A 288,358-nucleotide genomic window follows, 5' to 3' on the forward strand; every position below is an offset into this window, starting at 1 on the left:
ATTGACCCAATTGATCAAGATCTCTTTGTGATCTTAGATATCCTTCTTCACTGTCCACTATATCACCAACTTTGGTCTCATCTGCCTGCCTTCTATATTCTCATCTAAGTCATTTATATAAACAACAAAGTGACGTAGCACTGATCTCTGAGGAACACTGTTGGTAACAAGCCTCCAGTCCACAAAAAACCCTTCCACTATCACTCTCTGTCTCCTGCCATTAAGCCAATTTTGCATCCAATTAGCTAGCTCACCCTGGATCCCATGTGATCTGACTTAACTAATTATTCTACCATGAGGAACCTTGTCAAAGATTTTGTTAAAGTCCACATAAACAATGTCTGCTGGCCTGCCTTCATCAGTCTTGTTTACTTGCTTAAAAAATTCCATAATGTTTGTGAGGCACAATTTCCTTTGCAAACAAAAATTCTAATTCTGTTCAAATCCTATCCTATTTATTATGGTGAAAGTGCAATACAACACAATAGAAGGTATTCTTAACGGCAGTTTGGGACTTTTTCTTCATAGGGACTGTGTGGTGGTCATTCTTATCTATAATACCATGGACAGGTGAATTTTCAGCAGATAGCTTGGTGTAAATGAGGTCAAATGGGTTTTTCCTTTTGCTGGTTCCATCAGACCCAGTCTAGCAATAATGTTGTCTGAGGCTTGGCCAGCTTAGTCAATAGCACTGAGTCACTGTTGGTGATGGACACTGAAGTCTCCTACCCCCAGTACTTTAATTGCTTTTCCTAAATGGTTTCCAAAATGGATGAGTGCTGATTCATTGCTTTTGGGTGGGGAGATGAGTGGAAGCAATAGGTTTTAATTCAGAAGTGGTTTGTTTACCAATGTTTGACCTGATGCCAAAAGACTTAATGGAGTCAAAAGTTAATGTTATGGACTCCCCTTGTAACTACTTTCCACAGTGATTCCAATTTTACAGTATACCACTGTGCCCCCACCCCTGGCTGGCCTGGTGGAACATGTACCCTGGGATGGTGGTGGTAATGCCTGGAACCTTATTTGTCATGCACAGTTCCTCAAGTATAAACTATCTGATGTTTATTTGGCTGGTCTGTGGTACAGCTCAGCTAATTTTGGTACCGAATGTTAGCAAGGAGAAATGTTACAGGATCAACAGGGCTAAGTTTGCTGTTAGCATTTCCAGTACTGTTGTAGCTACTCTGCCAATAAAACGTACTTTGCATCTGATGTATTTAACTTCTTTGTAAAATGAACTGCTGTAATAAGGATAATTTATGTGTTATAGTATTAGGCTGATGAGGGAAATTTGGGAAGAAATTATAGCTATCCATGTTGGCATCAGTTTTTGGTGTCACTTCATCTAAATGTTGGAAATGCCCCCAAAATTTGGATATATTTAAATCAGGCAGAGATTTCTAGTCATTACCACATTCACACCAAACATTGATCACTTCTGTATAAACAATCAGCTCAATGTTGTTAAGCAGCAGCTTGGATTATAGGTGTTGAGCTGGATGAACACAGCAGGCCAGGCAGCATCAGAGGAACAGGAAAGCTGACGTTTCAGGCCTATACCCTTCTTCAGAAAGGGGAGAGGGGAAGGGGACTCTGAAATAAATAGAGAGAGGGGGAGGCAAATGGTAGAAGGTGGAGAGCGGAGCAGATAGGTGGAGAGCAGACAGACAGGTTAAGGAGGTGGAGATGAAGCTAGTAAAGGTGAGTGTAGGTAGAGAGTTGGGATGGGGGTTGGTCAGTGAGGAGAGAGGGGCATATAGGTGGGAGAGAAGATGGACAGGCTAAGGAGGTGGAGACAAGATGGGCTGGTTATAGGACGTGGTCATGGGAGGGGAGATTTTGAAGCTTGTGAAGACTACATTGAGACCCAAGGGTTCCCAAGCGGAATATGAGGTGCTGTCCCTCCATTTTCAGGTAGCATCGTTGTGGCACTGGAGGAGGCTCAGGAAGGACATGTTGTGAAAGGAGTGGGAGTGGGAGGGGGAGTATGAAGTGTTGTCATTTGTCACGAACCGAGTGTAGGTGTTCCAGAAAGCAGTCTCCAAGCCTCCACCACATCTGCTGCCAAGATGAAGCATTCCACTCCCGGACATCCCAGAGGTCCACGTTTTTCAAGGACCGCAATTTCTCCTCCACAGTGGTCGAAAATGCCCTCCACTGCATCTCTCGCGTTTCCCACAACTCATCCCTCACACCCGCTCCCTGCAGTAACAACAAAGACAGAATCCCTCTTGTCCTCACGTATCACCCCATCAACCTCCCGATGCAGCACATCATCCTCCAGCACTTCCACTGCCTGCAATCTGACCCCACTACCAAGGATATATTTTCCTCCCCACCCTTATCTGCCTTCCGGAGGGATCCCGCTCTCTGTGACTCCCTTGTTCCCTCCACATTCCCACTAGCCCCACCACCCCCGGCACTTTTCCCTGCAACTATAGGAGGGCTACACCTGCCCCTACACCTCCCCCCTTATCCCCACCCCAGACCCCAAGTAAACCTTCCACATTAAACAAATGTTCACCTGCACATGCGCTAATGTGGTACATTGTATCCGCTGTTCCTGATGTGGTCTCCACTACATTGGGGAAACCAAGTGAAGGCTTGGGGATCGCTTTGTGGAGCACCTACGCTTGATTCATGACAAACAACTGCACCTCCCAGTCGCGAACCACTTCAACTCCCCCTCCCATTCCTTGGATGACATGTCCATTCTGGGCCTCCTCCAGTGCTACAACGATGCCACCCGAAGGCTGGAGGAGCGGCACCTCATGTTCTGTCTCGGAGCCCTGCGCCCCAATGGTCTCAATATGGACATTTTAAGCTTCAAAATCTCCCCACCCCGACCTCATCACAAGACCAGCCCAGCTCATCCCTGCCTCTTTGACCTGTCCATCTTTTTTCCCACCTATCTGCTTCCCCCACCTCACTGACCAACCCCAACCCTCACTTCCTACCTGCTAGCCTCATCTCCGTCTCCTTGACCTGTCCATCTTCCCACCCACCTACCTGCCCCTCCCTCCTCACTGACCAACCCCCATCCCAACTCCCTACCTACACTCACCTGTACTGCCTCCTTGACCTCTCTGTCTTCTCCCACCTATCTGCTCCTCTATCCACCTTCTATCATCGCTTCCCCCTCTATTTATTTCAGAGTATTTTCCCCCTCCCCATTTTTGAAGAAGGTCCAGACCTGAAATGTCAGTTTTGCTGCTCCTCTGATGCTGCTTGGCCTGCTGTGTTCATCCAGCTCTACATCTTGTTATCTCAGACTCCAGCATCAGCAGTTCATACTATCTCTGAGTTTGGATTACAGGTCAAGTTTACTCCAGAAGTTAGTAAATCATCACTATTCTTGTTTATCACTTTCTCCCAGGAATATGTTTCATCATCTAGATTTAAGTTTTCTGCTGTGTCATTGCCCTTCATCCCACATTCATTTTAGAGAGGTTATAGTTTTTCCTTTGGGAGTGATGCGTGTGTTGTTCCAAGAAAAGGGAGAGGTTTACAGGGTGGTGTCACCACAGGGATATATGCACCTATCTCTTGAACTCCCATTGCAAAATTTACAGGTCAAAGCAATCCAAGGAGAAGATAAACTTAATACACTACATAACAACCTGAAAGCTGATCCACAGCTTTGTGGCTGCAGTGAATGGCTGGCTATTATCAGATTGCTGCCTATATTATTGCTTTACTAGTTTTTTTCAGATTGATGTGATCTTTATCTCAGTGCAGCAGTTAAGTCATAGATTTGTTGCAACACAGATGGAAACAATAGTCCATTGACTCCACTAAATAATCTACTCTGGGCAAAGTAATCCAGCCAGCTCTATTCCCCCCCCTTTCTAATGCAGTACCCTTGCAAGTTCATTTCCCTCAAAGGCCAATTGGATTTGCAACTGTTGATTATCTTGTCTTCTACCACCCTACTTGTTAAATAGCTCCAGGTCATTACAATTCACTGGATTAAAAAAAGGCATGTGAACCTGCGCTCTGCCATTGCAGCATGAAAATGTTAATGTGACAAAATATGACTCACTGGAGTATGTCATTTTCAAACTTAATTGTATTATGGTCATTACTTCCCAGTAGACATTTTACTATAAAATTACTCTCCTCGTTAGCCTTGCCTCATTACATAATGCTAGGTCTAAAATGTCCTTATTCCCGAGTTAGTCCCACAAAGTATTGCTGTAGGAAACTGTCTCAAAAGTATTCTGGAAGCTCAATGTCCAAACCAACTTTGCTGATCCATCAATATGATGTGTAAATTCCCCACAATGGCTTCATTATAACCTCATAAATTTCTTTTTAACGTGCTGTCTTACCACGTAACTATATTGTTAGTAGGCCAAAAACCTACTCCCATTATTTTTTTCTGACACTTGTCATTCTGAATTTCTTTGTCATTTGAGCCAAGATCCTTTGTCTCCGATATAGTTAAGTCATCCTTTACTATGAAGGCTACCTCTCTACCATTTATATTTTGTCTATTTATTTGATATTTTTTGTGACCTGGAATGTTTATTTCCTAATTTTGGTCACTTTGTAACCATAGGCTGAATTTTACAGGCTTCTGTGGTCCATGCAGCTAAAAAAAACACAGTCAGGAGCACACTCCTGAATCCTAATGGTTGTCCTGTAGCAATTTAACTTAAGGAGCAGAATGAATTGCATTCCGGCAAGATTTCTGCCTCTTTCTCTGAATGAAATCTAGACTTAAATGCTGCCAGCCAAATAGATGGCAGGCTCTTCTGTCATTTAGGCAGTGTCAGATGGGACTGCAGTAGACCCACCACAGTGAGCAGCTTAGATATGTCCAGGGCCAAGTTCAGGGGAGTGGGGAGGGGTGGTTGGTGATGTTCATATGATCTCTTGGATCAACATAGCTCAGTTGTTGCAAGGCCCCACTTTCCTGACAGTTGTACCCACAGCGAAAGCTTCCCGATGGTCTGGACCTCCACCAAGCCAGGTAAAATGCTGTTAGTAGTGTGATGAGAGCATTAAATGGTCATTTGGCCACTGAAGGGTTTCAAATTATTACTTAAGGGGCTCTGTAGGATGAAGGACAAGCAAGATTAACAACTTTCCCAGCTCCTGTACCTGTCATGGCTGAATAGTGTGCAAGCTGTGAGAAGTGAGTCAGATGCTTGCAGAAATGCTGAGAGTGCAAGCGTGAGGTGTAGCATATGAATATCAGCTATGAGTTTGATTGGTAGAGATTGTGGTTGGGTAAGACTTTGGACTGTGGTGAATTGAGCAGTGCATGAGAATAGCAATGCAGCACAAAACAATGGTTTGTTTTAATTTTGGGGACACTCCATCCATATCTTTGTTGGGTACTTGATGTTGGTATTGATCCCAATGGCTAACTGCTTTCCCTGCCTTCTGACATTTTGCCTGGCACGTCTCTTGTCTCCCTGTGGGTACAAGGCATTTGTTGGTGAGTTCTTGAGAAACATGTGTTAGATAATGTTTGGAGCCTGCACGGCAGATGCAGTTTAATATGGATAAATGTGCGGTTATACACTTTGGTGGCAAGAACAGGAAGGCAGATTACTATCTCAATGGAGTCAAGTTAGGTAAAGGGGAAGTAAAACGAGATCTAGGTGTTCTTGTACATCAGTCAATGAAAGCAAGCATGCAGGTACAGCAGGCAGTGAAGAAAGCTAATTATTACTTAAGGGGCTCTGTAGGATGAAGGACAAGCAAGATTAACAACTTTCCCAGCTCCTGTACCTGTCATGGCTGAATAGTGTGCAAGCTGTGAGAAGTGAGTCAGATGCTTGCAGAAATGCTGAGAGTGCAAGCGTGAGGTGTAGCATATGAATATCAGCTATGAGTTTGATTGGTAGAGATTGTGGTTGGGTAAGACTTTGGACTGTGGTGAATTGAGCAGTGCATGAGAATAGCAATGCAGCACAAAACAATGGTTTGTTTTAATTTTGGGGACACTCCATCCATATCTTTGTTGGGTACTTGATGTTGGTATTGATCCCAATGGCTAACTGCTTTCCCTGCCTTCTGACATTTTGCCTGGCACGTCTCTTGTCTCCCTGTGGGTACAAGGCATTTGTTGGTGAGTTCTTGAGAAACATGTGTTAGATAATGTTTGGAGCCTGCTTTTGCCCATTTAGTCCCATTTTTCTGTTCTTTCTATTCTGAAGTCAGGTTGAGCTCCCACTATTCATCGGCACTTACTTTAGCCACAATGTCCCTCTGTGCTCTGAAGTGTTGATAGCTTTATTGTCACTCATCTGTATTGGCTCCTGGTCAGTTCTCCAGCTAAATCAGGTTTTCAGCTAATTCTGGCTGAGGGACTGCTGCCGGAAGCAAGGATTTAAATTCTTGGATCACTGGGGTATGTTTTGGGGTAAGGATAAATTGTACAAGAGCGGCGGTTTGCATCTTAATAGGTGGGGGACCAGCATTCTGGCAGGCAGGTTTGCCACTGCAATGCAGGTGTGTTTAAACTAAGTAATGGCGGGGAGGGGCCAAACTGGAAATTTAAGAATGAAGTTAAAGGGAAAGTGAGAATAAGAGAAGTTAAGAAAGATAACAGAATCAACAGAGCAGAAAACTCAAGAAGGGATCGTACAATATGGCCAAGTGAAATAGGAATTGATAGGAAAGGTGAGGGAGAAACAAATTAAAAATATTATATATGAATGCACGAAGCATAAGAAATAAGGCGGATGAGCTTGAGGCTCAGTTGGAAGTTGGCAAGTATGATGTTGTGGGGATAACTGAGACATGGCTTCAAGTGGACAGGGCATGGGAAATGAATATTCAAGGCTATACGTGCTATCGAAAGGACAGACTGATGGGCAGAGGGGGTGGGGTGGCCCAGTTGGTGAGGAATGATATTCAGTCCCTTGCGAGGTGGGGGGGGCGCATAGAATCAGGAGATGTAGAGTCAGTATGGATAGAGCTGAGAAATTCTAAGGGTAGAAAGACTCTAATGGGAGTTATCTACAGGCCCCCAAACAGTAGTCAGGATGTAGGGTGCAAGTTGAAATTGGCCTGTCACAAAGGTATCACTACAGTTGTTATGGGAGATTTCAACATGCGGTAGACTGGGAGAATCAGGTGGTACTGGACCCCAAGAAAGGGAGTTTGTGGAGTACCTCTGAGACAGATTCTTAGAACAGCTTGTACTGGAGCCTACCAGGGAGGAGGCAATTCTGGATCTGGTGTTGTGCAACGAACCGGATTTGATCAGGGACCTCAAAGTAAAGGAGCCATTAGGAGGTAGTGACCATAATATGATAAGTTTTAATCTGCAGTTTGAAAGGGAGAAGGGAGAATCGAAAGTGTCAGTATTGCAGTTGAATAAAGGGAACTATGGAGCTATGAGGGAGGAGCTGGCCAAAGTTCAGTGGGACAATACCCTATCAGGGATGGCAGTGGAACAACAATGGCAGGTATTTCTGGATAAAATGCAGAAGGTGCAGGATCAGTTCATACCAAAGAGGAAGAAAGATCCTAAGGGGAGGCAGGGGCAGCCTTGGCTGACGAGGGAAGTTAAGGACTGTATAAAGATAAAAGAGAAGAAGTATAATGAAGCAAAGATGAGTGGGAAGCCGGAGGACTGGGAAGCTTTTAAAGAGCAACAGAAGATAACTAAAAAGGCAATTCACAGAGAAAAAATGAGCTATGAAGGAAAACTGGCCAAAAATATAAAGGAGGATAGTAAAAGCTTTTTTAGGTATGTGAAAAGAAAAAAAATGGTGAAGACTAAAATTGGGCCCTTGAAGTCAGAAGTGAGTGAATTTGTTATGGGGAACAAGGAAATGGCAGATGAGTTGAGTAGGTATTTTGGATCTGTCTTCACCAGGGAAGACACAAGCAATCTCCCAGATGTAATAGTGGCTGAAAAACCTAGGGTAATGAATGAACTGAAGGGTATTTATATTAGGCAGGAAATGGTGTTGGATAGACTGTTAGGTCTGAAGGCTGATAGGTCCCTGGGACCTGATGGTTTGCATCCCTGGGTACTTAAGGAGGTGGCTCTAGAAATTGTGGACGCATTGGTAATTATTTTCCAAGGTTCTATAGATTCAGGATCAGTTCCGGCGGTTTGGAGGGTGGCAAATGTTGTCCCACTTTTCAAGAAAGGAGGGAGAGAGAAAACAGGAAATTATAGATGGGTTAGCCTGACGTCAGTGGTGGGAAAGATGCTGGAGTCAATTATAAAAGATGAAATTACGACTCATTTGGATAGCCGTAACAGAATAGTTCAGAGTCAGCATGGATTTACGGAGGGGAAATTGTGCTTGACTAATCTTCTGGAGTTTTTTGAGGATGTATCTATGAAGATGGATAAGGGAGAACCAGTGGATGTAGTGTGCCTGGACTTTCAGAAAGCCTCTTCACATTGGAGATTGGTGAACAAAATTAGGGCACATGGTATTGGAGGCAAAATACTGAGTTGGATTGAAAATTGGCTGGCTGACAGGGAGCAAAGTGTAGTGATAAACGGGTCCCTTTCGGAATGGCAGGCAGTGACCAGTGGGGTACCACAAGGTTCAGTGCTGGGACTGCAGCTGTTAACAATATATATTAATGATGTAGACAAAGGCATTAAAAGTAATATTAGCAAATTTGCTGATGACACAAAGTTGGGTGGCAGTGTGAAATGTGAGGAGCATGTAATGAGAATACAGGGTGACTTGGACAGGCTAGGTGAGTGGACGGATGCACGGCAGATGCAGTTTAATATGGATAAATGTGCGGTTATACACTTTGGTGGCAAGAACAGGAAGGCAGATTACTATCTCAATGGAGTCAAGTTAGGTAAAGGGGAAGTAAAACGAGATCTAGGTGTTCTTGTACATCAGTCAATGAAAGCAAGCATGCAGGTACAGCAGGCAGTGAAGAAAGCTAATAGCATGCTGGCCTTCCTAACAAGAGGAATTGAGTATAGGAGCAAAGAGGTCCTTCTGCAGCTGTACAGGGCCCTGGTGAGACCACACCTGGCGTTTTGTGTGCAGTTTTGGTCTCCAAAGTTGAGGAAGGACATTCTTGCTATTGAGGGAAGGCAGCGTGGGTTCACGAGGTCAATTCCCAGAATGGCGGGACTATCATATGTTGAAAGATTGGGGCGACTGGGCTTGTATACACTTGAGTTTAGAAGAATGGGAGGGGATCTGATTGAGACGTATAAGATTATTAAGGGATTGGACACTCTGGAGGCAAGAAGCATGTTTCCGCTGATAGGTGAGTCCAGAACCAGAGGACGCAGTTTAAAAATAAGGGGTAGGCCATTTAGAACAGAGTTGTGGAAGAACGTCTTCACCCAGAGAGTGGTGGATATATGGAATGCTCTGCCCCAGAAGGCAGTGGAGGCCAACTCTCTGGATGCTTTCAAGAAAGAGATAGACAGAGCTCTTAAAGATAGTGGAATCAAGGGTTATGGGGATTACACAGGAACAAGATACTGGTTGCGGATGATCAGCCATGATCATAATGAATGGTGGTACTGGCTCGAAGGGCCGAATGGCCTACTCCAGCACCTATTGTCTATTGATAGCAAAACAACATTTACATTCAGTCAGAGATAGTAGGAACTGTTGATATTGGAGTCTGAGATAACAAGGTGTGGAGCCAGATGAACACAACAGGCCAAGCAGCATCAGAGAAGCAGGAAAGCTGGCATTTCGGGTCTGGACCCTTCTTCAGAAATGGGAGAGACGAAGGACGCTCTGAAATAAATGGAGAGAGGAGGAGGCGGTGATAGAAGGTGGATAGTGGAGCAGATAGGCAAGGAGAAGCTGATAGGTCAAGGAGGCAGGGATGAAGCTAGTAAAGGTGAGTGTAGGTAGGGAGGTGGGATGGGGGTTGGTCAGTGAGGGAGGGTGGGGTGGGTAGGTGGGAAGGAAGATGGACAGGTCAAAGAGGCGGGGACGGGGGGGGGCATCACTGGTCTTGGGATGAGGTTGGGGATGGGGAGATTTTGAAGCTTATAAAGTCCACATTGAGACCTTTGTGCTGCAGGGTTCCCAGGCGAAACATGACGTGTTTCCCTTCAGTTTTCGGGTGGCATCGTTGTGGCACTGGAGGAGGCCCAGGATGGACATGTTGTCAAAGGAGTGGGAGGGGGAATTGAAGTGGTTCGCGACTGGGAAGTGTTTTCATTTGCCACGAACTGAGCGTAGGTGCTCCACAAAGCGGTCCCCAAGCCTCCACTTGGTTTCCCCAAAGTCAAGGAGGCCACAATGGGAACAGCAGATACAATAGACCACATTAGTGGATGTACAGCTGAACATCTGTTTAATGTAGAAGGTTCTCTTGGGACCTGGGATGGAGGTGAGGGGGGATGTGTAAGGACAGGTGTAGCACTTCCTGCGGTTGCAGGGAAATGTGCTGGGGGTGGTGAGGCCGGTGGGGAGTGTGGAGTGGACAAGGGAGTCACAGAGAGAGTGGTCCCTCTGGAAAATGGTGTCGAGATAAGTGGAGATAAGTTCAGTGGGGCAGGAGCAGGCAGAGACAATAGGTCGACCAGTCAAAGGGCTCAGGATGTTAGTTGTGGATTGCTATCCTGGTTTCAGGGAAGAATTTAGTGCACTAAGGTTTTGTTCATTAAGATTCATTCATAACGTAAGAACTAGGGACAGGAGTAGGCCATCCGGTCTCTCGAACATGCCCTGCCATTTAATAAGATCATGGCTGATCTTTTTGAGACTCAGCTTCACTTACCCACCCACTCACCATAACCCTTAATTCCTTTACAGTTCAAAAGTTTATCTAGCCTTTCCTTAAAACATTCAGCAAGGTAGCTTCAACAGCTTCACTGGGCAGGGAATTCCACAGATTCACAACCCTTTGGGTGAAGAATTTCCTTCTGACCTCAGTCCTACATCTACTTCCCTTTATTTTGAGGCAATGCCCTCTAGTCCTAGTTTCATCTGCTAGTGGAAACAATCTCCCTGCCTCCACCTTATCTATTCCCTTCATAATCGTATACGTTTCTATAAGATCTCCCCTCATTCTTCTGAATTCCAATGAGTATAACCCCAATCTACTCAGTGTCTCCTCATAATCCAACCCTCTCAACTCTGGAATCAACCAAGTGAATCTCCTCTGCACTCCCTCCAGTGCTAGTATATCTCTTCTCAAGTAAGGAGACCAAAACTGCGCACATTATTCCAGGTGTGGCCTCACCAGGACCCTATACAGCTGCAGCATAGCCTCCTTCTTTTTAAACTCCATCCCTCTAGCAATGGCAGACAAAATTCCATTTGCCTTTTTAATTACCTGCTTCCCCTGCGATCCTACTTTTAGCGACTCATGCACGAGGACACCCAAGCCCCTCTGCACAGCAGCGTGCTGCAATTTTTTACCATTTAAAGTGTAGTCCATTTTGCTGTTATTCCTACCAAAATGGATGACCTCACACTTATCAACATTGCACTCCATCTGCCAGACCTTTGCCCACTCACTTAGTCTACAGAGGGATATTTCATATTCTTTCAGTGTCTTCTGCACACTTTGCTGTACCACTCAACTGAGTGTCATCTGCAAATTTTGACGCGCCACACTTAGTCCCTAACTCCAAATCATCTATGTAAATTGTAAACAATTGCGATCCCAACACTGATCCCTGAGGCACACCACTAGCCACTGACCGCCAACCAGAAAAACACTCATTTACGCCTACTCTTTGCTTTCTACTGGTCAACCAATCCTCTATCCATGCCAATACATTATGTGTAATACCATGCAACTTTATCTAGTGTAGCAGCCTTTGGTGTGGCACCTTGTCAAATGCCTTCTGGAAATCCAGATACACTACATCCTCATTGTCCACCATGAAAGTAATGTCCTCAAAGATTTGTACCAAATTAGTTAAACATGACTTTCCCTTCATGAACCCATGCTGGATGTTCCCAATGGGAGAATTTGTATCCAGATGTCTTGCTATTTCTTCCTTAACAATAGATTCAAGCATTTTCCCTACTGAAGTTAAGTTAACTAGCCTCTAGTTACCTTTTTTTTGTCTACTTCCTTTTTTAATCAGTGGTGTTACATTGGCTGTTTTCAAATCTGTGGGAACCACCGCGGTGCCCAGTGAATTTTGGGAAAAAAATTACTCGTTCATTTGCTATTTCTCCCATCACCTCTTTTAGTACCCTGGGATGCATTTCGGCAGGGCCAGGAGACCTGTCTACCTTTAGCCCCATTAGCTTGCCCAGGACTGCCTCCTTAGTGGTAATCAACTCTATCGTTCTCTCCTTTTCTGTTGATGAGTACATGCTACGACATATTTATTGTAAAAATATTCACATTTTGTGGAATATGTCTATGTAATTCAGAATGAAGTGCATATTTATTTTCTGATGATTTTGTGAAATAAGCAGTGAATGTAATTATAATTCCTTGTGAAACAAACAAGAATACTGATATTATTTATTATTCCTCCAAGTTGTATCTTGGTTTACTGTACCAAGATTCCCTGACTCTCCCTCCTACAAGCCAAAGTTCCCACCTGCTTCAAGAAGACCACCATCATCCCAGTACCTAGAAAACACACACAATGTGCTCTAGTGACTATTGCCCAATGGATCTGACCTCAATAACCATGAACTGCTTCGAGAGGCTAGTTATGGTCCACATCAACTCTAGTATCCCAAACTGCCTCGATTTCCTATAATTTGCCTACCGATGTAACAGGTCCACACAACGGAAGCCATATTTCTAACACTGCACTCATGCCTGGAGCATCTGGACAACAAAGACACCTATGTCAGACTCCTGCACATTGCCTACAGTTCTGCCTTAAACACCATTCTCCCCTCCAGACTGATCTCAAAACTCCATGACCTTGGTCTTGGGTCTGCCCTCTGCAACTGGATCCTGAGTTTTCTGACCCACAGACCGCAGTCAGTGAGGAGAGGTAACTGCACCTCCTCTACAATAACACTCAAGACTGGTGTGCTCCCCGCGCTCCCCCCCCCTCCCCCCAAGGATGGACCCTCACCTTCCTACTGTACTACCTGTATGCCCATGAGTATGTTACCAAATTCCGAATGAACACCATCTATAAGTTTGCTGATGTCACCACCACAGTAGGACAGATATCTAATAACAGCGAGTCAAAGCACAGAAGGGAGATAGAGGGCATGGTGATACAGTTCAATGAAAACAATCTGTCTCTCAATGTCGGCAAAGCTAAAGAGCTGATCATTGACTTCAGAAAGAAAGGAGGAGAACACACCCCCATCTACTTCAATGGATTCGAGATTGAGAGGGTGGAGAGCATCAAATTCCTCAGAGTAACGATGAAAGGTGGCCTAATGGAATTATCGCTGGACTGTTAATCCAGAGACCAGACAACATTCTGGGGATGCGAGTTCGAATCCTGCCATGGCAGATGGTGGAATTTGAATTCAACAAAATACCTGGAATTAAGAATCTAATGATGACCAGGAGCCCATTTTCAATTGTCAGGAAAACCGGATCTGGTTCACTAATGTCCTTTCAGGGAAGGAAACTGCCATCCTTACCTGGTCCTGCCCACATGTGACTCCAGGCCTGCAGCAATGTGCTTGACTCTGAACTGGGTAATTAGGGATGGGCAATAAATGCTGCCTAGCCAGCGACGTCCTCACCTCGTGAATGAATAAATGAACTGGCAATCTGCCCTGGACTTTGCACGTAGATGCAACAGTTAAGAAGACACAACAATGCCTCTTCTTGCTCAGGTGGCTCAGAAAATTTGGCATGTTCATAAGGTCCCACACCACCTTCCACAAATGCATCATTGAAAGCATAATGGCCTGGTAGGGCAACTGCTCTGCTCAGGATGCTAAGAAACTATAGAAGGTGGTGTGCACAGCCCAGGCCATCATGAAAGCCAACCTTCCATCCAGGTAGTCCACTTACGTGGCTTGGTCATCAAATACCATCACACCTCAGAAATGATCTCCTACAACCTCTCCCATTAGGCAGAAGTCTAAGCACATGCACCAGCAGGTTCAGGAACAGCTTCTTCTTGGCTGTTATTATACTGATAAATAGACTTTCTCACCTCAAATAAAGCTGATCTAGCTAATGTTGATCTTGCCTAATGCACACCTTATGCAATGTAATCTGTACACCTCTGTCTAAGTTAATAAAGTGTGAAGCTGGATGAACACAGCAGGCCAAGCAGCATCTCAGGAGCACAAAAGCTGACATTTCGGGCCTAGACCCTTCATCAGAGAGGCGGATGGGGTAAGGGTTCTGGAATAAATAGGGAGAGAGGGGGAGGTGGACCGAAGATGGTGAGAAAAGAAGATAGGTGGAGAGGAGAGTATAAGTGGGGAGGTAGGGAGGGGATAGGTCAGTCAAGGGAAGATGGACAGGTCAAGGAGGTGGGATGAGGTTAGTAGGTAGGAAATGGAGGTGCGGCTTGGGGTGGGAGGAAGGGATGGGTGAGAGGATGAACAGGTTAGGGAGGCAGAGACAGGCTGGGCTGGTTTTGGGATGCAGTGGGGGAGGGGAAGAGCTGGGCTGGTTGTGTGGTGCAGTGGCGGGAGGGGACGAACTGGGCTGTCTAAGTCTTTTTACAACATCTGGTCTGTTACATCTTGCTTACTATGATCTGCCTGTATTGTTCATAAACAAAGCTTTACACTTTACTTCAGTATACATGACAATGAACCAATCAATCAATTATTTAAAGACTATCCTGCTTGACTTGACTGAAGCTTGCTTACAGCTATGACAAACTTATTTCTTTTGTATCTGCACTAAACAGTAAGGCAAGACAGCAATTGTCTAAGTCTTACATCTCTGGCTGAGGGGGCAAAGCACTAAAAGGCAAGACAATGCAATGCAAGGCTTTGAGAATAACAGTGCAGTTGGTAGCATAAAACAATGATCATTGTGTGGGGTCTTGAACATGCAAGTAGAGAGCATCCTACTCACATCAGTAGACATACCACTAGCAAGGGAAACAATGACAACACTGCTGGAACAAAAGCATGACCTCAGTGAAACCCGCTCCAATGACAACATGCTCAAACAATTGGACCTATGCCTGACCACCCACTTTACTTTCAACAGCCAAACATATGAGCAAATCAATGGGACACCCATGGGATCACCTATCTCTGGACTCAAAGCAGAAACAGTGATGCAAAGACTAGAAAGGACTGCCCGTCTGCAAATCCAACCAAAACTGTGGATACGCTATGTAGATGACACCTTTGTCATCATTAAACGGATCAAACTAGAGGAGACACACAAAATCATAAACAACACCCTCACGGAATAAAATTCACCAGAGAGGAGGAGAAGAACAAACAGCTCCCATTCCTGGATTTCATAGTAGAGTGTAAGACAAATGGGGAACTGCAAATGTAAAGCCACACACACAAACCAGGTACTGAACTTCAACAGTAACCATCCCAATACACACAAACGAAGCTGCGTGAAAACACTATTTAAAAGGGCAAACAACACACTGCAGCAACATGGAACTACGCCAAGAGGATGAAGAATACCTCTACCAGGTTTTCAAGGATAATGGATATCCAAAGAACAGGGTCAGAAGATGCCTACACAAAAAGCATCAAAAAGATTCTACACGCCCTGACACACTCATCACATCACCCTACATCAGGAACATGTCAGAACTCACCACAAGACTCCTACGACAGCTGGGCATCAGAGTGGCACACAAGCCCACGTCAACCCTACGACAACTGCTCACCCAAACTAAAGACCCATTCCCTGCCATGGACAGGACCAATGTCATCTACAAGAACCCCTGCAGTGACTGAAAGAAACACTACCTCGGACAAACAGGAAGGAAACTAACAACAAGAGCACATGAACACCAACTGGCTGCAAAAAGACACGACCAACACTCACTCATCTCAATCCACATGGACAAGGAGAACCACAATTTTGACTGGGACAACACCAAGATCCCGGGACAGGCTAGGCAGAGACAAGCACGAGAATAGCTGGAAGCATGGCGCTCCACCAAGCATGCTATTAACAAACACATTGAATTCGACCCCATATACATTCCACAACAAAGGAAAACTGGAAGTGAGGCAATCCATCTCAAGGGACCCCAGAGTTTAAAAAACAGCTGGGAAAACACCGAAGCTTCATCGGAGGCTGCACTGAGAATGTTACCCAACATGGTAACGAAACGTCTGTGAAACAACAAACCAGCTCGGCGAGAAAACCAACCTCAACACCCACAACCCAAGCTACAGATCTACTCCAAAGCCTGACAGCATCCAAGTAGGCTTGGAATGAGTGTGCTCAATGACAATGAGCCAAGAGCTCAGAAATGCAGCCTTGTCTAGTCCATGTGTTGGGTGCATGTTCCTGAGTGTGCAATGTCCTTGCTGCAGCATTCAAATACAGAAGCATTCTGGACCTGACTTGGGGATGTGCCATGATGCTTTTTAGAGGCTGGCATGTACTGGTTCCAATCTCTGTGGCCATGAATGTATATGGCTAGTACCCATGGAGTGTTCCCCAAGATTTTGGTGCCTATGGTCCAACATGGTGTTCCTTCAGAGTAAGCACATGCTGAATTTGCCAAGTGCCTGCTCAAATTTCCAGGTTGAGTTTTCTCAACATCTAGATTATTTGCTGAGTTTGATAAGAAAGGCAGCTGAATAGTATTGTAGCCTTTCCACATGGTGTTTAATAAACAGTAATTTCCATAATTAACCAGGCCACTTACAAAAAGCTTACAAGATGGAATAAGATGCTCCCAACATTATGATCAACCTTGCTAGATGTCTCATTCGATTCTGGCACATTACCATTTGGCTCATGCTACTCAGACCCCTATAAGATTCCACCTTGCGCCTACCACACAAGAAGTAAAATGGCATCTGAATTTTAGTGACAGTGTGATGCTAGATATTTAGGAATACAGTGGTTTCCCATTTCAGTCTTTATTGGTAAGAAGCTATGTGTATTCACATGAAAGAGTCTGATCCTTTGCAAACAGGAAAAACATGTCCATGTAGTGCGTAACATTCAGCTGGTAGATTGTAACACAAGGCACATCCCCCTGGCTTTTTGCAACAGGTAGAATACTGACTGTACCCAAAAGGCAAGACTAGGAATGTCGTACGATAGGTTTTTATTGCCCCTTTGCCTGGCCTGTCTGGTTTACTCTGATAATAAGAACTCTAGGCACTTCTGACAAAACCCAGTGTTCTTTATTAAAGCAAAGTACACTGCAACAAATAATCTGCAGAAGCGTTTTCCATACAATGCTTACAATCACAAGTGAACCCTTTTATGTGGACTTGTCGGAAGATCAGAACAGAACCAGTGATCAGTCTGCTTCAACTCAAATTTTAGATGTTATCAGACACTCTCCTCAGCTAGCTAATTGAACTGAGGCAAAGAATCTTTTTATATACTCTTTCCATCCAAAGAAGCTGCACTCCCAAATTCTTGACACTATTCAATCTCCAAAAAATGATTGGATTCACCACTGGCAAATGTTACAGAGCTTTCATCTACCACAGCAAGTTTAATCAATGGACTCATTAGGGCTTGTTTGGATATCCCTGCAAAAAGGCTTATCTCTTTAACAAACACTGTCTTCAGCTTTTAGCTTTTGACCATTTTTATGAAATCCAATCAAACATATAGAAATGTGCTGTGAGAAGAATGTGACAATCACAAATTTAGCTGATAAATAGTGCACATTATCAAATTTGATTCACTGTCTGTTTTAAACAAACCTCAAATTCCAGAGTTACTCTGACAGTTCTGTCCATTATCGTTGATTACAATACTTCAATCTAAACACGCACATTCCTTCAGCAAAGCACAGGAACATTTTGAAGTCAGTTACCTTTTTAATATTAGCCATCACTAGGCTTTGTAAATTTTCTCCTGCACATTCCTTTCAATTTAATTTAACTTCATTTTGGCAAACCCACAAAATTTCAGGTTAATAACTATAATATCCAGCATTAGGTGTGATTTTGTAATTGGTAAACACCAGTTATACTATCCTGACTGTGCTAAGAATTATTGTCACAACTAATTTAAGATTATTAGTCGATTGTGTGGAAAGGGTAACTTGTATGTAACGCTAATGTTGTTCCTACATGCTGATCCAAATGAACTTAAGGTCTTTTGCAGCAAAGTAACAAACAAAAGGTAAAACAGTCAAACTGTCATAATTCATGCAAGGAGTAAATAAGGAATATGGTAGTTTCCTATTTCAGTCTTCATCTATAAAATGATGCTATGTGTTTTAACACGGCGGGGTCCTGCTCCTGTGTAAACAGGAAGTACATGTCCGTACTGCATGCTTTTCAGCTTGGACGTTGCCATTTCCTGGTACCTTCCGTCTGGAGATGCCTTGACTAATCAGAGTTGGCTGGAGTGGTGTGAATTTAAATGAAAGCAGTCATTACTTTCTTTTTCAAGTTGAATCAATTACTGTTCATTTTTAAATGTAGTATTCTCGTGATTCTGTCCTATCGTGTGCCAGAAGAAAGCCTTTGGAGACATGTGTGTTTTCACTGATTACTGAATTTCTCAAATATGTTTGAAAATTAATAAAACAGTTTACAAACAGGAAAGAAAACTCTGCAGGTCTGGTAGGATCTGTCCAGTAACTCTCCTTAAGTTCTGAAGACTGCAGATTCTGTTTTTAATTTCTGATTTCCAGCATCTGGAGTCCTTTTGGGGTTTTTGTTTAGTTTCAAACAGTCTTAGACAATTGTATGCATCAGCTAGTGCAAAACATAGTCACAAAAGCAATAGATGAAATTAATGACCAATCCACTTCTGTAAGCATTGATTAATGAAAAACAAATGTTGGCCAAGGTACATGGAAAATGATGTTTTTTAAAAAGAGTTCCATGGGATAATTTATCCCTGTCTAGAACATTAGATTTACTGTCTCATCCAAGAAGCTGCATTGTAAGGTAAGGCTTGCAAGTTTCAACCAAATTTATACATCCAGTTCCTGGAATGGAATATGAATGAACTACTTTGAGTCAGATGCTAGAACACTGCTAAGTGAACCAAGCTGTCAAGCTCTGTTAGTCGTGACCCCTCCTCCCACACAGCAGTTCTTCTTGTTTTACCCAGTTGAATTATCATTTGTTTATTTAGTGTGGTTATTTGAGTCATAATAAATTCCTTTTTGTCATTGACTATTAAGAAAAATTTGTTGAAGAATGTTTGACTCAGTATGTAACCTCAGATTTATGGGTTCAAGTCACAGATGAAATAGGACATTGAACATATTATTTAGCTAGAGTAGGCTATTCAATCATTTGAGCCTGCTCCACCATTCAAAAAAATCAGGGTTAATCTCATTGTACTCTAACCTCCACTTTCCTGTCGCTGTCCCCATAACTCTCGATTTCCTGGTCTAGCAACAATCTATACTGATGTCTTAATTGGGAATGGATTTGTATTAGCCGGGGCAAAGCGATTTGTAGGGCCTCTCCATAGCCATTCAGGCTGTGGGCAGCTGAAATCTGGGAATTGATGTGGTTTTATTGGCCAGCTGAAGGAATGATTGCAGCTATACCAGGTTACCTTGTTTGTTGGAAGTGGTTAGAAAATCTGCTAATGGGTTTTTACACTGCTGTCAAGATGCACATTAGGATTTGTATAGCGTCATCCACTATAACATTACCCTCATCAGCAATGTTTAAAATGGCTCTAGCCACTTGTTCACATTGCAAGCCTGACAAAGAAAGGGAGGGCATTGGAGCTATGCAGTTGGGCACTAGCTATCCTGGTCAGATTATTGTTTGTGTGAATTGCTCACACTTACAAATAGGCCAAAAACTGCCACTTTTAGAACTGAAAGGCCTACCTCAATTTACTCTTGATAGGCAAAGAATATCAAAGATTGGAATTATTGTTTAAGAAAATCATTTCATGTTGCTACAATGCAGTAAATGAGAATAGATCAATGCATGATGAATGGTACAGGTGTGATGGGCAAATTGGCTTTTTTCCATGCTGTAAAGCCTCTATGATTATAAGCTCCTGAAAAGTAAACTTATTTTGAACTGTGCATTTGGCATGAGGTCTTCAACACTTCCCCACATTGCTCTCACAAGTTGGTGTGCAGGGTGAATGGGACTCAGCTGTGCAGCTTGAAAACGTGTGGCTTCATCAAACAGAATGTGTGAAACATTGCCGGAAATCATGTTATATCATTTGTGAAATGGACGCAGAAAGAATATGTAATCATGGCAGTCAAACCACTTTCAATGATCTGTGACTCTGTGACACTTGCTGAATTGCTCAACTTTTTGTTTAGATTTCCACCATTTGAGTGTTTGATTTTATTCAAAATCTGCTTTCTGCTCAGTAAAGAACATGAAAAATCTCTTCATCACCTGTCACTAGGAAGATTCAACACTCTGGCAACATTTTTCCCTGTATGGGAGCTGAGAACGAGCTGCAATGCTCTCTGAGCAAGACTGCTGCTACAGCCTGTCAGTGTTACGAACCAGACCAAATCCCCTCAAAATATTCAGAAGATAATCTAGTCCCTAACTTTGCTTTATTTTAAAAGTAAATGTAAAGTGTTGCCTTCCAGATGCAATTCGATTCATTAAGCTACCAGATTTAGAACAAAACACACTTTATCCATCCACTGTAGTTAAAACACAACAAATGAAAGTAGGAATTGGAATAACTTAACTCTACTGGAATACTTAAAGTAATAATAGATTCATAAACATTGTTAATTAACTGTTCCAATATAGTAACATACCATAAACGTACCCTTGGCAAAAAGGCAAGTTCAGAAAACTGATTGTCTCACTTACAGCTTCCATTGCAGGTAGACAATCCCCAGCTTTTGGCTGTAACTGTGAGAGAGAGATGAAAAAAAAATAGCTTCCACCTCTTCAAGACCACAACAGCAACAGCTGAATGCTAAACTAAAGATACTGATTCTGTGGGAGTTTGACCACACCGATTCAGGTTGCTTCTATTGTTACATCTTTCAAAAAAAAGACTCCAGGCCTCTCAAGTTGTTTACTTTAGTGGCACTGGTAGACTGCTCAGTACCTCTTTCTTAAAACCAATCTTTAAAAAAATCTCTTGACAAAATAATCTCTTAAAGCCATAGTATCATCATATCAATCTGAACGGCTACTGCAGGAGACCCTCTGTCGGTCTGACTGGCTTGTGCTGAGGATTCGGTCTGTCTGCTTCCAGGGAAATTACCCGAGCGCTGGGACAGTCAGTCAGTTTGAATACCTGCTGCCAAGGACTGTCTGTCTGAATGGTGACTACCAGGGACAGTCTGTCACAGAAGCGTGGCAAGGGATTATCCAAATGAGTTCCTGTTGGGGACAGTCTGAATGTTAGTGACTGTCTGTCTGACTGTGTTCTTGCTGCTGGGGACTGTCTGTCTGACTGTGTTCCTGATGCTGGGGAATCTGTCTGACTGTGTTCCTGCTTCTGCGGACTGTCTGTCTGACTATGTTCCTGCTTCTTGGGACTGTCTGTCTGACTGTGTTCCTGCTGCCTGCGACTGTCTGAATGTTACTGACTGTCTATCTGACTGAGTTCCTGCTGTTGGGGACTATCTGTCTGACTGTGTTCCTGCTGCTGGGGACTCAGTCTGACTGTGTTCCTGTTGCTGGGGAATGTCTGTCTGACTGAGTTCCTGCTGCTGGGGAATGTCTGTCTGAGTGCGACTGTCTGTCTGTGTGCTTGTGGTTGGGGACAGTCTGTCTGACTGTGTTCCTGGTGCTGGGGACTCTGTCTGACTGTGTTCCTGCTGCTGGGAATGGTCTGACTGTGTTCCTGCTGTTGGGGACTGTCTGTGTGAGTGCTGTAGTTGGGGACTGTCTGAGTGGTTGTGTTTGCGGACTGTCTATCTGACTGTGTTCCTGCTGCTGGGAACTGTCTGTCTGACTGTGTTCCTGATGCTGGGGACTATCTGTCTGAGTGCTTGTGGTCGGGGACTGCCTCACTCTCTGACCTGCAGGGAGTGGATCTGTCTAATGGGTAGTGGCTGGAACTGCCTGTCTCAGCCTGATGGCCGGTAGCTGGGCACTGTCTGTTAGCCATAGCGACAGGCTGGCTGTCTGTCTGACCTGGCTCCCTTGCCTCTCCGGATCACGTGGCCGAGCCCGCTGACGTGTTGGGAAGAAAGTTGCGAAAGTGGAGTTCAGTTTCTCTCTGCCTCTGTGTGAGAGAGGGCTCAGGAGGAAGGTTCCGCTGGAGGACTGGGCGCTGCCTGTCTCATTTCTCCTGATGGTAAGTGAGGTTTTACTGATGCCGAGGGGTGGGAATGGAATGGAACTAGCATAAGAAAATTGCTGCACGTCATATTTTTAGGAATAAATCGGGAAGCACTTGAGTTTCGTGTTTATTCATCCACACATTGCAAGTCGCAGTGTGTTCGCAAGGACATTGGCCAAATTCGTCATTTCCAGAACGGTGATAAACTGTTGAGAGCAGTTTTATTTACAGCCAGGAATGTTTCTGCCTCCTTGTAGGAGCCGTACGGTGTTCCTGGGCGCCGTGCTATTTGTGTTCAATCACAGAAACGTTGATGGGTTTCTTAATGTTTCGAGATTTTTGTATTGAAGAATGGGAAATAAGAACTTAGGACACTCGTTTTAGAAGTCGTTTGATTTTCTTCGCTCATGGATGCAAATGGTAAAGAAAGCACGATTGTTTTCTACAGCTGGAAATAACCCGCGATTTCGATTTCATTCATGATGGATACATTGAGTCAATCCCGTTTCCAGCCTGGTGTGACTTGCTTCAGTTCAGCTCTGAAGAAGAGGCATACCGGACTTTAAAACCCGCAGTGTGACATGTCCATCGTATTCATATATAAAAGGAAACGCTGTTTTTAATATTGTGAGCCATCTGGAATATAGTCACTGGTGTTCAGCAAAATCCCGACTGGGGAACTTCTGATGCTGTAGAGTAATTTAGTTGCTGATTTGAGAATCTAATTCTTGCAGCCACACGGAAAGATGGACACATTGAAGGCAAATTCTTGTCCATTTGTGTGGTGGCAACAATGTGGTACCTTGGCAAATAATTTTTTTTAACCTTCCCTCATTTCCTTATAACGTACTTCAGAGGAAAAGCTTGCTCTGTTTTGGTTATGGCTTCACACCTCCCAGAAACAAAATATTACTCAGAGATAATGGGAACTGCAGATGCTGGAGAATTCCAAGATAATAAAATGTGAGGCTGGATGAACACAGCAGGCCAAGCAGCATCTCAGGAGCACAAAAGCTGACGTTTCGGGCCCGAAACGTCAGCTTTTGTGCTCCTGAGATGCTGCTTGGCCTGCTGTGTTCATCCAGCCTCACATTTTATTATCAACAAAATATTACTATTGCTTTTATGCCAATGATAGTGGGAGTGAATGTGCCAACAAATGGGCTGCTTTTTCCTGCATAATGTCATTAATTGTTTTCTGCCGTTGGACCTGAAATCATCCTGGCAAGTGGAGAGCATTCCTTCAACACCCCTGGCCTGCACTTTTTGTGTGGTGGACAGGATTTGGTGAGATAAAAGATAATTACTCACTTTTTCTAGCATTTCTACCCTTTGACCGGTGACGAGTGGTGTCCCGCAGGGTTCAGTGTTGGGGCCGCAGCTGTTCACCTTATATATTAATGATCTGGATGAAGGGACTGGGGGCATTCTGGCGAAGTTTGCCGATGATATGAAGATAGGTGGACAGGCAGGTAGTACTGAGGAGGTGGGGAAGCTGCAGAAAGATTTAGACAGTTTAGGAGAGTGGTCCAGGAAATGGCTGATGAAATTCAGTGTGAGTAAATGTGAGGTTTTGCACTTTGGAAAAAAGAATACAGGCGTGGACTATTTTCTAAATGGTGAGAAAATTCATAAAGCAGAAGTACAAAGGGATCTGGGAGTGTTGGTCCAGGATTCTCTAAAAGTTAACTTGCAGGTAGAGTCTGTGATTAAGAAAGCGAATGTAATGTTGTCATTTATCTCAAGAGGGTTGGAACATAAAAGCAGTGATGTGTTTCTGAGACTTTATAAAGCTCTAGTTAGGCCCCATTTAGAATACTGTGTCCAATTTTGGGCCCCACATCTCAGGAAGGACATACTTGCCCTGGAGCGTGTCCAGCGGAGATTCACATGGATGATCCCTGGAATGGTAGGTTTAACGTATGAGGAGCGGCTAAGGATCCTGGGATTGTATTCATTAGAGTTTAGCAGGTTGAGGGGAGATCTAATAGAAACTTACAAGATAATGTATGGCTTTGAAGGGGTGGACGCCAGGAAGTTGTTTCCGTTAGGTGGGGCGACTAGGACCAGTGTGCACAGCCTTCAAATTAGAGGGGGCAAATTTAAAACTGAAATGAGGAGACATTTCAGCCAGAGAGTGGTGGGCTTGTGGAATTCATTGCCACGGAGTGCAGTGGAGGCCGGGATGTTGGATGCCTTCAAGGCAGAGATCGACAAATTCTTGATCTCACAAGGAATCAAGGGCTACGGGGGGTGTGCAGGGAAGTGGAGTTGAAATGCCCATCAGCCATGATCTAAATGGTGGAGTGGACTCGATGGGCCGAATGGCCTTACCTCCACTCCTGTGTCTTATGGTCTTATTGTCTTATGGACTTCCTTTTGTTCCCACAGTATTTATACATTTCTGGCTAATGGTTATCCTCAAGATGTTGAATGGTAATTCTGTTGACTGTCAAAGAGAGAGAGCAGTTGTTCTACTAGAATGGTCATTGCTCAGCACTTGAGGTTGTCCGTCACTTATCAGTCAAGTACGAACATTATTGAGGCCTTCTTGCATGAGGTAAGGACTATTTCAGGATTTGAGGAATGGTACTGAACATTGCGATCATCAGTGAATGTCCACCCCTATCTTGGAGAGAAGGTCATTGATGAAGGGGGCGTAAAAGGTCATTGCCGAGGACACTACCTTAAGGAATTGCGTTGTTCTTTTTGTGCACTACTAAGGGTGAGATGATTGACAGCTAGCAATTACAGCCATTTTTCTTTCTGCTAGGTACAACTCTAACTATTGGAGAGATTCTCCTGACTACATTCGTATTAGTTTTGCTAGGTCTTCCTGATTCCACAGTTACTCAAATGCTGCCTTGTTGCTGAGGGCAGTCACACTCACTTTACCCCTTGAATTCAACTCTTTTGTCCATGTTTGCACTGACTGATAAGATCTGGAGCCACAGTAGAAACCAAGCTGAACATTGGTGAGCCGGTTATCATGTAGCTGATGCTTTGAAATGCTATCAATGACATCTTCAGTTGCTTTGATTGAGAATAGTGTAAGGGGATGGTAATTGTCGAGGTTGAATTCTGCTTTTTGTGGGCGAGACATAGTTCAGTTTTCCACATTTCTGGGTAGTTGTCTGGTTTGCAGCTGTACTGAAAAGGTTTCAATGTGACAGTCTTTGGACCACCAATCTTTTTTAATACAGCTGGGGTCTTCGCTGAGCCCATAGCCTTTGCTTTATCCAGGGCCTTTATTGATGTCCTAATGGAATGAATTAAATTTGCTGAATTCTAGCATTTGTGTTGCTTGGGAGGAGGTTGAGATAGAGTCATCGCGTCCCTGGTATGGAAGCAGGCCATTTGGCCCATCTGGACACTTCAAAGAACACCTCACCCAGATCCACCTCCTAACCTATCCTTGTAACCCTGCATTTCCCGTGGCTAATCCACCTTGCCTAGACATTCCTGGACACAATAGACAATTTAGCATGGCCAGTCCATATAAACATACATCTTTGGACTGTGGGAGGAAACTGGAGCACCCAGAAGAAACCTATGCAGACACAGGCAAACTCCTGAGACAATCGCCTGAGGGTGGAACTGAACTGGGCCCCTGTTGCTGTGAGGCAGCAGGGCTAACCACTGAACCATTATGCTGCCCAACGTATGGATGATTCATTCAGAGTTCTACTGAAAATCTGCAACTCCTTCAGCCTTGGCTTTTGCCTGCTTGGGTCTTAGGGCTCTCCACTTCTTCCTGGAGCAAAGATCTGAACCGTCCCCACCCACCACCACCCTTCTCCGCTTGGTTGAGCTTGTCGTCACCCTCAACAACTTCTCTTTCAACTCGTCTCATTTTCTTCAGGTAAGAGGGGTTGCCATGGGTACCCGCATGGGCCCTAGTTATGCCTGTCTCTTCGTGGGGTATGTGGAACATTCCTTGTTCCAGTCCTATTCCGGCCACCACCCACAGCTCTCAACTCCGATACATCGATGATATCATTGGTGTTGCTTCCCTTCATCAATTTCGCCTCCAATTTCCACCCCACCCTCATTTTCACCTGGTCTATCTCTGACTCCTCCCTTCCCTCCCTCAACATTTCTCTTTCCATTTCTGGGGATAGACTGGCCACTAATCTCCATTACAAACCCACCGACTGTCACAACTACCTGGACTAAATCATCCCCACACTCCACTTTCTGTGAAGAACCCCTCCCATTCTCTCAGTTTCTCTGTCTCCATCACATATGTTCAGATGAGGCCAGCTTTGACAAGGGAGCCTCTGAAATGCCCACATTCTTTCTCAACCGAGGATTCCCCAGCTCTGTTGTTGAAGGGCTCTCAATCGGGTCCGACCCATCTCCCGCACGTCTGCTCTCACCCCTTCTCTTCCCTCCCGCAACAGTGATAGGGCCCCCCTTATCCTCACTTACCATCTCACCAGCATCTACATCCAGAAGATTGTGAAACGCCATGTCTGCCACCTCCAGAAGGATGCCACCACCAGACACACATTCCCCTCCCCTCCCTTGTCCGCCTTCCGTGGGGACCTCCGGGACACCCTGTTCCATACCTCCTTCACGCCCAACATCTCCCCACAGCCCGATGGCACCTTCCCCTGTAACCAGCAAAGGTGCAACACCTGTCTGTTTACCTCCTCCCTCCCCAGAATCCAAGGGCCCAAAGAAACACTTCACCTGCACTTCCCAGAATCTAGTCTACTGCATTCGCTGCTCACAGTGTGGTCTCCTCCACACTGGGGAAACGAAGCGCAAACTTGGCGACCGCTTCGCAGAACATCTACATTCTGCTTGCAAAAAAGACCCTGAACTACCTGTTGCCTGCCACTTCAATGCACCACCTTGATCTCCGGCCAATATCTCTGCCTCCCGCTTGCTACAGTGCTCCAGTGAAGCCCAGCGCAAGCTGGAGGAACAACACCTCATTTTCCACTTGGGGACCCTACAGCCCTCTGGACTCAATACTGAGTTCAATAATTTTAGGGCCTAAACTCCCCCGTGTCCCAGCCCCCCACTCCACACACCCGGCCTCGTTACCACATAGGCTGCCACTACACACCCCCTGTTGTTAGTCACTAACAGTCCCCATTAAAACTATTCACCCTCCCAGCCTGATTGTTTGCAACTCCTTTGTCTGTCCAACTGTCTTTCTCTCTCTTTGGGCTCTATCCTATCGTTTACTCCCGACCCCACCCACCTCCCTATTTTCTGCATGCAAACTGACATTTTCCCAGCCACCATCAGTTTTGAGGAAGGGTCACCGGACCCGAAACGTTAACTCTTTTTTTTCTCCTCCACAGATGCTGCCAGACCTGCTGAGCCTTTCCAGCAACTTTGTTTTTGTTGGCTTTTGCACTGCTGTGCTGAACGTCCCCCCTTATTGTGGAAGAGGAAGTTTGAAGAGTCTTTTCTTTTTGTTTGTTTTTTTTATTGCCTATTATCGTTCTTGGCTGGATATGGGAGGATTTTCGAGCTTGATTTGCTCTATTGATTGTGGGAGTATTCTGCTTTGTCTGTTGGATGTTGCTTCTGCTATTTAGGACGTATAGTCATGTGTTGAAGCTCCACTAAGTTCATTCTTCATTTTCAGATATGACTGCTGATACCCCCACAAGGAGGTGTGTCAGAGAGCATTGCATCAGGAGTGAACCCTGGCTTGATGATGAATGAATGAGGGATAATTTTGGCCTTGAGGTAAGACATTGTCTTTGAATGTAATTTTGCTGCTGATAGTTTGTGGTGATTAATAGATGCCTGATTTTAAGCTGGTACATCTGTTCAGAATACAACTCATTTTGGACAGTGGCAGTATCACAAAACACCATGGAACATAATCTGAGTATAAATTCAGGACTTAATCTCCACAAGGACAGTGTTGGTCAGTCCCGCCATTGCTGATGCATCTACAAAGGTTAGATGGGTAAGGATGAGATAAAGTAACTTTTCCTCTCTTGTTACTTCTCTGCTCATCTGGTGTGGGCCTAATCTGGCAAACACTTTTGTCAGAATTTGGATCTTCTTGGCTATCTTTATCTCTATTATCTCTTAATCCTCTACCTACAATATACTCCTGCTACCGTTGATGCTTATTCCAAGTGAAATAGTTGAACTTTGTTCCAGAATATATGAAAGAAGATGTGGGTAAATCAGTTATTGAAATATTCCTTAAGAAATAACAAGCAAAATTGTTGCTGCAAAATACTTGGCTATTCCTTCAGGATATTTTCCATCATTGGTAATTAGCATATAATGTTTAGCATTCAAATTATAATAATATTTAGCTTTCAAACACTGACGTCTTGGCACTAAATTTAAAATGATTAAACACATAGATAGTCTCCATTATGGTCACACCAATACATATTCTCCAAAATCATAATAAAGTATATTAATTAAAAGCAACATTATTATTTAATAGAGTTGCCATGTTTACCCTCCTAAAGTATTAGCAAACCAAAGATGTTTTAGAGAGGTGCTATACAAAATCTTCTCACCTGACTCAATAGGTGGCACTGTTCAAATTGTGAGCCAAATCAGTCTGCTATTTAATCTGATAAAATCTTTGGGCTTTTTATCAGTCTCTTGCCAAAGGAAACATCTGATTGGTTGGCAGGCTTTTAGAAATTAAAAAAAAATCTTAGCATCAGTCTGATTGTCAACAACAGTGTGCTCTCAATGAATAGGTAGCTTCCTCTTTCACTATGCTCCTGACGACCTTCAGACAAGACCTAGCTCAGGAGTTCACAGTGTTGTGGGCTCTGACGTGAGGAGCACATTGCCATAGCAGGGATTACCCATCAATCCAGGATACATGTGGTACCCGAGTTGGTAGGCAGCTTGAGAAAGGTTAGAGTTTTTCACAAACATAGCTGTTCAAATGTTTCTCTCAGTGGATTTTTTAGGTAATTTTCTGACTAGTGCCAACTTCTTTATTTATTGAACAGCAGCTCTCCCCTGAAATAGGAGTAGAACAATCAATTGCAGTGGAGCAACTAACTGACTGTGATTACAAAAGCCAAGTTTGATGTTGTCTGTACATTTTTATGTGGCTGCCAGCCAAGATACTGCTTATACCCATCCTCAAAATAAGACAATGTCATTGTCATACTTCTCACTGTGCCCCAGATGCTGTGAGGGCTTTTTACCTGCCTTTTTGGTCCTGGTATTGTTGCCTCTAAACACTGCTTGAATCTTGGAGCAGCTAATGCTTCTCATGTAATCCGAACTCTGTTACTTATTATTATGGACAAAGAGAAGTAAAAGCGGGTGGGGATGGAAAAGAGGAGAAAAGTATAATGAATAGAGTGGCACAGATGGAAAATAAACACAGAGACCAAAGAGAGGCCGGAGACAGCAAATCAAGGTATATTTTCAATACAATTTTAGCTTTAGACAAAACAGCTTTTCCTTTACACACAATCACTAAAGCATCATGTTAATGAACAATAAATTAATACCATACCCCAGACACACACACACAGAAACACTTTGCAACGCAAAGAGATAAAAGATTGAGCTCCACTTCTTTTAAAAAATCGCTTTGTGTAGCTGAAATCCTTCTTATGTTTCTAGATTTTTTGGCTAGTTTTTTTCAGCAGGAAAGCATGCGGAGAAAGAATTAATACCGTACTTTTAAGTTGAGGATATATTTCCACCATTGTAAATAAAACAAGCATGTTGACGACTGGTTACCAAGTTAAATGGAGCTTATTTCTCTGGGGAAGTAACAGAAAAATTATTTGTTAACATGCCTGGATATTCAGACAGATATCTCTCTACTTTTATACAGAGACAGGTTTTTGAACAGTTACCAAACTGGCGAGCAGACAGCAAAAGGACAGGTGACTGCTGGGGTTCGGGCTTATATTCCAGATTGTGAGACAGAATGAAGAGGAATCAACTTACATTAAGTCAAATATGGGTATGGAGTAGGAAACATCTTTGATATTGTTATGGCATAGACAATTTGCCTATTGAATCTAGAAGATTGGATCACAGCTCTTTGCTCTGTATTTATGCCTTCCTGTGGAATAAAGCAGCTTGACAATTGTAGCCAAGCCTTGCTATATCCAGCAATAACTCGTTTCCGAGAGATCAATGAAATGCACATGCAAAGGGCGTAAATATTCAGGTCAGATCACAATCAGTTTGATACTTACATTCATTATTGTCCATTTTGGATTGAAGACAAGTGGTGACTCTTGTAAATGTGTGATATTTTCTAGCGATTAATGCCATTGAGTACAAAAAGATTACCTGCACCAGATATAATTTGTAACAGGTGTAGAAAGCTGAAGGATCCAGTGTTGATTCCATGCTATGAAAAATCACCTTATCTCATGATGGGGATGGTGGAATCAAGTTCAATGCCCTTGGAATGAGGTAAGAAAGACAAAATCAGTCAGTGCTGCAGGTACTATTCATTAGCTAATGGGCCCCCAAAGTTTAGATATAAATATAGGCTTAGAGCAGGACTGAGTTGTTCTGAGGTCGAATGATTTAATGACATTTCTTGCACATGGGCTGGTTAGCTCAATTAGCTGGAGGCTAGCACATGGCTCAGAATAACACCAGCAGCATGGGTTTGATTCCCATTCCTGCCTGGGACCTGCCTACTTCTCTTCTCTGAGAGTGGAATGCAATGACAAGCCATTACTGGAAAAAAGAATACCAGCCAGAAATCAGCTCAGGATGATACATGAGCAGGCAGTGAGCCGAAGACTTGCCTTCAGGCAAAGCACTCATGATGTAACTTGTATATAGCGTATGTAGCCACTTGATTGAGCCGTCATAGGACTGTTGAATTGTGTGAACCTTTGGGTTCAATAGAAAATAAGCATGTAAACAGGAAATTCCTTTACAGTTGGCTGCTTAATTGGTTATTTAATTTCCAATTGATGAAGAATTTTTATTTTATTTTGAAATCATAACTTTTCCTACATTACATGGCTTCAGTTTGATTGTCATATTGTGTTTAAAACATGGGAAATACTTGGCCTATCAAACATATTTTTCCAATCAGACAGATCACGGCTGATAACTTACCTGTGCATTATATTTGTCCACTCTCCCCATTTCCCTATATTTTTAGTATCAAGAAATCTGACAGTTTCTCTCTTGAAAAAGCTCAGTGGTTGGGTTTCCCTAAACCTTTTGAGTGCAGAAGAGATTCACCACCCTCTGAGTGAAGAAGTTCCTTCTAATTTCAATCTTAGCATTATGCCGTATTCATAATTCAATATATTGTACAAAATGCGGAGGAATGGAATTGTGGGAGATATAGCAGTTTGGATCGGAAATTGGCTTGCTGAAAGAAGACAGAGGGTGGTAGTTGATGGGAAATGTTCATCCTGGAGTCCAGTTACTAGTGGTGTACCGCAAGGGTCGGTGTTGGGTCCACTGCTGTTTGTCATTTTTATAAATGACCTGGATGAGGGCGTAGAAGAATTGCAGACGACACTAAGGAGGGTGGAGTTGTGGATAGTGACGAAGGATGCTATAGGTTGCAGAGAGACATAGATAAGCTGCACAGCTGGGCTGAGAGGTGGCAAATGGAGTTTAATGCAGACAAGTGTGAGGTGACTTTGGTAGGAGTAACCAGAAGGCAAAGTACAGGGCTAATGGTAGGATTCTTGGTAGTGTAGATGAGCAGAGAGATGTTGGTGTCCATGTACACAGATCATTGAAAGTTGCCACCCAGGTTGACAGGGCTGTTAAGAAGGCATACAGTGTTTTAGCTTTTATTAATATTAATATTAATATTAATACTTGGAGTATTGCGTACAGTTCTGGTTACCACATTATAAGAAGGATGTGGAAGCTTTGGAAAGGGTGCAGAGGAGATTTACTAGGATGTTGCCTGGTATGGAGGGAAGGTCTTACGAAGAAAGGCTGAGGGACTTGAGGCTGTTTTCATTAGAGAGAAGAAGATTGAGAGGTGACTTGATTGAAACATATAAAATAATCAGAGGGTTAGATAGGGTGGATAGGGAGAGCCTTTTTCCTAGGATGGTGACTGCGAGCACGAGGGGGCATAGCTTCAAATTGAGGGGTGAAAGGTATAGGACAGATGTCAGAGGTAGTTTCTTTACTCAGAGAGTAGTAAGGGAATGGAACGCTTTGCTTGCAACAGTAGTAGATTCGCCAACTTTAGGTACATTTTAAGTCATCGGATAAGCATGTGGACGTACATGGAATAGTGTAGGTTAGATGGTCTTGAGATCGGTATGACAGGTCGGCACAACATCGAGGGCCGAAGGGCTTGCACTGTACTGTAATGTTCAATATACTGTAATTGTTTTGAAGATACCATTCATGTATCATGCTTCAGAGTTTCTTTCTGTAGTGTTTCTGGCGTAAGTAACGTGGTGCTGAATGCTATAGGTCTTACAAAGCTGGGAAGTTTGTTACCCATGTTTGCAGCTATTTTGTCACAGAAAGAGTAGAAGGCCCTGGTTTGGGTGTTGAAAAGGTTTGGAAAACTAAGAGCACCACAATGTTGGAGATGAGTTGCTAGAAGCATTCCGTTTTAGTGGAATGATTAGTGACGGAAGGATGTTTATGGGAGGAGCTGCAAACAGGACTTTAGAAGGAGACAGATTGAAGAAAGTGGGAACATTTCTTTTCTGGGAGATCAGGAAGTGATTACAGCTCTCTCTTGGAATCCAAGAGGGAGCAAATTGAGTTTGACGTGTAGCAAGGTTGAAGAAGTGGTTTGCACCATTTAACAGAGGGAAGGAAGTTGTATCAGTGCTAACAGAATGGAAGAGAAAGGAAGACATTTTCAGCATGAGTTGGAGATGAAAGAGAAGCTAGAACTGAGGCTTGTTTAGAAGCAAAGTGGCACTTTGAATATGGGAAACTGTATTAATTTTAGTGTGAACTATTGTTTGGTAGGTGTATTCCATCCCCATAAAATGACTGGTTATTTAAGTTTGGTATGGAGTTTCTTAGAACTGAAAGGGGCACTGAACCCCTGTAAACTGATGGGCTTGAGAGTCTGGAGAGAAGAAAGTGATTGGAAGCTGTGGTTTTTTTGGCCTTCGAAAATCCAAGTGCTATTTTATGTTTCGTTTTATCAGTTGTGATACATAATTGTCTTTGAAATAAATCTGGATTCTAGTGCATTTGCACTATGTTTTCATCCCACAATTATAGCCATACCTTCAAATTCTAGTGCATAAGCCATGGGATTCCCGCCCACAAAAAAATTATAGTTTTCTGCCTACCTTAATACTGTTGCTTTGACTGTACCTTTGAGGAGATGTTGGCATAGCAGTAATGCCATTGGACTAGTAATCTAGTGGTCCAGTGTTTGACGATCTGGGAATATGGATTCAAATCTCACCATGGTGGTTGGTGGAATTTAATTTCAATTAATTAGATCAGAAATATAAAACTTATCCTACTGCTGGTGACCGTGAAGTGATATGTTACGGAAGGAAATCTGTTGTCCTTACCTGTTCAAGCTCATCTGTGACACCAGACCCAGAAAACCATGGGTCCATCCCTAACTAGACTCTGAAATTAGCCGCTTAAACTCAGTTTAAGTGCATTTGGGGATGCACAATAAATACCAGACTTGTAATCAATATCCACGTCCATTGAAGAATAGCCACCTATCCAGCGAATGCAAAGTACTGTGGATCTTGGAGATCTGAAATAAAAACTAAAAGTGCTGGAGAAATTCATTAAGTCTGGAAACATATATATCCTGAGGGGGGAAAAAAAACAGAAGTTTTGACTCCATTGCGTCTTCTTCAAAACTTCTGCTCTGAAGAGTTGCATTGAACTTGAAATGTCAGCTCTGTTTCTCACCGCACACATGCTGCCAGACCTGCTCTGTTTCTCCAGCATTTCCTTCCTTGATTTGGTTAGCTGCTGTCTTATTGCAGTTCTGTGAAGCACCATAGGATGGTTTGTTAAAGGCGCTATATGTGAATAAGAGTCATTTCTGAGAGTAATCTGAATGTGGTAGTCAGTTTAGTTTTCCAGATTGTCACTTATGTGGGATTCTACATTCTCTCATCTCTGTTCTGGGATGAATTGCTAACTGTCTGATACAGTCATAGAATAAACAGATTTCTATAGAATTGATTCCATGCAGTTATCCTTTTCCAAAATTTCATCTGGCATTGAATGGTGTGACATTTGGAAAATTATTCAATTATCACTCGGATTATGTTCTGTTCTGATCTCAGCTGATATCAATACTGGACAAGTCAGATCCCAGAATGCACACTTAGCCTGATTGCAAATTATTTGCCATGAAGGCCGGTCATACATACGTACACTCAGAAAGAGAAACAAAAACATTAACTATTTTACATAATACAAGATCGAATTTAAATGTTCTTATTGCAAGAATTGGAAATAAAAATTCAACTCTTCCGCTCTTACCAACGACATTACAGATGCTCAAACCTCAGTGAAGGGTCTGCTGTTAACATTTGAAACTTCCTTGTTCAATGGGCATGGCTGTACTTGACTTCATTTTGGCAAATGTTTGCATTCACTTTTTAACACAATTTCTTTAGTTAATGTGTCTTCATGAGACCATTAAACAGCTAACAAACCTCACTTTTTTCCTTTAGTGTGGTCCATATTCTCCCCTTTCACAGCCTTCTATTTCTGGAATTTTTTTCCTATGGACATTAAGCCACTGAGGCATTTTTTTTCTTTTGCCCCTGACTGATTTGAAGACTGCTGAAGAGCACTGCTGTTGTTGTAGGTTTCTGCTGTCTGAAGATGCACACTCCCTCACTTTCTGGGCAGCTCTGCCCTTGTAAAGCAATTGTTTCTGTCTCTGCTTCTTTGCCTTAGGATGCCTTGCTGCGAAGTATCAGCACAATCTTTTTTTCTTTTTCTTCAATCCATGTTTTTACATATTACCTATTCACCTCAAGTGTTTTTAAAAGCCTCACGTAAAGACATGTGAACATTTTTCCAGGCAACCCTTCTACTTCTCTTGGACCTCAACAATGCAACACTTTCTTAATGCTTACAATGTAGAAAAACAAATCAAAACTGAAGTTGTTCATAGTTCTATGCACTTCAGAGCCCACGTTTCCAATGAAGAATAATAACATAACATGAATGTTCATCACACCCTTTCTTGATATTTTAATATCTAATCTAATCCTTGAAGCCCATTCTGTTGAAGGTAAACATTTAATTTGTTATCATCTCCTATTTTTGTAACTATTCAGGTAGTGTCTGTTTTGTGTGCCAAATTCGGCTTTAGATTATATTTTCTGTCCATGTTTGCCTGTCTCTGTATTTGCAGGTTAACCCTGATATGGTTTTTGTCATCATGTTAGACTTCTAGTATCACTTTCATTTCCCCGCCTGTAGTCACCTGAATTCCATACTGCATTCTTGTATTTTAAGAACATAAAAATATAAGAACTAGGAGTGGGAGTAGGATTCACCTTTTCGCCAATCTCCTACCCCAACTCTCTTTTTCTGCATGATCTATGTACGTCTTTATTCACTTAGAATTTAAACAAAAATCTTCTTGCCCTCCATCTTGAATATTCTCTGGCTGAGGATCCACTGTTCTCTGAGATAAAGAGTTCCATAATTTACACCCCATCGAATAAAAAAAATTCTCTTCTTCATGTCTGTTTCTTCTGAAACCAAGACCCCAAGCTCTAGCTTCCACAGTCAAGAGAATTTAGGTCAAATTGCCAATCATGTTGGGGAGATTTTCAAGAGTTTTCTTTTAATCTTTCAAGAAAACCCTTAGAAAAATAGTTGAAGCGGCATCTCCAGGTTCATCTGGTGAAGCTGCTTGCTAATTTTGTTCATTCCCTTTTAAATTATGAGGTTGGGTTGCTGCTTGTTACATCAGAAGGTGACCAGAATGTGCTGAGCTATCAGATAAGATCAGGGTGTTTACACATGAATGAGCTCTGCTTAAAAAGAAATGCATGCATTGTGTGCAATTGCATGTGGGTTCATAATTCAACTTGCCCAAATCAGGTCTAACCAACAAGAATAGCCCCAAATGAAAGATGTTTCCCTTGATTATGTTGTTTTGAGAATGTTTTTGAATTGTTTTATTTTTCTTAGACTACGCTGACATTAGTAATGCCAAAAGCTTACATTGAAACCATAAATTTAAATCATTTTGTCTTTTTCCACCAAATACATAGCAAGTATAACTTTGAAAGTTATGCAGCGCTAATGATGGACCAGATAAAAAATCATTTGATTTTTGATGAGCTTTTAAAACTGGTTTATTAACATTACTAATCAAACGATCATCTTAAGATGCTGCTTGGCCTGCTGTGTTCATCCAGCTGCACACCTTGTTATCTCATCTTCAGCAATTACTGTTTTATGATCTGCTTCAGCTATTCATTAGACTCCATGCTGAATGGGAACAATTTTAGATAACAGATATTTTTGTTGGCATTCAGCAATAGTATCAAAGATTTGAAACTTTCTAATTGAATGGGACTGTGTTGAAAAAAACACTTGGGGGAAATGAGTTGAAATAAATGCTTCAAAATTATAAGCATAAACTAATGTGGGATGTTTTTCAGTTACCACAGAAGCCTCAATAATTACATAAACAATATAGATGTTGTATTCACTTATAGTTTGAAATGATATTAGTTAATTCACAAAAAACACAAATTATTTCCCAGCTTTATCTGTTTTTCCTACCCCCACCCCCCGAAACACACACACACACACACACACACACACACACACACACACACACACACACACACACACACACACACAATTTCAATTTGATCTTATTGCTGTTTCCCTGATTTATTTTCTTTCCCCATTCTCGTCAGATCTACTTCAACCTTTGCCAATTGTAGAGTATGTAACCATGAGTTTTTGTCAGTCTATCATGTCGTTTTCACAGTGCTATCTAATCAGCATTAATCTTCCCTGAAGAGTTTAATGATCTATTTGCATACTAGCATTGAAGGTTTAGACTTAATATTATTCATAAGCATATTTTTGAACAAAGCTGAATAATCACAACAAAGCATTGATATATCAAAAATAAGTAACCGAGTAATAATAACGTAGGTAAAAAAGGAAACCAATTCCTATTTTTTGACTTACCAGGAAATGCTGCTGGAAATTGCTTCAATTTAGTAATTGTATCAATCACAGTTTTTTTTAAAATCCATTTCATGTATTTGGACATATTCTAAACATTGCACACTCTGCAATATTAACATTCTTCTGTTAGATTCTATATTATGTGAAAAGCTCAGTGGAAAGAATGGGGTGAATAAATATAATTTCAATCTTATTTTTATGATCTTTGCCTTGTTACAGCTGAACTGTTGACACTGATTTGATTTGTTCTTGTTTTGCTTTACAGCTTTTACTGTGCAGCACAAAACTAATTAAAACACTGCAGTTGTAACATTTCCCAGCTATTTTAATTGCTGTAATTACAGTTGTCTGCATATTTCAAATTTTTGCTAAAATTCAATTCATCATCTTGCTGTGAATTGCACTTGAGTGAGAGTCCAAACTTTTGTTTACAAGTTGTAAGAAAGAGGATAACCTTTTTCTGTCCTGGCTGGATATAAACTGAAGAATAGACAGGGAATTGCATTGTTCTGTTTTAATAATAAACTTCTTACTGCATTTGAACAAAATTTCATGGTCCATTATAATCCTGTTAACTTCAGTAGATCAGAGATCCTCAGATTTGTTAAAGTTGCAATGTGATGTTGTGAGTATAACTTGAATCTTGTTAAATTGGGTGATGTATTTGTTAGAATTTTACAGTGTCTGCGGTTTTGTGTACAGCTTTCTTTCTGCTTTGATTCAGACGAAGAAATTATTGTCAGGGCATTGCGCAGTCAGTACAGATTGAAGTCTGTGCTGTTGTTGAGCATATGTTGGAGGTCAGGATAATTTAGTGGTCGCCTGTTTGTTTAAGTAAATTGGGGAGGTTTCAAAGCTCCTGTTTCATGGTCATCTGAGAGTTGGATTGTTGCATTTACATCGGACTTTGGTATGATCCTTTATGACACATATCTTCCTTCCTGCAGGACAGGCTGGGCATTGTGCCTTAGTAGAGTACATTTCCAGGAAAGGATGTTGCACTTCAGAATCTCTGCACTGCCTGATTCAATTGATATACCTCCCATATATTTCAAGCACAGATTTGTTTTGAGAACTATTCTTCCCAGAGAGGGAATGTCTCATCAGGCAATTATCAATCTGAGTTGAATTTCTTGCTTGCTGTTGAGGAAGGGTGGGATCATCTTCTGATGAGCTGGCCTAGTCAGCAGGGAATTGAGTCCTCTCACATCCTGTGTGGCCTCAGAAATGAAAGTTTTAAATTAAACTGTGTTTTCAGGCGGTGAAGTGTGGCACCAGATGATAATCATTTCAATCTGAAGTGAGAGTTCTTTGAGTGGCAGTCTTGCAGCACTAACAGTTCATGTACGATGGTACATCTCCAGTCCAGAGATTAACTGCACTAGGTTTGCTGGGCTCTTTGAAAACTTTTCCTAAATGATTTAACTTCTGTCATAAGGCTGACACCGCCACATGTGCTCTTCTAAAGAAACATATTTGTGTTCCCCCTCCTCAGGACTCTATTTGTTTACTCAGAGTTATTGACTTGCTAACTTTCTGTAAAATATAGCTGGTAATGTAATTTGATTCTCTTAGTTGAGTCTCAGTTACTTCAGATGACAGAGTGAGACGCTTTTAACATAAACAGAATGCTTCCTGCCAAGGGCTCATGATCATGGCAGTATAATCCAGATTCTTCAAATGGTTAAGGAATAAGTACTGTAAATGTTTTTTGAATGAAAGCGCGTACATTGTTTTAGTCTGAGGTGCATTTTCTTTCAACTGTGGCATTTGCTGAGCATATTATGTGAGGGCTAATTAACCAACTTCTTTCCAGAATAATGTTTTACCATTCTAACATCAATGTTTATTTTACATTAATTTTTCATTTTGTTGGGAAAATTGAATTACTCTAAGAATGTGTTTCATAAATTATTTTGGCAAGCCGCAAACCATTTGTTTTCCCACTGGATATGGCTCTGTGCCTATTTGAGTCTTGCCAAATGATAATAATTGTTTAAAAGAACTGAAAGACCCATCTGTGCTTTGTATTCTTAGGCAATTACTGTTCACTGTAATTTAAAAGTAAATGCAATTGGCTTCTTAAAATGATTTTTCGCAATTTAATATTTGTAATTTACAGCTTCCGAACTATGAGAACTTTAGAGCTCAAAATGTTAAGCCTGCCTTCTCTCCACAGATGCTGACAGAGCTGCTGAGTGTCTCCAGCAATTTCTATTTTTGTTTCAGATCCTCAGCATCTGCAGTTCTTTGTTTTATAATCACTTGCTTACTTTGGAATGCTTAACAATTCAAATATAGAAAAAAAGCAATCTTTTGTAGGAAGTCAGACAAATTCCTTTCCCTCCTCTTGTTCCTCTCCTGAAGTCTGTAATTTATGTCGAAATATGAGCCTGGATTTTTTTTTTAGTGGCCAGATAATAGCTTCTGAAGAATAGATGGGAGTTGTGTCTGGGGACTCTGGCAGAATCCCCAAGGCAGCAGCCTGCAAAGGAATTGCCTGGGAAATTGAAGACTCTGCCGGGTAATTCCCATGTGCATATAACCCCTTAAAAGTAACAACTTAAATTGAGAATTTGGAAGGTTTTGCTGTTCAGTAGTTACTCGCAAAAGTTATACTGTTAAACACTTAGTCTAACTCCCAAGTAACTGTTCAACTGACCCTACCATTTCGTCCATGCGCCTTCAAATACCTTTCCCCCAGATCCTAACTCAGCCCTCCCTCAACATCTGGGAACACCAGCTCCCTGCAGTTTGAGACCCGACACCACTCCCCTGAGACTCTCTTCCTTCATTAATGCCTAAATCCACTTCCCATATTCCAGTACAGAAACTCCATCCCCACTGCTGGACCTGACTCCAGCTCCTGCCCCTTGAAACCCACCATCACCGACCACTTTTCACCTTGCACCCTATCCATCACTGTCTTGATGGTGACCCCTCCCCACCTGTCATGCTATCCTTCCAGCACCATAATCTTAATTTACTAATTTACTTACTCTTTCACAGGAGCTACTGAACTAGCTGTGTTATTTTCGACGACTGATTGCTATGAAAAAGAGAATGTGGTTTGCATTCCCTTGTCTGATCCACAATATGAGGGATCCGTACAGCTCTGCTTTCTGAAGTAGTACAGATTGGCATTTGTTGTCAGAAATGGAGAGCCCTCTTGTTTCATAGCGGAGGAGCGAGTGCTAGTCTGCATGAGAATATCAATCCATGGTAAATCTGGTTTATAAATTCTCAGGTGGTGATAACTCCTCTGCTGGTTTGTTCACTTGCCCTTATTTCATGGAAGTCCAGAAAGTGTCAGATCCTGCCCATTTCTAATTATTCAAATCCATTTTGGTGACAGGATAGCATTCAAGGTGGGAACCTTGGTTGATTTAGATTTGGTTTTCCAGATCATGGCCTCCCAGCTACAGATTTTTTACAGGCACTGATGATTAAAAATTACCAGCTATGTGGCCTTTTCAATAAGAAGCAACATACATTAGGACAGAGGTTCTACTTTGAGCACAGTTGATGATCAAGGCATAAGATGTGCATGTTTTGAGAAGTTTCTTCAATTGAATTCCTACAAAATTCCACATTCAAGTTGTTTCTGAATGATTTACTTCTCATAGTTTCAATAAAGTTTCGTTCTTTTCTGAATTTTTTTGCAAATTTACTCGGAAGAATTGGTAAAACAATAATTTGGGTTATGTATTTCAAAACGATACTACCTATGTATGCTGGGAACCTAGTACACATGTTTGGCCTGTAGGATTACTGCTTAGTTCTGTCTATAGAATGCGTGAGATTGTACATCTCATCTTGCCTAGTGGTGATAGCGATGGACAGCCATTTACGAAATATCGCTCAAAGGAATATCACAACAACCCTCTTCTTTGTATTAAAATATTTATCCTTGAAGTATCAAAACTCTTTCCAATACATCAAAAACCAATTCCTTCATTTTTAACATATTATTAAGCAGATCAATTAATTTATAATTCTCTAAAACATACTGGCAGTTTACTTATACCCTCTTCCTTGGTTTGAATTGCTGTGTATTATGATTATGTTTGTTAGTTAGTTGCTATGTGCATTTTATGTCTTAGGTCATGTTATCTAGTAATTTTGTTATTTTGGTACTTGTGATTGTGATTTTGGTCTGATTTGGCATCTGCTCAATTGCATTGTCATGCCATTTGGTGGAATATGGCAGTTATTTCCTCTGGATTCTATGTCATCAGTTGGGTGTTGTGCTTGAACATTGTTTTCATTAGTTTAAGTCGAGTACTTCATTGTCTGCATGCCACCCTTCAGCATCTTTGATCTTTTCTTGTTCACAATCAAAGCATCTCTGAATCTTGGGTATGGGGATGTTTGTACTTGCCTGTCAAATAGAAATTGCAAAATAGGTCCACAGTAAGATGAAGGTTGTAAGTTTAGACTGTGTATTCCTATTCCCATCAGACCGTACTGCATTATATCAGTGATAATGGGAGAGAGATGCGACTGGGAGGTGCAGTTGTTTATTGCAAACCGTGCGAGGGGTTCTGCAAAGCGGTCCCCAAGCCTCCGCTTGGTTTCCCCAATGTAGAGGAAGCCACACCAGGTACAGTGGATGCAGTATACCACATTGGCAGATGTGCAGGTAAACTTCTGCTTAATGTGGAATGTCATCTTGGGGCCTGGGATAGGGGTGAGGGAGGAGGTGTGGGGGCAAGTGTAGCATTTCCTGTGGTTGCAGGGGAAGATGCCGGGTGTGGTGGGGTTGGAGGGCAGTGTGGAGCGAACAAGGGAGTCACGGAGAGAGTGGTCTCTCGGAAAGCAGACAGGGGTGGGGATAGAAAAATGTCTTGGGTGGTGGGGTCGGATTGTAGATGGCGGAAGTGATGAGGCATTCCATTCCCGCACATCCCAGATGTCCAAGTTCTTCAAGGACCGCAACTTTCCCCCCACAGCGGTCGAGAATGCCCTTGACCGCGTCTCCCGCATTTCCCGCAACACATCCCTCACACCCCGCCCCCGCCACAACCGCCCAAAGAGGATCCCCCTCGTCCTCACACACCACTCCACCGACCTCCGGATACAACGCATCATCCTCCGACACTTCCGCCATCTACAATCCGACCCCACCACCCAAGACATTTTTCCATCCCCACCCCTGTCTGCTTTCCGGAGAGACCACTCTCTCTGTGACTCCCTTGTTCGCTCCACACTGCCCTCCAACCCACCACACCCGGCACCTTCCCCTGCAACCGCAGGAAATGCTACACTTGCCCCCACACCTCCTCCCTCACCCCTATCCCAGGCCCCAAGATGACTTTCCACATTAAGCAGAGGTTCACCTGCACATCTGCCAATGTGGTATACTGCATCCACTGTACCCGGTGTGGCTTCCTCTACATTGGGGAAACCAAGCGGAGGCTTGGGGACCGCTTTGCAGAACACCTCCGCACGGTTCGCAATAAACAACTGCACCTCCCAGTCGCAAACCATTTCCACTCCCCCTCCCAATCTTTAGATGACATGTCCATCATGGGCCTCCTGCAGTGCCACAATGATGCCACCCGAAGGTTGCAGGAACAGCAACTCATATTCCGCTTGGGAACCCTGCAGCCCAATGGTACCAATGTGGACTTCACCAGCTTCAAAATCTCCCCTTCCCCCACCGCATCCCAAAACCAGCCCAGTTCTTCCCCTCCCCCCACTGCACCACACAACCAGCCCAGCTCTTCCCCTCCACCCACTGCATCCCAAAACCAGTCCAACCTGTGTCTGCCTCCCTAACCTGTTCTTCCTCTCACCCATCCCTTCCTCCCACCCCAAGCCGCACCTCCATCTCCTACCTACTAACCTCATCCCACCTCCTTGACCTGTCCGTCTTCCCTGGACTGACCTATCCCCTCCCTACCTCCCCGCCTATACTCTCCTCTCTACCTATCTTCTTTTCTCTCCATCTTCGGTCCGCCTCCCCCTCTCTCCCTATTTATTCCAGAACCCTCACCCAATCCCCCTCTCTGATGAAGGGTCTAGGCCCGAAACGTCGGCTTTTGTGCTCCTGAGATGCTGCTGGGCCTGCAGTGTTCATCCAGCCTCACATTTTATTATCTCGTACTGCATTATATGTTAGCTTTTGCTTAGCAATGCAAGTTAAGTAGTTGCTTTCCAGACGTAAGAGTTTCCAAGAATGCTTACCATGTTCTGTAGTCTGTAGGAGATAGACAGACTTGCTCTGCACCACCCCACTCAGCAGATTTCTGCCATGTCCAGGGCAAATATCACAAACTGTGCAGGGCAGCCTTGGACTGCTGGTTTCTATCCAGGTGTGCAAATGCATTTTAAGCATGGCCGCAGCAGCTGGGAGGCTACCCTGTTCCAAGATGTCCCAACACATCTCACCCAGAGGACCACTGTTCCCTTTGGTCCATAGAGTATATGGGATTATACATGCATCCTATCTTGTGTTCAATTGTGATGGTCGACAAGTTAGAATACACCCCCTACAGATACATTACAGCATAATATCTTTTGTACCCACTTCTCTCCTCTTTTTAGCTTATTGTACTGAGGCTTGTAACTGGAGGGTTACAGTACTAGGGGAATGGGTGGGCAAAAGTACAACATGCAACAACTCTGGTGAAATTCAAGCTTGCGGAGCCAATTTTATGACTTAGTCCTGTCCTTGCCCATTCCTGTCATTGCTGAACTTGTACCAACATTATACACATATCTCTGTATATTGGTAAGTGTAAGGCATAACTGAACATGGACACAATGGAGTTAGCAAAATCTGGGAAAATTACTCAAGTGACCTCAAATGTAAATATATATCCTGATGTTCAACGCACAATTATTGTATTTTAACAATTGTATAAATTTATCTTGTTTCTCATATCAACATTTTAACGATTATTGAGACTTGGTTTCACACTTCAACCTCATGTGTTGTTGACATTGCCACTTTCTTTCTGCACATGTACAGTTTGCAAAAAGAGAAGTATCAGATGTTAGTGTTAGCGGAAAAAGTGGTTTGAATCATAGTGCCAGTCCATGCACTCTGAATAACATGATCTTAAATAACAGAACATGATTTTTAGAAAATAGAAAGGAACTTTTGTTAAATAGATTGGGAATGCAGTAGTTAGTTTCCCACTTTAGTGAGAAGCTGTCATAAATTTTCCAAATATTCCTAAGATCATAATTGCATCAAAAAGATTCAGCTTCGTTTTGGAGCCATTTAAAGACTTGTAATTGGACCAAAACACTCGATGTTATTGTAGTGGAATGTCATGTTTTGCGAATAGGCCTATTTCTTGGCCAAATGTTGCTTGGCCTGCTGTGTTCATCCAGCTCTACACTTTGTTATCTCTTGAGTGAGCTGTTTTTTAAGTGGACGTCTCGTTACATTGCTTTTATCAGCTTTGGGAGAATTCCACCAATAAAAATGAGTAAACTGAATGGGAGCTCATGCACAAATCATCGGATGAGGGTTACAAAACAATAATGTAGGTTCTTGACTTGTGGATGGGACTTTGTACATTCAATTAGAACTTTTTCACTTGAGTTTTGGTGTCATTACCCATATTGATGGATTGTATGTTACCTCCTGGGAGCTTAGGAAGTTGATGTGTGTTTGCTGAGTATCCACAACTTTTTAATTGATGCATGTTTCTATTTATTTTGTTTCTTAATTGCAGGAAAATGGCTCATTCAGTTTTTGTTACCTTCTTTGGATTATTTGCATTGGTTTCAGCTTTGCCCCAACAATTCAGTCCCACTGAAAGTAAGTAAAATGTTGTAAGAAATCTATTAAAAGATTATACTGCATAACTTTTTTGTTGTAGAGAGTAATCACAGACATGTCTAGGTCTAAACTTTCCTGTCACACTCAAGTTACAAGTGAGTGGATTAGTCATTGTCAATTTTTTCTTTCTTTATTCATTAATGGGATGAGGACATCGCTGGCTAGGCAGCATTTATTGTCAATCCTGAGTTTCCCAGAGGGCAGTTCAGAGTCAACCATGTTGCTGTGGGTCTGGAGTCACATGTAGGCCAGACCAGGTAATGGTGGTAGTTTCCTTCCCTAAAGCACATTTGTGAACCAGGTGGGTTTTCCGACAATGGATTCATGATCATCACTGGATAATTAATTCTAAATATTTATATTGAATTCAAATTCCACCATCTGCAAATTTCACCATCTGCCGTGGTGGGATTTGAGCCTGGGTACCCGAATGATATCCGGGTCTTTGGATTAACAGTCCAGCAATAATACACCTGGGCCATTGCGTCCCCTATCATATATGAGAAGAAGAAAGGCTTGTACACCTACAGTCTTTTATGTGTGAGATGTTAATGGAAAGATAAGATTTAACAGTTGTGTAATTTAAAAGAAATAGTGAAACTTGCAATCTTAACACTGAATTTTTAAACAGTAACCCAGAGTACAGTCGTGGGATGGTTATAAAGTTGACAAAGATGACTCATGATTCTGGGTTTCACTGGAATTTTATTTTATATCTCAGTCAGCAATGCTCCTACCAATGTGTTCTGTACAGGAAATTAGATTGTGCTTGTATACACAAAGTGCCCAGTTTTATGTTGTCTCTCGGGATTGAACTGAAGTCACAGCATGATCTTCGTGGAATTCACATGATGGTTTCTGTATTCTTTGTCTTTGGATTATGGAGGAACTAGCATTCAGTGGATTTTGCAACTTAGTGAATAAAACATATTGAGATTTATTACATTTCAAATACCAGCACATGAATATTGCAAATTTCAGCTGATCATTAACCCTTAAAATTTACAACTTATGATACTAACACATCTCCTTTAACGCTGTTAATATGCTCATATTTGGGCTGGTATACCTGATACATATCCATGTATGAGGTAACTTCCAAACAAATTTTCCACTAAATTGTACATATACATAATTGTGCAGCAAGTTGGATGGCACTGTGAAGGCAGTTCACACATTGTTTTCCTTAACATGTTGGATGCATATGTGGCTGCACAAAAAAAAACAACTATGCATGGAAATCAACAGCCTGTGCAACAAAGCAAACTTAGAGGGAACATTATGTTGGTCAGCTGGAGTATCTAGCTGTCTGTCTCAAGTAACTGCAAAGAAGCCAGGCCCTGTCTCCAAGCCAACCTTAATTTACAAGTGCACAGTAGCTAGCTTGGAGTCAGTCCTCAGCTGGGCAGATACTACTGTCCTGGTTTTATTGGTCAGCCAAAGCTTTCCTGATTGGCTCGGGTTAATAACCCCAATCAAGAATTTTTCAGATAACCAGGTCAACCTGGTCCCAATCAGAACATCCCTTCTCCTCACAAGCTGGGGATGTCGGCCTCGTCTTGCGCTTGTTGCTTTTCTTGCAACACGTTTGCCCCAGGTCCCGTTCCTCTGACACACAAATGGGCACAGGTGACGTGTACTGGAATGTGGGCCACTTCTTGCGTCTGGGACATCTCAGAAGAGTCTCCTCCTGTTCTTCTGTTGGCAAGGACATTGAATCTGTATCCATTTCGGACTCTGAAGTTTCTTCGATACTTGATGGAGGGAGTGCACCTGCGGTTTCTGCCAGGCCTTTGGGCTATTCTGAGGGGTCGGCTCTGTTTTGCTCCTGCCCCCGTTTGCAAGTTAATGGCTTTCACGTGATCCATGTGTTTGCTGTGGACCTACCTGAAATTTGTAACTCACTGGATCTGACTGCGCATCGATCTCACCATGTACCCACAGAGGGCCATTTCCGTGGTTCCGACACTAAACTTCTTCCCCTGTATTAAATTCCCTCTCTCGCTTAGGGGAGGTGTTTGTCTAGCATTGATGTTCCAACTGCCATTTCATGCTCCCACTCCCGCACCGTGTCTGGGAATATCAGATTTAACTTGGTGCAGAGCCTTCTCCCCATCAGCAAATCTGCTGGAGCTATGCCAGCTGTTGTATATGGGGTGGTCCTATAATCGAACAGGAACTGGGACAGTTTGGTCTCAATTGACTATAGACTAATTCTTTAAACCTGCCTTCAGTGTTTGGACTGCTCTTTCAGCTAGGCTATTGGACGATGGATGGTATGGAGTTGTTCTTATGTGCCGAATGCCAAATGACATCTGCTTGTTCGTGACCGATACTTCTTGGAGTCCGTGAATTGTGAGTGACGCTCGCAGCTTCTCAATTGACCCCGAGTTTGCTGACCGAACCTAATGCAAATCCACCTGCTGTGAATGGGTATCCATAATGACCAGGAACATTGAGCCCCTGAAAAGTCTGACATATTCGACATGCAACCGAGTCCAGGGTTTTCCCAGAAATTCCCACAAATGTGGGGCGCTAATGGTGGCAATTCCTGTCCTTTGTTGGCACTCCGGGCACTGCCCGACTAATGCAGTATGTCAGCATCTAGCCCCGGCTACAAGGCATAGCTTCTTCTGGCATCTTCATCTTACAAACCCCTGGATGTTCCTGGTGGAGTTCAGCCAGTATCTGACAGTGACCGTTACTCAGGATAATCACCTTTGCTCCCCACAGTGATAGGCCGTCCTCTACAATGATCTGGTCTCACTGGGCCCAGAAAGGTTTCGGTCCTGGTTGCGATGGCCCTTCAAGTTTCACCCATTAGCACCAGCTGTTTCAGTTTCTCTACTACAGGATCTTTTTGTCAGTATTTGGCTATTGTCTGTGGTGACTGCAAAGGTGTCCAGACAATTTAAAACCTAAATGGCCTGTTCCAAAGGAGGCATCACTGGTGGAGAATTTGCCAGTGGGAGGTGGCTCAGGTCATCCACATTAGCCACTTGGCTTCCTGGACAGTGCTCTGACTTGTACACATGGAGAAGAAGGGCCCAATGCTGAATTCTGCCGGAAGCTGTGGGTGGCACCACCTTGTCTGTCTTCGGTAGCTCAGTAGTGATCTGTTACTATGACAAATACCCATCCGTAAAAATACTTTTAGAACTTTCTTACACGATAGATGACCGCCAAATCTTCCTTCTCCATCTTGGCCCTAGTTGCATTCAGCATCAGCCAAAGTTCGGAAAGTATACGCTATCGGGGGTTCGTCCCCAATACCATACAGGGAGACAACGCACTAATTCTCACTTTGGATCGTAGTTGGCCAACTCCTTAGATGATGACACATGCTTTTACGTTTCCATGAAGGCTGCTTCTTGGCTTTGTGACCATTTCCAAGGCTGACCCTTTATTTACCAGTCCACAGTATGTCAACCAGCTTGGAATCAGCCCACAACTGTGGAGATTCCAATCTCCTGGGTATACTCTTTCAATTAAACTGTACAAAACTGCAAAACAAATGAAGGTGACACTCAACAAAGCAAACAGTAATTTACAGGGAAATAGGGAAGGTTACCAAACTCCAAATCCCGCCGTAACTTGTCATAAGAAAAATTCAGGCAAAAGTATGCATGAGATAAATTGATACAAACAAACAATAAGAAAGCAATACATGCAACACTGACACCCCTGGAAAACCAGCAATTGGCCTCCCCTTACTCACGTTCTAACCACCTCTAGGACAGCCTGCCACCTTTCAGTTCTCAGCCTGCCCCTATGCACCTTCCAGCTCCTAGCCCGCCCGTACTTGCCTTTGGCCACCTGTAGGACAGCCCGTACCTACACCTTCACGAGACAACAGTTTTCGGCATGACCTACAAGCCTTCTGATTCTAGGGGGAATCTACGCACCATCTGGCTTTTGGAATAACCTACTCACCTTCCAGCTCTCGGTAAGGCCTGCTGGACCCAGGGACATGCAAAACACAGTACATATGAAACAATCCAAACATAAAGGCCCAGGCCTGAGTCCACGCCTGAAGGCAGCAAGCACACACCTCGCAGCATACGCAGCCCATCTCTGGGGCCTGATCCGCTTGCAGAAACACAGGTGGCACCTGGAGGCCAGACCTACATTCAAGCATAGGCCTGGCCCATCCACAGAGGCCTATCCCACTCGTAGAAACACAGTCCACTCTCAAAGGCATAGCTGACTCATGGAGGATAAGTCCAGCCACAAAAAAAGTGAAAGCACGTGAAACTGTAAAGTGCAAGTACTTAAAACTGCGATGTTAGGAGCAAGCTTTGCTATGAAGTCATTTTTGCTTCGGTTCTAAAAATAACAATTCACAGGCTGTAACCAGCTTGTTTAAAAGAGCAAGCAGTTTCCCACAGAGAATTAAATCCAGAAGTAACACTGGCTGTGACCCAGCCAGCCTGGAAATCAGTTCTCAAAAAGTGAAAAAGAATCCATAGTATCACAGGCTGTGGTCCAGCCAGCCTGGGAGTCACTCAGCAACTGTGGAGATTCTAATCTCCTGGTTATTTATTTTTGTTTTATTTTTCAGTCATGAAAGAAAGAAATGCATAATCTCAACCTCCTTCCTCATGTGTTGATTGTATTTGTGAAATAACTGCACCGAGGCTGGTGTGCTGTCACCATGTGACCCTTTATTTACTTGTGCACAGTGCCACTGGTCGTGGTCAGCCAACTCAGAGTCAGTCCTCAACGGGGGAGATTCTAATCTCCTGGTTATATTGGTCAGCCAAAACTTCCTCAATTGGCTTAAGTCAAAAACCCCAAACAAGAACTTCCTAGTTTACAAGGTCAATCTTGTACCAATCACTACATTGTTTCTGGATGGATTAACATTCTAACATAGGGGAGCTGAGAGCATATTGCCTGAGATGTACCCCTTTTACTCATTTAATTCAGTGCAGAATATAAGAAATCAAAAACTGTCATTCACAGTAAGACAAAATGTATACGTTAAAGTGATGAATTCCTGAATCTTTGCGACATGTTTGGCGTAGGTCTAGTTGCACATGATTATCAAGGATTGACGTCAGACAAAAGAAGTTGTCTGTTCCAAGTTTGGTAATTTTGGTAGTATGATAGCTGTGGTACCAGACCCATATACTGGACATTCGAGCAAAAAATCTGAAATTTATTTTAATGTGAATTTAATTTTGAAAGCATGTGGAGAATAGATGTTTTGAATAATTTTCTGATAATTGCAAATCTGAGTTCCTTGCTATGTTGATTGAATCACCAAGAACTCAAAGACTAGTTGCAAACTCCGTTTGTAAAAAAAAATGTGTAGGTTTAAATGATTCCTTTAACATCACGTTTCTTTTTTATTTCCTCATTGTTCTGCCTTGGTTTATTTTTCTGTGTTTTCAGATGGCAACGGAGAGTAGCAACACTGTGCAATACTTTTCACTGTATTTTGTAACTAGATATTTGGGACATTAAACAAACCAAATCAAATCAAGTTATTGAAGAATGTTAGCTTTCTATTATTTAAATATTCTGTAAAGAAATTACATTTGAAGAAACTTGGTTATTGATTTTGCTAAACTTTTTGTGGATTGATTCAGACTTGTTTTCTTTCTGATTTGTGAGCAAGCTGTATATGACTTTCAAGTAGGTTTTCAATTTGTTGTCCAGTTACAAAACTGGTGTTGCCAATAGGCGGCTGGTTTCAGGAATCACTTGGTTTTCATTTCCAAGGATTTCAACAGTGGATGTTGAAAATAATCAAAACTTTGTGGGCCTGAATAATATTAATCAGCTGTAGAAATAATGTAGGCATGTTATGCCAATTCTACTTATAATGAATGTGTTTATTATTTCACCCAGGTGATGTATTCCACATAACATTGCTCATTAGATTATATTTGGATCATAAGGAATTATCTTTTTTAATTTGTTATTGGGAACATTTCTGCAAAGTTTAATGTTGTTTTAAATACCCAGAGAAAGTGGTGTAGGCTTTCACTAACACTTGTTTCCTGCTGAATAGCTTGGTAGGCCCCTTCAAAAGCCATTAAGCATGGGGCTCGATTCATATTGGTCAGACTTGGAGGATAGGAAACTAAATAGGTTTTATGTAATGCAGCAGCTTTCATCATTCATCTTCAAATGCAAGAACATAAATCCCCAGGCCTTAAGATTTATTTTCACATCTGAACATGTCCTGCCTTCTGGATTACTGATCTGAAAGCATAAAAGAAAGCTATTTGTCTGATGGAATAAACGTGAGGTTCCTTGCCCCTCAGTGCTACTCATTTTTGTTAACTCCCACAGATGTTGCTGTCAGTTCAAATTTAAATTTGTTATGCTATTTTATTAGTAGTATGCTATTGGATTTTCAAAGGGAAATTCTGCCAGACGCTTTGTATCAAATTTTAGTTGTTTATTTAGGAGCATTGATGTCTCTGAAGCAGTAGATTGAGTGTTCACCATAATTTGAGCTCATGATTTGAGCTGATTCTTCAGGATTTAAGTTGTGCTCCATCATTGAACATGGCTTTTTAATGAGAGAACTCCTGGGTGCGTGAGATCTGAACATAAAGATATTAGCTCCATAAGTGCTCTTGGGCTGGATTTCCACCTCCGACTGGAGGCAGGAATTAGGCACAAGCAAGATTGGAAAATTGAGTTCCTGGAGGGCATCCCTGGATCTCACATTGTAGCTTTCAGTCTGAGGTTTGAAGAAGCTGGCAATTGGAGTGCCTCGCTGTTAGTGCTGTTGTATTTGTTGTCTAGGTGGGCCTGCTTCAAATTTCAATCACCAGTCATGGGAGAGAGCAGTGTTTCTGGTAGCTATGGTGTATTTGGTGTGAATGTGGAAGGAACCGTTGTGGTTAGTAGAAGCGCTGAATGACTCCTCTGAAAGACTGAGAACAGTGCTCAGCTACAAAACCAGTGGTGTAGTATTGCCATCACTTGTGATCAGGAGTGCTAGCAGAGGAAGTAAAAATGGAATCATGCTACTATGAAATTTACCTCCCTGAGTAGACTGGGATAGATCCCATCAGGACCTGGGGACTTATCTACCTTAATGTTTTTTCAAGACACCCAACACCACCTCCCTAATACCAACATGCCCCAGAATGTCAACACCTCTCTAATTTACCATCATTCATGTCCTTCTGCCTGATGTATACTGATGTGAAATACTCATTAAGGACCTTATGCACTTCCTCTGGCTTCACTGGTAAATTCTCTCCTATGTCCTTGAGTGGACCTACCCTTCCAAAAGTTACCCTCTTGTTCCTAAAGTACACATAAAATATCCTGAGATTCTTGTTGTTCCTACTTGTCAAGGACATTTCGTAGTCCCCAGTAGTCTCCTAATTCCTTGTTTATCATATTTCCTGCTTCCTTTACATCCCTCAAGGGCCTTGCCTAACTTCAGTTTCCTAAACCTTACATATGCTTCCTTTTTCTTTTGATTAAACTATCAACAGCTCTTGTTATCCAGAATTTCCCAATTTTGCCATCCTTATCTGTCATCGTCACAGGAACATGCTGGCTCTGAACTCTGGTCAGCTGGCCTTTAAAACATTCCCATATATCATTTACCCTTAAATGATTGCCCCCGATCTAATTTCTCTAGTTCCTGCCTACTCATGTAGTAATTAGCCTTCCCCTAATTTAGCACTTGCACCCAAGGACCAGTCTTATCCTTATCAATAATTATCTTAAAACTTGGAGAATTATGACCACTTTCCCAAAATGATCCCCCACTACAACTTCGAGCACCTGGCCAGGCTCATTCCCAAATACACAGTCTAGTATAGCCGTTTCCTCATTGGATTATCTATATGCTATTTCTAACATTTTATGTATTTTGTTTCTGATTTCTAACATTTGCAGTATTCTACTTGTATTTGAGCGAGCAAATATCCCTGCTATGCATAGCTTCCAGTTTGATCAAATGCTGTTGGACTGTGGCAATGGCATCCATGCAAAATCCAGCGTCCCACACTTCTCCCTTTCTCCCCATTCACCCATTCGATTAAGTTGCTGTTTGAACATTTTGTCACATCGCACATGTACTGTGGTGAATTTCAAAGTCCAAGAATGATGTGGCAACACCACTGCTGAACTAGCTGGCCGGAGTGAGGGATGCTTGTAGACTTGGAGTCCTGCACTGAGAGTCAAAAACTTACATTCACCTCCAGGATATCCTGTACTGTTTGATGCAGCACTGCTACCGTGCAAAGTAGATTTCAGATTGACCCAAAAACTCAAGCCTAGATATTCCTGTAGGCTGCTAACAGCAGCATTTTTGTTCAATCATAATCTGTAACCTCATGGCTTTGCATATTCCCAACTCTACTATCACCATCAAGCTGGGAGATCTACCCTAATTCAATGAAGCGCGTAGGAAGGCGTTACAGAACAAATGTAAAACTGAGATGTCAACCTGGTGAAGCTACAACACTGGAATACTTGGATGCCTCACTTTAGAAGCAGCATTTGATTGACTGTCTAAGTTTTGCAGTCCTGCTACATCCAGTCATGGAAGACGGTGCACAATAAACAACTGACAGGACGTATAGACTTCACAATTATCGCCCTCCTCAACAATAGGGGAGTGTAGCACACCAGTATGAAAGATAAGGCTGAAGGATTTGTTTTCAGGCAGAAGTGCCAAGTTGATCCAGAGATAGTAGGAACTGCAGATGCTGGAGAATCTGAGGTAACACGGTGTGGAGCTGGATGAATACAGCAGGCCAAGCAGCATCAGAGGAGCAGGAAAGCTGACATTTTGAGTGTAAATCTGTCCTCGCGTGCGTTGCTGTCTGTCTTTCATTGTGTCAAAGTGTACTAAAGCAAAACTTCAATTTTATTTTAGAACTTCAGAAAATAGTTATGGTTGTCAGGTCGTTCTCTACCTACTTATTTTTGGTAAATTATTTTCACTTCGTTTTACTTACATTTAATAATGAAGTTCCTATACTTTAAGAAAATTAGTGGCCTACATTTGGTGACACAGTGCAGAAATGGATCTCGAATTGCCATAAGTTGCTGCAGAAAACTCCATTAGATGTTGGTGGGTAATTATAGGTGTACAGTTTTCCCTTCTCGTCAGCACTACATGTAGTTTTGAAATCCATGCAATTTGTTTCGGTTTACTTTCAATGTCCTTTTTTCAGAGCTTCACTGACTTGAAGAGATTATTTTCTCAAGCGCAGACAAAAAGTGATTAACCACTTATTGTGTCTTGTAATAAATAATACGTCTGTCTTCCAGTACTTTTGACTCTTGTTGCACCATTTTTATTTTTGTTTGTAGGATCATGCTTAGACAAGGGTATTGATTTAAATCGCCACTTTGTTCTGGACGGAGAAGGAGTTGCCATTAGCTGTCCTGAATTGGAATTGGAAACATCTGAGGATACACCACAGAACTACAGTGTGATGTGGTATAATAACAAAACATTTGAAGTAATTACAGCCGACAAAAAGGAAAGGGTACATGTAGAGGATGATTTGCTTTGGTTCCTTCCGGTATCATTAGAAGAGAGTGGCTCCTATGTCTGTATTATAAGGTAAGCTTTCACTATTCTCTTTTAAGTGTTGAGATGGTACAGTCTGTAGCTGTTCCTTCTAGGCCAAGTTTTCCTCTGAGTTTTCCTGTAAGACCATCTCTAGTTCCCAGCCACATGGACAGCATTGTGTAGGAGCACTAATACAGTTAAGAGCAGCAAGGGAATGCTCTGGAGTGGTTTAATGCTTTTGTAAGCTGTAATCATCATTTACTTTACAATTTTGGTTTGAAATGTTTTGTGTTGTAGAAAATGTTTTTCTACATGGCCTTTGTGGCCGGGTGCACACTGATGCTAAAGATAGTGCCCTTATGTTAGTGTGTTTGCGCAGTATGAAACAGATTACCGCAAGGCTTAACACCTACTCTGCGAAGTATTGCAGGATACCTGCAAATGCAGTGACACTAATCTTTCAGCAGACCGGTAATCTGCTGAGTCACATTCATTATGGCAGGATTTCTATTTGATTCGTTCGTAGGATGTGGGTATCACTGCCTAGGCCAGCATTTATGTCCCATTCCTAGTTTACCTGGAGAAGTTGATGGTGAACTGCCTTCTTGAACCACTGTAGTCCAGATGGTATTATTTCATCCACGGTGCTGTTAGAGAGTTTCACTGTTTGATATGACAATATAGTTCTTAGTCAGCGTGGTGAGTGGCTTAGAGGGAAGCTTGCAGGTGGTGCTGTTCCCATGTAACTGCTGTCCTTGTCTTGCTAGATGTAAATAGTCATGAGTTTGGAACGTGCTGCCTAAGGATCTTCAGTGAATTTTTGCAAAGCATCTTGTACAAAGCACACACTGCTGCCACTCTGCATTGGTGGTGCAGAGAGTGAATATGAGAGCTAGTGGAGTCACACTCCTGATTCTTACCTTACAGAAGTCAGACGACTTCGGGGCATGAGTTATTTGCTGCACAGTTCTCAGTATCTGACCTGTTCTTTAAAAAAGCTGCATTTATATGGTCAGTCTATTTACTTTTCTGGTCAAAGGTAGCCTCCAGGATGTTGATAGTGGGTGATTTTGCAATAGAAATGCTTTTCAGTGCCAAGAGGTATCTTTAGAATCTCTTTTGTTGGAAATGGTCATTGTCTGCCATTTGTATAGCGTATATACTACTTACCACCTATCAGTCCAGGACTGGTTGTTGTCTCAGTCTTCCTGCATTTTGATACGTACTGCTTCAGTATCAGAGGAATCACCAATAAGTGCTGAACATTGTGCAATCATCTGTGAATATTCCCACCTCTGATTTTGTGATGAAGGGCAGGCCATTGTTGAAACAACTGAAGGTGGTTGGACCTAGGACCTCATTACGCTGAGGAACTCCTACAGAGATATCCTGAGAATGGGTTGATCAGTCTCTAACAGTCACATCAATCTTCCTATGTGCCATGTATGACTCACACCTTTGAAAGGGTTTTCTTCTAATTTCCATTGGCTCCACTTTTTCTGGGATTTGTGATGCCTCACTGATGCTTGTTCTGCACTAGGACTTTAACTATGTGGTCAGCAGATACTCCTTGCCTCTCTGTAGCTTCAGGCTTGCCATGTTGACTCAAGTGGACTTGAAGCATCCTCTGTTGCCATCAAGACTGTTACCAGGATACTGAGCAATGACCTACATTTAGTCTCTGGCTATGTTTCCAAACCAGCTGCAAGTGGAGGGGAAGATAGTATCACTGCACTAGTAAACCAACCACTTCGACTCATGTTGTGGAGGCATGGGATTGATCCTCACCATGGTGGATGGTGAAACTTGAATGCTTTAAAATGCTTTAAAGCTGGCCTAAGGATGACGTGTTTGTTTTTTGGTTCACAAGCATCCTTTAGGAAACAAAATCTGCCAACCTTACTTGTTCTGTTTTGGAGTAGCAGCTCTGGTATACAGTTGGAGAGGAGTTGCCTTGGAGTCTCAATGTTGACTCTGGATCCCATGAAGTCTCATGGTTTCAGGTCAAACAAGGGAAGGGGAACCTCCTGCTAATTACCAAGTTCCTGCTGCCCTCAGCTGATTAATCAGCACTTCTCCATGTTGACCACCACTTGAAGGAGCACCGAGGGTGACAAGGACACAGATGCAGAATGTAGTCTGGGTGGAGAATTTCCGTGTTTCAAGTAACACTGGCTTCGTAGCAGTGCTACTGACCAAGTTGGTTGAATCAGAAAGGACATAGCTGCTAGACTGGGCCAGCAACATTTGGTGAGGAAACTAACAAGAGGGAGCAATCTACTTGACCTTGTCCTCACTGATTTGCCTGTTGTAGAGGCATCGGTCCACGACAGCATGAATAGGAGTGACCGCTGCATTTTTGTTGTGGAACTGAAGTTTACTTTTAAAATTGAGGATACCCTAAACTATCTCACAGTAAATGGGTTAGATTTCAAATGGATCTAGAAACTCAAAAGTGAGCATCCTGTGGGCCATCAATAGCAGCAGAAATAAGTTCAAACACAATCTGTAACTTCATGGCCCAACATATTCCTACTCCATCAATCTGGTTCAACAGAAGGTGCAGGGAGATAGGCCTGGAGCTGCACTGGGTGTATGTAAAGATGAAGTGACAATCTGATGAAGCTTTACAGCTTGACTTGCATGCCAAATAGCAGAAGCTGCATACAGTAGATGAAATTAAGCAACCAATGAATGAGATCTTAGCTCAACAGTCGAGCCACATCCAATTGTAAATGGTGGTAGACAATTAAACAACTAACTGGTGATGGAGGGGCAACAAATACCCCCATCCCCGACAATAGGAGAGTCCAGCACATCAATACTTGCATCCACTTTCAGCCACAAGTGTGGAGCGGACGATCCATCTCAACTTCTGCGGGGATCCCCAGTATCATAGATGCCAGTCTTCACCCAATTTGATTCACACCATAAATATCAAGAAATGGCTTAAGACATTAGATGCTGTTCAGGCTTTGGGTCCTGACAACATTCTGGCAGTAATGCTGAAGATGCGTGCTTCAAAACTAGCCATAACCTAATCAGGCTGTTCCAGTGTAGTTACAACACTGGTATAGAAGATAGGAGCATGGGTAGGCCATTCAACCCCTCAATCCTGCTGCACCATTCATTGTTTCATAGCTGACCATTGAGCTCAGTACTCTAATCCTGCCCTCCCTCATGTCTGTTGATCCTTTTAGCCTCAAGTGCTGTTTTTACCGCCTTCTTGAAAAAGGCATCTACTTGATAATATGGAAACTTACTAGTTATATCCTGTACACTAAATCCGTGGCAGTAAGTGGTCTTGTAGGAATTGTCCTATCAGTCTAATCTGGACCAGAACCAAACTGATAGACAGGGTCATCGACAATATCCTCAAGTGGCATTTGCAAAGGAATAGTCAGATGCTCAGGATGGGTGGCATGATGGCTAGGTGTTAGCACTGGCATTTTTATTCATTCACACGATGAAGGCATTGCTAGCTAGGCCAGCATCTGTTACACAGAAGGCACTAAGAGTCAACCACATTGCTGTGAGCCTGGAGCCACATATAGGTCAGACCAGGTCAGGATGCCCCTAAAAGGCATTGGTGAATCAGATGGATTTGTCTGACAAACATTAGTGGTTTCATGGTCATCATCAGACTCTTAATTCCAGATTTTTATTGGATTTAAATTCCACCATCAGCCATAGCGAGATTTGAACCCAAGTCTCCAGAACATTAGTTGGGTTTCTGGATTAAACTTCAGTGATACGTCCACTTGGCTATCACCTCCCCACTGTTGCCTCACAGTGCCTGGGATCTGGATTCGATTCCAGCCTTGGATGACTGTGTGGAGTTTGCATGGGTTTCCGTCCTGGGCTCCAGTTTCTGCCCTGGACTCCAGTTTCCTCCCACAGTACAAAGATGTGTAGGTTAAGTGGATTGGCCATGCTAAAATGTCCATAGTGTCCAGGATGTGCAGGATTGGTGACTTAACCATGGTAAATGTGGGGTTATGGAGATAGGGAAAGTTGATGTGGATTTGATGGGCTGAATGGCCTCTTTAAACACTGTAGGGATGCTTTGACTCTGTGATTCTGACCTTATTACAGGCTTCATCCAAATGCAGACAAAAGAACCAGCTCAGAGGTAGGGACACTACGTCTGTACCTGCACGTGCCCCAGAGAAATTCTCCATTGATCCTGTTCAGAGATGTTATTACTCACCTCAAGAACAGATGGGACTTGAACCAGGGCCTCCTGTTTCAGATGTAGTTGCATCATCACAGTACCACAGTTGCCCGCAGACATTCATGATGATAGTTCAAGACACAATGCTCTTCAGCTATTTCCTTAATGATCTTTGTCATTTGCTCAGAAGTTGGGATGTTCACACGTGATTGTACAATGTTCAGCACCATACGAAGCTCCATAGATACTACTGCAGTTCGTGTCCATTTGCAAAAAGACCTGGACAACATCCAGGCTAAGGCTGACAAGTGGCAAATAATATTCGCACAGCTCAACTGACCATCTCCAATAATAGAGAATCTAATCATCTCCTCTTGATGTTCGGTGGCATTACCATTGGTGAATGTCCCTCTACCAACATCCTGGGAGTTACCATTCAGTAGAAAATGAACCCAATTGACCATATAAGAACTGCAGCCTGAAAAGGAGGCCTGAGGCTCAGAATTCTGCAGTATCTCTCCTTTTAATCTTACCAATGCATGCCAACCATCAACAAGATATAGGTCAGGAGTGTGATGGAATACTGTCCATTTTGCCTCGGTAAATACTGCTCCAAAAAAAGGTGGGAGGCTTGACACCATCCAGGACAAAGCAGGCTACATGATTGCCACTACCTCAAACATTCACTAGTTCTACGATTGACACACACTCAGCGCAGTCTACAAGATATACTGCAGAAACTCAACAAGACTTCTTACAAAGCACCTTCGAAATTCATGACCTCTACCTCCTGGAAAAACAAGGGCAGATTTTTTGAGGACATTAACAAAAGATTCATGAGGGCATAGACTTTGGTAAAGCTTTTGACAAGGTTCTGTATGTAAAGTGGTTAGTAAAGTTAGATCACATGGGATTCAGGGAGAGCTTGTCAGTTGGATATAAATTTGGCTTGATGTTAGGAGAGAGCACGTGGTGGTGGACAGTTGTTTTTTGGACTGGAGATCTGTGACCAGCGGTGTACCATAGGAATCTATGTTGAGTCCATTTGTTTGTGATTTATAAACAACTTCGATGAGAATTTAGGAGGCATGGGTAGGAAGTTTGTGGATGACACCAAACTTGTCGTATAGACAAACTGAAGAAGGTTATCTAAGATTACAAAAGGATCATGATTAATTGGGCCAATGGGCTCAGGAGAGGCAGATGGTGTTTAATTTGGATAAATACAAGATATTGTATTTTGGTAAAACAGACAGGGGCAGGACTTGTGCTTTTAACGGAAGTGCCCAGGGTAGTGTTGTTGAACAAAGGGACCTATGGGTTCAGGTACATAGTTCTTTGAAAGTTGTGCCGTAGACAGACTGGGTTGTTAAGAACGAGTTTTTGCCTTTGTTGCTGAGACCATTGGGTACAGGAATTGGGATGTTGAGGTAGTAATTGATGTTGGTGTGAGGCCTCTTTTGGAGTACTGTGTACAGTTCGAAAAGCGATCGTAAGATATTATTAAATTGAAGAGGGTTCAGAAGAAAATTACTAGGAAGTTGTCAGAATTGAGGGGAGTGTTTGTGTTATAAGGAGATGCTGGAGTGTAAGAGGTTGGGGGAGTGACCTTACTGAAGTCTATAAAGTCATGAAGGCCATAAATAAAAGCAACAGTAAAAATCTTTTCCCTAGGGTGGGGGAGTTCAAATCTAAGGGATGTGTTTTTAGGGTGAGAGGAGAAAGATTTAAAAGGAACATGAGGGCAACTGTTTCACACGGGCTAGTTCATATGTAGAATGTATTGCCAGAGGGAGTGATACATGCAGGTACAGTTACAACATTTAAAAGAAATTTGGACAGGTACACGGATAGGAAAAGTTTAGAGGGATGTGAGTCAAATGCAGGCAAGTGGGACTAGAGTAGTTTGGAAAACTTGGTCGTCATGGACACGATGGACCGAAGGGCCTGTTTCTGTAGGACTCTATAGCAATTGATCTATGAGAATAGCAGCAGCTACATGTTCCACTCCAAACACACAATCCTAACTTGGAACAATGTCACCGATTAACTGTTTGCTGGGTTTAAATCCCAGAGCTCCCTTTCTAAAGGTACTGGGACTTGCCCACGCTCCAAAGACTTCAACAGTTCACCTCGTCAAAGGCAATCGGGGATGAGCAATAAATGCTTGCCTGGTCAGCGTTGCCAGACCCATGAACGGTAAATGAAAGTCCTTTTTTCTTCCGTTCACTGGAAGAATTGTCATGTGATATTGCAACGTGATATCTGTGCAGTGAGCTTCCTCATGCAGAGATCTGGAATCTTGCTCCCCTGCTTGCCTGTGGTAAGAAAGAATGAAATGAAGTCTGCTCTCTGTTGAATAGACTGCCTCAGTGACTTAGCTTGCTCATCAGAGGACTGCAAGAGGTTGCAAACATCTCCAGCTCCAGCCTGGAAAGTGCCAGACATGCACAAATTCATTTCTTGTGGCCTGTTTCCAGGAACAGGCACTGCGATCCTTGCTGTCATGCAAGGTTGATGCTTGAAATTAGAGCCCTTCAAATACCACAAACATGATTGAGTTTTATCAATTCTTTCTGAAAGGTGTTGTTAAAAAAAAACAAATGCATGATTTAAGATAACAAAGTGTGGAGCTGGATGAACACAGCAGGCCAAGCAGCATCTCAGGAGCACAAAAGCTGACGTTTCGGGCCTAGACCCTTCATCAGAGAGGGGGATGGGGAGGGGAACTGGAATAAATAGGGAGAGAGGGGGAGGCGGACCGAAGATGGAGAGAAAAGAAGATAGGCAGAGAGGAGAGTATAGGTGGGGAGGTAGGGAGGGTATAGGTCAGTCCAGGGAAGATGGACAGGCCATGGAGGTGGGATGAGGTGGTAGGTAGGAAATGGAGGTGCGGCTTGAGGTGGGAGGAAGGGATGGGTGAGAGGAAGAACAGGTTAGGGAGGCAGAGGCAGGCTGGGCTGGATTCGAGATGCAGTGGGGGGAGGGGAAGAACTGGGCTGGTTTTGGGATGCAGTAGGGGAAGGGGAGATTTTGAAGCTTGTGAAGTCCACCTTGATACCATTGGGCTGCAGGGTTCCCAAGCGGAATATGAGTTGCTGTTCCTGCAACCTTCGGGTGGCATCATTGTGGCACTGCAGGAGGCCCATGATGGACATGGCGTCTGTGGAATGGGAGGGGGAGTTGAAATGGTTCGTGACTGGGAGGTGCAGTTTTTTGTTGTGAACCGAGCGGAGGTGTTCCGCAAAGCGGTCCCCAAGCCTCCGCTTGGTTTCTCGAATGTAGCGGAAGCCACACCGGATGCAATGGATACAATATACCACATTTGCAGATGTGCAGGTGAACATCTGTTTGATATGGAAGGTCAGCCTGGGGCCTGGGATGGGGGTGAGGGAGGAGGTGTGGGGGAAAGTGTAGCACTTCCTGTGGTTGCAGGGGAAGGTGCCGGGTGTGGTGGGGTTGGAGGGGAGTGCGGAGCGGACAAGGGAGTCGCGGAGAGAGTGGTCTCTCCGGAAAGCAGACAAGGGTGGTGATGGAAAAATGGCTTGGGTGGTGGGGTCAAATTGTAGATGGTGGAAGTGTCGGAGAATGATGCGTTGTATCTGGAGGTTGGTGGGGTGGTATGTGAGGACGAGGGGTTCCTCTGGGGGCGGTTGTGGCGGGGGCGGGGTGTGAGGGTTGTGTTGCGGGAAATGCGGGAGATGCGGTCAAGGGCGTTCTCGACCACTGCGGGGGGAAGTTTGCGGTCCTGGAAGAACGTGGACATCTGGGATGTGCGGGAGTGGAATGCCTCATCCTGGGAGCAGATGCGGCGGAAGCGGAGGAATTGTGAATAGGGGATGGAATTTTTGCAGGAGGGTGGGTGGGAGGATGTGTATTCTAGGTAGCTGTGGGAGTCAGTGGGCTTGAAATGGACATTAGTTTCTAGCTGGTTACCTGAGATGGAGACTGAGAGGTCTAGGAAGGTGAGGGATGTGTTGGAAATGGCCCAGGTGAACTTGAGGTTGGGGTGGAAAGTGTTGGTGAAGTGGATGAACTGTTCGAGCTCCTCTGGGGAGCAAGAGGCGGCGCCGATACAGTCATCAATATAACGGAGGAAGAGGTGGGGTTTGGGGCCTGTGTAGGTGAGGAAGAGGGACTGTTCCACGTAACCTACAAAGAGGCAGGCATAGCTTGGGCCCATGCGGGAACCTATACAGACAACAAGCAAAACGAACGTCATCTATAAAATACCTTGCAAGAACTGTGACAAACACGACATTGGACAAACAGGCAGAAAGCTAGCCACCAGGATACACGAACATCAACTTGCCACAAAACGACATGACCCACTATCACTCGTATCCTTACATACAGATGAGGAAGGACACCACTTTGATTGGAACAAAACATCCATCCTAGGACAAGCCAAACAGAGACACGCACGAGAATTCCTGGAAGCATGGCATTCCAACCGGAACTCCATCAACAAACACATTGATTTGGAGCCAATCTACCATCCCCTGAGAAAAAGAACAGGAAATGACATCACCAACACAGGAAATGACATCACCAACCCAAGGAAACCTAAACAGATAAATAGAAAGTGGGACATAACACCAGCGCTTCGTCGGAGGCTCACTGATGATGTTAGCAAGAATGGTGACGAATCGTCTGAAAACTAACCTTCCAGCTCAGCGAGCAAACTCACATCCAGAACCTCAACCTGAGCTACAAATCTTCTCAAAACTCGCTATGATGGTTTGGTGCTCGGGGGTGGGGTCACGATCAAGGGGGCAGTAGGAGGAGGTGTCGGAGAGTTGCCGATTGGCCTCAGCGATGTAGAGGTCAGTGTGCGATATTACCACTGTGCCACCCTTGTCTGCGGGTTTGATGGTGAGGTTGGTTGAGTGGTCGAGAACGCCCTTGACCGCGTCTCCCGCATTTCCCGCAACACATCCCTCGCACCCCGCCCCCGCCACAACCGCCCCCAGAGGATCCCCCTCATCCTCACATACCACCCCACCAACCTCCAGATACAACGCATCATCCTCCGACACTTCTGCCATCTACAATCCGACCCCACCACCCAAGCCATTTTTCCATCCCCACCCTTGTCTGCTTTCCGGAGAGACCACTCTCTCCGCGACTCCCTTGTCCGCTCCGCACTCCCCTCCAACCCCACCACATCCGGCACCTTCTCCTGCAACCACAGGAAGTGCTACACTTGCCCCCACACCACCTCCCTCACCCCCATCCCAGGCCCCAGGATGACCTTCCATATCAAACAGATGTTCACCTGCACATCTGCCAATGTGGTATATTGTATCCATTGCACCCAGTGTGGCTTCCTCTACATTGGGGAAACCAAGCGGAGGCTCGGGGACCGCTTTGCAGAACACCTCCGCTTGGTTCGCAACAAACAATTGCACCTCCCAGTCGCAAACCATTTCAACTCCCCCTCCCATTCCTCAGACGCCATGTCCATCATGGGCCTCCTGCAGTGCCACAATGATGCCACCCGAAGGTTGCAGGAACAGCAACTCATATTCCGCTTGGGAACCCTGCAGCCCAATGGTATCAAGGTGGACTTCACAAGCTTCAAAATCTCCCCTTCCCCCACCGCATCCCAAAACCAGCCCAGCTCATCCCCTCCCCCCACTGCATCACAAAACCAGCCCAGCCTGCCTCTGCTTCCCTAACCTGTTCTTCCTCTCACCCATCCCTTCCTCCCACCTCAAGCTGCACCTCCATTTCCTACCTACCACCCCATCCCGCCTCCATGACCTGTCCATCTTCCCTGGACTGACCTATACCCTCCCTACCCCCCCACCTATACTCTCCTCTCTACCTATCTTCTTTTCTCTCCATCTTCGGTCTGCCTCCCCCTCTCTCCCTATTTATTCCAGTTCCCCTCCCCATCCCCCTCTCTGATGAAGGATCTAGGCCCGAAATGTCAGCTTTTGTGCTCCTGAGATGCTGCTTGGCCTGCTGTGTTCATCCAGCTGCACACTTTGTTATCTTGGATTCACCAGCATCTGCAGTTCCCATTATCACTAATGCATGATTTACATGTTTTCTCCTTCTATATAGTCAAGTAAAACATTTTTTGTTGAAAAGTTTGCTCAATTGGCTGGATGACTGGTTTGCAATGCAGAATGATGCCGACAGCGTGGGGCCAGTTCCCGTACTGGCTGAGGTTACCAAAGAACTCCTGTCTTCTCGAACTCACCCCTCGCCAGAGTCATGGTAATCCTCAGGCTACTTCACCTTCAGTCATCTCACTGTCTTATGGGAGAACAGCCCTACGGTCCTTTGAGACTATCGTGACAATTTTTTATCTTTAGTTTAAACAACTCACAAACATGTTAGTAATTTCATGTATTAAAACCATTCTAACGCTTCATTCACTTGCAGATATCCAACATCTTGCGTCAAAATAACTGTTTCATTAACAGTTACTCACTCTACTAGTGTATCGTGCTTCCAGAATAGATTTTCCTACGGGATGACTTCACATTCAAGGACTTCTAAAATACTGTCTTGTCCAGAGATCAGCAATTATCTAACCTCAAATGAATTTGAACTAACTTGGTACAAGGTAAGGAAGATATCATGTAGTATCTTTAAGCTTAGTATTTTCTGGTTTACTGATGTAAGTTGCTGCATTACCCAAATCAATTTAGACACAGAGTTAAGAATGGGATAGATTACTGACCACTTGCCTGGATGAGTGTAGCTCCAACAATACTTGAGAAGGTTGACACTGTCCAGGACATGGCAACCTGCCTGATTGCCATCTTTAACTTTTCACTCCCTCCATCACGATTGAATGATATTTGCAGTGTGTGCCAGTCTACAAGTTCCACAGCAGCAGCTCACTAAGGCCCTTTCAACAAAACCTTCCAAATTGCAATTCTATCTCTTTTAAGAAGAAGGGCTGCGGGTGCTTGGGTATGTCGTCACTCTCAAAGTCCCCTCCAAGTTGCATACAATCCTGCTTTAGAACCACAGCCTGGGTTTTTGCTGTTGAGGCAGTTCCTCAGAGCCAGGAAATCTCAGCAGAAGCTCTGTCCCAGGGAGATGACAGCAGGTTGGAATCAGGCCCCTCTTTCCTGGCTGCAGATTGGTGGTGGCTGCGGGATCAGCCACATACTGAGGCAGGCTGTTTTAAAAAGTCCGCCCCGATTGTCTGGAACATCGCCCAAGCTATTTTGTTAAATGTTTGATCCTCTGGGCTTCAATCCTCACATTGCTTCACAGCCCCAAATGTTGCTGGAACAGCTAGGCTCAAATCCTACGATGGTAGCTGGTAGAACTTGAATTCAGTTAATGTACTGAATCAATAGTTAACTTCAGTTGCTGCAGTGAAGCTATCATTGATTGTCATAAGCACTCACTTGGTCTACTAATGCTCTGCAAAACAGGAAATCTATCATCCTTATCTGGTCTGGCCTACATATGGCTCTAGACCTAGTTGTAGTGATGTAGTTGACTCTTGATGACCCTCTGAAATGGCCCTGCAAGTCATTCAATTCAAGGACACACAAGTCATGAAATAATACAGAGTAATACAACACCCCTTGTACATGGCATCTGTTACCCCCAAAAACACACAGCACCTAGTACACCCTTCATGCTAAGTCACCCAGAATCTACTGTAGCAGATCTCAGGAGCTATGTTGAAATGCAATAAAACTCTACATATTTATTACAGACATCACTACATATTTTTAGAAATCATTTTTCTTGACAAAATCCTCTTCAATGCATTTAGATTCCCTGTAGTACTTAATCTGTTCAGAAAAAGAGAAACAAACAGTTGGCTTCAGAAACCACATGAAACATTGCTAACTTTTTAATAACCTCTTAAAGCTGTTAGCCAAGCTCAGAACCTGCAGCCTCCTCATTTAATATTTGGTATGTGTGGAAAGCCCTCATGCAGTGATAATGCTATATTGAGATGCAGGGGTTATATAAACCGACAGCTATTGAAAATAAAAGCACAAATGTCTTTTCAAACCAGACTCCGGCAGTGTAACTTCTAATTTAAAAAAAAAATTTGAAATAATTTGACAGCTTGGCTGTTCTACAGCCAGTATTTTCCCTTTATGAGCATTTATCTCTGCTGTAAAAGTTGATAACTCTCACACAATGAGATAAGACTTCTGCTACAGCAAAGATTAGGTCTCTTTCAACTCGACACTGCTGTGAAGTAGACCCGCTGAGTTGAGCTTTCTTGTATATGTCTGCCTTGACTGGCCCTCTTCCCATTACTGGCAAAAATAGGATCTGTTTAACCTGGTGGTTCAACTTCCAAGTCTGGGTTCTGTCTGCCATTTTAAAAGGTTCCTCATATCTGCACCACTCCGCAAAAACCTATCACAGAAAAAGCCCTAAAAGGCATATATCATTGTTCTGTCGCTGTTGCTGGGTCAAGATCCTGGCATCTCCATCCCTAACTCTCGTCTGGTCCTCAGAATGGATTGTGGTGGTTTTGAAGGCAGCTTATGATGGACTTCTGAAAGGCATTTAGGAATGGACAATAAATGCCAGCAACACTAAAAATGTTCAAACCTGTAATTATTTTTATATAAGAAGGAAGCATTCCCTAATGACTGTGCTGAGGTTACACTGAGACAGAACTGGGACTGTTACACTGATTAGGCATAGACTGGACATGTTCCTATTTTCGCAGATGGAAAGCTCCTAGTGGGCTGGAAAAAGGAAGTACATAACACATAAGGAAGTGGTCTTTGTTGTATTTCTTGCAGTTTAATCTGATGGAAAAAAAGTCAGATAGCCATGTTAAACTCTGGCATTCAAATTAGAGTATCGAAAGGACACTGATAAGAAAAATGATTCTGTAAGCATTCTGTGTGCATTTTGAACAGATGGGAATAATTTTTCATTTTTTACATGTTCTTGTTGTCGGTTTTGAGGCTGTTGACCTGGTAATGATATTTCTGATGCCAAGTCAAAAAAGGTTTAGCAAGGAACCAACACTGGGCCATAACAATCAGTGGACCTTTGTGCAGTTTGATGTCCCACTCTGCTGGAGGGTGACCTGGCTGGATATTCCAGGACAGTAAAGCAAAGAGCTATGGGTGCTGGAGACATGAGACATGCAAAAGCAGAAATTGCTGGAGAAACTCAGCAGGTCTTGCAGTATCTATGGAGAGAAAGTGGTTTAGTGTTCTGAGTCCAGTGACACCTCTTCAGAACTCAGGCTGGTGCTTTGTAAATAAATCACTAATTGCCTGGTTGCTGTTTAGTGAACATTGAAGGATGTGGCTGAAATCATTTTACTTGCTAGTGATGTGTGTCTGGGTGTTGTGTACCTTGCCAGCCTTGGTAGTTGGAGGAATTGTTGTGAATATTGAAAATCATTATGGCAGAAACCTGTATAACTTCCAAATGTCTTGTGAACACTGTTTGCAAGATCTCAATTCTGAGGGATTAATACTGAAATTTATTGTTCAAAATTTGTCAATTTAAGGAATTTCAAGTGCCTCTTCTTGCTCTGCTGTCCATGTTTTCTTTCCAATTTAATTTTTTGACAACAGTTGAAGTTAATCAGACTCTGAATCCCTGCAGAACTAAGAAATTCCTCAAAATATCACACGTGTTATTAAAATTATTTTAATTAACCCATTTGGACACGCTGTGATGCATCTCTGGGGCAGGTGATACATGACTCTAGGGATACTATCACCATACCATAGGACCACTTATATATGTAATTATAAATTGAGTATTGGCAGTGAACAAGATCAGACTGGGGGATGCATAAGGGAAATCATAGTCAAATGCAATGCTTGAAGTGGTGAGTCCCTTTATTTTGTAACTGACACCTTTGTTTTCTTTTTAACATTGAGGTTTTTCAGCTAATTTTTAAAGTTTATGTTGACCTAAAACCTTTTTCTAATGAATAACTCATTAAATTGCAGCATGGGTTGCTAACAGATTTATCCCATTTTGGGTGAGACACAAGTGAAAGCAAGCCAAAAACTATGATGCCTTATTTTTGCTGACTGTACCTGTGTAATCTTAAAATGGGACAGAAGCAAGTGAGTCGTACTCCTGATCAAAGAAGGTGAGAGACCACTTAAATATGCAAAAAGAGGTTTGGTACCCAATAAGATGCTGGTGTTTCACTGAAGAAAAACCAAAGTAATAGGAGCAGAGTAAAGCATCTTTGTTTCATCTTTCAACAGTGGCCAATACCTAATTCCCTTTGCAGTTACTTCCACTAGGTGGAACATGAGGTCTCTTTATTAATGTCTGTGGAAGAATACTTGGAAAACTTTGCAGGAATGATTTTTGCGCTATTGGGAAAAGCAGAAAAGCACTTCCCAGTGCTGCAAAATTTTCTTTGCACATTGCCAGTTCGTCTGCATTGACTTCCCTTCCAGCTTCCCTTCACTGCCCGCCCGCAGATCTTCAGCTGATGTATCAGTTCTTACTTCCCCATCTGTTATGGTTTCTCCACCCAGGAACTCCAAGGCTGCTTCTGCGTGAGGGGGTTGAGGTTTGGGGCATCGTTTCTTTATGGGCAGTCTTTTCCAGTTGATATTGACTTGGTTATTGTGGGTCATAATCATGCCTAGGTAATGACATGAACACCATAATAAGGGGAGAACAAGCTAATCCATGACATATTACATGAGACTGTTAGCGGAGTGAATGCAGCAAAGAAATGACTGAGGCAATGGGTGCAGCAGCATCTTGCTGAGGTGGATTTATTGGAAGTTATGAAAACAGCCTCAGCCTGTGGAGCATTGTGTTGAACTGTTAAAGCATGTACACACAATAATGGGAAAATGAAGTTCACTGTCTATTTGAAAAGTGCCCTTGGTCCCTTTTTACTTTACGAGAGTTAGTGAGGTCATGACATTTGTTATGGCGCAATCGTTCCTACATGGAACTGAAAGTGATCTGCCTGCCTGTTGTGCTACTGCCTCTTGTGCTAAAATATTGGTCTCCTCCTCTGCTTACTTAGACAAAAAAAAGTTTCATTGCCACACCTTTGCATGCAGCTGTTGTTGTTTTGCTTTATATTTCCAGCACCTAAATTTTCCTGACTTCACTCCTCTGAGTTCATTGGCTGTTGAAACATTTATTCAAGCCTTTCTTAATGTATAGGCATCAAAAAATTCTGCTATCTTGTTTTAACTCTTAGGTCACATTCCCATTCCCCTATTTCCTCTGTGCTTGCTGATCTGGATTAGCTATCGATCAAACACATCTTAACTTGAAAATTCTCATCCTGCTTTTCCAATGCATTCATGGCCTTTCGCCATCCACTCTCTGTGATCTCTTGAGCCACAGTGCTCTGAGTTATCTGCACTCCTGTAATTTGGCCTCTTGAACAATTATAATTTCCTCAACTTTGGTGGCCGTGCTTTCAGTTGTGAACACCACAAGTTCTGGACTTTCCTCCTTTCATAGGGCGGCACGGTGGCTCAGTTGTTAGCACTGCAGCCTCACAGCGCCAGGGACCCGGGTTCAATTCCAGCCTTGGGCGACTGTCTGTGTGGCATTTGTACATTCTCGCCGTGTCTGCGTGGGTTTCCTCCAGGTGCTCCGGTTTCCTCCCATAGTCCAAAGATGTGCAGGTGCTATGTGAATCGGCCATGCTAAATTACCCGTAGTGTTCAGAGGTGTGTAGGTTATAGGGGGATGGGTTTGGGTGGGATGCTTCAAGGAGCGGTGTGAACTTGTTGGGCTGAAGGGCCTGTTTCCACACTGTAGGGAATCTAATCTAATCTCTCTGCTTCTCTTTCCTACTTCAAGGCACTCCTGAAAACATAGCACTTTGGTTAAGCTTTTGATTAACTGACCTAATAACTGCTTATGTAGCTCAGTGTCATACGTAATAGTCTTACTTATCACCTTGGAATATTTCATTGCCTTAAAGATACTACGTGAAAGTGAGTGGTTTATATAAATTGTTCAGACACCATCTGCTAAGCTTTTCTTAGAGCAAGTGCATTTTGCAGTCCCTGGTGTGTTAAACTAAAAGAAAACAGTGTCCATCCTAACAACAGCAATCATCTAACGAGTGGGATTTCAGATCCATTCCAGATCAACAAAAGGCAGGTGCACATTTTGGTCTGCCCTTTTTCCACATAGAATTTTGCTGCAGCAAGATGTCTGGCCTGGGGAGCCGTGACACTATCATTGTAATCATGAATAATTGTATTTTCAGGATTGTAAACCTCTTTCAAATGGAGAAAAATATAGGTACCATAAAAATGACCAGTACCTTACTGTAACAAATGTGGAGCCATCAGATGAAGGAATATATGTCTGTGAACTGCAGTTTTTGCATGATGGTTTGCAATACAGAACAGCACGAACCATTGACTTTGATATTAAAGGTAAGTTCGTGTTCCAACACACTACCTGCTTCTCTTGGAAGAGGTAGATGGAATTTCTTAGTGAAAGTACTGTACTATTATGATTGGTGTAAATGTAGAATGTAAACTTTCAGATTTTTTTTGCCTATCATTCTTTTAAAATTCAGCTTGATTACTTGCAAAGCAAATTATGACCATTTCCAGACAAAGTCTCAATTGCATACAACAGCATTCTTGCATGGCTACCAACCACATCAGCATAATGGCAGCCCCCCAAATCCTACAAATACCTTTGCTGTGCCTCTAGAAATTGCTGTTTCTAAGAAATTGCGATGATGGCAACAGTTAAAAACTATATTTGTTTCTTTTTCTCATTCACAAGACTAGACACTTCAACATTTCAACATTTATTTAGGGTCAGAAGTAATTGATAAATCAGAAAAAAAGACAACCTGTGTATTGTTCTTACCTGAGAAAAGCTCTGTGATCTTTTTTTCTCGAATTTTAAATGCTTGTGAAGTTCCTAACAATTTAATGGATTACAAGCATTTTTAAAACCTGATGAATAAATGGTTAACCATTAGATGACAGATGATTGACTCCTGACTCGTTGTTTGAAAAAAACAATAACACCATCTAGTGGAATAGATTAGCTATTCATCACCAGTTCATGCCTTTCTGATATTCTGATTATGGTATGTATAAAAAAAATGGAATATTCAGAAATGTACTTTTCAGTTATATACACAGAAGATTGTAAAATAAAGTTTTTAAATTCTTGTTAAATATACTGATTGTCAATCAAACATAATTCCACCAAATTGTTTTTCTTTTTGCTTATGCGATGTTGTTGTTTTTATAGGCTGTAAAGCTAGCGTTGGCCCGAAAATTATACAACCAAAAAATGGTACAATTGAGCTAGAACCTGGTAAGTACTTTTTGAGAAAAAGACAAAACTACCTCTTGCCACACATCATGACTACCTGTTCCTGATCTAGCTCCTCCTTACTGCCTTTCCCCAACTCCCTGTGAAAGCCTGAATTGAAGGCTTATTTTTGTGATAAACTATGATTTAAAATTCCTGCTGTTCATGATGATAGTCCAGGACTGGTTGATTATCAGGAATATTCTGGGGCTGACCTTTCAAAAGGCTTTCCCGTGATCAGCAATGCAATCAATGGTCATGACTTTAGTTTGGTGGCTGTAGCAGGTGCTTCAGGTGCACCTTGCTTTTCTGCCTCTGACTGATCTGAGTTGAAGAAGTTAAGATCTTTTAAAGGAATGTTTGGAGGTGCTGTGCAATGTCTCTTCAAGTAACTCTACCAGGTAGCTTGAATTGATGTTTTTCTATTCTTTCATGGGGATGTGGGCATTGCTGTCTGGATCAGCACTTATTGCCCATCTCTAGTTGCTGATGAGAAGGTGGTCGTTTGTTGCCTGATAGAACTGTGCAGTTCATTTGCTGCAGATAGACTAACAATGCTATTAGGAAGGAAGTTCCAGAATTTTGACCCAGCAGCACTAAAGAAATGGCAATATATTTCCAAGTCAGGATTGAGAGTTGTTGTGGATGGTGGTCGGTGTGTATTTGGATGATGATGCCTGAGGAGCCTGAGTGAATTTATGCAGTGCATCTTGTAGGTGGTACACACTGTCACTACTGAGTACTAGTGGTGTAGGGTGTGAACATTTGTGCTATCATACTAGTTGTTGAATGCCCAACATTTTTGGGTTTTTTTGCGCATCACTGTGATCACAATTTCTAGCATATCAGGAAATGATTCACTAAAAAAACTTTGTGAAAAGGTCCGTTACCACAGCCACATTATCATATCTTTTCTTAGAGTCTGGTGAATGTATTTTGGGATACAAGTTACATTGCACCATTTTGGATCAGGAATGGGGTGTTGGGGGTTCCATCATCTTTTTCACAGCATTAGTTTGCAGGTTTTCAAGGTGAAAAATTTACTTCAGCAGGGGATCATGTGAAGTTATTGTGATCTTTCATGACAAACATATTGTTGATACAATGAATAAAGATCATGAGGATTATTTCTGGGATGCTGAGACCATGTAACTGAGATGGCTTGCTGTGCTATAACAAATTGAATTTCCATTAGGGAAGCATCCCTCTCAAAGATCACCACTGACTGACAGGTAATGCAGCAGTCCTGTTGAAGCAGGCCTTCGAACAAAAAAAACCCCACATATTGGTCTAAGATTCTTTAAAGCCTTATGTAATGCACTCCACACCCTACAAATTGATGACAGCTCCCTCCTCCTCGTGAAGGCACTTTCGTCAACACCCTCCCCCCCGCATTCCAGTTGATTACAAATATTACCAACTGCAACTGTATTATGCTTAAAAACTGTGTTATACTTAATTGCTTCAGACTACCGTGCACAAACAGCAGAGGGAGTCAGCTGTGTATGCTGACTATCTGCCAGGTAAACTGAACTCAGTGGAGTTGTCTTTTTGACATCTGTTGCCAGCAGCCAGTTCTGCTAGTCATGAGGAAAAGGTTGGCAAAGAACATTTTAATAATCCTAATTCTAAATGTAGTGCCCAAGTTGCAAAACTGGCCAATATTGGAATGGCAAGAAAGCAAGATTTGATGTTACAACTGTGTAAGACAGCTGTGAAGTCAAAAAGCTGGAAATTATTTGAGGGTACTGGTGGTTGAGTTAGCACCTAGAGATCACCAGGAAACATCAAAACCAATGGCTCAAAATCAACCACTGTTTGATGGCAATCAATCACAATTGTCAAATATTTATGATCATTTCTCAAAATCTGAACTTTTCTAAGAGAATGGATTGAAGTTATGAGGTTCAGTCCACCGATTCCAGAGGGGTTTGTCTCATGAAGACAGATTGAACAGTTTAAGCCTATACTCTGTAGAGTTTAGAACAACGAGAAGAGATCTAATTGTGGTTTATAAGACAATGAAGGGGATTGTCTAAGTCGATGTAGAAAGGATGTTTCCTCATTATGGGGAAATCTGGAATGAGAGGTCATAGTTTGAACATAACGGGTAGCAGATTTAAAGCAAATCAGGAGAAATAGCTTCCTTCAAAAGATTGTGAATCTGTGGAACTTAATACGCCAGTGTGCAGTGGATGCTGGGACACTGGACAAACTTAAAGAGGAGATAGACAGATTTTTAATTAGCAATGGGTTAAAGTGTTCTGGAGAGCAGGCAGGAAAGTGAAGTTGAGGCTGAGATGAGAGCAGCCATGATTATATTAAATGGTGGAGCAGGTATGAGGGGCTGGATTGCCCACTCCTGAGCCTAGTTCTTATGTTTTTATGAAGTTAGAATTGAATCTGCAAATTTGCCCAATGGTGAAGATCTGCAAATTGTCAAAAATGGCTGCAGCAGACGTGGTAGAAATTGTTATGTCTGTTTCAGTGAAACCAGCAACCATGTAGCTTCATCAGATTTCCAACTTGCTTGGCATCGATCATAAGGTGAGAGGTGTCAGTGGATTCCCATTCAACAATGCTACATTCAGTAAATGTGCAAACAACCTGGGTTGTGCTCATTGAAGTATCAAACTCCCTTGCTGATCAACTGATGGAGAGGTCAAGAGATTCGTGTGTACCTTTTTAAAAAAAACATGCCTACAGTGATAGCTAAGAGCAAATTATGAAGGCAAGTGTGTCCACAATAGTACCCTTTGTCCACAGTTACAATATAACATTTCACTTAACTTCTGGAAAACCTCCAGCTGCACTCATCTTTGTATATCATATGCACATGTGTCTTCTTGAGCTACACTGTGGAGCTAATGATCAACATGTATGTGAAGGAGATGTATGGAAACATTAAAGTTATAAACTGTAACAATACTTCTTCAGTCTCTTAATAGTTAGAATTCCAGACTTTATTCTAACCATGAGTTGACCTTTCCTCTGTGTAATGGAATTTGGATTTTTCTGTGAGATGATTTTATCAAGAATTTGCTTTTGACATTGATGCGGTTCCAATTTTTCATTGTGGTGAATAAAAATGTTTGTATTTTGTTTTTGCAGGATCAACATTGAACTTATCTTGCACAGCATATACAGGATATTGTGAGCCTTCAATAACATTAATTTATTGGCTAGTAAATAATACATTTATTGAAGACTATTTCAGTGACCATCTTCAAGTTGAATATAGGTATGCAATTGTTATTTTATCAGGATTTACATGAGCTTGTAACTTTTATGAAAGCATACTGACTACAACTTGTTTCATTTGGCTAATGCACATACTTTTTGTTTCTAGTCAGAAGAACAAAGACCAAGGCAACTATCATGAGTCAAGCATAATTTTTCCTAATTTCAAGGAAGAGTATTATAATGAAGCACTTACATGTGTTGCCAGAAATGGCTTGGGGTATCAAATAGCAACAGTTCAATTTAAAAAAACAGGCAAGTAATTCATTATAACATTACAAAAATAGCAATTGTCTTCAGTCTTTGGTATCGTGCTCCTCCTGATATAGATAACTTGCGTGTATGATTTTTTTACGATGAACTTGCCTTGCTTTTATACTGATCAATATTGAAGACTGAATACAGCTAGCAACCACTGATACATTAATCAGATTTATTGGTTGGATATCCCTACTGTAAAATTATTCATGATTTTCACTTTTTTGATAATGTTGCACTGCTGCATCAGCAATTCTTCAAATACTGTTGCAAGTGAGTTATTAAGTGAACGTTGTAAGAGAAAAAAGCATTATTAACTGTGGGATATAAACCGATCATGTGTGTGTTTATCCAACGTAATGGAAGGGGACATATGACAAGCTTCAAAGGTTACCAAGCCACTTAATATCTCCAATCCTCTACATTCCTCATTGCCACAATTGACGTTCGTGTTTCAAATGCCTTGGTTCCTCTCTCTGGATTTTCTGCATGCAATCATTATATCTTATTTAAAATCTTCCATAAGATACACCACTTTGTTTAAATGTTTATTTGGACCTTCTTATTGCCCTGGCATAGTGTCTGTTATTTCTTTCTCTTGATGCTTCCATAACATGCTTTAGATTGTCAAAACAAAATGTAAATACTTTTCTGCCTACGTCTGTTGTACCGTCAAATTCTGTTTTCATTATAACCAGTCAAATCACTAGTCTACATCTTGAAGCATATTGAGTTAACTCTATATGTCAGTGACTTGCTACTAGATCCTTGAGCTCAGATCCCAACATGGTATTGGTATTCTTTACCTTAGAAATAGAACAAGGTATGACAAATTACCTAATGGCATGCTCTGTGTTTCAGGTAGATTATCACTCCATGCCCTCTTTAAACTCCCTGAAGTATTTCCAAAAGTGAACTCTACCTTCTCGTCTGATGTGCAGTGGTGCCACATTCCTGTTCTGTAATTCCATTCTTACCTGTTCCAATTCTCCCAGCACTTTTCCAGCAGCAGCATCTGTTTCTATTCCCAGTTTTCTCTGCAGTCACCATGGAATTCAGCATTCCAAGTCCTTGTCTCTGTATTACTTCATCTAACTGCTACTCCTTAGTGATATGTGTACAGGTATAAATCGGGTTTTACATGAAGGCTGGTGATTTTCACCACACCCTGTCTCCCACTTTTGACTTTAATGGTTATCTCTGAGCAGTTAGACTGGCAGGTGAAGAATGAATGATAGACACATCAACATTTCCCAAGCTGAATGTGGGAAAGATAAGGCATTGTTTTTGACCTCCGACGTAATGTACTGTCTGTTGTCCTAACACTATTTTCTATTGGTTATTCATTAATTGTAATGGAATTGAAATAGCATAGAGATATCTAACTTTAGCTTTGTGTGGACTCATTTTTACCCAAACTTTTGAGTATCTTTTTGTTGGTCCTTTTACTGCCCACTTTATTTCTTACTTTTAGTGAACATTTTCATAGAATCCACCACCCCTACCCCATCCTGTACTTCAGCAATTCCCAAGGCTAACACACCTATCCTACACATCCCTCAGCACTACAGGGTAATTTAGGATGGCCATTCCACCTAACTTGCACATTTTTGGACTGCGGGAGGAAACTGGAGACAAAATACATGTAGATACAGGGAGAATGTGCAAACTCCACATGGACAGTTGCCGGAGGCTGGGATCGAACCCGAGTCCCTGGTACTGTGAGGCAGCAGTGCTAACCACCTAGTTGCCCCATTTTTCTTCTCTCTGTGAAGTGTTTGTGTTTCTTTCATCTAAAATACTTGTGAATTGTTGCTACTATCATTATCTTTGTATCACCTTTGATGCTTTGTTTGTTAAATAATATTGCATTTAAGAATAGCTAACACTATATGAAATAAAATCCATTTTACAGGAGCAGGAGGAGGCCATTCAGCTACTCAGACCTGCTCTGCCATTTAATAAGATCACGGCTGATCTGATTGTACCTCAAATCCACTTTCCCACCTACCCCTGATATTCTTCAGCCCTGTTGCTGAATAATTACAGAGTAAGAACTGCTGGATATGCATAAGGGTGGATAAATCCCTGAGACCTGATTAGGTGTATCCAAAAACTTTGTGGGAAGCTGGACAGGTGATTGCTGGTCCCCTGGCTGAGATATTTATATCTTTGATAGCCCCCGGTGAGATGCTGGAAGCCTGGAGGGTGGCTAATGCGGTTCCATAAGAAAGGCTGTAAGGAAAAGCCAGAGACCTATAGATGGGTGAGCGTTACGTCCGTGGTGGGTAAGTTGTTGGAGGGAATTCAGAGGAACAGGATTTACATATATTTGGAAGGGTAAGGACTGATTAGGGATAGTCAGCATGGCTTTGTGCATGAGAAGCCATGTCTCACTAACTTGATTGAGTTTTTTGACGAAGTGACAAAGAAGATTAGTGAAGGCAGACGAGTGGATGTCATCTATATGAACTTCAGCAAGGCATTTGACAAGGTTCTGTATGGTAGACTGGTTAGCGAGGTCAGATCACATAAAATTCAAGGAGAACTAGCCAGTTGGATACAAAGTTGGCTTGAAGGTAGGAGACAGGTGGTGGTGGAGGGTTGTTTTTCAGATTGGAGGACTGTGACCAGCAATGTGCAGCAAGAATTGGTGCTGGGCTAACTGCTTTTTGTCATTCATATAAGTGATTTGGTTGTGAATACAGGAGGCATGGTTAGTAAGTTTGAAGGTGACACCAAAATTGGTGGTGTAGTGGACAGTGAAGGAGGTTACCTCAGAGTACAGTGGGAGCTTGATCTGATGGGCTGAGGAGTGACAGATGGAGTTTAATTTAGATAAATGTTGAGTGTTGCATATTGGTAAGGCAAATCAGGGCAGGACTGGGTCCTGGGGAGTTTTCCTGAACCAGAGTCCTTGGTTGCTTGAACGTGGAGGCAGAGGTAGACAAGACAGCGAAGGAGGTTTTTGGTACTCTAGCCTTTATTGGTCAGTGCACTATGTCTAGGAGTTGTGATGTCATGTTGTGTCTGTACAGGATAAAGGTTAAGGCCACAATTGGAATACAGTGTTCAATTCCAGTCTCCCTGCTATAGGAAAGATGTTGTTAAATTTGAACAAGTGCAGAAAAGATTTATAAGGATGTTGCTGAGGTAGGAGGATTTCTGCTAAAGGGAGAGGCTGAATAGACTGGGGCTATTTTTCCTGGAACATTGGAGGATGAGATGTGAATTTACAGAGTTTATAAAATCATGAGGGGCATGGATACAGTGAATAGCCAAGACCTTTTTCCCTGGGTAGCGGAGTCCTAAACGAGAGGGTGTATCTTTAAGCAGAGAAGAGAAAGATATAAAAAGGACCTAAGGGGCAACTTCTTCACACAAGGTGGTGTGTGTTTGGAATGAGCTGCCAGAGGAAGTGGTGGAAGCTAGTAAAATTACAACATTTAAAAGGAATATGAGTAGGTGCATGAAAAGGAAAGGGTTACAGGGATATGGGCCAAATGCTGGTAAATGGGATTAGATTAATTTAGGAGATCTGATTGGCATGAATGAGTTGGACTGAAGAGTCAATTTCTGTGCTGTACATCTCTAGACTAAATGTCTGTCCATTTCTGCCTTTGAGATATTAAGAGATTCTGCTTCCACTGCCATTTCAGGAAGAGACCTTTAACGACCTGTGATCCTCTATGATAAAACAAAATTACCTCCTCTCTGTTTTAAATTGGTGTCTCCTCATTTTTAATATTGATCCCTAGTTCTGGATTCCCCCATCACAAGAGGAAATATTCTCTTTACATGTACCCGGCCAAGACCATTCAGGATCTTGTTTCAATCGAATCACCTTTTACTCTTCCAGACTCCAGCAGGTAGAAGCCCAGCCTGTTCAACCTTCTCTCATTAGATGACTCTGTCAATCTAGGTATCAGTCTGGTAAACCTTCCCTGAACTGCTTCCCATGCGTTCACATCCCTCCTTGAATATGTTGACCAACACTGTAGCTACTACTCCAGATGCAGTCTTATCATTGCCCTGTATAATTGCAACATCTCTTCTATTTTTATATTTAATTCTCTTCGTAAGAGTGTTCAAATTTGTATATTTTAAAGTGAAAAAGTCATGACCAGAAATGGAACAGCTTTAGAATGCTACTTCTGATAGATAAGATTATAAAGCATAGAATAAATCTTAAAGTGTCACGACAAAGATACAAGCCAGTTGGCCTATTAAATTGCCACCAGTTTCTTTCTCGCTACACATTACATGACAATGGGGTAAAATTTGTGTCCAAATTTCAGGAACCTGTTTACTGTTGCCTCCTTTTAGTAACACTCCCAGATCGCTGCAAATGCATTGCCTTATTAGGAATTTCTGAATCTTGTAAATAAAAACGTTTTATATATGTTCAGCTCCAGATTTCACAAAGGAGATAGTAGCTGCATTTGGCATTTTTGCCTGTGTTTTATTCATCAGCGGATGCACTTACAAATTTTTCAAGATTACTATTGTGCTGTGGTACCGTGACACCTTTCCTGTGAAGTACCCTGAAAATGGTAGGTGCACATTCAAAATTAGGTAAAACTAAAGGCAAATTAAGTGAAATGTTTTCCAAATAAATTAAGTATAATGTTCCGGTAAGTTATACTAATGCTTTGTTCTTTTGCAGATGGTAAGAGTTATGATGCTTATATCGTATATCCACGAAGCTTGTGTTCATCATACTGCACCAACATCCTTGTCTTTGTTATGGATATACTCCCTCAAGTTTTGGAATGCCAGTGTGGATATAAATTATTCATACCTGGAAGAGATGACCTACCTGGAGAAGGTGAGAATGAAGTGTTGACTCATAAGGCTGTGTGGTCCTCGATCCTCACATTTGCATTGAAAGTAAATCTATTGAATTGTTTCAGCCAATTTGATTCACTCCATGTGATATCAAGAAGTAGCTGAAGGCACTGGTTGCAGCAAAGGTTATATTTTATGACACCATTCCAGCAATAGTATTGAATCAAACTTGCAGACTGCTGGAGAAACTCAACAGTGTCTCTGTAGAGAGAAAAACAGAGTTAAAGTTTTCAGCCTAATATGATTTCACCAAAACTGTATGGTACTGAAGACTTCTGTTCTAGAACTAGCCATGCCACTAGCTAAGCTGTTCCATTTCAGCCATAACACTGGCACATCTAGCAATGTGGAAAATTATCTAGGTATGTTCTGGCCACAAAAACACCAACTTAGCTAATTAATACCCTATGTGTCTATTCTTGAACATTATCAAAAAGATGGAAAGGGTCATCAACAGTGCTATCAAAGAAAAGCTTGCAAAGGAATTCCCTGCTCCCTGACTTTCGACTTTTGTTTGGCCAAGATCATTTAGCTCCTAATCTTATTTAAACCGTGAACCAAACATAAACAGCAAAGCTTAATTCCAGCGTGAAGTGAAAATGACTGCTGTTGCCATCATCACAACATTTAACCAAGTATGCCATCAAGTGTCCTAGTGAGACTGAAGTCAATAGAAATTGGAAAAAGACTCCCCACTGTTTAGGGTCACGCCTTACACAAAAAGTGACTGTGGCTGTTGGAGGTCAGTCATCTCAGCCCCAGGATATTACTGCAGGCAGTTCTCAGGGTAGTGTCTTAGGCTCAACTATTTTCAGCTGCTTTGTCGATAACCTTACCTCCATCAAGTGGTCAGAATTTTGGATGGTTGCTAATGATTGTTCAGTACCATTTGTAATTGCTCAGAAACTGCAGCATTCAGTATCCATATGCAGCAAGATCTGGACAGCATCACCATAAATATTGCTTGCCACTGAAGGGTTAACCAAAGACCATCTCCACTAAAAGAATATCCAGTTGCTGAATCCTTCCATAATCAACACACTCAGTTATCAATGACTCCTGACTGAACTGGATAAGTAATATAAATACTGTGACAACAAGGGCATGTCAGAGGTTGGGAACTCTGGCAAGTAACTCACCTGCTAACTCCCCAAGTCTGTCTCATCCATGAGACACACGTTCACCCACACAGTATCCAGACTTGTAATTAAATCGCCCTTCACTCATTGCTGTTGAGTCAGAATCCTTGAACTCCTTCCCCCAGAGTACTGTGGGTGTACCTGCAACAGATGGAGTGCAGCTGTTCCAGAAGATGACCCATAACCATCTTAATGCAAGTTTGAGTTGAGGTATAATTACTGGTGGAACCAATGACAGATACATTTTTGGGTTTTAAAAAAACCACAGTACTGCCAGTATTGGCTGTATTTCTATTCTGGAGGATACAAGTAAATACAAAGTATGAAAGATCACTTTTAAAGGTTATCTATTCAACTGTGGAGTGTGGGCATTGCTAATAAGGCCAACAACTAATCACCAATCCCCAGTTGGCCTTGTGAATGGGAATGCTGAGCTCCCACCTTTACTTACTGTGATCTGTCTGGTTTAGGCAAGCTTACACAGCTATTTGGTAAGGAGTTTCAGGATTTTGACCTAGTGACCACGAAAGAATGGAGCTATATTTGGAAGTCAGGATAATGTAACATTTCAGAGGGGAGCTTAGAAGTGATTAGGCATTCAAGTGAAAGCTGCCCTAGTGCTTACAAGGGGTGACAAATTCAGGTTTGGAAAGTACCACCAAAGAAATTACTTTGGGATGTTGCGATGAATTTTTCAGCACTGCTCCTGTCATGCATCTATAGAAAAGGAATAAATGTATAAGGTAGCAAATGGCATAGTTATCAGAAAGCTTGCTGCTTCTTGGATGGTATAGGATATTTTACGTACTGTTAGATTGGCACTCATTCAGGCCAATGCAGTGTATTCCATGACTTCTAATTTTTACGCCACAGAATGACTTTTGGCAGATAGAAAGTGTGTCACTCAATGCAGAATTTCCAGCCTCTAAACTCCTCTTGTAGCCAAAATATTTATAAGGTAGATAATGGCTGCCCACTAGGATTTTAATTTTAGTAATGCAATAGAATGTGAAGGAAAATGGACTAAGGGAAATATCAATGGATTTCTGTGTATATGCTGGTGACTGCTTATATTTTACCTGCAATGCAGCGGGTATCCACTGGCCCCTTGCAATTATTATATCTTCCCAACCTATGTACAGTTACGATGGTAGCAAAAAGCCAGGTGTGTCATTGGCATCCCAGAAGCAATTTTTTAATTCTGTTGATTTTCTCATCTTGTGCTTTCTCCACTTTTTGTTCTTTTCAGATTACATTGAAAAAGTAAAATCAAACATCAAAGACAGCAGAAGACTGATTATTTTGATGGCAAAATCCTTTGATAAACAACTATGCACCATGTTTGAACAGCAAGTTGGACTGCACGATGCATTGATATCTAATCAAATGGAAGTTATTCTGATTGAGTTGGAATATCATGATAATTACAGTGACCTCCCAGAATCAATGAGGCATATTATACAAAAGAAAGGAACTGTTAAGTGGACAAACAGTGAATGGGAAAAAGAATCTCCATCATTAAACTCTAAATTCTGGAAACAAGTGAGATACAAAATGCCACCGAGGTCTTCTCAGCTTTGCTGTAAAATTGAGTATTACTAGATGTTAGAAAGGCATTAAATATCATTTCATCTTTCATGAAAGTGCAGACATTTATCCTTACAGTAATAAGGTTCACTGCAGAGGTGGATATTTCTGAACACTCAGGAGTGACCTTCTTCAGCTCCTTTCCCGTTATAACTTTGGAAGCTCAGCAAAAACACTTTTTATTGCAATCTTATTAGCATCAAGGTAACTGACCCAGTTGACAAAGCCAACGTCTTTTAACTATTTGCAATGCAGATATAAAAGTGGTTTATTTTAGATTGTTGCTTCCTGATGCCATTTTACAACTGTGCAGTGCACACACAAGTATACACAAATGATTCATCAACATAAAAGTAAATATTGTTTGGTAAATTAATGTATTTGAAAAGTAGATTTATAAAAACTGAATACACTGTTGAACTTATTTTAGATGAAGTTGAGGTAAAGGATCCTGTTTTTAAAGTTTCATTTGTTCTGTGCAATTGTTAATAATTTGAAGAACTTTAGAACTGTAAAATGTAGGAGCAGAAATAGACAGTTCAAGCTATTGAGTCAGCTCTGCTATTTAGTGAGATCATGGCTGATCTGATAGTCCTCAACTCCACTTCCTTGTCTTTTCCCCTTAACCCTTGACCCCATTACTGCTTAAAAATCTATCAATCTCAGCCTTGAATATACTTAAAACCCCTGCCTTGACATTCGTCCGTGGTAAAGAATTTCACAAATTCGCTGCACTGTAAGAGATGAAATTCCTTCTCTATTGTAACTGGGTGATGCCTGACTTTGAGTTTGTTATCTGGTCTTAGATTATTTGGCAAGGAGAAACAACATCTCAGCATCTACCTTGTCAATCTTCCCCAAGAATCTTCTGTTTCAATAAACCCACCTCTCATTCTTCTAAACTTAAGAGTGTGTAAGATCAAAGTACTGGACCTTGCCACATAAGGCAGCCTCTGTGTATCCGCATCAACTGAGTGATTCTTCTCTGTACTGCCTCCAGTGCCAGTATAGCTTTCCTTAGATAAAGGGTGCAAAACTGCACAGTGTTCTGTATTGTCTGCCCGGTGCCTTGTATAGTTTTAGCGAAATATCACTATTTTTATACTCCATTCCCCTTGAATCAACATTCCCTGTTCTGCTGAATGTGTATGCTAGCTTTTGATGATTTAAGCATGAAGATTCCTAAATCATGTTGTACAGCAGCTTTCCGCTGTCTTTCTCCATTTAAGTAATATTAAGTTCTTCTCTTCTTACCAAAATGCATAACTTACATGTTGTGACATTACATTCCATCTGCCAAGACTTTTCTAATCATTTAACCTGAGTATATCTTCCTGCTGACGCTGTCATTTTAAAAACATGCCTACCCACTTTTTATTGGCATTTACAAATTTAAATATAGTGCATTCGTTTCGCTCATAAAAGTTATTAATATATGCTGTAAATAATTGTGACTCCAGCACTGATTATTGTGGCACTTCACTAGTTACAGTTTGTCATCTTGAAATGCCCTCCTTATCTCAATTCTCTTTTCTTCTATTGGCCAATCCTTTGTTCATGTGTGCAACACCTTGGGCTGTAATGGCCTCTGTGTGGTACCTTTCCAAATGCCTTCCGGAAATCCAAATATATTACAATTACTGGTTCTATTATTTATGCTGCTTGTCACCGCGTAGAAAAATTCTGATAAATTTATCAGACATGATTTCCCCTTTGTAAAGCCATGCTGACTGTGTTTGATTAACATTTTTAAATGCTGTGCTGTTACATCCTTTTGTAGTAGACTTTGTCCTGCCTTTTAAAAAGGGTGTTATGGTGACAAGTTGTCAGTCATCTGCCACACTCCCAGAACCTAAGGATTCTTGAAAGATTGGATGCGCTGGGAGTAATGTCTCTGATGCTACTTTAATGCCCTGTGATGCATTTCAACAGGTCCAGGGGACGTATTTCACTTTCAACCCCATTAGCTTCTCTAGTACTTCTTTTATATGTTACATTATATCCTGTCCCCCTTCCCCTTGATTGTTTCATATTTTTGAGACGTTAATGGAACTAAAGTACTATCCTAATCCTAAAAATGTTCATCTTATCTGTTTGAAGTTGATTATGAGGAAGCACAGAATAGCAACAATTTGCATGAAATAAAATGATAATTTGTGGATTAAGAAAAGTTTTCCTGGAGATTTAATTGTTTTGAAGATTACTCTGCTGTAATTTGAAAGGACCCCTATCTAATATAAATCTAAAGGAAATGTGCTTAATAACATGCTTTTAAAATGAATCAAAGCTTTGAAAGTGACTCTGGATGACATCATGGGATAGAACTGTTATTAATATCTGTATGTCATGTCTTCTAGATACATTTACACTTTTTTTTGTGGCTCCTTTGATTAAATTGATCTGGCATATGTAGAAAGTAGAATAAGTCCTATGTGTGATCCTTCTGATGTGCTTAATTCACAACTGATATATAAAAGTATGTCAGGACCATTAAATGATGGATCACTGACTTCTGAATTCAGCAGAAGCAATGCTCAGTAGTGGTATCTAAATAAGATCAGTAACATCTCTGGTGGCAGTTTCCACATATAGAGCATGGTGGAATAGCAAGAGCTGGTATACCCATTGAAAGGAGATGCACTGACTGTTGCAGGGATGAAAAAAGGGCCCATCTGGTGAATAAAAACAATGTATTGGAGAAACTCAGCAGGTTTGGCAGCACCTGCTAATGGAAAAAGAGTTAATCTTTCAAGTTCAGCATGATTCTTCTTTGGAACTTGCGATCCTGACTTGAGCTGTAGTATGCATATGAATTTCTTTTTAGCCCTCCACCTATCGTCGTAGGATATTTAAGGCCTGGTCCCAGTAGATGATCCAACTGGGCAGCATATACATGCTTACAACTAAAATGCCTAGTGGGTTTCCAAGGTTCAGTCATGCCGATGTGACAGTAGGAGGTACCTGGCAGTCTAAGGACAGAATTTTAGCCTAGGAACTTTACACAATAGTAATTTGTAAGTAGTAATGAACAGTCTGATAGGGCTATTCATTTTTAAGCTCTTAGAGTGTAGAAGGTAAAAGTAATGTCACAATTGACTCATAGAGCTCATCTCTCATGAGAGTGAGACATCTGGTGGTGGTTTAATCTAAGGGTCACTATATGTCATGTGATGGGCAGGGTTGAGAAGATGGGACACTCGTGGTGACCTCAGCCAGTGTGAGAATTGAACCTGCACTGATAGCATCACTTTATATAGCAAACTAGCCTTCCATTCAACTGAGCAAACTGTCCCCCTGGATTATCATTGGCTGAGCAATGGTTTGTGGTGCAGAGTGATACCAATAACGCATCTTCAGTTCCTGCATCAGCTGATGTTAGTCATAAAGGTTCCACCTTCTCAACTTTGTCCCTCATCTGAAGTATGATGATCCTCAGATTAAACCACCATTTTGTGAGAGAGCAGTCCTCTGGGTCTGCAGCAACTTTATGACATAGAATTGTATTCTGGACTAAAGTACAATGTTTTAATAACATTAATAATTGCATATGTAGTGCTTCAAATAGAATAATACGGTAGTGGTTCTTCATTTATCAAATTCAGATACTTTGCATTTACTACCTAAGTTACACAGCCCAGTCCTTCACTCAAGCCAGCCTCCGATCCATTGACTTCATCAACACTTCCTGCAGCATTTGGAAAACAACCAACATAATCAAAGATCCCTCCCACCCTGGTTATACGCTCTTCCACCCTCTTCCGTCGGGCAGGTTATGTATACGTGTGAATGGATTCAAGAACAGCTTCTTTCCCTCCTGTTGTCAGACTTTCTAATGTTAATGTTGATCCCTCTCTGCACCTGTAACATGTATCCTGCACACTGTTCTGCTACCCTGATACACTTGCATATTACCTCGGTATACATGACTGTAATAAATCAAATCAAGTCATTTTTACTATTTATGCTGTCCAAGCTGATTTGCTATGGCGATATAATCCATTTGGTGTACATAGTCAACCAGTCAGACTGTATCTGATATTACATATGTATTGCTTATGCATACCAAATATATAATCTAAATGAAAGACTTATTCAGAGTGCTGATTTGTTTCCTTGTACAGTTGTATTATCCACATTTCTTTAGTTTATGAATAGTTCAATACAGCTATCTTTAGTCTCCTGCTTTATTCAATACACTTTGCTCATTAGCTGACATACCTCCATTGGAAGCATGGCAACAGTGAAATTTATTAGTGTATACCCTAGTTTCTTATACACCAATCAAAATTATACAGTAACACTAACAAACCTGCTGGTGGTAATAGTGAGCATGTAAAAACAAATATGCTGATCGGGGTGAAGTAGGGCAGATCTGTCAAACTACAAATTGGGAATGTAAGGATTAAAAGATAGAATTACTGTGTTCTGGCTAAGAAACCATGAGATTGCTTGTTCCCGTGGGTAAACGTGAAAGATCACAGTTTGAAGGCTGTAGTTAGAATGAGCATTGGTAGAAGCGATCTTGGGGAGAATATTGCAACACTACTGCTAGATATCACAGCACTCAGCAATTGGAAGAATATGATCTGATCATATGCATGTATGTCATCGGTTGGGGGTGGTGTTGGTGTGTGTGCTGGAGGGGAGTGTGTCCAGCTGTGATAATTTGTGTAAGACCATAAGGAATAGGAACAGCATTAGGCCGTTAAGCCCTTGAACCTGTTCCACTATTCGATAGGACCATGGCTGCCCCTACATTCCTTGTGTCCACCTTCCTGCCTTTTCCCCATAACTCTTGATTCCTCACTGATCAAGAATCTATCTCAGCCTTAAATATCCACAAGGACTCTGCCGCCTTAGCCATCTATGGCAAGGAAATCCAAAGACTTACAACCCACTGAGAGAAGAAATTCCTCCTCATCTTTGACTTAAATTGACACCCCCTTATTCTGAGACTACGCCCTCTAATCTCAGACTCTCCTAAAAGGGAAAATATGTTTCAGCATTTATCCAGTCAAGCCCCTAAGAATCCTATCTGTTTCAATGAGTCTATTAATGTTAATTTTGATTTCTGTCTCTCTGCAGCTATAACATTGTATCCTGCACTCTGTTCTGTTACCCTGATACGCTTGTATATTACCTCAGTATACATGACTGTAATAAATCAAATCAGATCATTTTTATTACTTATGCCCTCCAAGTTGATTTAATTCAACCAGTCAGACTCTCTCTGGTATAATATGCATATTGTCTATTCATACCAAATTTCAATGAATAGATTCCCAACCTGTTCCATCTTTGCACATAACACAATCTCTGTATACCAGGTATCACCCTATAGAACCTTCTCTGAACTACTTCCAATGAAATTATATCTTTCCTTAAATAAAAGGACCAAAATAGTTGCAGTACTCCAGATGTGTTCTCACCAGGATGTGTACAGTCGCAGTAAGACTTTCCTACTCAGTTGCAATATGATGTAAGAAATGTCTGGCTAAAATGGACTGAGTAACTGTATTTAACACTTGTATATTACGATCTGAACAGTAGAAGACGATGGAGAACTCAGCAGGGGCTGACTAGGATATTCTTTTTTCCGTGTCCACACAAAATAAACTTGTATTTTTACTGAAACACTGTGTCGAGATTATGTTTTGATATCCACTGTGAGAACCACCATAAGATATCAGACCATTATGTGCAGCACTGGTCACTGTACTTACGGAAAGATGTTAATGTATGGGAGAAATTTGCAGAGAAGATTTACTAAAATATACCTGGAGTGAATGGATTACCTTATGAAGAAAGGTGACACATGCCAGGCCTGCATCCTCTGGAGCTTAGAAGAGCCAAGAGTGACTTAATTGATACATATAAGATCCAGAGGGGAATTGACCTGGTGGATGTTGAAAGGATGTATTCTTGTGGGAGAATCTTGAAGTAGTGGTCATACTTTAAAAATAAGGGGAGCACCCTCTTAAAACAGAATGGAAACTTTTATTTTTCTTCAGGGGGTGTGGTTTGAGAGACTTTGGAATTCCCTTTCTGAAAAGGTGGTGGATACAGAATGTTTAAGGCAGTGATAGGTAGATTCTTGATTAACAAGGAGCTGGAAGGTTATTGGGGATATGTAGGAATGTCAAATTGAGATTAAAATCAGATCACCATGATTTTATTGAAAGGCAGAGCAAGGTCAAAGGGCCAAATAGCCTATTTATTCTTTCATGGGATGTGGGATTCCATTCATTAACTCTTGTGCTCCTAAGATATCCATCTATATTTTTCCAATTCTGGCACTTTGAATATCCTGGACTCTAATTATTCAACTGTTGGTGATTATGCATTCAGCTGTTTATACCTTTAATCTCCGGATTATCCATCCTCAAACTCTCTGCCTCTCAACTCTCTCTGTTCCTATTTAGTGATATTAAAAATGCTGTATAAATACAATTTAAAATTATACTGGCTTTTATGATTTATTTCTTATTCTTATTTCCTTCCGTAGTTATTATTGAAAATAGTGTCATTAAATGTGCCATTGTCCCAGAGAGGCATAAAGGTTGCTGTCTGATTGGAGACAGAAAGATGACTGGTGGTGAGTTTACCTTGAGGGTCTCCATGCTTGAGGTGATGGATGAGGTAGAGAAGGTGGGACCTCCATTTTTTCCTCAACCAGTACAGGAATTGAACCTGTGGGTAAGACAACTGTAGTGGTCCACGTGTAGCTTAACTGAGGGAGACCTATAAATTCAACACAATTCAGTTGGGCGTGTGACATCATAACATTCTTTTAGGATGCACAGCTCTTTCATTCACTCAGCTAAAACTGATGATTTCATTTGGAATTAAATTCACTAAATAAATAGCTGTTCTTGATAAGAAACATGATGTTTGACGGTTGTTGTGAGATGATTGTTGTTGCTAGCTGAAATATTAATTTAGAATACTACTGACTGGTCATAGAGTTATACAGTGCGGAGCCTGATCCTTCAGTCCAACTCGTCCATACCGACCAGATGCCTTAAACTGATCCAGTCCCATTTGCCAGCATTTGGCCAATATCACTTTAAACCCTTCCAATTCGTATACCCATTCAGCTGCCGTTTAAATGCTGTAATTGTACCGGCCTCCACCACTTCCTCTTGCTGCTCATTCCACACACACACACCACCCTCTTGATGAAAAAAATTGCCCCTCAGATTCCCTCTCACCTTAAACCTATGTCCTCTAGTTTTGGACTCCCCTACTGGGAAAAAGACCTTGGCTATTCACCCTACCCATGCCCCTCCTGATTTTATAAACGTCTATAAGCTCTCTTGGGAAGAAAGCTTTGCAAGGCAAACAAGGAGGCTGCAACAGGAGAAAATGCTGCATTTGCAAAAACGTGCTGCTCGACCGAAATCACGAGCCTGTGAATTTGAACACAGAGTCTGAAATAACTTTGTTCAAGCAGCAACTTTTTCCCACTCACTTTCTCAGAAATCTCTCCCATCAAAGTTTGAGAGTAACAAGTTCACTGGAAAGCCTAATCATCAAAATTTGCTAAAGGAAGCATTTGAAATCTAGACCACAGTCTGGAGGAAAAAGGATTTATCCAGTTATTATTGAGCGAAGAAGCCACATCAGTGTAAACATTTGGACGATCTTTTTCCTGATTTAATATTACTTGGCCAAAGTGCTTTAAAATATCACTGCAAAATGTTCATATTTCGTTCCCTGTTTCACAGGAAATGTGTTAATCTTCAAGAAGTGTAGTTGTATGTATTTGGATAGTTTAATTATTGCAACTCTGCTTGTATAAGACTTTTTTTGCAATGAACCAGTTTTTCATTTGTTACTTAAGCAATCTGGCCGACTTATTTTTGATACTGAGCTATCTATAGCTTGATACTTATGTAATTGGCAATCTCGCCTCCCTATTGAAATTAAAACTTCGTTGTGACCAGCAGAGGAGCGGGACAAGGAAAAGAATCAATTAACTGCATTTTGGGAGGACTAATAAGGCAAGGGAGTACATAATGAATGGTAGGATGCTAGGATGTACAAAGGATGAGAAGGACCTTGGTGTGTTTCTCCATGGATGACAGGGCAGGTGGTTAACATGGGTAAGATAGCTTATGAGATACTTGTCCTTATCAGTCATGGCATTGAATACAAAGGAAGTTATGATGGAACGTCTAAGATATTATGTTGCAACTGAAGTGCTGTGTGCTGTTCTGCTTGCCACAATTTGGGAAGGAAGTAATTGCGTTAGAAAGGGTGCAGAAGGGTTTCACCAGTCTTTTGCCTGGGCTGGAGTGTTTCAGCTAAAAAGAGAGGTTAGATGGACTTGCCTTATTTTCCTGAGAGCGCACAAAGCTAAGGAGCCATCTGATTGAGGTGTATGGCATTATGAGAGGCATAGATAGAGAGAAAATTCTCCCTTTAGTAAATTGGTCAATAGCAGATGCATCAATTTAAGGTAAATGGAGGCTTAGAAGGAATTTAAAGAAGAAAGCTTCACACAAAAGGTGGTGGGTATCTGGACCTGGCTGCCCGAAAGAGTGGAGGGGCAGGAACCATCACAACATTTAAGTATGTAGATGAACACATGAAACACTGTAGTGTACAAAGTTAATGGAACATGGAACTATTGTAGATTGGTGTTTAGTAGGGAATAATAGGCCAACGAGCCTCTTACAGAGCTTTGGGCCTATGACTCTATAAAGTAGTAGTGACTATATGCACTGATAGATTTAAAAACTGCAGAATTCTAAATTTGGCAATTCATGGTCAGCTCTGAAATTTGGCCTAACTGTTTGGAATCATAACTACCTAAGTATATTACAGTTCAATTTCACTCTGAGACTGAAAGGAGATAATTTAAGGAAGATAGTATTGGACATATAGATAAATAAGCCAATTTTCAAGGACAGGTATATATTAATAGGAAGTAATAGCTTGATCTTTATAGCTTAGAAACTTAACAACTGAGCCTGATTCAAATTTGATCTGATGCCCTGGTTATGCATTTTGAATAGGGAGTCATATTGTAATGCCCAAAAGCTGATTTTAATTTGCTCCAATCTTTTGTAAAGACATGAAGGCTATCAAAAGGTTTAAATTGTGCAAATAGCTAAAAATATTTTTCTTGAAAACTAACATGTACACAGCCTCCAAGTTGGTGAAAAAATATAGGACTTCAGTCAGGAAAAAAGGAATTATCTACTGAACACGTGACATAAAGAATAACATCATGGGGAATACATTACTTAATTGTACTAAATCAAAAATCTCTTTCAGCCAAAGCTGCTCATGAGCTAATGTAGTTGCCTTAAGCTCCCCTAGAAATGGAGGAAACAAACATTATAAAGTGACTCTCCATTCATATGTATAACATGGGCATTGGATTGGATTTAAATTAATAGACATTCATTGTCATAAATGGTTAACAGCAAACCGAAAATAGATGCTACATATGCACGAGGAGGCAGAGATAGTTACATTAGATACAAATAGACCTCTAGCTGGAATGTGGTAAACATAAATAAAAATTGTTATTTCTTGAGAAACTGGGTGCGGGGTGCTTCTCAGAGATAATAGGAACTGCAGATGCTCGACAATCTGAGATAACAAAGTGTGGAGCTGGATGAACACAAGCAGCATCTTAGGAGCACAAAAGCTGACGTTTTGTAATGAATGCTAGGACCCTAGGATGTACAAAGTGTCTTTGTACTTTGTTAGCAAGGTGCTTCTCAGGAGTTTTGAGTGTCATGTTTTTCCTGTTGTCAATCCCTAGATCATGTCCTCTGCATTTGCCCGGACAAAAGAGGCAGATGGCATTTCAAACTTATAATATGCCCATAGAGGTTAAAAGGATAAATACAGGAAGCGTGTTTCACCTGGTGGGATAACAAGACAGAATCCAACAACAGCCTGTTGAACATTCAATGGCATTACCATTACTGAATTCCCCCTCTGTCTACAACCTGAGGAACACCACTAATTTGAAACTAAACTCGACTAGCCATATGAATAATATGGTTACAAGAGCAGGTAGGAGTTTGGGAATTCTGTGGCAAGCACTTCACCAGTTTTCCCATTACCTATCCACCACTGATAAGGCAGGAATGCAATGGAATACTATGAAATTTGTGTTAATGAGTGCAATTTCAACAACAGTCAAAAAGGATGACATCATTCCAGACAAAGTAGCCCATTTGATTGCATCCCATCCATTGCACTCAGCATTAATTTTTTTTCAGCTTGGATACATAGTGGCAGCAGGGTGTACCATCTATAAAATGCATTGCAGCAACCCTCCAAAGGTCCTTAGACAGCACCTTTGAAACTCTGACCTCTAGAGTCTGGAAGAACCAAGACAGAAGATGTGTGGGAGCACCACTACGTTCAAGCTCCCTGCCAAATCACATGCTCTCCTGATTTGGGACTTCACTGTTCCTGGATCAAAATCCTGGAATTCCCTCATTGGTAGAACTGAGGATGCCTTTACACCCATACCCCAAGAACTGTAGTGATCTAATAGTCAGCTCATCACCACCTCCTCAAGGGCAGTTAGAAATAAGCAATCTTATTAAAGCAATAAATGCTGGCTTAGCTGTGGCTCTCACAGTCCATGAATGTAATTTTAAAAAAGCCATGCAAACACCCTAATTTGTGTTTTTCTAAATTCAGTTCCTTTCTCTCTGCCTTTTCAACCTGCCTTTTATCAGGGTTACCCCATCAACTTCTCCAATTGTCCGTCTCTTTTAAAAGTAAAACAAAGTATTTAGTTCCCAGTCTTGATCACTTTGTAACCATGTTTCTGTAATGGCCATCAGTTCAAATTGATTAATTGCTAATTGCTGATAATTTATCTAATTTCTTGTGAATGCTTCACATATCTAGATACAGGGCCTTTAGCATAGACCTTTTTCTAAATGTGCATGATGTCACCAAAATCACTAATACATTATTCTCTGTGTTGCTTCCTCGCTTCCTTCTTCACTTCCTTATAGCTACTGAAAATGCTCCTTGGTTCTAGACTTTTGACATTTCCCTTGCTATTTATCAATTAACTCTTACCTGAATCCTTCCACACACCATCTTAATAAGACCATAAGATGTAGAGGCAGAAGTAGGCTATTCAGCCTGCCGAAACGTGGCCCTTATTCTGAATTTATGCCTAGATTTTCTTAGAAGAGGAAACACCTTTCTGCATCCATCCTGTGAAATTCCCTAAGAATCTTACTGGTTTCAATAAGGTTGCCTCTCATTTTTCTAAATTCCAATGAGTACATGGTCAACCTACTCAACGTCTCCTCAAGAGACAGCCCCTCCAAATCTGACAGCAGCCTAGTGAACTTTCTATGGACTGCTCCAAAGCCAGCCTCCATTTCCTTTGTTGAGACCCCAAAACTGTTCACAGTATTCCAGCCGTAGTCTGACTATTAACAAAAACAGAAATTGCAGGAAACATCAGCAGGTCTGTCTGCATCTGTGGAGAGAAAGCAGAGTTAAAGTTTTGGATCCAGTGGCCTTTCTTCAGAGTTGTCACTGGACCTGTAACATTAATTCTGTTTTCTCTCCACAGTTGCTGCCAGAGCTGCTGAGTTTTTCTAGCAATTTCTGTTTTTGTTTCTGGTTTCCATCATCCACAGTTCTTTGCCTATTTTTGTGTAAACAAATTAGTGCCTTATTTTACCCAAACCTCCCCACTGTTATATTCCATTTCCTTTGACGTGAAGGCCAACATTATATTTGCCTTCCTTATTGCTGACTGAACTTGAATGCTAACTTTTTGTGATTCATGAAGAATGGGGCCCAAATCCTTCTGTTTCGTGATCATTCTCCATTCAACTGATGCTAAGCTCCTCTGTTCTGCTTGTCAAACTGCATAACCTCATGTTTTCCCACATTATGTTCCATCTGCCAAGCTTTTGCCTACTCATTAACTTGTTTACATTACATTGCTGTCTCTGTTTGACATTCCATCATTTCATCAATGATTTACAAAAGTACTTATTCAGTAAGGAACTAACTGTAAACTGAGTGATTGACTTTTAGACTGACTCCATTCTTTGAGGGAAAATCATTTAAAGATACAACTTTTAAGATGACAGAAGGAAGTATTTTCTTATTTGAACTATCATGGAATCTTAAAAGAGAAGGCAGTTGTAAAAGAAAATTTTGTGTAATTGACACGTGAACTATATACATTGGAGCAAAAAGTGCACTATTACAAACACTTTGGGTAAAAGTAGATGCTGCATCATTCAGTTTTAGCTGTTTATTAAAAATAGATAGCAGACTGTGATGTATATAAAATGGAGAAAATTTGCCATGAAGCAATGTCACAAAAATGAGTAATTTCCTTGTAGTAAGATCTTTCTGGACAGTGGAAAAGTACATCTGTCTAGAGCATCAGTTTCATTAGAAACCAATCCTCTTTGGAACTAGAGTAATGCGCAAAATTGCAAAGAACTTGCTTAAGAAATAAACATATCTAACCTCATTATCATACTGTTGATCATGTGTCCATCATATTACAGATAAAGCAGCTTTTAAATTTTAAATCTAAAGCCACAATTGGAATATCATCCTTTTTATCAGCACCAAATGTCTGTTTCTTCAGTGGCTCCATTTTAGATGTAGGTTAACGTGAAGTGGACCTTATATGGTCTGGAGGTGAGGTGAGAGAACTGCACTTGATGACAAAGTAACAGTTGACCGATTATGGCATTGAAGAGGCTTAGAAAACTGGAGGCAATGGAATCAGGGCGTATCTCTTCAATGGTTGCAGTCATAACTGGTACAAAGGAAGTTGGTTGTGGACTTTGGAGGTTAATCGTTTCGATCAAGGGTAGCACTTCCTCAGGGTACTGTACTGGACTCAGCCATCTAAGGATAATCTTCCCTCCATCATATGGCCAGAAATGGGGAAGTTTGCTGATGATTGAACAATATTCAGCACCATTTGTGACTCCTCAGATATTGAAGCAATCCATGTCCACTGCGAGATAAGTACGACACCCAGAGTTGGGCTAACAGTTCGCAAGTAACATTTGCGCCATGTCGATGGGTGATGACCATCTAACCATTAACTCATGACAGTCAATGGCATAACAGCCACCACCGTCAATATGCTTGGGAATGCTGTCGACTTAGAACCGGAACAATTAGATACATATTGTGGCGACAAAGCATTTGGGAGATTGGAATTCACCTGCCAAATCCTCAGTAACTGTCCAAGCACAGATGAGGAGTGTGATGGAATACACGCCATTTGTTTGGATGAGAGTGGCTCCAACAGAACTCAAGAAACTTGACACTATTGAGGACAAAGCAGGTCACTTGATTAATGCCACATGCATCACCTCATATATTCACTCCCTCCATTACTGGTACGTAGTCAGAACATTAGGTACAATCTCCAAGGTGCACAGCACTGAGGCAGTGCCTTTCAAATTGCCAAGAAGGATAAGGACAGCTAAAGCATGGGTTCACAGACACCTGAAAGATCCTCTCCAAGCCACATGTCATTCTCTCTTGGAGCTAAGTCACTTTTCCTTCATTGCCAGGGATGACAAAATTCTGAAACTCCTTTCCTTACAATACTGCAGCTGTGCCCCCATTTCATAAACCGCAATGATTAAAAAGGGTGGTTCACCAACATCTTTTCATCAGCAATTAAAGATAAGCAATAAATAATATTTCAGCCAGTAATACCCACATCCTGTCAATGAATTTTTTAAAGAAGTGTTGTATTGTGTATTCTAAGCACAAAGAAAAATATATCTAATTGATATTGATGGCATAAACTGAAAAATTTTAATATGGATTAATATGAAAGAAATGTGGGTGGTATTTGTGGAAATGAACAGGGAATATATATTTTAAGTGCAAATATTTGAAAAAACGGTTCTTAAGTGGAAAACAGATTAGAATCAAATAAGTAAGCTGAAAAATTTGTACTCATAGGCACAGTTGCAATGATGCAGATCAGATATCTTGTACTTTTTAGCATTGACATTAGGTCGTGTAATCGGATCTGTGCCATACTGTGAGCCCACTTGCACTTGGGGAACCCTGATTTATTTCAAAAAACTTTGAAGCAATATTCCTAATAAAGGATATTTTAGTAAAGTCTTTTCCTTTTGGAAAGAAGGCTCTTAAGCCTGAGCTGCCCAGTTCTACACAGTAATGGACCCTTTATTGACTGAGCAACCTGATTTTAATTTTAGATTTGCAAGTACAAATATTCTATGGCATTACAATGGGGAGGTGGGATGAGTGTAGTGGTTGTGATTGTCAAGGAGCTATTTTAAAATCAGTGAGATTTTCTGAAAAAGGGTCCTGGCCTGAAACATCAACTTTCCTGCTCCTCTGATGCTACCTGGCCTGTTGTGTTCCTCCAGCTCCACACTGTGTTATCGCTGTCTCCAACATCTGGCAGTTCTTGCGATCTCTGAGATAGAGGCATTTGCCGATTTGCACCGGTACAATGGCTTGCCTTGTTTCAGCGATTGTTTGGGTGAAAAATACTGGATACAGTAATTTTTCTTCAGGATTCTGTCCCTGCAATCCTCTCATTAATTTTGGAGACCGAGTCTGGCCCTGCATCAACATTACAAGAGGTGGGGCACAAAGGCCATTTAAAAGCTGGTGAGAGAGACATTTGTTGAAGGTCACGAGTCAATGCGACAGCACTGCGGTGGTGATCACTCAAAGCCATCCTGACTGAACTGCTTTAAGGATGTCTTCAAAACATTTCTGAAGAAGTGAAATCTCTCCACCAGTTCATGGTGACTGACCAAAGCCGGAGAGTTTGTGGGGTCTGGACACTGAGAGACCTTATCAGGTTAAGCTAGACTGGCAGAGAGAGTGCAAAATGTTCCAAAAATCTTCATGTGCCATCTTTGGCAGAATCTAAAGATCACACACTGGACTTATTGGCATCTCAAAGTCCATTTAATAAAAGAGAAAGCAGGCCATATCTGAACACAGCGAACTTCTCATGTAGAAAGACCAGTGAGGGTCTAAAGCTACAATCAGAATGGCATCCTTTTCATCAGCACCAAATGTACCACTCACCAACCTCCAAATCCAATGCATCATCCTCCGACACTTCCGCCATCTGCAATCTGACCCTACCACCAAAGACATTTTCCCGTCCCCATCCTTATGTGCTTTCCAGAGGGACCACTCTCTCCGTGACTCCCTTGTCTGCTCCACAATCCCCTCTAGCCCCACCACACCTGGCACTTTTCCCTGCAACCGAAGCAAGTGCTACACCTGCCCCTACACCTCCCAGTTCACCTAATGCAGTCCCTAAGAAGACCTTCCACGTCAAACAGATGTTCACCTGCACACTACTAATATGGTATGCTATATCTGCTGTTCCCATTGTGGCCTCCTTTACATCAGGTAAACCAAGCGGAGGCTTGGGGACTGCTTTGCGGAGCACCCACGCTCAGTTCGTAACAATCAGCTACACCTCCCCGTCGCGAACCATTTCAACTTCCCCACCCCCACTCCTCGGACGGCACGTCCATCCTGGGCCTCCTGCATTTCCACAATGACGCCACCGAAAGATGCAGGATCTGCATCTCATATTACGCTTGGGAACCCTGCAGCCCAAGGGTATCAATGTGGACTTCACAAACTTCAAAATCTCCCCTCCCCTGAACACATCCCAAAACCAACCCAGCTAGCCCCCGCCTCCCTAACCATTCCTCAAACCTCAAGCCCCACCCCCATCTCCTACCCACTAACCTCATCCTGCCTCCTTGACCTGTCCGTCCTCCCTGGACTGACTTATCCCCTTCCTAACTCCCCATCTACATTCACTAACCCCGCCTCTTTGACCTGTCTATCTCCTCTCACCCTATCTTCTCCTTTCTTCATCTTCTATCCACCTCCGCATGTCTCCTTATTTATTTCAGAATCCCCTTCCCCTCCCCCATTTCTGAAGAAGGGTCTCAACCCGAAACGTCAAACTTTCCTGCTCCTCTGATGCTGCTTGGCCTGCTGTGTTCATCCAGCTTCACACCATGTTATCTTAGATTCTCTAGCATCGGCAGTTCCTACTATCTCTGAGGGTCATTTAATTCGAATTTATGCAATATTTATTTTATTTTTATTTACTTATTTATTTTACAAGTTATTTCAAGTCCATACTAGACATGTATGGTACAATGTTTAACTTGTACAAAAACTCTTTATTGCTAGTTCTCTTTTAGATAAAACAAACTTCAGTTTTAACATTCGAGATAATGGGAACTGCAGATGCTGGAGACTCCAAGATAATAAAATGTGAGGCTGGATGAACACAGCAGGCCAAGCAGCATCTCAGGAGCACAAAAGCTGACGTTTCGGGCCGAGACCCTTCATCAGAGAGGGGGATGGGGGGAGGGAACTGGAATAAATAGGGAGAGAGGGGGAGGCGGACCGAAGATGGAGAGCAAAGAAGATAGGTGGAGAGGGTGTAGGTGGGGAGGTAGGGAGGGGATAGGTCAGTCCAGGGAAGACGGACAGGTCAAGGAGGTGGGATGAGGTTAGTAGGTAGCTGGGGGTGCGGCTGGGGGTGGGAGGAAGGGATGGGTGAGAGGAAGAACCGGTTAGGGAGGCAGAGACAGGTTGGACTGGTTTTGGGATGCAGTGGGTGGGGGGGAAGAGCTGGGCTGGTTGTGTGGTGCAGTGGGGGGAGGGGATGAACTGGGCTGGTTTAGGGATGCAGTGGGGGAAGGGGAGATTTTGAAACTGGTGAAGTCCACATTGATACCATATGGCTGCAGGGTTCCCAGGCGGAATATGAGTTGCTGTTCCTGCAACCTTCGGGTGGCATCATTGTGGCAGTGCAGGAGGCCCATGATGGACATGTCATCAAGAGAATGGGAGGGGGAGTGGAAATGGTTTGCGACTGGGAGGTGCAGTTGTTTGTTGCGGACTGAGCGGAGGTGTTCTGCAAAGCGGTCCCCAAGCCTCCGCTTGGTTTCCCCAATGTAGAGAAAGCCGCACCGGGTACAGTGGATGCAGTATACCACATTGGCAGATGTGCAGGTGAACCTCTGCTTAATGTGGAATGTCATCTTGGGGCCTGGGATGGGGGTGAGGGAGGAGGTGTGGGGACAAGTGTAGCATTTCCTGCGGTTGCAGGGGAAGGTGCCGGGTGTGGTGGGGTTGGAGGGCAGTGTGGAGCGAACAAGGGAGTCACGGAGAGAGTGGTCTCTCCGGAAAGCAGACAGGGGTGGGGATGGAAAAATGTCTTGGGTGGTGGGGTCGGATTGTAAATGGCGGAAGTGTCGGAGGATAATGCGTTGTATCCGGAGGTTGGTAGGGTGGTGTGTGAGAACGAGGGGGATCCTCTTGGGGCGGTTGTGGCGGGGGCGGGGTGTGAGGGATGTGTCGCGGGAAATGCGGGAGACGCGGTCAAGGGCGTTCTCAATCACCGTGGGGGGGAAGTTGCGGTCCTTAAAGAACTTGGACATCTGGGATGTGCGGGAGTGGAATGTCTTATCGTGGGAGCAGATGCGGCGGAGGCGGAGGAATTGGGAATAGGGGATGGAGTTTTTGCAGGAGGGTGGGTGGGAGGAGGTGTATTCTAGGTAGCTGTGGGAGTCGGTGGGCTTGAAATGGACATCAGTTACAAGCTGGTTGCCTGAGATGGAGACTGAGAGCTCCAGGAAGGTGAGGGATGTGCTGGAGATGGCCCAGGTGAACTGAAGGTTGGGGTGGAAGGTGTTGGTGAAGTGGATGAACTGTTCGAGCTCCTCTGGGGAGCAAGAGGCGGCGCCGATACAGTCATCAATGTACCGGAGGAAGAGGTGGGGTTTGGGGCCTGTGTAGGTGCGGAAGATGGACTGTTCCACGTAACCTACAAAGAGGCAGGCATAGCTGGGGCCCATGCGGGTGCCCATGGCCACCCCCTTAGTCTGTAGGAAGTGGGAGGAGTCAAAAGAGAAGTTGTTGAGTGTGAGGACGAGTTCCGCTAGGCGGATGAGAGTGTCGGTGGAGGGGGCCTGGTCGGGCCTGCGGGACAGGAAGAAGCGGAGGGCCTTGAGGCCATCTCCATGCGGAATGCAGGTGTACAGGGACTGGACGTCCATGGTGAATATGAGGTGTTGGGGGCCAGGGAATTGGAAGTCCTGGAGGAGGTGGAGGGCGTGGGTGGTGTCACGGACATAGGTGGGGAGTTCCTGGACCAAAGGGGAGAAAATGGAGTCCAGATAGGTGGAGATGAGTTCGGTGGGGCAGGAGCAGGCTGAGACGATGGGTCGACCAGGGCAGGCAGGTTTGTGGATTTTGGGAAGGAGATAGAAACGGGCTGTGCGGGGTTGGGGAACAATGAGGTTGGAGGCTGTGGGTGGGAGGTCCCCTGAGGTGATGAGGTCATGAATGGTGTTGGAGATGATGGTTTGGTGCTCGGGTGTGGGGTCATGATCGAGGAGGCGGTAGGAGGTGGTGTCGGAGAGTTGGCGTCTGGCCTCGGCGATGTAGAGGTCAGTACGCCATACTACCACTGCGCCACCCTTGTCTGCGGGTTTGATGGTGAGGTTGGGGTTGGAGCGGAGGGAGCGGAGGGCTGCCCGTTCTGCGGGGGAGAGGTTGGAGTGGGTGAGAGGGGTGGAGAGGTTGAGGCGGTTAATGTCTCGACGGCAGTTGGAGATGAAGAGGTCGAGGGAGGGTAGGAGGCCTGGGGGTGGTGTCCAGGAGGAGGACTTGTGTTGGAAGCGGGTGAAGGGGTCAGTGGAAGGAGGGTTGGGTTCCCGGTTGAAGAAGTAGGCATGCAGGCGAAGACGGCGGAAAAACTGCTCTATGTCCGACCGTGACTGGTATTCGTTGATGTGTGGTTGTAGGGGGACAAAGGTGAGCCCCTTGCTCAGGACTGACCGTTCGTCCTCAGTCAGTGGGAGGTCTGGGGGGATGGTGAAGATGCGGCAGGGCTCAGGGTGGCTGTCTCCTCTGGGGTTGCTGGCTGTGGAGGTTGTGGGCGGAGCGATGATGTCGTCGGCCGTGGGCGGGGTTCCGTCGGCGTCGGCCGTGGGCGGGGTTCCGTCGGCGTCGGCCGTGGGCGGGGTTCCGTCGGCGTCGGCCGTGGGCGGGGTTCCGTCGGCGTCGGCCGTGGGCGGGGTTCCGTCGGCGTCGGCCGTGGGCGGGGTTCCGTCGGCGTCGGCCGTGGGCGGGGTTCCGTCGGCGTCGGCCGTGGGCGGGGTTCCGTCGGCGTCGGCCGTGGGCGGGGTTCCGTCGGCGTCGGCCGTGGGCGGGGTTCCGTCGGCGGTGGGAGGATCGGGGTGGGCGGCAGCAGCTGAGGTGAGGGTGGTGTGTGGGCTGTAGTACCTGGACGTGGAGGTGGTGACTGCAGCAGCGGTTCCGGAAGTTCTGTGGCCGGCGGAGGCCGATGTGACGTCATCGGTGGGGTCTCCGGCCGTGTCCTCATGGTCAATGGCGGCGGGTGCATGGTGGGGGAGGGGCAGGGACAGAGTCGGGATTTGGGAGGCGCAGGAATCCTCTTGTGGGTGGCAGGGGCCAGTGAGTTGGTTGTACTTACGATTTTTGGTGTCAGGCAACCAGCTTGTAACTGATGTCCATTTCAAGCCCACCGACTCCCACAGCTACCTAGAATACACCTCCTCCCACCCACCCTCCTGCAAAAACTCCATCCCCTATTCCCAATTCCTCCGCCTCCGCCGCATCTGCTCCCACGATAAGACATTCCACTCCCGCACATCCCAGATGTCCAAGTTCTTTAAGGACCGCAACTTCCCCCCCACGGTGATTGAGAACGCCCTTGACCGCGTCTCCCGCATTTCCCGCGACACATCCCTCACACCCCGCCCCCGCCACAACCGCCCCAAGAGGATCCCCCTCGTTCTCACACACCACCCTACCAACCTCCGGATACAACGCATTATCCTCCGACACTTCCGCCATTTACAATCCGACCCCACCACCCAAGACATTTTTCCATCCCCACCCCTGTCTGCTTTCCGGAGAGACCACTCTCTCCGTGACTCCCTTGTTCGCTCCACACTGCCCTCCAACCCCACCACACCCGGCACCTTCCCCTGCAACCGCAGGAAATGCTACACTTGTCCCCACACCTCCTCCCTCACCCCCATCCCAGGCCCCAAGATGACATTCCACATTAAGCAGAGGTTCACCTGCACATCTGCCAATGTGGTATACTGCATCCACTGTACCCGGTGCGGCTTTCTCTACATTGGGGAAACCAAGCGGAGGCTTGGGGACCGCTTTGCAGAACACCTCCGCTCAGTCCGCAACAAACAACTGCACCTCCCAGTCGCAAACCATTTCCACTCCCCCTCCCATTCTCTTGATGACATGTCCATCATGGGCCTCCTGCACTGCCACAATGATGCCACCCGAAGGTTGCAGGAACAGCAACTCATATTCCGCCTGGGAACCCTGCAGCCATATGGTATCAATGTGGACTTCACCAGTTTCAAAATCTCCCCTTCCCCCACTGCATCCCTAAACCAGCCCAGTTCATCCCCTCCCCCCACTGCACCACACAACCAGCCCAGCTCTTCCCCCCCACCCACTGCATCCCAAAACCAGTCCAACCTGTCTCTGCCTCCCTAACCGGTTCTTCCTCTCACCCATCCCTTCCTCCCACCCCCAGCCGCACCCCCAGCTACCTACTAACCTCATCCCACCTCCTTGACCTGTCCGTCTTCCCTGGACTGACCTATCCCCTCCCTACCTCCCCACCTACACCCTCTCCACCTATCTTCTTTGCTCTCCATCTTCGGTCCGCCTCCCCCTCTCTCCCTATTTATTCCAGTTCCCTCCCCCCATCCCCCTCTCTGATGAAGGGTCTCGGCCCGAAACGTCAGCTTTTGTGTTCATTCAGTTTTAACATTGTTTTGTTTGGAAACATATCATTCAGTTAAACTTCTTTCCTTTGGTTTTCAGGGACACAGCGATAGCATTAAGCTGAGGTTTAGTACAAAGGATAAATATCCTGACAGTAATCTTTGTTTTTCGGGGCTCAGGAGCTTTTCTGAAGAGCTTGTGCAAAACAGAATGGTAGTGGAGGATTGTTATAGAAATGCTTAGTTAGCAGGAATGGAAAGGGAGGAATCATCAAACACATATTTCCAATGGGTTGACACTCATACAACAGAGTTTATGGATCTTCGTAGTTCTATATTGATTTTTACTCACTTGCTCACTCACTCACTCACTCACTATAGAAAAGCTGCTGGCCATAAAGATCGGGCATAGTGTTAGCTGTTAAAATGAATGCATATTATGCCACCAGGTGAACACAGTCATTTAAACAACTTTCCAATGCACTGCACAATTGATATAAAGGTAGCACATGCACTATTCATGCTCATCTCACAATTTGTTTATTCTACATAACTCTGCAGAATCAGCTGTGAAGTTTCAGTGGCTAGTAGGATTCACAATCCATTAAATTACTCCACATGTCCCTCCAAGTCTTTATCCCCATTATACTTATACTAAAATAACTGCCATCGAAGTCTCAGACTTTGCAGGGCTACACGGTGCTTTTACCAATCTCAGTGATATAGTTCTTCTCCTTAGCAAACTTTACTGTTCCTCCTCTTCTGAAGATATTCCCTTGTTCAATGAAATCAATATATCACAATTTTTTTCAACCATATACAATCTTAGTTGTCTTGTTTTTGTTATAGTCATTCCTTCTCTCCATTACCTAAGATGGCGCTGTGTGTAGCAGCATTGTGCACTTTTCACTGTACTCCTATACTTGAGTACACATGGCAATGAAACCTAATTCTAAACCTGTTGACCACAAACCCACACTCTTTCTTCGGGCTGTAACTCTGGTAACTCTCATGTTTTATACATTTTCCTAAATCTTCACGCCCGTTTGACCCTTTGCTCCTCTTGAGGTTGTTCCAATCTCTTGTGGTCATTCTCAGTAGTGCGAGGTTTCAACATCGAAAGCAAAGATGGAGGTTGTGTTGTTAGTGACTGGTGGCGATAACACATCCTTTACGGTGAAGATCTGTAGCTTAAAAGTGGAAAATTGAATCTTTATTTTTCTTCAATGAATCTTTTATGGTTCAAATTTGCTCAACTTCTCTATTTACTTGAGGATAGTAAGGTGAAGCGGTCACACAAATGAGATCTTGTGAATGTCTTAAACTGCCCATTTGCAAACCATGGATCACTATTTGATAATACAAAGTCAAGAATCCTACATGTTGTGCGGACTCTATTGAGTGACTTGCATTCTGTCGCACTCTCATCATTGTTCTGACTCTTTGGTTATGCTCTTCTTTTGCATATCCATGTATCAATATGCTGTCCATGTGGCACATTACCCTGTTAATTCCTTCCAATGTGCAGGAATTGTGGTCTGAAAAGAATCTGGAATGGATGCTATTCCGAAAGGTAAAGGTGTATTAAAAATGGTCAACATCTTTGCATTTTCAGCTGGAAGGAATTGCCAAAATCCATTATTAAGATCCAGCTTGGTGAATAGGGCACCCTTCGCTAGTTTACTAGATTTTCATCAGCTGAGGCCATTGGATGAATCTAATCTTTTACTGGTTTATTCAATGAGTTAATTCACCGATTTGAGATACTTCTCAAACTATAACCACATCTCAACACAATCTGCTTGCCATCGTAACTTGTAAAATCACTTCCTGTCTAATCTTCTTGAATTCTTCTTAACATTGTTCAAAAGAGGGTGAGGGACTTTGCTCAGCGTGTATAACCAGACTGGTTTTCCATCATCCTGTAGACTGATATGATATTCTGTTTTCAATTTCGCTAAACCTGACAACACTTTTTTATACTGGCAATGTATTTGCAGTGGCATCAATTTTGCAGATTAATTTAGCTCCAAACATGGTTTTCTGCTTAGTAGATAACATTCTTGATTCTGAATGATGTTGAGATATTCAGTTTTCATTTATGTTTGTTCACTGACTGTGGGTGTCACTGGTTTGGACAATATTTATTGCCTATTCCTATTGCCTTTGAGAATTTGTGGTAACTCACTTCCTTGAACTCGCCACAATCCTTGGGGTATCAGTGCTATAAGGGTGTGAGTTTCAGGATTTTGATTCAGCGACAGAGAATGTTTTGGATTCTCTCCTGGCCAAGATGGTTGGTCTCTGGACACTATCTTGATGAATTCCTGCTTGGGATGTTCTGTGGTTGAAATGTTTGAGCTCCAACAACCACAACCATTTTCTTTTCTACTAGCTACAATTCCAAACAGTGGAGGTATATACCCTGATTCTGATTGATTCAGTTTTGCTAGCGTTCCTTCATACTGCACTCTGTCAAGTCTTGACTTGACATACCAACTGCAGTCATAATCACTCCCCACTTGAGTTCAGCTCTTTTGTCCATGTTTCAATCAAGTCTGTAATGAAGTCGGGAGCTGTGTGGGCCTGGAGGAACACAAAATGAGCATCAGAGAGCAGGTTACTATTGACAGCGTAGTTGGCGACACCTTACATCACACTGGTGCTGGTTAAAAGTAGGCTGATGTGGGCAGTAATTAGTCAAGTCAGAGTTACTCTTTTATTTTGGATAAGACATAGCTGGGCCATTTCCACATCGCCAAGTAGATGTCAAAGTTTTGCCTCTACTGGACCTGCCTGGCCATGGGAATGGCTAGAGCACAAGTCTTCGCACTATTGCTGGAATGCTGTTAGGGCCCATAGCCTTTGGAGGGGTTCAGTGCCTTCAGCTATTTAATGCTGTTACGCAACCAACAGTTACAGACAGTCTGACTACCTGCTTAAAAGTGTGGTGGGGCAGGTTCAAATAAGATATTCCACTAGGTATCAGATAAGACATTAAATATGAAACAATGTGCAGGGATATGGGGAAAAAGCAGAAGATTGGCACCAAGTTTAAATGCTCAGAGGACCATTGCAGACACTAAGGGCTGAATGGTCATTCAGTGGTATCACTTTGAATAAATGAAAATGGGTGAATGCTGACATCTATCACACAGAGGATCTCAGGAGGAGGATAAAATAAATTGTCCACTCAGCACTTCCGGCTGAAAATGCTTGCAAAAGCTTCAGCATTATCGTTCCACTGATGTGCTGGGGGCAATCTGAGGTTGCAAATTTTTGTTGAATGCAGTACTGCCACTGTTGGTGACAGCACCTCATGGATGCCTGGTCTTGATTTGCTAGATTTGTTTAGCAGTTACAGTGGTTGTGCTGCTCAATACAATAATGAGTATCCTCACTGTGGTGGTGGGGCTTCACCTCCACAACATCTGTGTGCTGGTCACTCCCACTGTTGCTGTTGTGAACGTGTAGCTCTGCGAGGATGACATTAGATACATTTTTAACTCCTGTAGATTCCATCTTACTGATTTCTCGTTCCTTTTTCCTGAGTTTCACCTGAAATTGACCTTTCCTTTTTAATGATATTCCTCCAGGATCTGGCAACTTCATGGTTGATGGTTGTAATTTTATTTGTTTAAGCTAATTAAATTGATCTGATAATGCCAACATCCCTGCTCCTGAATTTAGTGTAAACTCTATCAGGTGTCTATTTATATTTATTTTTAGAATCATTAATTTCTCCCGACTTTTTTCTGATCTTGTAGTTTTACAAGCTCATGAACTTGTTGTCACTTTAAAGATTTCTCCCTTTCTTATCCATTTGTTTGTATTTTAAAATGGCAGGCTGCATAAAAAACATACTACTTTGCACTTTTTTGGGACAATGCACCCTCTGCTAGATCTCTTCTTTATGACCTTTCTTCCCTCTGCGTTGAAGACAATTCATAATGTCAGTTACAGCATTTACTTCTGTTTTGGTCAGCTACTGTTTTTTCATGCTTTCTCCTTTGCAGACTACAAAAGAATCGTGTTGCTTCACAGCATTGGTTTCCTCTCAAAGGAACACAAGATTATGTTTCTAACATTACTTTTGCCTGATGATTTACACCATTTTCTCTAACATTAAATCTCCTGTGATTTGTAAAACATTGCCCAAGTACTGAATGAGCAGGCCAAGTTATATTGGGCATAACTGCTAGCCGGGGGTTTGGCCAAGTGGTGAGGAAACCAACAAGACAGAAAAGTCCATTTCACCTCAATCTCGCCAGTCTGTCTGTCGGAGATGTGTTTGTCCGTGTTAGTACTTGTTGGATTGGTCACCATGTACTGAGATGTCAATCTGGTGAAGCCGAATTGCAGGACTACTTGTAAGCCAAACAGAGGAAGCAACATGCATTAGACAGCGCTAAAGAATCCCACAAGGAGCTGAAATGTGCAATCATGTCTTATCCAGTCATGACTAGTGGTAGACAATTAAATAACTAGGTGGAGGATCCTCAAGTATCTCATCTCCATATGATGGAGCCCACCACGTCAATGTGAAAGACAAAGCTTGGAGCATCCATCTTCATCCAGCAATGTGAAGTATATGATACATCTTGGCCTGTTCTCATTCCGAAACTAGAGGATGTAGAGCTGGATGAACACAGCAGGCCAAACAGCATCAGAAAAGCTGGAAGGCTGGAGTTTGGGGCCTAGACCCTTCAAGGGTCTAGGCCAGAAATGTCAGCCTTCCTGCTCCTCTGATGCTGCTTGGCCTGCTGTGTTCATCCAGCTCTATACCTTGTTATCTCAGATTCTCCAGCGTCTGCAGTTCCTGCTTTCTCTGAAACTAGAGGGCACAGGTTTAAGGTGAGATGGGAAATATTCAAAAAGTAACTAAGGGGAAACTTTTATGCAGGTTTAGAAAGAGCTACTGCAGGAAGTGGTGGATGTGGGTACAGTTGCATCTTTTAGAAGGTGTCTGGATAGGTACATGAATAGGAAGAGCTTAGAGGTATTAAGACGAAATGCTGGCAAATGGGACTAGGTCAATTGGGATGCCTGGTCAGCGTGGACAAGTTGGACCAAAGAGTCTGTTTCTGTGGTGTACGACTCTATGGCTCCTAGTTTCTCCAGTTTTGCTAGGATTCCATGAAGCCACATTCAGCCGAATGCTGCCTTGGTGTCAAGGGCAGACTCTCTCACCTCGCCTCTATACTATATAAGACAATATCCACTTTATAAACTACAGCTGAATAATCATGATTAGGGAATAAACATTTGTCACTGATAAACAGGATGATCTATAGATAGTGGCTTTAGTTCAAGTTTAAAGGCATAATATGATGGATAAAAGATTAGTAGCAAAGTGATGGGGTTAGATGCATTTAATCTTTTTTAGATGGTACTTTCATATTTACTTGCTTTGCACTTTGTGCATTAGACTAGTTGCAAGCAGGATTGCTTTGCAGAGACAGATAGTCTAGACAGCTGTACTTTCCTACTGTCTAGAAAGGCCCAAATGCAGCTATCTTGGCATGGTGACAGTCCTCTCTCAGAGAAAAAAAACACATATTTTGGAAATAAAGGCTAAAAATGCCAATAGTATTTTGGGGTTCTAACCCATTGTTGTAACACCTGTCAGTTAATAAATCCATTATGCACGCTCATGTCTCATTGAAGCTAATTTATATAGTGTGAACAGTACCACTGCTGCTCTGAAAATGCCAATTAGTTTTATACTTAGAATACATTCAGGAATTTCTTATCTAGCAAGGCTATATGTAGAATGAAATAGTACTAACTGAACAACAGAACAGAAATAAAGGACTTCACCAGTTTCAAAATCTCCCCTTCCCCCACTGCATCCCTAAACCAGCCCAGTTCATCCCCTCCCCCCACTGCACCACACAACCAGCCCAGCTCTTCCCCCCCACCCACTGCATCCCAAAACCAGTCCAACCTGTCTCTGCCTCCCTAACCGGTTCTTCCTCTCACCCATCCCTTCCTCCCACCCCAAGCCGCACCCCCAGCTACCTACTAACCTCATCCCACCTCCTTGACCTGTCCGTCTTCCCTGGACTGACCTATCCCCTCCCTACCTCCCCACCTACACCCTCTCCACCTATCTTCTTTGCTCTCCATCTTCGGTCCGCCTCCCCCTCTCTCCCTATTTATTCCAGTTCCCTCCCCCCATCCCCCTCTTTGATGAAGGGTCTAGGCCCGAAACGTCAGCTTTTGTGCTCCTGAGATGCTGCTTGGCCTGCTGTGTTCATCCAGCCTCACATTTTATTATCTTGGAATCTCCAGCATCTGCAGTTCCCATTATCTCAGAAATAAAGGACTGTAATGTGTGTAAAGCTTTAAAAATAAGTTGACTAGATTAAGTCTATGGCATGGTCAAAGCAATTTTCACAGTTTTGAGGCATAGTGGGTTGAAAAACTACTTTTTCGAAAGTAATTCTTTCAATAAGACTTCTGAAAAAAACTCGAAAGAGGCCGGTGTCCTGTCACCAATTCATCCTTTATTTACATGCGTGCAGTACTGACACTGGCCTGGCTTGCTCAGACCCAGCTCTCAGATTGCACAGAATCTCTGATGCTACTATTTATACATGTTAGCCAGGGCGCTCTGATTAGACCAGGTTAACAGCCACCATATGGGTACTCATCCGATGAGGTCTACCTGGCTGACCTCATTACAATCACTACAGTCCTCCCCCTCTAAGTCCGGGGTCGTGGAGTCATAGAGTAATATAGTATAGAAACAGGCCCTTTGGCCCAAACTGGCCTACACTGACCATGGTGCCCAGTCAGCTAGTTCCAATTGCCCGCATTTGGTCTGTCCCCCTCTAAACCCTTCCCATCACTTACCCATCCAAATGTGTTTAAAATGTTGCTATTGTACCTGCCTCAACCACTCTGTTCAGCAGCCCATTCCATATATACACCACTCTCTGTGTGAAGAAGTTGCCCCTCAGGTCCTAATTGAACCTCTCCCCTCACACCTTAAACCTATGTCCTCTAGCTTTCAATTCCTCATCTGAGGAGAAAGACTATATGCATTCAACCTATCTTTAGCTCTCATGATTTTATACACCGCAATAAGGTTACCCCTTATTCTCCTACGTTGTAAGGAATAAAGTTCTAAAGTGTCCAACCTTTCCCAATAACTCAGGAGCACTAGTCCTGGCAACATCCTTGTCAAACTTCTGGGCACACTTTCCAGTTTAACCATGTCGTTCCTACGACAGAGTAACCAAAGCTGTACACAATATTCCAAGGACGGCCTCATCAACTGTAACGTAATGTCCCAACTCCCGTATTCAATGCTGTGACCAATGAAGGCCTGCATGCTAAATGCTTTCTTCACTATCCCGTTCACCTGTGATACCGCTTTCAACGAGCTACGTACGTGTACTCTTGGGTCCCTCTGTTCCACAACACTCCTCAGGACCTTATCATTTACCATATAGATCCTTCCTTGGGTTGACTTTCCAAAGTGCAATGTCTCACGCTTATCTGTATTGAACTGCATTTGCCAATCCTCAGCCCACCCCGCTATCTGATCATGATCCCTTTATAATTTTTGATGACTTTCTTCTTGATCAATGATACTTCCTAATTTTGTACCATCCACAAACTTACTAATCATGCCTTGTACATTCACATCCAGATCATTTATGTAAATAACAAACAGCAAAGGTCTCAGCACCAACCCCTGTGGCACACTCCTAGTCACAGGCCTCCAGCCCAAAGAAACAACCTTCAACCATCGCCCTCTGCTTCTACGACTGAGCCAATTTGGAATCCAATTAACTAGCTCTCCCTGGATCCTGTGTGGCCTAACTTTCATGACTAGCCTGCCATATGGGACCTTGTCAAAGGCCTTACTAAAGTCCATATAGACAACATCCGCTGCCCTACCCTCATCCATGTAGGTGGGCTTTCCAGCATGTGCACTTTTCAGGATACTGGGCAATGAGTTCCCTTACTCAATTCAGGCCTAGTGGGAACCTTGTGTAGTCTCGAGTCCATATACTGGCATCAATAACAATGGCTGACTGGCCTGGATCCGGAAAAAAATTTTAGCCATTTAACTAAGGTCTGGTTTTGTTTTGGGGTTTTGCTAAGGGCTGACCTCAAGTAGCTCTGTTCAGGACATGCCCTGCATGAGGCTATGTAATGACTTTCACTCAAGTGGTGTGCCCCAAGCCCAACTGGTCTGGTGAGGCAGTCCACTTCCATCAGCACACCCTGGAATTCATTTGCTCCACTGGGTGCATTTTCTAATGACAAAGCCAGTTATGGTGCCTGTTTGTGGTTCTTGAACTGTTGAGCAAAACCAATAAAGTCTCAAAATTAGAGGAGACTTGGGATCATAACATTCCTTCACTAAAGCTGTCAACTCTTGAAAGGTATCTAGTGCCTCAGGAAGTTAGACTGCTAATAACCAATAAAGCTGTGGTTCCACAAACTGTCAGAAGAATTATTCATTGCTTCTCATCTGCCTCAATGTCATTTGCCTGGAAAAAAATAACACATTCTTCCCAGATACTGTGCTTTGTCTTCGCTGGCACGATTAAATAAGTCAAGCTTCCCAAATAACAGCATGTTATTAGAAATGCTTACCCCAATTCAAAGGTGACTGTAGTGACCAAATTGCTTCATGAACATAATTTTTCTCTTGTTGTATTGAAATAACTCCACAGAGGCCCATATCCTGTCAACAAGTCGCCCTTTATGTGTGCGAGTACTTGACACTGGCCCTGTTTCTTCAGAGCCAGCTCTCAGAGTGAACAGAGCCTCTGACACTCTTGTTTATATTTGTTGGCCAAGGCTCCCTGATGGGACCTGGCTATCAGTCACAATCAGGGAACTCATATCCTGTGAGGTCTATCTGGCTGACCTTGTTATAGTCACTGCAGCTTCTACTTCTAAATGATCAAAAAGTTGAGAATAATCAATGAAGAAAGGTTTTTTTGAAATTTGCAAAGTGAAAAAGAATGTGTGGAATGGTTGGGTAAGTTATGATTAGATTAGATTAGATTTCCTACAGTGTGGAAACAGGCCCTTTGGCCCAACAAGTCCACACTACCCCTTCGAGCATTCCACCCAGACCCATCCCCCTATAACCCACACACCCCTGAACACTACAGGCAATTTAGCATGGCCAATCCACCTAACCTGCACATCTTTGGACTGTGGGAAGAAACCGGAGCACCTGGAGGAAACCCATGCAGACACGGGGAGAATGTGCAAACTCCACACAGACAGTCGCCCAAGGTGGGAATTGAACCCAGGTCCCTGGTGCTGTGACCCTGACCACTGAGCTAACCACTGAGCCACCATGTCACCCTAAAATTAGGGGGCACCCAGATTTGAACTGGGGACCTCTTGATCTGCAGTCAAATGCTCTACCACTGAGCTATACCCCCAATGACATCTACGTAACAACACTGTACATTTAGTCTCAGTCATAAAGTAAGATAAAACTTGCAGGTTTTCAATAATTATGCATAAATTTATTATTGAGGTAGTTTTTGAAAGTTTTATTATTGCTACATTAAGTTTTCCTTTCAGTATCACAATGTGAATTTGCTGCATCTTTCATTTGTATGAATAATAAATCTATTTCCTGGACTATTTGTTGAGTCTGGAATAGTATTTAAAGGAGGAATGAGTTATTGAATTATTTTGTCAGCTTTATTCTCCACAAATAGTTAATTGTTCTGCCATGTATGATCCATTCTCTGTCTCTACTTCATATCAAATTAGATATCATTTGCATAATGAATATGTAATTGCTACAAGTAGTTGCACAACTGCAGTCATTTTACCACAGCAGTGTCACACTTACTAACGCACTGAAATTAACATTTATTCTGCTCTTCTGCTTGGACCCATACTGACTGTACCAGGTAGGCTTGGATCTAAAGGGGTTTCTTTAGAATCACGCATTTCAGTTTTCTTACATGTAATTAATTTAATAATAACCATTCAATTCACTTTGTAAATTGCTGGGTTTCCCTATTTGTTCTTTGGATATGGGTATCATTGACAAGGTCAGCATGTGTTGCCCGCTATAACTGTTCTTCTTGAGCTTTTGCCCAATCTGGTGTAGCTACAGCTGTTAGGGAGTTAAAGGCTTTTGACCTAGTGACAGTGAAGGAAGGTGATACAGTTCCAAGTTACAATGGTGTATGGATGGAGGGGAATCTGAAGGTGGTGTGGAACTCATGCATTTGCCTTTTCCTTTCAGTACACAGGTTTGGGAGGTGTATTTGAAAGAATCTTGAGGGATTGCAGCAACACATCTTGTAAATGGTGTATATTGCAGTCACCATGCTTCTGTGCTGAAAGGAATAAATGTTTAATGTAGTGGTTCAGTGCTGATCCAGCAGATTGCTTTGTTCTTGATGTCTTCAAGATTGAGTGCTTTTGGAACTGCTCTCCACTTGGCTAAAAGAGGGTGTTCCATAATACTCCCATCATGGATCTTTTCCATACTTTTATGGAAAACGGGTGTCACTGGCAAGGCCAACATTTGTTGGCCATCCTTAATTACCCTTCTATAGAATGGACCCCTGGGTCAATTTAGAGGCTACTTAAGGATTAAGCCAAATGCAGTGGCTCTGGAACCATGTATGCAGGACTAGATAAGGCAAATTTCCTTCCCCTAAAGGATATTATTGAAACAGACAGGATTTTACGGCAATCAGTGGCTGCCATTACGGAGACGAGCTTTCTATCCCAGACTTGGGAATTGATAGTGCAAACCTGTAACTCACAGCACAGTTATATATATTCATAGTGCCAATAAGCTGTGTCAATATGTGTATTAAATGAGAGGCGTATATGTTTTATTTCATTCTGCAGCATCTACAGGTTTAGTGTACAATATTTGATATATATTTGTCCCAAAGCATCAAAATATCCTCCATCAGCAAAAGAAAACAATGTTACTGAATTGCTACATGATGCACTGGGGAATGTAAATACATCGGGTTGTAATGGACACTGCTGGAAAACAGTTGTTTTGGTGTTAAGAAATTCACAGGAGGTGGAAGAACAGATCATGAAATATACATTCATTACTACAGGGCTGGTGATACAATATTTATCAATGTTGTACTGCTGGGCTTGTTTACCTGTATGTGGGTTGGGGGCATGGTAGGAATACCATTCCACAAGCTTATTTGCCTCTCTGTCAGCATGGGGGCAGCAGGGTTTGCAGAATGCCCTGAGAACAGTTTGTTCTCTCCACCTACAATGCCACTATTAGTTAAAGGCTGTTGTATCTATATTTTATGTCTCAAAAACTTGAGAAAGCGTGCCTCTATTTCGGAATGCCCTGTTGATCACTTACCTGTCATACTTTCTGTCAAAAATAGTATTTACAGTAATGTTAATGGTTATGCAGAATGACACCAACAGCATGGGTTCAATTCCTGCACCAGCTGAGTCTACCATGAACTCTCCTTCACAACATCTCCGCTGCCTGAGGCATGGTAATTCTCCGGTTAAACTAGTCTAATGACTGTAATGAGAGAGCAGCCCTCTGTCTTGGTAGGATTGTGAAAACTTTACCTTTATCTTAAATGAAATCACTAAGACAGGAAAATGACTTACTATTATGAAACGAAGTAAACAAGATAGAAGAGGCTTTATATCAGTGAGTACAATCCTTAGTACTTCGACTTTTGTCCTTCTGTACTGCTATATTCTTGGACAAACGGTTATGTCAAACTATCCTATCCAATGGTTATTCTGTAAGTATGAATTTGCTTTAAAGGTTCAATGGATGTGGTTTAGGAGTAAGATACAAGTTTTGTGGTGCAAGATTTATCTCTGTGATCGACCAGAATGGATTACCATTGATACAACAACTGCCCATGGATTTTCTAGTGGATAGCATGTTTCCAAAGCATGTCATTTTCTCAGTTGCCTGATTTTCTCTGGTACAAAAGGAATTTATTCAGAAATCAGTGATGTCAGTCTGCATTCCCCCTTCTGCAAGCAAGGTATGAATCAGTCACTGATGAACAGAATAAGACTGTGAATCTGCTAGGGTTAGTAATTTGCTTTTGCAAAAATGACAGTTGGCTTCGTGAAGTAGAGTGAAGGGGGATCTTCAGTTAAAAATCAACCTCTGGAGGGTGCAACTGAAATGTTTTCTTCTAAATCCATGCAACTTCTTTGGAATTCAGTTTCCCAAAGAGAGTACTTTCCTTCTCAAACTAATATTCTCTGAAATACTTCTGCATTAAGACATAACCCCAGAACAGCACACCAGAAAGAGTCCCTGTCAGATCTGCAAACACTTAATTTTAAAATTTGCTTTGCTTAGAGAAATTTTTAACGTAGTTGAATCACTTTAGATCTGGAAAGAAGTGGGAACAGTTTAGAAGGTAGAAACACAGAAATCATCTTCTTTGTTTATAATCTCTGATGGTATAGAAAAGTGTTGAATCAAACGTACTTTATGAAATGATTATTAGTCTTTTTGCATGTTATATGAACCATATATACAAAAGCAAACAACATAGCACAGCTCTTGGGAAGTGTCACTGGGCCTGAAGTATTAACTCTGATTCCTCTCCACAGATGCTGCCAGACCAGCTGAGGTTTCCCAGCAATTTCAGCTTTTGTTCCTGATTTTCAGCATCCACAGTTCTTTCAGTTTCTATTTAACATTGTACAGTCTGTTTATTTCACAGTGGAGCACATGTTCACCATTTATTTGTGACTCTATTAATCAACGCTACCCAGTTTTCCTCAAGTGAGCAATGAAATATTGTTTGTATTCCAAATATAATTTAACAGTTAACATTTTAAATCATCTGTGTAAACCAAATTGCTTCCATGCAGTGTCACTTCATTAAAGTAAACTTGCTGTATTATTTTTCTTACATGTAGAGTATGAATTAAAATACTGCAATGCCTGAAATAACAAATTAACACATGGTTCTACAAATTTCTGCAGAAATTGAATGGCACCTTTACCAGAGATAATCTTTGCTGCAACCTACCTCGGTCTAATAGTATCTAAACCAGGTAAATTGAACAAAATGATCCATTTAATAAATTTTCACATTGTACAGTTAAAAAAGATCATTAGCAATTCAATACAGAATGTCAAACCAGGTCATTTGGTCTCATCATTGCCTCCACATGGTGTGAGACTGGCTCTGTGCACTAATGGGGAAGAGCATGCCCTCACTGAACCAGATTCTTAGTGAATTAAGATTTGAATGTGTAGTTAATGAGTTACTAGTTATGCTCCATTCCATGAACTAAATCAATCTGGGTTCTGAATCAGTAACTCTAGTGTATATCTTCTGACCCAATTTGTGATACACATAATCTCATGATGTAAACTTGACTTCAATCTGATAATGCTCAGCTGGTATAAACTAAACTTCACAAAGAATGTTTTCTTAATGTAATAGAGATTTTCTCCTTACACGTTCAGATGATTGTTTTGATCTCCAAAATGAAGGAAACAATGCATCAATTCTTGAATACGAGGCATTTAAGTTAACAGTGTTTTATGCAGTGGATTCATTGAACCCTGATGATTCATTTTTATTTGAATGCATCAAGAATACTGTGACAGTCACAACACCAAAATTGCAAAACGATTCAAAGGAACTTTATCTTTGGTTTTTGCCTGCATCACTGAGAGACTCTGGGACCTACATTTGCTACTTGTGGTAAGCTTTTCTTTTCATATTAAGGGAGAAAGAGATATGCTGAATAATTGAATCGCACTAGTTTTGAAGAAAAATCCCCCAATCCTTGGTTTAGTAAATGTAGCTTGTGTGAGTTGTACTGGTAAAATGCAGTAAAATAGAAGAACAGTAGCTGGCCTGAGTGTTTAAATTTTCTGACTGTTGTCTTTTAACTTTTGCATGAGATATGGAATCATGAGGATGAATATTCAAGGATTCAGTTCAGTCAGGCTGGACTATCTCCCTTTAGATGGAATCGATGAAAAGGACAAATCTGGCAATATCATGCAATTAATCTTAGTGAGTTGCTGATGCTGATCTGAACATGGTGCTATTCTCAGCTGAGGAGCAGTCTGTTTCAGAGATAGTAGGAGCTGTAGATGCTGGAGAATCTGAGGTAACAAGGTCTACAGCTGGATGAACACAGCATCATAGGAGCAGGAAAGCTGAAGTTTCGGACATAGACCTTCTGAAGAAGGGTTATCCGAGGTGCAGTCTGGCATTGCCCTTCTTTTGGATGCCTGTTAAGTCAATGGCAGAATGTTGTTGATGTATTTCATTAGGAAAGAAATCAACTGCAACCACTGCCAGTTTGAATTGCCAGTCGTTGCTAGTGCTTCTTCGGTGTCATTGTGCCCATTGATTATTGGTGGAGTGGAGGCCATCAGCCAATGACATTTCTGAATCCCTATCAGTAGCCATCCCCATTTTACCAAACCATCCATTAACCTGTTGAGGTTGTAAAGGATATTGAGCGATTGGACCTGTACAAGTGAACTGGGCTGCAATGTGAATTAGAGATGTAAAGATTGATGTAACCTGACAGCCTACAGGAAGTGAATTTCTATAGATAGTGAACTCCTCCACAGTGAGTCCTTCTGGAAATTTCTACTTAAGTTCCATAATTCCTACAACAATCTGTCATATTCCAAAAACATCTGTTTTTTTTTGTTTAGAAGCCAGAAGCTTTGGTAGGAGCTGATTTTGGGGTGACTTTTCATTCAGGCGTCTCACAATCCTGCATCCCACCTCCAGTTTCTTCCGTTCAATTTGCTCCACAATTGCCCCCCACATTATACTGGCCTAAAATCACTAACTAACATCCACTGTTTAAAGACCTGTGTCTTGACTGGAATTTCTTCTTAAAATGCAAATTCTTTAATGTATTTTGGCATTCCTCTTTATCTATTCTTGGCCCTATTTGCATTAAACTATACCGTCAGTTTAGAAGCGAACCTCCTGTTTCTGTGAGCTTTTAATCCTAAAGAATTTTGAAATGGCCCAGTTGCAACATACATTTCAGTACATTCAATGACAGCTTTTCAGGACAGCTTCTCATCAAAATTACCCAATCTAAGCTACAATTAAACTAAAAGGAATGACTATGTACTATACAATGGAAACTTACAAGCTATGCTATACTTTGATGTTCCAAGGAAACAGATTCATGAAGATTAATATGTTTTGAGACAGATTTCTTTGAGGCAACTGAATTATTTGCTTAAAAGAATGATTTAATTAAATTCATAGTTATTTTGTTGATTAATGTTGTTATAATTGTAATCAAGATTTTGTAAGTTTGCTTTATTTATGAGTTATTGTATAATTGTGATGAATATTATCATTTCAGGAATGCATCTTATTGTGTCATGGACATTTTTCATATACAAGTGCTTCAATTATCCCATGGTCAGTGCTTTCATGAGAATTTACTCGAGCTGCCTGAAACAGAATCTCCTCCTTCTATACTTATTTATTGCCCTGATATAGATGGCTATTTTCAACCGCTTTCAGTTCTGCAATGGTTCAAGGTATGATTGTCAGGCAAAATGCTTAAACAATCCACAGAGGGTGTGATTTTCTTTCAGATATTTTAATTGTTAAGGAGATAGTTTCGATGCTTTTAATTAACTTGCTCAGACACATGATAACTCCTGCCTGGAGCAGGTAACACTTGATTGATTGATTGGTTTTATTGTCACGTGTTCCGAAGTACAGTGAAAATCTGTGTTTACAAGTCATACAGGCAGATCACAACAAACAAAGGATGTACAGACCAAAAGGTTTAGAGGCATACAGGTTACATTATTTGAGGTTAGAGTCCATTCAACAGTGTGATAATGGCTGGAAACAAGCTAAACCTGAACTTGCTTGTTCATGTGTTCAGGTCCTGTATCTTCCGCCTGACGGAAGAGGTTGAAGGAGGACGTTTCAACGGTGTAAGGGGTTTTTGATAATGTTGGCCACCTTTTTGCGGCAGCGAGCCGTGTAAGTAGAGTCCATGGGTGGAAGGTTGGCTTCTGTGATGGTCTGGGCTGTGCACACCACCTGCTGTAGTTTCCTCTGGCCCTGGGCCGACCAGTTGCCATACCAAACCGTTATGATTTCAATGGTGTATCTGTAAAAGTTGGTGAGGGACCTCATGGACATGTCAAATTTCCCGAGCTACCTAAGGAAGAAGAGGTCTTGTCGCACATTCTTGACCATCATATTAACGTGGGTGGTCCAGGACAGGTTGTTGGTTTCAGTCACTCCGAGGCACTTGATGCTTTTCACTCTCAACCTCAGTTCCATTGATGTAGATGATGTGGGTGAGTTTTCCCCCTTTCTATCTGAAATCAATGATCAGTTCTTTAGTTTTGCTGATGTTGAGAGATGTGCCTAACCCTGCTAAACCGGAGGTAGGGATGTGACCACTGTGCCACAAGTGTCCTTAAGGAGGTGTTCTAAATTGGTTCTTAAGTCAACATATCAGTTTAGCGCATATTTAGTGAACAGATGTCCAGACGATTTTTAATCATCAAATTTCTATTTTGTTTAATTTCATGCTAGCACTCATCAATGAAGCTGCATGACTTTTTGATTTTTATATCCAGAAGCACTCTTATGCACAACATTTTGATGGATAGATCTTAACCTAACACCTGCTGTTGATATCAATTAGGTGATTGGGAGTACTTAAGTCATTTCTGAAAATTTTGAACACTATGTAAAGGTATATCACCTTTATTGGTCATTTGCCTTTGGTTATTTGAAGAATTATGGAGACACAAACAATAGATTAACATCTGCCTTTCTGCTGATCTGAAATTTTCGTACTTTCACTGCATTTATTATAGACATCAACAGTTTTTAATGGAATTTTACTAGTTGCAATCAATCTGAAGGACAAAAGAAATAGGACCAAGGCACTTCTTGCTTATTGAGCATACTCCATCACTGAATAAAAACATTACAATGTCCTCAGTTCCTCATTGCTTGATTCTATCAGTAGCCAAGAATCTATCAGTTTCTGACTTAAATATGCTTACAACTAGGCATCCGCAGCTCTTTTGAATAGAAAATTGCTAAGATTTGCAATCCTTTGAGTGAAGAAATTTCTCCTTCATTTCTGAATGGTTTTATTTGTATACTATGATGTCCAGTTCTTGAAAAATATTTCCCCACTGTATACCCTGTCAAACCTCTTAACAGTGCTATGTATTTCAATTGGATCACTTATTATTCATTGATTGATTTATTGTTGTCACATGTACCAAGATACAGTGAAAAGTGTTGCTTTGCATGCAATGCAGGCAAATCGCACTATACGATATGCATCCGGGTGACAGAATAGCGTTAAAGCTGCGGGGAAGGTGCAGCGAAAGGGATCCGAATTGAAATTTGAGAGGTCTGTTGAAAAGCCTATTAACAGTCGGGAAGAAGCTGTTCTTTAATCTATTTGTGTTTGTATTGAAACCTTCATATCTTCAGCCCGATGAAGAGAATGGGAAAAATCTGATTATGTTGGTTGTTTTCCGAAGGCAGTGGGAAGAATAGATGGAGTCAATGGATGATGGACTGGTCTATGTTCATGACTCTCTGTAGTTTCTTGTAGTCTTGAAGGAATATAGTTCCAGTCTACTTGTTATCCCCTCATAGGGTAATTGGTTCACCCTAGGAGTCAACTGATGAACCTTTGTTGCGCACTGTCTGAGGTAAGTATTTATGTCCTTAGGTAAGGAGACTATGACTTTTTATCGTACTCCAGTTCTCACCAAAATGCCCACACACTTGCATTAAAACATCTTTATTTTTGTTATCCTATTGCTTCAATAAAAACTTAGCATAATGTTTGCTTTCCTTTTCTACAAGGACACCAGATTCTCCTGAAAATTCAAAACATTTTGAAGTCTTTCATTTACAAAATGTTCTGCATTTTGCTTTTTGACAGAAGCACATTTCCCTACAAAATATTCCATCTGCCACATTCTTTTGCACTCTCCTGACTGGTTTAAATCCCTTATTTTATCCTCATTATAACCTCCTTTCACATCTAACCTTGTATTATCAGTAAACTCAGATTACACATTCAAATCCCTATGATTTCAAATCAACATGATTACCTTCATTTGTATTAAATAGATTTAACATTGGAGATCAAGACTATCCTTTTGAGACTCCACTAGTTATAGCCTCTTGACCAGAAATGATCTTACTCTATTTTCTGTTCACTAACCAATCCTTAATCCTCACTAAACTATCTCTTCCAATCCAATGAGTCCTAACAGAAGTGCTCTGTCTTCATATCCTAACAATAGATCAATAACTAGGCTCATGGTAAGCCAGGGCCCTTGTATAACAAATCTCTATTGGTGGTGTCACTGTACTAACTCCTTTCCTCTTGTGGAGTGATGCTACATGTTAATGCTACAAGCATGCACACCTTACTGAGAAGTGTCCCGTCTAAGGAGTAAGTGGCAGACTAATCATATTAAATGCAGCAATTAAGAGGGTGATCAGTTCCCTTTGGGGTTTGAGTTCACTAAATATGTAAATAACAACAGATTTTAGCATTTTTCTTACTTAACAAATGTACAAATTAAGAGTATAGGTCAACACTGCTGCCCCTTAAGCCTGCTTCACAATTCAAGAAGGGCTTGACTGATTTATTTGTGTTTCAAGCTCCACATTCCCACCTACCCCCAATAACTTTTGACTCCCTTGCCCAATGAAAATCTACCTTCATCTTAAAAATATACAATGATGATGACTCAAGATTAATTTAAAGGAATTTGTGGGATTTTGGTGTTGTTGCCCTTTCTTAGGTAACGAGAGTCCGGAGACAGTATGTTCTCATTAGGGTAACAAAGTGTGGAGCTGGATGAACACACCAGGCCAAGCAGCATCTCAGGAGCACACAAGCTGATGTTTCAGGCCTAGACCGTTCATCAGAGAGGGGCATGGGGAGAGGGTTCTGAAGTAAATAGGGAGAGAGGGGAGGCGGACTGAAGATAGATAGAGGAGAAGATAGGTGGAGAGGGGAGTATAGGTGGGGAGGTGGGGAGGGGATAGGTCAGTCCGGGGAGGACGGACAGGTCAAGGAGGTGGGATGAGGTTAGTAGGTGGGAAATGGAGATGTGGCTTGAGGTAGGAGGAGGGGAAAGGTGAGAGGAAGAACTGGTTAGGGAGGCGGGGACGAGCTGGGCTGGTTTTGGGATGCAGTGGGGAAAGGGGAGATTCTAAAGCTGTGAAGTCCACATTGATACCACTGGGCTGCTCCTCTATCCATCTTCGGTCCACCTCCCCCTCTCTCCCTATTTATTTCAGAACCCTCTCCCCATCCCCCTCTCTGATGATGGGTCTGGGCTCAAAACGTCAGCTTTTGTTCTCCTGAGATGCTGCTTGGCCTGCTGTGTTCATCCAGCCTCACACTTTGTTATCTTGGATTCTCCAGCATCTGCAGTTCCCATTATCTCTGTTCTCATTAGGGTGAAGAGCCAAAACAATGCCACCTGAAGGTGGCAGGAACAGCAACTCATATTCCACTTGGGAACCCTGCCGCCCAATGGTATCATTGTAGATTTCACAAGCTTCAAAATCTCCCCTCCCCCTACTGCATCCTAAAACTAGCCCAGCTCGTCCCTGCCTCCCTAACCTGTTCTTCCTCTCATATATCCCCTCCTTCCATCTCAAGCCGCACCCCGTTTCCTACCTACTAACCTCATCCCTCCCCCTTGATCTGTCCATCCTCCTCGGACTGACCTATCCCCTCCCTACCTCCTCACCTACACTTGCCTCTACTAGCTCCATCCTTGCCTCTTTAACTTGTCCATCTCCTCTCCACCCATATTCTCTTCTATCCGTCTTCAATCCACCTCCCCTTCTCTCTCTTTTTAGTTCAGAACCTTCTCCCCTCCCCCATTTCTGATGAAGGGTCCAGGCCCAACATCAGCTTTTGTGCTCCTGAGATGCTGCTTGGCCTGCTGTGTGCATCCAGCTCCACACTTTTACTTTTAGGTTTGTCCCATTTAGGGAAACCCCCAGTGATATTTCTCCCCCTCTTCAATTGAGTCCTGCTTGCCTGGTCTGGTCAGGTATGTATTCCTGAAAATCAGGCTATCTATACTTCCACCTCCACTGTACATTTCTCTCCTGGTTGAATAATACGTGGCATTGTATCAGTGATCTATCACCATTATGACAAAGTAGGCAGTTATTTTAGCTAACAACCTTATTTTCAGCTCATTATATTACTTAGCATTGATTATTGCTAACCTCCAGGTTTAATTTTCCACATCCCGTAAATTATGTTCAAATTGGATGCAAATTTGCTGACAAAATGTGATTGATAAGTTAAAAATGAAGCTATACAAATTTAGACCATTGCTTTCTGTTTCAGGATTGTATCCCTATTACAATTGACAATAAAAAATATTTTAGTAATTATGATAAACTGATAATCAGCAATGCAGATGATGAAGATACTGGAAATTACACATGTAAACTTGAATACAATTATCTTGGGAAGAAATATAATGTAACAAGAACAACACAACTGAAAATAGAAGGTAGGTGAATTGATAAACATATCAGTCTTCATCTATGTCTTCTAGCAAAAGCAAGAATGTGGATGTTTGAATACTGTGATATATTTACAGAACTAATTTAGGACAGAGGTTTGCCCTTAGGCATTGGATAGAAGAACAGCACACAAAGGCATAAGGCAAAGGATACCTGCCTCTTCAGTTGTGGAATGGAGTTAGAAAAGATTATTTTGGAGGATTGAAGTAAAATTTGTGATGTGATCCAAATTGCTACGTGCATAAATTTGCTTAATACAGTGTTACACACATAAATAAGTTGAAACATACAATAAAATTAGTTTTGTGGCACAAGTTCTGTTTCTTATGTATTTGTGATATCTGGGTGACTTGTATAAAATGCCTTACAGCAGTAGTTTGTACATATGAGAGATTTTAAAAGTCAGGTAATCATTCAGCTGCTCCACAACACTAGCACCTACTCTATATTCACAAAGTAATGTGATCTTTAGGAGGCAGAAACAGTGTTTGTTATGGTCTTTGCATATCATCCAAACTGCAACTGATAGAATGGGTAGATAAGAAAGAGAGAGAGAGAGATGATTCTGGGAGTTGGACAACAGAGAGCGGATCTTCAAAGAGGCAAGAGTGAGAAAGAGAGATTGTTCAGTGATAAGTTGGTGGAAGGCTTTCCTACAACTTTTCATAAACGGAGAAGGGAAATTAACAAGAAATTCACACACACACACATACTTCCATTGTTCTTATTTAGATGGGAAAGGTAAGAGACATAAATCAATCCTACTGAGAAGCTTAAAGTGCATCTTTATATAAAAAATACCTGTTAAAGAGTAGAATCTGCAATTCTCTGTCCATTGAAATGAGGATGACATCTGCCATGCTCTATAGTCTGTGTGTCCTCCAGTGACTCAGCAGGACAGTTCTTAGGGCTCTTGGGCAGAGAGTATGCGATTTTCCCTGAGAAAGGAGGATTCTCTAGTCAGGATTCTGCTCTCCCTTGTTTCAGTTGTATTGCTTCATCAAAGCTGTTTCAAAAGTCAATTTCCAACTTTTTGCAGCTTGTTCAATGAGTTGTTATCACATCGCACATTTTATGGCAGTATCCTCCACAATGTCAATTTGTTCCCCTTGTAATAAGGCCTTCAAGTGTTCACAAAATGTTTTCTCTGCCTTCCTTTAGATCCATTGACATCCTTAAGTTGAGAAGAGACTTTGCTTCATAGAAGTAGAATAACCTGTCGGGGATTAGGGAAAAATTCTGCTGAAGCGAGGGAAATAAAGAGAGTGCTGAGTATGTTACATTAATAATTGGCAGAACCTCTGCCCTCTTAGTGTTGCTGATTTATTTAGCCATTTACGACCTCATCCACTCCCTTGAAACCTTTGGGCAAATATTGGGGACCTGACATTTCCAGATCCTGTTGGGCTTCTCTCCCTCTCAGTTGCACTTTCAACTGACTTACATCATCTCAAGCCCAGGGACATTTTAGGCTGTACAATCTCCAAACAGAGGACAATATATGTACAGGTGATGCCGTCCTGTGTTGTAGATATTCTGTGATGCAACGACTCTATAACATCTCAAAATGAATGTCATCATTTACTGGAATTGAATAGTTGTATTCCTGCCCATTTGTGGCTGCATTTAGAATATCTTCAGTTGTGATCTTTACATTCTGAATTGATTGTTTCAGGAACAATAAATAATCCAATACAACCAGAAATGATAAGTCCTAAAAATGAAACAATTGAAGCAAAACTTGGTAAGTATAAAGAAATAGCCATACCTTCTTGAGCTTTGATTCTGTATCAAATAATCTAACAATACTTCAATATTTATTGTAATGCTGGCGGTAAAATATTGATGACTTTTCACATTAATTTCATCACATGAATGTTGAAGACTTAATGATTGAATGATAATAAGTAATTTTCTCGAGAAGTGATTGTTTATTTGATAACATTCACAGTCCCAGTCAGACTGGTAAATTCTCTTCCCTCAAAGTAACCAATATGTCATATCTGTGGTTAGAGACATTAGCAAAATGCACATTAACAACTTAAAACGATGTCTAGTGAACTGTCAACATGAAAACGGAATTAGAGATTTCCTTGCTTGTTCAGTAGTTGAATGGTCTGAATGATACTGAGCAATTTGAACAAGGAAAACTATAGGAGTAATTTAAACATACACCCAAGGCAGGTGTGACATCAGTGGAAAGCTCAGAAACAATGTCAGATATGTATGCAACTCCCTTGTCTGCCTGGCTGAACTTGTTTTCAAAGCAAAGAACTTTTTCTTCATGAATGATCTTTCCCTACTTTTCCTCCAGGTAAAAGATGCTGCACTGCATACTTACATGGATACTAGCTATAGCCTATCATCTCGTGCGATGTGTGAAACACATTTTTTTCCAGTTTTATCTCCTAACCTCCTTTTCATGTACATTGCTGAGTGTGTCAGAGCTACTTCATGTTCTCACCCTCAATGGGAAATCTCATTGACTTTGTTCCAATTTCTACCCTTCACTCATCAACACCCAGTCCATCTTTAGAACTTCCTTGCCCTTTCTCAAATTTTCTATCTCCATTTGTGTGGATAGGCTATCAACTACACTCCAGATCTGCAGAATCTCACAGCAACCTTGACCACACTTCCTCGTGACCCTCTTCCTATTTCATTCTTCTAGTTCAATCTTCTTCCTCAACCATGGATTCTTACCTACTGTTAGGGCCCTTGACCATGCGTAATGCATTTCACAGATATTCTCTCACCCCTTCCTCTTCTGCCCAGATTCTTCATAAGAATCTAAGGAGAAAGTGCTCTAGAAGCTGGAAGGTCTGAAGGTGGTTAATGACCCAGATTAAACAGACTACACCTCAGAGTTCTAAAAGAGACAGCTGAAGAGATTGTGGAGGCATTTGTCAGTGATCTTGCAGGAATTACTGAAGTTAGGTCGGTTCCCGGGGAGCAGAATATGGCTAATATAACACCCCTGTTTAAGAAGGGAGGGAAGCAGAAGAAAGGAAATTATAGGTCAGTTAGCTTGAACTGGGTCATTACAATTTTAGAGTCCATTATTAAGAATGTGATTACAGAGAACTTGGAAGCGCATGGTAAAATAGGGCTGACTCAGCATGGCTTCATCAAGGGAAGGTCATAATTGACAAATCTGCTATTTCGGAGACATGGATAGAGCAGGGTCAGGAATGGATGTTGCAGGTTCCAGGATTTAGATCTTTCATAAAGGTCAGGGAAGGTAGTAAAAGAGGGGGAGGTGTGGCTTTGTTGGTCAAGGACAGCACAATGGCGGCTGAAAGAACCTTTGAGGACTCGTCTACTGAGGTGGTATGGGCTGAGGTTGCCGAGGAAGGTTTATCGACTGAGTCAGTATGGGTGGAAGTTAGGAACAGCAAGGGAGCAATCACATCACTGGGGGTTTTCTACAGACCCCCAACTAGCAGTAGAGAGATCGAAGAACTCAATGGCCGGCAGATTGTTGAAAAGTGCAAACGTAGCAGGGTTGTTGTTATGGGTGACTTCAACTTTCTCAATATTGATTGGAACCTCCTTAGTGCAGATGGTTTGGACGGAGCGGTTTTTGTCAGGTGTGTTCAGGAGGGTTTCCTTACTCAGTATGTGGACAGGCCGACAAGGGGAGAGGCCATTTTGGATTTGGTGCTCGGCATCTGACAGGTGTCAGATCTTGTGGTGGGAGAACACTTTGGCGACAGTGACCACAACAGCCTCACATTTACCATAGCCATGGAAAGGGAAAGGAGCAGTTACCAGGGGAAGATATTTAACTGGGGAAAAAGAAACTATGACGCTATCAGGCAGGAGTTGGGAAGTACAGATTGGGAGCAATTGTTCCACAGAAAGGGCACAGCAGACATGTGGAGACTGTTTAAGGAGCAGTTGTTGCGAGTGATGTATAAATTTGTTCCTCTGAGACAGGTAAGAAGGAGTAAGATTAAGGAGCCTTGGATGACGGGTATGGAGGTGCTTCTTGTCAAAAAGAAAAAGGCAGCATACGTAAGGTGGAGGAAGCAAGGATCTAGCACAGCTTCAGAGGATTATAGGCTTGCTCAGAAGGAGCTCAAAAATGGACTGAGGAGGGCCAGGAGGGGGCACGAAAAAGGCTTGGCAGGAAGGATTAGGGAGAACCCGAAGGCATTTTACTCATAAGTGAGGAATAAGAGAATGATCAGGGAGAAGGTAAGACCGATCAGAGATAGCGTAGGGAACTTGTGCGTGGAGTCTGAGCAGATAGGGGAAGCCCTAAATGAGTTTTTTGCTTCAGTTTTCACGAAGGAAAGGGACCTTGTTGTGAATGAGGACTTTGAGGAGCAGGAAAACAGGCTTGAACAGATCAAGATTGAGGAAGTTAATGTGCTGGAAATTTTGGCAAACATTAAGATTGATAAGTCCCCAGGGCCAGACCAGATTTATCCTAGGTTGCTCTGGGAAGCAAGAATGGAGGTTGCTAAGCTGCTGGCGAAGATCTTTGCTTCCTCACTCTCCACGGGAGTCGTACCAGAAGATTGGAGGGAGGCAAATGTTGTTCCACTTTTCAAGAAAGGGAATAGGGAAATCCCTGGAAATTACAGACCAGTCAGTCTTATGTCTGTGGTCAGCAAAGTTTTGGAAAGAATTCCGAGGGATAGGATTTATGACTATTTGGAAAAGCATAGTGTGATTAAAGGGAGTCAGCATGGCTTTGTGAGAGGCAGGTCATGCCTTACAAATCTTATTGAGTTCTTTGAGGAAGTCACGAGACAGGTTGACGAGGGTCGAGCAGTGGATGTGGTGTACATGGACTTCAGCAAGGCATTTGATAAGGTTCCCCACCGCAGGCTCATTCATAAAGTCAGGAGGTATGGGATACAGGGTGATTTGGCTGTCTGGATTCAGAATTGGTTGGCTGACAGGAGGCAGAGAGTGGTTGTAGATGGTAAGTATTCTGCATGGAGGTCAGTGCTGAGTGGTGTCCCGCAGGGCTCTGTTCTTGGGCCTCTGCTCTTTGTTGTTTTTATAAATGACTTGGATGAGGAGGTTGAGGGGTATGTTAGTATGTTTGCTGATGACACAAAGGTTGGAGGTGCCGTTGATAGTATCAAGGGCTATTGCAGGCTTCAGCGAGACATTGACAGAATGCAAAGCTGGGCTGAGAAATGGCAGATGGAGTTCAACCTGGATAAATGCGAAGTGATGCATTTTGGAAGGTCGAACTTAAATGCTGAATATAGGATTAAAGGCAGGATTCTCGGCAGTTTGGAGGAACAGCAGAATCTTGGCGTTCAAGCGCATAGCTCCCTCAAAGTTGCCACCCAGGTGGATAAGGTGGTTAAGAAAGCATATGGTGTTTTGGCTTTCATTAACAAGGGGATTGAGTTTAAGAGCCGCGAGGTTGTGCTGCAGCTCTACAAAACCCTGGTGAGACCACACTTGGAATATTGTGCCCAGTTCTGGTCGCCCTATTATAGGAAAGATGTGGAGGCTTTGGAGAGGGTGCAAAGGAGGTTTACCAGGATGCTGCCTGGACTGGAGGGCTTGTCTTACGAGGAAAGGTTGACTGAGCTCAGACTTTTCTCTCTGGAGAGAAGGAGGAAGAGAGGTGATCTGATCGAGGTGTACAAGGTAATGAGAGGCATGGATAGAGTCGATAGCCAGAGACTTTTCCCCAGGGCAGGATTGACTGCCACGAGGGGTCATAATTTTAAGGTGTTAGGAGGAAGGTATAGAGGAGACATCAGAGAGAGGTTCTTCACCCAGACAGTTGTGAGCGCATGGAATAGCTTACCAGTGGTAGTCGTGGAAGCAGAGTCATTAGTGACATTTAAGCAACTGCTGGACATGCACATGGACAGAAGTGAATTGAGGGGAATGTAGGTTAGGTTATTTTTTTTTGGATGAGGGTTATTCCACGGCACAACATCGTGGGCCGAAGGGCCTGTACTGTGCTGTACTTTTCTATGTTCTATGTTCTATGTTAGCATTCTTTGAGGAGGTAATGAGCAAGCTAGACAAAGGAAATCCACCAGATGTGATCTATTTGGATTTCCACAAGGCATTTGACAAGGTGTCGCACAGGAGGCTGCTAAATTAGATAAGAGCCCATGGTGTTAAGTGCAAGGTATTGACATTGATAGATGATTGGCTGACTGGCTGGGTCTTTTTCAGGATGGCAGCTAGTGACTAGTAGAGTTCCACAGGTGTCAGTGTTAGGACCACAACTATTCACATTCTGCATTAACAATTTGGTAGAAGGAACTGAGGACATTGTTGTTAAGTTGGCAGATGATATAAAGATAAGTGGAGGGATAGGTAGTGTCGAGGAGGCAGGGAGGTTTCAGAAGGCTAGGAGAACAGGCAAAGAATGGTGGGTGAAATACAATGTGGGCAAGTGTAAAATTATGCACTTTGGTAGGAAGAATAGAAGTGTGGACTCTTTTCTAAATGGGACAAGGCTTCTGAAATCTGAAGCACAAAAGAGCTTTGTCCTAACTCACGATTTTCTTAAAGTTATTAGAGAAGTTCAGTAGATAGTTAGGAAGGCAAATGCAATGTTAGCATTCATTTCAAGAGGGCTAGAATACTATAGCAGGGATATATTGCTTACGCTGTATAAGATTCTGGCCAGACTGCATTTGGAATGTTGTGAGCAATTTTGGCTCCATATATAAGGAAGGGTGTGCTGACCTTGAAGGGGGTCCAGAGGAAATTTATAAGAATGATCCTGGAGATGACGGGCTTATCATATGAAAAGTGGTTGATGACTTTTGGGTCTGGACCCAATGGAGTTTAGAAGGATGAGGGGGATATCATTGAAACTCACAGGGTACTGATAAGCTTGGATAGAGTGGATGTAAAGAAAATGTTTCCACTAGAAGGAGAGACTAGGAACCGAGGGCAGAGCCTAGAAGGGATGATCCTTCAGAACTGAGATGAGGAGGAATTTCTTCAGCCAAAGGGTGGTGAATCTGTTCATCCCGTTGCTGCTGAAGGTCGTGGAGGCCAAGCCAAGAATCTGTTTAGGGCAGAGATAGATAAGTTCTTGATTAGAAAGGGGATCAAATTATGGGGAGAAGGCAAGAGAATTGGGTTGAGAAACATATCAGCTATGACAGAAAGGTGGGGCAGTCTCTATGACCTTATTCTTCTCCTATATCTAATGGTCGTATAGAGTTCACCGGTCCTCAACTTCCACTCGATCTGTTTCCATATTCAATGATCATCCATCTTCATTTTCACCACAGCTGGTGAGATTCCCCCACAACATACCTCTTTCCCTGGCTTGTGTGCAGCAGCATTTTGAAGGAACTGTGCCTTGTGTGACACCCTGGTCACTCCGCGGTCAACTCCTTTCCACGCCGCTTGCCTTTCTCACAGCTTCATTCTGTGCGAGAATCAGAGATGCAACACCTGCCCTATTGCCTCAGCCTTCTAACCTTCAAAGCCCTGAATATCCTGTCCATGTAAAACAGTGGTTTCTTACATGGAAACAGATTATAGGAGTAGTTTTGGCCTGCTCTGCCATTCATTATGATCATGGCTGATCGTCCAATTCAATAGCTTGTTTCTGTTTTTCCCTATATCATTTAGTCCCAACTGCTTTATCCAACTGTTTTTTTTTTAAATCATACAATGCTTAGCCTCAACTGCTTTCTCTGAAAGTGGATTCCACAGATGTATCACTCTCTAGATGAAGAAATTTCTCCTCATCTGAGGTCTAAACTGTTAACCCTGTAGATCCTTAGACTCTGACCCTGATTCTGGGTTCCCCAGCTATCGGGAACTTCCATTCTGCATCTATCCTGTCTAGTTCTGTTAGAGTCTTCCAATGTGGCACTCTGCATTTGCTGCTTACAATGTGATCCCCCTCTGTACTGGGGAAACCAAGAGCTGAAGACTGACTACCTTATTGATCAGAGATAATGGGAACTGCTGATGCTGGAGAATCCAAGATAATAAAATGTGAGGCTGGATGAACACAGCAGGCCAAGCAGCATCTCAGGAGCACAAAAGCTGACGTTTCGGGCCTAGACCCTTCATCAGAGAGGGGGGTGGGGTGAGGGTTCTGGAATAAATAGGGACAGAGGGGGAGGCGGACCGAAGATGGAGAGAAAAGAAGATAGTTGGAGAGAGTATAGGTGGGGAGGTAGGGAGGGGATAGATCAGTCCAGGGAAGACGGACAGGTCAAGGAGGTGGGATGAGGTTAGTAGGTAGGAAATGGAGGTGTGGCTTGGGGTGGGAGGAAGGGATGGGTGAGAGGAAGAACAGGTTAGGGAACCAAAGATGGAGAGAAAAGAAGATAGGTGGGCCTTATTGATCACTTCCTTTTAGTCTGCAGGCATGATCCTGTGCTTTCGGCTGCCCATCATTTCACTTTTGTGCATTGCTCTCAATTTGACCTTTCTAGCCTTTGTTTTCTGCAGCCTCCTAATTAAACTCAACATAAGCTAGAGGAGCAGCCCTTCATTTTTTCACTGAATACTTTATTGCTTTTTGCATTCAATGCAGTGTTCAACAATTGTAGATATATCCTCAGTTGCCATTTTATTTTGTTTCTTTCTTGAAAGATTTATTAATCCATTATTTGTCCCATACTGAAGCATAATGGCAGATTTATTTTTCAGCATTGAATAATGTACTGTTAAATAGTTACTATGTGAAACTGTTTAATTATGTTAGTTCAATTAGTGATATTGTTTGGGTTTTATTAATTTCCTATTGTTCTTTATGACTCAAATAATTAAAGTAAAAGGTTAATAATTTAGAGGTATCATTAGGAAATCCTTCAGGTTCCACTAAATTCCTCTGTGTAATTTTAACTTTATTCTTTAAATGTGAAACAAGAAACATACTGTGTGACAGGAAACCAGACTTATGTTTTCTTATGAGTGATAATGGGAACTGCAGATGCTGGAGAATCAAAGATAATAAAATGTGAGGCTGGATGAACACAGCAGGCCAAGCAGCATCTCAGGAGCACAAAAGCTGACGTTTCGGGCCTAGACCCTTCATCAGAGAGGGGGATGGGGTGAGGGTTCTGGAATAAATAGGGAGAGAGGGGGAGGCGGACCGAAGGTGGAGAGAAAAGAAGATAGGTGGAGAGAGTATAGGTGGGGAGGTAAGGAGGGGATAGGTCAGTCCAGGGAAGACGGACAGGTCAAGGAGGTGGGATGAGGTTAGTAGGTAGATGGGGGTGCGGCTTGGGGTGGGAGGAAGGGATGGGTGAGAGGAAGAACAGGTTAGGGAGGCAGAGACAGGTTGGGCTGGTTTTGGGATGCAGTGGGTGGAGTGGAGGAGCTGGGCTGGTTGTGTGGTGCAGTGGGGTGCAGTGATGTTTTCTTATGTTGGCAGTAATCACTTTGATTAAACTTGAAAGTCTGCAGCATTATTTTATTAATTATATTTCTGTATTTTAAGACTGCATAATTTTTTATGATTATTTCACAGGGTCAGAGCTAAATATGATCTGTGAAGTTCTTCTGGGATCAGGCGAAGTGGAAGCAATTTCAAGGCTTACCTGGAAAATGAATAACACTGATATTCCCGAAGATATGGTCAGAATTAAGCAAGGAAACAAAATGTATGTTTTACTTTAATCCTTAACCAAATTGATTGCTTATTAGAGAAGTGTGGGATAATGGAAATAAAATCTGTAAATGCGCCTAGTGATTATGAAAAAGACTTTGCTGGACTTAAGCCACTTAAGTCTTGTTGTGTCTGTCATAAGATATTAATGTGAAATTTACAAACGTATATTTAATGATACAAAGGTCCTATCTTTCCTTCATCATTACATAGAATGGAATTATCTTGTACTTATATAATTAGGATGTAAGTAAGGGAAGAACTCTGTGTAAAAGATCAATGAAATGTGAGCGCAAATATGTTAAGCATGTCATAATCCTTTCTCACATTTTCTCATTGTTTTATGCCTTTGTTGACTCATGTGCTGAAATCCATCTTAGTTTCACTTAAGATGTTCCACCCCAATCTAAAGTGGCCTACATATGAATTTTCTGCAATTAATATTAGGCACAGTCAAAGACATTTATCATGGTGCTTTGTTGCAATTATTTTTTCTGTTTCTTTTGTTGCAATTTTATTTTAACAGTAGAAGTCCATTCAAAAATTGAAATGCTTCTACTACTGCAAATTCCAAAATGTGCTGTGGCTTCTTATGTGCCAATAATAATTACTTTTAAATTATGTTACAATGTCTATGGGGAAATTATAAACCAAAATCACAAAATGGCCACCCAAACAAACAATTAAGATGTTTCAGAGACAGCAGGAACTGCAGATGCTGGAGAATCTGAGATAACAAGTTGTAGAGCTGGATGAACACAGCAGGCCAAGCAGCATCAGAGGAGCAGGAAGGCTGACGTTTCAAGCTTAGAACTTTCTTCAGAAAAATTTTCTGAAGAAGGGTCTAGACTCAAAATGTCAGCATTCCTGCTCCTCTAGTGTTGCTTGGCCTGCTGTGTTCACCCAGCTCTACACCTTGTTAGCTCTGTAATTAAGATTTTACATTTTGTAACTTTAATCGTAAGAAATTGAGTCCTAATGCAAATAAAACTTGAGCTAGCAGGCAAATGATATTTTAAAGACAAAGGTAAATTTCAAATTACAGAGCAGATATAATATATGCACATTACCTTATTTGCACATTAGCATTAACGTCACTCCCTGGGGCAGGTGATATTACCATGGTTCCATGTTCTTAACTCTGCCTTTGGTAAAAAAGAGTTTCCCACAGAATCAATTCAGCCCTTAAGATGTATTCACTCACAAATATATTTCACACAAGACTCCCACAGGCTGTTCACTCCTGCAAAACTTTGTCAAAAAACAGGTTCACAACCATGCTGGTGGTAATTTTCCCCAGAGATCCTTTTATGAGCCACTTTAATAAACCCAGTTACGTAGTCTGGTTTGATCTAGCGAAACTGAACCAAAAGCATTAAAACTGTACAACTCACAAACCTTCAGCTTTCTGTCCTATCGAAGTATTTCATATAAACTTGTGTATTCATGTATGTGCCTTCTCTGTTCTCCTCTCTACTGTGATGCACCTTCATTCTTATATTAGCAACTGCTTTGTCTGCCTTCTTTGTGTCTGGTCGCGTGGCATTTAGTATCTTAATGTCCATCTTACTGATACTGTTTACAGGTCAAAGGGTTACTGGTTCACATGAACCAAGAGTTATATTATTCAAGAAAATTACAATTGATCCCTTTAAGATTTGTGCAAATTTTTAAAAAGCTATTTCATGCATTCTTAGACACAATTACAAACTTTAAAGAAATTACAAATTTTCCTTACTGTAATGCTTTTGGGTCAAAGACTTTACATCAACTGCTCTTTCCTGCCCTGTTCCCTTAATTGTTAGTCTGCATTAAGCTATTGATCTTCACCTGAGCATACTCAACAATCAGAAATCAATGCCCTCTCTGTTGGTGAGTATAGTGTTCAGGTAGCAGATTTATCAGGTGAGAATGTGGTAGGTTGGGGCACCAAGATTTTCCATGCTCTGTTCCGATTACTCTCTGAGGCCAACTTGTACTTAGCAAAACTGGCTCCTGATGGAAATTTATCCCCAAATGTGTACATATGCCAAATCATTGTGATTCAGCAAGATGTATGTTCCAGCTACTTCTCTGGGGCCGAGGACGACTAGTGGATGGCACCAATAACAGAAGACAAGAATTGTGTGTAAGATAGATGCAAAAAGTTAGAGACAATTAAAGGAAGTTGCACTGTGTACATTTTTCTTTTAAACACATTGCCTTGAAATAACCATGAAAACAATTTCCCAGTGGCCAATAAAAAAAACAAGCTCAGTGTAAATAGATAAATGTTTATACCCACTACTATGACTCATGAAATCAGGAAACTTAGTGACAGCATGTTCATGAGACTGAAAATAATACTCCATGTCACTTTCTCTATATTTTGATGATGATTCTCCTATGCTTCAAGTGGGACAAATGATTGGGGCATATGTAATTTCCCTACTACTTGAGAAAGAGATTAAAATCATTTCCAGGAACTGCAAATTCATCATGACCCATATTACTGGTGATAAGCTCAAATGTCACACTTTTTCTGCCGTAATTTCAAAGTCTTAAAAATATAATAAAAGGAAGTCAGGTATTTCTGCTTTCTAAACTCTTGATGTTCTGTCTTCTCTTTGAAAGCAGGATGGTGAAAGATTTCCAAAGCTAAATACTTACTAACCTCTTGATGTAATTGGGCAATGACATAGAGTCACACATAAGTTTAAACACATCTCAGTCTTGGTAGCTAAACACAAAATATCCACAGCTAACATTTAATTACTGTATCTATTTGGACTGATGTTTTTCAATGTAATGCTTTTTCAAAGGAGCAACATTCTGAATAATTGTGCACCAAATGATGAACATTTACAAATTGTTTTATTTTTATACCTCCACAGCGACAAAAAAGAAGCTAAGCATACAGTGGTATCTTTGAGAACCTTATCAATCTCCAAAATCATCGAAGAAGATTTTCAAACCACATTTGAATGTTTTGCACATAACCCACAAGGCAATAGTCATGGCTTTATAAAAATTATACCTCAATGTAAGGTTTGCTTTTGAGCTTAATTTTTTACTTGAATAAAGGCATTTTGTTATTTTTATGTTTAGTTTATCAAGCAGTCTATGCATATGTATCGCAAAATTTAAAGCATTGAGAAAAACCTGTTTCCATTTTTGTATGAGTAAGGCATGAGTTAATGTTTCCACGGTGGTCCAGGCATTGGCTTAGCTGTAAACTCAGAGGCAATATTTGTTCATCCTTTCCATGGAAGAGGGAATAGTTTCAAATTTATCATTAGCCTTCTGGTCAGTTTTCTCAGCAGTTTTCTTTTTAATATTTGCAATTCGTATTTGTGATGGGTAATTGTTTACATAATAGGAAGCTGGTCATCACTTGTTGCTAAAAACTGTTGAGTTAGAAGCTGATATCTGAAGTGATTCAATTTAATTCATTTATTTTTGTGACATCCTGATGGATTCGTTCATTGCTGCATTTTCTAGCCTGAACGTTAGTCCTTCCACTCTTATTGTGTAATTTTGAGGCAGTTCCTTTCAGGTGCCAAAGCCTCTGGTCAGTGCCTGGTGAGATTTCCTCATTATTTTCTAATGTAATTGTTACCCTTTAGTCCAGGAATGGGAGGTCTGCATTTTGTCACCTTAAAATGCTGATTTTTTAAATTGCATTATTTTACCTTGTTACTCTGCACTTCTCAGACGCAATCCCAATTAGAACTCGCCAAAAGAATACGTATGGAATGACACTGGTCTTGTTTTATAGTAAACATGACTTAGTGCTAGCTGTCACTTGTTAGTTAAAAGTTATTAGTGTAATCTCTATTCTGGAGACCTTGAACAGGACTTTGCAATTTTACGCATCAGTAAACTGATTTGTAGTTCTCAACTCTGTACTGTCTGGAAAGCAATTATCCAGCACAAAATTCCCCTTGATTGGCCAAATAGTGGCCAGAACTTGCCTTGCAGAACAGTAGAAAAGTTCTTCAGTGTGTTAACCAACATTTATGTGCAACCAATTTTACCTAAACAGATTATCGGCTTGTTCATCTCCTTTGCTGTTTGAAGGATCTTGTGTGCGCAGACTAACTGCTGCATTTCCCTATATTATGACAGAGACTACATTTGAAAACAATTCATTATTTACTTTAACATTTTAATGTTGTGCAAAGTGCTACTAAATGTGAATTTTTCGTTTATATGACATGCTGCCGCAAGTACAAACCTTCAAACACTGTGGCCTTTATAACAGAAAGGGAGCAAGATTGATGGAGGAACAGGGTTAAGTTTTAAAGCATTTATTTTTACAGCATGGAATTAATATATGTCCTATTTCAAATGAAATCACAGATTCTTGTAAGTTAGTTCAAAAGGTCCAGATGTTTAATGAGATCTATAATTAGACAAAATGAAGAAGGAAGGCAAAACATGAATCAAATACTTCTAAAACAAGTTAGCTCTTATTCCATGTACTGGATGATGATTTCAGAGAATAAGTTCATAAGGTCTTGCAAACTGAATGGAATATCAAATCCTAAAGAGAGAGAGCCGGGCTTGGGGCGTGGGAGAGTGTGGAGGGGAAGCAGACACACGGATATATGAAAATATGCAGTTGGAGCAGCAATATGACTCTTGGCCCCTTGCTCTAAGAGTTAATAGGATCATTGCTGACTTAATTACACCACATTCCTGCCTACCCCCATAACACTTCACCCTTTTATAACAAAGTGTGAAGCTGGATGAACGCAGCAGGCCAAGCAGCATCTCAGGAGCACAAAAGCTGATGTTTTGGGCCTAGACCTTCATCAGAGAGGTGACGAAGGGTCTAGGCCTGAAACTTCAGGTTTTGTGCTCCTGAGATGCTGCTTGGCCTGCTGTGGTCATCCAGCTTCACACTTTGTTACCTTGGATTCTCCAGCATCTGCAGTTCCCATCATCTCTGATCACACTTCACCCCTTTGCTTAGTAATGAGACATAGGAGTAGAAGTAAGCCATTCAGCCTATCAAGACTGCTATGCCATTCAATGATGTCAGAGTTGATCTGATAATCCTCAATTGAATTTTCCTGCTTTTTCCCAATAACCCTTGATTCCCTTACTGATTAAAATCTCTTTATCTCAATCTTGAAAGACCCAATGACCCAGCATCTACTACCATCTGTGGCAAAGAATTCCACAGATTCACTACCCTCTGAGAAATGAAATTTCTCCTCATCTCCTTTTTAAACACATGAACCCTTATTCTGGGATTATACCGTCTGTCTTAGTTTCTCACACGAGGAGATACAAACTTCCACGTATACACTGTAAAGTCCCCTAAGAACCATGCAATGTTTCAATAAGGTTGCCTCTTATTCTTCTGAACTCCAAAGGTACAGGTCCGACCTACTCAACCTCTCCTCATAACGTAGCCCCCCTATACCTGGAATCAATCTCGTGAGCTTTCTCTGGACTGACTGAAAAGCAAGCGTATCTTTCCTTAGATATAGGACCCGATGCTGTTCATACTATTTCATCAGTCCTCTGATTAGTCCCTTGAATATTTTTAGGACAACTTCCATATTTGCATCCTACATTCCCCTTGAAATAAAGGCCAACATTCTATTTGCCTTCCTTATATTAGCTTTAGTGAGTAATACATGAGGGGTCCCAAATCCCTCTGGATTCTATAGTCACAGTTACTTTATATAAATCCTTTTCTCCTTTCCCTTCTTAATAATTTAGTAAGTTTGGAATAGCATTTATGTTTTCTACTGTGATGGCTAATGCAAAGTATTTGTTACAGACCTCTTCCATTTCCTGGTTCCCCATCATTTATTTCCCCAGTCTCATTATCTAAGGGATCAGTGTTAATTTTGGCCCCCCCTTCCTTTATATATATTTAAAGATGCTCTTACTGTCCATTTTGATATTGTTTGCAAGATTACTTTAAAGTATATATTTTCACACTTTATGGTAAATTTAATAATCTTTTGTTGGTTTTTAAAACTTTCCCAATCCTCTGGGTTGCCAGTAATCTGTAAATCACATTGTATGTACAGTAGAATTTTTATTAACTAGAACTTATGGGACCAGGAATGTGATTAAATATTCTGGCTGATCAAGTGGTCCACATAACCGATGTAAAAATGCACACTAAGTAATATAAATGTAATGCAGGGGGCATAGACATCACTGTTACATTTTATTTACAGCATAAATCATAGAAATAATAACTTAAATAAAACTTACCCAGCAGAGAGCCTTCTTACTCGCAGTCTCAACTAACTACTCTGGTATTGTGGAAATCATGATAACACAGTTAGCTTTTGACATTTCAGTTATCATAGTTTTTGCCAGTTTGTCAAGTCTGCTGGTTCATTAGGTGCAGGTTAAAACAAAGTTTGCTGTATACCATTCCTAGAGTCCTACTTTTCCACTGGCATATTAGTTTGTTGTGAGCCATAATTTACTTTCTTAAATATGTGCCATTTTATCTCAACTGTATTTGGTGTTAAATATCTTTCCCAGTCCACTCCAGCTAGCTCTGCCTTCATTTCTTCGTAATTACCCCTCTGAAGTTGAGCACACTTGTTTCCAACACAAGTTCCTCCCTCACAAACTAAATGCTAAATTCTACCATCTTATTGTTGCTGCTTCTGGAGGGATCTTTTACTCTGACATCATTCATTAATCCAGCCTCATTACACCTCACCAGATCCAATATAGCCTGGTTCCTGGTTGGAACTACAACATATTATTCAAGGAAACTGTCCTGAACACACACACTGGATTCTTCCTTATGACTACCTCTGCCGATATGACTGTTTATATCTACATGAAGATTCAAGTCACCCAATATTAATGTATTGCCTTTTTTCCATACCTTCATTAATTCCTGGTTTATTTTCTGTCCATTCTGTAGTTACTTTCAGGGAACCTATAGACCACTCTGACTTGTTTTTTCCCATTTATATTTCTTACCTCCACCCATATGAATCCTACATTTCTAATCCAAGATAATTTCCTCGTTTCATTGTTATTCCATCCTTTATGAACAATGCTACTGCTCTACTCTTTCTTTTCTGCTTGACTTTCAAGAAGTCACATATGTCTGAGCATTTAGTTACCAATTGTGATCTTCTAATAACAATATCTCCTTAATTGCTGTAAGACCATACACATTAACTGGTAAATGTGCTGTTAAAAATTTATTTTGTCCAAAACATTCAAGCAAAGAGCTACCAATTTTGTATTTTTGCCACTTTTCCCCCTTTGACCATATTTAATGCTATTTCATTCTATGTTTGTACCCTCCAATGAGAATCTACTTTTGATTTAAAACAATTCAACGACCCTGCTTCTCAGAGCTCTGTAATTTCTCAGCATTTAGATAAAATGCTTCATTTTTAATTTTTTCTGGGAAATGGACAAAAAGTCGACAATTTTTCACATTATACGCCATTTACCACAATCTGTTGATATCTTTTGCAGTCTTTTTAAGTCCTCTTCAAATTTACTTTCTGAACTGTCTTTGTGTTGTCAGCAAATTTAGCAACTGGACATCACTTCATCTAAGCCATTCATACAAATTGTAAAGAGTTGAGGCCCTGGCACTGATCCCTGTAACACACTATTCAATACATCTTGCTAATCTATACATTATACTTTATATATTTAAGTCTAGTCACTGTTTCCCATTAGTTTGCCAATCTTCTATCCATACCATTATGTTACATGCTACACCATGAGCTTTTATTTTTGCAATAATTTTTGACGTAATTTACTAGTTCACTTCTGCATTCGTATCCTCAGTACCTGCCGTTAAGTTTTAAAATACTACACCTGGAGAGAATGCGGAATCAGTGAGTGAATGCAAACAATGCAAAATGCCTTTTTGGGAATCTAAGTACAATGCATTGTACCTGTTTCCCCTTTATCCACAGCATGTGTTACTTCCACAAAAGATTCTAATCAAGTTGGTTAAACAAAGTTTGGAAGAATATGGTCCAGGAACAGGCAGTTGGGTCTAGTTTAGTTTGGGATTATGTTCAGCATGGACTGTTGGACCAAAGTATCTGTTTTTGTGCCATACAACTTAATGGCTCTATTATATGTCTTTCACAAAATCACATTGACTCTGTCTGATTAGGTAGATTTTTAAAAAAATGTCAGGATATGCCATCTTTAAGATAGCTTCTAGCATCTTCCCTGTGACAAATGTTGAGCTATGTGGCCTATAATTTTCTGCCTGTCCATCTTTTTGAATAAAGGCATGTGTCAATTTTTTGTATTCTGAAACCACCCTTAAACCAATCCATTGACTTATTCCTTGACGTAATTTACCAGTTCGCTTCTGCATTCATATGCTCAGTGCCTGCCTTTATTTAAGTTTTAAAATACTACACTTGGAGAGAATGGGGAATCAGTGAGTGAATGCAAACAAGAAATGAAAGAGTCAGGTGAGTGAATGAATGGAAGTATAAATGGTAAAGAAAGAAAGAGATGGTCGAAAAGGAGAGAGGAAATGAAGGACTTAACAGCTGAACAATTGGTGACAACTAAAATTTATGATTTCTAACTTTATTGCACAGAAAATGACCTAATTTAAGATCCAGTGCTGTCTCTTAGACACATTTCCACTATATTTTGATTTCAGACTGATATAAGGAAAGTTTATTTGAGTTCTCAAGGGTTTTTAAGTTGTACCAAACATTGTTTGGCTTTGTGCTTTTTATGACAATGGGCATAGTGCTGGAGCATACTTCTTCATCTTCAAGTTTTGGAGAACATGGGTAATCAGGTGAAGCATTGCTCCTATAACATTTTCATTAAGACTGATCTCTGGCTGTTACTTATGTCTAAATGAGTCCCAAAAGATATACTAACAGAGATATTCATGTTGCTTCAAAAATGCTATGCGTTTAGCAGGTCTATTAAACATTTATGAGGTGGGTTCCTTCCAAACCATTGTGGGAGATCCTTGTCACATCTCTGGAAACTCTGCACATTCACAACATGAAAGTGACTGGTGCTTTGTTTTCTTTTGTTCAGTAATTTTGAAAATTTTCCTTTGAAAATCATTCAGTTACACATAGCAGACTTCCAATTCTACAGCACAGCAAAATTTCTATTGGTGTGGGGCATCACTGACTGCATTTGTGACTGTATATACATTGCTTTTACATTCAATTCAAAAAAATTACAGAGGAGTCACTGTTTTGGATCCAATGGTATGACCTGTAGCCAAGACTCACAACACCACTTTATCATTCAACAACGGGGTCTCAGAAAATGGTCAGTGATATCTGCACTACTGCCATTGTATCAGTGAAACACAGCTTTGGCATTCTCCACTAATCTGTAGCCCAGTTGATATCATCAAGACTATTGAAGTTAGCTGCTTCTGACAGAAAAAATTACCTTTCAAAAACACTTCAGTCATAGGACAGGCAGGAGATAAACAGCAATCACAGGTCAACAAGAAAATGAAGCATGTCCTAAGAGAGAGAACAGAAAGAACTCCTGAAGATATAAAGAAAAACAATTTGCATTTATTAAGTGCATTGCGGATCTTTAGGAAGTCCCAAACATTTCACACCATATAAATTATTTTCAAAATATTCACTGATGTTATAAAGATAAGCATGTAAGTCAAAGTCATGCACAGTAACTCCCCACAAATAGCACTGATTTAAAAAAAGCCGATTTTTGTGAAGATGATTAAGAGATTAATATTGACTAAGATACCAAAGGAATTTTTCTTCAAACAAATGCCACAGAATCTTTCTCATTTATTTCTCATCTGTTGGAACAGGTTTGCAGGCCTTTGTTAACTACTGAATATAAAGTTGTACTTCTTCAATCCCATATTGCACTTATTCAAAATCAGTTAATAGCTTTAAGTTGGCTTGCTTATGGATTGATAATTGATGGGCAAATAAATCTATATACTTCATTAAACTATTATGCCGCAATAGTCTTTATGTTTGTTATTTTTTTGAGGAGACATTCTCAAAATTTTTTCAATATTCGTTATCAGACTACATCATACAACAAAAACCTATTAATTCAACCTTTCTTACTGTCACAATTCATTAATTCTTTCCCTAGCCACGAATTGGAAACTTCATGTGATAAAGGTCTTTGTTCTGCTGATTTTCATGACTTTGGCCTGTACAGCCATCTGTATGACTTGCAAAGTGGACATTGTCCTTTGGTATCGTGATGTATTTAAATCCCACAAATACATTGATGGTAATTGCTACTTTATTTCATATACTTTGATATATATATAGATTTTAAAATGTATCCAGAAAATTCCAGCTTTTAAGAGAAGTTTTTGTATTAAGAAGTGTATAATTTTACATGCAGTTTAAGAAAAATTATATTCTGCTTCAGCTTCCTGTCATGGATGTATTATATCTCAGTGGGTAGTGACTGTGTCTCTGAGCCAGATGTGTTGGATTCAATTTCCCCAAGACTTGTTATAAAGAGTGCTCATTATGCTGTTCAAGTTGATTGACATTTGATGTGTTGATTCTTCAAAATTTACCCAGTTCCCAAAAAAGGCAGTATGCTTGCATGTGTGTGAGGGAAAATACAATTCATAACAACCCAATTTTATAATTTCTCTCTTCTGAGCACAGACTAATTTCTATCGTTCCATAACAGCAGGCAGATTGTGCTCGGGAGTATGCTCTTTTTATGTGGACACGTTGTTAGCTCAAACTCATTTCCAGGAGAACCAACTTGAAGGAAAGGATTTGCCAGTCCACCTGCATTAGGCACATGTGGTCCACGAGATTTCTAAAATTAAATGCATTAGCTTTGCATAATAATATTTGATGGTTCAGGTTTTCTAAATTAGTCGGTATACAATATCAGTCTGAGTTAAAAAATCAAAGAATTGGAACTCATAATGTTTGTTTATGCATAAGGAGTAGAATCTTTTGCTGGTCTCAGGTCATCTCTGTTATAAAGCAGTACTGAATGATTTAATATTACGTACATCAACTAATATGTAAAATCATCTGGATTTTCGTATTATACATCGTTAGCTGTTATTTCCCATTTGACAATATCACAAACTGGTGTGTAATATCACAGCATCTCTGATGAAGGGTCTAGGCCCGAAACGTCAGCTTTTATGCTCCTGAGATGCTGCTTGGCCTGCTGTGTTCATCCAGCTCCACACTTTGTTATCTTGGATTCTCCAGCATCTGCAGTTCCCATTATCACTGATACAATTTTAACCCCACTGCGAAGCCACTTCCAGGGACGCCTAACCTGAAGAAGTTACCCTCCTCCCTCCGAACGAACCTCAGGGAATCTCTCTCCCTCTCTGATGAAGGGTCTAGACCCGAAACGGCAGTGTTTGTGCTCCTGAGATGCTGCTTGGCCTGCTGTGTTCATCCAGCCTCACATTTTATTATCTTGGATTCTCCAGCATCAGCAGTTCCCATTATCTCTGATCAATAAGGTAGTCAGTCTTCAGCTCTTCAGCTCTTGGTTTCCCCAGTACAGGGGGGGATCACATTCCCATTATCACAGATTAACTAGGCAGTAGGGTGGCAGTGTCCAAAACCAGAGAACATTGGTTAAGATGAGAGGGGTAAGATTTAAAAGGGACCTGAGGGGTAACTTTTTCATACAGAGGGTGGTGCATGTATGGAATGAGCTGCTAGAGGAAGTGTTGGGAGGCTGATACACTGACAACATTTGAAAAGGCATCTGGATGGCTACCTGGATAAGAAGGGTTTACAGGGATATGGGCCAAATCCTGGCAAATGGAATTAAATTAATTTATGACATTTGGTCAGCATGGATGAGTTGGACTGAAGGCTGTACAACTCTATGACCTCAGTGGTTGTAAACTCTGGATTATTCCTGGTGCTACATGCTAGTGAGTTTAGAAATAGGAAAACAGGTCAGATGAATGTGTGGCTCAAGAGCTGGTGCAAAAGAGAGGGCTTTAGAATCCTGGATCACTGGTGCCATGTTTTGGGAAGGTGGGATATGCACAAATGGAATCGTTTGCACCTAAACCCCAATATTCTTGCACATAGGCTTGCCAGTGCTGTTGGGAGGAGTTTAAATTAGTCTGACAGAGGGAGGGGACACAGAATATCGATGAAGCAGAGACACATCATGCTACAGAAACGAAAGCCAGTCACAGTGAGTGCAGCTGCGTGGAGTGTCAAGAGAGTAAGGCAAGGCTGGATGGTCTTTACTTTAATTCTAGGAGTGTAATAGTAAGACTAATGAGTTAATGGTGTGGATTGACATATGGAAGCATGAAATTGTTAAAATATAGATGAGGGAAGGGCTGAGCTGGCAATTCAACACTCTCAACAATCTTTAGGTGAGACAGAAGAGGGTGTAAAAAGTGTGGTGATATAGCACTGTTAATTGGGGAGTTCATTACTGCAATAAGGAGAGACAATATCTTGGAAGGGTCTTCAAACAAGGCTTTATGGGTAGAACTAAGGAATGTTAAGGGTAAAGCTACTTTACTGGGAGTGTATTCCCTAAAGAGTCAGCAGAGATAGACAAGCAATTATCTAGACAGATCAGAGGTGTAAAAGAGTAATAAATGGATAATTATATTAGGGGATTTCAGCTTCCCCACCCAACAGAAGTTAGATTGTCATTGTGTTAAGGATATAGAAGGGGCGGATTTCTTGAAATGTATCCAGGGTAGTTTTTTTGTATCAATACCACAACATGGCACAGTGTAATTTGTTGTGAACAAGGAGAAAGATGACCCGTAAAAGATTGCTTTAGCCTGGGGAAAGGCAGGCTTTATTAGAATAAAGCAAGATCTGGCCACAGGAGACTGGGAACAGCTCCTTGTGGGTATGTCTACTGCAGAGCAATGGTGGGGATAGCATTCTAAAAGGAGCTGAGGACAGTACAGGGCCAAATGCACCCTTTAGCGGGAAATGTAGGAGCAATAAGTTCAGAGAACTTTGGAGTCCAGGACAATTCAAGACTGGATACAGAAGAAGAGTAGGGCTTTTAGCAAGTCCAAAGAGAGCAATGCAGCTGCAGTTGTAGAAGAATACAGGAAATGCAGGAGGGAACTTAAGAAAGCAGTTAGAAGAGCAAAAAGGGGACATAATAAAGGACTTGGAAGCAGGATTAGGGTGAATCCTAAGATATTTTATAAATATGTTAAAGGGAAGAGGTTAACTAGGGAAAGAGTAGGGCCTATCAGGGACCAAGGGTGAAACTTGTATGTGAAGCTGCAGGATATTCAAAGGGTGTTAAATGAATACTTTTCATTGGTCTTCACTCTGGAAAAGGACAATATAGGCACAGATTTCAGGAAAAGGAATTGTGAGGAACTCGCACAATTTGAAATAGGAAATGAGGAGGTACTGGGGCTCTGTCAAGCTTAAAAACAGACAAATCCCTTGGTTCGGATGGGCTGCTGTGGAAGGTGCAGCAGAAAATTGCAGGGGCACTGACACAGATTTTTAATTCTTTTGACATCTGGGACTGGAGGACAGCTAATGTGGTTCTACTCTTTAAGAGTGGTGGTAGAGATGAATCAGGAAATTACAGACCGGTGGTAGGGTGACTATTGGAGAAAATTCTGAAGAAGAGAATTAATACTCAGTTTTAAAGGCATGAGTTAATTAGGGATAGTCAGTATGGCCTTTTCTAACAAATGTGCCAGAATATTTTGAAAATGTGATCAAATTTGTGGTTGATGGGAGTTCAGTTGATGTAATGAATGGCAAAGGATTTTAGCAAAGCTTTTGACAAGGTTTCATATGGGAGACTGATTGAGAAGTTTAAAGCACTTGGAATTGACGGAAACCTGGTGAGATGGATCAGCAACTGGCTTAGTAATAGGACACATAGGGTATTGGCAAAGGGCTGTTTGAGTGACTGGAGACTGATGTCCAGCGCCATCCCACAAGGATCAGGACAGGGGATGAAAATGTTGGGGGAATGTTCAGCAAATTTTCAGATGACACCAAGATTAGTAGAGTGGTTAATAGCGAAGAAAATGGTTGTAGGTCACAGAAGGAAGATATAGATGGGTTGATCAGACTGTCAGACTAGTGTCAGATGGCATTTAACCCTGATACGTGCGAGGTGATGCACTTTGGAAGAAGAAACGAGGTAAGGGAATATTTAATGAATGCCAGGATACTGGGTAACTTAAAGGAACAGTGGGATCTTGGGGTAATTATTCACAGATCCCTGAAGTCAGCAGAGCACTTGAATAGGATAGTTAAGAAGAGATATATGACATTTGCTTTTATTAGTTGTGCAGTAGACTCTAAGAGCAAGGAGGTAATGCTGGAGTTGTGTAGAGCATTGGTAAGGCCACAGCTGGAGTACTGTGTGCAGCTCTGGTTGCCTCGCTACAGAAAGGATGTGATAGCACTAGAGAGGGTACAGAGGAGGTTCACCAGGATGTTGCCTGGGATGGAGAAATTGAGCTATAAGGAGAGACTAGACAGGCTTGGATTGCTTTCAGAGCAAAGAAAGCCAAGGTGGGAACAATATTGAGGTGTATAAGATTATAAAGGGCAAGGACAGGGTGAATAGAGAACAGCTGTTCCCCTTGGTTGAGGGGTCATTCATGAGAGGGCATAGACTTAGGGTAAGAAGATTCAGAGGGATTTGGGAAAAGAACCTTTTCACCAGAAGGTGGTGGGAATCTGGAATGCACTACCTGGAAAGGTAGTAGAGGCTGGAAACCTTTAAAAAATATTTGGATGAGTACTTCAAAAATCATTACATTGCAGGATATGGGACAAAGGTAAGAAATTGGGATTACCACATTTTTAGTACTAGTTATGCCAATGCAGACTGGATTGACCAAAAAGCCTTTTCTGTGTTGTATGAATCTATGAATCACTCTGTTGCTGTTATTTTTATCAGCCAATGGCTAATATGGAATGAGTTTAAGATAAGAAGTATTACTTAGTCTTGAGTGTAAAACTCAGACTGGTGCATTGGAGCATTGCACGATTATAATTTCAAACTATATCTTTTGAAAAATAAGTGTGCCATATTTATTCAATACAAGCAAATTATTTATTATCAATTAATATCATTAATATATATTTTTCTTCGACCATACAGATGGTAAGATATTTGATGCATATGTCATCTATCCAAGATGTGAGGATAAAGGTTCTCTCGATAACTGTGATGCAAACCACTTTGCTCTTCACACTTTGCCTCAGGCTCTTGAAGAAAAGTATGGCTACAAACTGTTCATTTCTGGCAGGGATGATCTTCCTGGTCAGGGTAAGATAAAGCAATGTAATCCCTTCCATTGCATATTGTAAATGCTCATTGCAGAATAAAAATTACTGGCTAGTACTTTCTTTAAAAAAATCTTGATTTTAATTTTATTTCTATGTCATTGACTGAAAATACAGATGAAAAATCAAACTTTGGTCTAATATATTTTACAGTAGCCATATCATACCAGAGGTTTATACAATCATGGGAGGCATAGATAAGGTGAATAGCTAAGGTCTTTTTCCAGGCTGTGGCAAACTAAAAGGTATAAGCTTAAGGTGAGAGGGGAAAGGTTGAAAAAGGCCCTAAGCGGCAACTTTTTCACGCAGAGTGTGGTGTGTGTGTGGAATGAGCTGCCAGGGAAGTGGTAGAGGTGGGTACAATTACAATGTTTGGACGGAAACATGGACAAGAAAGCTTTAGAGGGATATGGATAAAACACAGGCAAATGGCACCGTTTCAGCTTATGAAACCTGTTCAGCATGGATGGGTTGGACCTAAAGGCCTGTTTCTGTACTGTATGACTCAGTGACAGATTGAATTACAGGATGCTGGCAATTATTTCAAATTATCTCCCTTAAGATTAATGTCACATCTGTTCCATTTTATTCAATTGTTAAATATTTCCAAATTATATATTAGCATCCATTAAATAAAAAGTTATGAAATGGGTTTATTCTTTCTAACTACCTTTTCATTTGGAGGTTGTCAGTGTAGCTGACATAGCAGGGGCAACATTCTTTGAGCGTGGCTTATGCCAATAATACTTTGAGCTGATGTTAGGTACTACAACAAAGCTTCAGGATATTTCAGCACTTCATGCTGTGTATTGTGAACACTGAGGAAGCAAGATAGGTTTCTCAGTGCTAGCAGCTTATTACTAATATCATGACACCGTGGGTCATCAATCTTAGCCTTAATCCTATCTTCCCTGTACTGTATCCAACCTGACTATCTGTCTCATTCTCCTCATCCAGAATTGGATGCTGTACAATCATCAATATGTATTTTGAGAAAAATAGTGAATTGTTGGAGCTTCTTCTGACTTTGATTTTACTGTTTTGACTTTATAGTACAACATCCAATTGCCATTGTTAATAGACATCTACTCTGCATTGAAAGGAGCATTGAGCATTGTGCCTAATAAGGCAATTAGATCTACATAAACTTATTCTTAACTATTTCTTCACCATTATGGCAGAGTTATGTTTCCATTAGATTTGCAATATTTCACACTTGTTCACACAAAATTTCATCAGAAGTTGTTTGATCAGTTCACATATTTGTCAGTATCATGTTGAGTCCTTAAATTCTACAACACAATGTAATTTTTTGTCATCTACAAACGTAGCTGATTTCTATTAAATTTCAGAATCCAAATCACTGATGCATGTTAGAAACCATAACTATCAGTTCTGAGCTGGGTCACACCACTTAGGACTTTCCTTAATAATGACATCTCCCTTCAGGTTTCGTACTTCTATGTTTAAGTGATCATGAGACCTAGGAAGGAGAAGGCACATAGCCTCCACTTGATGTAACCGTACATTGCAGGTTGGGAAAACGAGTAGTATTCCTAATTTGTTTAAACTGACCCTGGAAAATAAAAAGAAAAGACAATATGAATCTGATAGGTTCAAAATCTGGCTGGAGGGCGTTGCTTATCTCTGTCACAACCTTTCTGATAAATTGTCATTTCTACACCTTGATATTTCCAGATGATATTTTCATCTGTTTATATATTGATAACATGTCAGTTGTATCATTTTGAACAGTTAGGGTGAACATATACTTGCTTTGCCCGCTTCCTCTCCCTATTGTCTCCTAGCACAGGGAGACTTGGAGGCACTTGTACAAGAAATTCAAGGAGCTAGCTGACAGAATAGCAAGCCTTTCTTTTTCAAAGGAATTAGACTTCAAAAACGAAGAAGTTTTGCACAATTATATAGGTCCTTGATGAGACCACACTTGGAGTTGTCTGTGAAGTTTTGGTCATTATCTGAGAGAAAATATACTTAATTTGGAGACAGTATCACAAAGCCTTCCCAGATTGCTTGTAGGAATGTCAGGGTCATCTTCTGATTTGAGGTTGTGTAAATTGGGTCTGAATTTTCTGGAGTTTGGAAGAATGGAATGTGATTTCCTTTAAAGATGATTCTGAAGGGACTGGTCAGGGTGGGTACCCTGGTCTCCCCTGACTGGGAGTCTAGACCAGAAAGGTGTAGCATAGGATAACAAATGAAATATTGAATTAGGACTGGGATGATCAGAGGGTTCTGCATCTTTAGAACTGTCTGCTCCAGAAGGTTGAGAATGCTCTTGCAATGAACATATTCCAGGCCGAGATTGATGGAGTTTTGATCTCCTAAGGCATTATGTGGTCAGGGGAACAGGAATATGGAGTTGAGTTAGAAAGAAGACAGTTCTGATTGCATTGAATGATGGAGCAGGTTCAAGAATCTTCAAGAAATACTTCTGATCCTACTTTTTGAGTTCTTATGGCCTCACAAACTTGCAACTACAGATGTGTGCTCAAGAAGATACCTATAATTTCTATGTAAACTAGAGACATTAATGGTGCAGGAGAGCCGGAGGAGAGATTGCAAGATCCCACGTGCTTAGAGACCCCAAGACATAACTTGGCCCAGAGGGATACATTATGTGATTCAATTTCATGACCATTTTCTTGACTTCTAATTGATCAATTGTTTTTTTCTATTTTAAAGGCATCTATACGGTCACCTTTCTGCCTTTTCTAACGAGGGAGACTCAACTTGATTTCCTGACAGATCTAGCCAATCAGTTTGTGTTATCATTCTTTTGAAGTGTATTTACATTTTCCACAATACAAGTTCACAACAGGGGGCCAGTGAAAGGCGAATGAGAGACTGGCAGCATTAATAGGTATGTGAGTGCCAGCTGACATTCTGGTTGAATGTCAGGTACTGGTATTGGATGCGTTATTAGATTGTGTTGTATTGTGCAATAAAGCAGAGTAGTGGCAGGACTGGTATACTGTCTGTCTCAGAGATACAACAATATATACATAGAGGATATACAGCCAAGACACTTAGGTGTCCATAAAACACTTTCCACAGCTTGCAAGCTATCCAAAATATTATTCCAAATTACTGAATAGTAAGAAATATAACAAATTAGTTATGTTTACATGATTCATACCCTATAGTAAGCAACTGTTAAAACTGCCTTTCCATACAAGCTATCTTTTTGGTATCTGAGATCAATACTTGTTGTCAATCTCATCCATTTCTTAACTTACCATTTTAACAAAAAATAAGACTATTACAACAATCACATGAGAAACAATTCTGATCCATGGATGGACCTGAGAGTTCGGTCTCCAATTCTAAATTCTACTGCAGAAACTTGGACCCTGCAAGTCCCTATCTTCCTCTTCTGCGTGAGTTTTAATTGCCCTCTTGTGGATCGTCCATTTATGGATAAGTTCCTTTGCTTCAAAGATGATCTTCACCCAGTCTACAATGAAGTATGAAAGAAGTGGAAGTTCCATAGCTACAAATCGGCTTAAATTTCCAGCTGTATCATTTGGGTGGATGGATAGGATTATGCACAGATTCCCATTGGATTCTGGTTAAAACAGAATTCGGTGGCTAATGGTTAAGTCAGGAAAAATATTGCTGATTGCCACATTCTGTTCATCTGAGGCACACCATCTCCCTCCTTTTCGGTATCCTGAGGCTACCGTGGCAACATGATAGGTGTCTCCTACTAAGGCATACTTAAGAAAAATTTGGTTATTCACAAACAGTATAGACAATGAGCAGTTCTCATCGGAGGCCAATCCAAATTGGGTTAGCACTTTCTTGATCATTTCTTCCAGATATGCCCAGTTATTTTACCCTTGATGGCATTAGGACACATCCACCCTCTATTTAGGTCCCTCTAGAGCTATAGCATGGATTGTTGGGTTACTTAATGATATCAAAGCTCCTTCAGGGTACTTACACACATTATGAGTGCACAGTAGGGAGTGTGTTACATTGTTCCCATATTTGGGCATATGAAGCATCGCACCAATGTAAAGCTGACCCTTGTTGTCATCACAGGTACTCAAGACCTGGTTGGTGACAATGAGGCTTCTCGGGTGACATTGGGGCATCTCCTCTTTCATCCACCCATGTCCCCAGTTACACATCTGATACCCAGTCTGGTACTCTATGAGCATCTAATTGCAACATATTTGTGCTAACCAGCTAATATATGTTGATCAGATGTTGCTTTATTACTGCATGCTACCTCCTAAGGATCCTATGTATAATCTGGTTGGTAATATCTTGAAGGGGTCTCAACACTTTGATGGTGGTCAAAGCTAGCTGTGTTGCTTATCGACCTATCCTACTTACTTTTTCTTGATCTCAATATTCCTGACCTACTATTATCCTCATCTTTTCTGGGAGGGAACTTAACTGAGCCTATAATTCTGCTATGTCAAGGGTCGCTACACCTAACGCAGAGCCTGCTCCTGCTAACTCTATCAACCCTTTCTTCCTCTTTTTTCTTTCCAATGTGAATTCACTATGACTAAATTGTCTTCGGGAAAGATGGTCAAAGAACTACGGGGTTGTTCTGTGCCATACAGTGCCATCCTGCTGCAATAGAACAACCCCGTAGTTGGACATACGGAAGCTCCATCAGCCATCAGGTTAAATACTACCTGTTAGTGTCTATATCCTGGTACTAGAGTAACTAACTCTTCTGCTTCATATCTACTCCCCATCTATCTCCCTGAGATTTGCTACACACTGGCTTTGAGGCAGTTCCAGGGATTGCGATCCCCATATTGCTCAGGTTGCCCTGGTGCCACGATGCCTAGTCTGGGTTCCAAAACTGGTCCCACTTTAAGTTTCCTAACTTTAGGCCATCAGATTCTTCCAACATTATGTGTAAATGATAATTATCCTGTTCCCCTTCCAAATGGTTTTAGCTGTTTAATATGATACCAGACGCTCTTGTTAGATGCTGTTAGTACCTTGTATACTGATGGGCTTGCTTTGTCTATCACTTTGTATGGTTCTGCAAGCCTAAGGACCAGGAAGGATTTTTTGTGATGTACAGATATCATTACCCATTGCCCCACCTGCAGCCCCATTGGCTTTGTCTTGGAATCAAAGTGGGCCTTACTTTGTTGTTTCTTCCTTTCCACAGTATTTGACACCACATAATTTGCTTCTTTTACACTCTCAACCAGCTGTTGTGTTCACTTATCTTTCATTATTCCATCTACTTCTGGGCTTGGATAGGTCTAATCCCAGCAGTAGCTCCAGGCCACACGTATCTCAACCTGTCATCAAACTATAATGGGTACATCATGTAGAGGAAGCTACAGTGCTTCTTATTATCATCAGGATATAAGGAAGCTCCATCAGCCAAGTGGTCTAGTGCTGCTGTACCAGATTGGCCAACAAATTCTTCAAAGTGTAATTCATCCTTTTAACTATCCCACTTGATTGGGGCCTATATGATAAAGGAAACCTTTGTTTCATTCCTAGCAGTTTCATGACATTCTGCATCATCTGGGCTGCAAAACGTGTCCCTTGGTTTGATTCAATACTCTTTGGTAAATCCCAAAGAGTAAACGCCTTTTCAACCGGGGTCTTTGCCATGAGATAGCAGGAACTGTAGATGCTGGAGTCAGAGTAAATACAGTGTGGACCTGGAGGAACACAGCACGTCAGGCAGCATCAGAGGAGCAGGAGAGTCAACATTTCAGGTCTAGACCCTTCATCAGGAATGGAGAGGGGGCAGGGAGTTGGGAAATAAATAGCGGAAAGAAGGGTGGGTCTGGGATGGCAATAGGTGGATGCAGGTGGAGGGTAGTGGAGATTGGTCAGTGGGAAGGGTGGGGTGGATGGGGGGGGTAACTGCATCTTTTGTATTTCCTGCACGTCTGCCCTCAAACCCCCTCCCCTCAACAAAAATAAAGACAGAGTCCCCCTGGTCCTCACATACCACCCACCAATCTCTACATCCAGCACATCATCCCCTGCCACTTCCACCACCTGCAATCCAACCTCACCACCAAAGAGGTATTTCCCTCTTTCCCACCACTCCTATCTGCCTTTCATAGGGACCAATCTCTCTGCATCTCCCTCATCCATTCCACACTCCCCACTATTCCCACCACAGCCGACATCTTTCCCTGCGACTGCAGGAGGTGCTACACCTGCCACTACACTACCCCCCCCACCCTCACCTCCATCCGAGGCACAAGACAAACTTTCCAAATGTGACAGCGGTTCACCTGCACATCCTCCAACTTGGTCTATTGTATCCGTTGCTCTCAAAGCAGCCTCCTCTACATCAGTGAGACCAAGCGCAGACTCAGTGACCGAGTAGCAGAGAACCTGTGCTCTGTACAGTAAATCAACAACACCTTCTGGTTGCTAACCTTTTTAACTCCCTCCCCCACTCCCTTGGTGACATGTCCATCCTGAGGCTTCTTCAGTGCCACAGTGACATCACCTGTAAACTGGAGGAGCAACACCTCATAGTTGGCCTCAGGAGCTGACAGTCCAATAGCCTAAATACAGAATTCCCCAGTTTTAAAATCTCACCACCCCCTAGCCTCATCCCACCTCCAACCCTCCCTCTCATCCCCACCTCTTTGGCCTGACACTACCTGTCCATCATCTTCCCCATCTATCCATCTCACTGCTGTGCTCCTCCAGCCCCACACTGTATTGACAGGATCTTCACCATGATTTTAGAAGTATTGGTTCGAATGGGAAACACCTCTTCCAATTTGGCGAAAGTATCTACTATCACCAGGATATACCTGTATCCTCCTATAATTGGAGATCACAGAACAACAAAGTCAATTTGTATATTTTTCCAGGGGCCTCTCTACTGGCCTAGTGTACTTACAGCCTCTGTTCTTCACATTTCTGTTATTTTGGGCAAATATCAAACAGTTTTTCACATAACGTTCTGCATCCTCTTTCATTCTTGGCCACCACATACCTCATTCGATCTCTCCAAGATGTTTTCCAATCCCTGGTGCCCATATATGTCATGGTACCAATAAACCATCAGATTCCTTTCTCTCTCTGGTGCTACAAATATCCCTTCACATAGTACCACATCCGCTTTTACATGTAAGCCTTTTTGTTCCTTACATTCCTCTGACGCCCTCCCTCCAGTACTCATTGTAATTCTTTATCCTTTCTTTGTTCTCCTGCTACGTTGATTGGAGCAACTTTTTTCTCCTTCTGCCCTCCCACTTCCTCGATCTGCAGTTGCCATTCTTCTCCAGCTATTGACCCTTGTTCGGCTAATTCATCTGCCTTTTTATTTCCCTCTGGTGATAACTTAGAATGAGCTTTTACTTTTATCACTCAGTGTCACTCAGCAATGGGGCAGATGGTAGGACCTTCCCATCTGCTGACACAAAGCCTGTCTCTTCCCACAAGGTATTCTGTCAGACTGTTACATCCAATCCGAATAGATAATTGACCCTGGTGGGAGTTTATCTGGGTATCCCACCATATATGCCACTGCTGGCAACTCAGCTGCTTGAGGACACATGGTCTTTGGCAATTTGAGGGCTATACCATCTACTTTCCGTCCTGTTCATCTTCCACCTAGATGCCACAACCACAAAGAGGCATCAACAGAAGTTTTTAGGGATGATTTGGCATTCCTTTGCTGTTCTCCTATTTTTGTCTCTTGTCTTGAGTAATCCCTGTATTCACATTACCAGTATTCCCTCCTTTTTGTTTTGATATAAATGCTCCCTTGGATCATTTGCTATCATTACCTGACACTCATGGGGTGTCCCAAGATAATAAAATGTGAGGCTGGATGAACACAGCAGGCCAAGCAGCATCTCAGGAGCACAAAAGCTGACGTTTCGGGCCTAGACCCTTCATCAGAGAGGGGGATGGGGAGAGGCAACTGGAATAAATAGGGAGAGAGGGGGAGGCGGACCGAAGATGGAGAGTAAAGAAGATAGGTGGAGAGAGTATAGGTGGGGAGGTAGGGAGGGGATAGGTCAGTCCAGGGAAGACGGACAGGTCAAGGAGGTGGGATGAGGTTAGTAGGTAGCTGGGGGTGCGGCTTGGGGTGGGAGGAAGGGATGGGTGAGAGGAAGAACCGGTTAGGGAGGCAGAGACAGGTTGGACTGGTTTTGGGATGCAGTGGGTGGGGGGGGGAAGAGCTGGGCTGGTTGTGTGGTGCAGTGGGGGGAGGGGACGAACTGGGCTGGTTTAGGGATGCAGTAGGTCCCCTTCCCCTACTGCATCCCTAAACCAGCCCAGTTCGTCCCCTCCCCCCACTGCACCACACAACCAGCCCAGCTCTTCCCCCCCACCCACTGCATCCCAAAACCAGTCCAACCTGTCTCTGCCTCCCTAACCGGTTCTTCCTCTCACCCATCCCTTCCACCCACCCCAAGCCGCACCCCCATCTACCTACTAACCTCATCCCACCTCCTTGACCTGTCCGTCTTCCCTGGACTGACCTATCCCCTCCCTACCTCCCCACCTATACTCTCTCCACCTATCTTCTTTACTCTCCATCTTCGGTCCGCCTCCCCCTCTCTCCCTATTTATTCCAGTTCCCTCTCCCCATCCCCCTCTCTGATGAAGGGTCTAGGCCCGAAACGTCAGCTTTTGTGCTCCTGAGATGCTGCTTGGCCTGCTGTGTTCATTCAGCCTCACATTTTATTATCTTGGAATTCTCCAGCATCTGCAGTTCCCATTAACTCATGGGGTGTCCCCTTGTAAATTAAGTTATCCGCTAACATGGTAGTGCTTTTATCCCTTCTCCTTTATGCTTCTCCATTGTAATAACAGCATTCATTGAGCAATTCTGTTTTGGCTCATCCTGCCCTCATTAATATGTCAATCCAGCAGCATCTGAATGGGTGTATAAAAAAACCAAAAGAACTGCGGATGGCGTAAATCAGGAACAAAAACAAAGTTGCTGGAAAAGCGCAGCAGGTCTGGCAGCATCTGTGAACGGAAAAATGGAGTTAATGTTGCAGGTCCATGAAGGGTCAACGGACTTGAAACAATAACTGAATTTTTTCCTTCGCAGTTGATGCCAGACCTGCTGAAGTTTTCCAGCAACTTTGTTTCTGAATGGGTGTATGTTCAGGTTGTCTGTTTCTATTTTCAAATTGTCGCTATTTACAATAGATGTGTTGAGGATGGTGCGGGATCCTCCTGTGTCCAAAAGGAAGGTGATAGGGCAGTCTCCTACTCAACTGTTCACTAAGAGTTTCCCTGTGCCATCCCATTTTGCATTATATATCTATATTGGAGAGGTCTGAGACTGTCATTGGGGACTGGAGCACAACCCAATTGTTGCCTCAATTGGTTGAACATTATTCTGTAACATGGACTGAGGTTCCTCTAGGGGCAAGGCCTCGACCTGCATCTGATTCGTCCTGCTCCTTCAGGGGTTCTGGGCAATCTCTGGCATAGTGCCCTTCTTCATCACAATTGAGGCACTTCCATGAGCCCCTGGGGATACTACTGCACCCTACAGCAAAGGGTGGGGCTCCTCATCCAGGCCAATGTCCCTTTTTCAACCATTTCTTATCCAAAATGGCGGCAGAGTCGAGCTCCTGAGTCGGATCTCCTCCGATCCGACCTTCTTTTCTTGCTTCTTACCCTTCTTTTTTCAGTTTTCCTCTCTACTTACCTCCTGGAGGGAGCTTGAGTTGTGGAGGCAGTGGTTGGGTGCCCCAAGCAGGGATTTCACCAGTTGGCTATGAGGTGGTTGGTGTTCCCAGGCTCTGGTATTTGGCAGCATCATGGGCTTGTTGGGGGCTTGGACTGGCACCATAGTGGGATTCTGGTGGCGTGTAGCAAAGCAGCTGGTGAACTCAGATGGCAGCCAGTGGTGAGACGGCATTGCAGAGGTACGGGCATCAAGAGATCCACGTGGGGAGAGCCAACTTGGAGCGACTGCAGGCCCATGGCTAATGAAGGAATTTTTAATTTATTTCTTATTTACTACTTTACATTGGCAAGAACTATAATGCTGAACTTTTTTATTTTTCTACTCTTCACCTCAGATTTTGTACCTAGGTACCGTGTTCCTTGGTGCCATGAATGATGACATTGCAGGCCTTTCACTGTAGTCTTGTACTTGAGTACATGTGACAATAAAACCTAATTGTAGTTCTAATTTGAGTGGGTGGTGGTGGTCCACTTTGGACTAGGCTCTTTCCTTCATCGTTCCAAGCTGCTCCTTGACCTCTAAGAGGTGCCATTTGTCCTCCTTGTGTCTCGTGTCCTCTCATGTCCTTCTCCCAAGCTCTGACCACTTTCGTCAACAGCCACACCTCAGTGTGTGTGTTTTTGGAGAGGTCAGCCATGTCACAGCCAAATTTTGCCGGACTAGCCCTGGGCTATATACACCTTGGAACAGTAACCACAGCCTTGTGGCAGATGCAGTTGGGTGCTTCCCCTTCCTCTGTCTACACTTTTTCAGGCTTTCCACTGGGTCCCCTCTATTAGTTCCAATGGCTGTCAGTACAACCCCCTTTAAATAATCTATTGCGCCCTCTCCCGCATTTTGTTGCTCAAGCAAAGTTGAATGTAGAGTGGGATGGAGACACATCTGTATTAATGTTTTCTTCATCTCATTATCTAACCAGTGTATTGTGCACTGCTAGTGGATAGCTCCTGGGGGTCATCTCCAGGCTGATAATCCCTTATACACTTGGCTATATCTCTTGGCTGTTGAACATCATAAGGGGTGGCATATGTGATTTTGGGTTTAAGGGCGTTGCTCTCCTGGCACTGCTGGCTGTTTTCTCCTTGTGATCTGGGGTGGCCATAGGGGTAGTGGACCTTTCTCATGCTCCTCCCTCCCCATTCCCCTGGGTCCTCCTCTCCATAACTGGCCGATTCATTGTCTAGTCCTCCCTAGTAGATGTCACCACCTTTGTCCCATCCTTCCTCAGAGAGTGGGGTCACAAAAGTGTGTATTATTCCTCTTTGTGTTGATAGAGAAGTTGCAGACTCAGATATTAGCATAAGGAGGGATAATCTGTGTCTTAGTTTCCTCTTCACTTTTGTCTTTCTCCCTCATCAATTTCTCACACTGCGCCTGATACTGGATCATACGCATGAGGTCAGCATCTCTCTGGCTTTGTCAATTCCTGACCTTCTCAGGCAGTTTCTTTATCCCTTCCCCAAGCTCGGCTATCTCTGTTCACATCTTCAGCTCTCGCTTCTGGCTTCCTGCCCAGTCTTTCAACATACAGCCTACTGCTACAGCTTTCTGCACTTCCTTAAAATTCCTTCTTACTGTACTATTTTTTGCCATAGTCCATGTGCTCCCATTCCCACACAGGTCCTATCCAGTATACTCTAAGTGCTTTGGCCATTTCTCAACCTATTGGAATACTATTGGAGAAATCCTCTCCAGTCAGAGTGCCCTGGACCCACTATCCTCTGTTGGTGCTAATTTCATTAGTGTGTCTGCTGTTCTTTTTACTTACACCTACATATTCCAGCAGGATGTTGGGAAAGTCAAAGGTTACTCGGTCTGGCGTCAGAATAACTTAAAGCTACTCCTTATCAATGCCCACCCAGGTATGCCAGGTTTTGTTGCCTGTCTCCGAGAGGCAGCTGTATATAAATAGACAAAGGTACACTGGAGACACTTAGAGCTCCACAAAACTCAATTAATTTATCATGTACTTAAATGAATAACACACATTTTTAACCAATAAAGATAACTCAATCACTGTCGTTCACTACCCTGAGTTCTGTAGCTAATCCCAAATGTTATTATTCAGGAATGTTGGTAGCCGGTTAGGCTGGAACTCTTCTGACACAGTGTACCCCCAGCAGAGTCATTTTTTGAAGTTCTGCTGAAAATCAAGGATTTTATTGGATCCTTTACATGCGGGTCTCTTTGCCAAGTCTCTCTGCCTTATTTGGAATTACCTGTTCATGGGCCCAATCCCGAATGTTTCATCCTTATTTGGTGGAGACAGCAGTTACTGATTTCCTGAAATCTTAGCTCTTCGCTGATCTGAACAGCACAGTGTAACTCCACTCATGCAACGTCCATTGTAAAGCCTCGTATCAGTTCCTGTTATCTTCAGCCTTACCATACATAGATGCATTAATTCACATTGACCACTTTGCAAAATTACTGGACTTATTTTCACATTGCAGTCATGTTCTTGGTTTCAGAATCTGTTTGTTAATTTCCCTGGTTGACTGCTCTTGCTCTCCACTCAGGGCATTAGTTCTCAAGGGTCTTCTTTCCTATTATCTGTTAGTTACAGAACCCATGGTGGTGAAAGACAGTGCTTGAGCTATCTCTACTGGTTAAAAGCATCCCTCCTCCTGTCCACAGCAACCATTAAGAGCTTGAGAGCTGTATTCCATGTCCTTGGAGCTTCCTTCCTGTCCCAGTGTTCCATTTTCCTTGTATGGAATTACAGCAAAAATATTTAGCAGATGACTCCAGCAATTTAGTGCAACTTCCCTTTAAGAGGCCCAGTTTGACCTTAAAAACAGAAGGCTGGCAGTACCACGTAAGATAAACAAACACTGTTTCATCCCAAGGAGGCAGCCAGCAGCATGACAGACACTCAGCAATACATGACAAACATGGAATTGAGACAACTGCACTGTTTGATAGTAGCAGCTGAATTTGCCATTGTGGTACAAAAAGATATGTTGGGTCCCTGTGTATTTAAATGCCTATGTTAAATGAATACTTAGAAGTCAAGACTTTTCTTTTGGGGATTAGGCATGGATGATTGTAACTAGCTATAAGCTATGCTATCTCTTCTGAATTTTGGACAAAGAAGCATACAGAAACAAGCCGTAATGTGTGTGGCATGGTAGCTTGGTGGTTAGCACTGCTGCCTCACAGCTCTAGGGACCCAGGTTTGATCTCACCCTCAGGCAGCCTTCCTTATAGAGTTGGCACATTTTCCCCATGTCTGCGTGTGTTTCCTCCAGATGCTTCGCCTTCCTCTCTCAGTCCAAAGATGTTCAGGCTAGGTGGATTAACCATGGGAAATGCAGGGTTATGGAGATAGGGTGGATCTGGATAGGATGTTCTTCAGATGGTCAGTGTTGTCTTGATGGGCCAGGTGGTCTAATTCTACACTCTAGGGGATCTTTGATTACTGGAACCAATTTTTTCCCTCATGGTTCTTTGATGCCTGTCTATAACTCTTTGCAGAACTAATATTAACAAGAAAACATCTATAATAGGTTTTATGCCTGCTTTAAATTTACAGCTGAGGTTGAAGCTATTGAAGCAAACATAAGGATCAGCAGAAGGTTGATAATCATTTTGGCTCAAAAGCCTTCAGTTAATAACCAAGCATACTGTGGATTTGAACAGCAAGTTGGATTATATAATGCTTTAATGCAGAATGAAATAAAAGTCATCCTAATTCAGTTGGAGAAAGACGATTGCTTGAATCGCTTCCCAGAATCCATAAGACACATCATTCAAAAAAATGGGACTATTAAATGGGAACCAGACAGAAGAGGCAAACCAGAGAGATCTTATTCAAGATTTTGGAAACAAGTGAGATATAAAATGCCATTGAAAAGCAAGTCTTCAACGTCCACTGTGTACAATTCATAAATAAAATTCAAGTTGAGTGACACACAATTACTGGAAAATGAACAGAACTGAATCTCTTTTGTACTGTCCTCATTGACCTAACGTACTTCTGCTGTGCTGGAAAAGGGATACTGATGTGGCATATATAGCATTTCCAAATGACAAGACAACATTAAAGTTGAGTTTAACGTTTTTCTTGCTTTTGAAATAGAAGTTGATGTAACATTTTAGTGCCTGTTAAAGTATTTTTTTAAAATGAGTTTTATTCAGACATTTATTACTGTAAAATATGTAAAGGTATGGTTTTGTTATGAGAACCCCTAGCAAGAAAATTATCTCATCAGAAGCAAATATTGGACTCTCATTTGCAGACAGCTCATTATTATGCAATCTAAGAAAATTACCAAACACAAAATTTTGGGCTATATACATAGATATAATGTCCTACAAAATTTTAGCAATGATTAGTGCCTAGTGTGTGTTATTCAAAAATTAATCATGTATGTATCGGCTTTTTATCCTTTAAGTCTGTTCCCTTGGTGTACTCATAGTTTCTCATTGATGAATTAAAGTTATGTGAAATAAATCATAGCATGTGGTGACTAATTTTGGAGAAGGTGCTGTTCAAGTGTCTTTCTCTGCAATGTCTCCCTGCTTCAGATGCCAGTTGACCGGTTTGGCTTGCGGTTTCTGATTGACAAACAGATTCAAGTCAATTTTGTGAGTCTGCGGCAGGACTGTAGTAAGTACAAATAAAAGCTAAATACTGCAGATACTGGAGATCCTAAATAAAAACAAAACTTTCTGGAGAAACACAGCTGGCCTGGCAGCATCTGTGGAGAAAAATAAAATTAATGTTGAGTTTAAAATCTTCTTTGGAACTGAACAACAGATTCCTACTATTCTGACAAAATGTCATTTGGACTTGAAACATTAGTTCTGTTTCTTTTTTCACAGATAATGCCAGACCTGCTGAATTTCTCCAGCATTTTCTGTTTTTACGTACTTAGGAAAAATATTGCTTGAGTTTCAGAGGTGGGGTATTGTCAGAAGTAGGCATTGAACAATTTAAAGTACAAATGTAAAGTAGACAATCGCAAAAATGTGACAATTTACATTGCTTTAAATGCTTTGAGAAGAGGAAATTTTGCCAGAGGGCTTGAGGCTGATAGATTTTTCACAGCTCCAGAAAAAGAAAGAGCTATTACAGACCAGTTTATCTTACTTCAATTGTTGGTAAACTGGTAAATCTCTCAACTGTCCAGAGAGGAACCTTGCATGAGATCACTGCACTCTGGAGATACCAGAGCCACAAACTATAAAACTTTGCACCTGTGGTTTCTCACCTTTAGTACACCCTTGTAAAACTTACCACAAGGGTTTATAACATGAAAGAATTCCAAAGCATTTGCAGACTTATGAAGAAATCAGGCTAGTTAGCATGAATTTCTAAATTACAGATGGTACTAGAACAACTGTTTGAAGTTCTGTAGTGAAATAGCTGGAAAATGAAAGGGCAAATTGTGGATGTGATTTATGTGTTTAGGTAAAAAGCACATAGTAATATACTACTAACAAGATTCTAGCAACGATAATGGCATAAGGAATTAAGGAACCCATCTCCATCTCGAAGAAACTTGACAATGCAAATTCCCAACTTGAAAACCCCACAGGGTGCTTGGTGGTTTCAGCTTGCCCTGGTCTTCATCCAACTCTATTTTCCTGATAGTACTACCTTGTATGCTTCATGGACACCTTCACCTCCAGCTTTCATCAAAACAAGTCAGCAATAGCAAACCACCAGCCTCACAACATCAACAGGCCTACGCTTGTCCCAACTTACACACACCTCAGACCTTCAGGGCTTTAAATTAGAGCTCAGGGACACTTATGCTCCACATGCCTCTGCCAGGCCACATACCACTCAGAGATATTGCCATATTTCACTATCTAAACTGAATGCAGCTTATTCCTCTTAGCTTCATTCCTTAGTGCTCATTCACTGTCTGCTTCCTTGGAGTTGCTTGCCCCTCTGGCCAGCATAACTTATTGATGCAAAGGCAGATTGCCATGGCTCAGAACACTGAGCAGTCAAGGGGGTGTTGTGTTGCTATGTCAATGTCACAGCTACAGCATCTGTCTGCTGCTTACGCAGTGTCTACGCATCGACCAAATAGCCATGTTTGAAAGTCAAAGGAGAGCAGTCCTTGGTGCGGCCAAGGCAGACTGCAGTCGGTCAGGAGTTCACTAGTGTACAGGGGGCCATGGTCAGACAGGTGCTTCATCTTATGAGAGTCTGGGGCCCATGCCCTTGCAGCGTGTGGATCACCTATGGCCAATACTGCCAGTCAAGTGCAATCTGGGTATTACAGGCACATATATTTGAGTGTTGTGGAGATATCTATGTTCAGTTGGGGCTGACCTGCCACGTCAGTCATAGATGAGCCATGGTCAGCCCAAGGGATTTGTGCAATAATGGTTGGGGTGGGGGTGCAGTGTTTATCAGGGAACAGCCTTTGCAGTCCTGCGGAAAGCGAGAAACTCAAGTCTGGCAGAGATAAAAGGAACTGCAGATGAATCCGAGATAACAAGGTGTGGAGCTGGATGAACACAGCAGGCCAAGCAGCATCTTAGGAGCAGGAAAGCTGAAGCTTCAGGTCTAGACCCTTCATCAGAAATGGGGGAGAGGGAGAGGGTTCTGAAATAAATAGGGAGAGAGGGGGAGGCGGGTCGAGAATGGATAGAGGAGAAGATAGGTAGAGAGGAGACAGACAAGTTAAAGAGGCAGGAATGGAGCCTGTAGAGGTGAGTGTAGGTGGGGAGGTAGGGAGGAGATAGGTCAGTCCAGGGAGGACGACAAGTCAAAGTGGCGGGATGAGGTTAGCAGGTAGGAAATGGGGGTGCAGCTTGAGGAGGGAGGATAGGTGAGAGGAAGAACAGGTTAGGGAGGCAGGGATGAGCTGGGCTGATTTTGGGATGTGGTCGGGGGAGGGGAGATTTTGAAGCTTGTGAAATCCACATTGATACCATTGGGCTGCAGGGCTCCCAAGTGGAATATGAGTTGCTGTTGCTGCAGCCTTCGGGTGGCATCGTTGTGGCAATGCAGGAGGCCCAGGATGGACATGTCATCTGAGGAATGGGAGGGAGAGTTGAAATGGTTTGCGACTGGGAGGTGCAGTTGTTTGTCGCGAACCGAGCGTAGGTGTTCCGCAAAGCAGTCCCCAAGCCTCCGCTTCGTTTCCCTGAAATAGAGAAGGCCACAAAGGGTACAGCAGATGCAGTATACCACATTAGCAGATGTCCAGGTGAACATCTGCTTGATGTGGAAAGTCTGATATGGACAGTATAACTGTGGCTGAAAGAACTTTTGATGAGGACTCATCTACTGAGGTGGTATGGGCTGAGGTCAGAAACAGGAGAGGAGAGGCAACACTGCTGGGTGTTTTTTATAGGCCTGCACAAAGTTCCAGGGATGTGGAGGAGAGGATCGGCAAAACTATTCTGGGCAGGAGTGAAAGGAACAGGATGGTCATTATGGGAGACTTTAACTTCCCTAACATTGACTGGAAATGCTATAACGTCAGATGGATCAGTTTTTGTCCAATGTGTGCAGGACGGTTTCCTGACACAGTATGTCGAAGGGCCGACAAGAGGGGAGGCCACACTGGGTCTGGTACTTGGTAATGAACCAGGCCAGGTGTTTGATTTAGTGGTAGGTGAGCACTTTGGAGAGAGTGACCACAATTTGGTTATGTTTACTTTAGCAATGGAAAGGGATAGGAACATGCCACAGGGCAAGAGTTATGGATGGGGGAAGGGCAATTATAATGCGATTAGGCAACACTTAGGAGACATAGAATGGGGTAGCAAAATGCAGGGGATGGGGACAATTGAAATGTGGAGCTGGTTTAAGGAACAGATATTCTGTGTCCTTGATAGATATGTCCCTGTCAGGCAGGGAGGAAGAGATAAGGTAAGGGAACCGTGGTTTACTAAAGAAATTGTATCTCTTGTTAAGCGGAAGAGGGAGGCTTATGTGACGATGAGACGAGATGGCTCAGATGAGGCGATGGATTGTTACAGATTAGCTAGGAAGGATTTAAAGAGAGAGTTAAGAAGAGCAAGGAGGGGACATGAGCAGACATTAGCAGGTAGAATAAAGGAGAACTCTAAAGCTTTCTATAGGTATGTGAGGAATAAGAGGATGATTAGGGTAAGAATAGGAGCAGTCAAAGACAGAAGTGGGAAGTTGTGTGTGGACCCTGTTGAGATCGGAGAGGTGCTAAATGATTATTTTCCATCTGTTTTCACTGAGGAAAAGGAGAATATTGTAGAGGAGACGACTGAGTTATGGGCTACCAGAATTGAAAGGAATAAGGTTAGTAAGGAGGAGGTGTTATCAATTCTAGAAGGTGTGAAGGTAGATAAATCCCCGGGCCGGATGGGATTTTTCCGTGGATTGTCTGGGAAGCTAGGGAGGAGGTGGCGGAGCCTTTGGCCTTGATCTTTGAGTCCTCATTGTCTACAGGTTTAGTGCCAGAGGACTGGAGGATTGCAAATGTTGTGCCCTTGTTCAAGAAGGGCAGTAGGGATGACCCAGGTAATTATAGACCTGTGAGCCTTACGTCTGTTGTAGGAAAAATTTTGGAAAGGATTATAAGAGATAGGATTTATAATCATCTAGCAAGCAACAATTTGATTGGAGATAGTCAGCATGGATTCATCAAAGGCAGGTCGTGTCTCACAAACCTCATTGAGTTTTTTGAGAAGGTGACCAAGCATGTGGATGAGGGAAGGGCAGTTGACGTGGTGTACCTGGACTTCAGTAAAGCCTTTGATAAGGTTCCACATGGTAGGCTATTGGAGAAAGTACAGAGGCAAGGGATTGAGGGAGATTTAGCAGTTTGGATTAGAATTGGCTTTTCTGCAAGAAGGCAACCCGTGGTGGTTGATGGAAAATATTCAGCCTGGCGTCCGGTTACCAGTGGTGTGCCTCAAGGATCTGTTTTGCGACCCTGCTGTTTTTATAATTTTAATTTTATAAATGACTTGGATGCAGGCATAAGTGGATGGGTTAGTAAGTTTGCAGATGACACTAAAGTTGGTGGAGTGGTGGACAGTGTGGAAGAATGTTGCAGGTTGCAGGGAGACTTGGATAAACTGCAGAATTGGGCTGAAAGGTGGCAAATGGAGTTTAATATGGATAAATGTGAGGTGATTCACTTTGGGAGGAACAATAGGAAGGCAGAATACCAGGTCAATGGAAAGATTCTTGGTAGTGTGGATGTGTAGAGGGATCTTGGTGTCCATGTACATAGATCCCTGAAAGTTGCCACTCAGGTTGATAGTGCTGTCAAGAAGGCTTACGGTGTGTTAGGCTTTATTGGTAGAGGGATTGAGCTCCAGAGCCGTGATGTCATGCTGCAATTGTACAAAACGCTAGTGTGGCCTCATTTGGAATATTGCATGCAGTTCTAGTCGCCCCATTACAGGAAGGATTTGGAAGCATTAGAAAAGGTGTGAAGGAGATTTACCAGGATGTTGCCTGGATGGGAGTGCAGGCCCTATGAAGAAAGGCTGAGGGACTAGGGTCTGCTCTCATTGAAGAGAAGGAGGCTAAGAGGAGATTTAATAGAGTCATACAAGATGATCAGAGGATTAGATAGGGTAGACAGTGAGAGTCTTTTTCCAAGGATGATGACTTCAGCTTGTACAAGGGGGCATAGCTACAAATTGAGGGGTGATAGATTTAAGAGGCAGGTTCTTTACTCAGAGAGTGGTAAGGGCGTGCAATACTCTGCCTGCCCAGTGTAGTTAACTCAGCCACATTAGGGGCATTTAAACAGTCCTTGGACAAGCATATGGATGATGATGGGATAGTGTAGGTGGAGGGGCTTAGATTAGTTCGCAGCTCGGCACAACATCGAGGGCCAAAGGGCCTGTTCTACGCAGTACTTTTCTATGTTCTATGTTCTTCTTGGGGCCTGGGGTGAGGGAGGAGGTGTGGTGTCAGGTGTAGCACTTCCTGCAGCTGCAGGGAAAATTGCCGGGTGTGGCAGGGCTGGAGTAGTGTGTGGAGTGGACCAGGGAGTGGACGGAGAGAGTGGTCCCTCTGGAAAGCAGACAAGGGTGGGGAGGGACAGATGTCTTTGGTCTTGGGGTCGGATTGCGGATGTGAGGGATGAGTTGCGGGAAATGCGGGAGACACAGTCGAGGATGTTCTTGACCATTGTGGGGGTGGATGTTGCGGTTCCGGAGGCGGAGGAAATGGGGAATAGGGGTTGACATTTTTGCAGGAAGGTGGGTGGGAGGAAGTGTATTCTAAGTAGCTGTGTGAGTCAGTCAGCTTGAACTGGATATCAGTTTCTAGGTGGTTGCCTGAGATTAAGAAAAAAAGGTCCAGGAAGGTGACGGATGTGTTACAGATAGTCCAGGTGAACTTAAGGGTGTGGTGGGAGGTGTTGGTGAAGTGGATGAACTGTTCGAGCTCCTCATGAGAGCACGAGGCGGCTCCAATACTGTCATCAATGTAACGGAGGAAGAGGTGGGGTTTGGGGCCCGCGTAGGTACAGAAGAGGGATTGTTCCACATAACCTACAAAGAAGCAGGCATAGCTTGGCCCATGCCTCTACCCATGGCCACCCACTTTGTCTGTAGGAAGTGGAAGGAATTGAAAGAGAAGTTGTTGAGGGTGAAGATGAATTTGGCTCAGCGGATGAGGGTGTCAGTGGAGGGGGACTAGTCGGGCCTGGGAGACAGGAAGAAGTGGAGGGCCTTTAGGCCATCCGCATGGGGAATGCAGGTGTATAGGGACTGGATGTCCATGGTGAAAATGAGGTGTTGGGGACTGGGGAATTTGAAGTTCTGTAGGAGGTGAAGGGTGTGGGTGGTATCACGGACATAGGTAGGGAGTTCCTGGACCAAGGGAGAGGAAATGGAGTTGAGATAAGTGGAGATAAGTTCGGTGGGGCAGGAGCAGGCAAAGACAATGGGTCGACCAGGGCAGGCGATTTGTGGATTTTGGGAAGGAGATAGAAGCGGGCGGTGTGGGGTTGGGAAACGATGAGATTGGAGGCTGTGGATGGGAGGCCACCTGAGGTGATGAGGTTGTGGATTGTTTGGGAGATGATGGTTTGGTGGTTAGGGGTGGCTGGGTCATGATCCCAGGGTTATAGGAGGAGGTGTAGGAGTGTTGGCCCTGGCCTCAGCATTATAGAGGTCAGTGCACCATACTACAACTGCACCTCCCTTGTCCGTGAGTTTTATGGTGAGGTTGGGTTTGGAGCAGAGGGAGCCGAGGGCCGCACGTTCTGTGGGGAGAGGCTGGAGTGGGTGACGGGGTGGAGAAGTCGAGGCAATTGATGTCTTGACGGTAGTTGGAGATGAAGAGTTCGAGGGAGGGTAGGAGGTCTTGGGGTGGTGTCCAGGAGGAGGGAGTGTGTTGGAGGTGGGAGAAGGGGTTAGTAGAGGGAGGGTTCAGCTCACGGTTAAAGAAGTATGCGAAGGTGGTGGGAAGACTGCTCAATGTCCAAACATGACTGGTATTCGTTGATGTGTGGGTGGAGGGGACCAAAGGTGAGCCCCTTTCTGAGGGCTGACCGTTCGTCCTCAGTCAGGGGGAGGTCGGGGGGATGGTGAAGACTCGCCAGGGCTCAGTGTGGCTGTCTCCGCTGGAGCTGCTGGCTGTGGAGGCTGTGGACGGAGTTGCGCCGGCGGTGGTGGGCAGAATTGCGTCCCTAAACTCCATCTCTTCCTCCGTTACTTTGATGACTGTACCAGCGCTGCCTCGCGCTCCCATGAGGAGCTTGAACATTTCATCCACTTCACCAACACCTTCCACCCCAACCTCAAGTCCACCTGGGCCATCTCCAACACATTCCTCCCCTTCCTGGACCACTGTGTCTCCATCTCGGCAACCACCTAGAAACCAAAATCCATTTCAAGCCCACTGTCTCATACAGCTACCTAGAATACACCTCCTTCCACCCACCTTCCTGCAAAAATGCCATCCCCTATTCCCAATTCCTTTGCCTCCGCCGCATCTGCTGCCAGGGTGAGGCATTCCACTCCCGTATATCTCAGATGTCCTCATTTTTCAAGGACTGCAACATCCCCCCTGCAGTGGTCGAGAATGCCCTTGACCTTGTCTCCCACATTTTCCGCAACTCATCCCTCACACCCCCTACCCGCAATAACTGCCAAAACAGAATCCCCTTCATCCTCAAGTACCACCCACCAACCTCCGGATCCAACGCATCATCCTCCAACACTTCCCCCATCTGCCATCCGACTCCACCACAAAAGACATTTTTCCCTCCCCACCCTTGTCTGCTTTCTGGAGGAATCATCCTCTCCGTGACTCCCTTGTCTACTCCACACTCCAGACCCCCCACACCCGGCAATTTTCCCTACAACTGCAGGAAGTGCTACACCTGCCCCCACACCTCCTCCCTCACCCCCATCCCAGGCCCCAAGAAATTTTGCACATCAAGCATATGTTCACCTGGACATCTGCTAATGTGGTATACAGCATCCACTGTACCTGTTGTGGCCTCCTCTACATTGGGGAAACTAAGCGGAGGCTTGAGGACTGCTTTGCAGAACAGCTATGCTCAGTTTGCAACAAACAGCTGCACCTTCCAGTCGCGAACCATTTCAACTCCCCCTCGCATTCCTCAGATGACATGTCCATCATAGGCCTCCTGCAGCGTCACAACGATGCCACCGAAGGTTGCAGGAACAGCAACTCATATTCTGCTTGGGGACCCTGCAGCCCAATAGTATCAATATGGATTTCACAAGCTTCAAAATCTCCCCTCCCCCTACCACATCCTAGAACCAGCCCAGCTCATCCCCGCCTCCCTAACCTGTTCTTCCTCTCACTTATCCCCTCCTCCCACATCAAGCCCCACCCCCATTTCCTACCTACTAACCTCATCCCGCCCCCTTGACCTGTCCATCCTCCCTGGATTGACTTATCTCCTCCCTACCTCCCCACCTACAGTCACCTCTACTGGCTCCATCCCCACCTCTTCAACTTGTCTGTCTCCTCTCCACTTATCTTCTCCTCTCTCCATGTTCGATCTGCCTCCCCCTCTCTCCCTATTTATTTCAAAACCCTCTTCCCCTCCCCCATTTCTGATGAAGGGTTTAGGACTGAAATGTTAGCTGTCCTGCTCCTAAGATGCTGCTTGGCCTGTTGTGTTCATCCAGCTCTACACCTTGTTAACTCAAGTCTGGTGATGGGCTTCATTGGACTGGGTCATGAATGGAATGAATACAATGAAAGGGTGCAGTTCAAGACAGAAGGGTGGGATCCTACTGAGCATAAGAAGAGCAGGGAACACCAGAGGGGAGTTTCCACAGATCACTATCTCTCTAGTTTTTATACAGCAGCTTCCAGAATTCATCAACAGAAAAAAACTTCTACTCAATCAATGATCAATTTAACCTAAAGATGCCAGAGTTTGGAGATGCCTCCTCGGTATTCAATGATATTTTCAATCTCTCCCTCCTACAAGCCAATGTCCCAACCTGCTTCAAGAAGACCACTGTCATTTCCGTACCTAAGAAAGCTCACGCAACGTGCGTTAATGACTACCACCCAGTGACTCTGACCTCAATAATCATGAAGTGCTTTGAACTGTATGATCTATGGATCTCTCTGCCCTTGATCTCTCTACCTATAAACTCTGGATTTGTGCGCTCTGCTCTATCACTGCACCTGACAAACAGGCTTTTCTCCAAAAGCTTGCGTGATTTCAAATAAAGCTGTTGGACTATAACCTGGTGTCATGTGACTTCTGACTTTGTTCCCTCCACTCCAACCCTGGCACCTCCACATCATGGCCTTCATCAACTCCAGTCTTCCAGCCTGCCTCAATCCTCTACAATTTGCCAAAAATGTAACAGGTCCACAGTGGATGCCATATTCCCAGCTCTGCACTCATCCCTGGAACATCTAGATAACAAAGACACCTACGTCAGACTCCCACACATTGACTACAGTTCCATCTTCAACACCATTCTCCCCTCCAGACTGATCTCAAAACTGCATGGCCTTGGTCTTGGCTCCACCCACTGCAACTGGATCCTCAGCTTTCTGACCCATAGGCCGCAATCAGTGAGGAGAGGTAACTGTACCTCCTCCACAATAACACACAACACTGGAGCCCCCTAAGGATGCATCCTCAGTCCACTACTGAACTCCCTGTACACCTATGAGGGTGTTGCCAAATTCCAAATGAATATTATCCATAGGTTTGCTGATGACACCACCATAGTAGGGTGGAAACAACCTTGAGTCAAAATACAGAAGGGGGATAGAGGGCTTGGCGACATGATGCAATGAAAACAATCTCTCTCTCAATGCTGGCAAAACTAAAGAACTGATCATTGACTTCAGAAAGAAAGGAGGAGAACACGCTCCCATCTACATCAATGGAACTGAGGTTGAGAGGGTGGAAAACTATTAAGTTCCTCCCATTGTCGATAACTGATAACCTGTCCTGGACTTCACACCTTCAACAATGTTTCCTTTTTTTCAGGCAGCTCAGGAAATTTGTCATGTCCATAAAGTCCCTCATCACCTTCTCCTAACACACAATTGAAAGCAAACTGTCTGCGTGAATAATGGCCTGGTATGGTAACTGCTCTGCCCAGGACCATAGGAAACTACAAAAGGTGGTGTGCATAGCCCAGACCATCATGGAAGCCGATCTTCCATCCGTGGACTCCACTTACATGGCTCGCTGCCACATAAAGGCTGCCAACATCATCAAAGACCCATCATACCCTGGTAATGATCTCTTAAAATCTTTTCCATCAGGCAGAAGATACAGAAACCTAAACACATCCACCAGCAGGTTCAGGAGCAGCTTCTTTTTGGTCGTTATTAGACTGATGAATGAACTCTCTAGTCCCAAATAATGCTGAACTTGCTAACATTGATCCACCTAACAGGCACCTTGTGCAATGTTATCTGTATCCCTCTGTCTATGTCTTTCGATCTGTACATCCTTGCGTACTATGATCTTCCAGTTTTGCTTATAAACAAAGCTTTTCACTATACTTCAGTACATGTGACAATCAATCAATCAAGATATCCTGGAGGCTTCCTATGATGCTTACATACTGGAAAGCTCACAGCTTCCTGCCTCTATTCAAGTTGTCTGGGCAAATAGGGCTGGTTGATGAGAGCTACCTCCTCCAAACATGGCTGATGACACCTCTATAAAACACTCAGGACTGATACAGACATGGTAACAATACTGCTCATGTTTCCACCAGGGAACAAACCCTAGGCCTTCTTAACGTGAGGTTCAAATACCTGGACCATTCTGGCAGTCTTGCAGTATAACCCAGACTGGGTTTTCTGCATCTTTGTGGCAAGGCATCTCTTTTACAAATGGAGCCAACAAAGTGGGGATGTCCTGGATGCTGTGGAACTGGGAGATCAATGGCAATTTTATGAGGAAATAGATGAGGATTAGAATATTGACCTGATGAGATATCCAAAAGAGCAATGTATCATCTATCGCGAGAAGCCTAAGAGAATTTAATTTAAACTTGCTTCCAGTATGAATGAGGTGTGTCTGAATTCCCTTTAATTGTTTAACATCCTGCTGGTTATATGGAAAACAGTTCTACATGATGCAAATAATACGTGGACCTTGTTATTTTAAGTCCTTAATCTTTTGTTTTGCAGACTGAGTGTCTCGTTATCCATCTGATCGTACAGTCAATGTCGTCGGTTAATTCCACTTACAAGTATGCACACAATATATGTCCTACTCACAAAACAGAAGGAATTGAGACAGTGCCCTAACATCACATGATGCTGAGGTTAGATAGATTTATGGCTTCAGTCAGCATTTGGCAACAAAGTGCTGTGCAATAAAATCTCTCATGTTGGCAGCAAGCTTAGATAAATGCTGAAGATTTTTCTTTTGACCCGTCATCAGTAACCCTTCAATGTTTCAGAGTGTCCACAGAATCATGAGCTTGAGCATTTCATAAGATATTGTTGAATCTGGGAGAGACAATGCTTTGTACAGTTTTTCTCAGCAGGCCAAAGTATCATGAGGCAGAGTGAACTGCTCACAGGGTACATCACCTAAACTTGAGTAGGAGTGCACTTCCTTGACAGATAAAAACTTTTCCCTCCAGTGTTGTGTGAAATCATCGCTGATTCTATACTCTCACTCACAAGGTGGGTATAAGTGTGGAAAATGTGTGCATTCCATGCCCTGGAATATTTCCTGCACAATGCATTCACCCTCAGTTTTATCCACAATTAGGGTCAATGCCTTGGCTGCAGTATTCAATGCCATCAGTCCAAGGATCACCAATACTTGATGCTGCCTGTGGCCAGGGAGGCAGTTGCTTGTGAGAAATGAACAATGCTTGGCCATTATAATTTCTTTCATCCTGGAGATGTTTGAGAGGTTACGCATATCTCACATGGCTATGATTTAACCAGGTCTGACAGGGACAAAGAAACTATAGCAAGAGTGCAAGTGCATGCACATTTACAAAAGTGTAGAATTATGTTGTCTATGTCACCAGTGTCTTCTCAGTAAAGTCTTTTCTTCCTTACTCGCTCACTGTCTAAGTGCAGCGCTGATGTCTGCTGGCGGAATGGAAGTAATCTGCTCGGTAGTGCTGGCCTGGAAGACTTGGATTTTTTTTCCTGCCCGAGGGATAAAACTAGGAAATGCTGCAGAAACTTAGCAGGTCTGGCAGCATCTGTAGCGATAAAAACAGTTAAGGTTTTGAGTCCAGTGACCCTTCGTCAAACTCACCCACTTCATCCGGAACTCCTGCAGGATTTGGCATCATTGCTGGGGGTATGGAGGGCTAGGCGACTCTGGCGTTCTGAGCGGAAGCTTCTGCAGAAGAAACACGCCAGGTTTCTGGGCCACTGGAGACCAGACACCTGCTCAGCCTCAGGCAGAAGACAATTACATAGTTTTGTCTGTTAATGACACTGTCAAAAGGTACAGGCAGTCAGAGCAACAGAAGACAGGTTTGTCAGAGGAGGGCGGTAAACTGGAGCAAAGGACATATGAGCTTACAAGCCCACTGGCACTGGCATGTGTATGTCTGGCTATCTCCATGAGCAGTTAACTCTGGTGAACTCTCTGGTGAGCCAGTCCAGCATACACAGTGGCTGCCAGATATGCTCACAGACCTGCACTCCATGACTGTTGACATAGGTGCTCAGCCTCAATGCAAGGGGTATGTGTGGCTTCTGCGGGTCTTGTGTGTGGCATCTAGACCCTGTGGGTTCCTGCTGGCACCAACCTGCCTCCCTGAGATGAAGGGGCACTTGGAGTGAATTCAATGGCCCCTTGCACCCCTTGCATTGAGGCTGAGCACCTCTGTCAACAATCATGGAGTGCAGGTCTGTGAGCATATCCGGCAGCCACTGTGTATGCTGGACTGGCTCACCAGAGAGTTCACCAGAGTTAACTGCTCATGGACATAGCCAGACATACACATGCCAGTGCCAGTGGGCTTGTAGGCTCATATGTCCTTTGCTCCAGTTTACCACCCTCCTCTGACAAACCTGTCTTCTGTTGCTCTGACCACCTGTACCTCTTGACAGTGCCATTAACAGACAAGACTATGTAATTGTCTTCTGCCTGAGGCTGAGCAGCTGTCTGGTCTCCAGTGGCCCAGAAACCTGGCGTGTTTCTTCTGCAACAAGGAAGACACCGTAGATGCCGAATACCTAAATAATGGGGTGAGCAGCAGAAGACAGTGTGAGCCAGGTTGCTGTGAACCATTGTCAGCTGCCATGAATCTCAACCGACAAAACACTTTGGCTTAAACTGGGAAGGTTCAGCGAAAACAGTAGAAATGAAGGCAATTGGTCAGGCTGGAGAGATATGAATATTCCTTAGTGTGTGCTTGGATCACTTCAGTATGGAAACGTTCTGGATTGAATCACTGAAGGAACTGTGCTGCAATTGCTAATAACAGAGTTTAAAAGCAGGCAGCACAAAGTGATTAAGACAAATAAGTAAAATGCATAACGGAAGAACCAATTTTATGCCTAATTGTAAATGATCTGCGTTTTCTTATACTTTCTCACAGAATTTGTGTTTTTATTTGCTATCACAGTGGGATTTGTGGTTATCGGGAAGTCAAGACAAGGAACTGGGCTGCATGTGAAGAATGCAATCAATTGTATGCTTCCTCGACCAGTCATTCTGAAGAATACTTATTGCTGCATACAGAATTTAAATCAGGAAGTGAAAGTTAGCATATTTTATTCATTGTAATATGGTGTGCATAAAGTGAAATAGAACCCAAAACATGGTACGATAACTTAGGTGCAAAAGAGACAGGAAGAAAGTAATTTTAAAGTATTAAGTTTTTTAAACAAAAGTCTTCAATGATAAATAAAACTGAAGGAATGAGACGCCACACTGATAAAAGTACATTAAGAATTTGCAGAAGGGTTACGTGGCATTAGTTGTAAGTTATCGTGCCGTTTAAAGATTTCTTATATTTTAATGAAGAAACCTTATTTTTTGTAACCTGTTTAGCAAGGATCTGGTAGATAAGTGAATAACTTCAGTGGTGGACATTTACAGGGGCCTAAGCAATGATGGCTATGGCCATGATCTGAGATAGAATCAGGCAATAAGTGTGACAAATCCCAAATCGACGTCAAGCACAATTACACCCTCTTTTATGCCTGTCACAAGTATTATGGTAAGATTCTTGCTCGGCAGTGGTTAGATGCCAATTGACAGGAATAAATGCTTGCTACATGTCTTTTTAACACCACAACTCACCTCAATAACACTCATTCCCAGCTTATCAAACACGCCAAAACAGCTAAACTTTGGAAAAAGTCAATGGTTGAATCAGCTTGCTGCTTACTTCAAATGATGACCATCTTAGTGAGCAATAGCATCTCATTTGGCGTTGGAAGGCCTGGCTACCTCTGGACTGCTGTGAGTTGAGACTGCTGTGGTGTCTGTGTCTGGTTTCACCTGCGGCTATGTGCTTCCTGGTTAAGGTTCTTCAAAACCTCACTGTTCTCCAACACTTCAACTACCCTCTTCATCAAGACTTTGGACCTGGGGACCAATGGGTAGTGTAAAGGAATACAGAAGTGTATGACTATCTAGCAGACAGTGAGGCTGCTGGGTCTATTTCTCCATGGCTGCCATCCATGGAGGCTGCCAAATGATTGCTCAACTGTCTGCACTGCTTCAGCTTCTGGGTAATGAGGCCAATTTCATACCACATACTTACCTGCCATTCCTGTGTTGACAAGGTCTAGAGCTGGATGGGCACAGCAGGCCAGGCAGCATCAGAGGTGCAGGAAAGCTGACGTTTCGGGTCGGGGCCCTTCTTTAGAAATGGGGTAGGGGAAGGGGAATCTGAAATAAATAGAGAGAGGGGGAGACGATGATAGAAGGTGGATAGAGGAGCAGATAGGTGGAGAGAAGACAGACAGGTCAAGGAGGTGAGGACGGAGCCAGTAAAGGTGAGTGTAGGTAGGGAGTTGGGATGGGGAATGGTCAGTGAGGTGGGAGGAGTGGATAGATGGGAGAAAAGATGGATAGCTCAAGAAGGCGGGGACAAGCTGTGCTGATCTTGGGATGAGGTCAGGGGTGGGGAGATTTTGAAGCTTGTGAAATCCATATTGAGATCATTGGGTTGTAGGGTTTCAAAGGGGAATATGAGGTGTTGTTCCTGCAACGTTTGGGTGATATTATCACAGAATGGGAGGAGGCCCAGGGTGGACACCCATTGCCTACCGCTGACACCACCTGCCCAATGCCCCCACAGTCAGAAGTTCAACACCAAACACTCCCTAGTTCTGCTGGGTCTTCACCATTCTCCCCCTCAGAGGACGAATGGTCAGTCCTCGGTAAAGGACTCACTTTTATCCCCCTCCACCATCGAATACCACTCATGCTGCGTCCACCTCCGCGCTTACTTCTTTAATTGCGAGCCTAACCCTCCCTCTACTGACTCCTTCTCCAACCCACCCCCTCCTCCTGGACACCACCCGAAGGCCTCCTACCCTCCCTCGCCCTCTTCATCTGCAACTGCCATTGTGACATCAATGGCCTCATCCTCTCCACCCCTCTCACCCACTCCAACCTCTCCCCCACAGAACATGCAGCTCTCCACTCCAACTCCAACCTCACTATAAAACCCGTGGACAAGGGTGGCACAGTTGTGGTATAACGCCCTGACCTTTACATCGCCGAGGCCAGGCACCAACTCTCTGACACCTCCACCTACCGCCCCCTTGGCCATGACCCCACCCCCGACCACCAAAACATCATCTCCCAGACTATTCAAAACCTCATCACCTCAGGTGGCCTCCCACTCACAGCCTCCAACCTCATCACTCCCCAACCCTGCACCGCCCGCTTCTATCTCCTTCCCAAAATCCACAAACCTGACTGTCCTGGTCAACCCATTGTCTCCACCTGCTCCTGCCCCACCGAACTCATCTCCGCCTATCTGGACTCCATTTTCTTCCCCCTTGTCCGGGAACTCTCCATCTACGTCGGGGACATCACCACACCCTCCACCTCCTCCAAAAACTCTGATTCCCTGGTCCTAAACACCTCAATTTCACCATGGACGTCCAGTCCCTAACACTTGCATTCCTCACGGAGATGGCGTAAAAGCCCTTCGCTTTTTCCTCTCCCATAGGCCCGACCAGTCTCCCTCCACCGATACCCTTAGCTGCTTAACCGAATCGTCCTTACCCTTAACAACTTCCCCTTCAACTCCTCCCACTTCCTACAGACAAAGGGGGTGGCCATGGGTACCCACATGGGCCCAAGCTATACCTGTCTCCTGGTAGGATATATGGAACAGACCCTCTTCCGCAGCTACACTGACCCTATCCCCCATCTCTTCCTCCGTTATATCAATGACTGTATCAGTGATGCCTCGTGCTCCCATTAGGAACTTGAACAGTTGATCCACTTTACTGACGCCTTCCACCCCAACATCAAGTTCACCTGGGCCATCTCTGACACCTCCCTCTCCTTCCTGGGCCTCTCTGCTTCCATCTCTGGTGGCTACCTCAAAACCGATATCTATTTCAAGCCCACCGACTCCCACAGCTAACTAGAATACACCTCCTCCCACCCAACTTCTTGCAAGAATGCTATCCCCTATTCCCAATTCCTTTGCCTCCGCTGCATCTGCTGCCAAGATGAGGCATTCCACTCCCGGACATCCCAGATGTCCTCGTTTTTCAAGGATCGCAATTTTCCCTCCACAGCGGTTGATAACACCCTCGACCTCATCTCTCGCGTTTCCCACAATTCATCCCTCAAGCCCACTCCCTGCAATAACAACAGAGGCAGAATTCCCCTCATCCTCACGTGTCACCCCATTAACCTCCGGATTCAAAGCATCATCCTCCGGCACTTCCGCCACCTGCAATCTGACCCCACTACCAAGGATATATTTCCTTCCCCACCCTTATCTGCCTTCTAGAGGGACCACTCTCTCTGCAACTCCCTCATTCACTCCACATTCCCACTAGCCCCACCACCCCCAGCACATTTCCCTGCAACCGCAGGAAGTGCTACACCTGTCTTTACACATCCCCCCTCACCCCCATCCCAGGCCCCAAGAAAACCTTCCACATTAAACAGATGTTCACCTGCACATCTGCTAATGTGGTATGTTGTATCTGCTGTTCCCATTGTGGCCTCCTCTACTTTGGGGGAAACAAACAAAATCTTGGGAACCGCTTTGTGGCACACCTATGCACAGCTCATGACAAATGACTGCACCTTCAGGTCAGAACTAGTTCAACTCCCCCTCCCACTCCTTGGACGACATGTCCATCCTGGGCCTCCTCCAGTGCCACAACGATGCCACCCAAAGGCTGTAGGAACCGCACCTCATATTTCGCTTGGGAACCCTGCAGCGCAATGGTCTCAATGTAGACCTCAAAAGCTTCAAAATCTCCCCACCCCTGACCTCATCCCAAGACCAGCCCAGCTCGTCCCTGCCTCATTGAGGTGTCCATCGTTTCTCCCAACTATCCGCTCCTCCCACTTCGCTGATCAACCCCCACCCTCACTTCCTACCTACTAGCCTCATCCCCACCTCCTTGACCTGTCTGTCTTCCCTTCCACCTACCCGCCCTTCCCGCCCAACTGACCAAACTCCATCCCAACTCCCTACATAGACTCACCTTTACTGTCTCCATTCCCGCCTCCTTGCCCTGTCCATCTTCTCTCTACCTATCTGCTTCTCTATCCACCTTCCATCATCGCCTTCCCCTCTCTCTATTTATTTCAGAATCCCCTTCCCCTCTCCCATTTCTGATGAAGGGTCCAGACCTGAAATGTCAGCTTTCCTGCTCCTCTGATGCTGCCTGGTTTTCTGTGTTCATCCAGCTCTACACCTTGTTATCTCAGACTCCAGCATCGACAGTTCTTACTATTTCTGCCACTCATGTGTGTCTGGACAAAGTCCCTGACTGTTGACACCATGAGATCCTCTCCTGCCTAGGGCTGAGCAGGTATCTGGTCTCTGGCAATACTCCGAGGTCCAGTGGCCTGTGGTGTTTTCTCAGCTGCCAGCTTGTGTACCCACACTACAATTCCCAACAAGGTATCAGAATATGAGCTGGTGTGTGGTGGAAGGGGCAGCCTTGCTGATATCATCTCTAAGGGCTCATTACTCATGCACTCATACATGGGGGAGGCATGGTGGCTCAGTGGTTAGCACTGCTGCCTCACAGTGCAGGAATGCAGGTTCAATTCTACCCTTGGGCGACTGTCTGTGTGAAATTTGCACTTTCTCCCTGTGTCTGCATGGGTTTCCTCTGGTGCTCCAGTTTCCTCCCACAATCCAAAGGTGTGCAGGTTAGGTGAATTGGCCATGCTAAATTACCTGTAGTGTTCAGGAATGTGTAGCTTAGATGGGTTACAGGGGGATGGGTCTGGGTGGGATGCTCTGAGGGTCGGTGTGGACTTGTTGGGCCTGTTTTTAGACTGTAGGAATTCTGTGATCCTGAAGGCTGTTGTTCTTCTGTAGCAGGAACCTGCAAGACCAAAGAGAGAGAAAGCGTTACGGCCTATGCTTAACAATGGCGTGCGATGCTGATGAGTGAGAGTGGGGTTTATGGGAAAGTCACAGTGATGTGCAGAATGGTACTTGTTTGGCATGACATGGATATCTCAGTGATTCCACAAGAGCAGCCTCAGTTTTCTCCTGCAAAAGTCAGGATTGGCTCCTTGTAGAGGGTGAAGACACAAAGTTTGGGCAGCCTTGCCCATCTGTATAGGCTCTGTCTGCCCTGATTTGTGCTGTCTTCACTTCCAATGAAAAAACTGGGTGGAATGAGTGAGATGACAGTGGGTAGCCTAGCTGTTGTTACATGCGGTGAGAGGCGATGAGGTGTAACAATGGACTGAGGAGGTAACACAGAATGCATGCTGGGTCAGTGGCATGGGAAGTGGAGGGGGAACAGCAGGTGGGGGACGGCCCATGATAATGGTGGGCCATGAGCCTGGTGACAGGTGTGTGCAGTGCTACTGATAGGGATTGTGACGTGGCAGAGAGAAGAGTGTGGCACTCACCCTGGCAGTGCAAAGTAGGTCATTGGCCTTCTTTCTGCACTTCTGGCCATTCCTCCATTTCCTAGAGACAGCACTGATACAGGTTGCAACCTCAGACTAGGTTGGCATTGTCTGATGTCACAGCCTCCTCTGAGGACTGCTCATTGATGCACTGCTGTGCTAACCAGGAACTCCAGGCCCCTGTTGGAGAATCACGGTGCCATCTATCACCCCCACAACAACCCCCACCCCACCCCACCCCACCTTCTTCATTGTCTTATGCACATGTATTTGAGCATGGCAACTTACAGCAGTGCTTTAAAGATGGCACAGGAATTCAGGGCTGCCAGTTTTTCAGCAGGTATTCACCAAGTGACAAGTTGTTTCTGGAACGGCGCGTGGTACTATGGCGTGGAAATGGGATGTGAGATATGCCATAGGGTCACTGTAAGTAATTAATGAGGTGTATTCGATGAAATATGCTGAGAAAGCTCATAGGCTTTGTGGTGAGAATCCCCATAATAATCTCGTGTGACACAGACTGAAAAATATAAGATTTCCATTTTTAAATATCGAGTTTGTTAGTGAATTATTAAGTTAATAAAGTAGTTGGTGTGATTCAGACAGAAACTTGCTGGCTTCCACATTTTGGTATAGGTGCTGTAAGTCGTTTAGCTTTTTAAGAACAGTGAGTCCTGATTGCTTCATCACTATTCTAATTGTGCAATGCTACACATAATGGTCATATTCTGAGATTGTAATTGTGCTAAATTATTTTATTTAAACAAAAGCTCCTAAGGATCAAGCAAATAAAGTAATTTCAGTAAAGATTTCTTCAAAGGAGGTAGATCACTTATCATTACATCTATTCCACTCAATAGTTTTACCATTAATTTTAAGTCTAGTGTAAACTTTGCTCATAGTTTGTAATTACTTTATATTTAAATTTTTTGCCATCACTAAAATGTCAAACACAAATGAGTTGGAATTATGTTACCTTTATGATCTGTTTTGAGTTACCTCACTGTTAGATTTGCTTTGTTCACAGTCTTCTCATCCTGAATACATTGCATTGTCTGGTGTTAGTAAATATGAAACCATGGGCTGAATCCTACTTCTTTTTTAGCTGAGTCCAAGTTGACTCGAGGTGAATGTGTTTTCTCACCATATCTTATTAAATGCATCATTAACTACTTACACACACCAATTGCATTTGCCAATGACTGATTCCAGCCTATCTTTCCCTCGCCATTCCCAGAAACTTCACCTTTCGGTAGGTAGCCCAGAATTTTCCAGCTTTCCTTGTGCCTGCACCATTAGCATCCAAACAAGAACTGCCAGTTCAGAACTGCCCTTCTTGGTTCCTGGTGCACGTGGCAGATGGGAGCAATTGTCACCCTCCTGTGGGATTGATTGGTGCAGAAGAAGCACTTCCTTGTCCCACAATAACGGACCACGTCAACTTGGTCTGAGGTTAGCACCTGGGTTAAAGCTATCTCAGCCATCTGGTGGAATGCACAGCACTATAGGAAGAAGGTTAACGATCTTCTCCACTCTGCTAGTGAAAGTGCTGCCAACTTCTCTCTCATACATCACACCCACTTTCTCAGCTACGATAACCACTTTCCAGCAAGGATCATACTCAACGCTTTCACTATTGCCGGTAACATCATCCCTCACTCACAATTTGGAGGTGCTGGTGTTGGACTGGCTTGCACAAGGTCAAAAATCACACGACACCAGGTTATAGTTCAACAGGTCGACTTGAAAACACAAGCTTTCAGAGCCATGTACCTTCTTCAGATGTCAGCGAGAGAGGTGGCATCAGACACAGAACTTATAAGCAAAAGATCAAAGGGTCAGAGAACTGATGCAAATGTACTGAACAAACTAAAGATGGCCATTGAATCTTTAATCAGTTAGAAAGGAGATGCAGGTTTTGATTGTTTAATACGCAAATCCCAGAATTTCTTTCAAGTCACTATCCTGAGATAACTAAAGGATTTAATAGTATACCGGAGGTGACATCTCAGGTCAGAAAATCATTTCAGATGTGAGGCTTTGTTTGGAATCTGCCTGTGTTTTAACTTGGACTCTGACTGGTTTTATCTCCATCTATAAAAATACCACATTGACTGTCTCTGTGCTTTTTGAACAAAATAAAATGTACATGCAATTACAAATTTGCGAGTGCAAATTCATCCCTTAGATTTATGTGTGTGCACACGCTTGAGAGACAGAGTATGAGTGTGTGTGTTTGTGTGTATGTGAGAGGCAGGTTGTGTAAGTGTGTCCGTGTGTGTGTGTGTGAGAGAGAGAGTTTGTTTGTGTCAGTGAGTGTATGTGTATGTATGTGTGTGTATGAGAGCATGTGTGCGAGTGTACAGTGCGGTGGGGTCACCTGCAGTGTGACATGAACCCAAGATCCCAGTTGAGGCCATCCTCACAGGTACCGAACCTGGCTATCAGCCTCTACTCAGTGGCTCTGTGTTGTTGTGTATCCCAAAGTCCACCTTGGAGGATGTTTACCTGAAGATCTGAGGCCAAATGTCCTTGACCGCTGGAGTGTTCCCTGACTGGGAGGAAACATTTCTGTCTGGTGATTGCTGCACAGTGTCCATTCACCCGTTGCCGTAAGCATCTGCCTGGTTTTACCAATATACCATGCCTTAGGGCACTGCTGTGTGTGAAATAGACAATGTTGGCTGCATAACATGAGTATTGGCCATGCACATGGTGGGTAGTGTTCTCAAGTGAGATGTTAGAGTCTATGTCAATGATCTGACATGTCTTGCAGAGATTGCCATGACGTAGTTCTATGGTGTTGTGGTCAGTGTTGTCCTGAAGGCATGGTAGATTGCTGCTTAAGGTTTGGCGGTTGTTTGAAGGTGACAAATGGAGGCCTAGGAAAGATCATGGTGAGGTATTCATCGTTGTCAATAATGTGTTGAAGGCTGTGAAGAACATGGTGTAGTTTCTCTGCTCCAGGGAAGTACTGGATGATGAAGGGTACACTATTGGTCATATCCCGTGTCTGTCTTCTGAGAAGGTCATTCCAATTTTGTTGCTGTGGCACGTCAGAATTGGCGATTGGTGAGTTGAGCATTGTATCCTGTTCCTATGAAGGCGTCCTTCAACACCTTCAGGTGTCTGTCACATTCCTCCTCGATCGAGCACATCCTGAATATGCATAAGTCCTGTCAATAAGGGATGGCCTTTTTAATAAGTTTAGGGTGGAAGCTAGAGAAGCACGCATCATGAGGTTGTTTAAAGTTTTGGCAAAGATCTGTAGCTCGAGTTGTTGACTTGCTCATCGAGCTGGCTTGTTCTCGTTCAGATGTTTCGTCAGCATGCTCGGTGATATCATCAGTGGAGCCTTCGATGAAGCAACGTTATTCTACTTCACCTGGAATTTAATTTAAATTCTAGTCTGCTTGGACAGGGGTCTGCTGCCAAATGCAAGAAGATTACTTCCTTTGTATCTGCTGAACAGCAAGGCAAGATAGAAGTAATCGGAGATAACACGGTGTGAAGCTGGATGAACACAGTGGGCCAAGCAGCATCAGAGGAGCAGGAAAGCTTGACGTTTCGGGTCGGGACCCTTCTTCAGAAATGGGGCCGCTTTGCGGAACACCTGCCATCTGTTCGCAACGAACAACTACACCTCCCAGTTGCGAGCAATAGTCTCCCTTAATTGGTAATTCACAGCTGCCTAGCGAGAGAACTTGCTAATGTGGATTGAATTGCTTCTGATGTACAGATAGGTCTCACCAGGCTTCTTGTCTGACTCTGCCACAAATCTAGCTCTCGCCCAAGTCACGCAGGACCCTGTAAGGTTCTGTCGCCAGTCTTTCAATATAAATAACCCACAGTGGAAATGCTTCCTTCCCAGTTTTTCAGCAAGCTTCATTTCCCTCTTATTCCACTTCCTGTATCCTTACAAAGCCATTCCACTCAATTTTTGGAATATCCCCAAACTAACTGCTGGCAGCAAGGCTCTCTCTTCCAACTATTTGGTTTCTAAACCTGCGCAAGCCTCGTCTCTTCATTAAGAGAAACCACTCTCACTGGCAAATTGCTCAGTGGCTGATATAAAAAGGTCTTCCTCTGCTATTCCTAGCAGCAGCTTTTACTGTCCCTCTCTCTCTTTCTCTGGGTCTTTGAAATAACTCCACGAAGGCCAGTATCACATCACATTGAGCCCATGCAAGGACTGGTACAGTCGACATGTAACTGATTCCAGCATTTACCTAGCCATTGACAGGAATGTGGGCGTGCTGCTGGGCAGTCGTTTTTGTCCTTGTTGTCACTGGGCAGTGCCCCTCCAATGTGAATATGTTCGCCTACAACGCTGGCTTAAAGGCATCATTTCTCACCAACATCTTCATTTTGGATACCCCTGGACGACGCTGATGGAGTTCAGCCCGGTATCCCATGGTGACCTTTGCTCGAGACAATCACTCTTGCTCCCCTTGATAAACTGACATCCTCTCCAGTGATCTGTTCTCACCAGGTCCAGAAGGTTTTCCATTGTAGTTGTGGTGGTGCTTTTGCTTTGGACTCCAAACATGAATTTATGCAAGACCTCAGCTAGAATGAAAACCCGGGCCTGATGGGGTGAAATTTATTGAGAAAGACTCACCTAGATTGGCTCAACATTTTTGGATTAGGAAATGGCTGCCCGAGTGAAATCCTAATTAAATACCCATAAGTTTTTAAGGAAGGTCGAGGGGCCATCAAAGGAGTCAAACCCACCTTGCATGTTGACCAGGAAGCAATTCGATGATCCTACAAGCACCGCCCCCCTCCCCCAGTGTCATTGGCCTTACGGGAAAAAGCAGAGGCAGAAATCAAGGAGCTGGAAAGTGAAGGAATCATCAGGCCAGTGCAGTTTGGGGAATGGGCCAAATCAGTCCTACTGATTGTAAAGCCCGGCGGGCCAATTCAGCTTTCTGGCGATTTTAAACAAACAGTAAACCACTTCTTGCAGCTGGGCAAATTCCTAAGACCTCACACAGAGGACTTGTACCCAAGTTGGAGGCATGGCAGTCCTTCTTGAAGTTGGAAATGAACCATGTGTACTTGTAATTGTGATTAGATGAGCATTTCCAGATCTATGCTACAATTAATATCTGTAAGAGTTTGTACCAATATGTGACACTGCCATTTTTCAGCAGAAAATAGAGAATATTTTACAAGGTCTTCCACAGGTCGCCATTTATCTGATGATGAGCTAATAACAGAGAAGACCAATAAAGAGCATTTAGAAAACTTGGACATAGTCCTTACCTGTTTCTCCAAGGTGGCATAACCCTTAGAAGGGTAAAATGCATGACCAGGCACTCCAAGTGATGTGGGGAGAGATAATGGGAACTGCAGATGCTGGAGATTCCAAGATAATAAAATGTGAGGCTGGATGAACACAGCAGGCCAAGCAGCATCTCAGGAGCACTGAGATGCTGCTTGGCCTGCTGTGTTCATCCAGCCTCACATTTTATTAACTCCAAGTGATGTACTTGGGCTACAGAGTCAACAAATCTGGGTTATACCTGTTATAGAAGATAAAGTGAGGGAGATCAAAGGTTCCCCAACTCCCACTCCTGGCTCTTTTGTTTATATCTGTCAGCCAGGGCTCCCTGATTGGACCAGATTAACAGCCCCAATCAGGGAACTCATATTCTATGAACCCCACCTGGCTGACCGTGTTCCATCACTACAGACTCCCTGCACCATCAATACATAACAATAACAAAATGAAATGCAGAGATTCATCGAGGTTCCTTAAACAACACCCTCCAAACCCACAAACTTGTCATTTAGAAGGACAAGGGCAGCATACATATGGGAACACCTCCATCTGCAAGTCCTCCTTTAAGCCACATACTATCCTGACTTGGAAATATATCGCTGTTCGTTCAGGTCAAAATTCTCAAACTCCACCCCATCTCCTCCCCGACAACAACATTGTGCGTCGTCCTACAACAAACAGACAACAGCAGTTCAAAAATTTTAATAGATCTGGGCATCAGAATGCAAGGGTAAGGGGTAGGCTACTTAGGACTGAGATGAGAAATTTCTTCACCCTGAGGGTGATGAGTCTGTCGGGTTCTCTGTCACAGAAAGGCATTGAGAACAAAATATTCAAGAAGGAGTTGGATTTTTTTTTAGTAGAAAAGATTTCAGAGAATTTGGATAAAAAGCAGGAACAGGATACTGATTTGGATGATCAGCACTGATCATATTGAATAGAGGATTTGGCCTGAAGGACAAAATAGACTATCCCTCCTTCCATTTTCTATATTTCTAAGAAAGCAACTTACCATCATCTTCTCAAGGGCAACCTGGGATGGTCAAGAAATGTTGGGCCAGCCATTGAGTGACACATCCCATGAATTAAAGAAAAAATGGTTGGCCAAATAGTTTTACCACTACTCTATGTCTCTCCAAGTCTCAGACTTTACAAATATCTGGTGACTGAATTGGTTTGAAAGCCTGCTGCCTGAGGATGAACTTTTTCTGTTTAGTTTATTCTTGTCTTGGGGAATCTTTGCTTTCCCAAGCACCCTATGTAGAGGACCTGTTCTGGCATATATGTTGGTCTTGAATAATTGTCTTCTCTGAAGGATCTTTAAGGTTCCTCAAATCAGGTCAGATAAGGTGGTGGTTTCTAAAAGAGGTAATCTTCTCCTTTGGATGGTAGAAGGTTCCTGTGTACTAATTGACTAATGCTTTCCTACGTTACAACAGTGAGCAGAGGCTGAATTTCCCCAGGCCTTGAATGACATCAGCAAAGAAGATTCAGTTGAGAAAACTCACATGTGTTCCTTCCATTCTTTGTATTCATATATTCTTTGGAATAACATTGTTGTTTTATCTAGTTTAGTCATAGACAGTAAGGCTGACTATGTGCTGTGGTACTGATTCTTCTCCTGTTCCCTCTTCAGCCAGAACTCAATACCTTGTCTCATTTCACAATGGTTGAACCTAATCCTGCTCATGTGCAGGGGCGGACTGGTTCTTTGTACATCATCATTGGCTCCAAAATACAAAGGATATTGCTCAAGAGCAAATCAACAATCGGATTGGGAATCTGAACAGCTTGTCTTTACTTCTTCTGAAAGCACAGATGTTGCTTCGTGTAGAAATACTGGTAGAAGGAACAATGGATGATTGCAATTTCCCAAGGGTACAGCACCATCACCTTCTCAAAGGCAACTATAGATGGGAAGTAAATGTTCACTTCCCATGAATAAATAATTTCTTTAAAAAATGCCGGTCTTGTTAAATTGGCTGATAAAACTGTCATAGGACAATGGGCTTCCTTAAAAGATGGTTCAACTATAGCTGAGGTACAGAAATAGAAGCAGAGCAGGATATAAAGAAAGAGAGTGACAGTTAAGCATGAAAAAAATGAGTATATCTATCTCTGATATTTGCAAAATCTTGGATAACTGTTTACATCTTGAATAATTATGCACACTTCTTGAGTTTTAATAGAGCTGTACAGATCCAGGCTAGAGAGCTGCAACCCACCAGGTAGCCACTCAGATTTTCAAATTGGGAATTGTCACCACGTAATTTCTTGCCACTATTTGGGAAAATAGCAAACTACATATCAATGTGGTAGCATTCAGTGATAAAGAGATATTAATATGTGCAAATAGACCCTTCACTGCTCAAGATTGAGATTCTCATCTAGCGAGTAAAACCTTGGGAGGGAAATTGGCCATTCTTTTCCTTGACATCGAGAATTTCATTTTCCATTCTCAAAGTATTTTGTCAGTTGAAACTTTTTTGCCGAGGCTTAGGGAAATTCAGCCTCTACTCACTGTTGTGATTTAGGATACGTGCTGGTCAGTTGGCACACAGGAAACTTCTACAATTAGCCATTTGGCAAGGAAATTTTCTTGATGTCGATTGATGGACAAATGTTGTCCAATATTGCCAGATGCCAAGAGTTGGGATATGGAGACAACGTGCAAACTCCACATAGATAGTTGCTGGGGGTGGAATTGATACTGGGTCCCTGGCACGATGAAGCAGAAGTGCTAACTGCTGAGCCACCATACTGCCCCTTTTTGAGCCTCGACACTCCGTGTGATGTAGAAGCACCCACAGTGCTGAAAGGAAGGGAGTTCCAGGATCTGGATCCAGCCAAAGTAAAGGTGGTATAGTTCCATGTCAGGATGGTGTGTGGCTTGGAGTGGAACTCACATGTGACAATGTTCATATGCATCTGTTGCCTGTGTCCATCAAAGAGCATTAAAGCATTAGAAATAGGAGCAGGAATCAGCCATCTGGCCTATTGAGCCTGCTCTGTCATTCAATAAGATCACGGCTGATCTTTTCCTGGGCTCAGCTCCACTTAAAGCTGGCTCACCATAACCCTTAATTCCATTACTATTCAAAATCCATCTATCTTTGCCTTGAAAATATTCAACAAGGTAACCTCAAACACTTCACTGGGCAGGGAATTCCTCACATTCACAACCTTTGGGTGAAGAAGTTTCTCCTCAACTCAGCCCCAAATCCGCTCCTCCTTGTTTTGAGGCTTTCCTCCCGAATTGTAGTTTCACCCACTAGTGGAAACAACCTCCTAACTCCTATCTTGTCTCGTTCCTTCATAACTTTTTATGTTTCTATAAGATCCCCTTTCATCCCCTTTCATCAACCCTGTGCCTAAGACAGCAAATGCAATGTACCTTAATGACTACTGCTCAGTGGTTCTGACCTCCATAATACAAGTGCTTCGAGAGGCTGGTCATGGCCCACATCAACTCAAACCTCCCAGCCTGCCTCGATCCTCTGTAATTTGCCTACCGATGAAACGAGTCCACAGTGGATGTTTCCCTAGCTCTACACCCATCCCCGGAACATCTGGATAATAGCGACACCTACGTCAGACTCCTACTCACTGACTACAGCTCCGCCTTCAACACCACAATTAACTGCAGACTAATCTCAAAACTCCGAGTCCTAGGTCTTGGGCCTGCTCTCTGCAACTGGATCCTCAGCTTCCTGATTCACAGGCTGCAATCGGTGAAGATAGACAACTACACTTCTTCCATGACAACCCTTGGCACTGGAGCCTCCCCAACAATGCGTCCTCAGCCCCCTACAGTACTCCTTGAGCAAACACAACTGTGTTGCCAAATTCCAAATGAATGCCATCTATACGTTTGTTGATGACACCACCATGGTAAGTTGGATATCAAACAGCAATGAAACAGAATACAGAAAGGAGGTAGATGACTTGGTGTCATGATGGAATGATAACAACCTTTCTCTCAATGTCAGCAAAACTTAAGAGCTGATCATTGACTTCAGAAAGAAAGGAGGAGGACATGCCCCTATTTATATCGACAGAGCTGAGGTGGAGAACATCATGAGCACCAAGTTCCAATGAGTTACGATAACTGACAACCTGTCCTGAATGTGCCATGTAGATGTGATGGTGAAGCAGGCATTACTTCCTCAGGCAGCTCAGAAATTCAGCATGCCCAGAAGGACACTCACCAACTTTTACAGATGCACCACAGAAAGAATCCTATCCAGGAGAATAATGGCCTGGTACGGCAACTGCTCTGCCCAGGACTGTAAGAAACTACAGAAAGTTGTGTGCACAGCCCAGACCATCGCAATACCACCCTTCCATCCATGGACTCTATTTAAACTTCTCGCTGCCAATGAAAGGCTGCCAACATTATCAAAGACCCCTTTAACCACAGTAATGCCCTCCTACAACTTCTTCCATCAGGCAGATGATACAGAGGATTGAATATGCACACCAATAAGTTCAAGAATAGCTCCTTCCCTGCCATTATATGACTATTAAATGGACATCTCTAACTTCAAATCATGTTGATCTTGCTAATGTTGATCCTTGTATGTTCTTGTTCACTATGATCTGCCTGTACTGCTCGTAAAACAAAGCTTTTCACTGTACCTAGGTACATATGCCCACAATAAATAAAATCAAATCAAGACTGGGGCAGGGAGCTTCATAGGCAAAGTAAATTAAAAATGTAAAGATACGCTCTAAAGGCTTATCCTATCTCACTGTCGTGTACTTCCTTTGTATTATAGAAAAGCAGAGAGATCTTCTACTGTCCAAAGTAGATTTCTTCCTCAATTGACACTGGTAAAAACACAATATCTGATGTTTTAAAATATAAGAAGAAAGTGTTTGAGTTGTTTTGTGTGTAAGGTAATTGGGTAAGGGAGTACAGTGGCTGGTAGGTGAAGGATTACAGTGACAGTTGAGTGAGGGTGGCAGGTAAATTGGAGAGAGGATTGGATGCCAGATGGGTATGGGGGGAGAAGTTGCAGGTAACTGGGTAAAGTGGGTAGAGCAAATTGTGGACAATGATGTGGGGTCAGGTCCGAAGGTGTCTGAAGAATTGGAGAATGTCAGATCAGGAAAGTGATGTGTTGAATTAAGTACGGCTTAATATATCACAGGCAGATGTTTAATCTTTTAGCAATGACACGTTTTGTTGTTAAACTTTAATTACCTTTGGTGAACTTTGGTCAGTGAAAGTGTCCGATGTTTATAACTTAATATTTAAATTTATCTTGTATTTACCCAACCGTTATAATATTAACTAGAAAATGTGAAATGTCTGCTGTTTATTATCATAGCAGTGATATTTGTTACAACTTGAGCTTCCTTTGTTGTGAATTCATGACCTAATTTGGAAGTTATTGGGAGATTAATAGTTAGCCAGAAATTGAGAAAAAATTTGTAGAGAGATATCAGATATACGTAAGAATAATAGGGTTGTAATAGTAGAGGAATTTTAACTTTCCAAACATAGACTGGGGCTGCCATAGTGTTAAGGGCTAGGATGGACAGGAATTTAGTATGTGTGTACAAGAAAATGTGCTTAATCAGTATGTGGATAAGGAGCAAAATGTGACCTTTTCTTGGCAAATAAGGAAAGGCAAGTGATTGAGATGTCAGTGGAGGAACAATTTGGGACCATTGATCATAATTCTATTTTAAAATAGTTAAGGAAAAGGATAGAGTTAGTCTAAAAGTTAAAGTTCTAAAGTGAGGTAAGGCCAATTTTGACAGTATTAGGCAAGAACTTTCAAAGGTTGATTGGGAAAGGCTATTTGCAGGTAAAGGAATGGCTGGAAAGTGAGAGGACATCAAAAATGAGAAGATGAGAGTATGTTCCTGTTATTGTGAAGGAAAAGGCTGGTAGGTGCAGGAAATGCTGGATGACTAGAGAAATTGAGGATCTGGTCAGGAAAAAGAAATAGGTATATGTCAGGCACAAAGAGCTAGGATTGAGTGAATCCCTCGAGCATAAGGGCAGTAGGACTATACTTTAGAGGGAAATCAGGAGGGCAAAAAGGGACATGAGATAGCTTTGGCAAATAGGGTTAAGGAGAATTCAAAGAGAACCTAAAATACATTAAGGACAAAAGAGTAACCAGGGAGAGAATAGGGCCTCTTAAAGATCAGCAAGATCTACATTATGTGTGGAACTGCAGGAGATGGCTAAAATACTGTTGAAGAATATAAAGAGTGTAAGAACATTCTTAAGAGGGAAATCACAAAGGCTAAAAGGGGATATAAGATAGTCTTAGAGATAATGGGAACTGCAGATGCTGGAGATTCCAAGATAATAAAATGTGAGGCTGGATGAACACAGCAGGCCAAGCAGCATCTCAGGAGCACAAAAGCTGACGTTTCGGGCCTAGACCCTTCATCAGAGAGCCCTCTCTGATGAAGGGTCTAGGCCCGAAACGTCAGCTTTTGTGCTCCTGAGATGCTGCTTGGCCTGCTGTGTTCATCCAGCCTCACATTTTATTATATAAGATAGTCTTGGTAGATAAGGTTAAGGATAATCCAAAGAGATTCTACAAGTTTATTAAGAGTAAAAGAGCAACTAGAGAGAGAGTAGGGTACCTTAAAGATCAATGAGGTCCTCTTTGTATTGAACATCATGGATTTCATGTCCATATTTACTGTGCAGAAGGATGAGGAAGCTAAAGAACTTGGATAAATAAACAGTGACATGTGCAGAATGGTCCACTTTAGAGAGGAGGAGGTATTAAAAGTTACAGAGATTGATAAATTCCTGGGACCTGATCAGAACTTTCGGGGAAGCTAAGAAAGTGATTGCTGGGCCCCTTGCTGAGATATTTGTTTCATTAAGAGCCATAGGTGAGGTGCTAGAACACCGAAGCATGGTTGATGTGGTGCCATTATTTAAGAAATGTGGTAAGGAAAAGCCAGGAAACAAGAAATCGGTGAGCCTGACATCAGTGGTGGGCAAGTTGTTGGACAGGATTCTGACCAACAACTGACCAACATTGGGATTTACATGTATTTGGAAAGGCAAAGACTGATTTGGGATAGTCAACATGGCTTTGTGTATGGGAAATTGTGTCTCGTTAACTTGATTGGGTTCTATGAAGAGGTGACAAGGACACTTGATGACAGTAGAGCGGTGGATAAACACAACAAATAGCGTTAAAGGAAGAAAATGTCTTTTTTAAATTAATGTCTATTTGCTTTAGTGTTTGGAAAAAAAAACAAATTAATAACAAATATAAAGGTTAATAAATATGATCTTATAGCCATCATGGAGGCATGGTTACAAGGAGATCAAACTGGGATTAAATATTCAGAGTTTGTGACAGGTGGAAAAGAAGGGTGATGGGTTAGTTAGAACATAGAACATAGAACAGTACAATACAGTACAGGCCCTTCGGCCCACGATGTTGTACCGAACTTTTACACGAAACCTAAGGTCTATCTAACTTCCACCGCTACCTCATACTATCATCCATATGCCGATCTAATAGCCGCTTAAATGCCCCTAATGAGGTCGACTCCATGACCCTCTCTGGCAATGCATTCCACACCCCTACCATTCTCTGAGTAAAGAACCTACCTCTGATGTCTCCCCGATATCTACCTCCTTTCACTTTAAAACTATGTCCCCTCATAAAAGCTACCTCCACCCTAGGAAAAAGTCTCTGGCTGTCTATTCTATCTATACGTCTGATCATTTTGTACACCTCTATCAAGTCACCTCTCATCCTTCGTTGTTCTAAGGAGAAAAGCCCTAGCTCTCTCAACCTTTCCTCGTAAGACCTTTCCTCCATTCCAGGAAACATCCTGGTAAATCTCCTCTGCACCTTTTCCAATGCATTCACATTTTTCCTGTAATGAGGTGACCAGCACTGGACACAATACTCCAGATGTGGCCGAACCAGGCTTTTGTACAGCTGGAGCATAACTTCACGGCTCTTGAACTCGATCCTCTATTAACGAAAGCTATCACACCATAGGCCCTCTTAACAACTCTATCCACCTGGGTGGAAGCTTTCTGGAAACTGTGAACATGAACACCAAGATCTCTCTGCTCCTCCACGCTGCCAAGGATCTTTCTGTTAACCCTGTATTCTGCTTTCAAATTTGTCCTTCCAAAATGATTCATCTCACATTTTTCAGGGTTAAACGCCATCTGCCACTTCTCCGCCCAGCTCTGCATTCTATCAATGTCCCTTTGTAACCAAGAACAGCTCTCCAGACACAACGCGACCCACCTTTGTATCGTCTGCGAACTTGCTAATCCACCCTTCTACTCCTTCATCCAAATCATTTACAAAAATCACACATAGAAGAGGACCCAGAACAGGTCCTTGTGGTGCACCACTCATAACTGAGCACCATGTTGAATATTTTCCATCCACTACCACCCTTTGTCTTCTAAGGGTCAGGCAATTCTGAATCCAATCTGGCACATTTCTGTCTATCCCATACCTCCTTACTTTCTGCATGAGCCTGCCCATGGGGAGCCTTATCAAAACACCTTACTTAAATCCATGTACACCACATCCACTGCTCTACCTTCATCCATGTGTTTCGTCACCTCTTCAAAGAATTCAATAAGGTTTGTGAGGCATGATCTACACCTCACAAATCCATGCTAACTATCAGGAATCTAACTGTGCCTTTCGAAGTGATCATAAATCCTGTCTCTCAGAGCCCTTTCCAATAATTTGCTCACCACTGACGTAAGGCTAACCGGTCTGCAATTTCTGGGGTTATCCCTGTTCCCTTTCTTGAACAAGGGAATGATGTTTGCCTCTTTACAATCTTCCGGCACTATACCCATGAACAGTGAGGATGAAAAGATCATCGCCAAAGGCCCTGCAATCTCTTCCCTTGCTTCCCATAGAATCCTTGGATAAATCCTATTAGGCCCGGGGGACTTATCTATCTTCAACTTCTTCAGAACTCCTAACACATTTTCTTTACTAACATCAACCTCCTCTAGCCTAACTGCCTGTTTCACAACGTCCTCCTCTACAACTAGGTCCCTCTCAATCGTGAATACTGAAGAAAAATATTCATTAAGGACCTCTCCTATCTCTTTTGGCCCTATGTACAAATTCCCTTTACAATTCTTGATCAGCCCTACCCTTTCTCTGGTCATTCTCTTGTTCTGCACATACGTGTAAAAAGCTTTGGAGTTTTCCTTGATCTTATCCACCAAGGTTTTCTCATACCCCCTTACAGCTCTCCATTGCCCCTTCTTCAGCTCCTTCTTGTAACTTGTATCCCTCTACAGCCTTTTCCGTTCCTTTTTTCCTAAACCTTACATAAGCATCCTCCTTCCTCTTAACCAGTCGTTCGATCTCTCTCGAGAACAATGGCTCCCTCACTTGACCACATCTTCTCTGCCTGCTAGGGACAAATATATCAAGCACATGCAGTATGCATTCCTTAAACAACCTCCACATTTCTATGGTGCTCCTCCTTGACAGCAGTTCTGTTGCTATGAGATGGAATTAGAATGATTGCAAGACATGTTTTTTATTGAATAATATAGAATACATATGGATAGAGGTAAGAACTAACAAGAGGAATAAGGGATGCAAACAAACAAAATAAATGGGCCACTTAGCCCTTTGGAGACAGAGATGGAGACAGAGAGGTCCAGGAAGGTGAGGGATGTGTGGAGATGGTCCAGGTGAACTTGGGGTTGGGGTGGAAGGTGTTGGTGAAGTGGACCTATACTCTCTTCTCCTCTATCCATCTTCGGTCCGCCTCCCCCTCTCTCCCTATTTATTTCAGAACCGTCTCCCCAACCCCCTTTTCTGATGAAGGGTCTAGACTCGAAACATCAGCTTTTGTGCTCCTAAGATGCTGCTTGGCCTGCTGTGTTCATCCAGCTCCACACTTTGTTATCTCGGATTCTCCAGCATCTGCAGTTCCCATTATCTCTGATCACTTAGCCATTTGAACCTGCTCTGCCATTAAAAAGATTGTGGCGGTTTGAATTTGAACCTCAACTCTCCATTTCTATCTATAGCCAATAATCTTTCATCCCCTCGGTAATCAAGAATCTATCAGCTACTACCTTAAAAATATTTAAAGACTCTGCATTTACTACCTTTTAAAGAAGGGAATTCCAAAGACTCATACACCCCGAGAAAAAGAATGTGTGCTCGGCCCTGTTTTAAATAGGCGCCCCCTTATTTTTAAACTATGACTCCTAGTTCCACATTGTCTCTTAAGAGGAGACATCCTTCCAACATCCACCTGCTGCAGGAACGTATATGTTTCAATGAAATTACCTCTGACTGTTTTAAACTCCAGAGGTTACAGGTCCAGCTTGTCTTGTCTTTCTTCTTAAGGCAATCGTCTCATTCCAGGTATTGGACAGAGGTAGGAGTAGTCCAAAGACCCTCTGAACAGTAGTTATGCTATTGGACAGCGAGTAAATCAGAGGCACGTAAAGAAAAAACATTACTTCAGTCCTGGGTGACTGCAATCTTCACGTAGATTGGGAAGATCAAATTAACAGAGGTAGCCATTAGGACAAATTTGTAGATTGTATTCAGAATAGTTTTATAGAGCAATATGTTGTAGATCCTACAAGGGAATAGCTATTTTTGAACTGTTACTGTGTAATGAGGCAAGATTATTAAATTATTTCCAAATAAAAGATCCCCAAGGGAACAATGACTAGTAAAATTTTACATTCTGTTTGAGAGTGAGAAACTGGAGTCAGTGTTTTCAAAAGGCTAATCATGTAGAAATGAGACAGTGCTAGGTGGATTCGACTAGAAAAGGACTTTAGCAGAAAAGTTGTTTGAGGACCAATGCCAAATGTTTAAGCTAATCTTGACACATTATAAGAAAGACATATATCAGTGAAGAAGAAATAGTCTAAAATGGAGATAAACCAGCCATGTTTAATGAAGAATGTTGTGTTAATTTATTATGTTGAAAGAAATGTGGCAAAAATTAATGGTAAAGTGAAGGATTGAGAAAGCTTTAAAAGCCACTGAAAGAGGGAGAAAAACTATGAAGGCAAACTAGAAAATAGTATAAAATAGACAGTAGGAGCTTATTTAAATATATAAAAAGGAAGAAATAGGTCAAAGTGAACAGGGGCCACTTAAAGAATTAGGCAGGAGAAATAATTTTGGGGAACACAGTAATGGGAATTGAATAAATATCGAATTGAATTGAATAAATGTGGCACTGAAATTTGGAGGAGGCACTCATTGGATTCTTTGTCCGTAGGTCAATAGAGGGAAGAGAAGGCATGCCTCATATTTAAGCTGCTAACTGCCTTATTCAGGTAAGTCTTCCTTCATTGACTAATGTGCTGAACAGTCGTAGGTGGGCAGGGTTGCACAGTGGTTGAGATGTCAATGTGGTGAGTTTGGGTCAGGGAGGAATTAGGTCAGAACATCAGGGTGGGGCAGCATGAGTTGGGGAGTTGGAGTCAAGAAATCAACATGGAAGAGTTGGAGGGTCAGGGGACTTTGAAGACCGAAGCAGGAATTGGGGAGCTCAGCGGGTGCGGGTGGTCACGGAGTGTAAGAGGTAATTGGAGGGTCAGGGTTTGGAGGATAGTTGGGGTTGAGAGTCAGAGGTTTAGGAGTTCGGAAGATTGGGGTACTGAATTGTGGGGAGGAGTCAGAATTCAGGGGTGAGACTGGTAGCGTTCTCAATAGGGACTCTTGTGCATGTGTATGTCTTGGAGGGGGGGGGGGGGCGTACGCAGAATTAATATGTGTTTAACCTATCTGACATTTCCTGAGTGACTATCCCAGTTTATAGTGAAATCTCTCCCAAGCTCTGGGAGCAGTGGGGTATTTCCTTCTCATCTTGTGACGGGACTTCCCATAGATCTTTGGGAAAGCGCCTGGCTAGGGCATTTCACGGAAGCTTTGAGTCTGCAGCGAGGTTCAATACCCGCCTGGTTCGGAGTTGTCTCGATTACATAAACCGCAGCACAGAGACAGACGCTGCTTTGCGCGGTCACCTCTCTCTCTTCAAGGAAGCGTTCGGTACAGTTCACAGTAAGTAAGCAATCTGCAAGAGCCGTGCAGTCTGGGATTTGAATTACATTCTCCTTTCGATTTCTGAAAGCGAAGTGTTTGCAATCTTGTTTGAGAGAAATTTTGAAATCCGTCGGCTGCTGGAATTACTAACGATTGTGAGTGTTCTCTGTTGAAAATCGAGCTGTTTTTCAGTGAATTGAAAGATTCTACCAGCAGTTCCTATTTTCTTGTTCCAAACATGAAATGCCAGTGCTTGCCGTTCCTTTTTTAAATTCTGCTTTTGCTTTTTCTGACACTGCACATTTTGATGTAACTCGAAATTGCTCGCTACGTGAAGTCTAGCTATCCTGGTGATAAAGGGCGGTTTTCGAACTTACCTGTCGCGGGATGGTTGTGTGAAATAATACAGAAATACCGATATTGAGAATGTTCACACAGTTGCATTTTAATGACAAACAGTCTGAGATGCTGGGTGACAATTGCAAGTTTATTTACCTCTATACCTCTTCACAAGGGGCTCCTCCTGTTGTAGTCTCAGACAGAAAGTCCCGTGAACATTTTGCACTCGGTATTAGAGGTGGGAGAATGGAAGACTTGGCAGAAGTCGCAGAAATTCACTGAAATCCATTATAGCCGAAAGACTTTCTGCACCAAGAACGAAAAGGTGAAAGATCAGAGGAATGAACAAATGGACAGAGAGAGCAACAGATGAAATGAAGATTGCGTGAAGAAATAAAAGTGAGAAACTGTGAGAATCTAACAACTCTTTTCTGGGTTAAATCGCTTTGTTTTAAGATTGCTGCTTAATCCCGAAACAGAAAAGATCAGAAATGTTAAATAACGACAAAAAGTGCTTGGAGAAACTAGGGAGGTCTGGCAGCACATGTAGGTAGGGAAACAAAGTTAACGCTTTCAAATCCATTATTTCGGATTTGTAGCATCCGACGTATTTGGTTTTATTGTCTGTCTGAAGTGTTATTTAGTCCTAAGACTGCTGAATTCCATATGATAACCCTTTCAAGCAATTATTATTGTTGAAAACCACAAGGCACAAATCAAGGATAGCACTGTGGAGCTGGATGACCACAGCAGGCCAGGCAGCATAAGAGGAGCAGGAAAGCTGACATTTCCGGTCGGGACCCTTCTTCAGAAATGGGGGGAGGAGTGGGGGCCTCTGAAATAAACAGGGGAGGTGGGGCTGGGGAAGGTAGGTGGGATGGCAAGAGGTGAGTGCAGACAAGCAATGGTGGGGGGAGAGAGATAATGGGAACTGCAGATGCTGGAGAATCCAAGATAACAAAGTGTGAAGCTGGATGAACACAGCAGGCCCAGCAGCATCTCAGGAGAACAAAAGCTGATGCTTCGGGCCTAGACCCTTCATTCTGTCTTTGTTTTTGTTTGTGGGGAGGGAGTGTGAAGGCTGAGGTGCGAGAAATGCAAGAGATGCAGTTGAGCACAAATCAATTCCACATTTTGTGTGTACTGTTGTACTTGACATTCAAACAATCTCTCTGCTTAACCCAAGGCTGAAATCTGATATATTCAACCAGACTGATTGATTTGGGGGATTGACTTCAAGGGAGTAATTTTAACCACAAAACAGGTTACATATGACCAGGAGGCATGAAATTATTAAAAATTAGATTCTAGATTCAAATATGTCTCCAATCCACTAACTCCACAGACTTCTACCTTTTCCCCACATTGATTGTACTTCAGCAGTAATCATTTGGCTTTGGAATGCTTTCGGCTGTCCTTGTACCTTGAAAGAAACTACCTAAAAACAAGTCTTTCAAATTAACGAAGATGAACAGACACCCAGCTCACTCCAAAGAAGTGGTTTGACACTTTAAATGAGGCTGTAACTAAACTATAATGAGGATGCCAGCCTCTCTGACATTCAGTGTTTTGAATTTAATTGTGACTAGTCATTGACAACTGCATCCAGGTAGGAGTCTGATAAATTTAGGAGGTAATTGCCTTTATATCCACCTGCTGAGTACACTGTACCAGGACTAACATCCTCCCAGCCCAAACCTTCTCCATGTGGTCTCCAACACCTATCAACCAAATCTCTATCCAAAGTCCAGGCCAAATCCTTTTTCCAGAACTTTGACCACGCCATCAAGTCTGCAACTACGTTGTTCAGACAGCCAGTTCTTTTCTCAGACTTCTGACCTCCCCCTGAGGCTCCAATGCCCCCACTCCCAGATCTCTGCCTTCGTCCTATCAAACTATTGTCCATCCTCCAAGCTCCTTGTGATTTCTGGGACATCGCATCCTCCAGAATTTTAGGAGTACCCATTGCCCCCCACTGCTTAGACTACAGCCTACCCAACTTCCCCAGTCAATCCGACCCATTCCCCATCGGATTGAAAACCACCTCCCCTATGAAAGACCTGCTAATGGCAGGCTCAAACTTCAAACATACAGATAAACTTGACAGAAGGATTTTCTTTGCTGAACTATGGTGTTCTATTTTCCCACCCAGGGGCACTGTGAACATTGGGATTTGCACTGGGACAAAGCACTTTTAGTTAGAATCTGCACTTTATGTTCCATTTGGTATTACTCAAATATCGACTTATAAGTGTGCAAAAATGTATCACGGGGAAAGTTTGACAATGGATTAACCTAAATCTGGGCATGGAACCAAAACAACCAGAAATCTGATAAGGGTGGAAAGAAACTTGCTGATGTCACATGTTCTCACTTTGCAGGTTCCTCATGTCGAACTGAGATCTGGAGGCTGTACTTAAAAATAACATTGCCTTTACAATCCATCACCTTAAGCCTTTTTGATTGTGAATGCAGAATTAAAAATCAATCGGATCCTGTCAGGAGTCTAATCAATCACTTATCATTTCTAACAGATTTAATATCTCATCCTTAGCTCCTGTACATAACACTGTCAATACTTGCAGCACTTCAGCACCCAGATGCTCTTGTGCTTTCTAAAATTCTTTTCACAGGTGCCTCACACATGGCCCAGTATTTGTCCACACTTGTTACAACTAAGTGGATTGCTGGGCCTTCAGAGAGGCAGTAAGAGTCTACCATACTGCTGTGCATTTAGAATCATGAGTTGAACTTGTAGGCAGATCTCCTTCCCTGAAAGGATTTTCATGAGCTAGATAGTGTTACTTGGTCACCACAACTGGTTTCCAACATTTTTAATGAAACAGTTCAACTTAAATTTCATCAGCTGTCGCAGTAGGATTTGAATACATTATTATAGAGCATTACTCTCTGAATTACTAATCTTTTGACATTGCCAATACACTGCCACCACAGGTAGAGTTGTTACATGCTTCCAATTCTGAACTTTACCATTAGTAGCTCCCTTCCTCCAACAATGCTGCTTTCGTAGCAGAGATATGTTAGGTGATTGAGCTCTGCATTAAATTAGCATTTGGAGTCCAATACACAGTATAGAGTTTAATAATTGAAACAAGTCAAAATATAGATAAGCTTAGCCCCAGATGGCTGTGAGGGAAGCCACCTGCTCTGAGCAGTAGCACCAGGTACGGGAGATAGTGTTTTTAATGAAAGTTAACTTATTGGAGTGGACTGCCATAGTCATGTTCTTTACTTTTGAAGAGTGCATGGTTATATCATAAGTTTCTAATTGACTTATGTTCTGTTTTGTGCAAAATACAACAGATATAGTTCATACTAAACAGGATTTCCAGTGGTGTTAGTTTCATTTGTCTTCATTGTGAATGAAGGAACACCTCTCTAAGACCCAGAGATCCAATGCAGAGCAGAAATGGTGTATAATTTTTACACTCCGAGAGTGCCAATACCTGCATGCTGACTTGAATTGGAGATGGACTGGGGTGGACAAATTTAGAAATCACATGACACCAGGCTACTGTCCAATAGGTTTATTTGAAATTACAAGCTTTCAGAGCATAGCCTCTTCCTTTGATCTCGTTGTGATTTCAAATAAATCTGTTGGACTATAACTAGGTGTCAAGTAACTTCTGACTTTGGATTGTGGAGTCATTTGAAATCACTTCAGGAAACCCAGTCTGTTTTTTTAATCATTTAGGAATGTATAAATATTCAGTTTCAATTTCAGTCTGCTTTGAAAAATTTTGAAGTCAAAGTTTAAATCTGATTGATGTGGGAGGCAGCTTTTGACATGAGGCTAGCAAGACTATGTTATCATTTCTTGGCATCATCTTCATGATTTATCAGAACTCGTAGTCATAGAGTATGTTGTTGAGAAAAAAGTGCTGTGCGTGGGAAGACCAATTTAAGAAAAAGGCACAATTGAAATAATAAATGCTGATCTGTAGAAGAAGAAACTAACAAAACTCATTGACGAGTGGAGGGAGACAAAAAATTTTCAAGAAGCAATTCCAGGGCCGAAAGTTCCATGAAGAGAGACGATGGAGAGGGAAACACAGAAGTGCCAAGTTGGAGGATTACAGTATAGAGTTAAGAATGCTAACTCTTCCCCCCCTATATTTCTGAAGACCCTGTCAGAGTGGGCCATACCTTTCCGGGTTGCTGCTCCTGAAGCAGAGAGGGAAACTGGGGATTGGGAGAACAAGTGTTGGAAAGAGCGGGAGACCATTTTCTGCAGAGCTGGGAGAGTAATTTCAGCAATGATGGTTGAGTTGGAGGAATCAGTAAAAAAGGTGAAGCTTGGGGACTAAATTACGGGTAAATAGTGAAAATTTACTTCTATTATATATGAATGGGGAGTAAGAGGACAAAATTTTAGGATTTTGATTAGAAGAACTGAGGGGGAAAAAGTGTACCAAGGTTCTCATAAAGGTAAGTTTTTATTTTACTCTTATCCTGACAAGACCCAAATCAGTTTTGACAACAAGATTCTTTCAAATGCAGTTTGTGTGGGAGAGGCCTCCAACTGTTGAGTTTTGGTCTGGAGATATTTTTTCCTTCTTTGAAACTTTCATACTTCACAAAAAAATGTTTGCAAAGAAGAAGAGATTGTTTCACACACCGTCTTGTGCAGAAGTCTACATGTGGATGGCTCTGGAGACAGGTTTTTTTCTGTCTGAAGAATGAAAGCCGACAGCTGGAGGACTTGAAAAAGGGAATGTTTTTACAATTGTTTCAACTATGTGTTTTTTCTCTTAAGGTTTCCATGCTTTTTTTTATATTTTGTATGATTAAAATTAAAATCTGTGCATAAGAAAGGATAGTTTAATTTTATACACGCTGTTATTAAGAGCTTCTCTTTAGGCTTAACGTCACTGGAGACATTCAGAGGCACTGAGTGTGTTAACGAATAGATTTCGAGGTGATTAACAGCAAGGATCAACCAGAGAGATGGGTGACTGCCAGGAAAGATAAAAAGATAGTTCAAGATTCTCCTGTCTCATACTGATATTCTGTTTTGGATTCAGTTGAAAGAGAGAGAGAGAGAGAGTCTCTCTGAGGAAAATAGAAGTGGAAATCAGATCTTGGGCACTAGGAATGAATTTTATCTTAATTGGGGTTTGCCAAAATTGAAAAGAAAAGTTGTTAAAGGGGACTTCCCTGTCGGGGGCACAGACAGGAGATTCTGCAACGGTGAGATGAACTGAGAATAGTATATTGCTTGTGTCAGGGTTAAGGATGTCTCAAAATCTTTGGAGCATATTGTCAAAGGGGAAAGTCAGAAGCTGGAAGCTGTTCCATGCATTGGTAGGAATGTCATAGTTAGGTAAAGAGCTAAGGCTTTGCAGAATGAATACAAAAAGGTTAAGTAGAAGGTTAAAAAACAACATCAAAAGTAGTAAATTCTTATTTTCTTTCAGTGTCAATTTCTAATGAGGGAAGCAACAAAAGGATAGGGGAGGTAAATCAGTGGCTGAGGAGATGGTGCAATGCAAACAGATTCAGATTTTTGTATCATTGGGATCTCGTCTGGGGTAGAAGAGACCAATTCAAAGGAATAGCTTTTGCTTGAACTGGAAAAATTTCTTAGTGGGGGGAGTTGGTGGTTCTATTTTGGAAGTTTATAAACTATTAGAAATGGGGGTGCGAGGGGTTCCCGTGTAAAAGTGAAAATAGAAAGACAATAACGATGGATCTGAATCAGGAAAGAGCAAGTTAATTTGAAAAGACAGATGAGGGCAAGTCAGAGAATGAGGTAACTCTGAAGAATTAAACTGTGTTTGTGTTAATGAAGGGGTCTTACAAGTAAGGTTGATTGAATTCAGGGCATGTATCAGAACATGGGACTGAGATGTCATAACTATTATAGAAACTTGGTTGAGAGAAGGACAGCACTGGCAGCTCAGTGTTCTGAGTTTTAGATTTTATAGGAAGGAAGAAAAGAGAGGAGGGCGAGTGGTGTTTTTGATTAAGGAAAACATTACTACTGTAATTAGAGAAGATATTTGTGAGGGATCATTTATAAAAATACATGGTTGAAATTAGAAATAAGAAAGGGATGATTAGCTTGATTGGATAGTAATATAGGCCCTCCAATAGTCAGAGGAAAATCAAGCAGCAAATATGTAGAGAGATCACAGATATATGTAAGAATAATAGATTTGTAATAATAGAAGATTTTAAATTCCCAGATATTGATTATGACTACCATAGCGTTACAGTTTGGACGATGAGGAATTTGTTAAATGTTTTCAGGAAAATTTTCTTTCCCAATAGTAAATGTTCCTACTAGAGAAGGAGCAAAACTTAACCTTCTTTTGCAAAATAAAACAGGGCAAGTGACTGAAGTGTTAGTAGGGGACCACTTTGGAACTAATGAACATAATTCTATCGCTTTAAAACATTTATGGAAAAGGATAAGCCTTCCATAAAAGTTAAATTTCTTACCCTTGAAACTTGTCTTATTTCAGTTATGAGACAAGAGTTTTCAAAAGTTGATTAGAGTAGATTGTTCGCAAGTAAAGGAACACCGGCAAGTGGGAGGTGTTTGAGAATGTGATCACGAGAATTCGGAGGCATTATGTTCCTGTTAGACTGAAGGACAAGTCTGGTAAGATTAGGGAACAATGCACGAATAAAGATATTGTGGTTCAAGTCAAGAATGAAAAGAATCATATATTAGATATAGGCAGTTTAGGGCCAAATGAAACTCTTGAAGATTATACAGAGCGTAGAGGCATTCTTAAGAGGGAGATCAGGAAGGCAAAGAGGCGATATGAAATAGCCTTGGCAGATAAGGTTAAGGATAATCCAAAGAGATTCTTCAAGTACATTAAAGCGCAAAAAGGCAACTAGAGAAAGAGTAGGGCCCCTTAAAGATCAACGAGGCTGTCTTTGTGTTGAACCTTAGGAGATGGGAGAGATATTAAACTTCGCCTCAGTTTTTATCATGGAGAAAGAAATGGAGGCTAAAGAACTCGGGGAAATAAATATTGATGTTTGAAAACAATTAACCTTGCCGAACAGGAGTGCTGGTGGTCTTAGAAAATACAAAGGCGGAAAAGTCTCTGGACCTAATCGAGTGTATCCCAGGATGTTATGGGACATTAGGGAGGAAATTGCAGGGTACCTGGCAGAACTATTTATACCATCTATAACTGTGGGTGAGGTGTCAACAGATTGGAGGGTGGCTAATGTTGGGTCTCAACAAAGTAAGTCTGCAAAGAAAAGCCATGGAACTGTAGATCTGTGAATCTAACTTCTATGGTGCATAAGTTGTTGGAGGTGATTCTGAAAGATAGGATTTACATGCACTTGGAGAGGCAAGGAATAGTTAGGGATAATCAGCATAGTTTTTGTGCGATTAAAAATTGTGTCTGACAAATGTGATTGAGTTTTTTGAGGATCTGGTGGCCAAAAAGATTGAGGGCAGAGTGTAGATGGTGTTTACTTAGACTTCAGTAAAGCCCTTGATAAGATTCTGGGTGGTAGACTAATTGGTAAAATTAGATCACATGGGATTTAAAGTGAACTTGCTAGTTGGATACAAAATTGGTTTTATGGTACGAGACAGATGGCGATGGTGTAGGGTTGTTTTTCTGACTGGAGGCCTGTGATCAGCGATGTTCCATAGTGATTGGCCCTGAGTCCACATTTGTTTATCATTTATATGTGATTTGGATGAAAATATAGGAGGCATGGATAGTAAGTTTGTGGATGACACCAAATTGGCGGTATAGTGGACAGTGAAGAAGGTTACCAAGAGATCTTGATCAATTGGGTGAATGGGCTGAGGAGTGGCAGATGGACTTTAATTTGGATAAATGTGAAGTATTGCATTTTGGTAATGCAAACAAGGACAGGACTTGTACAGTTAATGCTAGGACACTGGTTAGTGTTGTAGATCAGAGAGACCTAGGGACTCAGGTACATAATTTTCTGAAATTTGTGTCACAGGTAGACACGGTTGGTTAAGAAGGCATTTCGCACATTTGCCTTCATTGCTTAGACATTTGAGTATAGGAGTTGGGATGTCATGCAGAGGGTGTACAGGATGTAGGTGAGGCCTCTTCTAGAGTACTGTGTGCAGTTATTATTGCCTTGTCGTAGGAAGGATATTATTAAACTGGAGAGGCTTCAGAAAAGACTTACCAACCTGTTGCCCAGATTGGAGGGATAACAAGTTGTGGAGCTGGATGAACACAGCAGGCCAAGCAGCATCTTAGGAGCACAAAAGCTGACGTTTCAGGCCTAGACCCTTCATCAGAGAGGGGGATGGGGTAAGGGTTCTGGAATAAATAGGGAGAGAGGGGGAGGCGGACCGAAGATGGAGAGAAAAGAAGATAGGTGGGGAGGTAGGGAGGGGATAGGTCAGCCCAGGGAGGACGGACAGGTCAAGGGGGCGGGATGAGGTTAGTAGGTAGGAAATGGGGGTGTGGCTTGAGGTAAGAGGAAGGGATAGGTGAGAGGAAGAACAGGTTAGGGAGGCGGGGATGAGCTGGGCTGGTTTTGGGATGCAGTGTGGGGAGGGGAGATTTTGAAGCTTGTGAAACCTACATTGTTACCATTGGGCTACAGTGTTTCCAAGTGACATCGTTGTGGCACTGCAGGAGGCCCAAGATGGACATGTCGTCTAAGGAATGTGAGGGCTAGTTGAAATATATGGAGGGCTTGAGTTATAAAAATAGGTTTGACAGGCTGGGACTTTTCTTGCTGGAGGGTAGGGGGATGAGGGGTGACTTTATAGAACTTTGTATAATCATGAGGGGCATACACAATTCAGATAGGAAAGGTCTTTTCCCTAAGGTGGGGAAGTTAAAATCAAGGGGGGTTATTATTAATGTGACAGGGAAAAGATTTTTTAAAAAGTCATGAGGGCCAACTTGTTTACACAGAGTGGTTAGTGTGTGGAATGAACTGACAGCAGCAGTGGTGGATGCAGGTCTAGTTTCACCATTTAAAAGACATTTGGATAAATACTTGAATAGGAAAGGTTTGGAGGGATCTGGGCCAAATGCAGGAGGATAGGACTAGTTTAGCTTGGGAACATGGTCAATGTGGACTTGTTGGGCTGAACGGTCATTTCCATGCTGTGTGCCTCTATGATCCTATGACTGTCTACTGTATGATACTTGGATACTCAATCCAGAAGGTTTGTTTGAAAGTAGAATCACACTTAAAAAGCTACAGATAGTGACCTTGGAGCTCTCTTAATTGTACTTCCCAATAGAAGTTTGATCACAGTTGATGAAAAAATCTCTTGTATTCCTCTAGTTTGGCCTTTCCCACTACAAGGTGAAGAAGACAGTGTGGAGTTGGAGGAGCATAGCAGAGCAGGAAAGCTGATGTTTTGAGTCAGGACCCTTGTTTAGAAATGGGGAGAGAGAACGGAGCTCAGAAATAAAGAGAGAGAGACGAGGGGTTGGGCTGGGGAAGGTAGGTGGGCTGGCAATAGGTGAATGTAGGTAGGCAGTGGTGGGATTGGTTAGTGCAAAGGGTGGGGCAGATATGTGGGAGAGAAGATGGACAAGTTGAGTCAGGTCAAGGAGGCGGGGATGAGAGGGAGGCTTGGACATGGGTTGAGGCCAGGTGTGGGGAGATTTTAAAATTGGTAAAGACCCTTTTCTGAAGAAAAATCCTGACCCGAAACGTCAGCTTTCCTGTTCCACCGGCATCTGCAGTTCTTGCTAATTCACACGTGTAACCTGGCAAATTTCTGCCCATCAGTCTATTCTTAATCATGAGTAAAATGATGGAAGGTGCCATCAACAATACTATTAAGCAGCACTTGCTCAGCAATAACTTGCTCAGTGAGGCCCAGTGTGGGCTCCACCAGGGTCACTCAGCTCCTGACCTCAATACCTGACCTTGGTTCAAACATGAACAAAACAGTTGAATTCCAGAGGCTTTGGAGTCAGATTTAAAACATGGAAACGGACCATTCAGTCCAACTTGTCCATGCTGACCAGATATCCTAAATAAGTCTAGCCCCATTTGCCAGCATTTGGCCCATATCACTCTAAACCCTTCTTATTCAGGTATTCATCCAGATGCCTTTCACATATTGTAATTGTACCAGTGAAGTGAGAGTGGCAATCCTTGACCTCAAAGTCACATTTTGCCAAATGTAGCATATTAAGGAGCCCCAGCAAAACTGGAATCAATAGGAATTAAGGGGTAAATTCTCTGCTGGTTGAAGTCATACCTTGAATATAGGAGATGGGTTGTGGTCATTGGATGTCAGCCATCACAGCTCCAGGAAATCTCTGAGGAGTTGCTGATGGCAGTGTTCTATGTCCAGTCATCTTCAACTGCTTCAAGAATGACCTTCTCTCCATGATAAGGTCAGAAGTGGGGATGTTCATCAATGATCGTACGATGTCCAGCATCATTTGCAACTTGTCAGATACTGAAACAGACCATGTGCAAATGCAGCAAGATATGTACAATATCCATGCTTGAGATGACAAGTGGTAAATAACATTTGCACCGCACAAATGCCAGGCAACAACCATCTTTAATAACAGACAATATAACCATCATCCTTTTGATGTTCAATGGTGTTACCATCACTGAATCTCCCACTATCAACATCCTGGATGTTACCATTGACCAGAACTCAACTGGACTCACCACGTAAACACAGTGGCTGCAAGAGCAGATCAGAAGCCAGGTGTACTGTGGTCGGTAACTTACTTCCTGACTCTCTAAAGCCTGTCCACCAGACACAATTCAGGAGTATCATGGAATACTCCCCATTTGCTGGGATGAGTGCAGTTCGACCAACACTCTAGAAGCTTGACACCATTCAGACCAAAGCAGCCCACTTGATTGGCACCACATCCACAAGTGTCTACTCCCTCCACCACTGACACTCAGTAGCAACTGTGCACACTATTTACAAGATGCACTGCAGAATCTCACCAAAAATCTTTAGACAGCTCTTTCCGAACCCACAACCACTTCCATTTAGAAGGACAAGGGCAGCAGAAACACTACCATCTGCAAGTTTCCTTTAAAGCCATTCAGCATCATGATTTGAAACTATATTGCCATTCTGTCATTGTCGCTAGGTCGCAATCCTGGAATTCCCTCCCTAAGGACATCTGGGTCTACCGACAGCACTGGACTGCAGTTGCCAAAGAAGGCAGCTCATCACTACTTTCTCAATGGCAACTAGAGACTGACAACAAATGCTGACCAGCCAGTGATGATGAATTCCATAAGTGAATTAAAAATAAGCTCATGATCATGATCTGAGTTACTGAAAATGGAAGTGCACATTCACCACAACTCATACCTCCCACTGATCATCATAATGTCTACATGGCCACAAAGCAAACATCAAAGTGACCACAAAATGAACATTTGAAACCAAAATTATAGTGAAAAACGGGATTAGGTATACTATTACCTCCAATGCTTTCAGCCTTGCCACAGCATGATAAAAGCAATGGCTGTTCCAATAACTTCTTCCCTGAGGGAGTTAAGACTTGTAACCATTTCTATCCTCTATATGAGTTCATTCTTGCTATCTCCGATTGTAGGTCACTGTCACCCACAAGGGGCATTCGATAAGCGGTATGATATGGTTGTCACGGTTGAATAACTGGCATTGCGCGCAGACTGAGAGAAATGGGTGTGAGGTTTGCAGCAGGATGCATGGGGCTGAGTTGTGAAGATTATAGGTATAAGTGCAGACTGTTGCCAGGTGAGTGATTTGGTTGAGGTAAACTGAGCAGTGGTTGTAGGGCACAATTGGTTGGACGTGGCATTTGGAGATGAATTTGTTCATCATGACCACTTGTGTCGGGGCATTAAACCTGTTTCTAGCACTGCATCTGACATCCTCCAGGCTTGGTCCCTGGTATTAACCTCCATGACTACCTGCTCTGGCTACCTTCAGACCATGTGACTGGAGGCTCTCCTTTCTGCTTTGCTGCTTAGTAGGGGTGTGACTGATCTGATTTAGGTGTACACTCCACATTCTGATCTGTGCTTAATAACTTTTGACTGCCACGTAGCCAAGAATCTTTGTACCTCTGCCTTAAAAATATTCAATCACCCTACCTCCACTGTTCTTTGGAGAAGACTCACAAGCTTCCTTCTCTTCTTGTCTGTCTGAAATGAGTGACCAGTGATTTTTAAACTATTATGCTCCCAGCATCCATCCAGTGAAGTCTCCTAAGGATCTTGTTTGATTCAATAAGATTGTCCCTCATTGTCCTAAACAGCAATGGATTCAGGCCCAACTATCCATTCTTTCCTCATGAGCTAAGCCCTACAATCCAAGGAATCAGCTAGATGAGCTTCATTTGGGCTGTTTCTAGCATCCTTCTATCCTATATTAAATAAGGAGACCAAACGGTGTATAGTACTTCATATGTCATCTCAACAACATCCTGCAGAACTGTATCAGAATATTTCTCATTTTATAGTCTCTTTCCTGTGCAATAAATGACCACATTCCTTTCACCATGTTAATCTCTTGCTGTACCGACATGTTTTTTTAACCATTCATGTGCCAGAATACCCAGATCTTTCTGCCAATGTGGACAACGTTACATGTCCCACATTGTGTTCCACCTGCCATATTTTTACTCACTCACTTAAAGTACCTATATCCAACGCTCCCTTTAATTTTCTGCTGCTTGCACCTCCTGACGTTCATGTGCACAGCTTAGAAGCGATATTGATTATACCTTTCTGGAGACTCGTTATTGCTGCGCTATGTCTCACCGTCAGTATACCTTTAAGAAATATAATCATGATACCTTTTATTGAATGATTTTTTTTGTGTACCGAAATACAGTGAAAAGCTTTGTTTACGGGCAGTATAGGCAGATCACAGCAGGCAAAGGATGTACAGATGAAAAAAGACTTAGAGGCATACAGGTTACACTGCAGGTTACATTATTTGAGGCTATAGTCCATTCAATAGTCTGACAATGGCCGGGAAGAAGCTGTTCCTGAACCTGCTCGTGTGTGTTTAAGCTTCTGTATCTTCTGCCTGAAAAAGCAGTACAGAAGAGGTTGTAGGAGGTCATTACCCGGGTGCAATAATATTTGTTGTTGGCCACCTTTCTGTGGCAGCGAGTCATGGAAATGATGTCCATGGATGGAAGTTTGGCTTCCACGATGATCTGGGCCGTGCACGCAACCTTCTGTAGTTTCTTACCATCCTGGGCAGAGCAGTTACCATACCAGGTCATTATGCACCTGGACAGTATGCTTTCAATTGCACATCTGTAGAAGTTAGTGAGGGATCTTATGGACATGCCAAATTTCCTGAGCCACCTGGGCAGAAAAGGTGTTGTTATGTCGTCTTGACTGTCACATTTCCATGTCCAGGACAGTTTGTTGGTTATCGTCACTCTGAGTAACTTGACGCTGTCCATGTTCTCAACCTCAGTTCCATTGATGTAGATGGGAGCGTATTCTCCTTTCTTTCTGAAGTCAATGATCAGTTCTTTAGTTTTACCAATGTTGAGAGACAGGTTGTTTTCGTTGCACCATGTCAGCAAGCCCTCTATCTCCCTTCTGTATTTTGACTCATAATTGTTAGATATCCATCTCACTATCTTGATGTCATTAACGAACTTGTAAACAGGGTTTGTTTGGAATTTGGCAACACCGTCGTAGGTGTACAGGGAGTACAGTAGGGGCTGAGGATCCATCCTTTGGGGGGGGGGGTCTCCAGTGTTGAGTGTTATCATGGAGGAGATGCAGTTACCTATCCTCACTGATTATGGTCTATGAGTCAGAAAGCTGAGGATCCAGTTGCAGAGGGCAGAGCCAAGGCGAAGGCCGCACAGTGTTGAGATCAGTCTGGAGGAGATAATGGTGTTGAAGGAGGAGCTGTAGTCAATAATAGAGCCTGACATAGGTGTCTTCATTGGCCAAGTGTTCTAGGGATGCGTGCAGAGCTAGGGGTATGACATCCTCTGTGGACCTGCTATGTCGGTAGGCAAATGGTAAGGGATCAAGGTAGGTTGGGCAACTGGAGTTGATGTGGGTCATGACCAGCTTCTCGAGGCACTTCATGATTATCGAGGTCAGAGCCACTGGGCAGTAGTCATTAAGGCACACTGCATGTGTTTCCTTATATATGGAGATGATAGTGGTTGTCTTGAAGCAGGTGAAGGCTTTGGCTCATAGGAGGGAGATTATTGTAACAAAACTAGCAACCTGAGATTTAAAAACCTCATACTCCGTCTTACTTTGGGATCACTTGAAGGATGACACTTTACTGGAAATATGTCACAAACTGTTGTAGTATAATTGTGCAAAATGAGCCCAGATGCTTATGTGCCTGTTAATGTAATAATTTTATAGTTGACTGCAATAAATATTGAATTCTTAATTATTGCAACATCCACACGTTTCATTTGCTACAATTTTGCAGTATCAGGGAAAACACCATGTTGGAGACAAACTGCTATAATGGTAACAGTTGATTTTCTTGAGCTACTTACTAACCTAGATTTGGAGTTCACCCATGATCATATTGAATGGTTGAGCAGGCTTGAATAGCCTACTGTTGCTGCTATATGTAGTTTCTATGTAATTCTGTGACCAATTTAGGAAGGATGTGAAGGTGTTAGAGAGGATGCAGAGAAGATTGATAAGCATAGTTTCAAGGAAGAACTTCAGTCAAATAGCTAAACTGATAACACCGTTGTTATTTTTAGAAAAGATTTCAGAAAAGAATTCACAACCATGAGTAATTCAGACATTGTAAATGGAGAGGAGCACTTACTATTTGCAGAAGAGTCAAGAACTAGAGTACACTAATTTTAAGGTGATTGACAAAAAAAGCCAACCACTGTAAAAGGAACATTTACCCAGTATGTGCTAGAGTGTGGGCTGTGCTTTCTGAGGGTGTGAAGGATGCTGATTTTGATTGTGGCTTTCAAAAGGAAATTGAAACAAATTCTAAAAATAATTGCGGGGCTTATAGGAGAGCATGTGGTGTGAGGGAATCTGGCTTGTAAGGAGTAATCATGAATCATCCATCCTGCACGCTGTGCTGCCTTCATTAGAAGCAGACCATTACGTTACAGGCTGGACACTTGGTGACAGTGGCAAATCTCTTCCAGACATGGCCTGTGACTCCAGCCTGGAAACCATTGTTGATGCAGAGGTGGTTTACAGTAGGGGAATCAGCAACCTCATTAAGCAGTCTAATGGTGTGTTCGGGTAATGCTAGCACTTTTTGGGCATTTCTGGAAGATCATTGCAGTACAGTTCTGACTGAATTTCCAGATTATTAGCTGCATGCTGCATTGTATGGTTATAATGAGATCCCAACTTAAGCACCACACTGGACTGTCTTTCTCTCGGTCGTTTGTTTATTCATTGCTCTGATGAGCAGTATCAGCAGCTGTTAAAGTATGAGGGAATGGAGCTTCCTTTGAGAATATTTAAATGACTACAGTGGTAGACCTTAAGTGACTTGGTCTTCAGGGTCCACGACAGGCGACAACATCTCAGCCTAGATGATGTCAGTCTTGTGTAGCTGGCTGTGTGGAATTAATAAAGATGCAATTGGAGTTGGTGCTTGGTGCACAGGCATGTTATCATCTTGGGAGTGGACAGCAGATGCCTCCCCCATGGGGTAAAGGCTATTCTCTTGATGGTACACCCAAATATGAGAGTTCCATGTAAGTTTAGTGTGATAGTTGAAGCCTCTATCAATGCTGGACCCCAAAGCCAGGTTAGCAGCCATTCTGCTCTGAATCATGCACTATCCTGACTCATACACATACTATCATACCTTTTATCACCATTGTTTCAAAATCCTTGAAGACCGGACCAGACACCATTATGCGTGCACCATCTAGTAGTTTAGGAAGCCCTTCAGCATCCTTTCAATGTAACCAGGATGGATAATCAGTTTGGTTTGCCAAGTGCTGTTCATAAGCTAGAAACACATTTTAAGAAGATCAAAGAGGAAAGGAAAGTTTAAGATTAAAATAAACTGATGTCCAATAAGTCCAAATAACTAGAAATGTAAATAAAGGTTTTAGTGAATTGATGAAATCCTGCTGCTTAAGCACCAAATCCAACATCATTCCCAGTAATGCTATAAAAATGTACAACCTATGTTTGATTTATTATTGTCACATACCTAGAGGTACGGTGAAAAATTTTGTTTTGCATGCAGTACAGGCAGATCATACCGTACAAAGCACGTAAGGTAATAGAATAGAGGAAGAATACAGGGTTACAATTTTAAACCTTTTTTGTATTTTTCTTTCCACTAATCTGAAGAATGAAGCAATTTTTAAATGATGGTCAACAAATTGCAATTTGCAAAATCTAGTCTGGCTTTTTAGCACTTCACAGGTTTGTGCTACGTCTAACGGTACTCAGTTGGTTTAATTAAATAGGTCATCTACATTTACATATAGCACAATTGTGTGGCCTTGGAACAGATGCCTCTATTTTTGACTATTGTCAGATCCTTGTGGTAACCACAGACCTCATGGCAATTTTGGTACTTGTTGCTTTCATTTTAGGAGTGTTTTCAGAAATAATTTACATTTCTGAGGTACTCGTCCTACTAAATGTCTTGCCTTAGACTGACTCTCAGAACATTTACATTTCCAGATTATTGGCTGTGTGCTGAATCACATTGCTGAGCAGAAATACCACCTGTAGCACTATCCTATTGTCTCTGTTGCTTAATCACCTACCTATTCTTTGCCCGGATGAGGGGTGTCACCTGCTATTGAAGAATGGCTTATGGGGCAGTGGAGCTTCTTTTGAGTTTGCTTAGATGATACAATGGAAGACTTCAAATGATTCGGTCAAGTGTAGGCCTCCTCCTATGAAGCATTTTGCCTTAGACCAACTTACAGAGGACAGTCAGATCTGTTTAAATTTCAGTATTTTAAGATGAATAAAGAACAACAATAATGGAAATGCAATAACCTGAATTCTTAATTGACTAACAACAAACACATTCTGGTGAAGGATGTGGGTTTTACATTTGTTCTTCCCTCTGTATATAGGTTCCAGTCTCCCTGGAATAGGACATAGAACATAGAACAATACAGCGCAGAACAGCCCCTTCGGCCCTCGATGTTGCGCTGACCTGTGAACTAATCTAAACCCAACCCCCTACTCTGTCCCATCATTATCTATATGCTTATCCAAGGACTGTTTAAATGCCCCTAATGTGGCTGAGTTAACTACATTGGCAGGCAGGGCATTCCATGCCCTTAAATTATGGATTGGAATGATGGATTGAAAGATTCCCCTGTGCGTTAACTGTCAATCTTATTAAATTTGAGTTTGGGGATTTTCAGCTTAGTTCCCAATGGTTTCAGGCCGTTTGCACAAGAGCACCTCTGGTGTTGCATTAAGGTAGATGGATACTTAGGTAAGGAAAATGGAGACGTACCCTGGCACGGTGGGACAGATATTTATACAGGCCATGGATCTTTGGCGAGGAAAGTGACTGGAATTAACTCTGCAATGATCAATGTGAAAACAAGGGTGGGTGAAAAATCGAAAATATAGTCTGTTTAACAGCATTTGCATGTTTCAGTCAGATGAAGGATAAATTTACATGAGATTGCATGCACCAAGATTTTCTGCCAATGTACAAATGTATTTGATACAAAACACAAAGGAAGGAGGGATTTCCTGAACGGTGGTGCACAGCCTGCAGTGCAGTCAACAGGGGTGGGTTTATTGTGCATTACAATTCCTCCACCAGTTCTGAATTGCCCTTAAATCTAATGTGCTTCATGCCTTCTTATGTTTTGCTCTGGACTGTCTCACTATTAATTACACACTCCAATTTGGTGTCAGCCCCAAATTTTGACATTGCAACCTGTAATTTCCAATAGCTGGAAATTTTTCCTGAGGCATAGATGGGACTTGAGTATAGGTCCTACTGCAGAATCCCCGACATGGTAAACTCTGAAGGAATTCCCAAGAAATTGAAGATTCTACTGGACAATTCCGCTAAGCCTAGGACCCTCTGAAAGTATTCATTTAAATTGCAGGGTTCCGTGCGGTTAAGTAAACAGTAATCAGGAAATGTTAGACTCTTACCTAGTCTAACACCTATTAAACTGACTCCCCCCACCTCCAGATCTGACCTTAACTGCTTCAACGTGAGGCTCAGTCCCCTGCTGAACCACCAGAATCAACCTCCCTTTTATGTGCTTGTAGGCCTGACCTACCTTTCACAGTCACAGAACCTGCAGAACCCAATCACCTCCCCTTATACAAGACAACAACTCCTCTAGCCATCCATCCAACTCCACATCCTGTCAACACTCCATCATCTATGTGGGCCCCTTGCACTACGACACCTTCCCTAGCCAGCAAGCATCCTATCCTTACACTTACCTTTTGCACTTACTGTTTCGCAGTGGCTGGTCACAGTGACTGTGATTCTGGATCTCTAAGTTAGTGCAGCAGCTGACTGAGTTTAATGGTTATAGATTTCTTTCCCCTGACTGCTCTACACTACAATGGACCTGTCAGATTGGACGTGTGGCTCTGCATTTTTGAAGGAACTCTGATCAGAATCTTCTGTCTGGAAATTATTGTGCTTACGTTGTGTAACAGTCTGAAAAGCAACGCTTCATCACCACCCTGCCTTCCACTTTCAAGCCAACTCCCTCACTGGATTTGTAAACAGAGTAGGTTCAATTTACTTGAAATTCTCAAGTAGGTTAAGACAAACTGATGACCTGCAGTTCCAAAGCAACCCGTGGACATATCCTTCGTATAGCATGCTGCTACTTGGAGTTCTCATTGCTGCTTGTTGGATGCTCTTCTCCCAGTCCCTGACTCACTTGCATGCTCAGGTCTTAAAGTGGTAAAACACCAGTGTATATTTCATGAGATGGAAGCAACCTCAGACTCTCATCAAATCGTAGTCCCTCTAAACTGCTACAATGACCTCTTGTGTGAACATACTGATTCCCTCCATTGAGCTTACCCCTTGATACCAGTATGCAACATGTAACTTCTAGACATAACAACAGGTGATGGACAGCCTTCTGTATGCAACCTATGAGTCTCTTGTGATTGAGGATAACTGTATCATGTCAACACATGTCTGCAAATATACATTTTATGTGTACATCAATGTAACATGATCTAGTGACTGAATAGGGAACATGTCACTGTCTTCTTTTTATTGATATTTTGTACTGGTCTGACGCAAATCAAACTGTAACATTTTACTCTGAATTGCAGGGTGATTGCAATGTCCTGGATATTTTTGTTAACATTTGCCATATCTGAAATGGTGAATGGATGCAGCACTAAAGGTAAGATCTATCTAGATTTTCTATTTGTGAGCTCATAAATTACATGTAAATTGTGTCAGATTCTGCTCATATTGCTTGCTGTACTCTGTGTTTACTTCTGTCCTTTCCTTTAGCTTTTGTAGATTATGATTCCAAAATTCCAAGTTCTCTGTTTTGCAAAAAAAAGTCTGAAAGTTTTGGACTTTGATAATGTAGGAATATGTGTAGACTGCCTACTCTTGCCTGTAAGATCAAAACCACAGAATCTCAGGTAATGGATTCTTTCCAAGCCTTGTACTGTACTATTATATCTCTTAAACATCTGGGTCCCCTTTTCTTCATCAGCTACATCTTACCTCTTCATCTGAAGATATAGGCTCAGCTTCTACATACACACTAGTCCTTCCTCTTCACCACTTCCCTGGCTAATCTGGTATTCTCAAATTGCCTGTTGAGCATCTAGCCGTGACTAAGTCACAGTCTCGTTCAGTTAAAACTTTAAGCATTAAAGCATTTCAGCTTTGGTTACAAACTCTGCACCTTTACCTTCCTTTCAGTGGCCATTATTTTTGGTCGAATGAATTTGTTCACAACATCAGCGTATTGTTTGACCCTGAGCTGAACTTATGACTCTAATTGTATCCACTAGGCAGAAATTCTACTTATAATTTTGTTGAGTTGCCGGCCTTCAATGCTGTCTCATTCTTGCCTTTGTCACCTCCACAGTAAACTGCTGGTTCTGAGAAAGGTTCACTGGACCTGGAGCATTAAGAACATGAGAACCAGGAACAGGAGTAGGCCATCTGGCCCTTTGAGCCTGCTCCGCCATTGATTAAGATCATGGCTGTTTTTGATTTCATGGCCTCAGTTATGCTTACTCACCTCTCACCATAACTCTTAGTTAATTTCTTGAACAGTAATGAATTATCTTAACTTTTTAAAAACATTCAATGAGGAAGCCTCAACTACTTCACTGGGCAGCAAATTCCACAGATTCACAACCCTTTTGGGAGAACAAGTTCCTCCTCAATTCAGTCGTAAATCTGGTCATCCCAATTTTGATGCTATGCCCTCTGTTTCCACTGGCGGGTGAAACTAGAATCAATCTCCTTGCTTCTGTCTTATCCGTCCCCTTCATAATTTTATATATTTCTGGAAGATGCACCCCCCCCCTCATTCTTCCAAATTCCAATGAATGTAATCCCAGTCTATTCAGCCTCTCCTCATAAGCCAACCGTCTCAGTTCTGGAGTCCCCCTTGTGAATCTCCTGTGCACCCACTGCAGTGCCAGTACATTCTTTCTCAGATAAGGTGACCAAAACTGCACACATTACTCCAGGTGTGGCCTCACCAGCAACCTATACAGCTGTAACATAGCCTCCCTGCTTTTAAACTCAATCCCTCTGCCAATGAAGGACAAAGTTCTCTTTGCTTTCTTAACCATTGCATCTGTAAACCAACCTTCTGTGATTCATGGACAAGGACATCCAGGTCCCTCAGCACAGCAGCATGCTGCTACTTCTTACCATTCAAGTAATAGTCCCTTCTACTGTTATTCCTGCCAAAATGGATAACTTCACATCTATCAACATTGAATTCCATCTGCCAGACCTTCATCAATTTACTTAAACTATCTGTATCACCCTGCAAACTTTCAGAATCCTCTGCACACTTTGTTCCACTGCTCATCTTTTAGTGTTATTTGCCAACTTTGACACACTACATGTGGTCCCCAACTCCAAATCATCTGTGTAAGTTATAAACAACTGCGGTCCAAGCACTGATCCCAGGAGCACATCACTAGTCACTGTCCGCCAACAGAAAAATATTCATTTATCTCCAATCTTTGCTTCCTGTTAGTTAACCAATCCTTGATCCACGGTAATACATTGCACTTGCTGTAGATGTGGTCACTCCAGTTCACAATAGGAGCTGCCAGCTCCCACATCATACAGCTACAGCACATCACCTGCCCAGCCATCTCTACTTGGTTAATTCAGGTATTAGTTGGTTAATCCCAGTTAGTTAATTTTATTTATTAGTTCTGGAGTGTCCTTTCTGTACCTTGGCCAGATTTCCTACCAGCCAATCAGGTCACAGTTTTCCTGTGATGTCACCTTTCCAGTTAGGTTTCAGTTACTCTGGCTACATCTCTCTCTGACTCCGCTCCGGAAAACAAGGCTGCGAATCCCTGCGGTCAGTTAGATTTATATTACCATGCTCCAGGTGTACATCCCTTTGACTCCGCTCTGGGAAACATGGCCATGAATCCCTGCTGTAAGTTAGATTTATATTACTGTGTGCACTGGCTGTGCCTCCCTCCGACTCCAATCCCTGGAAGTAAGGCCTGTGATTTCTCTCCACAGATGCTGCCAGACCTGTTGAGCTTTTCCAGGCAATTTCTGTTTTGGTTTCCACTACTACATTGCTTCTTCCCAACCATCATAGAGTCCAGCTCAACCACAACTCTACTGCCCCTATCTCTTCTACACGACATCCCGTGGTTTTCTCCTTGACTATCAAAGTCTTAAATTTTAAATTCTCAACTTTGTCATCAAATCTATTCATGGACACAACTCTTTGTATCCTGTTAGATATTTTCAGGGCATGAGAAATATGAGAATGCAGTTTTTACCAGCTCTGGCCTTCTGTGCCTCCTTCATTACTTTTGCCCCATCATTATCTTCTACGCCTTCACCCACCTTGGCTCTGGATTTCAGAGTTTCCTAAACTCTCCACTTGTGTCCTCGACTTTAATACCACTCTTGAATATCCAAATTTTGACTAAAATTTTAATTAACCCTCTTAATATTTTTATCTCAAACTTTGTATCATTCTGATTTTATGATCAATATAAATTATTATAAACTAAATATCTACCTCTCAAAATTACATTTTTCATTGTGGTGTAACATGCTGCTATATTCTAACAATGTCTAAAAACTTTGATTTATTTATAGCAAATCAAATTGTCAGATGTCCTCCTGGTGTAATGACAACAGTCTATGCCCTCGAAGGCGAACATGCCCGTTTACGTTGTAGATTGTGTATCTCATCTACTTGTCATGCCATGAATGACCTTCAGGCACATGGATCTGCAATTACTTGGTTTAAGGAGCTACATGAAAATGGTAGTATTGAACTTATAGGCGGAGCAGGCAGGTTTACTGTTGAAGGATTCTTGCTCGGTTTTTGGCCTGCAACCTTGAATGACACTGGAAGATACTTCTGTTTGTTCTCGTAAGTAGAAATAATGATAATTATGTATGCTGGCACGTGTGTGTGGAGGGAGGGGATGGGTCATTTTTTTGAATTGGATGCCATCAGTCAACATTAAGATGAAAACCAGGAATATATTGACAAATCTCCTAAAATGTCTCTCAGCTTAAGATCTAGCCATTAATTACCTCTCACTTTAAACTTAACCTTTTGGTGTATCCAACATTTCTTGAGAAGAAAAACAGTCTGAAGAATAATGACAGATACTGAAAATGCATTGGTAGGGAATTATGGAATAAGAATTTTGCTATGTGATGAGTCTTTCAATCTAAAAATTAATAAGTCCATTTATGGAATTTCAACAGGCCAATAGGACTATTAATGACCCAGAGATAATGGGATAGTTCCTTTCTGTCTCGAATTGTAAAGCACATGCATGGATTTAGTACCTATAACTTTCACAGGGAGACTCTCTTCAAAATTTCCAGTTCAATAGCACTCTTGACTCATATATGTTGGAGCTTGAAACACTGTGCCTGAACCAATATAACAAATCTTGGACTTTTACTCCAGTCTGTCCATTCAAAGTAGTATTCTTTACTTTCCCTGGTGGCCTAAGGATCATGCTTTGCCTTCCCTCATTTCATTTTGACATGGTCCCTCCCGAATCTCCTGCAGCTGATGCTGGCATTTGCTTTTCTTATAACTTTTTCGTTTTTCTTTCAAAAGCACCAGCATCACAGTTTGCTGCCTTCTCCTTCCTGTTGCTGTTCGATCCCCTTCTTAAGCCATTATTCTACCTGGTCTTTACAGGCATTTGCTTACTCTGCTAACCACACTCTCTTTCAATATTATTCAATTCATACCATTTGCGCATGTTTTCACTCCCCATTATCACTATTCACCACCTCCTTTTTGACTGTTCATCTATTTTCCCTGCACTTATATCCGTCCTACAGCTACTCTTGATGATAGACTGTATGTAGTAGCCTGTGTTTTTTGATTTTTTGAAAATTATGGAGAGAAGACCACAGACTGAGAATGTTCAATGCCCCGGTCTTTCTTTCTCACCTTTATCAACAAGCACAAAGTGCAAAGCTTCTCGTTAAAACTTTCAACTTTTTCCTGGCTGACAGTTTTCAAAATCAATGGCTTATACTTTGCCAACCAAAATATGCTCTTCAATTTTTCTCTAACCACATTTCTTTGTATATGATACTCTCGGGCTATCGCTGTTTGTTGAGCTTTAACTTTACTTCTCTACATTAAGATAAATAACTTTAGATCAAATCCATTGCATACTACTATGTAGCCTTTATGGTATTAGAAATTGAACGTTAACTAGATGATGTTAATCAGTTTGGCCCAGATCTTCCCATAAGTAGTTAATTGTTGTAGCAGTTAGACAGTTGTGGGTTGACTTCTTGCAGATTTGCAGCCCAATGTAGCTGAGTCCATGGAAATTGTTTGCGAAGTTGAAAATTCTAAAGGGCAATTATCTGGCACCCAGAACACTCTGAAAATATCCTCAAAATTGAATTAGTGTTTGAGACTTCGAGGGTTCCAACTGATTGCCCTGAATAGTTAGTCAGAAACAGTTAGAGGACATGAAAGTGACAATCCCCCCCTCCCAACCCCACTATACGCAGACACGCAGTCGCGCACACACCTCCATTTCTACCTGCAGGTACCTGAACGCCTCAGACCTGGTCCCCATGATGTCTGATACCCCTCCTCCTTGTGTTCCAAGCACACTGATTCCAACTGTGCCTCCCAACCCGGTATCCTGGACCCGACACCACCACCACCCCACCTCACATTGACCCAGATCCAACTCTACTTCTCCCCCAGACTCAGCAAGGCCATTTTAATTAATACTTATTTCCCACGCAGTCTTTGCAATGTTACGTTTATTCATGGTTTTGACTCGGTGACATGAAAGGAACATAAATATTTCTTCAAGTTAGGCTGATCTGAATTAAAGGTAATGAGGTTCTCCTGTTTCTGAACATCTGATTGGTAATGATCATCCAGGTAGGAAAGTCTTTTAACACAAAGTTCATGAATTGTTTTTAATGGAATATACTTCCAGTGAAGTGTTCTTGCAGTGAAACGCATGGATATTGAGTCTATTGCTATGGGTACCAAAGAAATGTATTACTTTGTGCTGGACTATTTCATGCATTTGGTCCTCTGTTCTTTCAGGGAGGCGGTAAGCATCCCATGATTATATTGTGACAGTGCTGCAGAGAATGACTTTACATTGACTTACCATTCCGGATAAGCAGCTGATTAAATGTGTCTTGGGTTAATGATGTCATTGGAATGTGAGTGTCTTTTGCTTCATTACTGTGAATGATCATGAACCTTGTGCAAAAATCTATTGTAGAGAGCAAGAGTGAGAGGGAATAAAGCAGTCTAATTTGGAACTGACTGCTACATCTGTTCTTCTTATTTATTTTCCCAATTATATGTTCAGCATCATTTATTCTAACCTGCTTTCTGCATAATAGCAATGGAACTCACAATATCATGGGTGAAAACGTGACTTTGAATGTTACACCAATTAATGAAAGTTGTTACACGGAAGAACTAACATATGAACGAGATGCTGACATTGGAACATCTATTGAATTGCATTGTCCACAAATAGAGGAGTACAAGAATAATAAAGAAGATCTGACATGGTACAAGGTAATAATGTTCAACAGAATCAATTAGATTAACAAATTTGGAACTCAGACTTGCATTTAAATTAATAGGTGGAACCTATGGGCAATGGTGGAATCACTTGGTTAAACATGATGGAAATTGAAAGAAGATATCGTTGATATTATGCAAAAACCTTTTGGTTTTCCATCCAAGGTTTGAATGGTGAGACAAGAATCTCACGTAAATGGGTAGAAGCTCATTTATATGCATTAAAATCTCATTATTACTTAATGTAAACTCATTTATCTACAGTTTGTTATTTCCAAGGTAGTGGATTGAAACTAGACAGCAACAACTCCTGACATGAAAGTCTGAGCAGGTACCTGGTAGATTCAGCTCATCATTTGCTCCTCAGGGGTTCCATCTGGGACGGCAGTTCCCAGCATCTCAGGGCATACTCCATGGGCAGCAACCATCCTTCATCCAAAGAAGTTGGTGTCGGAGATGGACCAACACCTTTTGTTGCTATGCTGCTACCAGGTGTCTTTGTGCACAGGGGCATGTATCATTTCACACATCACAACTGAGAGCATCTTAGGACTTTTGAATATTTACAATCAACCTATTCAGAGATGTCATTGCACACCTCTGGAGCAAGTGGCAGACCTAGCAAAGATAATAAAATGTGAGGCTGGATGAACACAGCAGGCCAAGCAGCATCTCAGGAGCACAAAAGCTGACGTTTCGGGCCTAGACCCTTCATCAGAGAGGGGGATGGGGAGAGGGAACTGGAATAAATAGGGAGAGAGGGGGAGGCGGACCGAAGATGGAGAGTAAAGAAGATAGGTGGAGAGAGTGTAGGTGGGGAGGTAGGGAGGGGATAGGTCAGTCCAGGGAAGACGGACAGGTCAAGGAGGTGGGATGAGGTTAGTAGGTAGATGGGGGTGCGGCTTGGGGTGGGAGGAAGGGATGGGTGAGAGGAAGAACAGGTTAGGGAGGCAGAGACAGGTTGGACTGGTTTTGGGATGCAGTGGGTGGGGGGGAAGAGCTGGGCTGGCTGTGTGGTGCAGTGGGAGGAGGGGACGAACTGGGCACGGCCGACGCCGACGGAACCCCGCCCACGGCCGACGGAACCCCGCCCACGGCCGACGACCTCATCGCTCCGCCCACAACCTCCACAGCCAGCAACCCCAGAGAAGACAGCCACACTGAGCCCTGCCGCATCTTCACCATCCCCCCAGACCTCCCACTGACTGAGGATGAACGGTCAGTCCTTAGTAAGGGGCTCACCTTTGTCTCCCTACAACCACACATCAACGAATACCAGTCACGGTTGGACATAGAGCAGTTTTTCCGCCGTCTTCGCCTCCATGCCTACTTCTTCAACCGGGAACCTAACCCTCCTTCCACTGACCCCTTCACCCGCTTCCAACACAAGTCCTCCTCCTGGACACCACCCCCAGGCCTCCTACCCTCCCTCGACCTCTTCATCTCCAACTGCCGTCGAGACATTAACCGCCTCAACCTCTCCACCCCTCTCACCCACTCCAACCTCTGCCCCGCAGAACGGGCAGCACTCCGCTCCCTCCGCTCCAACCCCAACCTCACCATCAAACCCGCAGACAAGGGTGGCGCAGTGGTAGTATGGCGCACTGACCTCTACATCGCCGAGGCCAGACGCCAACTCTCCGACACCACCTCCTACCACCTCCTCGATCATGACCCCACACCCGAGCACCAAACCATCATCTCCAACACCATTCACGACCTCATCACCTCAGGGGACCTCCCACCCACAGCCTCCAACCTCACTGTTCCCCAACCCCGCACGGCCCGTTTCTATCTCCTTCCCAAAATCCACAAACCTGCCTGCCCTGGTCGACCCATCGTCTCAGCCTGCTCCTGCCCCACCGAACTCATCTCCACCTATCTGGACTCCATTTTCTCCCCTTTGGTCCAGGAACTCCCCACCTACGTCCGTGATACCACCCACGTCCTCCACCTCCTCCAGGACTTCTAATTCCCTGGCCCCCAACACCTCATATTCACCATGGACATCCAGTCCCTGTACACCTGCATTCCGCATGGAGATGGCCTCAAGGCCCTCCGCTTCTTCCTGTCCCGTAGGCCCGACCAGTCCCCCTCCACCGACACTATCATCCGCCTAGCTGAACTCGTCCTCACACTCAACAACTTCTCTTTTGACTCCTCCCACTTCCTACAGACTAAGGGGGTGGCCATGGGCACCCGCGTGGGCCCCAGCTATGCCTGCCTCTTTGTAGGTTACGTGGAACAGTCCCTCTTCCGCACCTACACAGGCCCCAAACCCCACCTCTTCCTCCGGTACATTGATGACTGTATCGGCGCCGCCTCTTGCTCCCCAGAGGAGCTCGAACAGTTCATCCACTTCACAACACCTTCCACCCCAACCTTCAGTTCACCTGGGCCATCTCCAGCACATCCCTCACCTTCTTGGACCTCTCAGTCTCCATCTCAGGCAACCAGCTTGTAACTGATGTCCATTTCAAGCCCACCGACTCCCACAGCTACCTAGAATACACCTCCTCCCACCCACCCCCCTGCAAAAATTCCATCCCCTATTCCCAATTCCTCCGCCTCCGCCGCATCTGCTCCCACGATAAGACATTCCACTCCCGCACATCCCAGATGTCCAAGTTCTTTAAGGACCGCAACTTTCCCCCCACAGTGATGGAGTACGCCCTTGACCGCGTCTCCCGTATTTCCCGCAACACATCCCTCACATTCCGCCTCTGCCACAACCGCCCTAAGAGGATCCCCCTCGTTCTCACACACCACCCTACCAACCTCCGGATACAACGCATCATCCTCCGACACTTCCGCCATTTACAATCCGACCCCACCACCCAAGACATTTTTCCATCCCCTCCCCTGTCTGCTTTCCGGAGAGACCACTCTCTCCGTGACTCCCTTGTTCGCTCCACACTGCCCTCCAACCCCACCACACCCGGCACCTTCCCCTGCAACCGCAGGAAATGCTACACTTGTCCCCACACCTCCTCCCTCACCCCTATTCCAGGCCCCAAGATGACATTCCACATTAAGCAGAGGTTCACCTGCACATCTGCCAATGTGGTATACTGCATCCACTGTACCCGGTGCGGCTTCCTCTACATTGGGGAAACCAAGCGGAGGCTTGGAGACCGCTTTGCAGAACACCTCCGCTCAGTTCACAACAAACAACTGCACCTCGCAGTCGCAAACCATTTCCACTCCCCCTCCCATTCTCTAGATGACATGTCCATCATGGGCCTCCTGCACTGCCACAATGATGCCACCCGAAGGTTGCAGGAACAGCAACTCATATTCCGCCTGGGAACCCTGCAGCCATATGGTATCAATGTGGACTTCACCAGTTTCAAAATCTCCCCTTCCCCTACTGCATCCCTATACCAGCCCAGTTCGTCCCCCCCCACCCACTGCATCCCAAAATCAGTCCAACCTGTCTCTGCCTCCCTAACCGGTTCTTCCTCTCACCCATCCCTTCCTCCCACCCCAAGCCGCACCCCCATCTACCTACTAACCTCATCCCACCTCCTTGACCTGTCCGTCTTCCCTGGACTGACCTATCCCCTCCCTACCTCCCCACCTATACTCTCTCCACCTATCTTCTTTACTCTCCATCTTCGGTCCGCCTCCCCCTCGCTCCCTATTTATTCCAGTTGCCTCTCCCCATCCCCCTCTCTGATGAAGGGTCTAGGCCCGAAACGTCAGCTTTTGTGCTCCTGAGATGCTGCTTGGCCTGCTGTGTTCATCCAGCCTCACATTTTATTATCTTGGCATTCTCCAGCATCTGCAGTTCCCATTATCTCTGACCTAGCAAAGACACCAGATCAACAGCTGTGGCTGTCTGGTTTCTCTCCACTGCCAGGGAAAACAGCAGTCTGAATAGATAAAGCGAGATTAGGTAATAATGAGATGTAAATGCATACCTCTGGAGCAGGTGGTGTTCAGAAATTGAACCCAGGCCTCCTGGCTGAGACGTAAGGGCAATACCAGTGCACCACAAGAAAGCTTGCTTTGATTATGTTCGTTCATTTGGCCACCTCTTGAATGCTCACAGCATGTCTTTGCGCTTGCCTTGCCTTTTTGCACATTGTGCCCGCAGTCAGAAATTAAAGGCTCATAGTAGTTCTGTCTCATCTTGTCTTTAATGCTCACACAAAGCCAGGCAGTTTATCTTGTTGTTGCAGTGATCGGTGAAGAGGTGAACGTGTAGCTGTTCAACAACACACTACATCAGTGTCACATTTACAGCATGTGCCAGCAGCTTACACAGCAAGCATGCTGAATATGCTTCTATGTCATGCCTGCAAGTCTAAGGGAAGTAGTTCTCAGCCGATTCAAGGGTGACTTCTGTTAGTCAAGGGTTCTGCCATAATCAGTAAAGGACTTTGTGTTATCTTAGTCAGACGGCTTGGACAAAGGCATTTGGCCCCATGAGACATTCAAGTTTCAGATGTTCTGTGTCATTGAAGACTGGGGAATGGGCCATGGTCACTCCTGCAGATTGAATGTAGCAAGTCTGCGGATTAGCAGTGTATCAGTTTGGGAGCTGGACAGAGATCAGTCAGGGTTTTGCTCCATCATCAGGCAAGACTGCCATTCCAAGTTAGTCAGTGGTTGGGCCATGATCTTCAAGACGCCTGTTCACTGAAAGTCATTTTAGCTTCTCAGGGGCCACAATGTTGGGCAATTTGGACAAGTCAGTTATGGGAATTGGAGACAGCATGCGGGGGGAGCTTTAATTATTATGGGATAGCAAGGGGGCTTCACAACATGTAAAAGTAGGAGTCAATAGTGCATTGGAAGACGTGGTTACTGTGGGAGCATGGCCACTGATAGTCGGCATCATCTTAGATTTGATGGCATAATGTTGCATATCAATAGGTGGCTTGACTAATGGTAGACCTGGAGCTCAGGAATAATGCAGGGAGATGGAGATTTCAATGAAAGAGATGGGTGGGGAAGCTCAAAACAGTGCAAAGAAGAAAGGAACAAGAGGGATTGAGCAGTCACCTAGATATAACAGGCTGAGCCTGCAACTCACTCTGAAGCATGACCACTGATGCCTTCCATCCTCACCTGAATTGCAAATGCCAACCAGAAATAGAAACTGGCTGCCAGCACACTGGAGTAGGTAGAGTAGTGTTTCTTTCTTTCTGTCTGAGAAATTGAGTTGTATTTGTGAGCAACAAGACAACCTTCTCAGGGCAGCTAATATAATCAGGCATTTACACAGGACAAGTTAAGGGCATCTGTGATCATAGAATCCTGCATATGAAACACTTATAACAACCAATTGATTGGGATACAGATCCTGGCCATTAGCAATCATAACAAATCGTAACAGATCATTGGTCAGTACAGACTGATTATTGTCATGTCTTTGAAGCTAAAGTAATCATGAGTGAATTTAAAAGTGTCACCAACAGGCCATAATTCATAAAGACAATCCATGTTCCCATTGGCTACATGAGTGCAGAGAGTTAATTTTCTCTCATCTTGAATTGTAAGTATTTGACAATGTGCTCTTATGTGCGATGTTGCCTTTCTTGGTTGATGTGGAGGATGGGGATGGGGTTGTGGATTCAGGAACGTAAGTTTCAGTAATCATATTGCACTTAAAATCTCCTACTTTATTTAAGCAACACAGCTTGTGTCGCATATGTCTGAATAAAGGCCTCACATGTTAAAGATCCATGTGCAAGCAACCCAAATTCCACCATGTTTCATTCTGTTGGGGGTTATGCTAAGCTGCCATTTTGTGTGTGATATAAATGAACACTGCACACTCACAGCTGTTCTGTTTCCAATATTCATCACATGGTCTCATTAGGACCATGACCAATGGATGCTACTAAGGAGAGGTTATCACTGGTTGTGGTACAACAAAGACACAGAAATTGAGGAGGAATAAATGAACAGCTCCCACATGAAGAGCTTGTAGCTGAAGGCCCTTCTGATGAGTGAGGTGTGTTACTGCCACAGATGGAAATGTTCCCGGACACCATCACAGAATGGTGCCATCTGCCGGAGCAGGATTGCAATTTGGAGGTTAGTGAGTGGCCATCTTCTGCTGATATGAAGGTGACAGCTGCACTAAATGTTCATGCAGCTGGTGGCTTCCAAGGATCCATGAGGACCTGTGAGGGATGTCTCACTCCTCAACTCACAAATGCATCAAAGCTGTTACCAATGCAACTTGTGCCAGATTAAACTGCTTCGTCTGATTTCCCACTGACAGGGTCATTGCTGCAGTCCAGGCGGTAGGCTTTGCCAACACAGCTGGCTTCCCCTGGCTGCAGGGCACGATAGACTATACATACCTCACCCTGACAGCACCATAGTCTAAGACGGCAGACTTTAGTCAACAGAAACATTTTCCATTCAGTCAGTACAATCATCTGTGATCATTGGTATCACCTATTGGGGTTTGTACTAAATCCTCTGGAAACAGTCATATTGCCCCTATTCGTGATAACACTCAGGTTTCTGCTTCATTTCGAGGACCGTACAAGGATGGTTACCCTCTTTTAATGACTCAATTATTCAACCCACTGGCTGAAACAAAACACAGATACAACACAGTGATAATGGGAACGGCAGATGCTGGAGAATCCAAGATAACCAAAGTGTGGAGCTAGATGAACACAGCAGACCAAGCAGCATCTCAGGAGCATAACAGCTGACGTTTCGGGCCTAGACGCTGATAAAGGGTCTAGGCCCGAAACGTCAGCCTTTGTGCTCTTGAGATGCTGCTTGGCCTGCTGTGTTCATCCAGCTCCACACTTTGTGATCACAGCTACAACACAGCCCACTTTTCCACCAGGCCCATTCTGAAGCAGGTGACAAATCTCCTGAAGATAAGGTTCTGATGATTTGATTAGTCTGGGGGAGCCTTGCAGTACAGTCTACACTGTGTTCCACACAGTCCCAGTGTGCTGTGCCCTGCACACGGGAGCATAAAAAGAGGGGACTGTGATAGATGGGGGAGCAATAGCAGTCTTTTAAGGAGGAAGATGAGGACGTGGAGCAGGAGAAACATCATGGTCTACATGAAAGAGTGGTGCACCGTTGGATGCAACAAGTCATACATGACTTACTTGACACCCAGTTCCAGTAGACATGAGTTGCACAAAGTCATCATTCAAGTTTTTTGATGTTCAAAAGGCAAGCAGTCCATGTTTATTTCCAGAAGCAAATGCAGATTTATTTTGTTGTTTTCACGTTTTTCCTGTTAACTTTTATTGATTAACGTTAACAAGTGTTTGAAGGCATTCCAATGTGTGCTACTCCCACATTCAACCATGAGAAGTTGTAATGCTACACTGGGCTTAAGGGAACTGATGGATTGCATTATACAGGGTTGTCACATGTTATGGAGCGAAGGATGGGTAGCCTCTGTCATGTGGTTCTTGTAGCTGCATTTATAATAGCAGCCAGTTAGACAAGTGAAAAAGAGGCAGTGCGTTGACAAATGTGAGGGTCTATTTTCAATGAAGTGTCACCCATATCATCTATGTGCCCTCAGCAACTTTTCTCCTGTATTTCCCTCCCAGTACGTGTACTGTGCACAGCTGTTTGTGGCTGGCTGTGTTTGACTTGGTGCTTGGCTGGCCTTAAAATATGGCCCTGGTGGCACAGATCCTGGTAGGTCCTGGCAGTAGAGAATCCTTCCATTGCTGGTGAGGGCATGACCGCGTGAGTGTGGAAAGGTAGGGATATGGTGCACACATGAGGTGAGCAATAGAGAATTGTGTGAGATGACTCACTAGTGCACAAAGACGGAAACACTCCATGAAACTCCCTGAAATTGACACTTTGCCGATTTTTGGTAAAATCCAGTCTAGTGTTTTAGTGAGGGCGTGGAATATCAGTGTGTGAAGAAGCACAATGGGTTAATGTTTTCTGCAGCAAAACAGCAAAGATATTAAATGTGAAACCATTGAACTTTGTAAAAACAATCAATTGCAAAAAAAACAAGAGCACCTAGAACCGATATCCATTTCAAGTCCACTGACTCCCACAGCTACCTAGAATACACCTCCTCCCACCCACCTTCCTGCAAAAATGCCGTCCCCTATTCCCAATTCCTTCACTTCTGCTGCATCTGCTCCCAGGATGAGGTATTCCACTCCTGTACATCCCAGATGTCCTCGTTTTTCAAGGACCGCAACATCTTCTCCGCACCCCCCCCCCCCCCCCCACCCCGCAGTGGTTGAGAATGCCCTCGACCGCGTCTCCTGCATTGTCCACACACCCTGTCCCCGCAATAACAACCAAAACAGGATCCCCCTCGTCCTCACGTACCACCCCACCAACCTCCGGATCCGACACATCATCCACCGACACTGCCGCCATCTGCAATCCGACCCCACTACCAAAGACATTTTTCCCTTCCCCACCCTTTTATCTGCTTTCTGGAGGGACCACTCCCTCCATGACTCCCTTATCTATTCCAAGCTTCCCCCCGCACCCTCCCACCCCACCACACCTGGCACTTTTCCCTGCAACCACAGGAAATGCTAAACCAGCCACTACACCACCTCCGTCACCCCCATCCCAGGCCCCAAGAAGACTTTCCACATCAAACAGATGTTCACCTGCACATCTGCTAATGTCCTGTACTGCATCCACTGTTCCCATTGTGGCCTCCTCTAGATCGGAGAAACCAAACGGAGGCTTGGTGATCACTTTGCAGAACACCTACGCTCAGTTAGCACTAAACAACTGCACCGCCCAGTCGCGAACCATTTCAACTCCCCCTCCCATTCCTCAGACGACATGTCCATCCTTGGCCTCCTGCAGTGCCACGACGATGCCACCCGAAGGTTGCAGGAACAGCAACTCATATTACATTTGGGAACCCTGCAATTATATCAATGTGGACTTCACAAGCTTCAAAATCTTCCCTCCTCCCCCACCGCATCCCAAAACCAGCCCAGCTTGTACCCGCCTCGCTAACCTTTCTGTCCTTCCACCTATCCCTTCCTCCCACCTCAAGCCGCACCCCCATCTCCTACCTACCAACCTCATCCCGGCCCCTTGACCTGTCAGTCCTCCTTGGACTGGCCAATCTTCTCCCTATCTCCCCACTTACGTTCACCTTTACTGGCGCCATCCCTGCCTCTTTGACCTGTCTGTCTCCTCTTCACCTATCTTCTCCTCTATCCATCTCCTATCCGCCTCCGCCTCTCCCTCTCTCCCTATTTATTTCAGAACCCCCTTCCTCTCCTGGATTTCTGAAGAAGAGTCTAGGCCCGAAACGTCAACTTGCTGCTCCTCTGAAGCTGCTTGGCCTGCTGTGTTCATCCAGCTTGGCACCTTGTTATCTCAAGACCCAAAGTTGCTGCCACCTTTCACTGCAGCAGAAGGTCCCTTTAATGAACTCTCAAAATGGTCGTCTCCCAGTGACTACCTGTTAGATGGATGCACAGGAATAAGCATCCATGACAACCTAATGGAAAGGGATGAAAATGGTGTTGTGGTTGCTATTTGAGTTTAGAAGTTGGATACTTGTGTGGCAGTAGTTCAGGGTAGTGGGATTAAAGTCAGCTGCAAATTGACTTTGATTTGCAAATCAAGGGAGAGAAAGAGAAGGAGCTTATCACTAAGCCACTGTTTCTGTTTTCTTAGCTATTTGTCTCTTTGGTGCAACCCTACGTCAAAGACAAATGGGGGTGGCAATAGCCTAGTGGTAATATCACTGAGCTATTAATCCACAGACCCAGATAATATCCTGGGGACCGGCTTCAATTCTGACCATGACAGATGTTGGAATTGAAATTTGATAAGAATCTGAAGTTAAGAGACTAATGGTGACAATGAATCCATTGTTGATTGTTGGAAAAACCCATCTGATTCAGTAATGTCCTTTCGGGAAAGAAACTTAGCTGGTCTGGCCTACATGTGACTCCAGACCCACAGCAATGTGGTTGACCATTAACTGCCCTCCAGGCTATTAGGGATGGGCAGTAAATGCTGGTGTTGCTCGCAATGCCCACCTCCAATGAATTAATTTTTTAAAAATGGACAGTTGAGAAATACAAGTCATGCCATTTATTCTGCTGCAATTAAGGACATAAACTCATGACTGTGAAGACCACCCTCCTATAGTTGAGGTGGTGTTGGACAACCTGGGGATAGTGCAATGACAGGGCAGAATATACAGAAAAGACTGGTGCTTGTTTGGGACCATAAAGCGGACCTAAGATGATGAAGGCCGCCTGTGCTAAATTACTGCATGAAGGTATATCTTTTAATTTCATATTAATCTCAACAATACTGTACTGATCAATTGCTAGAATCTATTTCTAAATCTGTGCAGCATTGTGCTTCAGAAAATTGAAATGTTAATGATTTCACTAATAGTCACTCGTGTACCTTAAATTCAAATCATTATTCACATTTAATTTCATGTTACAAAATATTTTCATTATAACCAATATTGCCTTTGATAGCAAATGAAATGACCATAAGGTGTAGGAGGATTTCTAGACTCTCTCACAAGGAGAACCACTGCTTCCTCATCAGCGCTGTCAAGCCTCCTATGAATCTTTCATGTTTCAATGAAGCCACGTCTCATTCTTCTAAATTCCAATGCATTAGGGCCCAAACAACTCAAACTCTCTTCATAAGATAGTCTTCCATTCCTAGTATCAACCAAGTAAACCTTCTTTAGTCAGCCTCCAACACGAGTATATCTTTCCTACATAAGTGACCTAAAACTCTGCACGGTAGTCTAGTGGTGGTCTGAATATTACCTTGTATGGTTTTAGTAAAACCTCCCTACTTTTATACTCCATTTCTTTTGAAATAAAGGCCAACATTCCCTCTGGTCTTGGCTGCTAGCTTTTTGTGATTCATGTGCGAGGGCTCCCAAATTCCACTGTTCTGCGGCTTTTTACAATCTTCCTTCTTTTAAGTAATATTAAGTATCTCTATTCTACCTGCCAAAAAGCAAAAGCTCATAGTTTCCCACATTATACTCCATCTACTGAATTTTTGACCATTTGCTTAACCTTTCTATATCCCCCTGCAGATTCCTTGTGTCATCGTCACTACCTGTTCTTGTGAAATGCAATTAAAAACTGGAAACTTAAACTTTATTAAGGTTTAAAATAAAAACAGACATTGCTGGAAAAGTTCAGCAGGTTTGGCAGCATCTGTGGAGAGAAACTAGAGTTAATGTTTCGGGTCTGGTGACCCTTCCTCATTATAGATGGTAGCTAGGAAAATGGTGTTTTTTTAAATGTAGAAGATAGGGTAGGAGTGAAAGGGAGGAGTAAACGTTAGGTGGAGATAGAGCCCAAAGAGAGACAAAAGTAGTTGGACAGACAAAGGAGTGAGTAAAGACCAGCCTAGGAGAATGAATAGCTACTAATGGGGAATATTAATAACTAATAATGAGCTGTGTCTGGTAGCAGCCCATGTGATGGCAAGGCCTAGGGGGTGGGGTTGGATGTGTGGAAAGCATAGTAAAGGGGGCTCCAGCCCTAAAATTGTTGAACTTGATTTGAAGTCCAGATGGTTGCAGAGTTCTTAAACAGAAAATGAGGTGCTGTGCTTCCAGCTTGTACAGAGGAAGTAAGTAAGTGCCAAGAGTGTCGGAGGCTGAGGGGTGATCCTAGGATAGGGTAAATACCCAAGGTATTTTTCCTAGGGTAGGAGAGTCCAAAACTAGAGGGCATAGGTTCAAGGTGTGTGGGGAAAGATTTAAAAAGGACCTGGGGTAGCTTTTTCACGCAGATGGCGGTGCATATATGGAATGAGCTGCCAGAGGAAGTACTGGAGGTGGGTACAATTACGACATTTAAGATGCATCTGGATGAGTACATGAATAGGAAGGGTTTAGAGGGATATGGACAAAATGCTGGCAAGTGGGACTAAGTCAGATTGGGATGTCTGGGTGTGGAGAAGTTGGACCAAAGGGTTTGTTTCTGAACTGTATGACTTTATGTCCCTGTGTTGGATGGTGGCAACCTGCTGGAGTTGGCAGAAATGGCAGCTAATGATCCTCTGGATGTGGATGCTGATGGGATGGTTAGTGAGAACGAGGGGATCCTAGCGCTTTTATGGGAGGGAAGCGAGGAGTTGAGGGCTGGAGATGGAGTGCAGGAGATGGTTTGGACACGGCGGAGGGCCCTGTCAACTGCGATCCTGCAGAATCCTTAGTTGAGGAAGAAGGTGGACATTTCAGAGGCTCCTTTGTTAAAGTTGGCATCATCAGAGCAGATGTGACTGAGATGTAGGAACTGGGAGAGTGTAATAGAGTGTTTACAGGAAGCAGGGTGTGAGGATGTCTTGTCAAGGTAACTGTGGAGTCATTGGGTTTGTAAAAGATATTGGTAGCCAGCCTGGATTAATGGATAAACATTCACATCCAGTGGATCAATAGCCGCTATTTCTGCACCTCTGCGGGATGTCCATTTATGTACTCACCATCCAAAGGCACAAACACAGTGCCCAGGTGAAGCCACACTTTATCTGCACTTCACTCAGTCTCTGTTGGCTGCTCACAATGTGGTCGCCTCTACACTGGGGAAACAAAGTGCATGTTGGGTGACCGCTTTGCAGAACACCTGCAGTCTGTCAGCAAAAAAGCCCCTGAGCTTCCAGTTGACGTGTTTCCTAGCCAGCGTCTCTGCCTCAGGCTTGCTGCAGTGTTCTAGAAAAGCTCAGTGTAAGCTGGACGAAAGGCACCTCACTTTCCACTTGGGGAACCTACAGCCTGCTGGACTTAACATCGAGTTCAATCATTTTAGGGTTTGAGCAGCTTTCTCCATGCTTTCTCCCAACCCCACACACCAAGTGTTGCCAATATATGGGCTGCCACCTCACACAACACTTTGACAGCTATTAATAGTCCCTATTAGCAGTTATTCATTCTCCTGGCATGGTTCTGAGGAAGGGTTACTGGACCAGAAATGTTAACTCTATTTTTGCCTTCATAGATGCTGCCAGACCTGCTGAGCTTTTTCAGCAACTTTGTTTTTGTTCCTCATTTACAGCATCTGCAGTTCTTGTAGTTTTTATTCATTTTCCTAGGCTGCAGTTTGTCCACGCCTTTGTTTGTCCAACTGCTTTTCCCCCTCCCTTTGGACTCTATCTCTACCTATTGTGTATTCCTCCCCTCTCGTCCCACCCAGTCTTCTGCATAAAAAAACATGCTTTTCCTAGCTACCATCAGCTCTCCAGAATGGTCAGTGGATCCAAAACATCAGCCCTGATTTCTTTCCTCAGATGCTGCCAGACGTGCTGAGCTTTTCCAGGAATTTCAGTTTTTTTTTGTTTCAGGTTGCCCACATCTGCAATTCTTTCAGTTTCGTTTCAATTAAGATTTGCTCTGTTTTTGATAATCTTGTCATAAGTTGTGTCTGCTTATGTCTGAATATTAGCAACATCTGGTTGATTTCATTCTACAGGATTGTCAGGAGTACATTTACACAGGATCATCACTACTGTTTAATAAACTTAAAAAAGAAAATGCGGGACATTACACTTGTACACTTACCCTTGAACATTCAGGAGTACAATACAATACTACAAGGACACTGGCATTGACATTGAAAGGTAATATATGTTACTAATTTCTTGATAACCGGAGCAGAGAAATCCTTGGTAAATTGTATGCTTGTGGAATATCTATCTTCTATTAATTGCCAGGTTAACAAGCATTTAGTTAATGGATGGTCCGTAAGAATACCTACCACGAGAGGACACAGTTTTAAAATAGAGTCTCGCAGATGAACGTAGGAGATTTGTTCTTTTTCAGAGGGTTACTAGTCATGAATCCTCTCCCAGAGAGTAGCGGGGGCCTGGCTCATTGTACACTTTCAAGACTGAATTAAGTAGATTTTTGATTGACAAGGAAGTAAGGGGTAAAGGGTGTAGACAGTAGAATTGAGGCCACAATCAGATTAGCGACGAACTTACAATATGATAAACGAGGCACAGGGGCTGAATGGCCTGATCTGAATTCACATCTTTCTATGTTTGTATATTCTCATACATTTTCTGGATATCTTCAAGAAAAAGTATTCTGCAGAGTAATAAATGTTGACTGAGGTCTTAAGACTGAATTTTTTTTAAAGAAGTTATTGAAGCATAATCCTAAAACGTGTGGAGTGTTAGGAAATGAGGAGGCATATCTGCCTGTTTTCATATCCAACAGGTGAGTCCTGACATTCAGTGATGTGGTTGAATCTTGACTGCGTTCTGAAATGACCTAGTGGGCTATTCAGTTGTATCAAAGCAGAGAATCTCCAGAGAAAGTAGGATCAGAATAAAACCCAGAATTGGTCTTACATTGGATTCCTTCCCAACAGCTGTGAGTGTGTTTATCTACTCCACACAGATAATAGCAGTTTTGAAAGGGGGTCACTGGTACCTTCTCAAGGGTAAATATGAATGGGCAATAATGCAGAAGTGTCCACATCCCAAGAAAGATTGAAAGTTTAAAAAAATGTGATAAGGATCTTAGGCATCAAAAGTATATAATTGGACATTTCAGAGTTCACATTTCAGGAGGGATAAATGTTCCAATTGAAAATACACTTGCCGTAGGGTATGCAAAAATAGATTTTATACAAAGAATGATGAATACCAAAATAGCTTTATGTGGAATCTTTGAAAGAAAGGGTTGCATTTATTCTGCATCTTTTATGACCTCCAGACGTTCTCAAGTACCTTACACTCAATGGTGTACTTTCAAAGAAGAGTCGCTATTACAATGTAAGATATACCTTAATGTTTAGAAGATTTATGCTTAAGCTAGATATCGTAGAATTTTCCAACTTTATGGAGGATGGCTTATTCGGTGTAACTTTGAAAATCTGGGTTTCTGCTGTGGTGCTCCAGGTTAATAAGATTCCACACCATGCACAGGGCTTTACAGTATACCCCGAGTGGTCAATTTTGGAAATGATACATTTCAGGAGCCATTCCTTTTTTCTCTTATACTGTAACAGAGTACATTTTACCATGTTAACTCCTCTATAGATTGACTTTTCTCCCCCCAAATATCTGTCTCAGCCTTCCTTCTCAAAACCTACCTATTTGATCATGCTTTGATTTGTTGTGCATCATCCCTGTAGCACAGGCTACTTTCGTCTCTGAGAAGTGCTTGGACACATTATATTACATTAAAGTTCTATATAAATGAAGTTTATTGTGTAGTTACATTAAGCAATGAAATTATTAATTGCTTAATAATTTACTTATTTTAAAATTTCTTTTCAAGAACCTCCTGCCAAACCAAATTTAATTTACCCACTTGAAGAACGTATTGAAGTGGTTTTAGGTAGGTAAAGTTCCTACTGTACTGTATTTTTCTCCATTGTGACTTGTTATGTTTATGGATTATCAGAATGTATGCAAATAGAAGAGATGAATTGCAATGGGGAAAAAAAATGTCACAAGGCCATAGAGTCATGGAGTCATCCCACATGGAAACGTACCCTTTGGACCAACCAGTCCATACCAACTGTATTTCCAAACTAAAACAGTCCCACTTGGCTGTGCTTGGCCCATATCCCTCCAAACATTTCCTATTCATGTACTTATGTCTTTTAAATGTCGTAACTGTATGTGCATCCACCACTTCCTTTGGAAGTTCATTCCGCACACGAACCCACCCATTGTGTAAAAAAAAATTGCCTGTCATATCTTTTTTTAAATCTTTCTCTTCTTACCTTAAAATATGCCCCCCCCCCAGTCTTGAAATCCCTCCTCCCATCAAGCCCACTGACCAGGGAAAGACACCTGCCACTCACTTTATCTATAATTTTCATTATAAACTTCTATAACGTCAGCTCTCAACCTCCTACATTGCAGTGGGAAAAAAGTCCCAGCCTATCCAGCTTCTTGTTATAAATCAAACTTTCCATTCCTGGCAACATCCTAGTAAATCTCCTCTAAACCCTCTCCAGCTCAATAATATCCTCCCTATAATTTGGCAACCAGAACTGAACACAGTATTCCAGAAGTGGCCTCAGCAGTGTCTTGTACAACCTTAACATAATGTCCCAACTCCTATACTTAAAGCTCTGAGCACTGAAGGCAACCGTGCTAGAGGCCGTCTTAACTACCATATCTAGATGTGATGCAAACTTTCAAGAATTATGTACCTGAACCCCTAGGTGTCTCTGTTCTACAACACTGCCTCAGGCCCTACTTTTTATTCTATTAGTCTTGTCATTGTTTATTTTACCCACATGTAATTCCTCGCACAATCCAAATTAAACTCCATTTACACTGTTCATCTCACTGACCCAATTGATCAAGATCCCTTTGTAATCTTAGATAATCTTCTTCACTCTCCATTATAATACCAATCTTGGTGTCATCTGCAAATTTACTAACCATACCCTCTGTATTCTCATGTAAATTATTTATATAAATGACAAACAAAAGTGGACCCGGGGTCTTGATTTCAACTGCAATGCATAGGATTCTAAAGTTTAAAATCAGTGAAATGTAGCCAGTTTCCAAATGGTTTCTGAACTAGACATAGATAAATGAAACAGGGTTTGATTCAGGCATTTTTGACATGAGCGTTACAATTTTCAGGCCAAACCATTGTTCCATTTCACTTTGTAATCCAGTTTCTCAAAAATTCATTATACAAAAATACCGTATCCTAAACCTAAATCCATTGTGGGCCGAAGGGCCTGTGCTGTGCTGTTCTAATCGTGGCGATTTGGTTGATGTGAATCTGTCTCATCCCTTTTTGAATGCCATCATAAGTTTCTTTATCCATCAATCTTGCTGATAATCTGTACCACATATTCTACGTTTTATTGGTTTTCTGTACAATTTTTTTATATCCTTCATTTGTTTCTCATTCTTGAGTCTCCAAACCAATTAATGTTTACCATTTTAATGACCCAAAAGGTATTGTAAATGTAACAGTGAGACGAAGAGAACTCAGTATTATCAGTGGAGGAAGGGTTCAGTTTGATGCTGTGTAAGCTGAATTAACTAGCTGTTTATTTGAGTCCCACTTTGCAGGAACCTGGTCTTCAAGCACAGATCCAAGTTCATTTTAAATGAGCTGAGGGTTTCTGGCTCAACCAGTAAACTAAGGAATAAATTCCAGGTGTGCACTACCTTATGGATGAAAAAGGGGGTTCCTCATATCCTGGAGAATCTGAGATAACAAGGTGGAGAGCTGGATGAACACAGCAGGCCATGCAGCATCAGAGGAGCAGGAAGGCTGACGTTTCGGGTCTGGAAAATTTTCTGAAGGGCCCAAACCTGAAACGTCAGCTTTCCTGCACCTCTGATGCTGCTTGGTCTGCTGTGTTCATCCAGCTCTACACTTTGCTTCCTCATATCCTGTCTTTTCCTTCTGCCAGTCACTTTAAATATGTCCCCTGGTAATTGATCTTTCTGCTGGGGAAAAAGATCTTCTGTGTATACTCTACTCCAGCCCCTCAAAATTTTGTACTCATCGTCAAGTCACTCTACAAACTCCTCTATTCTAAGGAATGATGTGGAGGTGCCAGTGTTGGACTGGGATGGACAAGGTCAGAAATCACATGACACCAGGTTATAGTCCAACAGGTCTATTTGAAAGCACAAGCTTTTGGACCCTTGGTCCTTCAGTTGTTAGTGAGAGGGGTAGTAACTGACACTGAATTTATGAGTAAAAGATCAAAGGCCCACACTGTTGATGATTATGTGCTAAATAAACCTAAGGTGCTGTTAAATCTTTAATCATTTGGAAGATTTGAACTGATTAATATGTATATTAAATCCCCAAATTCCTTTCAAGTCTCTGTCCTATGAGAACTAAAGGTTTTATCAGTGAGGTGACATCCTATGCCAGACAATGCATGTCAGGTGTGAGGCCTTGTTTAGAATATGTTGTGTTTTGGTTTGGAATCAGACTAGTTATGTATCCAAAGTAGGAGCCCACAAAACACCTCACTGACAGACTGTTCATAAATTGTGTCCTTCCTGAACCAAGTGGAATGCATCTGCAAATACAAATTCATCCCATAGATTCATGCGCGTGTGTGCGTGCATGTTTATGCATGCATGCATGTGTTTGAGATAGTTGCGCGCTCTCTCTCTCTCTCTCTCTCTCTCTCTCGCGCTCTCCTCTCTTTCTAACTCTTTCCCACCCCCCCCACCCCCCCCCACCCACCCCCCAACACGCTCTTTTTCTCTCTCCCTGCATCCGATTTGGTTCAGGAAGCACACAATTTATGTACAGTCAGTTAACGTGGCGTTTTGTGGCTTCCTGCTTTGGAAATAGAACCAGTCTGACTCCAAACCAAAATACAAACAGACTCCGGACGTGGCCTCACACCTGACATGCATTGTCTGAGCTAGGATGCCACCTCTTCTTTACACTGATAAAACCTTTAGTTCTCATAGGACAGGGGACTTGAAAGGAATTTGGGGATTTATATATACATATTAATCAATTAAAACCTTCTAACTGATTAAAGATTTAACAATATCTTAGGTTTGTTTAGTATATCCTCATCAATGGTGTGATCCTTTGATCTTTTACTTATAAATTCTGTATCTGATGCTACCTTTCTCTCTAACACCTGAAGAAGGACGAAGACTGTGCAAGCTTGTGTTCTCTAATAAACCTGTTGGACTATAACATGGTGTTCTGTGATTTCTGACCTTGTTCTAAGGGGGGAAAAAAAAAGTCTAGCCTATGCAATCATTCCCCATTGCTGTAATTTTCAATCCCTGATAGTATTGTAAATCTTCTCTGTACGCTGTCCATAGCATTACATCTTTTCTGTAATACAGTAATCAAAAGTGTACATAAAACTCCCGAGTGGCTTAAATAGTGTCTGCTGTAGTTCTTGCATTACATTCCTGGTTTTGTATTCAATACCTCGGTCAATAACGGAAGATCTCCCATACGCCAACTTTGGTGACAGATGAATCACTAGAATCAACTTTGAGAGATAGGGTTAAATGCAACTTGGAAAGACACGTATTAATTACGGATAGTCAGCATCACTTGTTGAGAATGCCATGTCTTACTAACTTAACTGCATTCTTTGAGGAAGTAATAAGGCAGTGCAATGGATGTAGCCTGCATGGATTTTAGACTGAGATTGATAAATTCTGGGCACTAATTTTTCATGAATCAATGGATATGGTAAAAAGCAATAAAAAAGAATTGAATGTAGAAGACAAGCCAAAATCTTATTGAATTACAACACAAATTAAATGTGCCTCTAATGGCATTATCACTGGTCTTTTAATTCGGGGACCTGGGTTTTAATCCTGCCATGGCAGATGGTGGAATTTGAATTCAGTGACAATCTGGAATTAAAAATCAGATGATGACGAAACCATTGCTTATTGTCAGGGGAAAAACCCGCCTGATTCTCTAATGCCCTAGAGGGAGGTAAATCTGCTATCCTTGTCTGGTCTACAGACCCACATTAATGTAGATAACTCTTAACTGGGCTCTGGGCAGTTAGCGGTGTGCAATAAATGTTGGTCCAGCCAGCAATTTCCATTCTAATAAATGAAACAATAGGGTTCCAAAAACAATACTCATACGCATCACTTTTCACATGAGCACTTTATTTTCAGAATTATTTTGTAGTAATTATTAAGGTTGAAGTGAAAGATAAATTCTGCGATCAAAGCGTAAAATGAAATCTTTTGTGGTATTTTCAAATAACTAATTTGAATCAAGTTGTTCAAGATTTATTCAACTGTTACTAATATCCATTGATATGTGATTATTTCAATGTTTAGGTGAAAATAGAACAATTAATTGCACAGCTTTTGCTAACAGCACAAGGAGCCTACCGATTCAGCTAAATTGGTATTTTAACAACTCCCACGTGGCTACATGTATTCGAGCAAAGTCTGTGTGCAAGGATTTTAGGAGGTAAGTTTTTAATGATAATTGTATTTTTATTTACTCTTGTGAAAATATCTGCTATATTCTGAAATACTCTGTGTACGAAGCATTTTGAAATGGTTCTGAGATATAGTGTGTTATATATTTTTTGTATGCAATTTACAATATTATTGTGCACATTTGCAGTAAAACTCTTTTGAAATAGAGGGCAACTCGGGCACCAATAAGAGTGACAAGCTTAAACTGTTGCAGAGATCAGTGTTGGAGTTTCCACTGTTTGTAATTTCTATTAGTGACTCAGATGAAGGGACTGAGAATCTAAAATATCCAAGTTTGTTGATGAGTCATAGCAATGTGGGAATGTAAGCTGTGAGGAGAGCACAGGGAGATACAAACATGTTGAATGCAAGGGAAACGAGTTGACAGATGTGGACAATTATGAGGTTATTCACTTTGATAGTAAGAATAGAATAGCAGAATGTTATTTAAGAGGTGGAAACTTTAAAATGTTTACTTCCCAAGGATAGTTGTACACAAAAACATAATGTGCAATGAGTGAAGAAAATGGCATGTTGGTAATTTTTGCAAAATCTTCGCAGAATAAGGAAGCCTTACTACAATTTTATGGAATTTTGTTGAGAAGAAACATATAACATTATGATGTTTTGCTCTCCTTATCTAAGGAAAGATGGTCTTGCATTTGAGGCGGGTTTGCAAGGGTTCAATAGATTCCTAGAATTAAAGAGTTTGTCTGTGATAAAATGCTGATTAATGTGGGTCTATAGTTCCTGAAACTTACAAGAACAGGGGTGATTTCATTGAAACATTTGCAATTCTGCAAGAATAGACTTGACAGCGGAGACACTGAGAGAAATTAGTTCCCCTGGTTTGGCAAATTGAAACATAAGGATAAGGGTTTGGTTACTTAGAACTGAGATAAGGAGAAAGTTCTCTTCTCTGCCCAGGGGATTTTTAAACTTTGGATAAGTCTACACCAGTGACCTTCATTGGTGGATGCTTTATTACTGAATGTATTTAAGGCTGAACTTGCTAAATACTTGTTCTTTTATGGAATCGTGGCATATGTAGAAGTTGGCAGGTGCACAGGGTAGAGGTGGAAGCTCAGCTCTGATCATAATGAGAGAAAATCTAACCATCCTCCTTGTTATTGAACAGCATTGCACTCACTGAATTTCCACTATCATTTTGCTATCATCCACTCCTGATTCCATTGAGTCCAGTTTTGATGGGGAGCCCTTGATGCCACACTTGACCATACAGCCTTGATGTCATGGGCAGTCACTCTCCCCTCCATATCAGTTCCAGTTGTATGAAAGTTGTCATCCATTCCTGCCAGACAAATAGCTAATCCATTACCTGTAATAAATCAAAATTCCGGTGCGGTAATTCCAGATTAGCCAAACTTTTGTAAATTTGCAGTATGAGCATGCTTACCAATCAGGAGAATTGCAGTGCAAAATCACAGAGCTCTGGACAAGCCATCATCTGATAACTAGATCTCCCTGTCAATGGATGTTCAATGGCTCCAAGCGTAGTGAAAGCTGTGTGAAAGTTAAAAATTATAGCATCAACAAGGAAGTGATGGTGATACAGCAAGTGGTTGTGCAAAGCAGAAAGCAGACATCAATAAGAAGTTTTTTCTACCATTCGGTATGTCAGTCCTTCTGAAACAGAAGATGAATATCTTGGTTTAGTTCGACGAACAGGCATTCCCTCCAGCAAGGTGTTGAAGAACATCTGCAAATGTGGCTCAAAGCAGCTCAAACAGAACGTTTCCATCTCAATCCAATTCTGCAGAAAGGATGAGTCACCCTGCCAGAGATGATGGGCCACATGGAATTCCCATGGTAAGCGGTGGGGGTACAGCAGTTATAACAGCAATAACCAGTGGTTGGCTGTGAAATTAATTTGCTCATGGCCAGAATGACTGTGCACTCAGAGATATTTTTACTGCAGCTGAAACCAGATTGCTTTACCATCTTCTTCCAGTTTAGTCTCCTAATGTTTAAAGCTGATACAGGTCATTGTGGAAAGCAAGGCAAGCAATGCATCTCTGTTGTCTGTGCCAACATGGATGGCGCTGAAAAGTTGCCGCTCCCTCTGATAAGAAAGTACAAAAGCATTTTCAAAGGTTGAGATGTGACCCGTGCAGAATGAGGCTCAAAAAAGCCATTGGGGGGGGTCTCCAGCGTTTTTGAGGTGTGTATTGGGAAAGTGGACAAATGTATCAACAGGAAGAAATGATAATCATCATTGCAAACAACTACCCCACACACGCTGATGTTTCTGCCTCAGGAGCTGACGATCTTGCCTCGCAATACCATGGTGACGCTGCAGCCAGTGGATTAGCAGGTTTGGTTGAAAATCCGCTACTGATTGCAACTGATCTCTTACATTATTGGGGCCTTCAAGAAGAAGCAGGAGTTCCAGCCATTTATTCTGAGGCAAACTTCATTAGGAAGAAGGTGTGATAGATTGTGAAGAAGCCACAGATGCAAATTGCTGCTACCATGCTGAGTTCTAATGGACTGTGACCATGCAAGCTGAGATGAACCAAGCTGCTGACCATTTGCTTGTCTGTGCGAGGACAGCAGAGGCAACCATGGAAACTTCTGCTTAGATAGATGACACCTTATGCTGCGTAATGGAAGAGATAGATGAGGTAAGTGAAGATGCTGTATGTTCTTCAAGAGGGGACTTTGAGGAGGTCAAGGAAGCTGAAGTGTCCAGGGAATTGCTGCCTATTCCCCCGCCTGATTCCTGAGCCGGTGATTCAGAGATTTCACACTGCAATATGAAAACACAAAGTATGTTTAACTGCATTGATAAATGGTGTACTGTATCACACTCATCTGCAAACAGCACGCCAAGCAGAAAATGGAGTTTTCTAGCCCTAACTTCCAGCATTTTCCAATACCCTAACTGTATAAAGTCAGGCCATTGTAATGCGTGAACAAATTGTAAATAATGATACGTTTCACGTGTTTACTGATCTACTATGTTTTATTAAAGATTTTATTTGTAATAGAGCATGTTTGCAGGCAAAAAAGTGCTTTCCCAGCTATTCAAAATTCTGTTTAACATCAATTGTGAGCAGAATGCCTGCAATTCACCTCATTGCGATGCCATTATAGGTTTAATAATTATATGTTTATTTTCCTAAACGCAAGTTTTTAAATTTCCATAACTGATGCATTTACAAGAAAGAAACTCATTAAAGGAATGAAAGTTTCAGCAAAGGGAATACTTTACAACATTGGTTGTAAATGTTGGTGAGGATTAGGAATTGAAGCCATGTGAACAGTTAGTGGAAATGGGATTGAAGGTACAGTAGGGTATTAGAGATTAAATGAGCTTGAATTGTGTAGAAACGAATAGTGATCGTATTAGAGTGCGTTCAGGACAGACATGGAAAGCAAGGTTCAGGATACTGGCCAGCGAACAGCAGCAGAGGCAACTAAATGGCAGGAGTCTAGTTGGGAGATGAAGTATTCTATGAATTTCTCATTTATTTTAGAAGTGACATTGCAGACAGAGGATATGGTTCAAAGGAGATCAATGAACAAAGAGTAAAGAAGGAACTTTGTTTTATCTATACCTTTCCAAATCACACAGCATATTAAGAAGCTTTGACAAAGCCAGATGTGGCCTGGTAAAACTGGACTTGATCAAAATAGCTCTCCCCATGTTGTACTTAAGCGGGTGAAGATGAGAGCTGAATTCGGAGCACAAATGGAATGGGAGGTAGTGAAGGAAAGGGGCACTGATCTTCAGAAATGGCTAAGCTTCAGATGTACTATGGCCGATGGAGGATTAGAAGGAGGGTGACACTTCAACGATCTAATGCTTCTGATTTAGCTTTGCAAAATGAAAATTAATAATAAATAAATAATATCTGCATATGTGAACAAATTGCAGGCTAGAAATGGGCCCAGGATTCAGCAGTCTGTGGAAAGCTGCCCACTTTTAAGGCATAAGTCTGAAATTAGCCCTCAGGCACTTTTAACATTTTGCATGTAAGCAATTGGCGTGTTTGCTGGCTACTCACCTATTCTAAAGACCCAATTTGGGCCTTGTGCCATGGCAGAAATCAGCTGGAATTAGGTCCCAGAAATGCTTTAAGTGAATATTGGTTGCAGGGGAGATGAAGGAGGAGGATTGGTTTAGTGGTCTTGGCTTTGGTAGAGTTGGGGGAATAAGTCTGCTGTACTCTGCTTCACAGGAAAGTTTTTAAAATATTAAATTAACAAATATAACATCTGCTCTTGCCGTGGGGCTTCTTATGGCACATCTGACACCTACCCCAATCATCTTCTAAGGGGTTCCTTCAGCTGTCAGTTCACCTTCCTCCCTCTTTGAAGTGATTGTGACTAATATTCGGACTGACATTCTTTCTAGCTGTGACTGTGACAATGGTGTATTTTTCTCCCTTGGCCTCCTTGATCTGTTTGGAGTATTTAACGTATGTGATCACTTCAACTTTCTACAGAATATTTCCTCATTGACCAGCTGAATGGAATTTTGCCTGCTTTGACACCTTTTCAATCTCATTGTAGCTAAAGCATCTTGACCAATTTCTTGGCTTTCTGTACTGATATGGTCACCTCCAGAAAACCCCAAAGATCCATCTTTTGGACCCTTTTCCTCCTGCTTTATATTGTTACCTCTTGAGACATCACCAGCTTTCCTTAACTTTGAATGTCAATTTTTGCTTTGGCCTTTTTTAGTCATAGCTTTATTCATCTTTGAATGATTTTCTGTGTGTAAATAAATAGAAATAAGTTTTAATTTAGTTTTTATGTCATTTCAATGGCTCTACAAAGGGAATATGAAATCAACTAATTATATTTACATTGACAAAACAACAACATTGTATATTTCAGAACTGACATTAAAAACAACGGAAGATATACTATACGTCCATTGGTGTTTACTCAAATTAAAGAGGAGCATCTGAATCAAATCTTTAATTGTGTTTTAACAACTTCCAACCACGCTGTTTCTGGATACATTATTCTGCAAGAGAAAGGTACTGTCCTTTACTTATAACATTACTTATGGGGAGGAAATAGACGACAGTCTCTGGAAAATTGAGTGTCCCTTGACTGTTCAATATTGCTGATCTTCCTGGCTCTGCGAAGGACGAAATTACTGAAGGAACACGTCAGATTCTGGTCCCTTTCATTCTGACCTCTGTCAATGTCCTTACTCAGACCAAAATTAAAACTGCAGGTAGGAAGGCATGAATAGTAACATCAGCCCCTGATTAGTACACAGTATGTGAGTTAGAACTCCACTGCATTTGGATAACTCCCTGACAATTTTTGATATTCATGGAAAGAAATAGGGACTGCAGATTGAAAAGCTGGGCCAGATGTCTGGAATACAGTGACAAATGCAAAGTCTCATGCATTAGGCCAATGTAAACTAATGGACATAACCACAACCTGTGAAATGTTTCTTTAAACGTTATGATAAAACAATTTTGCTTTGTAATATTTTAATCTGCCAGTTAAATATTATTTTGCACATGTGCCAGGGCTGTGAAACAAAACAGTATCTTGGAATATTTTGCAAAAATGATCTTTTAAAATGTAAGTGTCTTATGTCAGATAAGAACACGGTCTGAAAGGTAATCTTGAACTGAATGTGTCTGTGTCATGTTTTTCTGATCCAGTGAAGATATATTTGTTTTGCAAAAAAAAGTCATCTACAGCAACATTAATTATTTACACTTGTTTTCTCTTGCAGGCAAGAGCAATGTTCATGGAGTTGTTACATTATTAACTTCCACAATTGTTGTCCTTGTCTTTGTGGCAATTGTGTGTCTATATTTCCATGTACAAATTGTCCTTTGCTTCAGAGATGTCACTGGTAGAGATGATACTCTTGAAGGTAGGAATATGAAACAGATTTTTTTTTTACAAGAAAATACAATTCTTGTACCTTTTTTAAAGTAGTAATTTTGTGTGTCACAATGGTGACCACACTGAAAGTCATCCAGAAACATTTGGGAATATTTGAGAATGTGAAAGCTGCTATACGAATACAGGTTTATAATGTTTTCTTGCTTGTGGGCATGATTTCATCTACAGGTTCCCCTCCAAACATATACAGTCCTCATCTCGACATCACCATCACGTCAAAATTTTGCATAACTCAGTGACCTACCACTATGGATTACCCCACAAACAAAAGTAACACAAGCAAAACAAACACTGGCTTATTCTAAGAACATAGAGCGACAGTAATAAATGTACCCTGGCTTAAATTTCTCACTTCCAGATAATGAGTATGAAAAACCATGGTTGCTTTAGTTGTCACTGTATTTGTAAATTGGTCCGTCTTGGTAAATTGATGTTCTGCCCAAGGGTAGGTCCTAACTCAACTCATAAAGAAAGAACTTATGAGCTATTTGCCTGAGATGATTAGGGGAGTGGTTTCTCATGACTTTCCTCACAGTTTTTGTCTTTGAAGTACATTCTCCTCAGTGGGATACAACCAAGGCTAACTCTTCGTGACGTGTCTCACTTTTCATTTAATGTATGTAAAGCTATCAATGCATCAATCTCTTCTTGGAGTATGGCCCAGAGCTAACCCTTCTGACTGAACCAGTGACCCCTGTATTTGTTGTATATTAACATTTATTTAGCAATTGTGGGCAGGATCTTACATTTCCCAGATGGAGGATCTGAAGATATGGGACCTGTTAAATCAAACAAGGGGTCTGATCGCTGCCCACTTTCCCATAACCCTGCCCTCAGTATTATACAGGCGTTGGCGAGGGGCTGGTTGCTCTCCCACCAATTGGTCAATTAAGGCTATAATAGGAATGAATTCCCTCTTACCAGTGTCATCTCACCACTGCTAGAATATAATCAGCGTTGGAAAGGAGCCACACCAATCAACCAACTTAGTGAATTTCCCTTCATGGCCGGGTGGTGGACTGTCCTTTTAAGGGGATTCCTGGACCTATCAGAGGAAAGTTTTGCTACAAGTTTCTCTCACCCTTCATTCTCATATCTCAAAGTCCAGCTTCCCATTGCACCCTTCCCAAACTAACCTAACACTGCCAACTTGTCACACAACAAAACCTACATTGACTAGGATCCAGATCCAATATCCCTTTTTTCCAAAACACTACTGGCTGGTAGATCTCCATAATGCCACTCCCTGTCCCTGAGGGCTGGCAATGTCAGTCTGGTCTAACAACAGCAAATTGTGCATTAAATGGCCCCAGGGCAGCTAGTGTTTCCCATCATTTCAGTTGTGGGTGTGGGAAATCCTGCACCTTGTATAATTCTAGGCTCCACTTGCTGCCTTGAAGCCTCACTTCGTGACTCGGAAGCAGAAATGAAGCTAAGCTGAACTCTGATCTCCAGTAATAACGGTGATTGAAGTCCTGAAATAAAGTGGGGGACTGTGTGCTGTATGGCCCTGCTAGATCAAATTCATCATCAAAGACCTAATGAAGTGCAGTTTGAGGCATGAACTGTACAGATGGAAAATATGCTCATTAGTGCTTTGATCATGATATATTTCCCCTTTCTTTTAGAACCAAAAATTGTGCACAGGTAGTATTACTTCTCAGGCATTGGACGTTTTTTGTTTTGCAAAATTACCTGGGTTTTCAGAAGGTATATTGGAGCTTTCACAAGATAAAATTAAACTGGAAATTCCAGTTTCTGTATATGTGGCTTAGCATTAAAGTGATTTTTTTTTTGTTTGTGGGATATGAATATCTATGGAAAGGCCAGCATTTATTGCTGATCCCAAATTGCTAGCGGGCTTTAAGCAAAAAATAAGTTTTAATTACACTGCTGCTAATGTTTTGGATTTAATTTTCAGACGGTAAGGAATATGACGCGTACGTGTTACTCCTTGAGAGTAAAAAGACTCTCCTTGATATTAAGGAAGAACAACAATTTGCATTGGAACTATTACCTGCAATTCTAGAAAAACAATTTGGATACCGTCTGTGTATATTTGAACGTGATGTTCCTCCAGGAGGAAGTAAGATTTCTTGATTTCTTTTTTACTTTATTCTGCTAAAACTAGTATGGGAAAGTGCTCTGCTCTTTGTATATTCAGTTTATTTTGAGGCAAACATAATAAAGTTTAAGAAACACAGACCTTTTATTATTATTAACATTGCCATCAAAATTCATGAGAGATAAATCTAAATGTAAATGGATTTATATCTCCAAAACGTAAAAATTGAAGTCCAGGAGGGTTCACCTGTGCCTGGCAAGGAGACCCACAAATATTCCAGCATCACCCAATGAAACCTCCAGGGCCAATGGTCCATTACCAAGCAGGCCCCCTCCAGCTAACCTGCAGAACCTGAAGCAAAACTGAGGTGTCGTCAGAGGGCCAGGAAAAGAGGGCGCTGAGGAGGCATGGGTGACATTGCACTGTACGTATGCTTGCATAAGTGTAATCTGATTTGCAATACATCTGTTTGTTTGAACCTCTGCGCAGCACCAAATGTAACTGTGCCAGCATGTTGCATAAAGACATGTTTGTGCAGTATGTAACAATGTATTAGGCCAGTGCCCGTGTTGAGCACCTGCTGCAACATTTGGAAACAAGATAAGGAAGTTGGTTTTGCTGGCACCATTGCCCCTCGTGGTGAAATATTTCTGTTCTTTCCCTGGCCACTATGTGTAAAAGTATTGGCTTGAATGGAGTGGTCAGTAAAATGTACAGCATATAGGGAGTGAAGATTAGGTCTTTTTCCTGAACAGTGTGTGGGTCTGTATGTATTGTTCTCCTCCTTTTCATTGATAGAACTTTCAGCCCCCTTTGTTATAGATTAAGACACTTACCGTGCCCACTCCCAGTGTGATTGTAATCTTTTTCTTCCACATTGTATCATTTTAATTTCCAGTATGAAGGAAGGCAAAAGTGTATGCTGTTAGGACAGTTGATTCCAGCTTCTGGCTCTCTATTAGTGAGGCTTTGAACACCCTTTCTGATAGCCCTTCCTATAGGCTTCACACTTTCCCAGGTCCCCACCTAACCCATTGACAAGAGCCTGCACTGGCCCACTTTCCAGCACCCCCATGTCATGCCAGCTTTTGGCATTTGAGGTGACCAGGCTGGCACCAGATCATACACTGTCCCTTTCCTTGAAGCCAGGTGGGCGAAGACCCCCACCCACATCACGCTGCTGCCATCCATGCTTTACTGCATCACCTCTTTACAAATACAGTTACCCTCCTTTACAATTGTCATCCTTCCAGTCCCTAACCTACAGCTTTTAAACCCCATCACTGAGTCTCCTTCTTGTAGCAGTGCCCTACCTCGTGTTCCCCACCTACATTTACTTTGGTTTCCGTCAGTAGATCCAGAGACTGACTATGGCAGTGCGCTCCCTCTCACTCCCCAATCACATTAACTCTACCTCATCATCTGGCTACTATATAGCCATTGAGCAGACTGTGTCTGACTCCTTGGACTGAGAAGCAGGAATCCCCTGAAGGAGGACACCCAAATCTGATGCTTGATCTTGGCTAATCCTCTGGTCTAGTGTCAGAGGCTGCCCTTCACTTAGGGGACCCCTGACTGAGGGATACCTCTGTGGACTTCAGTGGGGACCCTAGGATTTTGACTGCTTGCTGCCCTTATGAGTTTGCCAGGCAAGCTGCTGGCGTGTGGTACAGCTGTGAAACTGTCATCACCCACTGATGTACAGCGAGATGTAAACCCCATGACTGAGACTCTGAGCAGCAAGGCAAGGTGACCTGATGTGTGACTGTGTGAAAAGCAAGGTAAGGCAGAGATGGTTCATAAGTTCATAAGACTTAGGGGCAGAATTGGGCCATTCGGCCCATCGAAGTCTGCTGTGCCATTTGATCACCCCTACACTCCTGCCTTCTCCCCGTAACCCTTCAACTGATTACCAGTTAAAAATCTCCTCCTCAAATTTACTCACTGTCCCAGCATCCTTGCACTTTGGGGAAATGAGTTCCACAGATTCACCACCCTTTGAGAGAAGTAGTTTCTCCTCTATTCTGTTTCAAATTTGCTACCCCTTATCCTAAGACTATAACCTTTTGTCCTAGAGTGCCCCATTAGAGGGAGCTTACCTTTCATCATCGTGAATACCTCCATTTGAGCTCCCCTCATTCTTCTAAATTCCAGAGAGTATAGGCCTAAACTGTTCAATCTCTCCATGTGACAAACCCCTCCTCTCCAGGATCAATCTAGTGAACCTCCTCTGAACTGCAGCAGACCCTGTGTGCAAAGTGTTCTTGCAGCACCCTTTCAATGCTGCTTGCTGGCATGCTCCACTATAGATGAGAATTGAATAGCCTTTATTATCACGTGCACTCAAATGAGCGTGGTGAAAAGTTTGTAACGCTGTCGCTTTGGCATCATATGAAGTACATCTTGCCTCAAGTCAGGGGACCAAAACTGTACACAGTACTCCAGGTGTGGTCTCACCAATGTCTTGTATAGTTGCACCAATACTTCCTTACCTTTCTATTCAATTCCTTTAGCTATAAAAGCCAACATGCCATTTGCTTTCTTTAGTATCTGCTGTACCTGCATGCTAGTTGTCTGTGACACATGAACAAGGATACCCAAATCCCTCTGCTGTGGAGTACGCGAAGTCTCTTCCCATTTGGATAATAGGTCGCCTTCCCACTTCTCTGCCCAAAACGCAACACCTCACCCTTATCCACGTTAAACTCCATCTATCACATTTTGGCCCACTTTCCTAACCCATCTATATTCATTTATAAAGCTTTATTTCCTCCTTGCAATTCACCATCCTGCCTATTTTTGTCATCTGCAAATTTGGCTATCGGGTCTTCTATCCCTGTATCCAAGCGTCAATGTAGATTGTAAATAGCTGGGGCCCCAGGACCGACCCCTTTGGCACCCCACTGGTTATTTCACGCCATGCAGAAAAAAAACCAATTGTTCTGACTTTCTGACTTCTGACCATCAGCCTGTCACCTATCCAAGCGAATAAAATACCCCTAATCCCAAATGACCCAACCTTGTGTGGAAGGTGTGAGCATCCACATATGTGCGAAACGAGTGAGCGATAACAAGTGAGCACTACTGAGATACAGCCTGGCCCAATCCGTGAAATGTGCACCAGACCCTGTGTGCAAAGTGTTCTTGCAGCACCCTTTCAATGCTGGTCGCTGGCATGCCCCACAATAGATGAGAATCAAATAGCCTTTATTATCACGTGCACTAAAATGAGCGTGGCGAAAAGTTTGTAACGTTGTCGCTTTGTCACCATATGAGGTACATGGCACCTAGGTACAGAATACTTTAAGTGTTTGTTACACACTTGTACAGAGAATCATAAATGAAGTTCAGCATTAGAACAAAGAATAAAGAAGTTTTCTTTTTTAAAAGCCATTGATTTTTAGCCTGTACGCCAAGTCCTTGGGACCCACTTGGACTCACCGCCTCCAAGCTGGCCTGGCCTGGGACATGCCTGTGAGACTTGTCTGAACTCTCCAGACCCAGGCCAGCCTGGCCTGGGGTGCACCTCCAGGACTCACCACTCCTACGCTGGCCTGAGACACACCTCTGGGACATACCTGGATTCTCCATTCCCACAGACACCCCTCTGGGACTCACTGAACCTGTGTCCGGGCCTTGCCTGGGCTCTCCATGCCCAATGGCCTCACGTCTGGGCTTTCCACCGCCCAACGCCCTCGCGTGCGTGCCTTGCATGGGCTCTCCATGCCCAATGTCCTCACGTCTGGGCTTTCCACCGCCCAACGGCCTCGCGTGCGGGCCTTGCCTGGGCTCTCCTCCGCCCAACGGCCTCGCGTGCGGGCCTTGCCTGGGCTCTCCGCCACCATGCCTGGGGACCACTTCTGGGACTTGTTACAACCTCTGGTCTCCTCCATCTCCAGTAATTTGAATTTAGAAGTTTGAAAAAACAGAGGAATGAAAGAGAAAAACAACAGGTGGAGCAGAGGAGCTCTGACTGGAGCATCTTACTCTGCTGCCGTCTTAAGGTCTGTACTTTCCAAGTGTGCTATGATCCACAAGAGGATCAGAGAGATGCCAGGTGGATCATAAGAGGTTGGTAAATATCAGAAATCAGTGTTTGTCGTTCTGAGTTATATGTGGTTGGTGCCCATGGATCGTGCCTGGAGATGCTGTCGTTTGGTGAGCATCATGGAAACTCTTCACAGGCAGCAGTGAGCAGAAGTCATTAGGAAGTCACTCTGACATCTACATCAAGAAGTCTCAAAGCCTAGTTAGCCTCTGGTGGGTGATGGGATAGGAAGCTGCATAGACATAAGGCGAAATCTTCATTAACAAACAACAGTGCACTTTGATAGCACTCCCCTGCTGCCTACTGAGAATCTTGCCTCAATGCATCGAACTTAGTTCAAAGACATAGCAAATAGCTCCCAACACTGAGATTGGCCGAGTTGGACTTCTCATGTGATTCTGCCGAAGCCCACTTTGTTCAGGCCCCTACAAACTTCTGCCCAATGTCTAAGAAACTAGTAAACTGGCTTCGAAATTACTACGGTTGCTAACCACCATCAGAATGGAACAAGCAATGAAAATTAGACCTGTCACGGTAGAAAGAATGGAAGGTATTTTAATTCATTTTGTTTTCCACTCATTCGAGGGCTGAGAGCTTCAGTGACTAGATGAGTTTTTATTATCCACCTCCACGGTCAAATTATAAGATGTAGAAGCAGAGGAAGGCCATACAGCCCATCGAGTCTGCTCCATCATTAAATGATCTGACCACCCTCAACTGAACTTTCCGGTTTACTGCTCAAAACCCTCGATTTCCTTACTGATTAAAAGCCGTATCTCAGCATTGAATATACTCAATATCCACCCTGTACAGCCCTCTACATTATGAACTCCACAGATTCGCTACCCTCTAAGAGAAATAATTACTTCTCATCTCTGCCTTAAATGTGTGGCCCCTTTACTCTGAGATTATACCATCTTGTCCTACACTCTCCCACAAGGGAAACAACTTTTCGTATCCACCATGTCAAGTCTCCTAAGCATTTCAATAAGGCCCCCTCTCATTCTTCTAAACTCCGTTAAGTGCGAGCCCAAATTAATCAACTTCTCCCTGTAAGAAAATCCCTCTATACCCATGATCAGCCTTCGTGAACATTCTCTGGAATGTTTTCAATGACAATATATTTTTCCTCCAATAAGGAGATTAAAACTGCTCATGGTATTCCAGCTGTGGTCTGACTAGTGCCTTGTATAGTTTTAGCAAGATGTCCCTCTTTTTATACTCCATTCGCTTTGAAATAAAGGCCAACATTCCCTTTACCTTTCCTATTACCCGTTGAACTTGGATAGTAAGTTTTTGTGGCTTGTGTTGACCCATTGCAGTCCATTTGGTGCAGGACACCCACAATTTTGTGAGGAAGGGAGTTGCAGGATTTTGACCCAGCGACACAGGCAGAGCTTCAACATATTTCAAGTCAGGATGAAGTCAGAAGTCACACGACACCAAGTTATAGTCCAGCAGGTTTACTTGGAATTACACAAGTTTTCAGAGCACAGCTCTTTCATCGCAAACAGTCAGGGGCTGTGCTCCATAAGCTTTTGTGATTCCAAGTAACCTGGTGTAGTGTGAATTCTGACTTTGTCCACTCCAGTCTAGCACCAGCACCCCGACATTGAGTCAGGATGGACAGTGGCTCAGAGAGGATCTTGTAGTTGACGGTATTCCCATGTACTTGTAGTATTGAAAGGTGCTATCTAAGAAGCCTCAATGAATTTCTAGAGTGCATCTTGTAGATAGTACATGCAATGCTACTACTGAACATTGGTGGTTGATGGAGTGGATGGTTGAGGGTGAGATGCTAAACAAATGGCCTGCTTTTGCTTAGATTGTATCAAGCTTCTTCTGCGGGTTGTTGGAGCTGAGCACATTCCAGGTTCCTCTTAAATAATGGACAGGCTTTGTGGAGTCAAGAAATGAGTTATTGTTTGCAGGGTTCCTAGTCTTGACTTTTTGTTGTTGACTCAGTACTTGTAAGTCGAGTCCAGTTCGGTTTCTGGTCAGTGAAATCCCCCAGGATGTTCATAGTTGTGGATTCATTGAATATCACGAGGTGGTGGTTAGATTCTCCCTTGTTGGAGATAGTCTTTATCTGGCACTAGTATGGTGTGAAGGTTAATTGCGTCATGTCATGCAAAAATTTTTAATGTAAAATTGCTGCATTATGTAAGAGTGACTGACACAGATGTCAGTTAGCATTACATTCACACCATGAAATAGTCCTGAAAAATGGAGAAAACATTTTCATGAGATTACAATTTTAAAAAAAACAGCGATTTAAAATAACTCTTTGTTTGAATTAAACACTAGAGATTACTTCATTTTTGTCAATTTTTTAGCCTCAGTGGTCTTAAGCTATGGACACTCAACCAGGCAAAATAAGTTTAGAAATAAAAGTTAAATATGTCACTCAGTTATCATTACCATTTAACCTCCAAATAGAAGCTGAGCTTTATGTTGCAAGTATAAAACAAGTTCACTTTCCTACCTGCTCTCCTAATCCCTTGGTTCTCTCAGAGATTTTAAAAAAAACCTATTCCCGGAAGAAAAGAGGTGGGAGCTAAGGATGGTTTCATGGTTATTGATCATCTGCATTCCACAAGGTTCAGTGCCACTGCCTTCTGTCTGCTTCCTCACTCTTGGTCTAATTCTGCAACAGCACAACATTGCCAATGAAGCTAATAGTGTACAGTGCTCACTGCTGCATGCTACATATCTGCTTGATGGCTCCCACCCGCCTCATCCTCCTAAAGCGCTAACTCTTCCTGCCTCTGCACTCCTCAAGCACTCAGGCACCTCCCCACCTCTGCTGCTCCAGCGCCACCACTAACAGTTCATCCAAACATGTGCATCTCGCTTATCCCTTCTGACACATCGCAGTCATGGGAACAGGGGGCAGTGCTGTAAGAGACATTTGGAAAACTGGATCATAATTTGGAGTTCACCAATGTTATGAATGCCGTGCTGGGTCTAGCTGACCCCATGGGAAGGTTGGCATCTGCAGAACACTGAGCAACTGCCTGAAATACATACAGACTTTTAGCCATCTGTCGGCAGCATCAGCTGCAAGGTGAAAGTGGGATGAGTGACCTTGACCTTACTTCAGGTGCCCAAGGAGACACAGTGATGTCAGCGGGCACCCAGACAGAGGAGACACCATGCAGAGACCATCCATTCATTTCCTTCCAAGGCACACCAGGAGGTGCCTATCCTCTCCAGCTCTGCCCTACCTGCAATCCTTAACCCTACAGAAGGTTGCAGCTAGGAAAGGCACTAAGCAGGTCTAGGCCCTAGGTCTAGGTCTAAACATTCCAGGCTGTGTCTGCCCAACTTATTTAGGCCAACAGGATCCACCACAGGCACCAGGGCTGCACTTGGATGTTGCGGAAAAGGAAGACGCTCTGAGGGCAAATAGGTGGCAGGGGTGACAGATCTTAGCAAATACTTTCTAGTGATTGTCACAACTGAAAGGACTGGCTATGCCATTTCAGTTGGCAGCTAGGAGCTGTGGGTCTTGAGTCACATAGGCTATACCAGGGAAGTACAGCCGATTTCCTTCCCTAAAGAACATTACTGTCTCAGATTGGTTTTCCCACTTATCAACAATGATTTCATGGGTATCATTAGACTCATAATTCCAGAATTTTATTGAATTCAAATTCCACCCTCTGCCATGGTAGGAGTCAAACCCTGGTCACCTGAACATACACCTGGATCAAGAGTTGAATGAAAATACCACTTGGCCTTTGCATCTCCTTCAAGCCAAGCGGCTTGCTTGATTGAAACCACATCCACAAACATTGGGTTGAATTATGTACAAGTTGAGCTCTATATAAATTGCTATTTAATTTCTTTTACAGGCTCTGCAGATAATATACTTGCTTATATAAAGAAATGCCGAAGATTGATTATAATTCTCTGTGAAGAATATTTGGACAATCAATGCAGCTCTACCTATGAACTAATGACTGGACTGTATCAGGTATTGGTTGAAAGAAAAATAAAACCAATACTTATTGAATTTAAACCTCTAAGCAGCCCTAAGTTACTACCAGAGTCCCTTCAACTTGTTCTGAAGTCAAGAAGAGTTGTGAAATGGAAGGGTAATGAGACGATTTTGAAAAATTCTTATTTCTGGAAGAAGCTGCGATACCTGATGCCAGCTAAACGTGTTCAACGAGCAAAACATTCACAACATAATGCGGTTTTATAAAGCAATGATTGATTGAAATAAGTTAAAGGTTTGCTATAATTTTGTTTTCCCTAATATCGATTCAAACTGTATTTGTGCCACACTTGGCAAAAGTAAGTTTCCATGTCAGCGATAGTGTGGGTTTTGAATTCTAGCCACTTCTGCTTCAGTGACATTTAGATGAAAACCACTGCAATAGAAGGAACATTGCAGCAATTGTTTGTGCATTTATTTATGTTGCTCAAATTAATCCACTGTTGTAAGTTTAGCAGGAAACAGTAAAAGTTTTGCCCACGTTTGAGACATATGTGAAGAGACGATACCTGCAAGAAAAGTGATATAATGTTTTTGAAGCTACTAATCATTAGTTGGCAATTGTTGAGTTTGGCAGATCCAGGCGTTGCTACTGTATATTGATAGATAAAGACAGAATTTGATACACAGGCACAAGTGAATTTATGTGTTGTGCTCAGTTTCATTATGAAGGCTAAAATTTGCTATAAGTGTTTTTTTGCTTTTTATTTTATAAAGTATTACAGAGAATAATTCATTTGCAAAGTGTCACTTCAAAGGGTTACTTTATAGACTATACAAATTCCCTGAGGGCACACAGCACCACTGGCTCTCACATACATGGGCTTTGGCATCCCCCATTGGGATCACTGAAGCTGCATTCCTCAAAGACATTTTTGCTGCTACTTGAGCTACATTAAAAAGGACATGCCCTTACAGTTTGGAAATGAGAGCAAAGGTCAGATTCTTACCAAAGAGGTATGAAGTTTTTGAGTCAGGAAATTTTCAAGTACACCTGTCCCTTCAGAGATTACCCTGCAGGCGTGGTTTTCACTTTGTGGAGCTGGGTCAAGATTAAGTCAAGCCCACCCATTTCAGAAGCAGTCTGAATTCAGTTTACAGAGGTGCTGTGTGCTGAGACAGGATGGTCAGAATGCCCTCCTCAGTTCTGTTGGATTTCACCTCAGTTGTATTATAGGTGGTTGTTGGGCTCATTAGTCCAAGCCACTCACATCCCATCCCCAACATCCAAGACTCCCTATGAAGCCTCCATGCACCCCAATGTCACTTCCATGCTCCCTATATCTCTTCTGTGACCCCTGAAATAACACATGCTCGCTCACTCCATGCACACTATTGAAAGAATGAATCATAGAATAACAATGGCAAGCCTTGAAATGGACTCAAGTTGTTTAAAATCTGCCCAGAAAATATGGCTGCACTTAAAACCTAATAAATATGTTCATCAAACAGAATCATTCTCAGTTTTACCTTACTCTTTTCCTCTTAGTCTTGTCGAGATAAACACATCGGCTTTGAAAGAAGTATCTTGAAGCAATAAATCTTAAAAATAACATCATAACGATGTCAATCCATCAAAATGGACACTCCGCTTCAGTTTTTGTAGAAAAGACCTCCTCTTAGAGCTAATCATTAGTGAACCTTAACAAAACGTTAATTGTGTTTTCTGTCTTTAAATGTTGCCAGACCTGCTGAGCTTCTCCAGCAGAGATACTAAGAAGTGCCGATGCTGGAGTCCAGTAACGCAGTGTGGAGCTGGAGGAACACACTCAACATTGGAGGAACAGGAAAGTTGATATTTCGGGCCAGGGCCCTTCTCCAGCCCTCTGTTTTCAGTTCAGATTTTCAGCATCTGCAGTTCTTTATTTTTGTGTTAGTGAACTTTGGGACTCTGCGTTTAGCTTTAATAATAGGGCCATTTTGTTTCAGTTGCTTCCGTTCAGTGGTTAAGGGAACATTCCAACCTTTAGAGATAGGGTTGGAGAATGAGAATGAGAGCGAGATCGAGAGAGCAATGTATACCTGTTGTTCAGGTGAATATCTGACATGGAAACCCATCATCATGTATAAGTATTTTAATCACCAAATCAAGGCATTGTGAAATCTCTGCACCCACTTACCTCACAATAGGGATTTTCCCTTCATCCCACATGAATATATCAGAAATCAAAGTCAGAAGCCAAACAACACCAGGTTATAGTTCACAAGGCTTATTTGAAATCACACAAGCTTTCGGAGCGCAGCCCCTTCATCAGGTGCAGTGAGAGAGCAGGACACACAAACACAGTTTATGGGCAGAGAGATCAAAAGATCATACAACTGGTGTGAGTGGAGTGTCAGTTAATAAGTGTCAACAGGTGACCAAGAGTTTTAGTTGGTGAGTAAAGTGTCAACAGCTGAATAACCAGCAAAGGGATGACTTATAACTCAAATTAAATGAGGCAGAGAGATAATTACAAAAAATTCAAAATAAGTTGGTTATTGACACCAACTAAACGACTGGAATTGCATGCACGGAACATGGATATCAGTGATTCTATATTATAACAAGGTGTTGAGGTGGATGAACGCAGCAGGCCAAGCAGCATCTTGGGAGCAGGAAAGCTGACGTTTTGAGAAGAGTCTAAGCCCAAAACGTCAGCTTTCCTGCTCCTTAGATGCTGCTTGGCCTGCTGTGTTCATCCAGCACCACACCTTGTTATCTCGGATTTTCCAGCATCTGCAGTTCCCATTATCTCTGTGATTCTACGTTGTTGTGTATCTCGAAGGCTGCCATGGAAGATGCTTGTCTGAAGATTGGAGGCTGAATGTCGTTTGACTGCTGAAGTGTTCCCCACTGGAGAGAACGTTCCTGTCTGGTGTTTGTTGTGTGGTCTCCATTCGTCCGTTATCGTAGCATCTGCATGGTTTTGTCAATCTACTATGCCTTGGGGCATCCTTACCTGCGGTGTATGAGATAGGCAACATTGGTCGAGTCTCACAAGTATCTGCCGCACACATGGTGGATGGTGTTCCCACATGTGATGGTAGTGACCTCATGTCATGCAGAGGTTGCCCTGGCAGGGTTGTATGGTGTTGTGGTCGATGTTGTCCTGAAGGCTGGGTAGTTTGCTGCGAACAATGGGCTCTTTAAGGTTTGTCGGTTGCTTGAAGGTGAAAAGTGGAGGCATATGGAAGATCTCCGTGAGATGCTCACCAACATTGATGACGTGTAGAAGGCTGTGAAGAACATTGTGTAGTTTCTCCGCTCCAGGGAAGTTTTGGATGATTGAGAATGCTCTATCGGCCATTTTCTGTGCCTGCCTTTTAAAAAAGGTCATTGCAGTTTTTCATTGTGGTACATTGGAACTGGCAATTGATGAGTTGAACATCGTACCCCATCCTTGAAAACCTTCAGGTATCCATCACATTCCTATGGCTATGTCGGGGGCATCTTGAAACCCATTGTACAGTGAACCCCCGCTTCTGTTGCAACGCCACAGATTTCTTACAGAAACTTAGCACCCACAGACCATTGAACCAGGAACACATCATCATAATGGACATTTCAGCACTTTGCACGGCATACCCCGTGGCATTGATGCAACAGTCTCAGTACTCAACAGCAACAACTGCCCACTTCCAGATGCCATCCTATAACTAACTCATCCACTCCATCCTCAAGCACAATGTCTTCACCTTCGACAAGTTCTTCATCCAGATGCCTCCACTTTGGGCCTTCGAACAACTGCCAAACTACCAGCCTTCAGGACAAGATTGACCACAACACCACACAACCCTACGATGGCAACCTCTGCAAGACATGTCAGATCTCTGACATGGGCACTACTATCACATGTGGGAATACCACCCACCATGTGCGTGGCAGATACTTATGTGACTCGGCCAATGTTGTCTATCTTGTACACTGCAGGCAAGGACGCCCCAAGGCATGGTATATTGACGAAACCATACAGATGCTACGACAACGGATGAGTGGACACCCTGCAACAATCGCCAGACAGGGATGTTCCCTCCCAGTGGGGGAGCACTTCAGCGATCAAGGGCATTTGGCCTCGGATCTTCAGGTAAGTGTCCTCTAAGGTGGACTTCGAGATACACAACAACGCAGAGACTGGCGAAGTTCTGTACCCATGAAGATGGCCTCCAGTGATCTTGAGTTCCAAGTCATACTACATGTGACCCCACTGTACTGTTCTGTGCCTGTAAAATCTTCCTTACTGTCATGTTTTGACAGCATGCACTCGATAAATTGTTGTGATCTCTCTACCTTGATTAGTTTGTACAGTTTTGAAATTGGCATGCAATTCAAGATATTTAGTTTGTCTCCAGCATCACCTTTATTTAGAATTTTTTGTAATTATCTCTGCCTCATTTAATTAGGTTATAGGTCATCTCTTTGCTGATCATTCAGCTGTTGACACTTTATTCACCCACTAAAACTCTTGGTCACCTGCAGAGACTTATGTTCTGACACGCCACTCACACCAGTTGTATGATCTTTTGAACTCTCTGCCTATAAACTGTGTCTATGTGTCCTGCTGTCTCACTGCACCTGATGAAGAGTGTTCCAAAAGGTTGTGTGATTTCAAACAAACCTGTTGGATTATAACCTGGTGTCATTGTGGCTTCTGGCTTTGTCCATCCAAGTCCAACACCGGCACCTCCATATCAGAAATCCAAAGCACGGTTTAACAGAACCAAGATGAGGAATGTTTGATTGGTCATTGGAGTACTGCAAGAGTGTGACTAACTTAAACCTCACAGTTTACGTTATTGGCTTCCTGTTACTTGTCTCGTTGGAACTGCCTTACCTCTTACCAAATTCCCTGTGAAGGTCACTTGCAGCCAAATCTGAAATAATTGATCTACTCAAATATGTTCAGAGTTAGAGTAGGATAGATCAAAGGCAATATAAATCCAATTTACTATAGTGATACCATACACAGTAGGATGCTGCTTCAAAATACCCCTAAATGCTACATGCTATTTTGTATTTTTACTTTTATATTCCAGAAGTTTTTTTATATATCAATGTTGGTGCTGAAAGGGTTTCTCTGACTTATTTGTGTGATGTGTTTGTGGTTAGGTGTCAGGATATGATAAGGTGGACAAACCGAAACTGATTCAGGATGGTAGCTATTCCTTGATAAAGGTTTAGGATTCCATTTTTCCCTACTCCGTTCCTATAGCCAAAGAGTACACAACAGCCTTCTCCAGGAATGTGAAACCTATATAATTCCTGCATCATCTTCAAGTTGGGGTGTATTTCATTGTGTTTTATGTCACCTTGTGATTGCAGTTGGAGAACTTTTGAGATAAAAACTGAAGTGGTGATTAAATCAGTCACAAGCCTAACCGTTTCATTCAGGACATCACAGTTTACATCCTGTTTGAACAGGTTGAGTCATTTTTCCAAATTACACTTTGACTGAAGCATTTTAACATTTCATTTCAGGCCTGTGACCTTTCAATAGAATTGGGAAAAGTTAGAGATGTAAAGAGACTCATTTACAGCTCCAAGTTTTTCTAGTTCTGATGAAAGATCACAGACCTGAAACATTAATTGTTTGTTACACAAACATTACATAAGCACTGCCTAAACTGCTGAGTGTTTTGCAGTTCTGATTTTAATTTAGATTTCCTTCATGCGTTGTAATTGGCTTTTTAATTGTTGTTTATCGACTGTCTTTCTCCCCAGTAATTATTTTTTCCTCACTGAGAAAGCATAGATGAAGAGTTGAAAGTGTCCTCTTGTTTTCAGGCTTCCATCATTGCTAGCTCCATCAAAGCCTGTGTTGAGAGGCTATTGAATTGGGACTGTATTCTCTCAGCAGAATAAGAAATGCACTCAATGAAGCATTCAAGACTATGAAACAATACTAAGAGATTGGTTTGGGTAAAGTCATGTTATCATGGTTTAGTTGCAGGCTACTGCAATGAAGTCCATTAAGTTTGAGCAGATCCACGTCTAAAACTACTGCAGATGTTTCTCATCAGTCTGCTCAGATGTGGGAACCGGTGCTATTTGATCACAGGCCTTCTAGCCTAGAGTTTGGAACACTACCATTACACTACACTGCAGTACGATTGGGACAAATCAATCTGTCAGAAATATGATGACACACTCTAGAGCAGATGGAATGTAAATCCACACCTTCTGTCTCAGAGGTAAGGTCACTACTACTGTGCTACAAGGATCTTTCCTAATGAACTTGTTCAGAGATTGTAATATACATCTCTGGAGGGGTTTGGACTTGAACCCAGGTCCCCTGGATCAGAGTAGGGACAGGAATAACACCACTTTAGAGCAAACCTGCCAGGGCTGTTATTCCAGCAATTAATACTTATCAGTTGTTACATAAGACAGAGGTCCATTGTGTGATGTGAGGAGAACTGCTATAAGCCTTCAGCTCCATGTCCTAAATTAATTTAGACTTTTGACTTGCAGTGCCTTAAAGAGAAGCAATGCCTTTTAGATTATGTAAGAGACCCCTGCCACTGAGGTCTGACTTTGACTCTATAAGTTTAAGAATTATACTGTAGTAGCTATATAGCTTTTCTTCGTTGCTTATAAACATGTAACAGTTGAATATATCCTGCAATATTTTTGAACGAAGCTTGTTATCAGGTTTAGCACATTGTTTGGCTTTATGCACTGATTTTATATATGCTTTTCATAGATTTTAAGCTGAAGTAACTTTGTAATCACTGTATTAATTTTAAAGCTCTTTTAAGGCGCCATGCCCTTTTGCTATTTCTGATTAATTTGTGCCAGTCACCAACAGCAACTTTAGAAATTGACAGCAGCAAGTAGTTCTCTCAATCAAAACTTTGATAAGTGCCTTTGTTGTTGATGATTATATAGAACATACAGTACTGATACCGATATGTCAATGAGGTATGTAGGACAATCAGGTGAGGTGTTAGACATTAGGACCAGGCACAACGCACTCTCTTACCTCCAAATAAGCAGACAGAGACTATTTTTATGGGTCCCTGTTGTTAGGAATGCATATACATATGGACAGTCAGAAATTGGAAAATGGAACTGTCTGGACAAACTTGGGTTGAAGAGGATTTATCAAGTGATTTCCTGGAAATGAAAGGTCAGAAGGTCAATAAGAACAATGAATTATTTGCTGCTTAAGACTATAAGATGTAGGAACACAAGTCAGCCATTTGGCCCATCAAGACCACTCAGCCATTCAAGGAGCTCGTATCTGATCTGTTTCACTTTCCTGCTTTATCCTCATAACTTTTGATTCCCTCAAGGATGACAAATCTGTCTAATGATAACAAAACACGGTGTGAAGCTGGATGAACACAGCAGGCCAAGCAGCATCAGAGGAACAGGGAAGTTGACATTTTGGGTCAAGACCCTTCTGCAGAAATGGGCGAGGGGAAGGGGATTCTGAAATAAATAGGAAGAGGGGGGAGGCGGATAGAAGATGGATAAAGGAGAAGATAGGGTGAGAGGAGACAGACAGGTCAAAGAGGCAGGGTTAGAGCCAGTGAAGGTGAATGTAGGTGGGGAGTTAGGGAGGGGATAGATTGGTCCAGGGAGGACGAACAGGTCAAGGACGCAGGATGAGGTTAGTGGGTAGGAGATGGGAGTGGGGTTTGAGGTGGGAGGAACATTTCGGGAGGCGGGGATAGCTGGGCTGGTTTTGGGTTGCAGTCAGGGGAGGGGAGATTTTGAAGCTTGTGAAGTCAACATTGATACCCTTGGGCTGCAGGGTTCCCAAGCGAAATATGAGATGCTGTTGCTGCATCTTTTGGGTGGCGTCATTGCAGCAATGCAGGAGGCCCAGGATGGACATATTGTCCAAGGAGTCGTGGGGGGGTGGGGAGCGAGTTGAAATTGTTCACGACTGGGAGGTGTAGTTGTTTGTTGCCAACTAAGTGTAGGTGTTCCGCAAAGCAGAATGATAACAAATCTGTCTTTTTGCTTAATTAATGACTTAACCTCAATAGCTGTCTCCAGTTAAGAATTCTGCAGATTGAAGAGCGCCTGAGGGAAAATATTCCAGCTCTTCTTTGTCTTAAATGAGTGATTCCGTACTCTGAGATTATGTCTTTTGGTCCCAGATTCTCCAAAATGAGGACATAACCTCTCATTATCTACCCTGTCAACCCCGCTAAGAATTCTATGCGTTTGAGTAAGATCTTCTTTCATTTTTACTGGAAAAGCAAGTAATAATGGGAGAAAAAGTCAGATTTAAAGCCTTTTTAGAAGAGATAAGAAATGAGTTTTATGGCTTAATTGTAGGACAAATAGACTTCAAAAGGCTTTGACTCTATGGTGCTCTTTGTTTAGCAACAACCTCAAGACTCCTGTATGTTTTTACAGAACTAGGATGAGTGTTAAAGTAATTTGCAGAGAGTGCATTTTCTTTGTTTCTCAGTCAGTAATAGAGAAACCTTAAAGCAAAACAAGCACCGTTCTGTTGTTTATTGGGTGTTATAGGTACTTCACAGTTTTTTAAAAGATATTTCCTGTCTGATTTGGAAATTTAGCCTGAAGATCTTCTATCATTCTAAGACTACCAGCAATCAGATCTTGTCAACAGGAAACACCTAAAGACAACATTCTTCATGCATAATTTGGACACTGTGCAGACACAATAAAAGCATACTCCTGAATATTAGTGCTATCAAGAATGTTTCTTTGGGCAGATGCTGTCTGAATGTTAACTGTTTCTCCAGAAAGGCTGTGGGAATGATACACGGATGTGGGGCCGATTTATGAATGTACAACTTATGAGTGCTCATATTGATGAATGCCATCCCATACAGCGGTATAACTTGCAAGATCTGATACATCAGAGCCAGTCCCTAGAATCAGGAGACTCTGTGAATTGGAGATAATGGGAACTGCAGATGCTGGAGAATTCCAAGATAATAAAATGTGAGGCTGGATGAACACAGCAGGCCAAGCAGCATCTCAGGAGCACAAAAGCTGACGTTTCGGGCCTGGACCCTTCATCAGAGAGGGGGATGGGGAGAGGGAACTGGAATAAATAGGGAGAGAGGGGGAGGCGGACCGAAGATGGAGAGTAAAGAAGATAGGTGGAGAGAGTGTAGGTGGGGAGGTAGGGAGGGGATAGGTCAGTCCAGGGAAGACGGACAGGTCAAGGAGGTGGGATGAGGTTAGTAGGTAGATGGGGGTGCGGCTTGGGGTGGGAGGAAGGGATGGGTGAGAGGAAGAACCGGTTAGGGAGGCAGAGACAGGTTGGACTGGTATTGGCTTGCAGTGGGTGGGGGGGAAGAGCTGGGCTGGTTGTGTGGTGCAGTGGGGGGAGGGGACGAACTGGGCTGGTTTAGGGATGCAGTAGGGGAAGGGGAGATTTTGAAACTGGTGAAGTCCACATTGATACCATTAGGCTGCAGGGTTCCCAGGCGGAATATGAGTTGCTGTTCCTGCAACCTTCGGGTGGCATCATTGTGGCAGTGCAGGAGGCCCATGATGGACATGTCATCTAGAGAATGGGAGGGGGAGTGGAAATGGTTTGCGACTGGGAGGTGCAGTTGTTTGTTGCAAACTGAGCGGAGGTGTTCTGCAAAGCGGTCTCCAAGCCTCCGCTTGGTTTCCCCAATGTAGAGGAAGCCACACCGGGTATAGTGGATGCAGTATACCACATTGGCAGATGTGCAGGTGAACCTCTGCTTAATGTGGAATGTCATCTTGGGGCCTGGGATAGGGGTGAGGGAGGAGGTGTGGGGGCAAGTGTAGCATTTCCTGCGGTTGCAGGGGAAGGTGCCGGGTATGGTGGGGTTGGAGGGCAGTGTGGAGCGAACAAGGGAGTCACAGAGAGAGTGGTCTCTCCGGAAAGCAGACGGGTGGGGATGGAAAAATGTCTTGGGTGGTGGGGTCGGATTGTAAATGGCGGAAGTGTCGGAGGATGATGTGTTTGTATCCGGAGGTTGGTAGGGTGGTGTGTGAGAACGAGGGGGATCCTCTTAGGGCGGTTGTGGCGGGGGCGGGGTGTGAGGGATGTGTTGCGGGAAATACGGGAGACGCGGTCAAGGGCATTCTCGATCACTGTGGGGGGAAAGTTGCGGTCCTTGAAGAACTTGGACATCTGGGATGTGCGGGAGTGGAATGTCTTATCGTGGGAGCAGATGCGGCGGAGGCGGAGGAATTGGGAATAGGGAATGGAATTTTTGCAGGAGGGTGGGTGGGAGGAGGTGTAGACTCTGTGAATTTCCTGTTTTATATCTGTCAGCCAAGGCTGTCTGGTCCAGGCTAACAACCTCAATCAAGGATCACATAGACAATGAGATTCACGTGGCCCTGGTTCCCATCACGACATCTTCATTGCGGACCACCTTATGTAACCAATACCACATGGATTTCTGGAAACATACAGTGATATTAAGGCTTTCTGCTGTGGTAGCTAATATCTACAGATATAATGGCGTCTGGTTCATGTGTGTGGTAACTGATACCATTTGCAATGACTGATATCAATTCAGTGAAAACAGTTTCAGAGTCATTGAGGAGTGTGTTTACTACAGCAGAGGCTGTTGTACCTTCATGGTTTGTCATTGTTTTAATTTGGAATGGATTCAGAACATCAAAAGGAATCCTTCATTGCCACTTGTTTGATGTAACTGAATATCAGCAACCTCCAAGAATCATGATGAAAAATATTAGTCAGGAAATTAGATTCAATTTGAAATTAAGATTGTGAACATTCTTAACCTGATGGCTGAAAATCAGACTCTGCACATTTTATTTTCATACTGGCTTAATGCCATGGGAGATAACCTACTAAGTCAAAATAAAGAATGCATTACGTTTCTTTTACCAAACAATTGAATTACTTGAATTAGTAAAAAGTGAGTTGATTAGGAAGAGCTTGGATTTCCAATGGGGAAATTGGACTTGACTAACTTGCTTGAATTTCTTAAGGAGACTACAGGTAATAGAAAGTCTTGATGATTGTTGATGTGGTGTAAATGAACTTCCAAAAGATGTTTGGCACAGTGCCACACAACATACTTGTTAGGAAAGTTATAGATCATGGAATAAAAGGATGGTAACAGCATGGATACAAAATTGGCTCAATAATAGGAAACAGAGAATAATGATCAATAGATGATTTTCAGGCTGAAGACAAGTTAGTCATGGAGTTCCCCAGAGGTCAGTATGGGACCTTCTGATATAGATCAGAAGTCATGCAGCACCAGGTTATAATCCAATAGGTTTATTTGAAATCACGGGCTTTCGGAGCGCTGCTCCTTTGTCAGGTAAAATATACTTGCCCTGACGAAGAAGCGGCACACCGAAAGCTTGAGATTTCAAACAGACCTGTTAGCCTAGAACCTGGAGTCATGTGACTTTTAACCTTGTCCACCCAAGCCCAACACCAGCACCTCCACATCACATCTTCTGATATACATTAATGATCTGGATCTTGCTGTGGAGGGAACAGTCTCAAAGATTGCAGATGACACAAAATTCAGAAGAACTGTAATCTGGTGAGCAGGACAGTGTAGAACTCCAGAAAGACATAGACAAGTTGGCGGAGTACATGGATAGATGGCAGATGAGTATTGATGCAGAGGTGTGAGGTGATGCACTTCAGTAGGAAGGACATCGGAAGATGCTGTAGAATAGGGGGTACAATTGTAAGGGGGTTGTAGGAACTGAGGGTGTATATGTGCACAGATCACTGAAAGTGGGAGGTTAGCAGAGATAGCAGTTAATAAAGCAAACAGTATCATTAGTAACTCATATTCCGCCTGGGAACCCTGCAGCCATATGGTATCAATGTGGACTTCACCAGTTTCAAAATCTCCCCTTCCCCCACTGCATCCCTCAACCAGCCCAGTTCATCCCCTCCCCCCACTGCACCACACAACCAGCCCAGCTCTTCCCCCCCACCCACTGCATCCCAAAACCAGTCCAACCTGTCTCTGCCTCCCTAACCGGTTCTTCCTCTCACCCATCCCTTCCTCCCACCCCAAGCCGCACCCCCAGCTACCTACTAACCTCATCCCACCTCCTTGACCTGTCCGTCTTCCCTGGACTGACCTATCCCCTCCCTACCTCCCCACCTACACCCTCTCCACCTATCTTCTTTACTCTCCATCTTCGGTCCGCCTCCCCCTCTCTCCCTATTTATTCCAGTTCCCTCCCCCCATCCCCCTCTCTGATGAAGGGTCTAGGCCCGAAACGTCAGCTTTTGTGCTCCTGAGATGCTGCTTGGCCTGCTGTGTTCATCCAGCCTCACATTTTATTATCTTGGAATCTCCAGCATCTGCAGTTCCCATTATCTCAGTATCTTTAGCTTCATTACTGTGAAATAGAGTACAAGTGCAAGGAGGTGATGTAAGACACTTATTAGACCTGAAGCTGGAGCACTGTTTACAGTTTTGGCACATTTTAGAAAAACATGTGAAGGGACTGCAGAACTTATTCACAAAATTAATTCCAGGGATGAAGTCAGACTGTTCCTCTTGTGATCTGTAACATGTCTATGATACTGTGATTTATACATTATGCCACTTGTTAACTTTAGGATTTAATTGTTTTTCTGGTGAATATCTCTCCATTTTTTTCTAAAATTCTTAAGTTTGAGAGGCCCACAAATATCCCCATCCTTTAATGATGGAAGAGCCCAGCTCATCAGTGCAGAAGCATTTACAAGCATCTTTAGCCGGAAGTGCTGAACGGATTATCCATCTCGCCTTTCTGCAGAAGTCCCCGTCATCACAGACATCAGTGTTCACACAATTTGATTCTCTCCATGTGATGACAAGAAACAGTTGGAGACATTAGATAGTGCAAAGGTGATGTGTCCTGATAACATTCCAGTGGTAGTCCTGAAGACCCGTGCTTCAGAACTTGCTGCACCCCGAGCCAAGCTGTTCCAGTACAACTGCAAAGACATAGATCTGACAATGTTGAAAATTGCCCAGGTATGTCCTGCACATAGACAGAAGGACAAATCCAACCTAACCATTTACCACCCCATCAGTCAGCTCTTGATCATCGGTAAAGTGATGGAAATCGTCAATAATAGTGCTGTCAAGCAGCATTCACTTAGCAATGACCTGCTCACACATGTGCTCAGTTTAGGTTCCACAACAGTCACTCAGCTCCAGGCTTTATTATAGCTTTATTTCAAATATGGACAAAAGAGCTGAATTTCAAAGGTAAGGTGAGAATGATTGCCATTGACATCAAGGCCGCATTTCAAAGAATGTGACAGCAATGAGTCCTAGCAAAACTGGAGTCATTGGGAATTAGGGGGAAACCTCCTCCTGGTTACGGTCATGCCTGACACACAGGAAGATTGCTGCAGTTGTTGAGGTCAGTCATCTCAGCTACAGGACTTCTCTGCAGGAGCTCTTCGTGGTAGTATCCTAAGCACAATCATCTTCAGGCTCTTCATTAATGATCTTCCGTAAGGTCAGAATTGGGGATGTTTGCTAATGATATCACAATGTTTAACCCCATTCATGACTCCTCAAATAGGTTTTATTGTCACATATGCTCAAGTACGGGGTATAAGAGTATAGTCAAAAGTGTGCAATGTCACCACACATGGCACCATTTTAGATACGAAGTACCTAGGTACAAAATCTTAATTACAGAAATAGAGATATAAAGAAATAAGTTCAACATTACAGCACAGATTCTGGAACACTCTATGTCCAAATACAATGATACACGAATGGACACAAAACATTGACTCTGCTTTCTCTCCACAGATGTTGCTGACCTGTTGAGTTTCTCCAGCAATTTCAGTTTTTGTTTTAGATTTACAGCATCTGCATTTTATGGTTTTTTTGATGAGGTAAGTAACATTTAGGCCATATAAGTACCAAGCAAAGACCTTCTCCAACATAAAAGGAACATCTACTGCCCCTTGACATTCAAAGGCATTACAAACACTGAATCAGAGATAATGGGAACTGCAGATGCTGGAGAATCCAAGATAATAAAGTGTGAAGCTGGATGAACACAGCAGGCCAAGCAGCATCTCATGCTGCTTGGCCTGCTGTGTTCATCCAGCTTCACACTTTATTAACAAACACTGAATCACCCACTTCAACATTCCGGGAATACACTTGATCAGAAACTGAGCTGGACTAGCCATATAAACAGTGTGGCGACAAGAGCACACCAGATCCCAGGCTCCCTTCATGGACTCAGCTACACTCACTGTCTGTTCACCATAACCCTTAATTCCTTTACTGTTCAAAAATCTATCTTTACCTTTAAAAATATTCAAAGAGGTAGCCTCAACTGCTTCATTGGGCAGGGAATTCCGCATATTCACAACCCTTTGGTTGAAGATGTTCCAAATCTGCTCCCCTTTGTTCTGAGGCAATGCCCCCTAGTTCTACTTTCACCTGCCAGTGGACACCACCTCCCTGCTTCTATCCTATCCATTCTCTTCATAATTTTGTGTGTTCAGAGAAGGTTCCCCCCTCATTCTTCTAAATTTCACTGAGTACAGTCCCAGCTTATGCAACCTCTCCTCATAAGGCAACCCTGTCATTCTGGAATCAACCTACTGAACCTCTTCTACACTCTGTCCAGCGCCAGTACATCCTTTCTCAAATAAGGAGACCAAGACCGTATGTGGTAGTTCAGCTGAAGAGGTGTTGTTGTATTTTTGCTACTTACCAGATACCAATCTAGTGAACAGCACCAGCTCCTGGAAATACATCCTTGTGTATGGAGACCAAAACTGTACACAGTAAACAAGGTTAAGTCGCCTCATTGCTACTTGACTCTCTGTAATGAGACATCAGTTAAGTGGTGGTGGTTTAACCTGAGAGTCACTCACTTTAGGCAAGGGAAGGGTTGAAAACGAGAGGACTTCATGGTGACTTCAGCTGGTGCAGAAATTAAACCTATGTTGTTGGCCTCATAAAGCAGCTATCCGTTTGTCTGAGCTCACCATTCTACATATCTTTCTCTAGGAGTGGAGGGACCTCCGGTTTCACCTGCATGATTCTCTGAAGGTGGCCAAGCAAATTGAAACAGTTGTCATGAAGTCTTATAAGAGCCTTGTGTTTATAAATAGAAACATAGCGTATAAAAGCAAGGAAATGATGTCATTCCTGTAAAAATCATTGGTCAGACCAGATTTGGAGTATTGTGTTCAGTTCTGGGTGCCTTATTTAAGGAAGAATGTTAAAGCCCTTAGTTAAAGGAGATTTGCCTTTATCATACAAAGAATGAAGGGTTTTAGATATAGGGAAAGGTTAAAGAAATTGGGCTTATTCTGCTTGGAGCAGAAAAGATTGAGGTGTTTAGAATTCTGAACAATATTCGCAGGCTAAAGAAGGATATTCTCTTGCTACTAGTTGGTACGTCAGTAACTAGGGGTCACAATTTCAAGATTGTTAACGAGACAGCTAGGAGTGAGATGTGGAGAAACCTCTTTACGCAGATAGTTGTTAGGATTTAGGATGCATTGCCTGGGGGAGTGGTGAAGGAAGATTTCACAAAAGAGAGCTGGATGTATGTTTGAAAGTGATGAATTTAGAGGGCTGTGGAGATACAGCTGGCAAATGGGACGGTATAGGCACAATAGGTCTAATGGCTTCCTTCTGTACTTTAAAATTCCATGATTCTATTATGCTATGAATTGTGAACTCTCTCTGCATCCATTCTCTATAGTGGACTCTTGAATCTCTCTGCATTTTTCCCAGTATAAATCCTTTGCTTATACTGGAACATTAGCGATACTGCATTCTTTCATACAGTAATAATGGTCCAAATGTGAACCTGTTTTGAAATGCGACACGGCCCTACAGTGTGATCATAACTGCAGCACAATCTTTGTTACCGACTCCTATTCTGCAGTGATGTGGCACTTGTACCATCAGCAAACTTGGATACAATACCCTCGGCCACCTCTTTGTCAAAATGTAGTTAATAAATAGCTGAGGGCTTCGCACTGATCCTTGAAGCATTCCTCTAATCACCGATTGCATATTAGAAAATGTCTCACTTAAAACTACACTCTGCTTCCTATCAACTGTTTAGTTCATTAATTGTGTTAATATATTAGCCAGCAACACCCCCACGCATGAACTCTTAGCTTGTGTGTTAACTTCATGTTGTACCCTATTGAATGTCTTTGTCTTTCTGAAATCGAAGTATACTAGATTTATTGGCTTCTATTTATCTATCCTACTAAGTATATCTTCAAAATTACAGACTTTCCTTTTCTTAAAACCATGTCAACTGAGTTGATGATAGATAAGTTTTCTGAGTTTATGAAGACTTCCTTAGAAGGAGGTTCAAGCAGTTTCCTGATGACTGATAGTTAGCCTGTATTGTCCTGTTTTCTTTGTTCATGAATGCCAGTGTTGTATTTACTAAGTTCCAATTTGATTTGATTTTACTTGATTTGATTTATTATTGTCATGTGTACCTAGGTACAGTGAAAAGTTTTGATTTATGTGCACTACAGGCAGATCATATCATACATGGTGAGGAATACAATTTTATGGCTGCAAAGAAAGTGCACAAAGAGCGAGATCAACATTAAATTTAAAATTTGAGAGGTCCTTTCAGAAGTCTAATAACAGTGGAGAAGAAGCTGTTCTTGAAACTCTACGTTTCAGCTTTTCTATCTTCTGCCTGATAGAAGAGTTTGGAAGAGATTATGACTAGGGTAGGAGGGATCTTTGATTATACTGGCTGTCTTCCCAAGGTAGCAAGCAGTACAGATGGAGTTAATGAATGGAAGGTTGGCTTGTGTGATAGACTGGGCTGTGTGCACAACTCTGTTGTTTCTCATGGTCCTGGGCAGACCAGTTGCCGTACCAAGCCATGATGCATCTGGATAGAATGCTTTCTATGATGCATCTATAAAAGTTAGTAAGAGTCTTTATGGACATGCTACATTTCCTTAGCCTCTTGAGGAAGTAGAGGTGTTGTTGTACTTTCTTGACTTGTGGGAGGACTTGGAGAGATTGTTGTTGATCGTCATTCTTGGGAACCTGGCACTGTCAACCATCTCCACCTCAACACCTTAGATGTAGCAGTGCCCTCCACCTTGCTTTCTGAAGTTAATGCCCAGCTCTTTTGTTTTGCTGACATTGAGGGAGAGATAGTTATCATTATTCCACGCCAACAAGCACTCTATCTCTTTCCTATATACTGTCTTGAATCTGCCAGGACCATTTTGTTATCTACTTTAAAAAAATTTTAATTCATAAATAGCATATCCATTATTTCAGCAGCTACTGCTTTTAGAATCCTAGGATGTAAACTGTCATGCCCTAAGATGTATTTTCAGCAGGGCCTGAATCGCAACTGCTGATGGTGCTGATACTGTCACTTACTGCTAGATCTGTTGGGGATGTACTTTGGTCAAAGCAGAAAAGTAACTCTGCTCTGCATGTCACACCCAAACTATCAAGTCAACAGCTGGAGTGCCATCTCAAGGACTGTTCTGGGAGAGGAGTTCCTTGGTTGCAAAATACCGACCAAGGATGTGGGAGAAAGCTGTCCATTAAGACCATAACAAGATCAGAAGAAACAGGAACAGTAGTAGGCCATTCAGCCCCTCTTGCCTGCTTCACTATTCAATGGAATCATGGCTGATCCAGCATTCTTCATATCCACTTTTCAGTGTCTTCCCCATAACCCTTGATTCCCCTACTGATCAAGAAGCCTTCTACATCAGGCTTAAATATTCACAAGGACTCCTCCTACAGCTCTCTGTGAAAAGGAGTTCCAAAGACAGTCAGTCCTCTAAGAGTAGAAATTCCTCCTCATCTCAGTGTTAAACTGGTGCCTGTTTATTCTGAGACTATGTCCTCTGGTCCTGGACTCTCACATGCAGGGAAACATCATCTCAGCATTAACCCTGTTAACCTCGTTAAGAACCCTAAATGTTTCAATGTGATCACCTTCCATCCTTCTAAACTCAAGTGAGCAAAGTCTCAACCTGTTGTTCACACGCCAGTTCTCTATACCACTGATCTTCTGAGCAGACCTTCTCTGAACTTCCTCCAATTAAATAATATATTTCCTTAAATAAGGGAACCAAACTGCTCACAGTACTCCAGATTTGGTCTCACCACCACCTTGCACAATTTCAGTCAGACTTCCCCTACTCTTGTACTCCAACCTCCTTGATATAAGGGCCACCATTCCATTAGCCTTCTTGATTACCTGCTGCAACTGTGAGCTAGCTTCGTGCTTCATGTACAAGTACCCCAAAACTCTTTCTGTTTCAGTTTTCTCCAGTTCCGTGTTCTTTTATTATCCCTTCCAAAATGAACAACTTCACATTTTTTGACATTATACACCATTTGTCAACTGATAACCTATTAATATCACTCTGTGAAATGTTTGTACCCTTTCAGAGCCTGCCTTTCTATCTAAGTTTGCATTGTCTTCAAATTTAGACTGCATTCACTTCTTTTCTCCATGTCACAAATATGTATTGTAAATGGTTGTGGTGCCAGAACTGATCCCTGTGTAACCCCACTAGTCATGGGCTGCCCACCTGAAAAAGAATCTGTTATCCTGACTTGCTGTTTCCTGCCAATTAGCCAATTCTGTATCTATGCTAATACAATGCTTTCAACACTGCGGGCTCTTTTCTTGTGACTTTACCTTTTGTGAGGTACCAGATCAAATGTTTTCTGGAAGTCCAACTACAAAAACATTGACAGGTTCCCCTCTATCTATTCTAGTTGAGACTTCCTTGAAAAACTCTGATAGATTAGTCAAATATTACTTTGCTTTCATGAATCCATGCTGACTGTGCTTGATAGAATTATGATTTTGCAAATGTTTAGATGAGATTAGATTCCCCACAGTGTGGAAACAGGCCCTTCAGCCCAACAAGTCAACAACACCCCTTGAAACATCCCAACCAGACCCAGACCCATCCCCCTATAATCCATACACCCTGAACACTACGGGCAATTTAGCATGGCCGATCCACCTAGCCTGCACATCTTTGGACTGTGGGAGTAAACCGGAGCACCCGGAGGAAACCCCCACAGACACGGGGAGAATGTACAAACTCCACACAGTCGCCCGCAGCTGGAATTGAACCCGGGTCCCTGGTGCTGTGAGGCTGCAGTCCTAACCACTGACCCACCGTGCCACTATTACTTCCTTAAGATTTGATTCCAATACTTGCCCAACACTAGATGTTAGGCTAATCAACTTATAGTTACCCGCCTTTTGCCTTGCTCCCTTTTTAAATGTGGCAGAACCTGAATCACTGTGAGCTTTTGGCATACATGAAGAGGATTTTGAGAGTGATGGGCAATCCTGGACTGTGTTTTGATTACCTTTTTGAACTTAGGAGGATTTGTAGACAGTTTTACTTTTAATGCCAAAATGTACTTTAGAAAAGAAAGACTGCCACAAGTGTAAAGAAAGGAAACCCTTTCACTTAATACCTGCTTTTTGTCAGTGTAGGAGCTGAAGCAGACAGGTCACCCATACTGAAGAGCCAGTGCTGGGACCACAACTATTCACGTTGTACATTAACAGTCTGGATGAAGGAACTGTGGACATTGTTGCTATGTTTATGGTTGACATGAAAATAGGTGGAAGAACAGGTAGTGTGGACAGCTGGGGAGGCTGCAGAAGGATATGGATAGGCAAGGAGAGTGAGCAAAGAAGTGGCAGATGTAATACAGTTGGGGAAATTGTGAGGTTATGCACTTTGCTAGAAAGATTGGAGACGTAGATTATTTTCTAAATGGGGAACGGCTTTGGAAATCTGAAACACAACAAAGGGATTTTGAAGTCCTAGCTCAGGATTCTCTTAAGTTTGACATGCAGATTCAGTTGGCATCAAGAAGGCAAATGTAATGTTTGCATTCATGTCAAGAGGGCATAGAATACAAGAGCATTAATATACAGCCGAGGCCGGATAAAGCTCTGGTCATACTACATTTGGAATTTTCTGAGCAGTTTTAGGCCCAATATCTAAGGAAGGATGTGCTGGTGTTGGAGCAGGTCCAGAGGATATTCCTAAGTGGTCTTGTGGCTTAGTTGGCAACCTGCCCTTTAGCCAGAAGCTCTGAATATAAGTCCTGCTCCATCCCTTGAATGCTAAGGAACGGATATATAGTCAGAGTATCAACTTATAAATCCATCCAACAAACAGCAATGGCAGCTGATAAAAGTGGCACAGATTCTTGGTCAATTATGTGATTGAAAGAACATCAGAGCCTCTTCCATCACTATCCAAAACTCCAGGCTACACCAGGCACTTTGATGGATCAGCAGGCCAGACAGCCAGTGTGAGTCAGATTAGCCCCAACAGCATGGGGTTCAATCCCTGTTCTGGTTGGGGTGAATTTGGGATCTGTCTTCTTTCCCTGCCCATACTAGGAGTCTAGGACTACAGCAAGGAGGAACATGAGTATTTTAGGGTTGTGTTCATTTGGCTAAATGTCAGCTAGACACATTGGAAACAAATTGTTAAAGGTGTGAAAAAGGAGGCAATGCAGTGGATGGGAGGATGTTACCACTTGATAGGTGTTAGAGCAAGTGGGAAGGTGTGAGCTTGATGGAAAGAATGACAAGTGAGGCTCTCTAACCAGCCTGCTTAGAGAAGCTGTTATATACCTTCAGAATAAGTGGGACTTGAACCTAGATGCCCTGTTTCAGAGGCAGGGATTCTACTACTGTGGCACAACAGCTCTTGCAAGTGAGATTGTAATAACTGTAGAGGTAGGATTAAGTTGCGTTAATAAAAAAAAAGTATAACAAAACAGATTGTGTAAAATTGTGACATGGTCATTGGAGTTTATTTATCTGGGATTACAAAGGACCTTGATTTTGAAGGTGACCATGAAAATTAACTTCTGTATTGTATATTTCTTTAGATAGGGCCAATCAATGGGTATGCTGCTTCTCTCTTTACCACTGGGCAATATTAAGAATAAAATGATTCCGATTCCGTCTCCTGCTCTTAACAGACGCTGTAGTGACCATTATCGGATCTGACTTCTGCACGCGTTGTAACATGTGAAGGTGTCTGTGATCGCTCTTTGGCAATTTCTACCCGAATCACCGACGCTGCAGCATTGATCCATCAATAGCTCTGACAACCATCGCTGTCAAAATTTTCGTTTCCGGCAACAGTCGGCCTCGAACTTGGGGAAAACAAAAATCCCCATCTCTAAGCCAGTTCGTCTTAGGCGTTTTCTCCCCCACTGAAAGTGAATTCAGGTAAGTTGTACTGAAAAGTGGTTTTACAGTTTGGATCTTCAGTTGATAATGCAACAGGTCGAGGAAATCCGACTGGGTAGGAAGGTAAATGCTTCGGCCACGAGTAAATTCTGATTTTATTTCTGATTCTAAAGAGCTCTTGTGGAGAATTACGGAGTTGGTTCGATGTTTAAGGAGGCCATTCGCCCCGTTGTGTCTGTCCTGGCTCTTCAAGTTGCCGTTATTGCCATGGCTTCTGTACATACGTTTTGTTAAGCAACGGCGTCCCAATATTATATCACAGGAATTACCTTTCTCCGGGCAGCTTGTCCTGCCGACCATTCCACTCAAATCCTGGTTTGCAGTTCATACGAAGTTGAAACCATTCGCATTAGAGCTGTCAAAAGCTAAGAAGTGTGGTACCTAATTAAGGTACTTGTCCTTAAATTATGCTACTTCCGCTTCCTCCCTAGGTGGTCGCGCCAGTTGTTTGAAGAGCCTTTGAAAAAGGTCAAACTCCAGTTGCTCTGAATTTGGAGGGTCCCCAAGAAAGCTGTAGACAGCCAATACCCAAAGGAACCAAAGATATCCCATCGATCTTTTCAAATCAGCCTGTCCAGGGATCCTATTCCACACCTCTGGAGCAGGTAGGAATTGAAGCTGGGCCTCCTGACTCAGAGGTAAGGACACTACCACTAAACCATAATAGCTCGTTGTCAGGGCTATATTCTGATTGAGTTTGATGATCTCTTCAGGGCTAATGGTAGGGTCACCAAACTTTGTCCTGCTGGCCACAAATCACACAAGTGAAAATTCATTAGTTCAGGAAAGGTTTGGAGGGATACAGGCCAGGAGCTGGCAGGTGGGATTAGTTTTGGTTGGGATGTGTCCAGCATGGACTATTTGGACTGAAGGGCCTGTTTCCATGCTGTATGACTTGATGCCTCTCGATCATATTCAGTCATCACTGTTGTGCATGAAGGGCAATGACAATGTACTTGCACTCAAACTGTCAGTGGAACAAGGTAACATTTTTCCTCAAATTTTTTTGTTTAAACATTTAGTCATGATACAGACTGATCCTTAATTAAAATATTCCATGAGTACTTCACATAAGTTGCTTTCAACGCAAACATTTGCAAACTTTATAAAACATTTGAGGTTTGTATTCCGCTGACAATGCATAAAGTATATTTCGTAAGAAAATATTTTAAATGATAGAATTTATTTTGAGAATGAGCTGAAGCTGAAACGTAGGGTACCTTTTTGAGGTTAAAGGATCCATTTTGGGAATTGTTTTATGAAATTTATGATGACTTTAGTTTGTTCTGTGTGGTTTTACTTTTGAGAAGAATCCAGGCCACATAGGCATAAATTGTTCTCTACTTTATTAATGGATACAAGAACGAGACGGTGATAGTGAACTTTTACAAGACATTTAGTGCACTTCATCTGGAGAATGATGTACAGTTGCAGGCACCAACTTACAGGAAAGACGAGAATGCGTTTGAGAGAGTACAGAAGCAATTTACTAAAATGGTTCCAGGCATAGGAAACTTTAGGAATTGAGATAGATTGAAGAAGTTGGGACTGTTTGCTTTGGAGAGAAAAGATTGAGAGGGGATCATGAGCAGGATGGACAGAATAGATAGGGTGAAACTGCTTCCGGTTTTAAAAGAAACAAGAATGGGATGGTATGGATTTAAAGTGATGAACAAATGAAGCAAGGATGCTGTGAGAAAAGCAATTTTAACACAGTGAGTAGTTAGGGTTTGGAATGCACAGCTTGGAAATGTGGTGGGAGTAGGTTCAATTGAGACATTTAAGGGGGCATTGGATTGTTTTCTGGATAGCAATGTTGTACAGAGATGTGGGGAAGTAGGAGATTGGCACTAGATGATAGACCCAGACTAGTTAATAAAGTTGGTGCAGGGTTTGTAGTATAATAATTCTGTGAATTGCAGACAGCTAAGATTAAATTTTTCAATTACTCTGGAAATGAAGAGCTATATTCTACTCTAGCAAAAGGTGCAGTCGATTTCGTTTCCAGACTAGTTAAAAGCGAGAAGGTAAATTTTACTATGAATGGAAATTAATTTCTTTTTGTGCTATTCATCTGATTGTATTCATTGAATCTTCAACTAATGCATATAATACCTTGACATAGCTGGAATTTTGATCTATTTTCACCCCAGTTCTATTTTTAAAATATTTCTGTCAAACATCAAGGAAGAAAATTCGTTGGACCAGATTTTTTTTGTGTCATGAAGTTGTCCGAAGTATAAACTAAGAATATTATAATTTCACGTTGAATCATTTGCATCATTCTTGAGAGCCAGACCAGAGGCTGATGAAGCGTTCAGGCCCAAAACGTCAGCTTTTGTGCTCCTAAGATGCTCCTCGGCCTGCTGTGTTCATCCAGCTCCACACTTTGTTATCCCAGAGCTTTTGTTTCCTACTTTAGAACAATGACTGCGCTTCCAATGTATGTAATTGGCTATGAATGACTTTAGAATATTCTGAAGTTGTGAAAGGTGCATGTGAATTGAACGCTCACCATATTTCAATAGAATATATTTCAGTTGAAGAAGTCGGACAATTTCCATCTAATCCCCTTCTTGATTGTCTAGGCGAGAAATCCTGGCACCTAAAAAAAATTAAGAGGGTGATAGCCTGCTGAGTGCAACAATTCTGCAGCTATTTTGCTCTATAAGGGGAGGTTAAAAGGCTGGATACTTGACATCCATCCCTCATTCAGAATAAAAGCCCTACATCCGAGAACTGCTACCAGTCTGATTATTTAGCAGCTCGGGATCCCACCAGAGCTGGCAGCAGCAGTGAGTCAACATTTGGGTTACAAGCAGTCCCGGGTTCCCAGAGTCCACGTGTTCTTGCAGCGAGAGGCGAAGTGAGGCCTGAGGGTCAAGGAGATGAGGTGATGGTATTGATGAAGAAGCTGAAGGGGAAGGGAATACTTGCAACAGGGAAGGTCGTGCTATGAGACATGCAGTGCCCAATGTATAAAAGTTGCCCTCGATGCATGTGCCCCTCTTTACCCCACTTTCCACCTAAGGCAACCTGTCAAACTTAACCCTAGTCACAGAACTCCAAACACAAAGTTCAAAATTGAGGCCAAGTGCAGAGCAGCCCTTAAGTGGCCATTATTTATGCTGTTAAGGACCTCAAATATGGCAATGGTGGGCAGTTGCCCTACGACTGCATGTTCCAACTAAAATTACGGACAGGATGAGGGTGAGCAAGAGAACATCAGGGAATTTTAGACTGTTGCTCACTGGCAAACCTGCTGGATGGAATTACAAAATTCTGCCTGTTCATCTGTTGGTATGTGGCAAAATTGATGTTTTTGTTTTAATTCCTTTTCTTCTTAGCTGACCCTTCACACCATCTTTTATATAATACTACTTCTTTTGCTATACAGTTGAGAAACTAAAACCAGTGGTTACAGAAATGCTGACTGTTTGAAGCTTGCTTCGATTGTGTATGCAAAAACAAGACTTCAGAAATATTATACAAGCATGATCATTGCTATTTACATTAAGTTTCTGGCAGCACAAAATGAAAGATTTCAAATCTTGATGTGAGATGCAACCAAAATTGGAAAATGCATTGAAACAAAGCTTTGTTTTAAACATTTGCAGATTACAGACTATAAGACAATAAGAAATGGGAATATAGACAGGCCATTTGATCTCTTGAGCTGCTCTGTCATTTACCAAAATAATGCCTGATCTGCCATTCCTCGCATCCTGTGTTTTCCCTGTTATCCTTGATTTGCTTACTTTCAAGAATTGATCTCAGCCTTAAATATATGCACCTACTGTGTTTCTGTAGCTACCTGTGGCAAGGAGTTCTGAACTCTATCCTCTGAAGAAAAAATTCCGTCTTATCCCAATGTTAAATTGGTGCCCCTTTATTTTAACACCATACCCACTGGTCTTAGACTTTCCCATAAGGGGAAATATCCTCGCAGCATTTACCCTATCAAGCCCCCTTAAGAATCCTGTAAGTTTCAGTGAGATCCCCTCTCATTTTTCTAAACTCCATTGAATAGGGTGCCAATGTGTTTAGCCTTTGCTCATAATAATCACTCCATAACAGGGATTATACCAGTTCTCTGAGCTACCTCCAATGAAATCATATCTTTGCTTAATAAAGTGACCAGAACTTCTCTCAGTATTCCAGATGTGGTCTCACCAACATCTTGTACAGTTGTAGTAAGATTTTCCTACTCCTATATTCCAAGCCCACTGAAATAGGGGTCAACATGCCCTTAGCCTTCCTGATTAATGGCTGCAACTGTGTGCTACTTTGTGTTTTGTGCCCAAGTCCCTTTCTGTTAAAGCTGTTTGCAGTTTTTCTCCATTTAAATAATACCCTGTCATTTTGTTCTCCTTTCCAAAATGAACAGCTTGACATTTTCCTCATTATCCTCTATTTGCCAACTTTTTGCCCAATTTTTCACTTAACCTATCAATATTTCTCCGTAATTTGTTTTGTGTTCCTTTTGCAACATGCCTTTCTACATATTTTTTGTGTTGTCTGCAAATTTGGCTACAGTACATTTACTCCCTTCCTCCTAATCATTAATATATATTGTAAACTGTTGTTGTGCCAGCAATGCTCCCTGTGGAACCCCACTGGTGCTGGATTGACAACCTGAAAAGGAACCTCTTGTCCTCGCTTGCTGTTTCCTGCCCATCATCCAACTCCCTACCCATGCCAAGACATTAATTTCAACACTATGAGCACTCATCTTTCAACTTAACGTTTTGTGAGATAATTTGCAGAAGTCCAACAGATCAGGTAGGCTTGTTATAGAGTCAGATTGAACAAAAAATCTTTGAATAGAATTAGTATTGGGACTTTTTAAAAACATTAATAGCCTGCTTTTAGTTATTTTAACAGTATATAGTTAAGTAATCAAACCTGGGCAAAGATTTCATTACAGACATTATTGAATTAACAGGGTTGTTTGTGATCCTTTGACATGCTATTTTCTGAAACTTTATAAGATTGGTAGAAATTGGGTTTTGCTTGCTTTTGACATATTTGATTAGATTTGCTTTTGAAATACATAAACTGTGTTATCATGTTAAAATTACATTCAATGCATACTCTTCCCGTTGTCTTTAAGGTGGACACTCAACTTGTTACTTTAAAAAAATGTTCACAGTTGTTTGTAACATGGATGTTGAATAGCATGACATAAAAAGCTCAGTTATTAAACAAGCCAATCAAAGACATGCATTCTGGAATTTTCATTAAAGTTCTAATATTTCCTTTACTAACTTACTAAGTAATTTTTAGTTCCTTCTGACCATCAGTTGTCAGTCACAATTCAAAACCTTTAAAAGGACATTTTATTGTTTTCTGAAATTTATAAAAAGATTGGCTCCAAAATTCATGCACTGTGACCTGAATTCAAATACTGGTTACTTCTGTAAACTATTTGGGTGGCATGGTGACTCATTGGTTAGCACTGCTGCCCTACTGTGGGGTAAAGACCTTGGCAGTTCACCTTATCTATGCCCATCATGATTTTATGAACCTCTATACCTCTATAGCCTCTCCTTATAACTCCAAAACTTCCAGTCTCAGTAATATCTTTGTAAATCTTTTTTGCACCCTTTCCTGTTTATTAACATGCTTCTTAAAGCAGGGCAACCAGAATTGTACACAATACTCCAGAAGTGGCCGCACCAATCTCCTGTACAGCCGCAACATCACCTCACAATTCTTGTTTTCAGTGCTCTGACTGATGAAGGCAAGCGTGCCAAACACCACCTTCACCATTCCATCCAACAGTGATGCCACTTCAAGGAGCTATATACCTGCTCCCCAGTGG

The 288,358-nt window shown here is 42.6% G+C and overlaps 3 protein-coding genes and 1 non-coding gene across 14 annotated transcripts; 3 read left to right on the top strand and 1 right to left on the bottom strand.

Annotated features, from left to right (window-relative positions):
• Nucleotides 1–22,119: 22,119 nt before the first annotated feature.
• On the top strand, nt 22,120–87,192 carry LOC125453670 (interleukin-1 receptor type 1-like). Of its 4 annotated transcripts, XM_048533520.2 has the most exons (13): nt 22,120–22,236; nt 27,830–27,933; nt 30,029–30,160; nt 45,024–45,109; nt 54,434–54,689; nt 65,209–65,392; nt 71,003–71,174; nt 72,016–72,081; nt 75,190–75,319; nt 75,428–75,573; nt 79,986–80,129; nt 80,243–80,404; nt 82,813–87,192. In XM_048533520.2, the coding sequence occupies exons 4-13, from the start codon at nt 45,028–45,030 to the stop codon at nt 83,163–83,165; spliced, it is 1,695 nt and encodes a 564-aa protein (XP_048389477.2). In that variant the 5' UTR covers nt 22,120–22,236; nt 27,830–27,933; nt 30,029–30,160; nt 45,024–45,027; the 3' UTR covers nt 83,166–87,192. The 4 variants fall into 4 exon arrangements, with proteins under 4 accessions (XP_048389477.2, XP_048389478.2, XP_048389476.2 ...); XM_048533521.2 differs by lacking the exon at nt 45,024–45,109; XM_048533519.2 differs by lacking the exon at nt 30,029–30,160.
• A 26,124-nt stretch (nt 87,193–113,316) lies between these two features.
• trnac-gca (transfer RNA cysteine (anticodon GCA)) lies at nt 113,317–113,388 on the bottom strand. Its single transcript has one exon. It is a non-coding gene; the product is annotated as a tRNA-Cys (tRNA).
• Nucleotides 113,389–113,803: 415 nt separating this feature from the next.
• LOC125453255 (interleukin-1 receptor type 1-like) lies at nt 113,804–162,973 on the top strand. The gene is made up of 11 exons (XM_048532577.2): nt 113,804–113,871; nt 116,937–117,007; nt 117,426–117,666; nt 119,315–119,495; nt 124,346–124,514; nt 126,203–126,271; nt 133,973–134,105; nt 136,984–137,132; nt 144,194–144,337; nt 149,189–149,356; nt 162,618–162,973. Exons 2-11 carry the CDS (start codon nt 116,944–116,946, stop codon nt 162,971–162,973), a joined length of 1,674 nt encoding a protein of 557 aa, XP_048388534.2. The 5' UTR covers nt 113,804–113,871; nt 116,937–116,943.
• A 36,129-nt stretch (nt 162,974–199,102) lies between these two features.
• Nucleotides 199,103–262,819, top strand: LOC125453099 (interleukin-18 receptor 1-like). 8 transcript variants are annotated; one of them, XM_059646924.1, is made up of 12 exons: nt 199,687–199,872; nt 200,369–200,602; nt 219,436–219,509; nt 222,449–222,728; nt 225,221–225,401; nt 238,826–238,973; nt 240,643–240,702; nt 245,148–245,283; nt 250,161–250,306; nt 251,029–251,172; nt 253,126–253,290; nt 261,175–262,819. In XM_059646924.1, the coding sequence occupies exons 3-12, from the start codon at nt 219,446–219,448 to the stop codon at nt 261,525–261,527; spliced, it is 1,677 nt and encodes a 558-aa protein (XP_059502907.1). In that variant the 5' UTR covers nt 199,687–199,872; nt 200,369–200,602; nt 219,436–219,445; the 3' UTR covers nt 261,528–262,819. The 8 variants fall into 8 exon arrangements, with proteins under 8 accessions (XP_059502911.1, XP_059502907.1, XP_059502906.1 ...); XM_059646923.1 differs by having other exon boundaries at nt 200,369–200,592; XM_059646929.1 differs by lacking the exon at nt 200,369–200,602 and adding an exon at nt 219,623–219,759 and having other exon boundaries at nt 261,175–262,818.
• The last annotated feature ends 25,539 nt before the right edge of the window (nt 262,820–288,358 follow it).

Source organism: Stegostoma tigrinum, chromosome 6 (assembly GCF_030684315.1).
Source record: "Stegostoma tigrinum isolate sSteTig4 chromosome 6, sSteTig4.hap1, whole genome shotgun sequence".
Lineage (NCBI taxonomy): Eukaryota > Metazoa > Chordata > Chondrichthyes > Orectolobiformes > Stegostomatidae > Stegostoma > Stegostoma tigrinum.

Bases quoted from the DNA above. Each gene is read 5' to 3' on its own strand.
- LOC125453670 (XM_048533520.2), top strand. From the start codon at position 45,028: ATGGCTCATTCAGTTTTTGTTACCTTCTTTGGATTATTTGCATTGGTT. The intron at 54,690-65,208 runs GTAAGCTTTCAC...ATTCACTTGCAG, and splicing joins TCCTATGTCTGTATTATAAG to ATATCCAACATCTTGCGTCA. The intron at 75,574-79,985 runs GCAAGTAATTCA...ATATATGTTCAG, and splicing joins AGTTCAATTTAAAAAAACAG to CTCCAGATTTCACAAAGGAG.
- LOC125453255 (XM_048532577.2), top strand. From the start codon at position 116,944: ATGGCACCTTTACCAGAGATAATCTTTGCTGCAACCTACCTCGGTCTA. The intron at 119,496-124,345 runs GTATGATTGTCA...TTTCTGTTTCAG, and splicing joins CAGTTCTGCAATGGTTCAAG to GATTGTATCCCTATTACAAT. The intron at 126,272-133,972 runs GTAAGTATAAAG...ATTATTTCACAG, and splicing joins AACAATTGAAGCAAAACTTG to GGTCAGAGCTAAATATGATC.
- LOC125453099 (XM_059646928.1), top strand. From the start codon at position 219,446: ATGTCCTGGATATTTTTGTTAACATTTGCCATATCTGAAATGGTGAAT. The intron at 245,284-250,160 runs GTAAGTTTTTAA...TGTATATTTCAG, and splicing joins GTGTGCAAGGATTTTAGGAG to AACTGACATTAAAAACAACG. The intron at 253,291-261,174 runs GTAAGATTTCTT...TTTCTTTTACAG, and splicing joins TGATGTTCCTCCAGGAGGAA to GCTCTGCAGATAATATACTT.